At 43.5% G+C, this 288358-nt stretch overlaps 7 protein-coding genes and 2 pseudogenes across 14 annotated transcripts in view; 2 read left to right on the top strand and 7 right to left on the bottom strand.

Moving 5' to 3' along the window:
- The window catches only part of LOC120028686 (E3 ubiquitin-protein ligase CBL-like), a 32628-nt gene extending 10681 nt beyond the window's left edge, over positions 1–21947 (top strand). Inside the window, exons 3-16 of the mRNA XM_038973914.1 lie at positions 7358–7504; positions 8084–8240; positions 11505–11626; positions 13094–13231; positions 14874–14961; positions 15305–15436; positions 15611–15832; positions 16522–16653; positions 16984–17352; positions 17514–17608; positions 17799–17969; positions 18225–18331; positions 18644–18862; positions 19393–21947. Coding sequence (XP_038829842.1) covers positions 7358–7504; positions 8084–8240; positions 11505–11626; positions 13094–13231; positions 14874–14961; positions 15305–15436; positions 15611–15832; positions 16522–16653; positions 16984–17352; positions 17514–17608; positions 17799–17969; positions 18225–18331; positions 18644–18862; positions 19393–19703 — 2410 coding nt within the window. The 3' untranslated portion in view covers positions 19704–21947. The remainder of the gene's footprint in view (positions 1–7357; positions 7505–8083; positions 8241–11504; positions 11627–13093; positions 13232–14873; positions 14962–15304; positions 15437–15610; positions 15833–16521; positions 16654–16983; positions 17353–17513; positions 17609–17798; positions 17970–18224; positions 18332–18643; positions 18863–19392) is intronic.
- A 6578-nt stretch (positions 21948–28525) lies between these two features.
- On the bottom strand, positions 28526–103714 carry LOC120028311 (cell surface glycoprotein MUC18-like). The gene is made up of 16 exons (XM_038973517.1): positions 103606–103714; positions 40633–40760; positions 40039–40270; positions 39853–39923; positions 39526–39613; positions 38812–39000; positions 38328–38455; positions 38017–38152; positions 37558–37673; positions 36314–36455; positions 35997–36127; positions 35436–35577; positions 35070–35105; positions 32678–32804; positions 32104–32209; positions 28526–31863 (listed from the first exon to the last, which is right to left on the bottom strand). The coding sequence occupies exons 1-16, from the start codon at positions 103661–103663 to the stop codon at positions 31834–31836; spliced, it is 1860 nt and encodes a 619-aa protein (XP_038829445.1). The 5' UTR covers positions 103664–103714; the 3' UTR covers positions 28526–31833.
- Positions 103715–117792: 14078 nt separating this feature from the next.
- Positions 117793–121653, top strand: LOC120028883 (E3 ubiquitin-protein ligase RNF26-like). The gene has a single exon (XM_038974135.1). It carries the CDS (start codon positions 118344–118346, stop codon positions 119697–119699), a length of 1356 nt encoding a protein of 451 aa, XP_038830063.1. The 5' UTR covers positions 117793–118343; the 3' UTR covers positions 119700–121653.
- A 12513-nt stretch (positions 121654–134166) lies between these two features.
- On the bottom strand, positions 134167–139582 carry LOC120028742 (complement C1q tumor necrosis factor-related protein 5-like). Of its 2 annotated transcripts, none has more exons than XM_038973972.1 (3): positions 139439–139582; positions 135488–135723; positions 134167–135352 (listed from the first exon to the last, which is right to left on the bottom strand). In XM_038973972.1, the coding sequence occupies exons 2-3, from the start codon at positions 135714–135716 to the stop codon at positions 134817–134819; spliced, it is 765 nt and encodes a 254-aa protein (XP_038829900.1). In that variant the 5' UTR covers positions 135717–135723; positions 139439–139582; the 3' UTR covers positions 134167–134816. The 2 variants fall into 2 exon arrangements, with proteins under 2 accessions (XP_038829900.1, XP_038829899.1); XM_038973971.1 differs by having other exon boundaries at positions 135488–135726.
- A 9894-nt stretch (positions 139583–149476) lies between these two features.
- Positions 149477–196597, bottom strand: LOC120029128 (histone-lysine N-methyltransferase 2A-like). Its single transcript, XM_038974437.1, has 35 exons — positions 196352–196597; positions 180377–180449; positions 176455–179816; positions 175530–175707; positions 175134–175368; positions 174968–175032; positions 174328–174876; positions 174038–174117; positions 173636–173875; positions 172808–172954; positions 172512–172607; positions 172139–172259; positions 171787–171900; positions 171252–171436; positions 170782–170952; positions 170315–170425; positions 169319–169392; positions 166917–167119; positions 166619–166719; positions 166354–166491; positions 164317–164475; positions 163896–164013; positions 163393–163471; positions 163149–163309; positions 162783–162944; positions 159473–162679; positions 158107–159427; positions 157904–157972; positions 157592–157812; positions 157300–157374; positions 156961–157135; positions 155270–155374; positions 154978–155061; positions 154442–154571; positions 149477–154103 (listed from the first exon to the last, which is right to left on the bottom strand). Exons 1-35 carry the CDS (start codon positions 196595–196597, stop codon positions 153828–153830), a joined length of 12831 nt encoding a protein of 4276 aa, XP_038830365.1. The 3' UTR covers positions 149477–153827.
- Positions 196598–203597: 7000 nt separating this feature from the next.
- On the bottom strand, positions 203598–231555 carry LOC120028666 (ubiquitin conjugation factor E4 A-like). The gene is made up of 20 exons (XM_038973876.1): positions 231454–231555; positions 229554–229725; positions 229081–229251; positions 228141–228253; positions 227660–227812; positions 226855–227014; positions 224560–224762; positions 224175–224366; positions 211170–211503; positions 210960–211086; positions 210394–210701; positions 208912–209044; positions 208466–208656; positions 208225–208325; positions 207969–208082; positions 207230–207404; positions 206250–206430; positions 205319–205466; positions 205068–205225; positions 203598–204827 (listed from the first exon to the last, which is right to left on the bottom strand). Exons 2-20 carry the CDS (start codon positions 229681–229683, stop codon positions 204692–204694), a joined length of 3228 nt encoding a protein of 1075 aa, XP_038829804.1. The 5' UTR covers positions 229684–229725; positions 231454–231555; the 3' UTR covers positions 203598–204691.
- Positions 231556–235844: 4289 nt separating this feature from the next.
- LOC120029129 lies at positions 235845–242325 on the bottom strand (annotated as a pseudogene).
- Positions 242326–247535: 5210 nt separating this feature from the next.
- On the bottom strand, positions 247536–260760 carry LOC120028234 (NLR family member X1-like). Of its 7 annotated transcripts, none has more exons than XM_038973395.1 (10): positions 260527–260760; positions 253747–253830; positions 253508–253628; positions 253294–253345; positions 252805–252914; positions 251776–252404; positions 250105–251534; positions 249189–249275; positions 248571–248822; positions 247536–248275 (listed from the first exon to the last, which is right to left on the bottom strand). In XM_038973395.1, exons 3-10 carry the CDS (start codon positions 253605–253607, stop codon positions 247915–247917), a joined length of 3021 nt encoding a protein of 1006 aa, XP_038829323.1. In that variant the 5' UTR covers positions 253608–253628; positions 253747–253830; positions 260527–260760; the 3' UTR covers positions 247536–247914. The 7 variants fall into 7 exon arrangements, with proteins under 7 accessions (XP_038829323.1, XP_038829325.1, XP_038829326.1 ...); XM_038973397.1 differs by lacking the exon at positions 260527–260760 and adding an exon at positions 254177–254596; XM_038973398.1 differs by lacking the exon at positions 260527–260760 and adding an exon at positions 254177–254596 and having other exon boundaries at positions 253747–253854.
- Positions 260761–267226: 6466 nt separating this feature from the next.
- Positions 267227–280893, bottom strand: LOC120029130 (annotated as a pseudogene).
- Positions 280894–288358: the final 7465 nt, after the last annotated feature.

Genomic DNA, 288358 nt, shown 5'->3' on the forward strand with positions numbered 1-288358 from the left:
TTGAAATATCAAAACGAACTCTGAATCAACTATATTCATTTGGGGACAGGTCGAAACACATGACAGTCATGGCCATTTAGCTAGCTAGCTAATTTGTCCTGGGATATAAACATTGGGTTTTTATTTTTTAGCTGAAATGCGTAAGGTCCTCTACTTTGACAATTAATCCACAGATTAAAGGGTAAACTGTTGTTTCTAGTCTTCTCTCTTCCTTAAGGCTTCTTCTTTGGGCTTTTTATGGCAGTTGGCAACCAACTTTGAGGTACATTACCACTACCAACTGGACTGGAGTGTGGACCTCAGTTCGTCTTTCAATCACCCACGTGGGTATATGCTCCTAAAAACCAATGAGGAGATGGGAGAGGCGGGGCTTGCAGGGATGTAGACGGGACACAGAAATGTAGGAGCACAATGAAAAGTGTTTGACGTATTAAAGCTAGTGCTCCTAAATTAACATTCCAGGTCGCACAGCTAAATATTTAGGCGCAGATGCAAGTAAAATGGTCGCACTGTAGAGCCCTACGTACCACTCTCTTTCCCCCTGGATAGGATGGAGATGGTTAGAGCAGTTTGATACAGTGTTAGCTTCAGCCTCGACTTAAATAGTTTCCTGTGTCGACAAAATGTTAGCTATTCCCTTTCCTCTGGTGGTTGATAACGATGGAGCACCGTTTCAGTGGAACATGATGGATGCTAGCTATGAATGATATGACGATTACGCGGTCCTCCCACAGGGTTGTTTGCTCTCAGACCGTTGCAGTACAGAGAGCGATAGTGGGTGGATGTGGTGCCGAGATGCCCTGCAGACTTCTCCACAATATTACCGCCGCGAAATTTGCTCTTCTATTTATGATGATTTTGGCGTCCGGCCCTCCATATTTAGATTTGAGCAGTACAAATATGTTTTGCCCGCCTTGCACGCAGACACACTGACACACAGCCCCCATAGTTCTGAGGCGTGTGATATTTGCATTCAGCGTTCTGACTATTGCTGGTTGATTACCACAACCACGGTAGACTGTGAAAGCCTTTTGCTAATTTGAGTTGTGCTTTTTGTGCGGCGGTGGCCTGCCATGTCTAGCTGCAACGCTGCTGTGTGTGAGGGGGTGAAGGGTTGGCTGCGGCCTGTGAGCTGCTAGAAGGGAACTAATGATTAACAGTGACACTGTCGCGCACTGTGCGCGCCACACAGTTTCTTCCCGGTAGACTGCGCGCTTCCTTTTCCTGTTTCTCACAGGCCACCTAGTGCCATTTCTACCCCGCTCAGAGAGAGGGGGAGGGTGCGCAACGGGGAGAAGGAGCACAGCAAACGCTAGCCTGTTCATAACCGCAAAGTCCAGACTGAGTATGGAGTTGATCAATGTGTGCAGAAATAGGCCCTTCCAACCTCCCCTATATCCGGATATTGTTCAGACCTCCCTGAGCTTCGCCGTTTGATCTGGCTTCCTTGGCTAAGGCCCTGACCAGCGCTCCATCCTGACTGCTGGTAGTTAATATATCCTGGGGGGAGAGGAGGACTGGTTCCCAAATGGAACCCTATTCCCAATATAGTGCACTACTTTTAACCAGGGCCTATGTAGGGAATGGGGTGGCATTTGGGCAACAGGAGAATCGTCCCGGGGCGGAAGGGGTTCTACTCCAAACCCCGTTTTCATATCCACGGGGCAGGACACCAGAACAGGAGTGCGGCTTTCCTTTTCAGCGTGGCTGCTCTCTCCTCCTCCTCTCACTCCACCACATGCCCATGATCCTGGCCTTGTTGGATTGATGTTTTCAGATCAACATTAAAAGGAAGGACTCCCATCTACATTCACGCAGCCCCTTTACAGCCTCCCGCTGCCCGTTGCAGCCTCCGCTGGCTACAGCTGAGGGTTATTGCAGATGGTGGGACCCCAGTGATGTTGGGAGAAGGATCTGCGTGGTTGGCCGTGGGCCTCCTACTTCGTCTTCCTCACTACTGCAGACACTCACTGTCTCTGTGCCCTCCTTTCTCTCCGCAGACAGAGGAAGCCTCCCATATCTTCTTGCACCTGGCAGTCTCAAGCTAGTCTGCACGTCCCTGATAGTGCCTCAGAGTGATAGTGCCTCAAAACCCCCTTTTTGTTGTGTCCATCTCGTCTAATGCCACCTTACATAGAGACATATTCAGTCTCTTCTCTAAATAAGCAGACAAAAACTATTGCAAATGGTTTCATTTGATAGCTTTGCGAATGTTGACAAAGCAGTTGTCGTATGTAGCTGCTATGAAAATGGGCTTCTCTGCCTCCTATCTGTGCTGCCGGAACTCTGTGGTATCACGCCAAGTTCATGTCCCTGGCAGCATTAGTACCATGACATCACTCTATTTGCATAGGGCATGTGCCAGTTGCTAAATTTGTCCCTCAAAGCCCTGACCCAAGATAATGTACGACTTCCCATTTTCTATAGACTTTCCATTTTTCTATACCAGCCTACTGGTAAACCAATAGTTCCTCATTCAGGAGCAGGCTATTGGCTTTGACTATCTCTCCCATCTTATCTGCTGGCAAAGGTCTGTGCCAACGGATCAATTCCAGCAATAGGGAAATGCACTGCCGGATAACAATATAATTCCAAAGGATGTGTACATTTTTAGGGCGCATGCAGAGAATGTGTGAGAGCCTACGTTTTGCATACTGTAGCATCACTCTGAGTCTGCTTATTTGTATTTAACCTTTTAACTAGGCAAGTCAGTTAATAACAAATTCTTATTTACAATGACGGCCTAGGAACAGGGCAGAACGACAGATTTTTACCTTGTAAGCTCAGGGATTTGATCTTGCAACCTTTCGGTTACTAGTCCAACACTCTAACCACTAGGCTACCTGCCGCCCCAGTGTTTTAGGCTGCTGAATTTGACATTCTTTGCCACTTCATGTACCAGCAGTTACTAATATATAACTCCAATACTGTTCTGTCTGAGAATTTTGGGCTATTTCTTGATGAGGTCTGTCAGATCAGACAGACAATTTGTGGTTGGTTGTGATGTGAGAAATGGAAAACATTTTTTAATGTTTAAACAGCATTTAAATCATTATTTATTTTTTAACGTTTGTACGTAAGAACAATAAGAAAAAATCCTAGTATTCCATGTGAATTTACAATCCAGCTGCCAGCAATGGTTTTGGCCTCGGTCCCTTTCAGATGGTTAAGCATTGCACCTGTAGTCTGCTACCCTTACTGTACCTCAATTCCACCCCGCGAAGTTCGCATATCCTTTATATTTAACTTCTCAACGTATTGCCATACAGGTAGGGCTGACCCAATTTAGTCGACTGGTTTATTGTTTGGCCGATAGGCTGACGGTCGGGTGAGTTTTCAATTATTTTTTAAAATCTTTTAGTCGAGCAGTCTAAAATATATTAATGTTGCAATGCGCCCGAAATGGCACTCTATTCCCTATTTAGTGCACTACTTTTGACCAGAGCCCTATTGGCCCTGGTCAAAAGAAGTGCGCTATACAGTGAACAGGGTGCCATTTTGGACACCTTTTTTTTTTTATTGCACATTAGGCCATTAGGGACCATGCCAGTTATCTGCTCTGAGTCTGACTTAATTTGGCTTTGTGAAATGCCCTCGACTGACGGGCCTTTTACCCCATCATGCCACATGCAGGCCAAACTGTTAGCGCTGCTGTGAATGGAAATGCACTTAACGCTTCCTGAGCTCCGGTTCAGCTCGAGTTACACTGGCCTGCACATCACCCCGAGCCCGATCTCACACACACACATGCGCGCACCCACACACGCACGTATGCACACACTGAGGCAACACTGCATCGTTTATTTATGGCATACTGCTGCCAGTTTCAAAATAATATAGACCATATAGTTCTCCTACTGGGTTATGAGGAACATTAGGCTTTAAACAGTTCCTTATTTGACCTGGGGACACAGCAAATAGGCGATGTAAGGCTATTTAGACAGGAAATGGTAAGAATACACATCGGTTGCTTCCTCTAACACTGTTAGCACGTAATAGCACTTTTCGGGTGGAACTTTTTCAGGGGTTAGGCGGCGACTCGTGTCTTTCAGTCTTTATCAGGGTGGATGATATTAGAGGAATTAAACGGTTAATAAAAAAAATAAAAAAAGCGAGCCTCTGTTTTGCGTTGGTGCATCCGGATGTGTCAGTCAAAGTATGTGTCTCTGTGCGTGCATGCACTCAAGCACACTTGTTTGTGTGTGTAAGTCTGCTGTCACTGCTGTTTCCTGACAGAGATCCGGTGAGCAGCCAGTTCCGGAGAGTTAAATGTATAATGTGATGACTGTGATGAAAGGGGAACCCAGTGTGGTTGCAGTGTCTTTTTCTGTAGAAGTGTCTATGACTATTGTGGTGTGATTGTGTTGCTGCTGCACGGTGGGTGCTGAGGATCCAAGTTCACAGACAGACACAGACAGCCCGACTGCTACATTGTATTGCATTGAGAGTAGGCCTACCACCAGGCTTACAACATGTCAATCCCCCTCTCCCCGATGTAGGCCTAATCATGTAGGCCTAATGTGTAGTGCCACCAGTCACTGATTTAGTCCCCCAGACCGTCCGTTCGCCAGTAATTGGCTTCAAGTGGGCCGCCGCTTTAACTTTCTCGCCTTCTATCGTGGAAAACAGGAAATGGGGAGGGAGCAGCCAGCTGCTGGTCAAAGGTCAGGCCCTTATAGGAGGAGGGGGTCACCACGAGCGCCGTATCCAGGGATAGCTTGGCCCATTGCCACGGTAACAGAGGAGATCTATGCTCTGTTGTCGAGGCAGCGGTGGATTGAGGGGGCATATGTATGCGGGTTATGCGGGTTAACTACTGTAGCTCATGCAGAATAAGAAAATGTATCTGTCCCAAATAGCACCCTATTCCCTATATAGTGCATTACTTTTGGCCAGAGCCCCATTGGTGCTGGTCAAAAGTTGTGCACTATATAGGGAATAGGTGCCATTTGGGACGCAGAAAAATAAATGCCACGCCGGGGTTAGCACAACAACCAGCCGCCCACGCACTGAGGTTGCATTTACTCAAACTCTCTCTCTTTCTCTCCTCTCTCTCTCCTCTCCTTTTCTGTCTCTCCTTTTCTTTCTCTCCTCTCCTTTTTCTCTTTCTCTCCTTTTTCTCTCCTCGGGTCCTTGGGTTTTTCAGACAAAGGAATGGCCATAAATAATGAATGGGGTTGTGTGTTTGTTTTGTTTTTTTAGTTGTTGGCGTAGTCTTTTGGACTTTCTAACTAACTTTCCTTCGGCACTATTGTTGTTTCTGTGAACACTGGTTTTGAGTTAAAGCAGATGACGCATACAGAGGAAGAGGAGTAGGGGACTAGTCTATATGCGCTTGTGGGGATCTGAGAGGATACGATAAGCCTAAACAATGTGTTAATAGCGCCACCTTGCCCTCTGATAGGATAGGAATAGGGAAAGCAGTGTGTCGTCTCCACTGTCCACTAGGCTAGTCTCTGTATCAAACAACATACATGAGATGCGTTTTAAAGTTTAGGGCTCCCTGCCTTGTAGCATTGGAGCCATGCCCAGCCGCGCACAGAAATACAGAGCAAGCGTTGTAGCTCCAAGTTCTACCCTAGTCAGAGATATGAGGACACACATACAACAGACCCGCTGGCAGGCGCACTGTAAACTCATAAGCTACAACATCACTCTCGGGATTGGCAGTTTAACTCGTTGTCTTGTAGAATGTGACCCTTAATGGTGACTAGACACATACACACTAGTCTCTCTCACACACAAGGCATACCCTATGCCAGTGACGGAACACAGTTGTGCTTCACCGAGGGCACTTTGCCACCTACAGAGCAATACACTCACACTAGCCTTGTCAAGAACCAGGCTTCCTTAAAACTGGAAGCCAGGGGAAGTTCATGGCAGAAAATTTGTAAAATGAGGTGGACACCCGGTGTAAGTTAGTGACGCAACACATCAAACCAATCAAATGCCTTGCTTGGGCGGAACTCCAATTGTGCAAACTAGCATACGGAGCAACTCCACAAAATGTGTCCTTCCTGGTCTGAAAACGGCGATGAACATAACACGGAGCACCAACAGCATGTGGAGGGAGGGGTCTTGAAATGTAGCAACCAATCGTAATCTTGCTGCTGGGAGCCAGCAGACCATTCAGATCATTTTTGCAAGACCTCTAAGGGAGGCGTGACAGTGGCATGATTTTAGCGGTATGGCATCAAGACTACCCTCACACAAACTGTGTGTGTGTGTGGTGAATCCATACGCTTTCTGTTTGCCATCACTGCCCACTTGGTTAGCTAGGGTCAGTAATGTCCACCTCACCAACAGGACTTCCCCCTTCTCGAAATGTGGGCACTCATAATTGGCATACTTTTCTAGCGGAAAATAAATTGTTGTGATTTAAATTAAGCCTGTTGGTTGAATTTGAAACTTAAACTGGAAAGTGTGAAGGAGGGATTAGAGAATTGAATTGGAAGACGGGCTTAGTTTTGCAAGGGTCGTGTCAAGGTGACGAGGGGAAACGGCGCAGGACTGATTTTCTAGCGGGGCAGATGGGCTTCTACTGCTGCAGAATGCCTCGCCTCACTCAAAGGCTTAGCTGGAAAGCCATTCACAAAAAAAAGAGGCTACATTTTTCTTTTTCTTCTCGTTTTGGCAGTTGAGTGTCAAAAAATACCCCCACAGGCGCGCACACACACACACACACCCACACAATTTGGCAGGGTGTCTGTATCCTCACTCTGTCTTTTTCGAGCTCATCATAAGGCTGTGTCCTCTCCTCTATCCCCTTACACTCACTCCCTTCCCCACCCGTCCTCTGTGCTGGCATTGGAGAGAGGGGGAGACGCTGCCGCCACACTCGCGCTCTCTTGTGCATGTCAATGCTCCCAGCCCCCCCCCCCCCAAGAGCCTCGCACAATCCCTCACTGTGCTATCACGTGCTTTCTTTGCCACTTCGTGCCGCCACTGCGTTCGCCCGCCTGCCTCTCGCCTCGTTGCTCATCTGCCCAGGGGCCTCTGGAATCGGAAAAGTGTGCCAGGCATGTCGTGGCCCCCAACCCCTCCCTTCTACCCGTCAAACCCCAACCTGCACACCCAGGGCCCAGGCTAGCGTGTGTAATGTGATGGAGGTCTAGTCCCTCCTGGCTCTCTCTCTCTCTCAGCTTCCGCCATTGAGCTCAGCCCCTGGCCTTACAAAGCCATGTTAACATGACATATTAGCTATCGGTGGCTAAATTTAGCTGAAATGTGTAGTGGCTGTTTTAAGGAATCACACCATGGATTAGTTTGTCTTGGCCCATAAGACTAGTTTCAGGGTGAGGAACCATCCAACGTCAAGTTGTATAATACTCTCTCTCTCTCTGTTCCTCTTCTGTAGACGGAACCTGACCAAGTTGTCGCTGATCTTCAGTCACATGCTGGCCGAGCTCAAAGCCATCTTCCCCAACGGCCTGTTCCAGGGGGATAACTTCCGAATCACCAAGGCTGACGCCGCCGAGTTCTGGAGAAGATCGTTTGGGGACAAGTGAGTCCACCTCTGCTCTCTGCAAAAAGTTGACATTTACAGCACGTTAGCCAGTCATAGTGAAAGCATTTAACATTTAAGTGGTAAGATTGGATATATTTATGCACCACATGATGGAAACTAGAAGAAAGAAATTGCTTTGATGTTTCAAGCTACGTGAGGTAGCCTAGGTAAACAAGATAGAAAGTAGTTAATTAAGTCTCTTTTGGTTTAGGAGGGGGGGAAAAAATAAACTATTTTTATTGGTCACATTTTTGTCAGTCACCATAAACACCCAGAACCAGGAAAAACAACTGGCCAAATTAAGCCCACAAGATTTCATATGGCCTGACCAAAAATGTCTCCATAGAAATTACAAAATCGTCCCGTGGCTTAATGTCGCAGCTGACCCCTGCTCTAAAACACTATTGTTGCGCTGTGGCGAATAACACGTTTGGAACGTCCATATTCAGGGTAGAATCAGAAGTGGGATCGGACACCGTAATAACAGGGAAAGTTTAACACAATGCATCAACGTTGCTTGTTCAACTCAATGGGTATAGTATAGTAAACCATATTGTCCCGATGATGTGTTTTAAGGACGATAGTGCCTTGGAAGGTGTTCCGGCAGGCCCTGCACGAGTTCCACTCCATCAGCTCGGGCCTGGAAGCCATGGCCCTCAAGTCCACCATCGACCTCGCCTGCAACGACTACATCTCCGTCTTCGAGTTTGACATCTTCACCAGGCTCTTCCAGGTTGGGCCTATACTCACACGCACGTGCAAACACACACGTACATGCGCATGGACACACAAAAACCAGCACAAGTGCATGGATATACACACACACACACACTCGCATGCCTAGATGCGCACACAAACACTCAAATTCAGGGTCGCACACACTCAAACACTCAAACACACACACTCACACACAACCCCCCTTGTACTACATTCCACTGCGCCAATGTACACAATTTCTCTTGAGAGATGAGTTGAGAAACGAGTCAGACAATGTGTTTGTGTTGTGTATATCAAATTGTATTGGTCACATACACACGGTTGGCAGATGTTAATGCGAGTGTAGCGAAATGCTTGTGCTTCTAGTTCCGACAGTGCAGTAATCTTGTTAGCTATTACTGTAGCTCCCATGGAGTAGAGTCCTCCATAGTTCCACCACACACCGTAGCCGCACTTTCTAACTACACATGAGTTTGGCAAAGCAATACTTATTGTGGCCATGTGTGTTTCTCTGCTGTGAGGTATCGGGTGGCAGTTGCCTGCATCCCTGCCTGCTGAGAGACGGGGCCAGTGTTTTGAGTTGAGTGGCTGCGTTGCGTGTCTCCAGGCTGAATAGAGGCCTCTTGCTGGCCCTTGTTGGCATAATGCAGTCCCCAACTCTTAAAGAATCCACGTTACAGCAGTGGATCTCAACTGGTTTTGCTTCAGGACCCAAATTGAACCAGGTTGTCTTAGCCGCGATCCAAAATTCGCATCGCAAATTTTATTTTATTTTAGCCAAAATGCAGTCTGGAAAACTGTTTAATTCTATATTGACAGTAAATTTGCTAATTATATGGCAAGGGAACAACAGTCCCACCTTTTTTATTGTCAATAACCCATATTCTGGTTTGAGACTCCAAAATCAACCAAATCTACAAAATAAATAACTCTATATTGAAAATATTATGATTGAAGAAAAGTAGTTCAGAGGTTAAATTATTTTTTAAAATAGGTTCATTATTTCTACACATTTTATATCTGGTTTTAGTCATTTAAATTCAGACTGCTGTATAGAATTAAAAAGTAAAACCACTCACGACCCATTCAAAACCTTGGACCTACCAGTTGAGAATCGCTGCTTTACAGGGAGTCGGGACTGGATGAAATTGTTAAGTGCCTAGGAGAGGAGTGGCTCTTTTGGGGCTAATTCTATCAAGTTTTTAAGTGGCCACCGTACAGAGAACAGAGAGAGCTTACTGGGCCATTCTTTCACTGCTAGTCAGCTGTGAGGAACAAACTGTACTAAAACGTACCCGTCCTGTCACAAAGGACCTTGGGATCTGACTAGTCCTTAGGAAATATGACTGCGTTATTGAAATTTTTTGCAATTTTGATCCACTAGTGACACATCGCTAATCTAGTTGCATTGTATCAAGTTCTAGTTCCCGGACACAGATTAAGCCTAGTCTTGGACTAATGTACTTTCACTGGAGACTCATCTGTGTCCAGAAACTCCCCTGCTGCTCTTCTTCACACACGTCATGTTTAGTGCTGCTGTGCCTGTGTGCAGTAAAAAGACCAACAACCAATGTCCCCCGTAAGTAATTGTCTCAATTGGACAAGTGCAAGTAGTTGCCCCTTGTTTCAATCCATTTTCTTCCGTTTGGTGCCTAACGAATATGACCCACGCCACTTACATGCCAATTTCAATACCTAAAAGCGAAGGTTAATATAAATGTTCCCCTTTTTTAGTCATCTGTTTCTTTTGTCGTTTCTAAGTGTCGACTAGTATTTGTTCCCTGAGGGGGAAGTGTTCTTCAGTCTTATTTTTTTTAAACATTTTATTTTGTGTTTTCTTTAGGCCCTAGCTAGCTCCCTGGCTTGTGTGACAGTGAGTGGATTGGATACAGTGCAACCTAGGTGGCTGTCTGCGTGTGGTGCTGAACAGCTGAATGGACGTTCTTTCTTTGGGTTTTGGACGCACCCTCGAAATAATAGCAGCGGCGTGTTTGCCGAGAGCGCTCGTGTTCTTTTGAAGCCCCCCTGCACATCAAGGTCATGCTTCTCATCAGCATGTGAATGAACCTGTATGATAGTGGATAAACTGCAGTAGGGCAGAATTGGATGGAAGCATTATTTCCAGTTGGTAACACAAGACGTAGGGTGGTCTGGTTAAAAGTAGTGCACTATATGGAATAGGGTGCCATTTTTGTGACGTATCCATTTGCTCGTTGCTAGCTTCCTTTGCCTGTAGTAGTAAATGTATAATTATGACTGCCGTCTGCCCGGTATGTCTTATCTATGACTATGGTTCCTGTGCTATCTGACGGTTAGGTGTAGTGCGTTAGTAGATTTGCTAGCGGCTCTCATCGATGATGCTGCATGCATGACACTCCGCAGGCAAAGAGAAACGCGTTTTACAATAAGTGGGAGGTAGCTTTCTTTCTGTTCGTATTGTGGCCTGAAGTAAAAGCTGACTGATGTAGCCTAGCCGACTCCAGGACCGCGTCCCAGGGTTGTGTACATTGGGCGTAGGCTAAGAAAAGTGTCTTAATTTAAGTGCTTTCTCGTTTTACAGTTAGAAATTACATCTGAGAATGCGTCTTTTAGAAGAGGAAGTGACAGGATGGCATCTTTGCGGTCTGTTGGGTCACCATACATGCATGGCCCATCGGTTAACTGTATTGTACAAGGCTAGGTCTTTGGTCACTTTCTTTCCACTTCATTTTGCCACTAAAACCATCAGCACGAGTTCACTTCACGCTTTCTTTGACAGTTTTCGACGTGTCAAGAGACCTCACAAACTCACTGGTGTGGATCCCCCTTCGTACCGCTACGTATGCCAGTCTAATTGCTAAGTCAATTTGAAATGAGTTTGTCATAGTGCGTTAGCTTCCATTTGCTAGCAGTAGAACTTGCACGAACACTGGTCTTAACTCTCTTTTCTGTTGTCACCAAGCATCCATTTTTAAGACCAGATGGCTGAAAAATAGTTCCTGATGGTGTGTCAGGGTACTCTGAACACTCTAATTTGAGTCAAAACAGACAGTCGTATTGCAGAGCAGGGTGATTGACTCTTAGTACAGTACCTTTGTAGCTTCTCACTATGGTTACCACATTAGCATTCCCCGGGGGCAGATCTGATATGAAGATAGGGTTGCATCTCTGGAGAAAGTAAAGGGAGCTTTAAGAGTCAGTCATGATTTTGTTGCATTACTCGCCACGGTGTACCGCTGTGTTGTACCACTCTGAGACGACGTGACTCACCCTCTGCTCTGTGCTGCGTGGGCGTATGCAGCCTTGGTCGTCTCTGCTGAGGAACTGGAACAGCCTAGCGGTGACTCACCCGGGCTACATGGCCTTCCTCACCTACGATGAGGTCAAGGCCCGGCTGCAGAAGTTCATCCACAAGCCTGGCAGGTCAGTGAGAGAGTCTACATGCACACACACCTCAGCCAGATACACTTTCTCCTCTATTGTCAAAGCACAAACACAATGAGAGAGGATGATGATGTTTTGTTATAAACTGGGTGGTTCTCAAGCCCTGAATGCAGGTTTCGCTGACATCTGTGGTGTATCAGACTGTATATCATGGGTATGACAAAACCATTTATTTTTTACTTCTCTAATTATGTCGGTGACCAGTTTATAATAGCAGTGGTATATCAGACTGTATACCATGGGTATGACAAAACCATTTATTTTTTACTTCTCTAATTATGTCGGTGACCAGTTTATAATAGCAGTGGTATATCAGACTGTATACCATGGGTATGACAAAACCATTTATTTTTTACTTCTCTAATTATGTTGGTGACCAGTTTATAGTAGCAGTAAAGGCGCCTCGGGGGGGGGGGGGGGGGGGGGGTTGTGCTATATGGCCAATATACCACGGCTTAGGGCTCTGTGTTGCGTCGTGCATAAGAACAGCCCTTAGCTGTGGTATATTGGCCATTTACCACATCCCCTCGTGCCTTATTGCTTAATTATACACTTTCATTCAAGTTACCATCTCATTATAACCATGACTTTACACTTTCACCTTTATTTTTCTCCCTACAACATATGTGACGGTCACTGACTTGAGTCTTGCCCGTGCTGTCACGTACTCTCACACTCCAAAAACAGCTACTTCGACTACTGTTAAAGCGCCCTGCTTTCTTAGTCTGCCTGTCATGAGCTTACACACACACACACACACACACACAGTAACAAACTCGACCTAACACACTCTGGCGAGCACCGCCAGCTTGGCTGTCGAACGCACACTTGCACAATGACACCAGAAGGCGCCAGTCCACCCTCACCCCTAGTCTCACGTGCCCCCCCTGTGGCACATGGAACAGCATGGTACCTAGCATCAATAGGTCTATTGTAGAGACTGGGCGGATGTCAGTACTCGCTCCAACAGAGGGCAAGTGTGTGACACAACGCGGCAAGTATTGAGCCTTCGTTCACCTCTTGTTCCAAGATGACAAAATTGGTGACTCTTTAAAATGATTTGAATGAATAAGCGTTAAGTATTTGTGGATAGTGTATTCATACTAATAACGCTTGAGGATTCTGTGACGTGTAAACGTTTCCAAGCGTTGTGTGCGTGCGTATGCTGTACACGCTTATAAATTCGGTTGCTTATAGCGTGCACACTCACGCTTACACTATAAGCAATACAATTTTGAAGCATGTACAGTATATTGTTTACTAAAGTTTGTAATGCCTGCAATTTCTTTATAAAAGGCTTGTTAATGAAAATGTATCCTTTAGTATTGAACTCAGGACAGAGAAGCTCACCAGGAGTTTGCTTAGGGTGGGGATGAGCTGGGATTGGGCTTTTTGTTTAGGGTGTTTTCCCTATTGTCATTAGTCTTTGGTATGTGTGTTCCACAGCTACATCTTCAGGCTGAGCTGCACGCGGCTGGGCCAGTGGGCCATCGGCTACGTCACTGCAGATGGGAACATCCTGCAGACCATCCCCCACAACAAGCCCCTCTTCCAGGCCCTCATCGACGGCTTCCGGGAAGGATTGTGAGTTCACCAACCTCTCTCTCCCTTTCTCTGTGTGTCTGCCTTTCTCTCTCTGTATCTGTCTCTTGCCTGTCCGTCTCTCTCTCGTCTCTCTCTATTTCTCGCTCTCTCCAGTCTCAACTCAAGAGCTGATCTTTCTATAAACAATGTGGATCATTTTACATCTCAAAGTTCTTGTGCCACTGAACTCAAACCAACATGTCTCATGTTGCATCGGCCACGACTCCATGTCCCCTTCTGTTTTCATAAGCAGCAGGAGAGTTTGATTTGCAATGTGCAGTCAGTGGTTTGGGTGGATAGTGGCTATAATGGCGTCTCCTACAGCAGTGGTTCCACACTCTGGTCCTCGAGTACCCCCAACACCTTTCTGTTGTAGCCCCGGACAAGCACACCTGATTCTACTTGTCCACTAATAATCAACTCCTTGACAAGTTGAATGAGGTGTGTTTGTCAGGGGGTTTAAACAAAAATGTGTACTGTTGGGGGTACTCGAAGACCGGAGTTGGGAACCCCTGTCCTAGAGTATGCCAGTGTTCAAACTTCTGTTTTTTTTATTTTTATAAACGCTGTGGTAAGAATCTTTCAGCCTGTAATCAAATGCTGAATTAGTCTGTGAAAGGTTGTAGGCTACATGCGATTTGCTTTGCGAAGAGCCTCATGCATGTGTTCTATAAAGCCACTATGTAAAGTATCACTTAGGCCTCAAGGTTACGCGAAAGACGTAGTCGAAAACATACAGCTGCGACTCAAATGACACCCTATTCCCCATATGGTGCTGTGTGTTTTTTAAATGTAAGATTAAAAATTATTTTACCCCCGTTTTCTCCCCAATTTCGGGGTATCCAATTGGTAGTAGTTACAGTCTTGTCTCATCGCTGCAACTCCCGTACGGACTCGGGAGAGGCGAAGGTTGAGAGCCATGCGTCCTCCGAAACACAACCCAACCAAGCCGCACTGCTTCTTGACACAATGCACATCCAACCCGGAAGCCAGCCGCACTAATGTGTCGGAGGAAACACCGTACACCTGGCGACCTGGTCAGCGTGCATTGCGCCCGGCCCGCCACAGGAGTCGCTGGCGATGAGATAAGGATTTCCCTGCCGGCCAAACCCTCCCTAACCCGGACGACGCTGGGCCAGTTGTGCGTGGACCTTCCGGTGCGCGGCCGGCTGCGACAGAGCCTGGGCTCGAACCCAGAATCTCTGGTGGCACAGCTAGCACTGCGATGCCACCCGGGAGGCCGGTGCCATGTTTTTAAACCCTTGTGGCGGGCCCTGTGTGGCTTTAGTCAATAGTAGTGTACTTTATATCGGGAATAGGGTGTCATTTGAGACAACCTACAGTACCAGTCAAAAGTTTGGACACACCTCCCTCCGAGAGAACGCCAAGAGGTGTGCAAAACTGTCATCAAGGCAAAGTGTGGCTACTTTGAAGAATCTAAAATATTTAACACTTTTTTTGGTTACTACATTATTCCATGTGTTTTTTCATAGTTTAGTTTTGATGTCATCACTATTATTCTACAATGTAGGAAATTAGTGAAAATAAAGAAAAACCCTTGAATGAGTATGTGTCCAAACTTTTGACTGGTACTTGAATGTGTGTTGGTTTACCCTTGTGAGTGACCATCTCCTCTGCCCAGCTACCTGTTCCCTGACGGGCGCTCCCAGAACCCAGACCTCACAGGACTGTGTGAGCCCTCGCCACAAGACCATATCAAAGTCACACAGGTAGGTCTCGCTCTCTCACTCTCTCACTCATTCATTCATTAATAACCTTACATACTGCACATCCTGAATCTCGGGTCCTGCTCTGTAGAGAAAACGTTTTGAAACTGAGTGAAAAAGGGTACTCTTTAAACTTGTCCAGTAGGAAATTCAATTGTATTTTCTGTTTTTAAATGTTTTTGCTATGGTGAGCCTTACTGAACACGACCCTGGCTCCTTTTTTAGTTGCAATATAAGGGTGCTTTTAATCTGCTCTATTTGTGTTTACTGTACATGCTATCCTACGCTCTGGGAGGTCTGCTGAAATCCCATGGCTGACCATGTATCTCTGTGTGTACGTCCTCAGGAGCAATATGAGCTCTACTGTGAGATGGGCTCCACCTTCCAGCTGTGTAAGATCTGTGCGGAGAACGACAAGGACGTGAAGATCGAGCCCTGCGGTCACCTCATGTGTACCTCCTGTCTCACCGCCTGGCAGGTACTGTACCCCTAGTCTCTTTCACACTGCTGGGTAAGGGGGGGGGTGTTTGGTGGGTGTGTCGGTCAGTGGACGGAAGTGTATATGTGGGTGCATGCATGTGCATTCTCATATAGACATGAATGTTCCTAATCCCTCCTCCCTCTCTCTCTCTCTTCTTTTCTTCTCCTTCAGGAGTCCGAGGGTCAGGGCTGCCCATTCTGCCGCTGTGAGATCAAGGGCACGGAGCCCATCGTGGTTGACCCCTTTGACCCCAAGGACCCCATAGGGGGCTCCTACGGGAGCTGCAGGGGTATTTTCGGGGCGGAGGGTGCCCCGTCGCCCAGCTACGACGATGACGACGACGACCGGCTGGAAGACCCCCACCTCATGATGAGCAAGCTGGCCTGTTCCAAGGTGAGCGTGGTCTAGCTGGGCCCTAAATCTGATTTGGAGCCCTCTTCCTCCTTACTGTAGCTCCTGGGTGAAGTTTCCCCTAGGTACAGGTCTAGGATCAGCTTCCCCTCCCCCAATCTTAACATTTTAGTGGGGAAAATGCGAAAACTGACCCAAGATAAGTGTCTAGGGACAACTTTACATTACTCTTCCTCTCCCTGGGCCACGTTCAGCAAGGCACAACATTGTGGAACGTTCAGATAGAAACGTATTATTTGTGACAGAATTCTTTCTCAAAGTTTACCTACTGAATGTTGGCACATAGCCTACTGTAATCCTTGTGGACTATAAATGTGCACCCCCGCTCTAAACTGAACTCTTCTGAGGAACTCTTCCTCTCTCTTTCCCGCACCTTCTGAGTGTAAGATCACATCGCTTTCATCTTTGACTTCTAAGTATCCGGGTTAGCTTTGCTTCTTCCAGGTATTTGAGGTCTTTATTTTTCTCCTCTTGTGAGACAGCATCTTTCAGCTGTCTCTTTGTAACACGTCAGAACTCAGCCAGTGGAGTAAGCTTGAATAGACGAATACTTTAAGAGTGAGATTACACAGCTTTGATGTGATGGGAATTGTTTCCTTTGGTATTGAAGAGTAAGTGTGCAGTGACAAGTTTCCAGAACTCTCTCCCTGAGCTGTAGTGTGATGTTGCAGGTGGAGCGGCCCCCTTCGCCCATGTCCCTGGCGCCGCAGTCCTCCCTGCCCCCCGTGCCCCCCCGCCTTGACCTCCTGCAGCACCGACCGCCCAACCCCCCAGGAGCATCCAGCCCAGGGACCACGTCCAAGGCAAGCTCTTTGCGCATTCAGTCGAAAAATGGGAATGTCGCAAGTTGAAATGTGTGTGAGAGACGGGCCTATTTAGCCACTGTTGGACCGCAATGGAGGTTGAATAGAAATTAAAATAAGTAGTAATAATTTATGTTTTGTATAGCACAGACCAAAATCCTCAAAAAACTTTGTTAAATATCAAAGTGTTTTTGGCATGACCGCTGTTAATTAATGTGCTTCCGTGATAAGTTGACAAATGCTCCTATGAAGGAGGCTACTACTTCCTATGAAAACAGATGAAATTGATTCAGTCCTCACGGTCTGTAATTGTGCTCTCCTTTCCTGTAGGCGTCCTCCCACCACAAGGACAAGCCTCTCCCCCTGCCCCCAGCCCTGAGGAACCTACCGCCCCCTCCTCCACCAGACAGACCTCTCTCTGACGGGTGGCTCGGCAGACGGCCACTACCCTGCACCCCCCTGGGGGAGCCCAAGCTTCCCCCGGCCCCGCCCAACCGCAACCTGGCCGACTGGAACCCCAGGCCGGTGCCCAAGGCCCCCGGACAGCCACCCGGTGTGGGAGACAGGCGGGGGGTCCGGGAGCTCTCAAACAGACACTCCCTCCCCCTGGCCCTACCGTCAGCCCTAGACGGATGCACCGACGGACAGCGGAACAACAGCTCGCTCAGTTTGGACCATCAGCTGGTGAAGGGAGCCCAGGTATAATACTAGCTTCTGTTAGAGCAGTTGGTTAAATGTGGTTTCACAGACATGGATTTCATCTATACCAAGAGTGTGTACAGTTGCACGTGACTGTTAGGATCACAAGTGAGTATTTACAGAAATAGGACTTTAGCGGTGTCTTCTCTGTTCCTCCCCAGAGTTTTGGAGGCACGGCGTCTGGCAGTCAGGAGTATGACAACCCCAAAGTGAGGCCTTCAGTCTCGGCCAATGCCATCTATGCTCTGGCAACAAGGTACACGCACTCCTCTCCCTGCTGTGTGAATGTGCTATATGATGTATAAGGCCAGGAGTTTTTCCTGGCTGAGTGACTTTACCTGAGTTATAGGTATAGCCTATAGTCAGAACCTAGAGTTTTCCCTGATCAGGTCCCAAAATCCCAATCTGTTTATATTAAGTGTCCCCCTCACTCCCTGTGTTGTCAGACCCCATCCAGATCTGATGCCTGTGGCTGGGGAGGAGATCTACGAGAGTGACGAGGAGTCCGACTACATGATCCCCACCTCTCGGCCTGTCCTGGCCCCCATGGCAGCCCCCCTTGTGGTGACAGAGACCCCAGCTCCCAAATCCCCCCAGCCCAGCTCTCTTAACTCATGGTAAGCACCCTCTGCTATAAGACCCACTCATTGAGAGACGCTTAATTGAAAAGTTTCACTCTAAGTTCGTTGATAACAGTGATGATATTGTAGGTGTACTGTGTACATCTTCAGTAATGTATTTTCTTATTCTGACAATTGATTGCACGTCAATAGCGAAAAACACAAGTAAAAAAATAAAAATATATATATTATAAAGTCTAGCCATATGATGTCATGTCCTCTTAGCTTCCCTCCCCTTCCTGTGTTTGATAGGCCCATGCTGAAGGACCTGGATGAAGGACCTCAAATGTATGAAGCCATGTATAACATCCAGGCCCAGGCCCTCACAGCCTCCCTGCTTCACCTGGCCAGAGACTCGGGTACTGCCCTATCACAAAACTATGGCTGTGTGCCAAATGGCACCCTATTCACTACGTAGTGAATTACTTTTGACTAGTACTTTATGGCCACTCTGTTCTAAACACAATCTGCTTCTGCTTATTATAAACACACATGTAGTATACCCCGTCTTTGCTAGTTCAGCACGCTCTATTCTCATTTTACCCCACCGTTCTAGCCCACTCTATTCTATCCCACTCTATTCTATTAAATTCCATTCTATTTGAGGAGATTAAAATGCCATTGTTTCATTTCACCCTTCTGACCTGACTGTGAATCCCTCTCTTCCCCAGATTGCTCTGAGCTGCCCCCCCTGGCCAGTACCAATGGCCCTATCTGGGAGATCCCCTGCCCGGTCCGGGAGCTTCCCGAGGAGGTAGAGGAGGAGAACGGCTACGACATCCCCAAACCAGCGTTGCCCGTGGCCCGACGCACCCTCTCCGAGCTGGGGGCAGCCACCAGCGCCGCCTTCAGCCGTCTCGTCATGGACAGCGAGCCCGGAGCGTCTGCCTGTAAGGCCCCCACAACTCAGAGCCAGTGATGTAGTTAATTTGTAGGGTCAGGAGTTTCAAAAGGGGGTAGTTCGAGCCGCATGTGGCTTGAGAGCCATGTGTTTCAGACCCTTATAGTTAATTTGTAGGGCGGGGAGTTTTTTCTGACCTCATCTGACCAGGGAACACTGGACCCTAGGTAGTTTATTTGATAAAGACATGTACAACAAACGGTGCACCAGATTTGAGCTAAATAAATAGCCAATTCTCATCTGCAATTGTAAGATATAGGCTGTTACTAGAGCCCAGAGTTTTTCCGTCCCAGTCATGGGTTGAGGAAAAACTCCTGGCCCAGTGCACCTCGAATGGTTGACCACCCCTGGGTATTTAACGAGGCTGTCCCTCGTGTAGTATTCCTATGTCTAAGTCTTCAAGACTTACGATTGCGAATCGAGATTTGGGCAGGAGTACTGAATTGTAATGTGCACGCTGCTTGTTGTTCTGTGGTTTGTGATGCGGATGCTGTTCTATTCTCTTCCCTGTTCTTGTAGCCTTCTCAGAGTCCAGCGACGCCCCAGAGCGGCCGCCCAAGCCCCTCCCCCGACGCTTCAACTCAGAGCGCCGGCGCAGCCCCATACCTCCTGGATTAGGCACTGGAGGAGGCGGAGGAGGGTCGGGAGAAGGAGGTGGAGGAGTAGCCAACCCCCAGATCACCAGCGAGATTGAGCATCTCATGAGCCAAGGCTACACCTACCAGGACATCCAGAAAGCCCTGATGATTGCACAGAACAATATGGAGATGGCCAAGAATATCCTGCGCGAATTTGTCTCCATTCCCTCCACTGCGCACATTCTTACATAGTACCTCTGCTCCAGCCCTGCCCAGCTCAGCCCAAAGCAAAATCGCCTGCAGTACTAGCGCTTCAGTGCTAACTGGAGCCCCTGCAGTCTCCTGTCCGGCGCCCTCTCAAAGCTAGCTCAATGCTAACTGTGTGGGACTCCGAGCCCTGCACTCCACGTGATTTCTCAAGAGTGTCTGGACGCCTTTTGTAATGTGCTGCAGGGCCACTCTCCATATTCCACGTGGTGATGCTGATGGCTCATCGTGCAACCGAAGCTTCGGCGGGTCTTTCTCAGTCGTTTTCGCGTCCTCCCGAGGCCTCTACCGAAATGTAATCGACACCTCGCAAAAAAAACAAAACATGTACGTGTGTCTATATAAGAATTTAATATATAACAAAATATATATTAAATGTGTATAATGTCTACATATATATTTCCAATGAGTTCCGCTTCGAAGGTCTTTTTTTTTTTCATGTCGTTCATGTTAAGGATAGGTTGCAGAGGACAAAGATAGTGGTTCTTTGAAACCGCTCTGAGGGAGAGAGCACCTTTCTATAGTCCCCAGCCCTCACTTTGAGGAGAAAGACAGACTTGGTTTAGCATTTAGAAGCAGGCGTTTCCTAAACATTTGACAACATGTCAAATGTGGCCTTTTAATGATATTGCTTCGGTACTTTCTGGGGAAATTAATGTTTGTGTTGCGCCTCAAAGTAGCATAATGTTAGTGTTAGAGGTCTGGACTGTCATCTCCAGCTAAGGTTGTAGCCCGGTGTGTGTTTGTGTATGCGCTTTCAAGTGATCTACAGCTATGGGAAAGGTTAAACCCACAGGGGATGTGTCTTTGTCTGGGATGTGTCTTTGTCTGGGATGTGTGTACGGTGTGTCTGGCCATTGACTTGGCTAGTAGGGTAGTGACGCGTGATGGCTGACCGAGTTCACGATTGACAATTTTGACTTAACCCCGGTGAAAGGCAAAGCTGTGTTTTGACTGTGTTATTAGCTATATGCATAATTTCCTACTGTGGGTAGCATTATTTCCTACATCGAATCACCTCATCAGTGATTTAGATGACCAAACTGGGACTGGGAAGCCTGTGTTTAGTTTGTTCAGTGAGACGGTTTTTAGAGGCAGTCCTGGCTCTGCTGTTAAGCCACACAAATGTGTGATACCAACTTCGGATGACTTGGATGTCTATGTTAGAGCAGTGGAGGAGGGGGGGGTTCTCTCTCTCACTCCCACTCCCATTCTGTCAGATCTAATCAATCGAAGCCATCTGGGAGGTCCCGATTGGCCCATGTCCCAATCCCTCTTCTATTCCTGTGCAAAATGAATGTGGGTTAATCGTTCTTCCTCAAATGTAGTGCATCTTTCTAAACATACTTCTCTCTACCAATCGTCTGAATGGGAGGGGCAAAGTGTACTGAAATCTAATGGTGGGCAAAAAAGTATTGACGGATTCTATTAAAGGCCCAGTACCGGGCCAAGATTTTATGATGCGTTGAACACAGCTCAGATAATGAGAAGAGCTTCGTCCGAGATGTACACCGAAGCTGTTCAGCGTTGTGAGAGAAAAAAAAATATGTCATCGATTTACTTTAATAATATATTATTATTATGATCATTATTGTTATTATTAATTCAGAAGTGCTTTACTGCTGCTACTATTGTTATTGCTATACTATTAAGCCTTAAATGTACATTTGTGAATATTGTTGTTTAACCTCCTCTTTTTTTAAAGTGACAGTATCTAATTTGTGTTTTTTATTTGGTGATGTAGCATACTTGAAAATGCAAGCAGCTTGGGTTGTGCAATTCAAGCTGAATTCAGTTGTTTTCTTATCTTTAGTGTTGGACTGGATAGCCTTTAGGGGAATTATGATGACATCATAAATCGCACCGTCAGCATATTGACCTAAGTGGTAGCACCGGCAAAACGAACAATGTGATTGGTGAAAAGGAACAGTGCCATAACTCAGTCAGACGTCTGTATTGTAAATGCCTCTACTTTAAAGGGGAGTACATCTAATCTAGATGAAATTGGGTGTTTTGCAAGCTTTGTTATTAAGGATCGTCTTAATTGCACAGCTGCAAAAAGCCCAGTAGCTTAGTGAACAAGGACATGTTGAGACGCACACCCAAAATGTTGACGGGTCGCACCCCCCCCAAAAGGGGAAAGAAAGTTTCACGTTCTATATAACTCTTATTTATTTTTGTAAACCTTTCCGGTTTGATAGGGTTATAAAGAGTTTTATTTTTCCTATAGAGATATTACAACCATTGTTTGGGTCGGGTCAACGCAACAGCAGGGTTTGTGGACCAGTTGGGAATGTGGACATTTTGTTCTCTGTTTTCACGGAGAGGTTTCCCAGGTTTCCTCAAAATCCCGGTTGGAGAATTCCCAAGTTTTAGGATTCCCCTCCCCGTTATTACTTCCTGATTCCAGGAAAACCTGGGAATTGTGGGAACATTTCTGGAATTTTGCAATCTGATCTGTAACTCAGGAATACCATATGTACACTAACCAGACAAGTGACTTTTCACATGGACTGTTCCGACTAGTCTTGACTCAATGAGTTGACAACACATTGTTAAACTAACGAATGCACTCATTGAAGGTGCACCATGTTCCTGTATGACTACATGATAGGTCTTCATTCACTTTGAGTGTTCCGATTCAGTGGTTATAGGGCCTTCAGAGTTTGAACGCAATCCACAAACCTCTATTTTTAGGGAGGCTATACCGATGAATATGCGAATGTCCACACGTATTGAATTGACAAATGTAGTCTATAACTAATTGTCATCATAACTTGCACATCATCTTGTGCTGACTTCTCTTACATTGTTGGTTAATATGTAAAAATTGCACTGGCTCAAATTCCCATATTTTTATCTCCAAGACAGGTACTATTGAGGTACATTGACTTCACCCCTAAAGGTGGAGAGGCTCTGATTCTACAGCCGCAATGGGCTGTAGAATCATCGTATAGGCTAGCTTCTCAACTGTATCTCAGTCTCCAGACTGGAAGAGGTTTGTGGTGTCCTTAGTTTATTTTTCTTCTGTTCCTAGTTGCCTTGAGCGAAACGTTGATGTAACTTTTGAGTGCACCATGTTCAATAGGGATTGTGAGGTTTCGCCTCCCGAGTGACAGCAGTCTAAGGCACTGCGTTGCAGTGTTGCGGCGTCACTACAGCCTGGGGTTTGATCCCAGGCTGTGTCATTACCGAGTCCCATAGGGTGGTGCACAATTGGCCCAGCGCCATCCGGGTTAGGGAAGGGGTTTGGCCGGTGGGGCTTTACTTGGCTCATCGCGCTCTAGTGACTCCTTGTGGTGGGCTGGGCGCCTGCAGGCTGACGACGATCGCCAGTTGAACGGTGTTTCCTCCGACACATTGGTGCAACTGGCTTCTGAGTTAAGCGAGCGGGTGTTAAGAAGCGTGGTTTGGGGCGTCATGTTTCGGATGGCGCATTACTCGACTTTCGCCTCTCCCGAGCTCATTGAGGAGTTGCAGCGATGAGACAAGATCTTAATCACAAAATTGGGGAGAAAAAGAGGGGTAAAATTACAAAAATAAATAAAGGTTTTGTGAGGTTTCAGAAAGCAATCGCTTTTCCTTTAATATTAATTAATGTACTGATTCTTGTCTATGTATAAACATGTACAGTGCATTCGGAAAGTATTCAAACCCCTTTTCTACTTTTTTTTACTGCTTTATTCTAAAATGGTTTAAATAGTTTTTTCCCCTCATCAATCTATACGCAATACCCCATAATGACAAAGTAGAACCTGGTTTTTAGACATTTTTGCAAATGTATAAAAAACATTACATTTACATAAGTATTCAGACCCTTTACTCAATACTTTGTTGAAGCACCTTTGGCAGCGATTACAGCCTCGTGTCTTCTTTGGTATGAAGCTACAAGCTTGGCAAACCTGTATTTGGGGGGTTTCTCATATTTTTCTTTGCAGACCTTCTCAAGCTCTGTCAGGTTGGATGGGGAGCGTCGCTGCACAGCTATTTTCAGGTCTCTCCAGAGATGTTCTTGTCTGGGCTCAGGCTGGGCAAATCAAGGACATTCAGAGACTTGTCCCGAAGCCACTCCTACGTTGTCTTGGCTGTGTACTTAAGGTCATTGTCTGGTTGGAAGATGAACCTTGGCCCCAGTCCGAGGTCCTGAGCGCTCTGGATTAGGTTTTCATCAAGGATCTCTCTGTACTTTCCTCCGTTTATCTTTCCCTCAATCCTGACTAGTCTCCCGGTCCCTTCCGCTGAAAAACATTCCCACAGCATGATGCTGCCACCACCATACTTCACCGTAGGGATGGTGCCATGTTTCTTCCGTACGTGACGCTTGACATTCAGGCCAAAGAGTTCAATCTTGGTTTCATCAGAACAGAGAATCTTATTTCTAATGGTCTGAGAGTCCTTTAGGTGCCTTTTGGCAACTCCATGCTGGCTGTCATGTGCATTTTGACTGAGGAGTGGCTTCCGTCTGGCCACTCTACCATCAATTCCTGCTTGGTGGAGTGCTGCAGAGATGGTTGTCCTTCTGGATGGTTCTCCCATCTCCACAGAGGAACTCTAGAGCTCTGTCAGCGTAACCATCCGATTCTTGGTCACCTCCCTGACCAAGGCCCTTCTCCCCCGGTTGCTCAGTTTGGCTGGGTGGCCAACTCTAGGAAGTCTTGGTGGTTCCAAACTTCTTTCATTTAAGAATGATGGAGGCCACTGTGTTCTTCGGGATCTTCAATGCTGCAGACATTTTTTGGTACCCTTCCCCAGATCTGTGCCTTAACACAATCCTGTCTCGGAACTCTACGGACAATTAATTTGACCTCATGGCTTGGTTTTTGCTCTGACATGCACTGTAAACTGTGGGACCTTAAATATAGACACGTGTGTGTGTGTGTGTGTGTGTGTGTGTGTGTGTGTGTGTGTGTGTGTGTGTGTGTGTGTGTGTGTGTGTGTGTGTGTGTGTGTGTGTGTGTGTGTGTGTGTGTGTGTGTGCCTTTCCAAATCATGTCCAATCAATTGAAATTACCACAGGTAATTTTCAATCAAGTTGTAGAAACATCTCAAGGATGATCAATGGAAACAGGATGCACATGAGCTCAATTTCGAGACTCATAGCAGAGGGTCTGAGTACTTATATAAATAAGGTATTTCTGTTTTTTATTTTTAGTACAATTTATTTTATTCATTTTAAAATAAGGCTGTAATGTAACAAAATGTGGGAAAAGTCAAGGGGTCAGAATACTTTCCGTATGTGCCTTCAGAAAGTATTTACACCCTTAGACTTATTCCACATTTTGTTGTTACAGCCTGAATACAAAATGGATTACAAACATTTCTCACTCATATACACACACTACCACATAATGACAAATTGAAAACATGTTTACAAATTTATTGAAAATGAAATGCAGAAATCTCATTTACATAAGTATTCACACCCCTGAGTCAATATATGTATGAATCACCTTTGGCAGCGATTACAGCTGTGAGTCTTTCTGGGTAAGTCTCTAAGAGCGTTGCACTCCTGGATTGTACAATATTTGCACATTCTTTAAAAAAACTATTCTTCAAGCTCTATCAAATTGGTTGTTGATCATTGCTAGACAACCATTTCCCACTCTTGCCATAGATTTTCAAGCCGATTTAAGTCAAAACTAACTCAGCCACTTGTGAACATTCACTGTCTTCTTGGTAAGCAACTTCAGTGTAGACTTGGCCTTGTCCTGCTGAAAGGTGAATTCATCTCATATTGTCTGGTGGAAAGCAGACGGAACCAGGTTTTCCTGTTTTGCCTGTGGTTAGCTCCATTCCGTTTTTATTTTTTTTATCCTGGAAAGCTCCCCAGTCCTTAACGATTACAAGCATACCCATAACATGATCCAGCCACCACTATGTTGTATTGGTTTGCTCCAAATATAACCCTTTGTATTCAGGATAAAAAGTGAATTTCTTTGCCACATATTTTGGGGTATTACAACAGGATGCATGTTTTGAAATATTTTTTATTCTGCACAGGCGTCCTTTTCATTCTGTCAATTGGGTTAGTATTGTGGAGTAACAACAATGTTGTTGATCTATCCTCAGTTTTCTCCCATCACAGTCATTAAACTCTGTAACTGTTTTAAAGTCACCATTGGTCTCATGTTGAAATCCCTAGGCATTTTCCTTCCTCTCCAGAAACTGAGTTAGGAGGACGCCTGTATCTTTGTAATGACTGGGTGTGTTGATATACCATCCAAAGTGTAATTAATAACTTCGCCAAGCTCAAAGGGATATTCAATGTCTGCTGTTTATACCACTAGGTGCCCTTCTTTGCAAGGCATTGGAAAACTTCCCTGGTCCTTGTGGTTGAATCTGTGTTTGAAATTCACTGCTCAACTGAGGGACAGATAATTGTATGTGTGGGGTACAGGGATGAGGTAGTTATTCAGAAATCATGTTAAACACTGTTATTGCACACAGAATCAGTCCATGCAACTTATGTGACTTGTTAAGCACATTTTTACTTCTTTAGGCTTGCCGTAACAAAGGGGTTGAATACTTATTGACTCAGGACATTTTCAGCTTCTCATTTTTAATGAATTTGTAAACATTTTGAAAAATATTTTCCACTTTGACCTTATGGGCTATTGTGTGTAGGTCCGTGACATAACATCTCAATTGTATCCAGTTTAACTTCAAGCTGTAGCACAACAACAAAATGTGGAAAAAGTCGAGGGGTGTGAATACTTTCTGAAGGCACTGTAAGTGTATACTGACCTTTTTTCTACATACTATACCAATTTGTGCTACGATACTGTCACTTTAAAAATGAAGTGTATAGTTACTGATTTAAAATATGTGAAAATTGCTATGTTTCATTTCGCATTCCTGTACATGTCAGATTTTATATTCACCCCTCCCCCAAAGGTTTTTGTTTACTTTTGTGGATAATTTTGTGCACAGTGCCATATGTTTAGAAGTGTCAGTAATGTTCTCCTGATGACTAGAATAAGGCATTGTCTGACGAGCGAACATGGTTTCAGCCCGTTGGTCTAACAATCTAAGATAGTCCAGTATTGGTTCTTACCTATACGCCTTCTCTGCCTATGGGACGACGTCACCACATTACACATCAAACTCCTCTCCCCAATTGGAATTGTTCCATTTTTTACCAGAAGAGGGAGCTGTCTGTCCTCGATGCCATTTTTCTCTTCAACAGTCGAGGCGTTTCTTGAACTTTTTGATGGTTTTTAACGCTCATCACTTTGGAAGTATGCACAGTGCTATACTGTTTATTAAAAGAGTAGGTAAAGACGTCATGTCTCAGTTTAACGGTACTTATCCATAGCTGAACACAGTCCTTGAGCAATCTCTCTCTACTCTGGTCCACACGTGTCGCAACACCAGTGTTGCGGAGAAATCCATTTTCTTCAGCTATACAGTTTTTAAGCCATGTTTTATACATAACATGTTATTGGCTGCTGATTGTGCCCCAGGCTTGCTGTTGGAGGAAACTTGGCCAGTCCCAAATCAAACCCTAGCCCCCTATGCACCTTAAGGACTAATATGGTAATTGCTCCCTCTTACCTTCTGATAGGAAAAGAGGCATTTTCTGCATATTGTATTTACCGAATTCCCTCAATCCTCCCTAAGTGCATAGGGGCTATGGGTCGGTTTGGGATTGGGCAAGTGTCCGCCTCTCTCTCGCTGCCTTACTGCTTCAGCTTTTCTCACTACCAAGGTCTAAACTGCCATCAGTGCTCTGACGTCCGCTTTGGTTTAAAACATCTGTCTGTCCATGCATGTGGATGGTCCGATAAGGTGGACCTTTCAGAGTCCATTGTTTTTTTGTTATGCGTTTTCCATTTATTAACGTATTTATTAATTTACCGCTGTACTCCTCCCCTAAAACGTCACGAAATCCTGTTTTTCTTTTCTGGAATTTGAAGCATTTTTCTTTTCTTAAAAAAAAAAATTAAATATGCATTGTTACGCTGCACTTATTTAGTCCATAATCATTTATCTTTATCATAATCTATATTTCCACTGTATCCATTATCATAGACATCCCTCAATTTGATGCAATCGTGTCTTGTCACTTGAATCACAAAGAAAGGACAGAGAGAACCTCAGTTGGGCAATGCCCTGATTCTCCACCCTTCTCCCGAGTCCCGAAGCATGCAGTCATGGATTTAACAATATTGGAAACTACCTCAAACGCTTACACTGACTACTTTTAAGTCCACGAATGGGGAGGGTGCACTGTGCAAATGCACACTTTGGGAGAAGGGTGGAAATCGGAACGCAACCTTGGACTTTAGGTTCGACGGTGAACTTGAACATGTTTTAATTGTCAACATTGGTGTGAGCTTTTCCTCCATTTCATCTTCCAGTGATAAGCGGACAATCTGCCAGTCGACCTACAACAGTCATCCCTGCGTGAACACACCTTGGTAAGAATTGTTAGCACCGTTGTAGTGTTCTTAAGAAAGGTCTAAGATCCGTTCTGCATATTGGCCCGGTACACCCAATTCTTGTTGCCCTCATCTTGGTATCGATTAAAAATAGAATAAAACTCCCAAATCCATTACTTATCTGAATATGTTTTAGTACTCTTGGGAAGAAACGTGGGAAACATGGGAGATGACCAGCTACTGTAGTACACCATACATTCCTGTCTTCACAAGCCGAAATTGATCTTCTCGTCTAGCTATGTTTTATATTTGGAGTATATACAGTATTCTTTCTATCAATTTCTTGCTAGTCCTGTTAAAAAAACGGAAAGTTGCAGGTTGTCAAGATGTACAATCTTTTCAGGCTTGAAGAGAGACACGTTTTTCATTGAACATGCATTTTTATTTGGCATTTACTAATAAAAATAAAAAAACGTTTTTACAAACAAAAGGAATCCGTTCACCTGTTCTGAAGTTAATCAGTCTTTGCAAGTCATAGACCATTACAAACCATTTTTTTTAATTATCAAAAAGAACACTGATAGTTCTTGTCAAAAATATCAACCACAAAAAAATTGTGAAAAGGGGAGATATTGAAGGCTGTAATTAGACAGTACAGAACTTACATTTTACTTCATACTATCAAAGATTGATGACTGTCATACTTTTCTCCTCAGATTGTACCGTAACACATTTGATTGGGAGGACCACGAGTAAAACTGGTATCCCTAATGATTTGATGCAGACTTAAGCAAAACCACCTTTTTGACCTGTAGTGTCTTTAGTTATTAATAAGAGTAGCTTCTGGGTTGTGTTTTAACATGGCCATGAGCGAGCTCTTGGAATCTCACCTGTTGTGATTTTAAGAAAGCTCAAACTAAGGAGTTGTGTTGTTATCGAGCCATTCTCTGGTGTAGAAATGTTAGTGGGCTGACCAACTGATAAAACAAATTCTTGCAATTTTGTTTGCAGAATGAAAACTACTAGGTATCATGGCATAGCATTTCAGAGGGGTTCTGTGTAAAACACTATCAGAGTTTCACATTTAGTCCCTGTTCAGATGACTTTCATGTGGTTTATATTGGTGGGGAAAAAATAAGAAACCCACGCACTACTCTTGCTGGTATCACTGCTCTTTACGTATCTGCCTCAAGGCCTTCGTCAGGTTTTTAGCATTTTTAATTTTTTACTCTGACGAAGGCCTCGAGGCCAATATGTAACGCTTGGTAAAGAGCAGTGACGCTAACAAGAGCAGTATGCGGGTTTCTTCTTTTTTCTCATGTTATTCAACTGTTACCATGCACCTGCAACAAAGTTGGCTCAGATGTGCGAGTGCCTGTTTGAATTTTAAATATAGTTTATTTGCCATTGTGGGGTAAGTTGAGCCATTTTAAAAAAATGTTTAGCATCACTCAATCAAGGAAAATATAGTGTTCTTTCTAACAAAGTTATCTACATGTATGTCAGAATGTTGTGTGTCCCTGGAAATAATACTAATGTAAACATTAGTTTTGAGAACAGCTTGTCCAAAGAAAGTGGTCTCTTGGCACAACGTACGTATGGCGTAAGTTAAGCCGACTACACATTTCTGTACTGAATGAAATATTACTGCTACTTCTCTTAAAAACATGTCTGACTTTATTTCCCGAACACAATTCAACACGATCACAATAGTTTTTTTCTTTTAAATAATTTGAAGCATCTTTTAACACCACTTAATTTTTTTAAACACTTAACAGGCCAGGTCCTGTTAACCCATATCCCAGCGATAATGTCTGGCATTACGCCTGGGAAGAAACACACTTACATTTGCTCAACTTGCCATTGGCTCAACTTACCCCAAAGCAAACATTTTGACGATATTAGCCCTCATGCTAGGTTTACGACCTCATATTGAAGCTTATAGAGACCCCAACTGATGTGTGTGTGTGTGTTATATATAACAATCTTAAAATGATCTACTTTGGTTTAGATACAAGCATCATGAACCCGCTAACACAAATGCATTTGACTTGGTGAATATACGTTTTTTTGGACCTAACTTGCTTACCACTTTTTACATGTGGTTTCTTCCTTCACAGACTCCCTGAAATTATGACCTCTTCCCATTTTGGTCAAATTATTAGTTTTATGTATGGTTTCCTGGAAACAAGGGTGGCTAAACTTACACCTTTGGCTCAATTTACCCCACTCTCCCCTAGGTCAAAGAGCCATTTTACCTTTCATCAAAAACTAGCTAACGTTTCACTCGCATTACACACGCAAACACTCCTTCACCCAACTTAAACCAGATATCCACATTCAAAACAAACAAAACATGACAAAAAATTATCTTAACAAACTAAAGAAAATCAGTGCACTGGATATTTTCACAAAGAATGATAAAACAAGTGTGAACGAATGTAAGCTATTCTGCTAGCTGTGACTTGTAGAATGAGGCTGAATGTATAAGGCAGACAGATGTTTACGAACTGCAAACATATCAGCGTGATTCTAACCTCTTATTTACAAACAGTACAAGAACTAGACAGCAGTTTATGGAAGAAAAAGTAACCAATAACACTTTGGCTTCATCGGAGCTCTGCTATTGGCTCGTAGTACAAAAGAACCCAATCCTGGATATTTCACTACATATTCTTTCTTCCATTAATAAATCACTGATTTGACCTGATTTGGATAGGCCTTCACCTATCCAAGTCACGTCAGCTCAGCGATTACTCCAATGAAGGAAAGCAGGAAGGATATATTCAAACAGGGCCCATCTCTCATAAGATAAGAGGAGGATATAAGGCCTTACGTGTTCATTCACAAAGCCAAAAACAAGCGTACGGTTAGTTTCAGGGGTAAGTAAAAAAAAATAATAATAATAATAAAAGACTAAACTCAAACGGAATTTGCTAAATGATATGTGATGTCACGACCAATACTGGAGTCCACTTTAAGAACATAGCTCTAAAGGTTGGATGTTGGTTTACATGGGTAGATGAAGCAGGCTATATACATGTAGACATGGTAGGTAAGCCTGTCATTAGGCACCCATGGCCCCATGGTTTCAGTGTACAGACTTTAGCAAAGTAGGAAGTGAAGGCAGGCAATCACGTGCAGAACAACAGCAGGTGGACCTCTAGAGTAAAGCTAGCTCTGGTCCAGGGCGTTAGTTCACGTTCCTCCACTATGCTGCAGAGGAACGCGCCTTAACGCCCTGGACCAACAAAAAAAGCACCAAAACTAGCCATGTCTTTTTAAAAGGTTTTTCTTTGGTTATTTTAAATAAAGAAATATATACAGGATATAATATATATGTACACTTCATAAAGAGCAGTTCCAGGCTGATCTTCAGTGATTGGTTGCCTGAGTTGGCATTTGGATTAAGGTGTGTATATATATATATATATATAAAACCATCCTTATTTTGTGCTCTAACTGGGTCTTATGGGTGCATAGAAGAAGCCCATTCATAAAAATTGCTAGGCTGATCCTAGATCTGCATGTTCTATGTTATGCAAATGCTAAACATGACTGAACATAATGCTAAAGAACTAAGAATCTGGGAATCAGGTTAGAGAACTGCAGCACATATCAGATGGGTTGTCCAGGGAGTTGTAGGCCAAAAGGCATCAAAGGATCCATCCCACCCTGAGAGAGTGAACTGGACTGGGAGCAGCTGCAGGAGTCGCCCCTTCACACAGCCACACTCACTTCTGCACGTCCATGTACTTATCACCCTTTACTCCAGAGGACGGACACACACAGAACACACACAGAATCGAAACAATGTGTAAATGTGTTAAAGGTTGTATCATAGGACAGCTGGTAAGGAACATTCAACATCTTCAACACAACATTGCATTGTATTAACCACTAAAGTTCAGATACTAAAAGATACAATTTTAACTATCATTTGGATGAGTGGTTGTACAATTTATAAGGAAGGTTAAAAAAAAATAGCCAGTGTCCATAGTTACCTGGTCACTAGGGGGCTTCTTGTCTCCGTTGACACCTAAAAGCACGGCCTCCTCCGTGTTGTCATTATTCATCTCCACCATAGTGCTGTCCTTATTTGGTTTGGTACTAGAGAGAGAGAGCGCAGAGACACCAGCATGACCAATGTAATAAATACCCTTTATACACTACTAAGCCAAGACAACCCGAGCTGGGCTGTTTATGCCTCCAACATAGTTGCGATACTAAAAAGGACAAGAAACTCTGAGCCAGCACAGTACGGTTCGGGTCAGCACAATAGTGTGAAAACGGTATCTGATAGAAATGATAATGACACATCAGGTAAAATCATGAAGAAGGAAAAAAAAATGACAATGCGCTATTTTAGAGGTATCCTCTAAGGCATATCCAACAAATTAAGCTATCTGATAAGGGGTCATGATTCCAAAATATGGTTGCAAAATTACAAAAACCTTCCCTAAAAATGCACAGCTCTTCCAGCAATTCTGGGTGGAGGATTCCTGGAAAACCTGGGAATTTTGAGAATGCTTCTGGAATTTTGCAAACCTAAAATAAAATTGTGGAATACACACTTACAGATCCTGCTTGCCCGAACGCCCACATGGGATCTTGCCCTTCTTGTACAGGAAGTACAGCACACTGCCAAGGATAGCCAGCAGGAGAATACAGATGATGATGACAGCGATGATCACACCGCTGCCCTCTGGTGGGACAAAGAATAAAGTGGCAGAACCACAGGTCATTTCCTGTCCGGTAATTGCTTCGTGATAACATCGTCCTCTTAAGGAGTTTCATATTTTTTTTGTGTGTGTGTATACACACACACGTGCTTGCGTGCGTGTCCATGTCATTCAGGAGTGTCGCTTGTATCATTCAGAGACAACAGCATGCACAGGTGGTGGTAATGATGAACAGGCGTGCAGTCTCTGAATAGGTTGTTCATCATGGAAGAAGTTCTTTACTGAGGACTAAAGATCAGTCAGAACAAACACTTTCCAGAGTTGTGCTGCTTGGTTTCTCTGTCAGAGAATACCAACCAGAACTACAGTAGGAGGCAGCAGGACAAAGGGAGAGAGAAAGAGCGAGGGAAGGTAAAGAGGTGGATGGGTGCACTTGGGGATGGACCTCCCCTGGAGGAAGGATGCAGATTTAGATGGATGGATCCATTTCCATCAAGGTACAGAATGGGTGATACCACTCCCTTCTCACAGGAGGAGTTTGTACTCAAAATGCTCCAGATGCAAATGGAACTTTTCAGCCTGGTTTAACAAAAACATTTTGGAGGTTATGTTTCTGATGATTCATGAAGCATCATTCAGTGAACATATTAAAATGATAACATTGTGACATTGTAACTAACAAAGTATGAATATAAAAATAAAAAATAAACTAATTCCAGATTTCATCTAATTATATTTTTCCACTTGATAATTTATAAGTATCTCTCCACATAGATAAAGTTGTGTAATACTGTACTTTTTCAGACAGTATTACAAAGTCACAAACAGAGAGATCCTATTAAATTATCAATTATTCCATGTCACAAGTGTTGCCTCCTGAGTAGAGAGTACAAAGCCCTCCCCTGCATAGAGAATGAGGGTGCTGTGGAGAGAAAGAGAGAGCGTGGAGGGTGATGGTGGTGGCTGGGGGTTCAGTCTAGGCAGTGTGAGCTGGGTGGAGCGAGGTGTGGGCAGGGCAGCCTTCTAAGCGTGCTAGGTGGGTGGCAGCATCAAGACCCAGGACCAGAAGTCACAAACCTTTCTTGACTCTCTTCGGAGGAGTTACTGGGGTTACTGTCGTTACTGGACAAACCACACGGACACAGTTATCACGATAATACAGCAGCTCTATGGCAACCTAACACTGTTAACAACTGTGAAACAACCGCCTTGTCTACTTAGCATGGCCCTAATCACTTATCGCCTTTGTTACAAACACAGATAGGCAGGAGACAGGAACCAGGAACGGCTTTGCAGTCTGCACCAACCAAAAAATGCCCTAATGATTTCCAGGAGCGGCAGCGCTGGCTATTTAATCATATTTTGTCATCAATAAAACAACAACAAACAGGATTTTCCCTCAGAGGGACGGAGGCAATGATTTCCTGGCGTGACGTGAGCGGTCCAATGAGGTAATGGGAGTCAGAAGACTATGTTGAGTGCACTTTAACCATCAACACACAGCTACAGTTTCAGCCTTGCTCCTGATCTGTGTGCGAACAAGACAGATCTTTATGCAATAGGGCGATATGCAACCATTTAGTGAACATAGTCCGAAATAGGATGACCGTGCAGTAAGAGTTCTATGGCTGGTTTCCTGGATCCAAATTGAGCCTAATCCTGGACTTAAAAGCGTGCTCAATGACAGCCCAGAATCTCCATTGAAATTGCTTTTTAGTCCAGGTCAGGACTAGTCAATCTATCTGTGTCCGGAAAGCCGGCCCATAAAGATTCAATTTAATCTAACATCTAATTATGACAGTTATCAAAGAACACATCAGGATGGGTTCGTATTATATGACTGATCAACACATGGAAAATAAGCAGCTCTCGCCCACCAGTTAGTCAATAAAAGGTTTCTCAACCATGACCGTCCTCATCAGTATAAACCTTAATACACCCACAGAGACCTTTTTGAATTCTGATTCAAAAAGCACCCGTCGCATTTTTTCATTTTCTTTCCTTTTTTCCCCCTGCCTGACTCACACAGAAACAGCTAATCTAGACCATCTAGCTCAACAACAAAATTGTGAGAAAAAAAGGTGACTGATGAATGAAGTTCCTTGTTGCGATAGCACGGTCGTCTTTATTGCAGTCACGCTGCACAGGTGATCAGATCTCCCAACGCTTGCCAAATTCTAAGCGTCCCATTGATATGACATCGCGATCTTCTGGAAGGTGCAGCATGACCGCAATAAAGACGACGCGATGACAGTGAGTGTTATACCCTAAAAGAGTGGTACGCTTACCTGTAGTACTGGGATCTGACGAGGTCGTTTGGACAACTGAAAACAGGCAAAGGGAGAGTGACACTCTCCTGTTAGCACACTGACAGTTAAAGGAAAACGAGGAAAGGGAAAGGGCGATTCCTAGTCGGTTGTACAACTGAATGCATTCAACTGAAATGTGTCTTCCGCATTTAACCCAACCCCTCTAGCAGCTTTACTAAAGATGATTTGAGGCTCAGGTTCAAGTTTTCTGTCCATGTTTCCATGAATTAAATCATTTGGTTGTTCGTATATTCTGCCTGCTCATTTTCTCTTAACAGTCAAACCGGACATGTTGGCATAAAATATACAAGACATGACAAATAAGACAGTGGAGAGACAACTTACTGGCTTTGATGCTGAAGGGGAAGGAGTCTGTGCCATGGACGTTGGAGGCGTTGCAGTTGGCTGTGATGTCAGAGGTCACCTTGACGCTCACCACACTGAGAACCCCGTCCTCTGTCTGTCTGTGGGACACCTCCTTCAGGATCTAGCACACACAGGGAAATAAAGCACAGGTAAGACCAGAAACCAAAACATTGTCTATGTCCCAAATGGCATCCTATTCGGGATAAAGTGCACTACTTTTGCCCAGAGCCCTATGGGTCCGGGTCAAAAGTAGTGCACTACAATGGGAAAAGGTGGCCATTTGGAACAAACAAATGCAGATAAATCGGTTCAGAAAGGAATGTTGAATATGAGTTGCTTTGTCTATTAACGTTGTTACAGGAAATGACCCAGGTAGCCAGGATCGGAACAGATCTGTGTGTAAATAGATCAAAAGGGGGAAAAAACCACACCATTGTCCCTCTTTCCTTCCAAAGCCAGTCTAAACATTGTCTGTATGAGCTGACCCAGAGCCGCCCTCTTTTCCTGCTGGTCTGACTGTCTGTCGGTCTGTCTGCTTACCTGTGATTCGTCAGAGGAGCTCCAGGTGATGACAGGGGTTGGGTATCCTCTAGCGTGGCAGCTCAGGTTGAGGAACTTCTCTGTGACCTCCTCCAGGACTGTGTCTGCTGACTCCATGATCTCTGGGGGTCCTGCATGGAAGAGGGGGATGGAGGGTTAGTTTGTGTGTGTGTGTGTGTGTGTGTGTGTGTGTGTGTGTGTGTGTGTGTGTGTGTGTGTGTGTGTGTGTGTGTGTGTGTGTGTGTGTGTGTGTGTGTGTGTGTGTGTGTGTGTGTGTGTGTGTGTGTGTGTGTGTGTGTGTGTGTGTGTGGGCTCACCCTGTACGTGGACATGTAAAGAGCCTCTGGTCTCCAGTCCTTCCAGTGAAGGGACCTTCACCACACACACATACGTCCCCGCCATGTCAAACACAGCGTCCTTCAGGGTCAGTGTGTGGCCCTCTGCAACTTTTTCTCCTTTCTAAACACACACACACACGTCTATGAGGGAAACAATATAAATCAAGCAGCCACACCTCTTAAAGAACCTTTCTGAGATTCGAAAGACATAGTCGAGACAGATATCAGGGGGCTGTGGGAGCTGTTTTGTTAGAAATGATCGATCATAGTCTGCTGCTGAAAAAAAACACGTGTTATGGATTTACATCCTCTGCCTTATTGTGGATCGAGAGTTACTTATCTCACAGAACACCGCGGGAGTTATTTAATGGAAGCCTCTGTAACGTAAACCAGGTAGAGTTTGGCATATGTCAAGGTAGCTGTCTTGGCCTCTTACCTTTCTTTTTATTTTTACTAATGTCCTACCACTGGTATTGAGTAAAGCTTGTGTGTCTATGTACGCTAATGACTTAACATTATACACGACAGCTACCACAGTAAGTAAAATCACTGCAACACTGAACAAAGAGCTGCAGTCAGATCTAGAACAGGTGGCAAGTAATAAGCTAGTCCTAAATATATCAAAAACTAAAAGAATTGTATTTGGGACCAAACACTAGCTAAACTCTTAACCTAATCTAAATCTTGTAATGAATAATGTGGCAATTGAGCAAATTGAGGAAACTAAACCTGCTTGGTGTAACCCTAGATTGTAAACTGGGAGGTTCAAAACATATTGATGCAACGGCAGCTAGATGGGGAGAGGTCTGTCCGCGATAAAGAGCTGCTCTGCTCTTATATGGTCAAGTGCCTCGAAGAAAAACAGGCAAATTAACCGCATCACTACTTGTCTTTGTGAAAGATGTTGCCATGTTGAAGGCAGCCAATACACAGCTCAGACATCCATACATACCCCACAAGACATGCCACCAGGGGTCTCTTCACAGTCCCCAAGTCCAGAACAGACTCTGAGAAACGCGCACCACTACTGTACATGACCACATGGAACTCTCTTCCACACCAAGTAACTCAAGCGAGCAGGAAAATCAAACTTCAAAAACAGATAAAACAACACCTCATGGCAGAACACGGAAAGTGAAGAGAGACACACGCATACACACACACTCTAAAACACACATTCTACACACACACACACATTGTAATTTTGAGGTACTGTAATTTACCTTGAACCATTCAGTGTGTGTGGGCAGGGAGGACAGGGCATTGCAGGTGGCCATCAGCTCCTCTCCCCGGGCCATGACGTGGGTGTCTTTGGGAATCAATACAGCCGGGTCCAGATCTATAGACACACAACATGCACTGTTAAGAACACTGCTACACTACTCTATATACAGTAGTCCAATGTTAGCAACCGGATCGAAGGGGCAATGGTATACATTGTTCCCATGCAGTTTCACATTCGCGGGACCACCAGTTTGAGAACCACTGCACTACATTACACTACATTTCACTACTACTGCAATAACTAGGCCAGGAGTTTTTCCGGAGCCAGGGAATAACTCTAGGCCCTAGTCATAGACTATAACGAGGGTCCTAAGTCTATCCTGGTCATGTCACAACTTTTGGGGCTACTAATAATGACTAATGTCCCAGAAATTGTACCAGAGGAACGTCTCACTCACAGTCAACGAAGAGCTCTGTGTGCCCTACGGTTTCTTCATATGTGTCCAGGTCCAGTGCTGTACACGTGATGTTGCCGTTGCTTAGACGCATCACGTCTTTCAGGACCAATACGTTCAGCTCAGATTTCAGCTCTTGCTACAGAGAGGGAGTGGCATTTATAACACACATCAACAGTGTTGTGTATGAACACAGACATTCATTCATCACTTACAGTAAACGCATGAATAAATGTGTATAGTTCTGTTTATGGTTGGAGACACAGAATTGTTTTATTTTTACATGGGACTAGGAGTAAGCATGGGTTTCTTACCATATTGTGCATGAATGTAAAGTGTGGCTGAGGATTCCCGTTGGCACGGCAATGAACCTCAACTGTGTCCCCTTCTTTGACACGCCCCTTTGGTGACTCCACCCACACATCAAGAGAAGTGGTTGGATCTGAAGAGATTTTTCTTTTATTTAACCTTTATTTATCCAGGCAAGTCAGCAAGATGTAAGACCTAGTTCTTGTTAACAAAGATGACCTGGAAAGCGGCAAGTGTGGCCATATCAAGTTTGGCACAAAACAAGAGAGACTTCACAACTGGACAGAAACACGTGGCGACAGCACAAACAGTCAGAAAGTAAAAACGTTACCCTGTAGCATAGTTGCTTGCATTTATGATTCATACTTCTTGTTGAGACTGAACACGATTTGAGATGGCAATGTACTTGTGTAAGTCTGTGACTGTGTATAGTTTCCTACTGTCTCCATATGTGGGGGGACACATTAAGAGGGTGCAGAGTAGACTCACAGTGGACAGTGATGTTGATCTTGTTGGTCTCCGTCATCTTGGTTCCACCAGGGACGAGGTAGCTGACTTCGCAGTAGAAGAACGAATCCTTGTCTTCCTTGACCACATTCAGGTAAAGTTCACTCTGGACAGTGTACAGACCACTGGACTCCTTAGTGACCAGGGTCATCACACTGACCTCTGTGAGACCTGCAGCACATATGGAAAACAGAGATACTTGAGTTGCTGTAGAAGTGTAGATGTTGATGTGTGCCCAATGGCCAGGTTGAATACATGGGGTGGTTTACTATCGCTTCCTTTTACTTTCTATTTTTAAATGCAGTTTTTCTAAATGAATATTTTCAGCTCAAATCCACAGCCGCATCTCATGTTCAGGCACATGAAACAGACATCTGTTTTTCCAACAGGCATGATCTGTGTCATAGTAATCGCGGATCTTTGTTCTTTAAGTTCACTGTCAAATTCTTGACTGAAGTCAATCTGATTTTCATATTTGACAACAGAAAAAATATGTTTGTTCCTTGTGAGATCCGAGGCATGTTTACTACATTCTAAATGTGTTTATTATTGTCACGTTGCCCACACAAAAAGCAGGAAGTGCGTGAAGAAGATGTGGAATAGCTAGCTGTTTTATCAACTCTGTTTCACCTAGCGTAGACACTAATGTCAGAGGGTGTCTATGGACACTGTGGTCAAAGCCTCTGTCGCACTCACCGCCTGGTGTGTTCTGCAGTGGGCTCTGGTCACGGTACCAAGTGATGTTAGGCCTGGGGTAGCCATTCTTAGCCTCACAGCTCCCTATCTATGGTGAAAGATGACATGACACGGTCAGTGTGTAAACCCTTTTCTCCTCGATTTTGGGGATAAAAAGCTTAATTTGAAATATTTTATACAATAAAACCATCCTAATTTTAATTTCTCTAAATGGTTAGTGCTACAAGTCCTCAAAGTTACAAGCCCTTACCTTATCCACATGCTATACCCTGAAGTCCTCACTGACCATAGCTATCGCTAACAATGTGTTTGTTTGTTTGTTTTTACCTTAGATGGGTTCGTATTGCTGACAGAGATCCCAGAGTGCACCCCCTCAATGTTTGGACGATCAGGTGACGCTAGAGAGGAACAATGGATGACATCACATAGGGAGCGATAGCTAGGATAGTCCAGGACTAGGCTAAACCTGGGTCCAGGAAACTGGTCATAGCAATAGGTGCATTACACTCTTACCGAACACCTTGAGCATGGTGCGTCCCTCCATGTTACCCGCTGCCATTCCGTTGACTTGGCAGATGAACTCTAGCTCATCCTCCAGCGCCACGTCCCTGATGGTCAGCGCCACCTCGCTGCTCTTCCCCATCCCGTTCAGACTGATCTTGTCTGTGAACTGCCCGTCAAGGTCGACTACCTGTATGTTCTTGTCTCCGTAGTAGATCCTCGAGCGGATGTTTGTCTTCGTGATCTACGATCGAAGGTTGAATTTAATTGTCAATTGGAAAACAGGGCAGAGACAGAGGGGCGTATGCTTGAGATCCATGGGCATAAAGTAAATCTTTGTGCCCGTGTAAAATCTCCCATTTACATCAATGTTAGCTGTCGCATAAATGTACAGATGGATCTCAAGTTAGGACTCAGCCCAGAGAGCTAAGAGAGCATGTGTTCATTTGTGAAACGGGGATCTGAGATGGAAGGAATGTGTTAGCCTGGTTGTCAGATCTGTTGGTCCTTTAGCCAACTGCTAACACAGTTAGATTTGGCAACCAGGCTAACGTGTGTGTGTGCGCGTCTGTCCATGTGTATGCATTTGTGTGTGGGACTACTCACCATGTACCACTGGATAATGACATCATCGTGGTTGTCTGAGACCGTGAACATGCAGGTGATCTGGGCCGTGTCCCCAAGGAACACCTCCACTCTGTCCTCCATGTTCACCTCCACCTTGGCCCAGGCTGCTGTAGAGACAGAGTTTGAGATCAATTACATTGCTGGCAGACTGCAGAATCAGTCACGTTTAAAGCCACTTTGCACAATGACGTGAAAGTTTGTAGCTTTGATCATACTTTAGTAATCATTTCTGTGCCAACATTAACGATGGAAACCGTAGTAGGGGGAAACTGCGCCGATGGCCACCCCACCACTGTCTTCTAGCACATGTGCAATGATGTCAGACGGGAAAAAACAGTGTTAGTTGTTTGCAGTAACTTCTTTGTTTTTGTAATATCACAACTTTAAAGAATGTATGCGCACACACACACACGCACACACACACACACACACACACACACACACACACACACACACACACACACACACACACACACATCTGCCTGGCCTGACGTGGTGGGAGCTGAAAAGAAGCAATGAAAAGCTCATAATGGTCAAAGAATAAATAGTCTATGACAGGAATTCTGGAAGCCCACCCATGGTCATATTAATGTGCTGCATTCCAGTGTGTCACTGTTCAGGAGGGAAGAAAGACTCAATTTACAGACAGCATAGTGAGCCAGTGTTCGGCTCTCTCACAGAGGAATGAGCGGTTTTCCCCTCCAAGCGTCTCACAGCGTGAGGCATCGTATGAGGACACACAGGCCAGAAGGGCCATTATGCGCTTTACACCCATTATGCACTTTACACACATTATGAACTTTACACACAATATGAAAGCAGACTCCTTCCTATAGCGTAATCTAGTACACTTCACTTCCGGTTGAACACGAAATGAGGGAGAGCTCTGTTTTGTTGTTTTGGAAAGTTTTGAAAGTGTATTGAAAAGTTTCTTAGTAAGAAAGGAAATGCCAACAACGGACAGTGAGCCATCGTGCTCATGCATAAAAATAACTAGTAATGAAAGAAAAGCATTGCCAGTTTGAATTTAGAATTTTTCTTCTTTGTTTTATAAGAAACATTCATGTTGAAGATTCCAAATTGTTTGCATAGTTAACTCACACACAGACAGCTCTGACACACACACTTACCCCACCAGACATGCCATCAGGGGTCTTCAAAAAAGTGTACAGTATTATATAGAGCCATTATTGCATGGAACTCCCATCTCATACTGCTCAAATGAACAGCAAACCTGGTTTTAAAAAACAGATAAAGCAACACCTCACGGCACAACGCCTCTCCCCTATTTGACCTAGATAGTTTGTGTGTATGTATTGATATGTAGGCTGCATGTGCCTTTTTTAAATTGATGTAGTTCTGTCCTTGAGCTATTATTGTCTATTAATGTTCTGTATTACGTCAAGTTTCATATTTTGTGTGGACCCCAGGAAGAGTACCTGTTGCTTTCACAACAGCTAATGGGGATCCTAATAAAATAACACAGAATACAAAAAAAATCGAGATTGGTAATGACCCCTTGCTGTGCGTTTAGACTTTTCCGCCAAGATGCAGCGTTAATTAGTCACTTTCAGTAGCATGCTGTGAGTTAAGAGAAAGAAATGTGGCAAGTCAATCTTGTGTTTTTTTTTATGTGGACAGAGTGTGTGGGTGTGTGTTTGTGGGGGGGGGGGGACTTATTGGATGCATGGTCTACGTACATGCACTGTGTGTATGTGTGCGTATCTTCATTTTCACTTTAATAGGTGAGAGTTCACATTGAGGGCACATTAACACTCACTGAGCACTTTTGATCTCAACACCGTCCTGTCCTACGAACATACACACACACACACGCTTCTCTGGACCCACCAGAGGCTAATGGAGGAAGAAGGATGTAGTCTTAGTACAGTGATCCAATTAGGTATCCCCACAAAAATATTTCCTGTGCATTAGCAACGGAACAACAGGCCAATGCTGACTCACTCTGAAGGGGTCATGTTTACAGTCATCATGCTCCAATTCTAAAGCTATCCTCTCTATATACAATACCAGTCAAAAGTTTGGACACTTATACTCATTCCAGGGTTTTTCTTTATTTTTAGAATTTTCAACATTGTAGAATAATAGTGAAGACATCAAAACTATGAAATAACACATTTGAAATCATGTATTAACTAAAAAAGTGTTAAACAAATCAAAATATATTTGAGATTCTTCAAAGTAGCCACTTTTTACATAAAAAAAAATGAAATATGAACATTTTATTTCAATTTTTCTAGATGTAACGTTAGCTAGCTAGCACAGAAAACAATTGCTGAGGACATCGTCAAAAAATCCATCCTACTATTGACATTTTTCAGTTTTCCTTTTTTCTAGATTTTTTAAAAATTGAATATCCGAAACATACAATATACTTGCAGTGAAGCCGCTCAACAACTACATCATACCAGTCATCCAACAGACTCCTATTCAGAGCGACACACAGAAGCATCCAGGCTCAATGCAATGCTCAAGGGCACGTTGACAGATCTACCACCAGGCCAAAAAACGTGACAGTACTATTTCTAAGGTCAATTTTAGATCAATGCTATGCATTTTCACCCATTCCTGAACCTAAAACCAGAAACAGGCTACCTGAGGGCAATACCAAAATAAATGGTCTATTGATTCTGTATCCTCACAACAAAATCTGCAGAGCTTCGATGATTTTATGCCCCAAATATTCAACATTTTGTTGGTGGCAAGAATTCTATATAATAATTTTAGCTGAAATGCACGAAGTCTTGAATCTTGCGTTATTTTATATATCAACTCATACAGATCTACTCATACAGATGGAATCGGTACATCAAAAATCTCTTCCCAACTATTTTGCAATCTGTATGGCACAGTTGTCAACATCCTGGTCCTCAAAATAAACTGGTATACGTTCCTATTTACAGTGGGGCAAAAAAGTATTTAGTCAGCCACCAATTGTGCAAGTTCTCCCACTTAAAAAGATGAGAGAGGCCTGTAATTTTCATCATAGGTACACTTCAACTATGACAGACAAAAGGAAGAAAAAAAAAATCCAGAAAATCACATTGTAGGATTTTTAATGAATTTATTTGCAAATTATGGTGGAAAATAAGTATTTGGTCACCTACTAACAATCAAGATTTCTGGCTCTCACAGACCTGTAACTTCTTCTTTAAGAGGCTCCTCTGTCCTCCACTCGTTACCTGTATTAATGGCACCTGTTTGAACTTTATTATCAGTATAATTGGTGGCTGACTAAATACTTTTTTGCCCCACTGTATGCTATTTTTATTCCTCTGCCAGTTTTGATCCTTTATATTGGGCAGACTGACCAGTTCCCTACCTCCTCCCGCTGCCACCTGCCTCCTCCATTTTTGGGGTAATGCTGTAATCAATTGGTTGTACTCTTGGATTGAGCAGATCTTCCCGTACAATTCTGATAACTCCATGAAGAACATAATTCTACCGTTCCAATTTACAATATCATTTAAGAACAAAATACCCTTTTCAAACATCTTTCCCACAAATACAGGTATTTTATCAACCAGCACATTTGAGTTCAGCCATAATATTTGTTGTAATATTTGTTCTATCTTTTCAGGGGGATGAAATTGAAATTGTAGCCAGCTCTGCAATGCTTGTTTGAAAAAGAGAGATACTTTTTTAAAAAGTATCATTTTCAATTAATCGAAAATGAGACATTGCAATCTGCACAAAGGCAAAAATGATTTTTAAACAATGGATGAGCTTTTCTTAGTAATCTACTTGAGAACCATTTAGGGTTCAAGTAAAACTTTTGAATAAGTGAAGATTTTAGAGAGAGGTTTAGTGCTTTTATATTTAATAATCTCAACCCACCCAATTCAAATGCATTATATAGATAGGCACGTTTTATTTTGTCTGGTTTAGCGTCCCAGATAAAGCTGAATATTTTTTGCTCATATGATTTGAAAAACAAATCATCAGGAGTAGTCAGTGCCATAAGTAAGTGAGTAAACTGAGATATGTTATGACAAAGGAGTTAATCAGGGCAATTTTTCCACAAATAGACAGGTATTTACCTCTCCATGGTTGCAGGATCTTGTCTATTTTTACAAGTTTTCGATTGAAATTCATTGTGGAGAGCATATTTATATCTTTTGTGATATGAATACCAAGTATGTCTACTTCACTATCTGCCCATTTTATAGGTAAACTGCAGGGTAATAAAAGTTATATAAAAAATAAAAGTCCAATACGTAATATTGTACACTAGGTTTTACATTATTGATTAAGTTTCTTCCATGTAAGAGAGAAAGAGACAAGAAAGTAGTCAAGACGACCAGCTTGATTAAGTCTCCTCCATGTAAAGAGACAAGAAAGTAGTCAAGACGACTAGCTTGATTAAGTCTCCTCCAAGTAAAGAGACAAGAAAATAGTCAAGACGACTAGCTTGATTAAGTCTCCTCCATGTAAAGAGACAAGAAAGTAGTCAAGACTTTCTAGGTCAGGGTTTTTTCGTCTCCAAATATCCACTATTTCTAATGTGTCCATGATATTTGTGATTTCCTTAAGGGCACGGTGATGATAGTTTGTAGAGTGATTACCTTTACGGTCCATTGAGGTACTTAACACTGTGTTATAGTCTCCTACCATAATGATTTGATCATTTTGTTGCCTGTAAGTTCAATAAATTGCTATAAATGTTTTCGAAGAAGTATGGATCATCCTGATTTGGACCATATTGATTAATGAGCCAAATCTCTTTTTCGTCCACTTTCATATTCAAAGGGATCCACCTTCCTTGCGAATCATTCCTGACTATTTGCACACTCAGATCGAAATGTATGTTAAGTAATATCATCATACCTTTTGAGTTCCTTTGTCCATGACAGAAAATTATTTCACCACCCCATTCCTATTTCCACGCAACTTCATCTAAGGATGTAGAGTGAGTTTCCTGTAAACAATATATGTTATATTCCTTTTCTTTTAGCCATGTAAAGACTTTTTTATAATCTGCTAAAACGTTACAATTATAACTGGCTATAAATATTTATCCCCTTACCATAACTAGATACTATTCTCAGTCTAAATTGACCATAATTAGTGCTTGTAAAGTTACTACCATCAGGGGTACTATGACGGTCAAAATAGAGCTTTCAAATTACTGATATTTAGAATTCAAGAAATAGGTTCTAGCAATATTTGTTTCATTCCCTTGCCTGTTTGCCTGTTTGATGTTAGAACATTGAGACAAGATATTATGTGTGTAGTAAATCTGAGTAGGTTGATGTGTATGATATTGACTCCTTCCTCACCCTGTTTTCCCTGAGTAGACAATCCATGTTGGAATCGTGGATTTTTACCTTGGCTGTGAGTGCCTTGTTTTCTCCTTGGAGCGTGAGAATTTCACTCTGGCTAAACTCCAAACTCCCCCTCAGGCCTGCTACCTCCTCACACAACTTTTCCAGTGATACATGGATTCCAGCCACAGCACTAGCCTCTACTTCAACGGTAAGTAAATCGTCCATGTCTGTAGATGAATCGGTTTTTCCTTTTTTTGTTGGGTTAAAGTTATTTTGTGAGGTAGTTGGATCTTTCCATGATGTAGTATGTTGTTCCTCCATAGCGTAAAGCTGTTGGTACTCGTCGATTTCCCTCAGGATCTCCTTAGTATCCAGGTTGGCTCTTTACTGCAACCAGTTGTTTTACGAACAGATAACAATGAGTCTTCCCCACGACGATGACAGGTGTCTGTAGTACAGCCAGCTAGCACTCACGGAATCCACACGAAACATTTTTACACAAACTTGCAGTCCTAGCCGTAAAGGCTAACCGCGTCGTAGAATCCTTAACTACAAAACTTTAGTTCTGATTAAAATCGCTTTTAATGAACTTTTTTTAATATAAACAACAAACCGAGTGTAGACAGTACCATGTTCTGTTGCGCACTGATGACTTATCCACCCTTTGCCTTGATGACAGCTTTGCACACTTGGCATTCTCTCAGCCACCTTCATGAGGTAGTCACCTGGAATGCATTTCAATTAACAGGTGTGCCTTGTTAAAAGTTAATTTGTGGAATTTCTTTCCTTCTTAATGCGTTTGAGCCAATCAGTTGTGTTGTGACATGCTAGGGGTGGTATACAGAAGATATCACTATTTGGTGAAAGACCAAGTCCATATTATGGCAAGAACAGCTCAAATAAGCAAAGAGAAACGACAGTCCATCATTACTTTAACACATGAAGGTCAGTCATATCCGGAAAATGTCAAGAACTTTGAAAGTTTCTTCAAGTGCAGTCGCAAAAACCATCAAGCGCTATGATGAAACTGGGTCTCGTGAGGACCGCCACAGGGACCGCCACAGGAATGGAAGACACAGAGTTACCTCTGCTGCAGAGGATAAGTTCATTAGAGTTAACTGCACCTCAGATTCAAATAATGGACACATCTCAACATCAACTTTTCAGAGGAGACTGCGTGAATCATGATAAATATATTTTGATTTGTTTAACACTTTGTGTGTATGTGTGTGTGTGTGTGTGTGCGTGCATGTGTGTGTCCAGTGCTTGACTTGGACTGAAATAGGTGCTGGTACTCAGTGTGGCTGCCGGTACTGTTTATATTAAGGTGCAGGAGCTAATATTCTATAAGAGGAACAGGAACTCAAGCAGTAGAACATTTTAAGTGCCGGTACTCAGCTCCGGTAAGCTCCTGCCCAAGACAAGCACTGTGTGGGGGGATTGACATTGGTCTCTGTACTGAGATTTATAACAAGTTACTGATGTTCGGGAGGCCAGAATGTGAGCGGAGCCGTTCCCCTTGTCCCCACATTGTGCACATGTGAGGTGAGTACCTTCACGTGCAGAAGAGATACTTTAAAACCTCATGTTGCCCTTATAAAGGCTTTGTGAATGCAGGCATTATCTTACCTAACATGGTAGATAATAATCACATGGTATAGCATTATCTCGCAAATAAACAAAATGCTTGATATCAGGTGTTGAAAACATACTTTCATCATTGTGACATAACGCTTTGAAGGTTTTTAGAATGTGATTACCTAGTAGATTAGACTGGACACATGAAGAATGTCTTTTTAAAAATGTTTCATGAATGTTTTTGAAGAAAAAAACGTGGTTTCAAACACAGCATTGTTGGCCACAGTCAGACTTTGGCTGGAGACAGTTGCCAGCATACCTAAGAATCAACCACCTTGAACATCATAATTGAGTCTAATTAGCACAAACGAGTCTGAGACACACGTCTGGCAACAACTCTGATTATGTCTAGGTGTTGACATGCTCTCTGACAGAAGACAAGAGATTTTAAAGGAGTTTCCTTACAGTTCACTAACAAGGAAGTCACTGTTGTTAGTTCAAGTGAGGACCGAAGGTGTCCCCACCTTGCATGGAAGTGTTCCAGCTGTCCATGCTCAATCATGTGAGATCCGTGGGCTTGCCAACAAAGCATGGCGTAATTACACCAGACAACACAGACAAGCATTTTCAGGTTAATTCTTCATTATTGTTTCTCCTTTCAAAGACATGTAAAGGGAGAGCTCTCTTTTTCAGGACATATTATATCAAACATTTTGTATACCTGCACACCAGACTTTGATGTCTTTGTAGACATAACTCCTGCCTGCAAACACCTAGTGCTGAGCAATTAACCAGAAATATAGGTTATTTTTCGGTTTTGAACTTCTTACGGCTGAGATCCCGTTAACGGGATCGACTTGACAACAGCCAGTGAAAGTGCAGGGCGCCAAATTCAAACAACAGAAATCTCATAATTGAAATTCCTCAAACATACAAGTATTTGACACCATTTTAAAGATAAACTTGTTGTTAATCCCACCACAGTGTCCGATTTCAAAAAGGCTTTACGGCGAAAGCACACCATCTGATTATGTTAGGTCAGTACCTAGTCACAGAAAAACACAGCCATTTTTCCAGCCAAAGAGAGGAGTCACAAAAAGCAGAAATAGAGATAAAATTAATCACTAACCTTTGTTCTTCATCAGATGACACTCATAGGACTTCATGTTACACAATACATGTATGTTTTGTTCGATAAAGTTCATATTTATATCCAAAAATCTTAGTTTACATTGGCGCGTTATGTTCAGTAATGTTTTGCCTCCAAAACATCCGGTGATTTTGCAGAGAGCCACATCAATTTACAGAAATACTCATAATAAACATTGATAAAAGATACAAGTGTTTTACATGGAACTTTAGATAAACTTCTCCTTAATGCAACCGCTGTGTCAGATTTCAAAAAAACTTTACGGAAAAAGCACACCATGCAATAATCTGAGTATGGCGCTTAGACACAAAAACAAGCCATACAGGTACCCGCCATGTTGTGGAGTCAACAGAAGTCAGAAATAGCATTATAAACTTTGATGATCTTCATCAGAATGCACTCCCAGGAATCCCAGTTCCACAATAAATGTTTGTTTTGTTCGATAAAGTCCATAATTTATGTCCAAATATCTCGCGTTTAGTTCAAAAATCCAAATTCATGACGCGCAGGCCAGACGAAAAGTAAAAAAATTCCATTACAGTTCGTAGAAACATGTCAAACGATGTATAGAATCAATCTTTAGGATGTTTTTAACATAAATCTTCAATAATGTTTCAACCGGAGAATTCCTTTGTCTTTAGAAATGAAAAGGAACGCAGCTACCTCTCACGGGGGCGTGCCTGAGTGAGCTCGTGGCACTCTGCCAGACCCATGACTCAATCAGCTCTCATTCCCTCATCCTTCACAGTAGAAGCATCAAACAAGGTTCTAAAGACTGTTGGCATCTAGTGGAAGCCTTAGGAAGTGCAATATGACCCCATAGACACTGTATATTGGATAGACAAACCTACAAACCTCAGATTTCCCACTTCCTGGTTGGATTTTGTCTCAGGTTTTTGCCTGCCATATGAGTTCTGTTATACTCACAGACATCATTCAAACAGTTTTAGAAACTTCAGAGTGTTTTCTAATGTGCATATCTTAGCTTCTGGGCCTGAGTAGCAGGCAGTTTACTCTGGGCACCTTATTCATCCAAGCTACTCAATACTGCCCCCAGCCATAAGAAGTTTTAAACAACTAATTGAGGACATACTTTCAATTATTTAAATTCCATTTGGTTCGTTTTTTTTCTGTGAGCTCAATGTGCACATCGCACAGTTCTCTAGAGATAAGTCAGATCCAACCTGAACTGTGCGATATAGTAGGGAGTTGTAGTTTCCAACAGGCCAATATTCAACATAGTGTAGCGCATAAAACGTGGTAATTAACTACAATGACCATAATCCATTGCGCATCACTTGTCCGGTCTGTGTTTATTTTACACCTGCTACGGAAGAGAGAAGAGTGTGCAATCGTGAGGTGATATAGAGAGCAGCTGTTGCTTCATGAGGTACAGTAACTCTACCTGAAAATACATGATCACGGTCAGGGTTTCCCAAACTCAGTCCTGGGGCCCCCTCTGGGTGCATGTTTTGGTTTTTACCCCAGCACTACACAGCTGATTCAAATAATCATAGCTTGATGATGAGTTGGTTATTTGAATCAGCTGTGTAGTGCTAGGGCAAAAAACTAATCGTGCCCAGGACCAAGTTTGGGAAACTAAGTGATCCAAGTTATTTATAGCTGGTATTCAGTAGTCATAAAAGTATACCTTATTTACTTTGAAGAACTACAAAATAGTGATTTTGTCAGACAGCATAGGCAGCAGCTCTATAGAGATGAGATGATGACTTTGAAGACAAATAAAACAAATATATACAACAACATATTTTATTCAAGTAAAGTAATGTGAATAAATGAGGGTTAATAAGTGATAAGCAGTAATGGGCAGTCACTACCATCATGGGACTTTGATTAATTGTTTTATTCTGTGTTGTTACAGCATTCAACCGACATAATGCATGGTGCATTTAATGTGAAAACCAACCTCAAAAATCTCTCTCTCTCTCTGTCTCTCTCTGTCTCTCGCCCATCTGAACCCAATCAGCCCACCAGCTGCTACGCAAACACGCGCACAAACAACCACACAAACAACACACACGCTGGTGCACACTCACTGACCATGTCCGAATACATACTTAAACTGCATACTCATTTCGCCATTTGATCTAGTAATCAGATTAATTGCACAATCACGCATCAGATGATGCATTCTGAGTAATATTTTAGAAATTTCGCATACTATAAAGCTTTCCTTTTTTCCCCCCTAACCTGCAGCCCAGAAAAACAGAAGTCTCCAGACAGGTAGATGAGATACGGCACTGGCTTTTCAAAGACTGGAATGTGTTTTGACTCAAAGCGATGGATGGAGGGACACTTGGCACACTGTGCCCTACCTGCCTCCCTCCCTCTGTCTGTCGGTCTAGCTAGCCTGGCTTTAGGCCAAGCCAGCAGCTGCTGGAGAGATGGGAAGCAGGTGTGGGGCACTCACACACACACACCACTTCTTATCTTTTCATATACTTTATCTCCCCACCTCATCCGCTTCAACCACTGGACCTCGACAGGATATCTGGGTTTCAACCACACTAGCTGACGACCTTCATTGTTAATTACATACATTCAGAGTCTCAGCAGTCATCTTTGGGATTCAATTAATGTTGCTACTGATGATTTTAACGAAATCATTATGGAGGCTGTCCATGTGCTTTCCGAACTGAGAGACCTGAGATCAAAGCACCGTCTGGTTCTTTGACATCTCCACCCCTCTGGGTGACGGTGAAGGGAGCGCTCCGGACAAGACTGCTCATCCCTGTCGTCTGGCTTGGGGGGCTATGGAGGGGCACAAATCCCTGTGAGGGGAGGGTGGGTCAGTGGATTTACATCTGTGCTCAGACCCCCAACCAACAACCACCCTCCACCCCTAAATGAAGCATGTCCTCACCAATCAACCCGGAAACAAAGTTTGTTTACATAACGTACATAAATAATGCCTACAATGTATTTAATCTACTCTTGATCTCACAGTCAGGCGAGTGTGTCTCTGAATAGTTTGTAGCTATAAAGTCTGACTCGCTAGATTAATCTGTTCTAAACAAGATTAGGGCCAAATCTAAATCTTCTTTATAATTTTTCGATATCAGCTGTGGATTCTTCCCACTAAAAATAAATCATTTTTTTATTTATTTATAGTGGGCTCTAACATGGTTTTCTGTAAATTGACTTTTCACAAAGCTAAAATGATTAGCTCGGATGAACAGTACAGTTTACAATCCAGGAGGGTAGAAAGCAGCTATTCAATGCATACTTATAATTTTCCCCATGCATGTTTGTTATAGAATCTGCTCACTGCACGATATATGTTTCCATACATACTTATAAACACCACTCATTGTTCATAATGACATCTCTGTCACCTCTAAGAATAACAACGCCATATAAACCCTCCTCACAGCTGCCCATGTCCCTTAATGTTGATGATGTGGTTGTTACTGACAAGAAGCACATGGCTGAGCTCTTTAATCACCACTTCATTAAGTCAGGATTCCTATTTGACTCAGCCATGCATTCTTGGCCTTCCAACATCTCCTACCCCTTCTAATGCAACTAGCCCCGATGATCCTCCCTCTTTTTTCCCCTGCCCCGCTACAAAGTTTCTCACTGCAGGCGGTCAATGAGTCCGAGGTGCTAAAGGAGCTCCTTTAACTTGACACCAAAACAACATCTGGGTCAGATGGTTTAGACCCTTTCTTCTTTAAGGTTGCAGCCCCTATCATCGCCAAGCCTATCTCTGACCTTTTTAACCTGTCTCTCCTCTCTGGGGGAGGTTCCAATTGCTTGGAAGGCAGCCACGGTGCGTCCTTTATTTATAGGGGGAGATCAAGCTGACCCTAACTGTTATTAGGCCTATTTCTACTTTTCCCTGTTTATCAAAAGTGTTGGAAAAACGTGTCAATAATCAACTGACTGGCTTTCTTGATGTCTATAGTATTCTCTCTGGTATGCAATCTGGTTCCCACTCAGGTTATGGATGTGTCACTGCAACCTTAAAGGTCCTCAATGATGTCACCATTGCCCTTGACTCTAAGCAATGTTGTGCTCTTTTTTTATTGACTTTGCCATAGCTTTTGATACGATAGACCATTCCATTCTCGTGGGCCGGCTAAGGAGTATTGGTGTCTCTGAGGGGTCTTTGACCTGGTTTTCTAACTACCTCTCTCAAAGAGTGCAGGGTATAAAGTCAGAAAATCTGCTGTCTCAGCCATTGCCTGTCACCAAGGGAGTACCCCAAGGCTCGATCCCAGGCCCCACGCTCTTCTCAATTTACATCAACAACATAGCTCAGGTAGTAGGAAGCACTCTCATCCATTTACATGCAGATGATACAGTCTTATACTCAGCTGGCCTCTCCCCAGATTTTGTGTTAAACGCTCTACAACAAAGCTTTCTTAGTGTCCAACATGCTTTCTCTGCCCTTAACCTTGTTTTGAACACTTCCAAAACAAAGGTCATGTGGTTTGGTAAGAAGAATGCCCATCTCCCCACAGGTGTGATTACTACCTCTGAGGATTTACAGCTTGAGGTAGTCACCTCATACAAGTACTTGGGAGTATGGCTAGACGGTACACTGTCCCTCTCTCAGCACATATCAAAGCTGCAGGCTAAAGTTAAATCTAGACTTCGTTTCCTCTATCGTAATCGCTCCTTTCATCCCAGCTGCCAAACTAACAGGTAAAGGTAAGGGTGCTCTCGAGCGGCTAGATGTTCTTTACCATTCGGCCATCCGATTTGCCACCAATGCTCCTTATAGGACACATCACTGCACTATATACTCCTCTGTAAACTGGTCATCTCGGTATACCTGTCGCAAGACCCACTGGTTGATGCTTATTTATAAAACCCTCTTAGGCCTCACTCCCCCATATCTGAGATATCTACTGCAGCCCTCATCCTCCACATACAACACCCGTTCTGCCAGTCACATTCTGTTCAAGGTCCCCAAAACACACACATCCCTGAGTTGTTCGTCTTTTCAGTTCTCTGCAGCTAGCGACTGGAACGAGCTGCGACCAACACTCAAACTGGACAGTTTTATCTCAATCTCTTTTTTCAAAGACTCAATCATGGACACTCTTACTGACAGATGTGGCTGCTTTGCGTGATGTATTGTTGTCTCTACCTTCTTGCCCTTTGTGCTGTTGTCTGTGCCCAATAATGTTTTGTGCTGCGGCCATGTTGTGTTGCTACCATGTTGTGTTGTCATGTGTTGCCGCCTTGCTATGTTGTGTACCACTAGTTCCCCCTGTTGCCTTACTAGAGGTCTTAAAATCCTTAAGAGAGGAATCTCTCTCTGAGGCGTTCCCAAAGACGTAAATATGAGAGCCTTGTCAAGAGCTCATCAATCAAATGAGTTCTGCTGCTTTACCCTCTGTCTGTTCTAACAGGCACCAAAGAAAGAGTTCCCCTTATATCATCAGATCCATCAAATGCCCTGTTATCCGTCAAAAACACTGATCCTCAGAAGTTACGCTACACAGGCAATACAATTTGCAGTCAAGCACGTCTGCACACACAGAACATGTTAAAAGTCTTATCATCAAATATGCTTTGTGACTAGACCGTGCGTGCTTCAGAGCGAATGAGAAGAAGCCCACTATGAAGCATCAGACACTAGGACACCAGGACTTGGCCGTCCCCTAATTATTGCCCGGCTCATTAACTTTCAATATCCTCTTTTGGGAGTCTGTTTTTATTAAGAGCAGAGTGTAGTTACCCCCTAGACACTGCTGTTAAATAAATGTAGGATTTTTCCCACCAATGGTTAAATGTAGGATTGGGGAGGGGAAGTTGATCCTTGATCTGTACCTAGTGGAAACTTCACCCCAGAGCATTTTATTTACAACTTCCTGCTAGGTTTTGAATAGCAACAGCAGGGTGACAGCACTTCTTATCAGAAGAGCAATTGAAAAACATGTCTCACTACTAGCTACAGACTAGGGTTTCCCAAACTCGGTCCTATGCCCCCCCTGGGTGCACGTTTTGGTTTTTGCCCTAGCCCTACACAGCTGATTCGAATAACCAACTCATCATCAAGCTTGGATTATTTGAATCAGCTGTGTAGTGCTAGGGCCCCAGGACTGAGTTTGAGAAACCCTGCTATACACAACCGAGAACTAAAAAACACATACATACTGTATATCATTAGCACTGATGTGAAGAATAACGACCCACATTTCACCAGTGGGACGACTGGGTTCCCTTTGATACATATGCAGTACCGTATAACATGCTACTTTTAATGTCCAAAACTGAAATACCATGTTGAACAATTATTGCAATGGCGGTAGTTCTGTAAATGTCTGTACTTTGCATTAAATTCCAACAAGTTGGAACAAATGTGTTAAATGATGTGTTCAACAATAATGTGGACCCTGCCTGAATAAGGCATGGCTAACAGGCAAATCCCTTGGCCTTGGACCATGAGTAAACCAATACACAGTGGCTACAGAATAAATTCCAACAAGAAACCCTAAAAAATACAAACAAAACAGGGAGACACAAAGGGTCAAAGACATCAGAGCAATTTTTATATGTCAATGCTAGCGTTATGGCTGAGCTCCAACTCATCAGACCTGCCATGGCTCCTGCTGAGTTAGCTGTTAGCCAGCTAGCATTAGAAAGGCTAACTCCAACTTCACTGTGCTTAGTTAGCTACAGTAGCTAGCTAGTCCCGGAAGAGGCTGTGATTCAGGTGAAACTTTACATGCTGAGAGATAGTACTGACATGGGCAGCTGCAATAGGCACATTCCCATGCCAAAAGCAAACGGCGGCTGCCTGGTCACCATGAACCAAATCCTTTCCCCTGGGCCGTCGTCTAATGCCTACTCTGGGGGCCAGTCAACATACCGTTACAGTCCAATGATTTATAAGTTAGCAAATCCCATGACATGCCTTCTGAAGTATGAAATGTATGCTGGAACTCTCTCTCTCTCTCTCTCAGTGGCAGATCTAAAGATAGCCACCTCTGGAAGCAATATGCCCATGCAGGCCGAGCCAACATGATGAAGTATTCAAGAGCGGCTCTCTCCTTTTTTGGTGTACCTTGAAAGTGGCGTGAATCAATGCCAGGTAGTACACAGTACTATACAAGGGGTTGAGTGTGCCAGAGAAGATACCGTTCACCCTGTGGGACACAGAAGGCCCCCATGAGTAATATTTTAAAGCAGGGTTCCCCAGCAGGTGATCCGATCTTTTTTTTTTTTTTTTTTTACTTAAAAAAAACAAAACAATTGTTGGACATAAAAGATTGTAAAAACACCAGGAAATCAGCTCCAAGTGATTTTAATTTTGGAAAACTATTCCCAAGTATTCCCACACGTAATACATTGTATACAAATGTAAGCAAGGTTTGAAATGATTATGTTTTAGCAAAATATAATATCTGTTTGGACTTCTTGCTATCAATTTGCAGTTGACTAATGATTTGTAATTATGTTCCGGCCCCCTGACCATCCGCTCAAGAAAAAATCCTCCCGTGAATCTAGTTAATGATCCCTGTTTTAAAGGCATTCGATATCCACGCAGTGAAAAAAAGCCTTGATGTGGAGATAAAACAAAATCACCTTTGTTTTGGAGCTAATTTTACCTCGAGCTGTTCCCTGCTAAAAAGTATGTGTCGAATCAGAGCAATGAATTGGTACATCATGGTGACGTTAAAACTAGTGTTTATTTCATCTCAGTGTGCTAGTCCTGCAAGTCGTCGGCAATGTAAGGGTTGTTCTAAAGAATTCACTTCAGTAATAACATTAGTTGGACTGAAAGTGGGTCTCTTTGGCAGAATAACACTATTAGGTAAAGGACTGAATGAAACAAGGAGGAACTTTACTGTACTCACAATAATCACAGAACCATCTCAACACCATCTCTGAGCAACGCGAAACAAATACTGGATACATTGTTTAGGAAAATGTGTCCCGCAAATACTAGACGGTCGTGATTCAATGCAGTCCTAAAAAATGTACAATAAAATACATGTTAACAGTGACACACCTCTAGAAACCAGGCCTGAGGGGAAAACTGGATGAGCCCCAGCCAAGTACTTCTCAATAAGCCTGTCTGTGTAATGTCTGCCAGTCGGTGCCCTTGGCTGGTCTGGGCAGAGGCTCAATGGAGCTCTGGAACACCCTGGCTGCGTCCCAAGGCACCCTACGGGCCCCTGTCAAATGTAGTGCACTATATAGGGAAAAGGGTTGCCATTTGGGACACAGCCCATAACAATGGAAGAAGAGAAGAAACTTCAAATGATTTACATGCAGGCAGGCTGACAAGAGAATGCAGGAGCTTTTTCCCAATGTGCTTCAGGTTATCTGTAGCAATTCTGAACTAACAAGACTATTTCTTGTCATCATCAATTTCACAGTTTGAAGGTACTCTTAATCTAAAAGTCTAAGGGGGGGACTAAGTTAACATATATCATTATTTTAAGATAGTCATACCATGGATCATTTGGCTATTTAACTGTGAATTCTAGGACTCCTTTGGGTATCAAACTATTTTTTTATCTAAAAAAATATATATATATAGAATATTGAGCCTTACTACTATAGCCCTTAGAAACGCATTGAATATCACGTTCATAAATGGCCCAAAAAATACATGAATAAGACTTTGAAGTGCCTGTCCTATATCTAAGAGATATAAGAAATCTCAGGAAATATTGTCGTTTTTTTACACATATTTAACCCCTTATTTTTGTTGCCACAAACCTACCTCCACACTTCCATTCGTTTTTGTATGGGTTACATTTAGACGAGTCCCTTGACACTTGTGGGGGTCGTAGAGCAAAACGGAGAACACCATTGTGTTAGGACCCTACAGACGTTTTCGTAAGAAGACCGGTTTTCGGCATGTCTCATGGACTGACAAACACGCCTGTAGCTTGGCCACCTTCCACCGCAGATGCGGAAGCCATAGGCGGAGGCGGTGGATTGAGATGCAGCCTGATATCTCTAGCTTAAACTGACAGATTTTGATGGGGATTTTTTTATTATGATACTTAGAGTGACGCATGGGTTTGTTAATAGACTTATAAGGGTTGAACATTTTATGCTTTAGAGCATCTTAGATTAGCTAAATGGTGTCCCATCCTTCAAATTGTTATTTTCTTTTTTTATTTAACCTTTGTTTAACTAGGCAAGAACAAATTCTTATTTACAATGACGGCCTACCCCGGGCCAAACCCGGACGATGCTGGGCCAATTGTGCGCCGCCCTATGGGGCTCCCAATCACAGCCGGATGTGATGCAGCCTGAATCTCCAAAGCATACAGTAGCTATAATAAAGAGCTACTGCAAAGATAGATTAAAATAATGTACTGTCCACTGTGTATTTATTTAATGTGCTTCTTTATGAAAGATGCTAAGATTTAAATGACCTCACCCAATAATCCAGCTCTATAAGGAGGCGCCATACAACACATAATCGTGATATGATCTTGTACATTTGCACACTGTCCGAACAGAGTTACAGTCGGCTAATGGCAACTGCACAGTACGGCCAGAGAGAAGAACACTGTCTGGAATGTAAACAGACGCTGACACGGCCAGAGTGCTCTAATGTATGTTCCATGAAACAGCAAAAACACACACACACGCGTACATGCACTTGCACGCGCGCACACAAACACTCAGGTGGATGCATCCAGGGAGTCAGTAATGCGGTCTGCACTAAAAGGCTCCTAATGTGCCTCAGATCAGCAGAGAGACGTTTGGTGTTTCAGAAAACAACATCCATTATTAAGCAGCGGTGTGTACTGATGGCATTGGACGACACACGGCTTCTGTCAGGGGCTGAGCGATCTCCCCTGCTCCCCCATTTCAACCAATCAAATGAGCTCCCGAGGGTCACTCCAGTACTCTCCAAATACCTATTCAGGCCTTCAGCTAAAAGCAGGGCTCTTTGAGGCTCTGCAAGAGGGACTCCGGTGTTCCCTCACTTTTGATCCGAGATCCGAAATGCAAATGGACGTGGCTGAGGCCAAAGACAATAGTCAATGTGTGTCATGTTCACCAGCAACTACAGAAATGGAACTTCTCTTCTTCTCTGGCTAGTCTGGCTCATCTATAATGGCATTCAATCACATCTGCTGTATCAAATATACCGAACAAAAATATAAACGCAACAGTTAAGTGTTGGTCCCATGTTTCATGGACTGAAATAAAAGATCCCCGAAATGTTCCATATGCACAAAAAGCTTTTTCTCTCAAACGTTGTGTAGACATGTGTTTACATCCCTATTAATGAGCATTTCCCCATATCAAGCAGCTGATTAAACAGCATGATAATTACACAGGTGCACCTTGTGCTGGGGACAATAAAAGGCCGCTCTAAAATATGCAGTTTTGTCAGTGAGTGAGCGCGCAATTGGCCTGCTGACTGAAGGAACGGCCACCAGTGCTGTTGCCAGAGAATTTAATGTTCCTTTCTCTACCATAAGCCGCCTCCAACGTTGTTTTAGATCATTTGGCAGTACGTCCAATACCAGGAAGGCCCTCTTCTTCCTTATCCTCCTCCTCCTCTACTGCTCGATGGTGACTGGCTGGTGTTGAGTGTTTTCTCTCAGGTCATTAAACCTCCCCATAGGAACAGAGTGCAGTGTGTGTTTGACCCCAGAGCAAAAGTCAAGGGGTTGAGAACCACAATCACATAGGTTTAGCTTGAGCGTGAGAGATAGCTTTAGAAATGACCAATGCACCCTGCAGTCATGACATGAAATACTACAGTTAAGTAAGAGTCATGTAAGCTTTCTGTAGTTCACAGTAAGTTCATGAAATACTTTGTATTGCGGATCTACAATATTTTCCACACAGAATATTTAACAGTTTCTCCACACAATGATGAAAATCCACACAAATAGTATATATTAGCTTCTTCCTGGAAAATAATTTTTTTGCTGGAATATTCTAAACTCACATGATCTAAAATAACTTTCTGCCTTCACATTGAGATGCTGTAGTTTGTTTCCTTTTTTTCTGCTTCAATACATCATCTGTGCTCATGTCCACATAACTGCTGAGGTGTGCTGTGCTGTACTGTGTGAGTGAGTGATTGGCCTGTGTGTCAGACAAGGAGAGCTTCAGAAGCTACTTTTTTGATGAATTCCACCATCTGAGAATCTGGCCGTCACAAGAGTCTCCCACAAGCCTCTCCAGCTGATAGATTTGGAATTTGGAAGACATTTAACATATGCTGCTATTCAAGTAATTCAATTAGCATATGTTTTTGTGCAGCATAAAGTACATTTAGTGAATCAAGGGAATCTCTATCCCTGGTTTCACCTTGCATTAGCATGGTGTTTTCGTGTTCCAAGATCTAATCAAATCAACAACAAAAAAATGGTCACATACACATGGTTAGCAGATGTTAATGCGAGTGTAGCGAAACGCTTGTGCTTCTAGTTCCGACCGTGCAGTAACATCTAACAAGTAATCTAACAATTTCACAACAACTACCTTGTACACACAAGTGTAAAGGAATAAATAAGAATATGTACATATAAATATATGGATGAGCGATGGCCGTGCGGCATAGGTAAGATGCAGTAGATGGTATAGAGTACAGTATATACATATGAGATGAGTAATGTAGGGTATGTAAACATATATAAAGTGGCATTGTTTAAAGTGACTAGTGATACATTTATTACATCCAATATTTAATTATTAAAGTGGCTAGAGATTTGAGTCAGTATGTTGGCAGCAGCCACTCAATGTTAGTGATGGCTGTTTAACAGCCTGATGGCCTTGAGATAGAAGCTGTATTTCAGTCTCTCGGTCCCAGATTTGATGCACCTGTACTGGCCTTCTGGAAGATAGCGTGGTGAACAGGCAGTGGCTCGGGTGGTTGAAGTCCTTGATGATATTTTTGTCCTTCCTGTGACATCGGGTGGTGTAGGTGTCCTGGAGGGCAGGTAGTTTGCCCCCGGTGATGCGTTGTGCAGACCTCACTACCCTCTGGAGAGCCTTACGGTTGTGGGCGGAGCAGTTGCAGTACCAGGCGTGAGCCATGAAACAGAGAATGTTACAATCTCTGATGTCTCTCTGGAAGGCAACCCTTGCTCGAATTTTGTCTACCTTGTTGTCAAGAGACTAGACATTGGCGAGTAGTATACTTGGGAGCGGTGAGCGATGTGCCCGTCTACGGAGCCTGACCAGAAGACCGCTCCGTCTGCCCCTTCTGCGGCGCCGTTGTTTTGGGTCGCCTACTGGGATCCGATCCATTGTCCTGGGTGGTGGTCCAAACAGAGGATCCGCTTCAGGAAAGTCATATTCCTGGTTGTAATGTTGGTAAGATGACGTTGCTCTTATATCCAATAGTTCTTCCCGGCTGTATGTAATAAGACTTAAGATTTCCTGGGGTAACAATGTAAGAAATAATACATAAAAAAACAAAATACTGCATAGTTTCCTAAGAATGCGAAGCAAGGCGACCATCTCTGTCGGCGCCATGTTGTACAAACCTGTACAATTGTTCTATCTGATCAAGGTTTGTCATGTTTACACATGGTCATCAGAATGTGTGCACAGACCAGGACACAGGACGCATGTAAGCGCCAGGTAGAAACGGGCCTTTGACGTTGTGAAGGTGTTTCATAATAATCCTAGGCTCCCAGCTTCAGCACAGACTGAGAATCAGTCATATCCCAGCCAACAATTCTAGGGAGAGAGAATGTTTTTATAATGTTACCCGTAATGTTCCCCTCATGTTTGTGTCCAGTTTTTCTGAGGGTTTGGAGAATATTCCGTCAACGTCCCACCAAACATAAACAGAACATGGTTACCATGTTCTCAAAATGTGAGATATTAAAGTTTAATGGGAACGTGGCAGTAACATTTTTGTGTATCGCTTGTCAGGACGTCACCCCCCCAAAAATTGTTCCATTACACATTTTTACTGTTGCCAAGCCCATCAAGGCATTGATTGGTGAACCACTGATCAATTCACAGCTACTTTTGTCTGTTGGCAAGGTTAGAAATACTCACACACACCGATTTTTAACATACAGTGTTTTCAACTTAAATATTTGACACACTTTGACTACATGGTGCATGTTCATTTATACAGTAATTATTATTCAGTATGTCCTCACCTGGGATTTTAACTCACAGCCTCTTGGTTCACAGCATTCAGATCTTACAGGTAGGCCACTATGTCTGTGTCAGGTATCAGTTCATTTGACTATCATTGATTTAATTGACTTATTTACTTTCTGTATAGTTGTCTAATGTTGGTGGGGCATATTAACCTGTTTTCACGATACTCCTGAGTCACTATGATCATTAAGCGTTTTTCGTGAGTGTAGAGAGCTCAGTTTCACTTTGAAGTGATTTTTAAATCTCACCCTGTTGCTTACTCCTAAGTTGTTTCATATCTACACATGTGTGTAGGGAGGAGGGGTTAGGGTTTCTTCTAGACAGGACCGAACGATACTGGCACATAACCTAAAGATATCCGTTATTGGGACAGTAGTTAGGGTTTTCGTCATTGGTGCTAGTTTGAGACCCACTTGGGGAGTCACCCTACTCTCACATTCTTAGCAATATACAGTACCAGTCAAAAGTTTGGACAAACCTACTCATTCAAGGGTTTTGCTTTATTTTTTACTATTTCTACATTGTAGAAGACATCAAGACCACGAGGTTGGTTGAGAGAATGCAAAGAGTGTGTAAAGCTGTCATCAAGGCAAAGGGTGGCTACTTTGAAGAATCTAAAATTGTCAATATATTTTGATTTGTTTAACACTTTTTTGGTTACTACATGATTCCATATTTGTTATTTCATAGTTTTGATGTCTTCACTATTATTTCACAGTGTAGAACATTTTAAAATAAAGAAAAACCCTTGAATGAGTAGGTGTGTCCAAACTTTTGACTGGTGCTGTATGTTAATGTCATTATTTGGAAAAGTTACAACACACCTATCTGATCTAATTTAAATGTGTTTCTCATTGAAAGATCGGTAGGAATCAGTAGAATTCTAAATAGCAGAGCATCTCAAAGAGAACTATCGTCTTTTTAAAATCTACACCACATATAACATAGAACAAACATAAGGAATAAGAAATCACATCAGCTCTCGTCATTGCATTTCTATCTGTACGATTTCAAATTTGTTGGCAAAACATGGCCCAGATAGTAGTGTTGCTTCTGATAGAAACATACCCAGAACATTGTTGCCATATTCTCAGAATATCAGAAATGTGCATATTTACAGTAGCATGTCTGTTCTTTCTCACATTTGACATTTAAGCAATGATGATGCCAGTTATACCAAAACAATATACAGCACAGAGTTCCATCTCCAAGTTTTAAAGAGATACTTCGGGATTTTGGCAATGAAGCCCTTTATCTACTTCCACAGATACATTGTTATGCCACTGCGTGCAGTTTGAAGGATGTTGCTAACTAGCGTTAGCACAATTGCTAACTAGCGTTAGCACAATTGCTAACTAGCGTTAATGCAATGACAGGAAGTCTATGATGACTGCTAGCATGATAGTAGATACCAAAGACTTCTAGTAATTGTACAAATGCGAGTTAGTCATTGGCTGGCAAAACTACCTTCAAACTGAATGCAAAGACATAAAAATGCTATCCTTGAGTTCAGTAGATAAAGGGCTTCACTGGCAAAAACCCATAGTATCCCTTTAATGTGGTAAAATAGACACATTTCTAAATAATCACTTGGGACCAGTGTTGGGGGTAAAAATGACTTACAGTAATACATTACTTGCATGAGTGACAGAGTAGTATAATGAGTTATTTTCTTCAAATTTTTTAATATCATTACAATTACTTTTTCAAGTAACACGTATATTACTTTCAGAAGCATATCTTTACTGGCATGTTGTATATATGTTTTAGAACCTACAGCATGAATTCATGCTAACGGAATTCATGCTGTAGGCTAATCCGTTTCCAATAGGCTATCATAAAGCTGAAAATCAAAGAAAGATGGCAGCTGTGTTGTTACCCCTCTTAACCTTTTCCTTGTGTAAATGCTCCCAATATTTTTGAATTAATGGCACCGAGGAGAAAGAGAACAACATTTTAGTCAAACGCAAACTCTGCAAAGGCAGCACTGATCTCTTCGTCCAGAAACACCACATCAAACCTGAAAAAGCATCTGGAGGTCATACCCAAGGGCACAAAGTTCCAGAAATGCATGAAAGAGGGGAAATCTATACACATTATGATAATAGACAAACATGCATAAATAATATTTCCAAGTGTTCTGATGAATTTTCCATATAAACAATTGAAATGTCTGATAAATGCAATTGAAAACGGCAATAATGAAATGAATGTGAGAGTAGGGTGGCTCCATTAGTGGGTCTCAAACCCCGGGCATGCCATGCAATCTCCACAGACAAACCTTGGCATTAGAATTACCTTACTGAAGAGCTCAGTGACTATATTCTAGGTCTGGTGCTTATGGGACAGTATAGTCAGGCCCTGTCCAGAAGAAACCATAAATCCTCCTCCCTAGGCACGTGTAGATCTGAAACAACTTGATAGGTGAATGCACTTTGAACTAAATCTCAGCTCTGTTAAAAAAATATATATTTTCAGGATTATCATTAAAAACAGGTTAATATGCCCCCCAAACATTAGGCAACTATACAGAAAGCCATTCAATTGCTGAAAAAAAGTCAATAAAATCAATGATGAGAATAGTCAGATGAACTAATACCTGACACGGACAATGGTGGCGTAGCAGAAAGATCAGAATACAGTGAACCAACAGGTTGTGAGTTCAAATCCCAGGTGAGGACATGTTGAATAATAATTACTGTATAAATGAACATGCCCAATGTAGTCATGTTGTTGAATATGTATGTTGGAAACACAATGTTAAAAGCACTGTGTGTGTGAGTATCCCTTGCCAACCTCCAAACAGCTATAAATGGAACGGTGGTTCAAGACGTGACGTGTGTAATATGTTTTTCTTTGGACACAAATGTTCCTGCAACATTCCAATGAAAAGTGTCAAGAACATTATATCTTGTGTCCTGAGAACATGGCAACCATGTTCAATGCATGTTTGGTGGGACGTCGATGGAATATTCTCCTAACCCACAGAAAACGGAACACATGAATGTTCTTGCAACGTTCCCATGAAACGTGTCTAGAACATTAATATCTTATATTCTGAGAACATGGCAACCATGTTCTGGGTATGTTCTATTTGACATGAACAGATTGGTTTCTTGGAAACATTCCTTGCACATCACAGGAACATTTCTTTGAAAACGTTAGTTAATGACCGAAAGAGAACCAAGCTCCCGCGCTCAGGTCTGTTCAACGCTGGTCCGACCAATCTGATTCCACTCTTCAAGACTGCTTCGATCACGTGGATTGGGATATGTTCCGCATTGCGTCCAACAACAACATTGACGAATACGCTGATTCGGTGAGCGAGTTCATTAGAAAGTGCATTGACGATGTCGTACCCACAGTAACGATTAAAACATTCCCAAACCAGAAACCGTGGATTGATGGCAGCATTCGCGTGAAACTGAAAGTGCGAACCACTGCTTTTAACCAGGGCAAGGTGACCGGAAACATGAACGAACACAAACAGTGTAGCTATTCCCTCCGCAAGGCAATCAAACAAGCTAAGTGCCAGTATAGAGACAAAGTAGAGTCGCAATTCAACAGCTCAGACACAAGAGGTATGTGGCAGGGTCTACAGTCAATCATGGATTACAAAAAGAAAACCAGCCCCGTCGCGGACCAGGATGTCTTGCTCCCAGACAGACAAAATAACTTTTTTGCTCGCTTTGAGGACAATACAGTGCCACTGACACGGCCCGCTACCAAAACCTGCGGGCTCTCCTTCACTGCAGCTGAGGTGAGTAAAACATTTAAACGTGTTAACCCTCGCAAGGCCCAGACGGCATTCCCAGCTGCGTCCTCAGAGCATGCGCAGACCAGCTGGCTGGTGTATTTAAGGACATATTCAATCAATCCTTATCCCAGTCTGCTGTTCCCACATGCTTCAAGAGGGCCACCATTGTTCCTGTTCCCAAGAAAGCTAAGGTAACTGAGCTAAACAACTACCGCCCCGTAGCACTCACTTCCGTCATCATGAAGTGCTTTGAGAGACTAGATAAGGACCATATCACCTCCACCCTACCTGACACCCTAGACCCACTCCAATTTGCTTACCGACCCAATAGGTCCACAGACGACGCAATCGCAACCACACTGCACACTGCCCTAACCCATCTGGACAAGAGGAATACCTATGTGAGAATGCTGTTCATCGACTACAGCTCAGCATTTAACACCATAGTACCCTCCAAACTCGTCATCAAGCTCGAGACCCTGGGTCTCGACCCCTCCCTGTGCAACTGGGTCCTGGACTTCCTGACGGGCCGCCCCCAGGTGGTGAGGGTAGGAAACAACATCTCCACCCCGCTGATCCTCAACACTGGGGCCCCACAAGGGTGCGTTCTGAGCCCTCTCCTGTACTCCCTGTTCACCCACGACTGCGTGGCCATGCACGCCTCCAACTCAATCATCAAGTTTGCGGACGACACTACAGTGGTAGGCTTGATTACCAACAACGACGAGACGGCCTACAGGGAGGAGGTGAGGGCCCTCGGAGTGTGGTGTCAGGAAAATAACCTCACACTCAACGTCAACAAAACAAAGGAGATGATTGTGGACTTCAGGAAACAGCAGAGGGAGCACCCCCCTATCCACATCGACGGGACAGTAGTGGAGAAGGTGGAAAGTTTTAAGTTCCTCTGTGTACACATCACGGACAAACTGAATTGGTCCACCCACACAGACAGCGTTGTGAAGAAGGCGCAGCAGCGCCTCTTCAACCTCAGGAGGCTGAAGAAATTCGGCTTGTCACCAAAAGCACTCACAAACTTCTACAGATGCACAATCGAGAGCATCCTGTCGGGCTGTATCACCGCCTGGTACGGCAACTGCTCCGCCCACAACCGTAAGGCTCTCCAGAGGGTAGTGAGGTCTGCACAACGCATCACCGGGGGCAAACTACCTGCCCTCCAGGACACCTACACCACCCGATGTCACAGGAAGGCCATAAAGATCATCAAGGACAACAACCACCCGAGCCACTGCCTGTTCACCCCGCTATCATCCAGAAGGCGAGGTCAGTACAGGTGCATTAAAGCAGGGACCGAGAGACTGAAAAACAGCTTCTATCTCAAGGCCATCAGACTGTTAAACAGCCACCACTAACATTTAGTGGCCGCTGCCAACATACTGACTCAACTCCAGCCACTTTAATAATGGGAATTGATGGAAATTATGTAAAAATGTATCACTAGCCACTTTAAACAATGCCACTTAATATAATGTTTACATACCCTACATTACTCATCTCATGTGTATATGTATATACTGTACTCTATATCATCTACTGCATCTTGACATCTTTATGTAATACATGTATCACTAGCCACTTTAAACTATGCCACTTTATGTTTATATACCCTACATTACTCATCTCATATGTATATACTGTACTCTATACCATCTACTGCATCTTGCCTATGCCGTTCTGTACCATCACTCATTCATATATCTTTATGTACATATTCTTTATCCCTTTACACTTGTGTGTATAAGGTAATAGTTGTGGAATTGTTAGGTTAGATTACTTGTTGGTTATTACTGCATTGTCGGAACTAGAAGCACAAGCATTTCGCTACACTCGCATTAACATCTGCTAACCATGTGTATGTGACAAATAAAATTTGATTTGATTTGAAAGAGAACGTTTGTTGTTAGCTGGGATGATCCCTCTGTGTTTGTGTTTGCAATGCCCTCAGTTGATACTTAGCAATGTGACTTATCCTATCAGTGGGCAGACTACATTTTCTACACCACTTTGTATGGTGATTCCTGAAGTCTCAGACTCAAACAAACACATATTTAGAGTATAAAAGGACAATTATGGTCAAAAAATAAACGCAATCTCACTCATTTAGCCCATTGTCTACTCTATGTAAGAGCATTATTCAATTTGATCTTGCATTAGGCGCTAAATGACTAGGCAAAGACAGTGTAGAAGGACCATTTTACCAAACACAAAGTCTTTAAGTGCTCAGATTCCTGAAAATCGAGTAAACAGCTCTGGGCTTTAGATGTGGCTTCCACACAACACAATTCATGTGACAGTGGACACTGGACAGTGAAGCACACAGAACAGAACAGGCCTCTTTCATTCATGGCACAAGCAGGCTGTTAGTCCTACCTTAGGTATGTTAGCACTTGATATAAAGGGTGATCGAAACGATATGTACTGTATCTCTATCCATGGTCAAAAAAGTGAACAAACTAGTTCATAAGTTTGGACGGTTGCATGGAATGTTTACACATTTTATTTAGCAGTCAATAAGATCAAAGTGTGTGTGCATGCGTGCCTTTCTCCCTGCCTGTGTGTGTGTGTGTTGTCAGCTGAGGGGGTGAAAAGTTGAAACCAATGTCACCCCATTGGTTCACACAGACTCACACAGCACAGCTGTCATCCCTGACTCTCTCCAATCCTTTATCGTGACACTACCGTAATGAGTGGAGCTATATTATCTAATAACCTAATACAGTGAGAGGTGCATAGCCACAAAAATATGCCAATTGCTGAAACACATGACCGCAACTGTTCCAGAGGGGCAATGAGGAAAATAAAGCTAGCAGGAGTTCATTTCGCTCTCAGCGTTTGTCTCCCCACATTTTCTTCCTAAAACAGGCAGAGACGGCAAGAATTGGCACGTATAACATCTTAATAAATGAGAAATCTGGAGAAAACCACAATACTCTTTCACGACCAGATGATGAGTCAAATATTAAAGCAACTGTTTACATGCCAACTGGCCTTTGTCCTGACAAATTTGTTTGCTTATTGTATCCAAAAGCATACAAACATGAAATAATGTCCTTCTATGGTATCATGCCTTGTCCTCTGAGAAAACGCCAGACAGCAAAACAAACTGAGAGTCATTACTAATTGTGTAGGTGTGAAATAGAATCAAAGACTGATACAGATAGACAGTATGATGAAGGTGCAGTCATAATATACTAGTATGTAATATTTTTTTATTATACGCTGGGTGGTTTGAGCCCTGAATGCTGATTGGCTGACAGTCGTGGTATATCACACCGTATACCACAGGTATGACAATACATTTATTTGTACTGCTCTAATTATGTTGGTAACCAGTTTATAATAGCAATAAGGCACCTCTGGGGTTTGTGGTATATTGCCAATATACCACGGCTAAGGGCTGTATCCAGGTGTTGCGTTGTACGTAAGAACAGCCCTCAGCCGCCGTATATTGGCCATATACCACACCCCCTCGGGCCTTATTGATTATTTTATGAACCGGGTAGTCCTGGATGCCCAAGGGGGTGTGGAATATAGCCAATGACACAACCCGGATCGCCTGCATACAGCCCTTAGCCGTGGTACACAACATAACCAAAAGTATGTGAACACCTGCTCATTGAACATCTCATTCCAAAATGATGGGCATTAATAAGGAGTTGGTCCCGCCTTTGCTGCTATAACAGCCTCCACTCTTCTGGGAAGGCTTTCCACTAAATGTTGGAACATTGCTGCGGGGACTAGCTTTTATTCAGCCACAAGAGCATTAGTGGCGTCAGGCACTGATGTTGGGCGATTAGACCTGGCTCGCAGTCGGCGTTCCAATTCATACCAAAGGTTTTCCATGGGTTTGAGGTCAGTGCTCTATGCAAGCCAGTCAAGTTCTTCCACACCGATCTCGACAAACCATTTCTGTATGGACCTTGCTTTGTGCACAGTGGCATTGTCATGCTGACAAAGGAAAGGGCCTTCCCCAAACTGTTGCCACAAAGTTGGAAGCACATAATCGTATGGAATGTCATTGTATGCTGTAGCATTAAGATTTCCCTTCACTGGACCTAAGGGGCCTAGCCCGAACCATGAAAAACAGTCCCAGACCATTATTCCTTCTCCACCAAACTTTACATTTGACACTATGCATTCAAGCAGGTAGCGTTCTCCTGGCATTCGCTAAACCCAGATTTGTCCGTCGGACTGCCAGATGCGTGATTCATCACTCCAGAGAACGCGGCGAGCTTTACACCACTCCAGTCGACGCTTGGCATTGCACATGGTGATTGCACATTGCACATGAGGCTTGTGTGCGGCTGCTTGGCCATGGAAACCCATTTCATGAAGCGCCTAACGAAAAGTTATTGTGCTGACGTTGCTTCCAGAAGCAGTTTGGAACTCTGTAGTGAGTGTTGCAACCGAGGGCAGACGATTTGTACACGCTACGCGTTTCAGCACTCGCAGGTCCCGTTCTGTGAGCTTGTGTGGTCTAACACTTTCGGGCTGAGCCGTTGTTGCTCCTAGACTTTTCCACTTCACAGCACTTACAGTTGACCTGCGCAGCTATAGCAGGGCAGAAATTTGACTAACTGACTTGTTGGAAAGGTGGCATCATATGACGGTGCCACGTTGAAAGTCACTGAGCTCTTCAGTAAGGTAATTCTAATGCCAATGTTTGTCTGTAGAGATTGCATGGCTGTATGCTCAATTTTATATACCTGTCAGCAACAGTGTCCACATACTTTTGTATATATAGTGTATACTATAAACTGGTTACCAACATAATTAGAGCAGCATTCTGAATGCTGATTGGCTGAAAGCCATGGTATATCAGACCATATACCACGGTTTGACTTAATGGCGCCGGGGGCAGGGGGTGGGGGGGATGGGGGGTGTGGCTGCCGTTTTACGGGCTCCGAACCAACTGTGCTATTTTTTTAGTTTTTTCCGCATTGTTTGTAACTTTTTTTTAAACTTATTTTGTACATAATGTGGCTGCTGCCGTCTCTTATGACCGAAAATAACTTCTGGACATCAGAACAGCGATTACTCACCTCGAACTGGACAAAGATTCTTTCTTTAACAAGTCCGACGTAAAGGATTATACAGCTTTGTCGGGAATGGGCCCAAATCCCCATAATTTGCGTGAAGAAAAGACATAGAATTAGGGGGTGGAGGTCGGGCTAAGAATTCGTAGGTGAGTGAGTAAACCTCCACTACCATCTGTTCTATTGGCCAACGAGCAATCATTGGAAAACAAAATGGATGCTATACGAGAAAGACTATCCTACCAACTGTCACGTTCCTGACCTGTTTTCCCTTGTTTTTGTATTTATTTAGTATGGTCAGGGCGTGAGTTGGGTGGGTTGTCGATGTATGTGTTGTTTTCTATGTTGGGGTTTTGTGCGTTCGGCCTGGTATGATTCTCAATCAGAGGCAGCTGTCAATCGTTGTCCCTGATTGAGAATCATACTTAGGCAGCCGGGGTTCACGTGTGTGTTTGTGGGTGTTTGTATTTCGTGTCAGTGTTCGTGCCACACGGGACTGTTTTCGGTTGGATTTCTATTTGTTATTTTGTTTCGTGTAGTGTTCAGTTTATTTTTTCGTAATAAATCATGGACACTTTCCACTCTGCGTCTTGGTCCGATCCTTGAGGAGGAAAACAGCCGTTACACCAACGGGACATTAAAAACTGTAATATCTTATGTTTCACTGAGTCGTGACTGAACGGCGACAGATAATATAGCTGGCAGGGATTTTCCATGCATCGGCAGGACAGAGAAGCTACGTCTGGTAAGATGAGGGGTGGGGGTGTGTGTCTATTTGCCAATAACAGCTGGTGCGCGATGTCTAACATTAAAGAAGTCTCGAGGTATTGCTCGCCTGAAGTAGAGTACCTTATGATAAGGTGTAGTGTCACGCCCTGATCTGTTTAACCTGTCCTTGATTGTCTCCACCCTCTCCAGGTGTTGCTTATTTTCCCCAGTGTATTTATCCCTGTGTTTTCTGTCTCTCTGTGCCAGTTCGTCTTGTATGTTCCAAAGTCAACGAGCGTTTTTTCCCGTTCTCCTGCTTTTTGCATTCTCCTTTTTCTAGTCCTCCCAGTTTTGACCCTTGCCTGTTTCTGGACTTTGTACCCGCTTACCTGACCATTCTGCCTGCCTTGAGCATGAGCCTGTCTGCCACTCTGTACTTCCTGGACTCTGATCTGGTTTTGACCTTTTTGTCTGTCCACGACCATTCTCTTGCCTATCCCTTTGGATGAATAAACATTATAAGACTCCAACCATCTGCCTCCTGTGTCTGCATTTGGGTCTCGCCTTGTGCCTTGATATGTAGACCACACTATCTACCAAGAGAGTTCCCATCTATATTATTCATAGCCGTGTATTTACTACCACAAACCGATGCTGGCACAAACACCACACTCAACCAGCTGTATAAGGCCATAAGCAAACAAGAAAATGCTCATTCAGAAGTGGCGCTCATAGTGGCCGGGGACTTTAATGCAGGCAAACTTAAATCAATTTTTACCTAATTTCTACCAGCATATCACATGTGCAAACAGAGGGGTGAAAACTAGAGACCACCTTTACTCCACACACAGAGACGCATACAAAGCTCTCCCTCCCCCTCCATTTGGCAAATCTGACCATAATTCTATCCTCCTGATTCCTGCTTACAAGCAAAAACTAAAGCAGGAAGTGCCAGTGACTCACTCAATACGGAAGTGGTCAGATGATGCGGATGCTACGCTACAGAACTGTTTTGCTAGCACAGACTGGAATATGTTGCGGGATTCATCCAATGCCATTGAGGAGTACACCACCTAAGTGCATCGACGACGTCATCCCCACTGTGACCGTAAGTACATATCCCAACCAGAAGCCATGGATTACAGGCAACATCCGCATCGAGCTAAAGGCTAGAGCTGCCGCTTTCAAGGAGCAGGACACTAATCCAGACGCTTATATGAAATCCCGCTACGCCCTCAGACGAACCAACAAACAAGCAAAGCGTCAATACAGGAATAATATTGAATCCTACATCCGTCGGATGTGGCAAGGCTTGAAAACTATTACGGACTACAAAGGGAAACCCAGCTGCGAGCTGCCCAGTGACATGAGCCTACCAGATGAGCTAAATGTATTTTATGCTCGCTTCGAGCCAAGCAACAGCATGTATGAGAGCACCAGCTGTTCCGGACGACTGTGTGTGCAAGACCTTTAAACAGGTCAACATTCACAAAGCCGCGGGGCCAGATGGATTACCAGGACGTGCACTCAATGCATGCGCGGACCAACTGGCAAGTGTCTTCACTGACATTTTCAACCTCTCCCTGACTGAGTCTGTAATACCTACATGTTCCAAGCAGACCACCATAGTCCCTGTGCCGAAGGAAGTGAAGGTAACCTGCCTAAATGATTACCGCCCCTTAGGACTCATGTCGGTAGCCATGAAGTGCTTTGAAAGAATGGTCATGGCTCACATCAACAGCATCCCGGATACCCTAGACCCACTTCAATTTGCATACCGCCCCATACATCCACAGATGACGCAATCTCAAGTTCCTTGGTTTCCACATCACCAACTAACTATTATGGTCCAAACACACCAAGACAGTCGTGAAGAGGGCACAACAACACCCTTTCCCCCTCTGGAGACTGAAAAGATTTGGCATGTGTCACCAGATACTCAAAAAGTTCTACAGCTGCACCATCGAGATTATCCTGACCGGTTGCATCACTGCCAGGTATGGCAACTGCTCGGAATCTGACCGTAAGGCACTACAGAGGGTAGTGCGTACGGCCCAGTACATCACTGGGGCCAAGCTTCCTGCCATCCAGGACCTATGTATTAGGCATTCAGAGGAAAGCCCAAAAAATTGTCAAAGACTCCAGTCACCCAAGTCATAGACTGTTCTCTCTGCTACCGCAAGGCAAGAGGTACCGGAGCGCTAAGTTTGGACCAAAAGGCTCCTTAACAGCTTCTACCCCCAAGCCATAAGACTTTGTCGTGTCTGTGACTATCATTGAATGTGAAGACTTATTTTAACAAATCAATTCTCTATGTGTAATTTAATTACACGATTAAACTAATCATGTAACTTTAATTAACTAGGAAGTCGGGGCACCACGGGTAAATGTTTATAGAGTGTCAATTTCCCAAATATAACTCTTCAGAAATTTCATATCTTATCGATTAGTCATTCTCAATAATGTATTATTATTACCTCATCAGTTCTCAATGCTGAATGTCGCAGATATCTGCACGAACCCTAGACTAAATCATGAATCAGCGATATACAAATTGGCTTAATTATTTATTTACTAACCAACTAAATAATCACAGAGAATTACATAACAAACAAACAGTAGATATTTGGGTTACTACATGATACAAAGAAAAAGTCCCTTGTGGACGAAGCCGATATGACGGCTTGGTAGACAAAGGAAAGGGGTGGGGACTGAGAAAGAGCGTGAAAGACTAAATGGATTCACTACACACAGTTGATAATTATATTCATTGAAATGCTAATCGTTTGCACATGAACGGCCGCTCATTCGAGAATAATTGCAATGCATATATTTACGCCCGTATGTCATTGTTGTCTTCTCTGTTGGAATCGCCTGTCCATCTGCTGGAGAGTCAGTTCATCAGAGTCTCTGGTTAACTTCCCCAGATGTCACAATGTCCTTCGTGGTTGTAGCTTTCTCTGCAGCTCTGTTCATCCCAGGCCTGCATCTACACGCTGTATAGTCTAATGGTCTATAGAATTGTAGCCATTCCAACGCGAGGACTCCGTCCCGGCATTCTCTGACTTAATGTAAATTTTGTAGGAAGTGGGTTTTATACTCTGTGGAAGAAGGGGCGGTTCCATGATGCCTAATGTGATGTCTGGGCTCACAGAGATGTGGCTACTGACTAGTTAAACTTTACATGAAAATCTATACTCTCATTTAGAAGGTTAACATCACATTACATCTTTTCACAAATAGTTTAATGTTTAATCATGTTTCACAATATTTAGATGTAAACCTGACAGCTGGGAAATGTACACTTTAAGAGATACAGTTATGTGTGTTTCCTGTCCTTCATGAGATCACCAAATGAAACACACGGACCACTCCCACATTCTCAACAATAGAAATATTGTTTAATTATTCAAACTTTTGATGTCCAAGGGTCTCCCTGTGTTCCACAGTTTACATTCCAATCTCGAACACTACAGAGCATAGGGGCAGCGTATTTTATGACCGACCATAAAACAGCCGACTTCCCGCTCTCCCCCTCTATGAGAGAGAGCACGCTGTAGAGCGGACCCACTGTAACCTGATCCTTCTGATCATCACAGGAGAGTCATGCCATTCCCCCTCTACGAGAGAGAGAGCACGCTGTAGAGCGGACCCACTGTAACCTGATCCTTCAGATCGTCACAGGAGAGTTATGCCATTCCCCCTCTACGAGAGAGAGAGCACGCTGTAGAGCGGACCCACTGTAACCTGATCCTTCAGATCGTCACAGGAGAGTTATGACAACTTCTACCCCCCCTCCCCCCCCCATTTGTTTTTACACTGTTGCTAATTGCTGTTTTATCTATGCACAGTCACTTTACCCCTACCTACATGTACAAATTACCTTGACTAACCTGTACCCCTGCACATTGAATCGGTATCGGTACCCACTGTATAAAGCCCCGTTATTATTATTTTATTGTATTACTAAATATAATGTTTTACTGTAGTTTATTTGGTACATATTTTCTTAATTCTTTCTTGAACTGCATTGCTGGTTAAGGGCTTTTAAGTATGCATTTCACGGTAAGGCTATTGTTTTTGGCGCATGTGACAAATTTAATTTGATGACAAGACATTTATTTTTAATGCTCTAATTACATTGGTAACCAGTTTATAATAGCAATAAGGCACCTCAGAGGTTTGTGGTATAGCGCATTCTGAAAATAATCAGACTCCTTTAACTTTTCCACATTTTGTTACGTTACAGCCTTATTCTAAAATTGATTAAATTGTTATCTTTCCTCATCAATCTACACACAATACTCCATAATGACAAAACAAATGTTTGCAAATGTATATAAAAAAAAAATGAAATCACATATACAGAAGTACCCTTTACTCAGTACTTTGTTGAAGCACCTTTGGCAGCGATTACAGCCTCAAGTCTTCTTGGGTATGACGCTGCAAGCTTGGCACACTTGTATTTGGGGAGTTTTTCCCATTCTTCTCTGCAGATCCTCTCAAGCTGTCAGGTTAGATGTGGAGCGTCGCTGGCCAGCTATTTTTGGATCTCTCCAGAGACGTTCGATCAGGTTCAAGTCCGGGCTCTGGCTAGGTCACTTAAGGACATTCAGAGACTTATCCCGAAGTGACTCCTGCATTGTCTTGGCTGTGTGCTTAGGGTCATTGTTCTGTTGGAAGGTGAACTTACGCCCCTGTTGGAGGTCCTGAGCGCTCTGGGACAGCTTTTCATCAAGGATCTCTCTGTACTTTGCTCCGTTCACGTTCCCTGAATCCTGACTAGTCTCCCAATCCCTGCCTCTGAAAAACATCCCCACAGGATGATGCTGCCGCCACCATGCTTCACAGTAGGGATGGTATTGGCCAGGTGATGAGCGGCGCCTTGTTTTCTCCAGACATGATGCTTGGCATTCAGGCCAAAGACTTCAATCTTGGTTTCCTCAGACCAGAGAATCTTGTTTCTCATGGCCTGAGAGTCCTTTAGGTGCCTTTTGGAAAACTCCAAGGGGGCTGTTCCGTCTGGCCACTGTGATAGAAAAATTACATATTTACCTGGTTTATTTGATATTAATGGTTAATATTTAACTAATAGTAAAAAAATCTCAGAACTGAATAACAGGAGGAACCTAAACACAATTTCAAGTCTCATAGCAAAGGATATGAATACCTATGTAAATAAGGTATTTTCTCATTTTTTTAAATTATACATTTGCAAAAAAAAATAAAAATCTGTTTTCACTTCGTCATTATGGGGTATTGTGTGTTGATTGATGAGGATAACATTTATTTAATACATTTTAGAATAAGGCTGTAACGTAACGGAAAAGGGGAAGGGGTGTCACGTTCGTCGCAAGGATCGGACCAAGGTGCAGCGTGGTATGCGTACATTCTTATTTATTTAACAAATGAACACTGAACAAACTAACAAAATAACAAAACGAACCGTGAAGCTATATGGATAGTGCAGACAGGCAACTAAACATAGAATAAGAACCCACAAACACCAAAGGGGAAATGGCTACCTAAATATGATCCCCAATCAGAGACAACGATAAACAGCTTCCTCTGATTGGGAACCCTATCAGGCCACCATAAACATACAAAACCCTAGACATACAAAAACCCTAGACAATACAAAACCCCTAGACAATACAAAACCCCTAGACAATACAAAAACTAGCGTAATCCACCCTAGTCACACCGTGACCTAACCAAAATATAAAGAAAACAGAGATATCTCAGGTCAGGGCGTGACAAGGGGTCTGAATCCAGGCACTTCACGTTGCTTCGTGGATAAGAACAGCTCTTAGTCTTGGTATATTATACCCCCCCATTAAAAATGAAGACATCTTCACTTTCATTCATTTTGAGGAGTGCCTTGGATTTTTGGAAATCATGAATGACTGATATAGACACTGTAAACTGTGCACAACTAGTGTTATAAGGGCCACGCATCGGGGTTCAGTTATAATGTGTTATAAGAAGTGGGTTCAGTTATAATGTGCTGGAATTGAGCGCATTCCTCCATAGCTGACCCAGATCATAATTTGAGACAGTTCGCTACAGCAGAAAAATAATCCTGCAGCAAGAGGAATTGTGAATTATTATGTGGATTATAATTAATGTACATTTTTTGTAAGGATTGATACATTTTTTGTTTGGGCAAATCACGTCTGCCATTTTAAATGGAAATTACAAACTGTAAAAGTCATTTTAAACATTGAATATACTACAAGTTTGCATTTCCTGATGTGCAGGAAAATTCTCAGCAACAAAAGAGTGAACAAATTAAAATCCTACATCTGTACCACACATACTGTAAATCCCACTAGTTAGTGTGTGAATGGTGTCAGTTTCACCCTATTATTGCCAAAATTCCAGTCTACAAACATTAAAATATTCACTATGCCCTACCATATGTAAACCATATCATGGTATTTATCTGAGGGAAAGTGACAGAAACAGGCAACTGGTTGGCCTTACACTTACTCAAATAAATAACATATAGATTACAAGAAGAGGTTAAACTCAGGATACAATATCTGAGAGAAAGGAAGTTTTTGTCTGGGATTGAAATTATGTATTTTCATACTCTGTGAGTAACCTCTCTGTCCTATATAATTGTGAGAATTTACTGTGTCCCATGAGTCCGATGTATCATTTGCATTAGTAAACATGTGGCAAGGTAAACGGTAGGGGGTTGATGACAGTCAGTAGCAGCAGGAGTCTGGGACGGAGCCAGAGAGCCAGGGTGCACTTCCTCTGGGAGCGCTATGTTCAGTAGGTGTAAGGAGAGACGCTGGGAGACGAGAAGCAAGTACAGGGAGTGAACATTTAATAAACAACGGACATGAAACAGAACATGGACATCGTCTGGACAGGGGAAACAAAACAACTCTATGCTGACAAGGGGATCAAACTGAGGAACAGACAGATATAGGAGGGGCAATCAACAAAGTAATGGAGTCCAGGTGAGTCCAAAGACGTGCTTGTGCGCGTAACGTTGGTGACAGGTGTGCGTAATGATGGACAGCCTGGCGCCCTCGAGCGCCAAGGAGGGGGAGCGAGAGCAGGTGTGACAGTAGGCACTAATCAGAAGAAAACACTCAAAACTATATGAAAGAAACAGTTGTTTTTGTCTTCTGCTGAAAAGTGTTTTGCTACGGTGTGCACACAGGAACACGACCCTATGAACAGGAGGCATATTCACATCAGACTTTATTTAGATTCCAAACATCTCAATATATTTAAGGTGGAGACAATGAAAACCTTCAACCTAAAAGAGTAATGAAATTGAGACCTACTGTTATTGCAGTGCTTCCGTTTTGTGAAGTTTAGTGTGTGTAAATCCTTTGACAGCCAGTAAAAGAAGGCACCAGTCTAGAAGTCGTTTCTGGTAGAGCTCTCTTCCAACTCCAGGGTGGAAATCAGGCCTTAGCCCTATAAACTGTTATTACCTCCTGATGTTTGTCGGATAGCCTAGCTGGCAGCTTCCTCGTGTGGGGTAGGTGATTACCACTGCTGGCTGGTCGCACTGGGTTGTTGAATACTGATTACCTTTGAGTTTCAACTCAAAGCTCTGTCTTTCCCTCGTCACTCTGACTGAAAAAAACAGATATGGGCACTAGGTTTTCACAAGGCCCATAAAAGTGAAAAAAATGTGGGCGTAGTCGAAGAATCAAGGTTTACTAGAGGACAACACCAACAATCCAAAACCAACTTTGTGAGCATAACCAATGTAAGATACTGCCACAACTGTAGAGCTAAGTTTAACTGAAATGAAAGAAATTGAACAGAAATTCAGTTCTCAGATTTGTATTCCAGACCTTGATCAAACTCGTGTTTATGAATGACCAACTTCAGTTCACTAATTACGTTTTGTGCAAGAGCAGAGCAGCAATTTAAGTGACCGCAGATGTTCTTGGCCAGGAATAGAGCTCTCTATTTGTCAAAGACGAACCCAAATTACTTTTCCTCAGTGGACAAAGCATCAGTTTATGGCTGACCAGCAATGGCCTACAGAGTTTGACTTGGTTTGGTTTGTTGCTTTAACCCAGACCCAAGACTGGCTTAGCAAGCACGCAAGCTATTCAAGCGAGTAAAATGACTCAACTGCAATAAAGAAAAAATGTCTGCTCTCAAAACAGAAACACCTAGATACTTCAGACACCAAAAGGAACAATATTTCCTATGAGCTTGGTTTCTGCTCATGAGCTCAGGGTAAGAGAGAGAGAGTAGGAAGCCTCATATTAAAGTGATGATGACACAGCAGTAAGTCACTGAGTGTCTTTTTTTGTGTATTCTGTGTGAAAAGCTACTAATAACCAATCAAAGGATGTGTAACCTAATAGATGTCCCCTCTCTTACAAAGCAGGCTAGCTATTGGTTATTCCTGCAGTTAAAATGTCCAAGGCGACACAACGTACAGTGATCGAAACAATGAATCAAATGTCTCTGTAATCTCTTGTTCTGGGAGTTTGATGACGGGGGCTTTACATGACTGTGGTTGTGATGGCGAGATCATGTAACGTGTGTGGGCAGTGCAGCAATTCTCGCAGTAATATATTTCGCATTTTCCGCTAAATTATTAGGCTAGATCAGAGGAGGCTGTTGGGAGGAGCTATAGGAGGATGGGCTCATTGTAATGGCTGGAATGGAACGGTATTAAACATACCAAACATATGGAAACGACATGTTTGACTCCGTTCCATTCATTCCATTCCAGCCATAACAATGAGCGCGTCCTCATATAGGTACTCCCACTAGTCTCCTCCAGGCTAGATAAATGACAGGTAGTTCAAGGCATGTAGTTACAGCAGTCAAGCATTATGTCAATGACACCAGTCTGACACTTATTCAGCTCCAATGACAGAACCCTTCGTCTGTATCGAAGCAAATGGCAAGAGATCATGAGCTAGAAGGAGGAGTGAGAGTGGGTGGCCAATACAGGGGGATTCCAGAGGCTGGAGGACTTTAGAGGAATCAGGTAGCAGCAGTACTTGAGAAGTGACCCCAGGGGGATGTGGAGAGACAGGCTACTGGATTATAAAGACCTCAGTAACCTGAACCTCAGTCTGGGTTCTCTCAGACAGTTTAAGTGCCAGGTGTATGCAGCCAGTGGTGTAAAGTACTTAAGTAAAAATACTTTAAAGTACTACTTAAGTAGTTTTTTGGGGGTATCTGTACTTTACTATTTATATTTTTGACAACTTCTACTTTTACTTTACTACATTCCTGAAGAAAATTATGTACTTTTTACTCCATAAATTTTCCCTGACATCCAAAAGTATTCGTTACATTTTGAATGCTTAGCAGGACAGAAAATGGTCCAATTCACGCACTTATCAAGAGATCATCTGGCACGACTTCCGCCGAAGTCGGTCCCTCTCCTTGTTCGGGCGGCGCTCGGCGGTCGATGTCACCGGCCTTCTAGCCATCGCCGATCCTTTGTTTTACACACTTGGTTTCAATTCCCCAATTACATGTTCATTATTTAACCCTCTGTTTTCCCCATGGTTTTTGTGCGTGATTGTTTTATGTATGTTCGGTCTGTTATTGTGGGCTCGGTATTACGACATGTTATTGGATTATTTGAGTACTTGTGTTACTCATCTCTGCTGTTCTGCGCCTGACTCCTCTGCACCAGCTACACCCAGACCACTACAGAATCACGCATTATCCTTGGTCATCCCTACTGCTTCTGATCTGGCGGACTTTGTTTTTAAATTATGTCTGAGTGTTGGAAAGAAAATTGTACCGCCTGGTTTGCTTAACATTAGGATTTTTTTTATTATTCGTACTTTTTACTTTTACTTTTGATACTTAACTATATTTTAGCAACTACGTTGACTTTTGATACTAAATTATATTTAAAACCAAATACTTTTAGACTTTTACTCAAGTAGTATTTTAACGGGTGACTTTTGCTTGAGGCAATTTCTATGAAGTTATCTTTACTTTTACTCAAGTATGAAAATCAAGTACTTTTTACACCACTGTTTGCAGTTGTGTGTGCATCTGTCTACGGAGATCAGATCAAAGGGAATCTAAGGTATAGGAGCTAAGGTATAGGGTACTGATGGCAAGATAGTGGTGGCATCTGAAGCGATTTCAAACACACTAAGCATTAACGGATCAATGGACTGTTCGACAGTCCCAGTGAAAAACAGTTGTTAATGCAACATGTGGCAGGTTTCTTACATACGGGCTGCCTCATTGCACATCTGCAGACATTGAAAGACTGTAATAACAATATCACATCAAGCCAATCAGTAAATGCATAATTGAATGCAGCGTTGAACCAATCAAAATCAAAATCAAATCTGAACCTGGAAAAAATACAAAAAAAGACTAAAGAATTGTCTTTCTTTATCATAAAAAAACATTTGTATGGCTGTTTAAAACAGTTGATGACAGAGATTTAATTCAACGAGGCGGATTGCTTAATTGATCGAGCAGTGGTTGTGTACAACCAATTAGCTTAAGCAAGATAGCCAGTGGTAACAACGTGTCAACAATTCCCTGATGTCAACAGTGGAGGGGCCTGGGAGGGAGCCTCCACACAAACAAACAACTCAATGGACTGCTCCTTTAATTCCCCCATTCTGATCCAGCATACAGTGTATTGATTGTGGTAATGCCTGTCTGTGGGGACGATTCATACTCTCTGATCTGTACTTCACAGAGGACATTTCCCTTCCTGGCTTCTGTCCATTGTTGTCTCTACTCGTGCCATCTCTAGTATTGAAAGTCGTTCGCAACAGCCTTAAACCATTAGGCCTTTTCATCCTGATAACACAGCAAACATAATGCCCTGGTAGCCACTGCTATACTCTCTAACTTGTTTCACAATTCAGATGGTGTGCGCCGCAAATTCAAATCAAATTTAATTTGTCATATACACATGGTTAGCGGATGTTATTGTGAGTGTAGCGAAGCGCTTGTGCTTCTAGTTCCGGCAGTGCAGTAATATCTAACAAGTAATCTAACAATTCCACAACAACTACCTAATACACACAAATCTAAGTAAAGGGATGGAATAAGAATATGTACATATAAATATATGGATGAGCGATGACCGAGCGGCATAGGCATGATGCAATAGATGGTATGAAATATGTATATACATATGAGATGATTAATGCAAGATATGTAAACATTATTAAAGTGGCATTATTAAAGTGACTAGTAATCCATTTATTAAAGTGACCAATGATTTAAAGTCTGTATGTAGGCATGTATGTGTTAGTGATGGCTGTTTAACAGTCTGATGGCCTTGAGATAGAAGCTGTTTTTCAGTCTCTCGGTCCCAGATTTGATGCACCTGTACTGACCTCGCCTTCTGGATGGTAGCGGGGTGAACAGGCAGTGGCTCGGGTGGTTGTTGTCCTTGATGATCTTTTTGGCCTTCCTGTGACATTGGGGGCTGTAGGTGTCCTGGACGGCAGGTAGTTTGCCCCCGGTGATGCGTTGTGCAGACCGCACCACCCTCTGGAGAGCCTTGCAGTTGTGGGCGGTGCATTACTCATCTCATATGTATGTATATTTCATACCATCTATTGCATCTTGCCTATGCCGCTCGGTCATCGCTCATCCATATATTTATATGTACATATTCTTATTCCATCAGGCGGTGATACGGCCCGACAGGATGGTCTCAATTGTGCATCTGTGTAAGGACCGACGCCGGAGAAGAGAAGCAGGTACGGGGAGTTTACATTTAATTAGGAACAGACAAAGAGCAATACAGAAACAGCGTCAACACAATGACAAACGACAATCAATGCAGCAACAGAGATGGGGAACTGAAAAATATAGGGGAGGTAATAAACAGCTGATTGAGTCCAGGTGAGTCCAATAATACGCTGATGCGCGTGACGGGGGGAAGGAGGGTGTACGTAATGATGGTGGCAGGAGTCGGCAATGCTGGGGAGCCTGGTGCCCTCGAGCGCCAGGGGGGAAGAGCGGGAGCAGGCGTGACAATCTTTCAAAATGTGTGAGGGTTTTAGGTGGCAAGCCAAATTTCTTCAGCCTCCTGAGGTTGAAGAGGCGCTGTTGTGCCTTCTTCACCACACTGTCTGTGTGGGTGGACCATTTCAGTTTGTCCGTGATCTGTACGCCGAGGAACTTAAAACTTTCCACCGTCTCCACTGCTGTCCCGTTGATGTGGATAGGGGGGTGCTCCCTTTGCAGTTTCCTGAAGTCCACAATCATCTGCTTTGTTTTGTTGGCATTGAGTGAGAGGTTGTTTTCCTGACACCACACTCCGAGTGCCCTCACCTCCTCCCTGTAGGCTGTCTCGTCGTTGTTGGTAATCAAGCCCACTACTGTTGTGTTGTCTGCAAACTTGATGATTGAGTTGGAGGCGTGCATGGCCACACAGTGATGGGTGAACAGGGAGTACAGGAGGAGGCTGAGCACGCACCCTTGTGGGGCCCCAGTGTTGAGGATCAGCGAAGTGGAGATGTTGTTTCCTACCTTCACCACCTGGGGGCGGCCCATCAGGAAGTCCAGGACCCAATTGCACAGGGCGGGGTTGAGACCTAAGGCCTCAAGCTTAATGATGAGCTTGGAGGGTACTATGGTGTTGAATGCTGAGCTGTCGTCAATGAACAGCATTCTTACATAGGTATTCCTCTTGTCCAGATGGGAAAGGGCAGTGTGCAGTGTGATAGCGATTGCATCGTCTGTGGACCTATTGGGGCGGTATGCAAATTGAAGTGGGTCTAGGGTGGCAGGTAAGGTGGTGATATGATCCTTGACTAGTCTCTCAAAGCTCTTCATGATGACAGAAGTGAGTTCTACGGGGCGATAGTCATTTAGTTCAGTTTCCTTTGCCTTCTTGGGTACAGGAACAATGGTGGCCATCTTGAAGAATGTGGGGACAGCAGACTGGGATAGGGAGAGATTGAATATGTCCGTAAACACACGAGCTAGCTGGTCTAAGCATGCTCTGAGGACGTGACTGGGGATGCCGTCTGGGCCGGCAGCCTTCCCTAGGGTTAACACGTTTAAATGTCTTATTCACGTTGGCCACGGAGAAGGAGAGGGAGGGGCCGCAGTCCTTGGGCTGCAGTCCTCGCTTGTTTGATTGCCTTGCGGAGGGAATAACTACACTGTTTGTATTCGGCCATATTCCCAGTCATCTTGCCATGGATAAATGCGGTGGTTCACGCTTTCAGTTTTGCGCGAATGCTGCCATCTATACACGGTTTCTGGTTAGGGTAGGTTTTAATAGTCACAGTGGAGACAACATCTCCAATGCACTTCCTTTTAAACTCACTCACCTAAACAGCGTATAAATCAATATTATTATTCCCAGTCCGATTGATCAAAACAATCTTGAAGCGTGGATTCCGATTGGTCAGACCAGCGTTGAATAGTTCTCGTCATGGGTACATCCTGTTTGAGTTTCTGCCTATAGGACAGGAGGAACAAAATGGAGACATGGTCAGCTTTGCCGAAGGGAGTGCGGGGGAGGGCCTTGTATGCATCGCGGAAGTTAGAGTAGCTGTGATCCAGTGTATTACCTGCACGAGTGCTCCAATAAATATGCTGATAGAATTTAGGTAGCCTTGTTCTCAAATTTGTTAAAATTCCCAGCTACAATAAATGAGGCCTCAGAATATATGGTTTCCAGTTTGCATAGAGTCCAGTGAAGCTCCTTGAGGGCCGTCATGGTATCGGCATGAGGAGGAATATACACGGCTGTGACAATAACCGACAGGAATTCTCGTGGGAGATAATATGGTTGGCAATTGATTGTGAGGAATTCTAGGTCAGGTGAACAAAATGACTTGAGTTCCTGTATGTTGTTACGATTACACCATGAGTCGTTAATCATGAAGCATGCACCCCCGCCCTTCTTCTTCCCAGAGAGATGTTTATTTCTGTCAGCGCGACGCATAAGGAATGCCAGTGGCTGTGCCGACTCCGACAACATATTCCGAGAGAGCCATGTTTCCGTGAAACAGATTATGTTACAAACCCTGATGTCTCTCTGGAAAGCAACCCTTGCCCTAATTTCGTCTACCTTGTTATCTAGAGACTGGACATTGGCAAGTAATATACTCGGAAACGGTGGTTGTTGTGCACGCCTCCGAAGTCTGACCAGGAGGTCGCTCCGTCTACCTCTTCTGCGGCGAAGTTGTTTTGGGTCGGACTCTGGGATCAGATCAAATGCCCTGGGTGGTGGTGTGAACAAAGGATCCGCTTTGGGAAAGTCGTATTCCTGGTCGTAATGTTGGTAAGTTGACGTCTCTCTGATATCCAATAGTTCTTCCCGGCTGTATGTAATAAAAATTAAGATTTTCTGGGCTAACAATGTAAGAAATAATACATAAAAAACAAAATACTGCATAGTTTCCTAAGGACTAGAAGTGAGGGAACCCTCTCTGTCGGTGCCATCTTGCCATCTCGCCATCTTGTACCCACAAGTTAATGGAAGATTGATTCGATTTAAAATTCTATTTATAATCACTAAGCTTGGCTTGTGGAACTTTCCTGAATCCGTACACCAGTATGGCTGCAGACTGCTGAGAGAGGGTACATCAGGAAGCCTGGCTTTGTTCAATAGCTTTGACAGGCTGCTCAACGTAAAGAAAATGTGCTCCTTTCTAGCTAGCCAGATATAGCAGAAATACGGTTGCAGGACAGATCCTTTGGGGTACAATTAAACTAACATTACGCTAGCAGATCCTTAACTGCCTCTGGTTGTTGTTTTAACCTAATCCAATCATAGGGGCAATTGGAAAAGCCCCCAAGTTTCCTTAACGACCCATAACTTCCCTAAAAAACATACCCTGACAACTTCCTCTAGCCGTTTAGAGGTGAGGACAACATGTTTTTATAACATCGTGACTATCGATCAATCAGGTACTTTCCCAGTTAGCATTGATGTGTCTTCAGACTTCAGAGCACCATACCAGTAACCAAGCAACATCATCACAACTCAGCCTCATTGTCCTCTTTTTGAGTCAGATTACAAGTAGGATGCAAGACAGTGCAAGATGCTAAATGCTGAAAAAGAAATCACATGAAGTGTCCTACGTTCATGTTTCTGTTCCTGTCCCTTCTTGCTAATTCTTTGAAATGATAAAATTTTAGTAAGTCTGCTGATGTAGGTTACAAGTTTATGCTTTGCAAGATGTATACAGTTTATGAGGAATGTGTGTTTATTTTAGATATTGCTTTAAAAACAATTTCACAGTACATTATGTTTGCCAATATGATTTAAATGTTTATCATTGCTTGGGGTCTGATATTAACTCTCTCTTTAGGCATACATCGGAAGGGCTCATCCTTTGAATTTTTAGCTTTTCCTGTTGATTTCGCACAGAGATCTGGACATTGTCACACAGGTCTAAAACCGATGAATGGCCACTGTGTGAAGAATGACCATTGTGTGAATTTACATTGCCCAAAAGCGTTTCTGATGGATGTTGCACAGTAACAACGAACAATATCAAGAAGCGCAGGTGGCCCGTTTCTTGACTTTGTCACAAGGACTTTGTGTTGGTTGGTTATGGCCTGCTTTCAAATGTAAAAGTATAAAGCATTTGTATAGGGTTAGACCTACATAACATAAACATGATATGACACATTTCTAAGGTGTTGCACATTATGTAATATGATCTGTTACATTTGTTATGTCACACATTTGATGGATGATGTATATGTTGTCATTACACACAAAAGTTAACGATAAATGTGTGGAATATTGAGATTTAAAAAAAAATGTATGATGAGCCCACTGATCTATGACTAAATGTTAATTATTGCCCCTAGGTACATACCGTACACGCTCCCCAACCACCATATCTGATAGGTCATTATAGACATCAGGCATGAGTCTGTGGTGAGGCTTCACTCACAATGATTCCAAGCAGAGTGTGAAAAAATATATGAATTATGCAGGATCACGTCCCAGGTTACTACTTTGAATTCCTGAATACAACTGACTGTAGGGGGGGTTCTACCTAAACAATTAATTGTTACATAAACAGGATGGGGATGGAGAATGCATGCCACTGGCTGTAACTGGTTTCTCTTATCAGAAGGTTAAGGTGAACAAGGCTTTCTAATGTAAGAACTCTGTCACAGTGAAAATTAAAATGGGGCTTGGAAGTGAAACAGTGGCATTCCACGCTCTATCGCCTCTGCCAGAGGCCTGAATTTAGGGACTTCCGTTTCAAGCACAGCTCTCCGCTGATTCGCTGCTCAGATCTGCACTTCATTATGTAAAAGTTGTGAGGTTGGGCACAAGGACTTTTATTGTGTACATTGACAGGCGGCCCCTCGCAACAGCAGTTGTCTGGAATGGGGCACCCAGGCCCTCACCAGCTTCTCTCAGCCATGGTGAAAAAGATGGCCATTTAATGGGAGATGTCTTTGTGATGAGCATGCCCTTTGACCCTGTAATTGTCTGGTGTTACAGGAAGTACATTCTATTATTATCAAAGGGTCGTTATAGGAATCCCTGACGCTACCATCCCTCCTTTGATGCCTCAGAAATAGAATGTTTTTACTATCGTGAAAAGCTTATTTGAGACAGAAAAGAGCCCTCAATACATTTCCCAGAATACAGAAGGTTTATTTAGGTATAAGCAGCTTCATTTATGTATTTAGATAAATTATTAAAGTAATGTTGCTACTTTGAGGGTAAATATCAAACTATTTGCTGGGGCCTTGTGGCCAATAACAAGCTGGCATTCTGTGTCCAATATGACGCTTGGCCTGGATAACAAGGAGATAAGGGCGATAACTTTTGATCACTCTGGCATAGTAATCAATTGAGGCTGATATGAATTCCAACACAGCAAGACCAGACTAGACACGTTCTTTTCAGACTGAACGCATCTGACGTTTCATGCAGCTGTCAGATGTAAATGATGCCCATCGAAGAATAGACCAGACAGGATATGAACATTTGAAATCATGTGTGTTTAACCTTTTACTGCAGGGTCACAGAGTTTTGTTATATTTCAGTCTTCTGTGATATGTATAAAGTGTTATATTGGGATGCAAACTCAAAATTGAATACATTTCAACTCTATATCTGACATGGTACAGGTGTCTTCTTTTTTTGTAAGCGTGTTTGAGGTAGTTGCTAGTCTAAAAAAAATAAACTTTGAAACAAAAATACATCGCAGAAGACTGAAATATAACAAAACTGTTTGACATAGAAACACCAGATTTTCTGCAGGTTTTTAAAAATAATGTTTATTAATTATGAAATTACAAAAAATATTAATAACATTCCACCCATAAGCCCATTAGGTCATTTGACTGCAGGAAAAGGTAACTTGTTTGAAATTAAACTTGACAACATGAATTGAATGCTGTTAATCCAAATCCATAGTAAGAAATCAAGAACATGACCAACAGTAAAGACTGAGAACGTAGCCTATAAATTCATATGACGTAACCTGCTTTCGACCCCTGCTATCTGTATTTTTAACATGATAGCTATGGCACTCCGACAGTAGTCCAAAACTACCATCACCTTCCTGAGAGACAAGGGGTGTGGGATAAAAGGGGAGGTGGGAAGAGGATGGAAAGGGGTAAGAGGGAAGGGAAGTCAGACATGCAAAGGAAGGGTTATAGGGGAAAGAGGGAAGCCATGACCGTCTGTCTAAACAAACAAAAAACAGACAAACGGTATGAAAAAAATGCTTTGAAATGACCGATCTATAAATAAGGGTATTATATGCACCAACAGGCCACCGCGCCCTTCCACTGATCGTGTTGTTGACAAACGTGTTTTACTAGCCTGAGTTATAATACTCTACACCACCATTCATTTTTCACATTGTGAATTTTAAAAAATGGACATTAATTGTGTGTTTGGTGTAAGCTTAGCTTGGCCTGACATTTTTGATCACCGTGTGGTTCTCTCTCAGACAAGTTGGGAGTTCCCTGCCAAAGAGGGGTGACATGGAGTCCCGGCTGGCTTAGCTAGCATGGAGCCTCAAGTGGAGGACGCTAACAAAAGTTTTCAATGCTGCAGGAGCTGTGTTTAATTTCCTTTATCCGGGGACAATGTGGACCAACAAGACTTCCAATGTAGCAGCTGTTTGCTTGCAGAGGACTACAGGGGCAAAGTGCCTACTCTTAGCAAACAGGTAGCGAACCTAAGCAAGCTACTGGGGAATCCACGCCCGTCTGATTTTTCTTTCTCCTCCACCCTAGTAGCCGGACGCCACTCTGGCCTGATGGAAGTGTCGGCTCTCCACAGCCAACTGGCCGGTACTCTGCAGGGATCCCTCCCAGAAGGGGTCTCCCCCTTCCTTGGAGAATGGAGTTGGTGGGATGATCCTGGTGGATGTTCCTGTTCTCAATCCTACCAAGCAGACATGGAGATATGTCACTCGCAGTGTAAACTGAAAACATTGTCCTCTTGCAACGGGGATCTCCTTGGAGATGTTGTGCCCGAACCGGACACAGACCAGAAACAGCTTCGCTGCCCTGGATCCAGAGGCTCCGGCACCTTCTTCCATGGCGGCTTCTGATTCGAGATCGGATCCGGAGGAACCTGCGCCTTCGTCCTCTGTTCTGTCTCCCTCTCTGGTACCTCGGGTTCAGATCCTCAGAGCTCCCACCCTCATCAGACCGTGAGGCTGTCTGAGACTCCGGCACATTCATTGTCCACAATGGATACTACAGCTGGCTCGGGTCCATCGGGCCCCACTGCCCTTTGGTCCTCGAGGGTTTTGCAAAACCACATGAGGAAAAAAAGAAAGGCCGGACCTCCTCAACCATTGCACCAGCCGTCGTCATCGGCAGTTCTATGGTAGGAAACATCATGATTCCCGGGGGAAAAACTCTGTGCTATCCTGGAGTACTGGACATTACAAGGCTGCTTCTGCTTCAAACTACATTAGGGGGGCTAGCTCAGAACTTCTGAAAATAGATTGTAAAGACCTGGTTCTAGCACTGAAAGATTCCAAAAAACAACCAATTATTTCAGGTCCGGTACCATCTTTGGGCCGAGGGTGTTGAAGAATTCAGCAGGCTACTGTTGAAATCACTTTTGCAGATAACTTTGACACCTTCTGGAAACAGAAGATGATCTAAAGGAATGATGGATTCCATCCAAATTATCTTGGCTCCTGGACTCAGTCCACGCATTTCAAGGCTGCATTGAGACAATGACTTATCAATGACCCAAGCCCAGCTCAGATAATCCCTACCATTCTGTAGCTGAGTTGTCATAATGCTGCAGCAAATGTACATTATCCCAGGGGCATTGGCAGACATAATGTAAGTAACCTAATTTATGTCCCTCTAACTGCCCTGAATGCCTCTGTTGATCCTACAGCTATTGTATTCAGTAATCATGTGCCAATGACCAGGGTTCATGTGCCCTAGTAGGAAGTCCACTGTGTGCAGCTCACCCTACACTATTAACTAAAACATAAATAACATGAGCATGTCTACTTCTGCTAAGCTTCCAATTAAAGCAATAAAAAAAATCAAGCATCCCAGAAAAGTGCTAAAAAAAAGAAACAAGGTTCATGAAATCAATAACTTGCTAATAACAGATGGAATTCATATTCTGAAACCCACTTAGATAATACATTTGATGATACAGTGGTAGCAATACATGGTTATAACATTTACAGAAAATACAGAAATGCCAATGGTGGGGGTGTTGCTGTTTATATTCAGAACCACATTCCTGTAAAGCTTAGAGAGGATCTCATGTTAAATACTGTTGGAGTAATATGGCTACAGGTTCATCTGCTTCACTTAAAGCCCATTCTTGTGGGAAGCTACAGTTGAAGACGAAAGTTTACATACACTTAGGTTGGAGTAATCAGATTCTTTCACTTATAATTCACTGTATCACAATTCCAGTGAGTCAGAAGTTTACATAAACTAAGTTGACTGTGCCCTTAAACAGCTTGGAAAATATCAGAAAATTATGTCATGGCTTTAGAAGCTTCTGATAGGCTAATTTACATAATTTGAGTCAATTGGAGGTGTACCTGTGGATGTATTTCAAGGCCTACCTTCAAACTCAGTGCCTCTTGGGAGAATTTTTAAAGACTTTAAAAACCTTAAATAAAATTTTGGGCAAAAAGGCAAACTCGGCTCCATCATTCATTGAATCAGATGGCTCATTCATTACAAAACCCACTGATATTGGCAATTACTTGAATGATTTTTTTACTGGCAAGATTAGCTAACTTAGGCATGACATGCCAGCAACAAATGCTGACACTACACATCCAAGTATAACTGATCAAATTATGAAAGACAAGAATCGTAATTTTGAATTCCGTTAAGTCAGTGTGGAAGAGGTGAAGACAATATTGTTGTCTATCAACAATGACAAGCCACCGGGGTCTGACAACTTGGATGGAAAATTACTGAAGATAATAGTGAACGATATAGCCACTCCTATTTGCAATATTATCTTTAATCTATGCCTACTAGAAAGTGTGTGGAGGGAAGCAAACGTCTTCCCTGGAGGGAAGCAAAGTCATTCCGCTACCCAAGAATAGTAAAGCCCCGTTCACTGGCTCAAATAGCCGACCAATCAGCCTGTAACCAACCCTTAGTAAACTTTTGGAAAAAATTGTGTTTGAGCAGACACAATGCTATTTTACTGTAAACAAATTGACAACAGACTTTAGCACACATATAGAGAAGGACATTCAACAAACACGGCACTTACACAAATGACTGATTATTGGCTGAGAGAAATTGATGATAAAAAGACTGTGGGAGCTGTTTTGTTAGACTTCAGTGCGCCTTTTGACATTATTGATCATATTCTGCCGCTGAAAAAACATGTGTGTTATGGCTTTACACCCCCTGCTATATTGTGGATAAAGAGTTAACTGTCTAACAAAACACAGAGGGTGTTCTTTAATGGAATCCTCTCCAACATAATCCAGGTAGAATCAGGAATTCCCCAGGGCAGTTGTCTTGGCCCCTTACTTTTTCAATCTTTATTAATAACTTGCCACTGTCTTTGAGTAAAGCCAGTATGTCTATGTACGCAGACGACTCATCACTATACACGTCAACTACTACAGCGAGTGAAATCACTGCAACCCTTAACAAAGAGCTGCAGTTAGTTTCAGAATGGGTGGTAAGGAATAAGTTAGTCCTAAATCTTAAAACTAAAAGCATTGTATTTGGGACAAATCATTCACTAAACCCTAAACTTAGATAAATCTCATTCATAAATCTTGTTATGAATAATGTGGAAATTGAGCAAGTTGAATTGACTGTCTGCATTGTGTCCTGCCACCCGCCAACCCCTCTTTACGCTACTGCTACTCTCTGTTCATCATATATGCGTAGTCACTTTAACCATATCTACATGTACATACTACTTCAACCGGTGTCTGTATATAGCCTCGCTACTTTTATAGACTTGCTACTGTATATAGCCTCGCTACTGTTTTTCACTGTTGTTTTTATTTCTTTACTTACCTATTGTTCACCTAATACCTTTTTTGCACTATTGGTTACTATTGGTAAGTAAGCATTTCACTGGAAGGTCTACACCTGTTGTATTTGGCGTACGTGACAAATAAACTTTGATTTGATTTGACTAAACTGCTTGAAGTAACCCTGGATTGTAATAAACTGTCATGGTCAAAACATGTTGATACAACAGTAGCTAGGATGGGGAGTAGTCTGTCCATAATAAAGCGCTGCTCTGCCTTCTTAACAACACTATCAACAAGGCAGGTCCAACAGGCCATAGTTTTGTCGCACCTGGACTACTGTTCAGTCGTATGGTTACGTGCCACAAAGAGGGACCTCGTAAAATTACAATTGGCTCAGAACAGGGCAGCACGGCTGGGCCTTAAATGTACACAGAGAGCTAACATTAATAATATGCATGTAAATCTCTCATGGCTTAAAGAGGAGGAGAGATTGACTTCATCACTACTTGTTTTTGTAAGAAGTGTTGACATGCTGAATGCACCGAAATGTCTGTTCAAACTACTAGCACACAGCTTGGACACCCATGCATACATACCTCACAAGACATGCTACCAGAGGTCACTTCACAATCCCCAAGTCAAGAACAGACTACGGGAGGCGCATAGTACTACATATTCCACATCAAGTAACTGATGCAAGCAGTAGAATCCGATTTTTAAAAAACAGATCACAATACACCTTATGGAACAGAGGAGACTGTGAAGAGGAAGACACACAGGAACAGACACCTGCATTCGCACACAGATGCTAGCACGCGCACTCTACACACACGTACATTGTGTAATATTGTTGTCAGGTGGTATTATACATTTTGTATTGTAGATATGTTGTGGTGTAATAATGTTATATGATGTACTGTTTTATTTGTGATGTAAGTGCCTTAATGTGTTTGGACCCCTGGAAGACTAGCTAATGGGGATCCCTAATAAATACAAATACAATGTGTCTTGTTTCCATCCATAAGCAAACATTTTCCCTTCATTTCCCCTCACCTTTTTCACCTAGGAATCGTTCTGGTTTGATTTATGTGTAGATTTGGTAAGTGCAGGCATACTGCACCCATCACACAGTGATGATATTTGACTCACGTCTCGTGGTCTGGTGATAACACAGATATGCTATTCACTACTGTAACATGACTGACAAAGATTAACCCTGGTAGGAAGACATGACCTGACAGTAAGCAGCTAGGCAGCTGATTTTCCATATTCCACCAAATGACCCCAAAAACATTTGTAACAACCAGTATATCTGCGAAGCATCTAACAAAAACATAGCTAGACCTTAGAGTAGGCTACCTAAAATTATAAATAATTTAAATCTTTCATTATGGTCAATTATAAACTGGGTGGTTCAAGCCCTGAACGCAGATTGGCTGACAACCATGGTATATCACCATATCATACCACGGATATGAGTTATTTTTTTATTTTTACTGCTCTAATTACATTGGCAAACAGTTCATAATAGCAATAAGGCACCTCAGGGGTTTGTGGTATATGGCCAATATACCACGGCCAAGGGCTGTATCCAGGCACTCCGCGTTGCATCTTGCCTAAGAACCACCCTTAGCCATGGTATATTGGCCATATACCACACCCCCCGGTGCCTTACTGCCTAAATATATAATCGCATCAGTGCAATGCTTTTCACAATTGCAGTTATCTGAATAAATAGTCTAGTATAGTTTTGATCTAAAAGAAGTTAGCTATAGAACAGACTAGAAAACTGGTCTCTTTGAGACCATTTTCATATTTTCATAGCCAGTGTAAGAATTCCTCCATGCTACAGTTTATTAATTTGTAGGAATTCCTAGCTTAAACATGCGCCTGGCAATGTAATAACCATATTACTATGATGAAGCTGTTATAACACATGGGACTTCCCTATTTTCACAAGAGGCTAATTACACACACTTGCAGAAGAGCAGATAGCTGACACAACACAACTTACAGAAACTGACCCAATGTTTCCACTCACTGAGAATATCAGGAAGTGCCCCTGCTGACCACTGACAACATACCTTGTGACAACATGAGCCACACTGACACACCAGACTTTGGAAACAGGAACACACAAACGCACACACCAAATCTCCTGTTTAGCTGAACATTTGGTAACAAAGAACTTCTGCTACAAGACTCAGAAGGATGACGCCCAGCTCATCAGGACCAATCTGAGAAGACAACAACCTGTCCAGAACCAACCAGAGGACCAGAACTTCCAGACTCAACCTACTTTCTGTGCTGTATAAAATGTCTATGCAAACTGTTTTAGGGGCTCTGCTCTGCTAGTTCTCTCTGAGCTAAAGGAACGAGACCGTGCACGCTGTACCAAATATCTTTACTCATAATTAAACTGTCGCTTGTCATACAATTTATCACCTTGTCTGAATCGATCCTTGACCGGCTCGCCCTTCTCCATATCCCATTATCAACAGAAACTTGGTAAGCAGAGGATGGTTGTCTAGACCCGGTCCAGAGTGGTTGATTTGGGTGGGAGAGGGCGAGTTGGTGAAAGGACGGTTCACGGAGGACAGGTGAAATCTTTTGGGGGGGAGGACGACAGTTCTGCTCAACTCGGGAAACTGATCTTCTGGTCGACCATAAACAAGGTAAGCAAGACCTGTTAAATCAAACTTTGCATATTGTCGTATAGTTCTTCCAAATTTCGATCAGTGGTACCGAGTCTGGGTAAGAATTCTTGTTTAAATTTATGTGTATAGATGACATGTGAAGGACAGTGAAGTAAACATATGTGGCCATAATTTTGTTCCGATAGTCCGGCGGCGACCGGTCCGGCTGAGTCCGGTAAGGGATAAAATTGTGTTAGGGTTCCGATAGTCCGGCGGCGACCGGTCCGGCTGAGTCCGGTAAGGAACGATATTCCGATAGTCCGGCGGCGACCGGTCCGGCAGAGTCCGGTAAGGAATAGTTAAAGTTAAAAGAAATAGACTTATCCGATAGTCCGGCGGCGACCGGTCCGGCAGAGACCGGTAAGGAAGTCTTAGTCCTAAGTCCGGCGGCGACCGGTCCGATTAGATTCGGTAGGGAAATCTATTCCGATAGTCCGGCGGCGACCGGTCCGGCAGAGTCCGGTAAGGAATAGAATACCGTGTATTGTTTAATGACAAACGCTCCATGTACCAATAGGGTCGGATGTGTAAATGTCAACTGATTAATGTGTATTGTTTAATGACAAACGCTCCATGTACCAATAGGGTCGGATATGTAAATGTCAACTGATTAATGTGTATTGTTTAATGACAAACGCTCCATGTACCAATAGGGTCGGATGTGTAAATGTCAACTGTTTAATGGATGTTGTTTAATGATGAACATTGCTAGTTAAAAATAGGATTCCGATAGTCTTAAAGTGTATAAGCCTCATCCAAAAGCCCGAATATTCGTTCGGGGTGAAGGATGTAGTTAAAGTGAACAGTGGTAAATGATAAAGTGGTAACTATTCTAAGTCCGGCTGAGACCGGTCCGACTGAGGTCGGTAAGGAATAAACTTAATTTGTGTTGTGATAAGACCTACTCAATAGTCCAGGCGGAGACCGGTAAGGAGTAGGTTTGAATTGTGTAGTGATAAGTGATAGCTATTCAATAAGTCCGGCTGAGACCGGTCCGACTGAGATCGGTAAGGAATAGGTTCAGAGTGTTTGAGAGATCTCTAATGTAATGTGTAAGTGTTGAAAGTATACTGATTAATGTGAAGTATTTTAAGTGATAAATATTGACTATATTGAATGAATGTCTAAATGATGTGTTTTAATGTGCTGATATAATCTGTTGGTTGCGCATTCCACAACGCCGTATAAATCAAATAATATATGTATAAAAATTCTGAATATACGAGGGAGGATCTCTGAGATAAGACAGAGTACGTGTCTCCAAGAATTCATCACGGGTATTTACCAGTGACGGGCTAAGTATATTCAGATAGTCTAAATATAGTGATGAAATTTAATCAGATGTTTTAAAATATAGAGATAAAAGTTAAAATATAAAATACATGACAATATGACGACCCCAAATACTCCAAAGCTAAAATTCAATGATTTTCTAGATCAGAAAATACAGGACAGGTAAGGGGGAAAGGAACAGTGGAAGACTATAAAGAAGGTTTGGGAGGGATTGAAGTTGAGATAGACACAGGCAGGTTATCTAGGAGGGGGGCCGCCAAGCAGGGTCCAACTGAGTACGATGGAAGGCGGACTGAGAGAGGCAGTGCAGGAAGCTAGAGACAGGGAGGTAGAAAAGAATAAAAGTCATTTGTTTAAGAAGGAAAGGACCACCAAGAGAGGGAGGTCATATGCCCGCTCTTGATGTACACCAGATAGGTATGACTGATTATGTGAAAAAACTGACGGAACTTTCTGCAGCTCTCTCCAAACAGATTCACAAGGTCCGAGAGGGGGAGCTGCCAGGAGGCACGCCACCACGGAATGTAAAATGGTGACTGGGTGGGGTAAGAGTCCACAAGAGAAAGTGGCTGGAACCCAGGTGGACTGAACTGTACGAAGTGAAGGAGGTTACTTCATACTCAGTTCAGGTCAAAGGTAAATCAGGCGCACCTTGGCACCACCTCACACATTGCACTCTAGCTCCAATTCCTTACAGAAGTCAGAGCCGATTTGAGCGGCCTAAATTCGATTCCAAATTAAGACACTCCTGACTCAGGTGATGCGGCATCAAACTTCGCCTCCCCTGAAAAAGGAACCTCTCCCAGTTAGAGGGATATCTCCCTCCCTGGGCGAGATTAGGGATATCTGGCCCCTTATTTGTGATATTCCTCCACACACTCATAACTCTTAGAATAGTTGGGGGTGGAGAGCTGTACAGAGAATGGACAGAAGATGGCAGTATTGCAGCACTCAACGGTCTCCCAGCAAACGGGAGCCTGTTTGAATGCTGGTGACAGAAAAAACTTAGAACCAATTCGGAGTAGAGAGAATACATTTAATAACTTATTTAGGTTAAATTTACAGACTAATGATATTATTGTTATGGATTGGCTGACATGCGATATAAATTTAGCGAAGTATATGGTAAGTTTACACTTTGGAATGGAGAAAGTTGAGAAGTTGATTTTACTTATACGATAGTTTTGCTGCTAAACTTAGTTGGAGTAACTAGATGTTTTGCCTAGAGGCATGAATAAGACAGTCATTTTTGGTATCACCAGAGAATTCGAACAATAAGTAAACGTATTCTAAACGTGATCTGTTTTCATTATGGGGAACAAAGAACGACTCGCAACCTGGTATGGCTGGCATGAGAGTTTTTAAAGGGACAGTGTACGTTTATCACAGTTGTATGGTTAGTACATGAAACATCGGGGAAATTTAAAACGAATGATTTAAGGGTATTATCATAATTATTAGGTTTTGTTTTTGTGGTAAACGTTTTGGGTTAAGGGGTTTTCCGTGTTCCGAGAGACAAGATAATATTAGGTGTTTTACTTTCTGAGTTTTATTTAGACAAGGGACTTTGTTAAGATAAAGGGTTATTTTGGTATGTCTAGATATGGTATGGAACACGAATGTAGGTGTAACCTTTTTGACCTCTTTTCGTTGCATTTTCCTGTGACTTGATCAATCACGGGGGGATGTAGTGAGAATAATGAAATTGTGGTCATTTGGGAATACTAGTTTTGAGGTAAATTGATATAATAGAGTTTATAACTCTTGACCATAATTGTAGTTTTAACCACAGAGGAGTCAGGATTCTGTTCCCGCACTGCTGAGACCTTGAAGGTTTGAGAGCAGAGAAGGGAGTTTTGGAAGGGGGCGCCAGGACAGAGATAACAGAATGGGTAGATAACAGTTACTGAATGGAGACAAAAGGGAGAATTGGACATGTGGAAAATGAAAGGGGCGCTCCTACATAATAATGTAGAACATAAGAATATTTTACTAAGTCATTATTTAGAATAGGTAAGGTTGATACCTGGGCAGAGCCAGGTATCAAACGGGGGAGGGGTACATTGTGGTCTAGGATAGGATGGGGCCTATTGGATAATAAACTAATTTAAAATTAAAAATTCTAGCTAAAAAATAGGCATAGAAGTTAAATATATAATCAGATAGAACAAATGACAAACTGTTTATTAACCAAACCTGTATGTCCAAGATTTTATGCATTACAGGTGAATTAAAGGAGAAGGTGATTCACCCGACCTGGGGGCATATCGCACTTGGAGGGTGAGACACACTGACACTGCCGAATGATCACAGAGTTAAGGAGAAGAACCGTTACTAATAGAGTTCGGGGATCAACTCCTTAATGAAGAATTCCCTGCCCCCGACCTTTCCTCACTGTGTTTGTTCATAGAAGTGAAAGTGTTGCTTGATCTCTGGCTGATGATGTGTTCTCTGGGAGAGGAGGGGGCTTTACAGGATTGCTTGTAGTCCTGAGTTGTCTGTTTAGGATACGATGGGGATGTTACCATCACAGTACTGCCAGAACCACCACCAGTTCCAACAGACCAGGTTCAGCCGGCCTCCTCCACCACTTCAAGACCAAGTCCCACGCCATCACCTGAACTCTACAATCTGGTATAGAAGTCCGTCCCCAGAAGACACCATGGGGGTTAAGGCATATGGGGGATATTACAGCTGTAACACTGGTACAGGTAGAGGTATAGACTATGGGAGGTTCCCTACTGCTGCCTGCATCACTAATGTCACTATTAACTAGAGGTGTTGCTGATGTATGGTGGATGTGTGGACCTGCCAGGCGGTTGACCCCATTTTGAAAGGAGATTATCAGGGAACATGTGTTTTGGCCAGTCTGATAAACACCATTGCCTGTTATTGAGGTTACAGCTAACCAACTTTTGGGAGCTGCACATGACAGAGGCTTGGGACCAATTCAGGAGACGGCAGAATCGTGACGCTCCTTGGTCCGAGGGTACAGATAACATTCACACCAACCTGTTGGGGGTCCCAATAGGGGTCCCCCACGAATTCCAGACATTAAACAGGAAAGATGGCCTGTGGCATCTGATGCCCATCATTGGCCCAGCTATTGTTGATGCTAAACAAAATGCCTGGGTCAATTATATCTACTATAATTAATAATGATTTGTTAAATACACCCACACAGCACTTACAGGGATGGCTGAACAATTGGATGCTACCTCTCAAACCAGTAGACAAAATAGACTAGCACTGGACATGATTCTGGCCGACCAGGGAGGTGTATGTAAAATGTTTGGAGAACAGTGTTAGACGTTTGTCCCTAACAATACTAGTCCGGATGGGAGCATTTCAAAAGCTCTGAGTGGGTTGGCAAGGTTATCGGTGGAGGTGAGGGGTCTTGCAGGTGTGGAGGAGAGTGGACTGGTCCCTTGGCTGGGTGGTTGGTTTGGTAAGTGCACTGCAGTGATGATTACTGGATTTCTGACACTAGTTGTTGTTTTTCATTTCTGTGCTGCCTGTATCATACCTTGTTTGAAGAAGTCTGTTACAGATGTGGCAAGGGCCTCTGGTATGATGCCGCTGCTTGATGCTCCAGTAGGAGAGGCTGATACGGAATCAAGCTTTCGCAGGAGAGTGGGCCTGACAGAGGAAGACCCTTGGTTCGCTGTAGTTGATGTTGTCGAATGAATAAAAAAGTGATGTTTGTCCTCCCTGTTGTGAAGGTTTGAAGTTCCCGGGTGGCGACGAGCCCACCTGGTACAGGTTGTATAGAGGGATGGACCTGAGGGTTTAACATATTCTCGTTTTTTGGTTACTAATGTGTGATTGGCCACTCCAGGTGTAGTTATTGGAGTGGTCTCCTTTTGGTCCTTGCTCATCCTTATTGGTGACTGAGGAGGCTGGAAAGGCCACCCACCAGAGCTGTGTGGTATGTATGGGGGCCCGTCCACTCCTTCGCATTGTACCGGCTACCCTACCTGACGTATGTCTTCTTCCTGTTATGAAACATGACAACCCAACTGCCAACTGCTCCGTAGGGGACAAGTTTTACCCTATTGTTAAAAGTACTAGAAAGGGCCCGATGTTTTCTTCTCGGGTTGCCAGGGCTAATTTTACTTCTATAAATATGTCCCTTGGCCCTCCAATTATGGGAGCACTACCTTATGCATGGTGCAAGAGCACCCATAATCCTAATGCCCCTTTTACCCCTGTGTCTAGAGCTGATGTATGGTGGTGGTGTGGAGGAAATCATCTATATGACCGCCTGCCAGGGAATGCCACTGGTCTCTGTGCTCTTGTCTCTCTGCTTCTTCCTGTTTCAGTGTATCCTATGGAAGTGAGGGACCTGATGGCCCGAGTAGAGAGGGACGGGGATTTATCCCGGTCCAAAAGATCAACAGGAGTGGATCCTGGAGACCCCACCTATCTGGATGCTATAGGGATCCCTAGGGGGGTGCCAGATAAGTATAAACTCATAGACCAGGTTGCAGCCGGTTTTGAATCATCCATATGCTGGTGGTGCACCATTAATAAAAATGTTGATAGAATCAACTACATTCATTTTAATGTCCAAAAACTAGGCAATTGGACCCAGCAAGGCTTTGAGGCGGTGCATGGCCAATTGGCAGCTACCAGTCTGATGGCCTTCCAAAACCGCATTGCAGTAGACATGCTTCTCTCTGAGAAGGGCGGTGTCTGTTCCATGTTTGGAGAACAGTGTTGCACCTTTATACCAAACAACACCGCCACGGATGGTAGCCTGACTATTGCCTTAGAAGGCCTAAGGACACTTAATGGTAAAATGAAGTCTCACTCTGGTGTAGACACCTCTATGTGGGACTCTTGGATGGACGCCTTTGGAAAGTATAAAACTCTGGTATCCTCCATTTTGGTTTCCATATCCATATGTGTAGCCATTTTGGTTTTATGTGGCTGTTGTTGCATTCCCTGCATACGCTCACTGACCACTAGGGTCATTTCTAAGGCCATAGACCCATCTGCGCCTTCCCAAATGTTTCCCTTATTAGCCGAAGGGGAGGACTATGATGATCCTCTTGATCTGGGAAGTGGGGACGAATCTGTGTACCATGATGTGGGGGACTCAGACGTCTAACTTTATGTCACGTCTCGGTTGAGACGTGAAGAGAGGGAATCTAAAACTTTTTCCCTAAGAAAAAGTTCCCTTATACTGGGCATTAAGTGAATGTTGGCTCTCCCCAATGTGAAGGTTTTAAGTTCCCGGGTGGCAACGAGCCCACCTGGTACAATGGTTTAGTGGGAAGAGCCTGAGGGTTTTTGCTTATAGCTGCTTATGTCACGTCTCTTATGAGACGTGAAGAGAGGGATTTGTAAGAATTCCTCCATGCTACAGTTTATTAATTTGTAGGAATTCCTAGCTTAAACATGCGCCTGGCAATGTAATAACCATATTACTATGATGAAGCTGTTATAACACATGGGACTTCCCTATTTTCACAAGAGGCTAATTACACACACTTGCAGAAGAGCAGATAGCTGACACAACACAACTTACAGAAACTGACCCAATGTTTCCACTCACTGAGAATATCAGGAAGTGCCCCTGCTGACCACTGACAACATACCTTGTGACAACATGAGCCACACTGACACACCAGACTTTGGAAACAGGAACACACAAACGCACACACCAAATCTCCTGTTTAGCTGAACATTTGGTAACAAAGAACTTCTGCTACAAGACTCAGAAGGATGACGCCCAGCTCATCAGGACCAATCTGAGAAGACAACAACCTGTCCAGAACCAACCAGAGGACCAGAACTTCCAGACTCAACCTACTTTCTGTGCTGTATAAAATGTCTATGCAAACTGTTTTAGGGGCTCTGCTCTGCTAGTTCTCTCTGAGCTAAAGGAACGAGACCGTGCACGCTGTACCAAATATCTTTACTCATAATTAAACTGTCGCTTGTCATACAATTTATCACCTTGTCTGAATCGATCCTTGACCGGCTCGCCCTTCTCCATATCCCATTATCAACACCAGTTACAGATTGCATTCCACAAGAGTCACACATTCTTAACATTACAGTCTCTGGGTATTCAGTCAAAACAAAATGATTAATCATATACAGTAATAGTGAGGGCATGCATAACAGCATGAAAAAAGAGCTTACCTTTTTGATAATGTGCGTAGGCTAAATGACACAATCTACTAACCATCTTTCAAGACAGAAATTGCTGTATAGGGGTGACTAATTCAATCCACTTATTCTGTTCACTTACTACTATTATTTATATGATGACAAATAAATAACTATTTTAAACGCATTAGACATGCACGCGTGTTCTGATGTAATGCGCAAAGACTTCCAATTACTTGAATTAATCCGTTATTGTAACTAGTCCACATACATTGGGGCGGTAGGTAGCCTAGTGGTTGGAGCATTGGGCCAGTAACTGAGAAGTTGCTGGATCGAATCCCTGAGCTGACAAGATACAAATCTGTTCCCTGATAGGCCGTCATTGTAAATAAGAATTTGTTTTTAAATGACTTGCCTAGTTAAATAAAGGTTAAATAAAACGTTTTAATTCCATACAGTATAATTTAACTATAACTGACAGTAGAAAACAGATATGCTTTTTACATCCCATGCAGCTATATTCATAATTTGTGATAATAAGATATAATTTGCTTTTCAACTTACATAAACGATTGACCAGAAAAATACCAGAACAAGTTAGCAACATCACATGTTTGAAGTTTGCTGGGTCTACGCAGCCTTATTCAGAGCGGGGCAGAGTAGCGCTCCATCAAGTAGCCAGCCTTCAGTAGCCAAGCAACCCCGCAAAGTTTCCAATGTACAGTACAGTCACAAAACGATACACCGCTGAAAACCGCATCCTTTGCAGAGTTTTCAAGAAGTTAGATCTGCATTAGGTCACATACCTTTCCAGGTCAGAGAAAGCAGGAAAAGTCCCACGAACGCGTTCATTCGTAAAGCCATGTTGTTTCTTCTGCCCAGTGTCGTCCTGAGAGTGAGTGTGAAGACTGGTCGATCCTGGCAAACTGCAAGACAGACGCAGGGTGCTAGAGAGGCAAGAGATGTAGGGCAGATAGGGTTGACAGCGACTGTGCTGTTGGTAGGAGGAACTTATAGGGGAGGGAGCTCAATACAGTAAGTAGCCTAATCGTTATGAACAGATAGCCTAAATGATAACATGGTTTGGTACAAGGTTTCCTCAATTGTCTAGAATGGAATAGGATATAATAGAAAATATAGCAGCGAGAAGCAATAAACGGGGTTCAGAGGATGACAGAAAGGACACAAGATCTGTTGGACAACAAAGCAAGCACTCATCATGTAGGAACTATCTTATTTTATGTGCAACCAGTGAAAACATGACCATTTGTATCCACAAGGATGATCCAAGAGAAGTTTAGTCTATTGCTGTAGGTTGGTTATCTTTGAATGCAGGTAATCATTCTTAAAGTCCTTACTTAATGTATTGAGTTTCAGTGATGGGGAAGCTACTCTGAAAATCTAGTTTACCAAGGTACCAATTCCTTCACACTGGAATAAGTTAAGCTACACTAAAGCTACCCTTAAGAAAACTATAGTTGACTTAACTAAAGTTAGTTTGAAAAAGTACTTACACTACATCCAAACTACTTCATAAATTATCATATCTAAATCTGAAATGTCATAGACTACAAATTGCAACACCAGATCAAGAGTCTGGTGGTGCAAGCCATGTAAGGTTGCAGTGACTTCCTATTCACATAGCTTCTAAGAACATATACACACAGAAAAAAAGGGTAGTAGGGGAACCCTTTTTGGTTCCAGGTAGAACCCTTCTAGGTTCTAGATAGCACTTTTTTTAAAGAGTGTATATATGGTTTACATACGGTTAACATTCACAAAATGTCATGGACCCATGTCCATCTGTTCAATTCTTGAAGCCCTAGTGTGATATAGTGCCATCTAGTGGTGTAGCATGACTGCATTTGAATGCCGCAACTAATCATTCTCAAATTCATCAGAGGCTAATTTATTGAGTCTGTATACCAAATCTGGAGTCAATCTGACTTATGGTTCATGAGAAGAAGATTTTCTAATGTATTTTTAGCATATGTGCTAAAGTGGACCTATAGGTACAGTGCAACCATATTGAATGCAACAACAATGTTTTCTCAAAACCATGAAAGACTGATGTAATGAGTCTAAATACAGCATCTGGAGTGAATCTGATCTATGGTTCATGAGGAGAAGATGATTGCAGATGATTCTGAGCATTAGCGTTACATATGCAAAGAATGAGTTGTTAATAGTTTCCTTGTTTTCTGAGATATCGATACCTAATTCAATGTGGTTCATTTTAGGGACATCTATGCTAGCGATGACAAGTTTCGTGTTGATAGGCTGTTGTGGACTGGATTTACAGTGGTTTTAAAGGACACGTACAAGCAGATTTCTTTTCTTTGTCAATAACTCAGCCATCTTTTGGTCAGTTAAGACATGCGCCATGGGCCTACATTCCAAAGGTGGTGTCATTTGGTCCTATGGTTCAAGATAAGAAGATTCTTAAAGTATTTGAGCATATTTTAGCGTATTAGCGTATGCGCTAATGTGCATCTACTGGTGGACATCTTTGAATGCATCAACGTTATTTTCTCAAACTCTTTATAGACTATTGTGATTATTCCAAAAACCAAATTTGGAGTGAATCTGACTTTTAGAATTATTTTAATCATTAGCTCTCTCATAGTCAAAAAAAAGGTCATTGTTAATAGTTTCCTTATTTTTTAAAGATATTATTGGCAAATGTAATATGGTTCATAATGTCTTTGATGACCCTAAAAAGTTTCAGGTTGATAGGCCATTGTGGAGTGTATTTACAAAAAATTTAAATGGACACGTAAAATATGATTTCCTTAATTATCAATAACTCAGCCATCTCTTAACCGATCCATTAGCTTTTTTCAAACTAAGTTAATCTAAGTTAAACTAAGTTAATAAGACGTCTGGGGAAGGTGGGGGGTGCTAAGTTGACAAATTAAATTGTTTTAAGATGGTCATACTATGGATCATTTAGCTATTTGATTTAGAATTTTAGTACCCCTTTAAGTATCAAAACAATTATTTGATCAATATTGATTTTGGCCTTTACTACTAAAGCCCATAGAAATGTATTGAATAACACATTCATAAATGGCAAAAAGGACAGTAAAAATATAAATCATAAGAAACAAAGTTTTGAAATGTCTGTCCTAAATCTAGGAGATATAAATATAACTCTGAACATATTTAGGTTTTTCTTTACACATATTTAACCCCATTTTTGGGTTAGGCACAGAATTACTTTCATACTTCCATTCGTTTTTTAAACCGATACCGGTTACCTTCAGATGAATCCTGTGACACTTGTGGGGGTCATAGAGAGAACGGAGAACACCATCGTGTTCGGGAGAATCTCCCCTTTCAACAGTGGGGTCCCATTAGTTTTTACCCCAAACGGTTCGGAAGCTACCAAATAGAAGTTGGCACACCATCGTGTTTGTGAGTCTCCCCTTTCCATAGAGTGGTCATAATAGTTTTTATAGGTCAAACCGTTCCGACGCTACAGACGGTTACCTGAGAAGACTGATTTTCGGGATGTCTCATGGTCTGACAAACATCGCTCTAGCTCTGCGACTTTTCACTGCAGATGCGGAAGTGCGACACTGGTGGATGCCAAATATCTCTAGCTTAAACCTACAGATTTTGATTAGGGTTTTATGTAACATGACTCTAGGGGGTTAAGAGATGTAATGTTGTGTTATTTGGACTTATGGTTCATGAGAAATATGTTTTTCAAAGGTTTAACCAACATTTCCAAGATGGAGGAAAATCTATCCTGATGGACCTTTGTTCAGCATGGGGAAAGACACCTACATATAAAGTTTCAAGTCTCTAGGTCAAACGGGGCAACGGATATAAGGATTTCAGTGACTGCTTATAACAGTGCCCGCTATTGGCCAATTGTTACCATTCTTTTTTAACAAGTTACTCATGGCCTCAATTTCTGTACGCCAAATTAGAAAGTTATCAATCTATGTAGTTGTACATTGAATAGTATCCATTGTAGGGTAAGCATAGCCACATGGACATGGTATGTGCTTTATGAAAAGCATTACATAAATCTTAGAAAGCTCAGAGAAGACAATCACCAATGGAGTTATTTATTTAATCTGCATATTTCAGCTTGGCCAGCAGCTGTTGGGTCGTGGGGCCCTAAGGGCCTACAGGGGCCCCTGCAGTCATGGCTGTCCTATCAGATCTCAGGTCCGTGATGAATACTTCCTTGGTGACCACAGTACTGACCAGTGAGCACAGACTTATATATCAGATAAATGGTGGGAAAAAGCATTGTGAAAGATATGATCGGACTGGGGGTCCCTTAAAATGTAATTATGCTGAAATTATGCATCAGCCTGTTCTCTTGCCGGATTCGTAACGCAGACATGGCATGGAATTACATTTCAGTTAGTTCCAGAGCATTCCCGAGCATTCCATTGCTTGACTAAGAGCTGTTCCAATTGATAAATCAAGGCCTATTAGAAAACTTAGATTGCTCTACTGATTCCTCTGCCCCTAAACGATTTAAGTCCAAACTGTAACTAGGCCACTCAAGAACATTCAATGTTGTCTTGGTAAGCAAACTCCAGCGTATATTTGGCCTTTTGTTTTAGGTTATTGTCCTGCTGAGGTGAATTTGAATTTGTCTCCCAGTGTCTGTTGGAATGCAGACTGAACCAGAGTACTCTCACACCCGCCTTCCTGCCCATATCTGAATCTCCCTTCCCTCCCGGCTGTATCTGTTCTCTTTTCATGTCTCAACCCTCTATGTATTTATTATTTATCAATAAGTTTGCAATAAGGCAAAAAAAGAAAAACTGTAATAAAAAAATCCTGAATAGAAAAGTGTTATGCTTGGGACAAATCCAATACAAAATACACAAACATGGTGGTGTCTGCATCATGTTATGGGTATGCTTTTCATCGGCAAGGACTAGGGAGTTTTTTTAGGATAAAAGGAAACGGAATAGAGCTAAGCACAGGCAAAATACTTATCACAGCCATTAAACTCTGTAACTTTTTAAAGTCACCATTGGCCTCATGGTGAAATCCCTGAATGGTTTCCTTTCTCTCCGGCAACTGAGTTAGGAAGGACGCCTGTTTCTTTGTAGTGACTGGGTGTATTGATACACCATCCAAAGTGTAATTAATAACTTCACCGTGCTCAAAGGGATATTCAATGTCTCCTTTTTTATTTGTACCCATCTACCAATAGGTGCCATTTTTTGTGAGGCATTGGAAAACCTCCCTGGTCTTTGTGGTTGAATCTGTGTTTGAAAATCACTGCTTGACTGAGGGACCTTACAGATAATTGTATGTGTGGGGGTACAGAGATGAGGTAGTCATTCGTGTTAAACACTATAATTGCACACGGAGTGAGTCCATGCAAGTTACTATGTGACTTGTTAAGCACATTTTTACTCCTGAACTTATTTAGGCTTGCCATAACAAAGGGGTTGAATACTTATTGACTCAAGACATTTCAGCTTTTAATTTTTGATTAATTGACTTTAAAATTAATTTGTTCATTTGACTTTAAAATATATATATATATTTAACCTTTATTTAGCTATGCAAGTCAGTTAAGAACAAATTATTATCTACATTATGGGGTATTGTGTATAGGCCAGTGACACAAAATCTAAATTTAATCCAATTTAAATTCAGGCTGTAACAAAACAAAATGTGGAAAAAGTCAAGGGGTGTGAATATTTTCTGAAGGTACTCTATGTGTGGTCAAGAAAAAATATTAGTGGGCAAGACAAAATATTTAAGCGCTTTAAACAGGGTATGGTGGTAGGTGCCAGGCGCAAAGGTTTGAGTGTGTCAAGAACTGCAACGCTGCTGGGGTTTTCGCGCTCAACAGTTTCCGGTGTGTATCAAGAATGGTCCACCAGCCAAAGTACATCCAGCCAACTTAACACAACTGTGGGAAGCATTGGAGTCAACATGGGCCAGCATCCCTATGGAACGCTTTTGACACCTTGTAGAGTCTATTTTTCCCTCTGAGGGCAAAAGGGGGTGCAACTATTAGGAATGTCTTCCTAATGTTTGTATACTCAGTGTAAAGGAATTATATATTATAATGAGTTATATAATGAGTACATTATAGAATTAAATTGGGATATGATATACAGTATTATGATGAACTATTACAATTAAAATATTTCATCATTAGTTTGGATACGTTTATTGCTTTATTTCTAGCCTGTGTTTGTTAAGATGTGTATTTAATTTATTTATGTTGTGGTGACCTAATGGAGGCCGTGGGAGGGGCCTCTGTGGAGTTATCTGCACTTTGCCAATCCCACCCCTGATCAGACTACTGTGAACTTAAAAGCCTTTGTGGTGAGGTACATGCAAGGGGCATCAATAATGATACCATGATTAAAGATGGAAGAGATGTTTGTGCTTCCTTCGAGACAAAAGCTTTTAGGCTTTCATCGTTGCTTCCCGTTACAGTGCATTCGGAAAGTATTCCGTTTTTTTTTTTTTTTTTTACTTTTTCTACATTTTGTTTTACTTTACAGCCTTATTCTACAATTTATTAAAGACATTTTTTCCCTCATCAATCTACACACAATACCCCACAATGACAAAGCAAAAACAGTTTTTTAGAATTTTTAGCAAATTTATTACAAATAAAAAACTGAAATATCACATTTACATAACTATTCAGACCCTTTACTTAGTACATTGTTGAAGCACCTTTGGCAGCGATTACAGCCTCGAGTCTTCTTGGGTATGACGCTACAAGCTTGGCACACCTGTATTTGGCGAGTTTCTCTCATTCTTCTCTGCATATCCTCTCAAAGCTCTGTCAGGTTGGATGGGGAGCGTCGATGCACAGCTATTTTCAGGTCTCTCCAGAGATGTTCGATCGGGTTCAAGTCAGGGCTCTGGCTGGGACACTCAAGGACATTCAGAGATTTGTCCCGAAGCTACTCCTGCGTTGTCTTGGCTGTGTGCTTAGGGTCATTGTCCTGTTGGAAGGTGAAGCTTCGCCTCAGTCTGAGGTCCTGAGCACTCTGGAGCAGGTTTTTATCAAGGATCTCTCTGTACTTTGCTCTGTTCATCTTTCCCTCGATTGTGACTAGTCTCCCAGTGTCTGCTGCTGAAAAACATCCCCACAGCATAATGTTGCCACCACCATGCTTAGGCCTGATTGCTGGAGTGATGCAGAAATGGTTGTCCTTCTGGAAGGTTCTCCCATCTCCACAGAGGAACCCTGGAGCTCTGTCAGAGTGGCCATCAGGTTGTTGGTCACAACCCTGACCAAGGCCCTTGTCCCCCGATTGCTCAGTTTGGCCAGGCGGCCAGCTCTAGGAAAAGTCTTGGTGGTTCCAAACTTCTTCCATTTAAGAATGATGGAGGCCACTGTGTTCTTGGGGACCTTCAATGCTGCAGAAATATTTTGGTACCCTTCCCCAGATCTGTGCCTCGACACAATCCTGTCTCGGCACTCTACGGACAATTCCTTCGACCTCATGGCTTGGTTTTTGCTCTGACATGCACTGTCACCTGGGGGACCTTATATAGACAGGTGTGTGCCTTTCCAAATAATGTCCAATCAATTGAATTTACCCTAGATGGACTACAATCAAGTTGTTGAAACATCTCAAGGATGATCAATCGAAACAGGATGCACATGAGCTCAATTTTGAGTCTCATAGCAAAGGGTCTGAATACTTACGTAAATAAGGTATTTCTGTAATAAATTTGCTAAAATAAAAAAAAACAGTTTTGGTTTATCATTGTGGCATATTGTGTATAGATTGACGAGGAATTGTTTTTATCTAATCAATTTTAGACATAAAACGTAACAAAATGTGTAAAGAGCCAAGGGGTCTGAATACTTTCCGAATGCGCTATTTCTGCTGTGTAGTGCTGTGTAGTCCTGTGCAGGTCTGGTGTGTTGCCATCTGGGGGCTAAAACTTTTTAAACCCGTAACGAACGTCATTCAACAAAACGGACATCTCCTTTTATGCTCAGTAGACTTCATTGCGCTCTGTTTTTCTTTTCCCCCCGATTTCAGAAAAGAATAAGATCAACGCAGATAAAGGACCACAACTGCCTCCTTCTTCTCTTCTTCCTCCTCCTCCACCCTCAATCTACAGCTAATCCATTTTGTCTGGTTCAGTAAAAGCTCCGATCCACAACACACTCCCAGAGTACTCCTAGGGAGGGATACAGGTCTGTCTATGAGCAATGCTAATCACACACAATACATAAATATGTTTGACATTATTTGAAAAGGCTTTCAAGGCAACATATTTCTTCATGTTGCAGGTGAAACTTTGATTTAGATTCTCTAGATTATTTTGGTTCAGTTTTTGTGTGTGAAAATGTATGATTTACTATAGGACTACTAGTGCTGTAACCTTTGGTAAGACCATGTGGTGGCTGGTGTGGATAAACTTTAGAAGTCAAACAGGGAAATTATGACACCTCTGGATGAAAGGCGGACGTAAACAAAGAGGTTGTTGATGCTTCCACTTCCTGTATGGCCTAGCAGGGGCCCCTGTTTCCAAAACAATCTCATTGTTCAACCTAACCATTCAAGGCCAGTGAAATATAACACAGATTAATTCACTCAGTTTAGGCAAATTAACAATTGTAATGTCAACAGAATGTATCATATTCAATTTTTCTGTTATGAAGATAATGACCAAGGTGAAGGAAATACTTTTTGTATCCACAATGTAATGTATTGCAACAACAGCCATGAATACAGGAAATGGGGAGATGTGAAAATGTTTTTTTATATTTTGTAAAACCCAGCTTGTATATTGTTAAACTGATTCCAAGGATTTTACATTGGTGTATCCCCAGAGGGTCACTTATTATGAATGGGGTCACTTATTCTGCTCCTACCGAGTGAAGCAGCAGTGGACCATATGCCTTGCCTCTTTGGCATTCACATGATAAAATACAATGTGCAGTATTCTTGTGAGACAAATGTATTGATCTAAATACAGTATGGTCAATGGACATTCTGGCAGTACTGAGGTGAGAGGACAACATAAGACACAGCTGTCAGTAATTGGATTAGCTTGGGAATTCATTCCTACAATTCAGCCCAGCACAGACTACTCTAGCAGTGGTATGTAGGCTATAGCAGGTTAGGTTTCCCAATCAGCGGGTGGATGGACAATTCTCATCATATCATTGTGTCACATGAGAAAGGGTGGAGTTTATAGCTGACGTGTAGAGGAGGGGAAATTGAAATACAATCCAGTCGTTTCCGCCAATCACTCATGTTTTACTACTAGGTCATGTAACATATGTTTACTGTATATTAGACCGTTCCTGAAATACCTGGAAGACAAGAAGCTTATATTGAAACAATATGTCATAGTATAGTCATTTATTAATTCGGGGTGGCAGGTAGCCTAGTGGTTCGAGCATCGGGCCAGTAACCGAAAGGTTGCTAGATCAAATCCCTGAGCTGACAAGGTAATAATCTGCTGTTCTGCCCTTGAACAAGGCAGTTAACCCACTGCCCCTAGGCTGTCATTGTAAATAGAATTCTAGTTCTTAACTGACTTGCCTAGTTAAATAAAGGTTAAATAAAAATGAAATGCCAGTCATTTACTATATCACAGCAACTATGGTCTTAACAGCATTCGTCATGACTTCGATGTTTTGGAACGGTAGAAGTCTTACTGCCGCTTTGCTATGATAGGTTGTGTCAGCTCTATTCTTCCGAGGTTATTGATAGTAAGTGGGTTTATACTTCAATTGTAGCTGTCATCAGCTCTGCCCTTGACCATGAATGATGTCAATGTGCAAATTATACAAGTCAAATATTTAGTAGATGTGCTTTGTATTTGTGATGTACATTATAAACAGAGAAGCTGCCGATGTGAACTTTTTTTTTTACAAAGTCATATCAGGATTCATCTTAAGAATGTGCGCTCTTTACCTGTAATTATATACAATCCTAGGCAGAGGGTTTGGGAAGATTGGGAGCATTTAGTTTGGGAAATAAAATAGACTGGGACTGAGTAAGGAAAAGACAACACAAATAAAGTGCCTGGATGTCTCTCCTCCGTTGCAGTTCCCAGGGACTGCAAGACCCTAGAAGACCCAAGAGAGTAAGCTTTTAATTTGGCTGACATATAGGGACAGAAAGTCAGGACATTCTGGAATTTTGTGAGGGGACACAGAAAAACATGTAGGGTGTTCCAAACAAACGTCCTGCTTTTATTCAAAACTGACATCTCTGCTTGTGAAATCAGGATCTTCACAACTTCAGATCTGCATATCTTATTTATTTGAGCATTTTAGGGGATGTTTTGGAAGTCTTTTATTGATGGTTCTCTTTGTGTCCCTTTACATTGAACTTTATACCCATGAGAATCTTAATCTACGTCCGTTGGGAATAAACACACTTACATTTTGTCCATGAATCCGGTTGCCCTGGCATTTCCCCTTTGACGTATTCTCTAGGCTAGCACCCTTAGCACATACCCCTAGTGTACCCTGGTCCCTGCACGAGTGTAATTGATGATTGGACACTGTTCCTGTTTGTTATGGCGCTCGCTCTCTGTGGTGGAAAGAGATATCTTAAGTTCTAAGGAGAGCCTAGAGGAAGGAAAGAGGAAAATAAGTCATTCTTTCCAGGCCAGACCCAAGAGCAAGTTGTTTTGGGGTTGTCTGTTCGAATGAGAGAGGGCCATTGTCCAATGTGCACAAGGGTGGGAGCACGGAGTGTGCGCAGGGGGCAAGGGGGCTTGGGGGAAGAGTGGGAGAGATATTTGGAGTCCTGTTTCTACTAAACTCCATCACAATAACATGAACTGTGACAAAGGGACACTTTGATAAGAGACGCAAGCTTTTGCAAATCCCTGTCTCCATGGTGATGACTGGTAATTAGAGGCTATTAATCATTACACGTCCCACATAGACAGTGTTTCAGGGCATGTCCAATCCTACCCCACGCCATGAAGAGTGAGAGCGTGATTTAGGCTGCTCTTTATCCAAAGTCCATCCAGTTCTGCGTTCTAGCTCAGTTGATCACATCTGTGATGTCTATTTTTGGAATGTCAAAGGGGTATTTACAAGACAATGTGCACATCTCTGACCTCATTCCTAAAACGTTTTTTAAATGAATCATAACATTGAGCATGGCTTTCTAACATTAGAAATGAAATTGAGCTAACAAGTGACGACCATGTCGATCACGTAAAGCCATCCCCATGGTCCTGGGAAGGGAAACTTTCACAGTCCAAGAATGTACTCCTTGGGAATTTCCACATTCAACAGCAGTTTTATTTTTTCTGATATTTCTCAGTGCCTCACTTCCTGTGTTAAAAGGATGACCCTCTTTTTTTTCAGCCCACACCGCAATCAGGCCTGCCGATCATGTAGAAGGATGTAAGGGAGGGTCAGCCAGTCACATTCTCTATACAGCATGGAAATAACGTGGTGGGCGGGAAAATCAATTGAGTCCTTAGCGGGTCCCCTCTCCTTGTAGGAAGTGCGTCAAGGTGTTTTCTTATTTTACCATGGGACCCATCCTGGTGGCTTCTGTTGTTCTCCAGTCTAGGATCCATTTCAATATTGTTTGTTTATTTTACCCAGGGCCTCTAACGAGACCGTTTCCATTTTGGCTCTAGAGCATGAGGTTGTAAATTGTGGGACTGTCATCACTGACAAATGTGAGGGAAAAATGCTCCTGTCGGTCATCGGCTCCTTGTCTTTGTATGGTGAATATTTATTTTATTTTTTATTTTTTTCACATTTGTTTAACGAGGTAGGCAAGTTGAGAACAAGTTCTCATTTACAATTGCGACCTGGCCAAGATAAAGCAAAGCAGTTCGACACATACAACAACACAGAGTTACACATGGAGTAAACAAACATACAGTCAATAATACAGTGGAAAAATAAGTCTATATACAATGTGAGCAAATGAGGTGAGATAAGGGAGGTAAAGGCAAAAAAGGCCATGGTGGCGAAGTAAATACAATATAGCAAGTAAAACACTGGAATGGTAGATTTGCAGTGGAAGAATGTGCAAAGTAGAAATAGAAATAATGGGGTGCAAAGGAGCAAAATAAATAAATAAATACAGGAGGGGAAGAGGTAGTTGTTTGGGCTAATAGGACACACAGCTCCATACTACTGATAAACGTCTGACTGGGTTTTGTAAGAGTATGGAAAATAAACATATTTGTCTTGGTCAAGATGAAAATCTAGATCCTCCTTAGAACGAATGCCCCTTTGGAGTTGAAGTAAGTAGCCCTGTGCCTTCCATAGTGGAATAAATCCCCAGATGTGAGCTTGCTGGAGGGGTATACCTACTGTGTAAAGTCTAAGCAATAATTTAAGAGATAAGGTAAGTATACTGAGGCCTTCAAAAAACGTCAGACTCCCAAGGCCCAATTGAGATTTTTTTGTTCACCTCATTGATGGGAAATGTATTGCTTAGTTGTTTGTGGATCAAAGGCATGCAAAATTTCATGACATTTAGGCCTAATCGTCATCTGAGATAATTTGGTGTTCGCCTTGCAATCTCGGCAACCCAGAACAAATCTAGCCACGTACCCTATAGGCAGGGGCGTAACTTTCATGGGGGACGGGGGGGACATGTCCCCCCCATTATGAATTTGCATTTTGTCCCCCACTGTTTTATCATTGAAATGTGATACAACACTGGGGCAACAGTGTGCTTTAGGACCATGCGGACGCCTCCGAGTGGTCGGGTAGGCTGTTTGGAGTGAATACTTTTTTTAAACAAAAAATACTAATACTTCTAAAACCAAAGTTGCGCCCCTGCCTATAGGTGAACGTGCACACCCGTGAAATTATGATTAGTCCCAAAAAATCAATCACGCAAAAACCAGCGCATCGGTCGAATTGTTGAATGTAGTTTCATCAAAGATCTTTTCCAACTACATTGACTTCAATTCAGGGAATGAATTTTGATTTTATCCCGAGGGGTTCGTACTCATTGTACGGAGATTGTGACAGCCGGTCAAATGGCGTTCCTTGAGAAAGCAAGAACAAGATGTATGTCAGGAGAAGTGCAGTATTATCATAAGGAGATGTATACTTGGAATATGGAGGAGGAATGGAGTGAAAAAGAGAGGCAGAGGCAGAGGAGGTCTAAGAGAGAGAGGGAGGAAATGGCTGAAAAAAGGGAGATCGTTTGTTAAAGAAGAATGGTAGAAAGTGTAAGCAAAGTGAGATGAAGACAGGAGGAGAAATGGAAGTGAATGATGTTGAAGTGATGATGTCGAGGCTTGCACCGAGGGTCAGGATAAAGCTGAGTATGTGACAGTAGGAGTGAAGTTTATGGAAAAAGTGGACCCTTGCCTTTTGGCTGATCCATTCGTGGTTTCGGGGTGGGTGAAAACAGAATTGGGTCATGTGGAATTAGTGAGAGTAACCAGAAGGGGTCTTGCAATAATTGTTTGTGTTTCTGCTGGTCAGAGGAAGAAGGCGCTCAGCGTTAAATGAATGGGTGCAAGAAATGTGAATTGTTTCACTCTCCAGAAAAGGGCGCCATTGAAAGGAGTGGTTACTGGGATAGCAGTAAATGTAAAACTTGACCAACTGAAGGGGAAGATTCCCGTGTGAGTGACGCTTGTCGTTTGGTGCGACACAGACAGGGTGGTGAGAGTGGTGAAACAGAAGAGTCAGTGTCTGTTCTTTTGAGTTCTGATGTTGAGTCTTTGCCCGACAAAGTGATGTTAGGATATATAAGTTACCCTGTACAAGCTTTTGTGCCGAATACATTATGTTGTTACAGGTGTCAAGCTTTTGGGCATGTGGCAGCAGTGTGTAGGAGGGAGGTTCCTAGGTGTGAGAAGTGTGCAGAAGGGCATGAGACAAAGGAATGTGTAGTATTGGGGAAAGTAGTGGTATGTGTTAATTGTAGTGGTGCCCAGGGGACTGGGGATCAGACATGTGTCGTGCGAGAGAGGGAGGTTGAGGTTTCCAGGGTTAGAGTAGTACAGAAGTTGTCATATGCTGAGGCAGTGGAGAAAGTAGAGGAAGATGGGTCAAGGGATCTTGAGAGGAGTGGTGTGAGCAGTAGATCTGTACCAGTACAGAGGGATAGGCCAACAAGTGATATATGTTTCAGTAAGAATGGATTTTTAGCATTTATAGCAATGGTGTGCGAGACTTGACATCAGAAGAGTTACAGGGTGTGTTAAGTGGTGATGTCCCATCCTTTCAGGCTGTTGGCATGAGGTAGGAGTAAATATTATTTTTTTTTGCTGTTTGTTTTTTCAATATTTTACCCCTTTTTTCTCCCCAATTTCATCGTATCCAATTGGTAGTAGTTACAGTCTTGTCTCATCGCTGCAACACCCGTACAGACTCGGGAGAGGCGAAGGTCGAGAGCCATGCATCCTCCGAAACACAACCCAACCTAGCCTCACTGCTTCTTGACACAATGCACATCCAACCCGGAAGCCAGCCGCACCAATGTGTCGGAGGAAACACTGTACACCTGGCGACCTGGTCAGCGTGCACTGCGCCCGGCCCGCCACAGGAGTCACTAGTGCGCGATGAGACAAGGATAGCCCTGCCGGCCAAACCCTCCCTAACCCGGACGACACAGGGCCAATTGTGCGTCGCCCCATGGACCTCCCGGTCACGGCCGGCTGCGACAGAGCCTGGGCTCGAACCCAGAATCTCTGGTGGCACAGCCTTAGACCACTGCGCCACCCGGGATGCCCTAAATATATTTAAATAGTGGAGTAGGGTGGTGTTATTTTTTGGTGAGTGTAGTGTTAGATGGTAAGGTATTTTTTTAAATATATATTCTTTTCAAGGAAAGTATAAGGGAGTTGTACTCCAATCTAGTAAGTGGCGGTAATGCAACATATATTGGATGCCAACTGCCGTTAAACTTCCTAGAAGAAGAAGAAGAAGAAGAAGAAGAAGAAGAAGAAGAAGAAGAAGAAGAAGAAGAAGAAGTTTAGAGTAACACACGTACGTTCATGGACGTGATTCGTTGGAGAAGATCATGTGACCAAACCGAAACCATTATGGCGGCCACCGTACAGGTGTCTGTTTTGTGTCTGACAGTGTCTGTTTTGTGACTTTTCGTCTTCAACTTCCTTTATCTTGCATTGGATTATGGTGGATTTCGCTTAAGGACATACGTTATTGAAGACGGGGCATGAGGAGCTGGAACATTTTGTGATCGCAAGACGGGAATTTATTTAGGAAGAACAGTTTGTTAGCTATTCAGCTAACCGAAGAGCTAGCTAGTTACTATAGCCAGCTCAAGTTTGAAAGTAAACATCCGCTGATTACAGTGTGTGCATATGTTCGCCCTTTAGCCAAAACAAACGCGGTTGCACAGCTGGTTATTTCAAATTGCAACTGGAATGTGCCCGACCAACGTGTTTGGCAGGTAGTTATGTTAGCCCGTAGAGCTAGCTTTGTTATGCTAGCTAACTAAACTGGCTAATTGAACCGAAGGAGAAGTGAACGCATCCGAGGACGAGGTAGCGAACCTTATCTAGCTAGCTATGTAACCTTTGCTGGCCAGACAAAGTTCATTGATCAAGACAGTGAACCAACGCGAGTAAGAAGTGTATCATGGGTCTGGTGAACCTTGTCTTTTGCACTATTGGGAAATGTTTCGATTTCATATTCTTCCTCCTGGACCTAAATTTCTTAATAGTCCATTCAGTGATACGGCTCCTGGCGGAATGTATCAACTTTGTGAATAAGCTACCCATGCTACTGACCAACTCAATGGTGAAGTGCTGGAACTTCACTGTGTTCTGCATGGTTGCCATGATGGACAGCGTATCACTTCTGGCCCAGGGCACAGTTAACATGTTAGGGCGCTGGCTGCAACTCTCGGGAGGTATTTTGGAGAGTTTCAAAATGGTGGGCTACTTGTCCTCACATGTTCTCTTGCATGTCTGGGATCTGTTCCACCGTGGGCTGCTGTGTGGCCACAGCTTGCTGCAGCAGGTGTGGGAGGGCTGTGGCATTGCAGTCAGCCTGGTGTTCTACCTGGTCAACACGGTGGTCAACCTGCTGCTCATCGGGACACAGAACGTCTACTCTGTTGTAGTCAGCATGTGGGAGGCGGTCTCCTACCCACTGCAGAAGGCTGTGGAGCTCACCCTCACACTCTTCACCTTCCTCTACAGCAGCCTGGTTGGCACCTCAGTCGTACTCTGCACTCCCGTCAGGCTAGCCCTGGAGTTCCTAGGCTTGCTCGGACACATTTTCGTCAGCGTTTTCCTCCTGAACATTTATGGCCTCATTCTCACGGCTGCCATTGTTGTCACCGCCACAATCTACATGAACCCTGAGCTGACCCGTCTTGGAGCCCGCCACGCCGTTGGTTACTTCAACTCTTTCCCCACCCTGCAGGTCCTACAGAGGGCGCTCCATCGCCTCTACATGCTGGGGAGGGGCGTGTGGCAGAGGCTTCAGCGGCAGGCCAGCCTCCTATACCAAACGATAACACCAGTCGACAGGAACATCAGAGTAAGGGGTGAGGGCCACACCAGGCAACCTGAACCCAGTGACAGAGAGCAGAGGGCTCTTCCGGACGGCAGGGCAGGAGACACTGCACCACGCGCTGAACGTGCTGCTCGGCCTCGCCAGCTAATGGATGACCTGTGGGACCTAGCGTTCCCCAGCTCTAGCAGCACACACAGGCCTTTACAGAAACATAAACTCTCCTCAGAGGAGGGGGGCACCAGCTCCAAGGGTCCCCCAAATGACAGCCTACTGACTCTGCTCCAGGAGCAGGAAGAGAGGAAGAAGTGCATAATCTGCCAGGACAGTACTAAGACAGTGGTGCTGCTGCCTTGCCGCCACCTGTGTTTGTGTCGGGGCTGTACCAACATATTGCTGCGCCAGCCCATCTACCAGCAGAACTGTCCTCTCTGCCGCCATATGATCCTTAATACCATGGATGTGTATCTGTGAGGGACCTAACGAGGGAGGGGCGTGTGGCTCAGAACGCCTTGTTAACATGTAGAATCTCAGGTTTAGAATGTGCAAAGACTTTAGGCTACGTCTACACCAGCAGTACATTGCAGCTCAGGCACACTGCTATCCAAGTCCAGTCCACTGTGCTTAAATTGCTTGTCGCCCATGGCTGATGTCTTAAATGATGCCTGTGTTTTGTTCAGACAACCATGGCAGTGCTTGCCCACATTTTTTTTTTATACTTGCTTGTTCATATTACTGAACACTTCATGGTCATTCCAAACTGTATGTGGTGTGTGAACTTAAAGGAATGTTTGCTGTGTAGCAGTTCACTTTATTCAGCACAGGTTCAGTTTGAAACACAGGAGTCAATACAGTACGAAATGTTATCGTAAAAACACATTTTGTAGCCTATGCTTAGATTTAAACGGTGACAACCACTCAAATGCAATTTGTCAATAGCCAATATTGTTCCAAGCAGTTCATATTCAGAGACCCGTGAAATTGTGGGATAGGGGGTTAATTTCATAAGCTATGGTTGTCTAAAAATATCAGTGTCAGAGAAATGATTTACCAGATCTATTTGTCTTGTCATATTATAAATGTTTGTTTTGTTCTAATGATTATTCCATCATTTGGATCACTAGGTTAGCCAGTTCTTTCCACTATGCTGATATATGAACACTACCTAATTTATGCTCCACACAAGGTATATTCCTCCTTTATAGTTATTGCAATGTTTTTATCTTGTGATCAAACATTGCCATGCTGTTCAAAATGACCACCATTAGTCAGTAATGGCTTCATAATTCCTTGTTTCTATTTTGTCTCTTTGCTCAAAATAAGTATTGATCCAAAGCTCTGAAATGCCATGTTACACAAACTGCAATGGTTATTGAATTAGTTTGCAAGTGTTGGAGAAAGGCCCGTTAAGTGACAATAAAAGGCATATTTGATATGCCTTTTTTTTTGGACCAAGGTTTCATAAATACATCTTGGAAAGGCTCTGCCCGTAGGATATTTTTGGGTCAAACACGATGGAGTGACTTCAATATTGTGACAGACGAACTAGAACGTGAACCACAGTGTCACTGATGTCCTTCTGTGATTGTTTTTAGTCTCATTGACATTGTGTAGCCTACAATCATTTCCTAATGTCTTTGTTCCAATCAGAATTCTTCATATTTTTGTTATTTCAACAGGTTCTGTAATCACTCATTCAATAATTTTGCCCTTTATCCCTTTTATCTAGTACCAAACCAACAGTTTTCAAGCGGCCTACCATTTTCTTAACACCCCCATTTATATTTCTATAGTAATTATGAAACCAACAATTGTCTATGATGTGACATATTGATAAAAATCTGGAGAGAAAAAAGTTGGGCCCGTGAATTGTCTATGCCGTGACATTGTATTGATACAAATCTATGAAAAAAGATGGGCATATATTTTAGTCCAGAGTAAATCCTAGGTTATATTCTGAGTTGACCTCTTTTCCTGTCAGGTTTCCCCAGAGGCCTTTATTCATTGCGTGACATTCCTGTCTCCAGATACAGTGGACTCTTATCACAGACCACACATGTTGCCATTCACAACGGCTTATTTGATCTAGGAAGACTGACCTGTGTATCCGGGGGACATGGCACAAGTGATGGACATTGCAATAAGCCATGAATGGGGTAGCAGGGTAGCCTAGCCGTTAAGAGTGTTGGGGCAGTAACTGAAAGGTCGCTGGTTCGAATCCCGAACTGACTAGGTGAAAATTCTGTCTGTGCCTTTGAGCAAGGCACTTAACCTTTATTGTTCCTGTAAGTCTCTGAATAAGAGTCTGCTAAATGACTTAATTGTAAACATGTATTTTGTTTTGTAAAGGTTTATGAATGTGGCCAGACTCACTAATGAGAATGACAAATGTCTGAGACAATAAACAAACACATATTTTGGTACTGTTTTTCTGTCTTTTTCTGTTGTGGAAAAACATTTATTTGCTGTATTTTCACTATTTACTTCGCATTCCAGTTCAGAACAGTCAATAGACTGTGTTTTTGTTACAGACTGGGTTTACCAGCTTGTGTGAGCAAACCTAGGCCCTGATACAATCCACCAGAAAGAGAACAGCACCACAGCCAGTTCTGTTTCACAGGATGTTTTGCTCATCATACTAGATCATACCAGCACTAGATGCTTCAGCATCTATGAGATAATCAAGGCTATTATTTCCTTGTTAATTAACCAATTTTGAATGTATAATTGATTTCAGGTCCTCTTGACCAATGAATCCCCAAATAAGTGTTTCGCATTACACGCACTAGACATTGGTAATGTGTTGTGTCAAATTCCGTGATGATCGGACAGTGTTTCCAACATACATTTTGAGTTAAAACCCATATTTCCTACCATTGCTATGCCACCATTGCCAAGATTTCTATATTGATCCACCACTCTGAAGTTCACTAAACTGCTAGATTTTCGTGAAAACCAAGTAGGATGGAGATGTTGAAGATTCCATATACAGTGCATTCGGAAACTATTCAGACTCCTGGACTTCTTTCACATTTTGTTACGTTACAGCCTTATTCTAAAATTGATTAAATAAAACATTTTCCTCATCAATCTACACACAATACCTCATAATGACAAAGTAGAATAGGTTTTTAGACAGTTTTGCAAATGTATATATGAATAAATGTAATACCTTATTTACATAAGTATTCAGTCTCTTTACTATTTGGTATTTTATTAGGATCGGCATGAGCTGTTGCAAAAGCAGCAGCTACTCTTCCTGGGTTCCAGAAATGAGACTTGAAATTGAGCTCAGGTGCATCCTGTTTCCATTGATCATCCTTGAGATGTTTCTACAACTTGATTGGAGTCCACCTGTGGTAAATTCAATTGGACATGATTTGGAAAGGCACACACCTGCCTATATAATGTCCCACAGTTGACAGTACATGTCAGAGCAAAAACAAAGTCATGAGGTCGAAGGAATTTTCCATAGAGCTCAGAGACAGAATTGTGTTAAGGCACAAATTGGGGGAAGGGTACCAAAAAATTTCTGCAGCATTGAAGGTCCCGAAGAACACAGTGGCCTCCATCATTCTTAAATTAAAGAAGTTTATTACCCCCAAGACTCTTCCTAGAGCTCGCCGCCCGGAAAAACTGAGCAATCGAGGGAGAAGGGCTTTGGTCAGGGAGGTGACCAAGAACCAGATGGTCACTCTGACAGAGCTCCAGAGTTTCTCTGTGGAAATGGTTGTCCTTCTGGAAGGTTTTCCCATCTCTGCAGCACTTCATCAATCAGGGCTTTATGGTAGTGGGCAGACGGAAGCCACTCCTAATTTAACGGCACATGACAGCTCGCTTGGAGTTTGCCAAAAGGCACCTAAAGACTCTCGGACCATGAGAAACAAGATTGTCTGGTCTGATGAAACCAAGATTGAAATCTTTGAATTGAATGCCAAGTGTCACGTCTGGAGGAAACCTGGCACCATCCCTACGGTGAAGCATGGTGGTGGCAACATTATGCTGTGGGGATATTTTTCAGCGGCAGGGACTGGGAGACTAGTCAGGATTGAGGGAAAGATAAACAGAGCAAAGTACAGAGAGATCCTTGATGAAACCTGCTCCAGAGTGCTCAGGACCTCAGACTGGGGCGAAGGTTCACCTTCCAACAGGACAATGACCCTAAGCACACAACCAAGACAACGCAGGAGTGGCTTTGGGACAAGTCTCTGAATATCCTTGAGTGGCCCAGCCAGAGCACAGACTTGAACCCAATCAAACATCTCTGGAGAGACTTGAAAATAGCTGTGCAGCGACGCTCCCCATCCAACCTGACAGAGCTTGAGAGGATCTGTAGAGAAGAATGGGAGAAACTCCCCAAATACAGGTGTGCCATGCTTGTTGCGTCATACCCCAAAAGACTTGAGGCTGTAATTGCTGCCAAAGATGCTTCAACAAAGTACTGAGTAAAGGGTCTGAACACTTATGTAAATGTAATATTTACTTATTTTTTATATATATACATTTGCAAAAAGAAACCTGTTTTGCATTGTTGTTATGGGGTATTGTTTGTAGGTTGAAAATTATTTAATCCATTTTAGAATAAGGCTGTAACGTAACAAAATGTGGAAAAAGTGAAGGGGTCTGAATACTTTCTGAATGCAGTATAAATGTAGCCATTATGCCCTGGTGATAGTATCTCTGAATGTGAGAAAGTAACCTTCCCCTTCCCTAGACTTCCCCATCTGTGAGGAGAGGGAAACTGAAGAACAGCAGCTGGGGGTGATAGGTGTAGGAGGGGGTCAGGAAAGGGGGCTCTGCTGGACATTGTGAACCACTTCCTCCAGGCCTCCCTTCACTAGAGTTTTGTGGTTTATGACATCACGGAATTAATTCCCGAAGTCCCTTCTAAATAGGGACTCCACACTATATATACAAAAGCATTTAAACAATGTAAAATGTGCAGTTTTGTCACACAACACAATGCCACAGATGTTTCAAGTTTTGAGGGAGTGTGCAATTGGCATGCTGACTGCAGGAATGTCCGCCAGAGCTGTTGCCAGAGAATTGAATGTTCGTTTCTCTACCATAAGCCGCCTCCAACATTATTTTAGAGAATTTGGCAGTACTTCCAACCGGCCTCACAGCCGCAGCCCATGTCCTCCACATCCAACGTCTTTCCCTGAGGGATCGTCTGAGACCAGCCAATCCCGACAGCTGATGAAACTGTGGGTTTGCACAATGGAATCATTTCTGCACAAGCTTTCAGAAACCGTCTCAGGGAAGCTCATCTGCATGCTCGTCATCCTCACCAGAGTCTTGACCTGATTGCAGTTCGACGTCGTAAACGACTTCAGTTGGCAAAAGCTCACCTTCGATGGCCACTGGTACGCTGAACAAGTGTGCTCTTCATGGATGAATTCCGGTTTTAACTGCACCGGGCAGATGGCAGACAGCATGTGGGGCGTTGTGTGGGCGAGGGGTTTGCTGAACGTTGTGAACAGAGTGCCCCATGGTGGCGTTGGGGTTATGGTATGGGCAGGCATAAGCTACGGACAATGAATACAACTGCATTTTATTGATGGCAATTTGAATGCACAGAGATACCGTGACGAGATCCTGAGGCCCATTGTCGTGCCATTCATCCTCCACCATCACCTCATGTTTCAGCATGGTAATGCACGGCCCCATGTCGCAAGGATCTGTACACAATTCCTGGAAGCTGAAATTGTCCCAGTTCTTCCATGGCCTGCGTACTCACCAGATGTGTCACCTATTGAGCCTGTTTTGGATGATCTGGATCAATGTGTACGATATCGTGTTCCAGTTCCCACCAAAATCCAGCAACTTCGTAACAGCCATTGAAGAGGAGTGGGACAACATTCCACAGGCCATAATTAACAGCCTGACCAACTCTATTCGAAGGAGATGTGTCGCGCTGCATGAGGCAAATGGTGGTCACACCAGATACTGACTGGTTTTCTGATCCACGCCCCTACCTATTTGCATTACATGTTTCATTTTCACAGAGCACAATGTTGTAAGGGCTCCTATGTAGAATCAAATCAAACATTATTTGTCACATGTGCCGAATACAACACCTTACCGTGAAATACTTACTTACAAACTCTTAACCAACAATGCAGTTCAAGAAAGAGTTTAAAAAATAAACTAAAGTTAAAAAAAATAAAAAAAAGAATAAAATAATACCGAGTCAATGTGTGGGGGTACAGGTTAGTTGAGGTAATTTGTACATGTAGGTAGAGGTAAGGTGACTATGCATAGATAATAAACAGCAAGTTAGAAACAGTGTAAAAACAAATGGGCGGGGGGGGGGGGGTAAATAGTCAATGTTGTAAATAGTCCGGGTGGCCATTTGATTAATTTTTCCACAGTCATATGGCTTGGGGGTAAAAGCTGTTAAGGAGCCTTTTGGTCCTAGACTTGGTGCTCCGGTACCGCTTGCCGTGCAGTAGCAGAGAGAACAGTCTATAACTTGGGTGACTGGCGTCTTTGACAATCTTTTGGGCTTTTCTCTGACACACCTGGTAATAATGCCTGATTTAGGGGCTAGCTTGCATGTGGGGGAAACAACTAGGTAATTAAGGGACAACAATGCCACAGAGCGCAAGTTGTCTCACAATGGTTCAAGTAGGATGACACTTAACTAGCATTGGCTTGACATGTGGAGTGGCCTTTGTTGTGTCAACGGTATTCGAACGTGTGATCCAACTCTACTCCTGACAATTCTATTGCAGCTGACCAAACAATGCATAGGATACTGGTGTAATTCAACATTTCACCATTAAACACTATGGGAAACGTTTGAGGGACCTTGATCATTTCAATAGGATCCAAAAGCTTTGGTCAATCTGACCAGCCCCACTGGGGAAAACTGGTTGAATCAATGTTATTTCCACGTCATTTCAACCAAAAACTCTATGCGAAGACATTGAATCAACACGGAAAACAGTTATTTTTTTTCATGTTAGTTGACAACTCAACCAAATGTTAATCACAACTAGACGTTAAACTGATGTCTGTGCGTGAGCATGATCTACTTGAGACAATAAAAAACGGAAAACAGTGCTATCCCAGTATAGTTTGATGACTGTTTCCATTGCATTATCCACTATAGCGTACAGTTTGATGACATTATCCGCATTATGACATCTTGACCTATATAAACTGCAGTCAACACAAATGGCCGCTGTGTAGAGACACTGGAGATACCGTTGGATCCATTTCTTTACGATCACGAGTGACACCATCTTGGATAAGTGTTTTGATTATGGAACCAGCAAGTTACTTTGAAGTGTAATGTGTTGTATTGAGCATTGGCAGCCACAGGCAAGAGGGTTACCATGACTTTTTCCACTGCCCCGAGGTTCGTCTTGGGGTTGTTCCCGTTCCTTATACCCCTGACGATGGGTGAAGTGAACACCCCTAGGAATCCCATCCAATACCACATTAAGCATTATCTCCCATCAGTCTCCATTCAATGTTTATATCGTTGTATGTAGAGGAGAGCATATTTTCTCTCAGCTAGATTAGGCCTACATGGCAGTTTAGTGCCTTTGCATGATATACAGTATACGCCTTCTCAAATACGATACAAAGCTATTTTCTGTAATATTATTTTTCTGTTTAGATGCTAAGAATTTCAGAGTTGGGTATTTCTTAATACTATACCATGACTTTGAGAGAGGATCTGGGTCTCCTGTTCCTTGGGGCTTGAGAGGCCGAGGTAAGAAACTTAGTCTAATCAAGCTCTTGTATGTCAGCAAACACATGTTCCTGGCATGGATTAGGTCCACTCAACCAGAGGGCAAGGGAAACACCAATAAATACACAGCCATTCTGAGTGATCACCTTCAACCTACACTGTATTGTGAATAATTTATATCCTGATGAGAGTGGTCTCATCAATGCCCCCATTCACAGGGCACGAGTGGTCACTGAACGGTTTGACGAGCATGAAAAGGATGGTAAACCATATGCCAGGGTCGTCAGACCCCAACCCAATTGAACACTTAGTAGGAGATTCTGGAGCGGTGCCTGACACAGGGTTTTCCACCACCATCAACGAAACACCAAATTATGGAATTTCTTGTGGAAGAATGGTGTCGCATCCCTCCAATAGAGTTCCAGACACGTGTAGAATCTATGCTAAGGCGCATTGAAGCTGTTCTGGCGGCTCGTGGAGGCCCAACGCCCTATTAAGACACTGTGTTGGTGTTTCCTTTATTTTGGCAGTTACCTGTACATACAGTATTGTCTGCTCTCCAGAGCACTCTTACTGTGTTGGTGTTTCCTTTATTTTGGCAGTTACCTGTACATACAGTATTGTCTGCTCTCCAGAGCACTCTTACTGTGTTGGTGTTTCCTTTATTTTGGCAGTTACCTGTACATACAGTATTGTCTGCTCTCCAGAGCACTCTTACTGTGTTGGTGTTTCCTTTATTTTGGCAGTTACCTGTACATACAGTATTGTCTGCTCTCCAGAGCACTCTTACTGTGTTGGTGTTTCCTTTATTTTGGCAGTTACCTGTACATACAGTATTGTCTGCTCTCCAGAGCACTCTTACTGTGTTGGTGTTTCCTTTATTTTGGCAGTTACCTGTACATACAGTATTGTCTGCTCTCCAGAGCACTCTTACTGTGTTGGTGTTTCCTTTATTTTGGCAGTTACCTGTACATACAGTATTGTCTGCTCTCCAGAGCACTCTTACTGTGTTGGTGTTTCCTTTATTTTGGCAGTTACCTGTACATACAGTATTGTCTGCTCTCCAGAGCACTCTTACTGTGTTGATGTGAAGCTCTGTTGCTGCAGGTCTATTGGCAGGTCTCTGAGCAGCAGAAAAAGGCATGCAAGTAGATTCTATGATGGAACATCATTCCTCACAGACAACTCTGAAGCAATATACTGATGTTTTAGAAGCAAGCCGCATAATAATACAAACCTTATCCTGTTCTAGTTGGAATTCCGAAACTACACTGAACAAAAATATAAACGCAACATGCAACAATTTCAAAGATTTTACTAAGTTACAGTTCATACAAGGAAATCACTCAATTGAAATACATTCATTAAGCCCTAATCTATGGATTTCACTTGACTGGGAATATAGATACTGTATGCATCTGTTGGGCAAAGATAGCTTTTTTTTAAAGTTAGGCGCGTGGATCAGAAAGCCAGTCAGTGTCTACTGTGACCACCATTTGCCTCATGCAGCGCGACACATCGCCTTCGCATAGAGTTGATCAGACTGTTAATTGTGGCCTGTGGAATGTTGTCCCACTCCTCTTCAATGGCTGTGCAAAGTTGCTGGATATTGGCGGGAACTGGAACGAGCAGTCGTACACGTCGATCCAGAGCACCCCGAACATGTTCAATGGGTGACATGTCTGGTGAGTATGCAGGCCATGAAATAACTGGGACATATAAACTCAGCAAAAAAAGAAATGTCCTCTCACTGTCAACTGCGTTTATTTTCAGCAAACTTAACATGTGTAAATATTTGTATGAACATAACAAGAATCTACAACTGAGACAAAAAGTTCCACAGACATGTGACTAACATAAATGGAATAATGTGTTCCTGAACAAAGGGGGGGTCAAAATCAAAAGTAACAGTCAGTATCTGGTGTGGCCACCAGCTGCATTAAGTACTGCAGTGCATTTCCTCCTCATGGACTTAACCAGATTTGCCAGTTCTTGCTATGAGATGTTACCCCACTCTTCCACCAAGGCACCTGCAAGTTCCCGGACATTTCTGGGGGGAATGGCCCGAGCCCTCCGATCCAACAGGTCCCAGACGTGCTCAATAGGATTGAGATCCGGGCTCTTCGCTGGCCATGGCAGAACACTGACATTCCTGTCTTGCAGGAAATCACGCACAGAACGAGCAGTATGGCTGGTGGCATTGTCATGCTGGAGGGTCATGTCAGGATGAGCCTGCAGGAAGGGTACCACATGAGGGAGGAGGATGTCTTCCCTGTAACGCACAGCATTTCGATTGCCTGCAATGACAACAAGCTCAGTCCGATGATGCTGTGACACACCGCCCCAGACCATGACAGACCCTCCACCTCCAAATTGATCCCACTCCAGGCCTCGGTGTAACGCTCATTCCTTCGACGTTAAACGGAAATCCAACCATCACCCCTGGTGAGACAAAACCGCGACTCTTCATTGAAGAGCACTTTTTGCCAGTCCTGTCTGGTCCAGCGATGGTGGGTTGGTGCCCATAGGCAACGTTGTTGCCGGCGATGTCTGGTGAGGAGGACCTGCCTTACAACAGGCCTACAAGCCCTCAGTCCAGCCTCTCTCAGCGGACAGTCTGAGCAGTGATGGAGGGATTGTGCGTTCCTGGTGTAACTCGGGCAGTTGTTGCCATCCTGTACCTGTCCCGCAGGTGTGTTGTTCGGATGTACCGATCCTGTGCAGGTGTTGTTACACGTGGTCTGCCATTGCGAGGATGATCAGCTGTCCATCCTGTCTCCCTGAAGCACTGTCTTAGGCGTCTCACAGTACCGACATTGCAATTTATTGCCCTGGCCACATCTGCAGTCCTCATGCCTCCTGGCAGCATGCCTGTGGCACGTTCACGCAGATGAGCCCTGGGCATCTTTCCTTTGGTGTTTTTCAGTCAGTAGAAAGGCCTCTTCAGTGTCCTAAGTTTTCATAACTGTGACCTTAATTGCCTACCGTCTGTACTCTGTTAGTGTCTTAACGACCGTTCCACAGGTGCATGTTCATTAATTGTTTATGGTTCATTCAACAAGCATGGGAAACAGTGTTTAAACCCTTTACAATGAAGATCTGTGTTATTTGGAGTTTAACGAATTATCTTTGAAAGACATGGTCCTGAAAAAGGGATGTTTCTTTTTTGCTGCGTTTACGAGTCAGCAACAACAACTAATGAAGTCAATGAAACCCTTAACAAAGAGTTGGTACAGTTGAAACTGGGATTCATCCGTGAAGAGCACACTTCTCCAGAGTGGCTATCGAAGGTGAGCATTTGCCCAATAAATTTGGTTACAAAGCCGAACTGCAGTTAAGTCAAGACCCTGGTGAGGATGATGAGCACGCAGATGAGCATCTGACAGTTTTTGCAGAAATTCTTTGGTTGTAGAAACCCACAGTTTCATCAGCTGGCGTGGTTACATGTGGTCTGTTCAATTCATTAAATTCTCTGGCAACAGCTCTGGTGGACATTCCTGCAGTCAGCATGCAAATTGCAGGCTCCCTCAACTTGAGACATCTGTGGCATTGTGTTGTGTGACAAAACTGCACATTTTAGAGTGGCCTTTTATTGTCCTCAGCACAAGGTGCACCTGTGTAATGATCATGCTGTTTAATTAGCTTGTTGATATGTCACACGTGACATTATCTTGGAAAATGAGAAATGCGCACTAACAAGGATGTAAACAAATTTGTGTAAAATAAATATATACATTTGTGTGTATGGAAAATTTCTGGGATCTTTTATTTCAGCTTATGAAAAATACATGTTACATTTCTATTTTTGTTCACTATACTATATTTTTGTTCACTATACTGTATATCAAGACCCTTAAGGCTCTGGACAATTTGGATGTTTGTTTGTGGGACCCACACCTACAATCTCACATGACTATATGGTACATGTAACCTGGTCAAGATGGAAATCTCTCTTCTCGTTTGACACTATCGTATGACTGCGAGCAGTTGTCATACTCTGGATATTAACACTGAACTAACTGTACACACACACATCACACACCTTCCCTCTGTCTTTCTGTGAGGGGCTCCACTACCGTTCAACGTTTTTAAAGATAACAGCAATAATGAACACCTCCACATCGCAACCAAACATGCAATGTGTTCTCCAACATGAAGACTCAAATGGAAAGTTGACCTTAGAAGGGAAGAAGGAAGAGGGATGAGGGGAAGTTACCTCGGTTACCTCGGTCATGGTTGGTGAGTGCTGACGGCTGCTTTCAAATATCTACAGTAGCTGCATACAAGGACGGATTGTTAGACTAGTGCAACCACACGGAAAGTTGTGTTTGTGATCTAAAATACATTACTGATAAACTACTTAACATTCTTTAGAGATTCATTATTTCCAGTTCTGGGGATTGTTCCTCATCTATCAGGGATGGACCTTTATTCAGCCACAGCAGTCAACTTCCTGGGCACTGAGCAGGTGTTCCAACTTCACTCTTCCCCGGCTATCAGGACTGAATACAGACAGTCCTGGCTTAAGAGTAAGCTCTACCACCTCAGTGAACTCAGTATCAACGACAAAATACTATGACAATGTGTCCAAACGTGAGAAACAAAAAGAGAGACACACAATCTAAGAGCTCAGATGCAAAAATGTAATAACGTTTTGATAGCCGAGCTGTCTTCATGTGTGTCGAAACATGTCTTAGGCCGGGATTCAATCCAATCATGTGTTCTTGATATATATATATATATATATAGAGATGATTGTCTATTTAGCCGACATATGCAGTATTTACCGTGAATGGGATCTTCACGAGCACGGGAACATTACCTATAAAAGGCACATTGTCGAAAATACCCGATCGGATTGAATCCTGCCCTTATTGTTTAGCTAAACAAACACCTGAAGATGGACATTCAACAGAGAGATATTGCAGTTTTGAATTGCCCTGGTTTCCTTATTCATATGCCTTAAATAATGAACCTTGTTTCTGTGTTTTTCAATCTCATTGAGGAAACAGGACTGTGTCTTATTTCAGAACCCTCCTTCGTACACTTGGACGTTGTCCCCGAGAGCATTAACAACCTTAATGGGAGGGACAATGAAGTCTACGTTCTTTAGTGACGAGGCCATGTAGTTTGACCTGCCAAACCAGTTCTACTACTCCTTTAACAGTACATACCGGTAGAAGCGCTATACTGTCAATTCTGTAAAAATAATTATCAAAGACGAACACATTACGAGAGATACTGTGGAGTAATCAAATATGTTTTGATGATTGTAAGACCACATTGGACCAGTGTTCAGTGTCGCTGACGTTGGCCAAGTCTTTGAGGTTAGGTATTTGACTCCAGTGACAATCCCCATCACGTCACCAAAGGAAACATACACATTCTACTGTTCCTTGACAGAGGGATTTGCGTAGATGTCAGCAAAGGCATATCTGAGAACAGGATTTGTCAGTCAGAATGGCAAACAAATCGTAGTTGGCATCAATGGGATGGTGCTATTTGGCGATGACGTACAATGTCCAGCGTTCAATGACAGACTAAGTGGTAGAGAACATAAAGGGGTGTGCACACACTTTGATGGTCTAAACATATCAGAGAGAAAGTAGAAATAGTTCCCTACTCATTCCCGTTTCGGAGTGCAGCACCAATGGACATGACCTGTCCTAAGAGGTCCTTTTATTCACACTGGAGACACAGGGCCTAGTTCTAAAAGGAAGTGTGAGTGTAGGCCTCTCAGTTTAGCTTACCGTTATGCAGTACACACATTCCATAGTTCCTGAGCCATTTGGAACGATTTGAAAAAGCTCTCTCAATGTCCACGCCCACACAGTAGGCCCATGGACTGCTCCAAACTCCAGTAGCAACCTTCACTTTGTGATGGATTAAAAGTACAACCAGAATCAAGGAGAGGACACATTGGATAAACATTTAATGAGAGGAGAGTTTATGGGCTGGAAATGGGCCGGATGAGGGAAATGGAAGTGGACCATAAGTTGATATCTGTTTTATTAATTTAAACGTTTAGCTACTGTTGTTATAACCAGCAGGGCACTTTAACCCCTAAAGACTGTTCATACAGCTGTTATCTGTTATTATATTCTACTAAGATAAATTGGCTCACAGATTACATGTGAATTCTTATATTTGAGGCACTTGGTAACAGATGTTCCCTCCAGCGACCAAGGAATGGGCAAAAATCGGTTTGAATGAGGCACTGGTGTGTTGTGGTGATACAACTGCCATCTTGTGGACAAAGTGGCTCTCCTTCTCAAAGTCTGTTCCTTTGCTCATCTTGTTCTCTGACTTCCCTCCTCTAGACACTCACCCATGCTTGCTATGTCAATGAATGACATCACTGTCTCCTTCATCACTGTTTGGCAGTCTTTCCATCAGGGAGAGAGGGGGAGAGATTTACAGGGCCTGAACTAATAGAAAAGAGGGATGTGAATAGTGAGGGGAAGATTGATTAACTCTCCATCCCCTCATCTCTTCAGGGCAAAAACCATTAAAGTGTATTTTTGGAACATCATTTTGTCCAAGAGTTTGAGGTGAAGGGGAAAATGTGAGTTCCTTGTCTCAGAGTGAGAATATTTAACAGTCAGAGAAGCATTCCACTGGTTTTGGCAGTGCAAGGTAAACTGTCTGTCTGTAGCTAAGAGTCTGTCAATGTACTTTGAAGTTTGGATCCCCAATTGTGAAAGCCTCCTCCATTTCCAATATAACAACATAGAAGTTACTTAAATCAAAGCACACAGTTTTTCCCCCTCGGACATCATTGCACAAACGATAGAAGATCACAATTTGTTTTTCAGCATTCCACGCTCATCTCCTCACCTTGAAAACAATGCTGGTGGGGCGCCTGTGGCACTAGTTCCGCCTACTGTGAGTTCTGCTTTAAGAGAGGAGCCCGTGTTTGGTGATGTCATTAGACTGAAGTTAAAATGGGCCCCAGTGGAAAATAATCCACGCTGATACTCTTTTCACTTTTGTGGTCTTCTTGGATAGTAAAAAAATAAATCTTAGAAAGAGAAAAGAATACAGCGCCATTACACTGGCAGGCAAGCTGTCAGCTTGTCATTAAATAATTAATCTAGCTATATCTAACGTGGAACCAGGCATATTGTCATTGTTGAGCACATAGTAACTGATGTCATCTCAGTTGTTGGTCCTTGTTTTGTTGTGTTGTCATAAATGTACTTACCTGGTCAGAGTATTAGGTATTAAAGCCAGTCATGAAAGTTAACATTTTTATTGGTGACATAAGTGAAGGTTGCACAGACATAAGTAAAAAGATTGTGAAAAGTATTTTAGGGCTTCAGTTTGAATTCTTTAACAATTCATTTTTTTTGCACAAAGTACTGGCTAAGTTTCATGACATCAGTCAGTGATGTCACAGTTGGAAGCCCTAAATAGCTCACACACATGTTGAATCCTCTTTACACCTCCACCACAACAGGACATATAACCTTCTTATGTTCACATTTCCTGCCAATTGCAGGAGCCAACATGTCTCATTTAAACCCCATATGCCATCCTTGTTTGTAAAGGCAAAAAAACAATGATACGTGTAGGGCCATCGTCAGAAAGTCTTAAAGTGATTCACCATTGCACAGCAGCAGTCAAATGGCTAACCTGAAGCACAGCTGAAAGCACTACAGTTCACCTGATTCCTCATCATAACTCATCAGTATGGTATGTGCCATAGCCTACTGCTATTTCTGTAACCTTGCTTAATGTGTTTATGCAATGACCAGAGTTTTCTAAAAACCTTCTAGAGAGGCTATGAATCATGTAGAATGGCAGTAAATTAGTTTGACGTTTTCAAATATTTTCTGGGGGAGGACCCCCCCTAGCCACAACACCAGACTTGGTCCCCGCAATGTCTATACCACTTCGCCCTTGGCGAAGACAGCAGAGTTTTTCCAGTCCGAGTACACCAGGAAGCCAGTGAACGTGCTGTCAGTCTTAGAGCTGGAGTAGAAACCACTGTACTCGCCCAACGCCATCTGCACCCACACCTGGTCGCCCGGGATGAGGTGCAGCAGCGAGCCTCCGGACAAAGATGCTGGCTTGGGCCAGTTCCCATAGAACTGGAAGTAGGACGCCATCGTGTGACCGTTCTTCATCAGGTCAAACTGCAGGCTGGCCCGGTAGACGGTGGCGTGGACCGCAAAGTAGTAGACGCCGGGCACTTTGCAGGTGAAGCGTCCTGTTTCCGTGTTGAAGTCACCCTGCTCGTTTAGCGTTACCTTGTCAAAGCGCACAGCATCTTCCGCCGCCACGGGCATGGTGCGGCCCTCGGACAACTTGGCGCTGAAGGCTGATTTGGGAGCGATGGCGCACTCCCCCGACTGCCCCCTGTCTCCTTTATCTCCAGAGTTCCCCTGATCTCCAGTGAGGCCTCTAAGGCCTGACTCGCCTTTAGGGAGAATAGGGTAAAAACACAATACTGTTACTACTGTTTATTCAATAACACTTGAACCAATTGAACCAGGGGAAGACTCATGGATCTATATAGTCCAAAGTATGTTGTAGAAAGTATGGTGCACTGTACCCGTCTCTCCTCTGTCTCCCTTCTCTCCCTTCTCCCCAGGAACAGAATCACGCCCGTCCCTCCCATCTCTTCCTGGTTGGCCAAGACTGCCGTGCACCCCAGGAGTACCTGGGATACCTGGGTGTCCCGTACACAGACTGGGCGGGATCTTGTTGTCGTCTAATTGGCTGGAGAAGTTGACCAGTAGAAAAGGGAGGAGGAGGAGGGGCCACAGCTGGAGTGATGTCATTTCAATGCTACTATGTAGAGGAGGGAAACATTCTCTGTCAACGTGAAGGAATGAAAAAAATATTTTCTGCTTGATATTCTATTCTCTAGAACTGACTTCTCCCGGGGATCCTCAGTGTTTCATCTGTGAGTTTATAAATAGCTATGGTGTTCCTTGATTTATTCTGCAGATGTTATGAGATGCACAACAGTGCAAGGGTTATATAATCACAAGGAAACCTAATTACACAAGCTCTTGAACCCATAAATGCTATGGAAATATCCTTCAAAGAATTATGACATGAAATGATAGCAGGAAAATAACCTGTAATGTAGTGTAACGGCTGTCATATATTAGAGACTGAATCAGCTTTTCTTATTGACATACATTATTGACTACACTGACTTGTGTAGTGTGAATACAGACGTTCAACTCCTTTCCCATTGGTCACATGTGTAGACAAAGGTCTTGGACTCTCACTCAACTGGACACAGCTGAGAGGAGGGGTCAGATGACCAGGGGAAAACATGCAACTGGAGGAGAGGGAGTGACGGAACTGGAATAACCATCTAAAAATAACATAAGACGCCTCATACCACGGACACAAACCTTTGAGAGTATAGGCCCCCGGTACAGTTAATGAGAGCATACACAGTACCTAGAGTGCCTTCGGAAAGTATTCAGACCCCTTGACTTTCCACATTTTGTTACATTCCATCCTTATTTTAAGATTGATTAAATAATTTTTTTGTATCAGTCTACACACAATACCCCATAATGACAAAGCAAAAACAGGTTTTTAGAAATCTGGGCAACATTATTAAAAATAAACTTAAATATCACATTAGCATTAGTATTCAGACCCTTTACTCAGTACTTTGTTGAAGCACCTTTGGCAGCGATTACAGCCTCGAGTCTTCATGACGCTACAAGCTTGGCACATCTGTATTTGGGGAGTTTCTCCCATTCTTCTCTGCAGATCCTCTCAAGCTCTGTCAGGTTGGATGGGGAGTGTCGCTGCACAGCTATTCTCAGGTCTCTCCAGAGATCAGGTTCAAGTCAGGGCTCTCTGGCTGGGCCACTCAAGGACTTTCAGAGACTTGTCCCGAAACCACTCTTGCGTTGTTTTGGCTGTGTGCTTAGAGTGAACCTTCACCCCAGTCTGAGCTCATGAGCGCTCTGGAGCATGTTTTCATCAAGGATCTCTCTGTACTTTCCTCTATTCACCTTTTCCTCGATCCTGACAAGTCTCCCAGTCCCTGCCACTGAAAAACATCCCCACAGCATGATGCTTCCACCATGCTTCACCGTAGGGATGGTGCCAGGTGTCCTCCAGATGTGACGCTTGGCACTCAGGCCAAAGAGTTCAATCTTGGTTTCATCAGACCAGACAATCTTGTTTCTCATGGTCTGAGAGTCTTTAGATGCCTTTTGGCACACTCCAAGCGGGCTGTCGTGCAGTTTAATGAGCAGCTTCCGTCTGGCCACACTACCATAAAGGCCTGATTGGTGGAGTGCTGCAGAGATGGTTGTCCTTCTGGCAGGTTCTCCCATCTCCACAGAGGAACTCTGGAGCTCTGTCAGAGTGACCATCAGGTTCTTGGTCACCTCCCTGACCAAGGCCTTTTTCCCTTGATTGCTCATCGATTGCTCTTGATTGCCCGGGCGGCTAGCTCTAGGAAGTCTTGGTGGTTCCAAACTTCTTCCATTTAAGAATGATGGAGGCCACTGTGCTCTTGGGGACCTTCAATGAAGCAGACAATTTTTGGGTACCTTCCCCAGATCTGTCCCTCGACACAATGCTGTCTCGGAGCTCTACGGACAATTCCTTCGACTTCATGGCTTGGTTTTTGCTCTGACTTGTACTGTCAACTGTGGGACCTTATATAGACCGGTGTGTGCCTTTCCAAATCATGTCCAATCGATTGAACTTACCACAATTGCTCAATTTCAAGTCTCATTGCAAAGGGTCTAAATACTTATGTAAATAAGGTATTTTGGTTTTTATTATTTTCATTATTAGCAAATAATTCAAACATTTGTTTCGCTTTGTCATTATGGGGTATTGTGTGTAGATTGAGGATTTATTTTTATTTAATTCATTTTAGAAAAAGGCTGTAACGGAACAAAATGTTGAAAAAAGGGAAGGGGTCTGAATTTTTTCCGAATGCACTGTATGGCCGACAGGCATTACACTTTTAAAAGGCTATAAGGGCAATCAGATTATGACCATACCCTATATAGGTCCAGTGTGGCTCAGTTGGTAGTTGGTAGAGCATGGTGCTTGCAGCGCCAGGGTTGTGAGTTCGATTCTCACGGGGGACCAGTATGGAAAAACAATATGAAAATGTATGCACGCACTACTGGTCTGGATGAGAGCGTCTGCTAAATAACTGAAATGTGATAATGTTCAACATCTGTTGGCGTCAGCAGACTTCTTTTTAAAACAGCGTTTCACATTAAATGTTAACGAGAGCAGCAGTGCCAGAATGGAAGCAATCATTATTTACACTGTTCAAAACAAAAGCTCAGTGTTGATCCTGCTTTGTCCTGCTTTCCTTTGGTGTGAGTTCGGGATCGTGTCTGTGTCGTCTGTGTGTGTGTAAGCCTGAGGGTTTTGAAGTGAGGGACAGAGTGTCTCCGCCCCCTCCTTTAGCAGTCCTGGGAACGAGAGGTGCCAGATGTGAGCAACTGACAACTGACAACAAACAGTCTGTCTACAGACTGACACTGTTGGCTACCATGGGACTGGATCACATGACGGGTCTCACAAAGCCTGAAAAAACAGACACTGGGAACGGCAGGGCATGTCTCCAGAGCACTTCACAATCAATTTTCTGATAGCAAGAGTGAACCACGTGGCAGAGAACTGTGCAACTTGATCACACAAAAGAATGCTCACGTTGAAAATGTAAAATTACTACCACAGAATATGCCCATACTCAAATGTCCGTTTTAGACATCTAATAAAACTATCTTAGAGTAAGGACTTCCAGCCTGTAGTGTGCTCACTACAAGCAAGTATTACTTTAAGGCCAGAAAATGTGAAATCCTGTCTTCCAGGTTATTTTCAGTTCAGCGCAGCCATTGTGAGTCAGTGGTATATTTCAGCCACAGCTGCTGTATTCTTTATGACAGCATTTAAAGACCTGTTCCGAGCAGAGAGGTCTGGCCTGTGGAGAAACTAGCCGAAAGATGTGTCAGCATTCTGAGGAAGAACAGAGACAGGATAAACACTGGAATCTGAGAAGCTGCAGACCACTGTATCCCTATATTGACCACAAACTCACTTTTTTTGTGGGAATACAATATGCAAAATACAGTAATACCTCAGTATGTATTGTTGAAACTTTCTGAGCAACTAATCATCCAATAACAGAGGGGATGTTGGCAGTATCACAAAGAATCACAGTATAGCATGTTTCTGATGAGGATAGCAGCAGTTTTATGACTGGTTAGAAAAATGTATACTATTTGAACAGGATACTATTTGTTACTTCAATAAAACATGTATATTCCAATTACACAGGAATTCATCAATGCATTTGCAAAACAAAATTAGTTGCCTGTGAAACATACATTCCTCCATTCCTTTACTGACTGTTTACGTAGCAGCAAAAGATTGTCAATGGAAAATAGATCCTTTTCCTTATTGTAGATAATGTTGAACCACACCTACTCACAGCAGACAGTGAATATATAAAACTGTTTTCAATCAGGAATTATGTGAAAATAAAGTTTACCAGTTAACGTGCAAAAGTCCTCAGGAGCTGCAGTCTTTGCCTTGTGCTGAAGTGAAAACAGTCATAAGTTATATTTTCTGCTTTAGCCAAAGAGGCTGGGAAAAGAAGGAGAACTCTGTCTTGAAAGGAAACGGTAATAAAAGCAAATTAGAAAGGGAGGGTGGGTGGGAGAGAGAGAGAGAGGGAGGGAGATGGAGAGGAAAAGACAGTTCGAGTAGGAGGGAAATATTTGAAGTCTCGCCAGCGCAAATAATAAAGGGGAAAATAAATCTTCAATAAAAAGCTCAGGATCAAACAAGAGTGAGGGAGAGGTTGAGAAATCAGGAAAGTGAGTGAGGGGGAAAAAGTAGGTGCAGTGAGAATAACAAAGGTTGGCAGATTACATCAGATTTTAAGATTCGACACTGGAGGAATTTCTTTCCCCAACATAAACAGTGGGAGAGATCAGACTGTTGTGGTCGCTGGTCGGGGATATGTAACCACGACACACTGAGGCAAAGTCCTGGAAAACTCGAGCAATACTGTTAAATGCTGTTACAGCCTACCCTTCATATTGTGAACTCCTCAAAAAGCAGTAAGGCCTTGGAATCGGAGGATTCTTCATTATTAGCCTTGACGCGGAGATATTTGATCGGTTTCATGAGAGTAAAGATACAGGGAGATACTTGAAATTATGTTATCTTAGAGCGAAGCAATGTTGTTCTTTCCTTCGATTTTCTTCAGAAATTGAAACAAAAGAGACTTTGGCTGGAATCGTCTCCTCGTGTCAGTTATGAGCTGATTGAGGAATGTGAAATAGTCAGAAAACATCCCACATCTCACTTAACCATTTGCAGCCACTCTTAAAGAGGATGTGACTTATTTTACTGAACTATCACTCACTTTGATCTCTGTCTCTCCATGCAAAACATGGATGTGTCCCTAAAGTCTGCTACAGCATTTACAAAGCAAACACCTTGAGTTAGTAGTACGTCACTGATGACACCCCTACAGGTACAGACTACGTTGATGGGACTGCTGAGGCTTGGTCACATTTAGGGTGGAACCTCCATGTTTCTACAAATGGGTTTGGTTTGGTCTTTACACCACTTCACTGTTTTATGGGACAAAAGAGGTTGGCAATTGCTCTTTAAAATCCCAGACCTAGACTTTTCTTTTTCACTCGAGGCAATTGAACTGTTTCACAGAGGACTACACAAGCCTTGCGTTGAGGCCTGTAGCCATAACTGCACTGAGGTGGTGCAGATTTATATATGGTTTCAATTACCATTAGACAATCAGTCAATTCTTTCCCCTGCTCGTTTGGACACAAAAGACTGTAAAAACATTAGAAACGTGATTTGTATTTTGGGAATCTGTTCCAAAGTATTCTCAAGCATAATAGAAAGATGTACAGAATGTGATCGTGTACAAATGTAAGCAAGGTTTGAAATGATTATGTTTTTGACAAATATTATATATGTTTGGGCTTCTTACGGTCAATTTTCAGTCTACAAATTATTTGTAATTCTCTTCAGGCCCCCTGACCATTTGCTGATCCCTGCCTTAGATTATCCTTTCATTTCTACAGCAAAAGTCATTATTAAAATAACCATGACAGACTGAACCAGTGTCCCCAGCCTTTTGGAGGCCCTAAGCGAGTGGCATGAATGACTCACAAATGTTATGGAACTACAACATTTCAAATTCCGAACTGAATATATTGTGCAGTTTGTCAATAGTGTACCTTATGCTGTCATTATTTCACAAGACCACCGGGGTAGAATACATGTCAAATGAAGGTATACAATGTGTTGATGTACCATTTAATTAGACTTTATTTGGATCTCTTTTAGTCCCCATTTGGACTAATCTTCCAAGAGTCCTTAAACATTCAAATACAATTAATAATACAAACACATTTTCACATATAACACACTATTACAAACATACATAATATACTAACATAATGACCCAATAAATACTCAATCTAAAAAAATATTGATTCTTCATCTACTATAGTCCCACAACATTTCTATGTATTATATTTAAATCGTTTTAAAATAATGTTTAAATTTATATATTGAAAGGTTTCTAGTTTGCTCAGTTAATTTATTCCATTTCTTTATTGCTCTAAATCGAAATGTTCTTTTGCCTATTTCTCTTTTCTGTCTGGACAACGCATAGATGGTGGACAATCTATTCCTAGTATTTACGGAATGTCTGTCTCTTACCAACTGAATACCGTTGTGAATAGAACTTGGCCGTTTTAAATGATGTATATTATGAAATAAAATAAGCATGTTTTTTTCAATTATCTTGTCAATTGATGACCAACCAAGAACACTGCGCATGACTGCAACAGAAGAACCATATCTCCACCTTAAAACAATCCTTGCTGCTATATTCTGTGCATTCTGCAGCCTCCTAACTTCACTTGATGATGCATTTCCCCAGACCACAGAACAGTAGTTCACCTGACTCTCAATTAATGCTTGTGTTATTTGCTGAAGAATTGTTCCTGGTAAGTATTTAGCTATCCTTCTGATTATGCATGCTGTTTTAATATTATTTATTTTTTTACATAGATTAGTTATTTGAGACGACCATGATAAGCAGTTGTCTAGCTGCATTCCCAATAGTTTGGTTTCTGCCACTTGTTCAATTTGTACTCCTCCCATACTTAATTGTATCCCATGCTGTTTTGGCCTTTTCCTAGTTGAACAGACCAACATAACTTTGGTTTTCTTGGTGTTTAAAACACGTTTGTTTTGGCAAACCCACTCCCTGATATTCTCCAAATCTCCTTGTAAAGCCTGCTGTACCTGTTGAACCGATTGTCTTGCTGCATAAATTGTAGTATCATCTGCAAATATAGTAGCTTGAGTTTCAACTAAGGCATAGGGAAGGTTGTTGGTATATATTAAATAAAGAAGTGGCCCAAGGCAGCTGCCCTGCGGTATTCCACAGTTTAACACATGAGGGGAAGAAAATGAACCATTGATATAGGTGGACTGTTTCCTGTCAGTTAGGTATGACTGTACCCAATTCAATGCTACCTCCTTAAAACCATAATGCATTCATTTTGTTAAAATTATTTCATGATCCACTAAATCAAATGCTGCACTGAAATCTAAAAATAGTACACCCACAAACTTTCCATTATCCATAGCATTAAGCCACTGGTCAGTCATGTCAACCAATGCAGTGGTAGTGGAATGGTTTTTGCGATAAGCATGCTGATTGGCTGTAATCAAATCATTCTTTTCCATGTAGTCCCACATTTGTCTACTCACAATACCCTCCAATATCTTACTGAGTGTAGGGAGTAGACTAATTGGTCAACTATTGGCAGGGGTAATGGGTTCTTTGCAGTCTTTCGGAATAGGACACAGTTTCGCATGCTTCCATACATTTGCAAACATCCCCTTTTCCAGTGACCAATTAAATATGTAGCCCAGTGCAACTGCAATCTGGGGAGCAGCACAGCGAAGCAAAAAATTGTCCATAAGACCATAACCTGTAGATTTACCATCAGGTAATGGTAAATGGTAACTCCTCCTCCACTGACACCATTTGCAGACTAAAAGAGCAGATCTTGTTGCTCATAATATGATCATCAATCCATTGGACAATAGCTTGTTTGGAAGAATGTATGTTTACGTTGTTGCTCAGTAATTTAATTTTCTTTGTAAAAAAATCTGCAAAATGATTGGCAATATCAACTGGTTTTGTTATTATTCTCCCGTCAACCTCCACACTAGATGGGCATGATGAGATAGATGTACCAAGTAAGCCCTTAACTGTATTCCATACCTTTTTAGAATCATTTTTAGAATCAATAAAAGCATTGTTGTGAAATAACTTTTTTTTCTTTCGATTCAATTTAACTGCATAATTACGTAATGTTCTATAATTCTGTTCATCAATTTCTAATTTTGACTTGGCTGTGAAGACTTTTGCCATATTTCTTTGAGAAAAAGCCTCACCCAGTTCATCATCAATCCATGGAGATGGACGGGCACCAACTGTACTCTTTCTTATAGGGGCATGATGGTCCATTACCTCAGTGAGCAAATCAATAAAACATTCTGTAGCGTGATTTAAATCATCCTCTACATAAATCAGCTCCCAGGGTACAGCAGCCAAATCATTTAGAAACAGCTCATGATTAAATGTTTAAAAAAAAATGCTGACCACAATCCTAGGGGGTTTCTTTGGAACCTTGGTGTTCATGGTTATGGTCACAATATTATGGTCTGTCCAGCCCACTGGCATTGATCTGGCTTTTAAGCATTGCAATGGTATATTACAGAAAATCAGATCAATGCATGTGTCTGAACGATGACCCAACTTAAATTGAAGATCTAGTAGTATCATTAACCATTTGTTTCAAACCACAGTTCTTGGCATATCTCATCAATTTTGTTCTATTCGAATTATTGTGATCCTTCAAATTTATATTAAAATCACCCAAGATAAATACATCTCTGTTGCTATCTGTGGCTTGGTCAAACCCAGTACATAAGTCATCCAGATAGGACACCTCAGAGCTAGGAGGTCTATACACACATCCTACCAATATGGGTGCCTGGTGAGGCAGATGTTCTTGAGCCCATAGTGCCTCTATTTGACATACATTAAGGTCATCCCTCCTCTTAAAAGGTATACGATTCTGAATATACAGTGCTACACCCCCACCATTGCTATTCCTGTCCCTTCTCAGTAGACGATATCCTTGAATGTTAATGTGCCCATCATTTACAGATGCATCTAAATGCATTTCGGTCAAAGCCAAAATATGAATATTATTTATGTTGACCAAGTTAAAAACCTCATGTATTTTGTTAGGAAGGCTACATACATTAACCTGAGCCATATGCAGCCCTTTCCTTATCAAGTGGAGATCAATAGAGCATGTATTCGTTATAGTTGAAGTTGTCATGATACACTACAACACACAAACTCAGATTTGAACATTAAATTAAAATACCCAGGGAGTTACTCTAGAGTCCTGATACTATCAGGATTGTGGTCAAAAGACATTTAAAAACATTTAGGGCAATAGCCCTTATGCACATTCCATGTTCGAACGTTCTAAACACACTTCCTATCGGTTTGACAATTTCCGGTCAGTCTAGTTATTATCGACGATATAACGTTACTACCACTATGTCACAGTATATTAATGATGTACATCGAATTGTTACATCAGCCTCCGAGACTCCAGCGAGCAAGAATGAAAAGGGGTTCAAGATGTATATAGGAAGCTACATAGACCACTATGAAGGTGAGTACTGTTAGGATTTATGTTTATGCACTATAGGCTGTTAGCATATTGGTTGAAGGTGAATGTTGTTTTGTTGCACACACACAATGCAGAGGGGGTGTGTAAGGACTGACCACCACAGGCCATAAAAGCTGTGGACAGTCTGGAGAGGAGAGGGGTGCATCTCTCTAGACCAATCAGGAGTTTAGAATACTGGACAATACCATATTAGGAACTGTTTCAGTGTAGAATCGACAGACACAAGACGGATCTAATCTACCCAGCAACCAGATGTGGACAAAGGAACGCGCCAAGGGGCTTGGACAAAGGGCCAGCAAAGGGGGGCAAAGTCTAAACCAAGCCCAGCCTCTACTGTGATAGGCTAACAGACGCGTTGAAACTACGTCATCACGGTATAAGAACAGCTGTTTACGTACTTCCTGCCAGTTCTCTGATCTACCCTGCGCGGAGATCCAGTGAACCCGTATATACGAAAATTGCATTTACCATTTATCGTTTGAGTTTAATTAAAATACTTAAAATATATTCGGTGACTATGAATCACATTTTGTCCTGATGCCAGATTTGAACTGACGCAAATCTCTTTCAGTACCAAGTCAGTGACAGATATAACGTTAGCTAGCTACAATCATTAGTTAGCTAATTTTACTATTAACTGTAGCTAGCTAGTTACTTTGTAAAATGCCGTAACTTTGACAGAATTTACCTGAGAATGTGTGTATTTTCGTTAGCTTGGTTAAGTTATGCTTGCTAGCTATATTTGCTAGCCTATTAGGCTCTATGCATTATACCGCCTCCAACTGAGGAGTAGCTTCCATCTGGCTACTACCATAAAGGTCTGATTGGTGGAGTGCTGCAGAGATTGTTGTCCTTCTGGAAGGTTCTTGCATCTCAAAAGAGTAACTCCGGAGCTCTGTCAGAGTGACCATCGGGTTCTTAGTCATCTCCCTGACCAAGGCCCTTCTCCCCGATTGCTCAGTTTTGCTGGGCAACCAGCTCTAGGAAGAGTCTTGGTGGTTCTAAACTTCTTCCATTTAAGAATGATGAGGCCACTTTTCTAGGGGACCTTCAACACTGCAGACATTTTTTTGTACCCTTCACCAGATCTGTGCCTTGACACAATCCTGGCATATCAAGAAGCTGATTAAACAGCATGATCATTACACAGGTGCACCTTCTGCTGGGGACAATAAAAGGCCACTAAAATGTGCAGTTTTGTCACAACACAATGCCACAGATGTTTCAAGTTGAGGGAGTGTGCAGTTGGCATGCTGACTGCAGGAATGTCCACCAGAGCGGTTGCCACAGAATTGTTCATTTCTTGACCATAAGCTGCCTTCCAATGTTGCTTTAGAGAATTTGGCAGTACGTCCAACCAGCCACAGAACCGCTGACCACGTGTAAAGACGCCAGCCCAGGACCTCCACATCTAGCTTCTTCACCTTCCCCAGATGTCTGAGACCAGCCACCCGGACGGACAGCTGATGAAACTGTGGGTTTGCACAATCGAAGAATTTCTGCACTAACTGTCAGAAACCATTTCAGGGAAGCTCATATGCATGCTCGTCATCCTCACCAGGATCTTGACCTGACTATAGTTTGGCTTCGTAACTGACTTCAGTGGGCAAATGCTCACCTTCAATGGTCACTTGCACACTGGAGAAGTGTGCTCTTCACGGATGAATCCCTGTTTCAACTCTACTCTGCAGATGGCAGACAGCATGTGGGGCGAGCAGTTTGCGAATGTCAACGTTGTGAACAAGAGTGCCCCGTGGTGGCGGTGGGGTTGTGGTATCAGCAGGCATAAGCTACAGATAACAAACACAATTACTTTTTATCAATGGCATTTTAATGCACAGAGATACTATGACGAGATCCTGAAGCCCATTGTTGTGCCATTCATCTTCTGCCATCACATTTCAGCATGATAATGCATGGCTCCATGTCCCAAGGATCTGTACACAATTCCTGGAAGCAGAAAATGTCCCAGTTCTTCCATGGCCTGTGTACTCACCAGACAGTTCCCGCCAATTTCCAGCAACTTCGCACAGGTATTGAAGAGGAGTGGGACAACATTACACAATCAACAGCCTGATCAACTGATAAGGGAATTTATATGCTTAAAGGTAATGACTAAACAATTCCACCCTGAAACGTAATTATGACATTATGTAACATATATAATGAATAATTAGGCAAACGTAACTATTAGTAATCTTTCGATTCTTTAACATGTATAATGAATTAGAATTATAAACTTCAGTCTAATAAGGTTTGGTAGAGACAAGGAGAAATGTGTGTGTGTGACTAAGAAGATAGAGAACAATTAAACTGTATGACCTGACCTGGCTAGAACTCTGAGAAACTTACGGCAGGACAGGGAGTCCTGTCAAGGTTCCTCTAATCTCGGGGGAATGGAACTGCCAGTTTAGTAGTGATAAACAGTGGTGAGAACCACGGGGAAGGATACATTCCACCTACTGTTCGTGTGTATGTATGCGCGTAGGCTATCTACTGTGTGTGGAGGTATGTGCGTAAGTAGGGAGTGAGTTATAAAATGGCATGTCTTTGTATTAGAACGTTCTCGTGAATAAACGGTACGAAACCTTTTGCATAAGCTGAGTCTTTGCCTAATTATTATTAAACCCAGGGTCTTACAAACCTCAGGGATTGTTAGTTATCATTGGGATTGAAAATTCTCTTGACATCAACTCTATGCAAAAGAAAATGTGTCAAGCTGCATGAGGCAAATGCTGGTCACACCACCTACTGACTGGTTTTCTGAACCACACCACCTACCATAAGGGATCTGTGACCAACAAAAGCATATGTTTTCCCAGTCATGTGAAATCCATAGATTTGGGCGTAATGAATTCATTTCAATTGACTGATTTCCTTATATGAACTGTAACATCTTTTAAATTCTTGCATGTTACGTTTTTATTTTTGTTCAGTGTATAAAATAACTGTTTGTCTTGAATTGGTGTCTACACTGCCTGAACCAGATTAGGCTATTACACAAGCTGTTTTCTCAATTTACCAAATATGGTTATCTGCTAGTACACATTTGTTCAGTATCGTTATAAACCAATCTAATATATAAAAAAAAAAAAGAGAGGGTAGAGTTATGTTCAGATCTCTGTTACTCTGCAACAGTAATGTTTTTGGACCGCTAGATCTATGTTCAAAGCATTCCAGAACAGGTTCCCGGAGCGGGTGTCATTGTTACCACAACATTGAACATGTTCAGTATGCTTGTTTTATCAATACTATGACCACACTGATTGATACCTTACACAAATGTTAGCGGTTTCAACTTTAAAAAGATGAGCTACCCAGCTGCCAGAAAAATTGTGAGTTGAAGGAACTTGCATTACAATGTAAGTATTTGACCTAGATTTTTTTTATTCGGAGTTGACAACTTAATCTTGGCTTTGTTATACTTTGGCGTTACCCTGCTGCTTTAAAAACAAGTTGTCAATTGAGGAAATTAAGTTGTCTAAAAACTAGATAAAAAGTGCAAAGTTAAGTTTACATCAGTGGGATACACTTATGGGGTTCATAAACATAGAAATGGAGAATTGAATAAGGAGAGTGACAGATCTGGGCCCGGTTTCCCAAAAGCATCGTAAGACTAAAGTTCATCATTAGAACCTTCCTAAGAGCATCGTTAAATCTCTGAGCTGTTTCCCAAAACGATCATTACTAAAGTTGTACTTGAAAACGCTCGTTATTTAACAGCTGCCTCAGACAGCTAAGTGCGTCATTAGATGTTTTTTCCCCCCCTATCGTGTCACTTTATACACAGATATCCACTACCCAGAATCAAGCTGTTTATCTGCCTCTGTGACCACCAATAACTTCGGAACGAAGTCACCAGTCTGCAAATTATCAAGCGACAGTTGAAAAGATGCTTCAAATGAAAACCGAGATGACTGCATTAAAAAAGTATACAAAACATTTTGAACAGCTGCTCTTTCCTTGACAGACTGACCAGGTGAAAGCTGTGACCCCTTATTGAGGTCACTCGTAAAATCCACTTCAGTGTAGATGAAGGGGAGGAGACAGCTTAAAAGAAGGTTTTAAACTTGAGACATGGGCAAGACAAAATATTTAAGCCTTTGAACAGGGTATGGTAGGTGCCAGACGCACCGGTTTGTGTCAAGAACTGCAACGCTGCTGGGTTTTTCCACACTCAAGTTTCCCATGTATCATTAACGGTCTATCACCCAAAGGCCACCCAGCCAACATGACAACTGTGGGAACCATTGGAGGCTTTTCTGAGGGCAAAAGGGGGTGGTGAAATATTAGGAAGATATTGAAATCAAATTTCATGTTCAGTCAATTGTTTTATTTTATAGGCTACGCTGTCTAAATATTTTCATATTGTGTAACGGGCACAATAAGGTGCCAAATCAATTAAATTTAGTGCATCATTATAGAGCAAGTATTAGAATAAGCCGCCTCAATACTTGCAGTCATAAGGTGATCTCTCTAGAAGCTGATCCGCCAGTGTTGTAGAATAATTACAATGTTAAAGGTTAAGATTTGAATGGAGAAATCTGATCAGAGAGCAGCTCCATCTTTCTTTCGCACCCTGAGTATCGACACATGCGCCAACCAACGCACTTACGGAACACTCTTCCTGCGTGCTGTTTTGGGAAACGCACGTTACATCTTCGGCGGTTGTAGGAACAATGCATCTTTAAAATATATATACAGTATATATCTAGGTTGACAGAACAAGTAAAAGAAAAGGAGCGCCTGAAGAAAGAGTAAACGAGACATGTTTATTATTTAAACTATCACTTAAATAAAAAAAGTGCATAGAAAATAAACATGATTAGAAACTTTTCTTTTTACAGTTATGTACAATTTTGTTTCCTAATTATACATTCAACCTTAAGTAGTTCACTCATGTGGTTCAACTTTCCTTCATTTCTGTGACACATGAGAGAACACTGATGTACAACTAACAGGGAAAAATATCATTATTTCTCATGGAGTTCAGGAGGAAGTGTTAATAAGACAAAGGTATATTCAAGGCATAGGAAGAGTGCCGTTTAACCATTTCCAAGTCCTACCGCCAACTCCTTGATTCCACGTCTCATCTCAGGCTGATAAGTTCTATACACAAGGAACAATTATAAAATTACAAATAAAGTTGAGTATTTTTACCCACCCCCAACATCTTTCAAGCAGGTTCCAGCAACTACCTTGACCTGTAAATAAATTCATGGACGTTCCAATACACAAAATAAATAAAACTTATTTTCATCATCACTTTCTATAAAATAGTACATGATAAGTACAACCAAAGCTTCCCGAAGAGGGGTGGTGAGGGAGACATGGAAGAGGGTAAAATAACATTGGTGGGATTTGTTTTTTCCTGGTCTCCACAAACTCAATCATACCACAATCAAGTAGGTAGTCTAAAATCCCTGTTAAAAATGTACAAAGAATAAAAAAAACATTCACTACAACAATCAAAACACAAAATAAAATGGCTGACCTCAAGAAGTTCGGAACCACTTTATACATCATGACATAAATACTGTTTATTTTCGAGAAAAAAAAAGAAAAACTGCAAAGCTCCCGCCAAAAGGAACATACACAGGAAACCTGTTACTGGATATCAATATACAAAAATGTACGTTAGTTATTCTAAACTGATACTGTAACACAAAACCATTAGAGTACATTGAACACTGCTATGAACCATTATAAACCTGCTGTTTGCTACTGTAACTAAGTTTGTCTGTCCATTCTGTATATTGTATAGATGCTGAAGTACATGTTACTATTTCGATATAGATATCATAATTACAAGTGAAGGACAAGGGCCACTGGTGTGGCATGGTATTATGAAGTCCAAGAAACAGAGTCTGCCATTTAAAACACTTGACTAATGGGCTGTTCTAAAAACATCTGACACTTCACTGCTTTGGATCTATAGAGGAATCGGAGCCTTTGGAATTTGTAAAAGGATTACCAAAGCCATCTTTGAAGTCTGTTAGTTTATTCAGTGTGACCTTTCAATGTTAATTTAGAATGCTGTCCCTCAATCATTTTCCCTCTGAAATGAAACAAACTGTCCTGTGAGGTCATCTTTCAGTCCGGTCTTTGTGGGGTTTTTTAAACAAAAAAAACAAGTAGTTGATATCAGAAATCACCACAATTCAGTTTTTGTATATACATTCATTAAAGACACAGCAGCAGAATTCAGCATGACCCTGTGCCTCACCCTAAGGCTAGCCAGGATAGGAGGACAGCGAGAGCTGAACCAAAACTGTATCCCTGAATTAGCTGGCAAAACCCAGGCTGCAAGGTGGAGGAGTGTTCACTGTTGGCCTCCAGAGTGGTCCCTGCACTCTGAACGTCCCTAACACACTTTGGGGGGAAGGTCGAGCAGAAGTGCACTTTGCTGGGGGGCCACAATTCCTAAGGGAGCTTAAACAGTATCTGTGCTTGTGGTTTTTAAACATAGGAACCCATTGGGTTTACACGTGTAGAAAGTTGTTTCCCCATGTTAAGTCAGTGCCTCTGTCACAGTTGAAGTACAATGTGTTGGCAAAGTTATTGTTTCACTTCACAGCCTGGGCAGGGTAAGGGTTGGAGAGATTCTGCGACGGCCTTACAAGATAAAGTCAACAGAGTACGAGGAAAAATGGATTACAAACCAAAAACATAAATAAAGTCACTGGCCTGAAGTGGCTCACTATAGGACAACTGGAGCCAGAGTTGCAAAGCAGCAATTTGGTGAGCTTTGTTCGAGGTATGCAAGGAAATACATGCCTGTCATCAACCTAGTCACTTTTTGTTCACCGATGTCCCACCAAAACTGGGACTACAACTGTCAATTTACGAGCGAGAGTTCTCTAAACGAAGCATGCTCAGTTACAGCAAAGGCAAAGCGAGAGATCAAGCGAGCGGACAAACTCCTACATAGGTTGCATTGTGGTCAATGGTAACGCTTAGCCTCTTCTAACTTAAATCAGCTTCTACCGAGCTTCTAAAAAAAGCTTTCCATGTGTAGCCGGTCTCATGTAAAAGCCATGAAACAAATGCTGTACTTTGAGGGAGTCGAGTAGAAACATGAAACGTTGACAGTATTAATATGAAAGCAACACTGACAGAAGGAAACCATGGAGGTACAATCCATGGGGAACCTTGGTGCACTGATGTGGCGTTAACTGTGTTTTATGTCCTTACAGTTAGCAGATTTTGGAGTGTGTTTGATCCCGAAAGGGAGACGTTGAAATTTGTAGAGAAATATATATATTTTTTTAAAGCTGAAAGTGAACGAATTACGCACAGTGAGCAGCCCCAAGTCTGAATGGACTGGCTGGAGCGCGTAGTGTGGAATTAAGGCTGGAAAAAGGAGTTCAGACAGCTACTCTAATAGACCAGCACTCAAATGGAATCCCTCAAGTGCATATAACAATGTCATGCTACTAACAGGCAGTCCTTAAAAATGTCCTTGATTGACAGATTGGCAAATAGAGCTACTGGTGGACTGGGCTCAGCAGGGAGCGACAGCTTCAGTCTTTGGAATCCAAAAAGAAACATTTAGGCTAAAAAAATAATTAAAACACCAACAGAAAAAAAAAACAGCTTGGAAAAAGGCAGCTCAATAAAAATATCGAGCACAAGCGTTAGTGTTTGTAAACCTCTATTTCCTACAAAAATGGCAATAAAATAAATACGATTTCTTAAAAATATAAATACAATTTTATAACATTAAGTGCTATTCACTAGCGAGTGCTTTTTAGTCGTTTGTATAGAAAAATATACATATTATTTACATTCTCAAAGCAAGTGTGATATTTTTCTGCCCATAAAAAAAAAAGGGACAGAGGAGACAAGACTTCAAACGACTCGGTTCGACACAAATAAAAAGACAATTCCTTTGCAACAGTAATTTGTGAAATCGGCCATAATAAGAATAACTTTGATCTTAAAATGGGATTAAAGGGAAATCAGATTCGGAGGGGTGGGGGTGACATTTGGTTCTCATTGCTGTAATTCCGGACTCTGTTCTAACCTAATTTCAAAAGACAATGTGTGCATACCTGCGATACAAATCGATGGCTCTGCCTTTATCATTTTCCTATACAAAAACAACAATAACATTTACTAAGGCAAAAAAACAAAAATAAAAGTTCACCCCTCAGCTGTCAGTCCACCAGAATCTCAGCGTAGCTTGCTAGTCACGACTTTATCCAATGACCACCGACCGACTTCGACAACGTCTCTACAAGTACACACGCGGTTATCATTAATTATCAATAACAACATAACACTTGAAAAGAAATAATCTACCGGCCTCTTTCTTTCTATCGCTTTGACTAAAGCTCCCTCTAGTGTTTCTCTTCCGAACACATCTTGCGACTTGTTGCTCTGGACAGGCATAGGAACTATTTACAGTGGCTGAACACACAGCATAGCAGCCCCAAGCAATTCTTTATGATATCGCGAGATACTCCGAAGTCTGCACAGGATGCACATTCCGACAGGCAGATGTGTATAAACAGATGAGGCCAAGAGAAAAGCGTCGTCTGATCAGTTCTAATACATCCTCGTTCTTTTTCTAAAATGCAGAGAAAATTCCCTTCCACAAATTGCACTTTGGTGTTTAAAATGGAACTTACAAGGTGGAAATTATTATTGTGTTTAACATAATCAATGGATTCTATGCTCACACAGAATTGAGATATAATCTAGAAAAATAAAATGTGAGGTGATGTTAAAATTCAGAATGAAAAGGGCAATTTGTGTATCATTCAGAGACAGAAAACATTAAAACATTGCTAATCTTACACAGTTACCATTTCCTTTGACTTCCCAGAGTCTGAAACCATCCGATCCAAAAGTAAAACAACCAAAGAGGCACAACAATAAGTTGTTCTCTTTCAAAAATGTCCCTCCCCAAAACAGAGACCTGCTCGTATCAAACTTAACCCAGTCCGTAGCTCACCTTTCTTCCCAAGCCTTACAGCAACAAGGGAGCGCAGTACTGGAAGCATCATTCTGCACTCTAAGACCTGCCAGTGCATGGATGGCTTCGTGCTAGTCGAGGGGACCGCTAACACCACTCCCATCACACATCAGAGTGGGGGGCTAGTTGAGGAACTTCCGGCACCTCTTGGTTCCGCAGTTGCATGGAAGCTTATTGCCCGGCTCCTCGATGGGAAACTTGTAGTCGTAGGTGAGCTCCTCACCGCGGTAGATTTTGCGTGTTGCGAAGATGACGATGTGCTTCTGCCCGTCCACGTTGATGACACGTGAGTAACAATTGGGCTCGCACGAGTGGTTGATGAAGCGGGCGGCGTTGCCGTGCACGGTGGCATCCACCACTTCATAGTCGTCGATGCGGAACATGTAACAGCCAACACCCTGTAGAGGAAGGGACAGGAAGAGAAGAGGGTGACCAGCTATTGGCTGAGGATTGCAGTCAACAAAACCCATTATCAAATGACTGAAGATCCTGACTGGTTAATAGGGTGGTGTTGACACATAAAAACCACGTTCAGCAGGCCCAACATTCAGATACAAATACCCTACGTAGAACAAACATGACTCTGACAAGTGGAATAAGAACTCACGCAAGATCTATTCATGACATTTCTATCTGCAACATTCCACAACATTTGCCTATTGAACATGGCCCTGTACAGACTCAAAACAAATGAGCAGAGGACTGTGTTCCATTGAGGCCAGGCCTCTCTTCTCACCTTGCCGTCGTAGTACTTCTCCCGTTTGTCAGTGAGGACAGAGCGGATGACGTTGCCCGAGTACTCGATCACCATCTCCCCCGCGTCGATGCTCCGCTTGCAGAACAGCCCTCGGCCGTGTATGGCTGACCTGTGAGGGGAGGACACACAGGGGCTCAGTGACCACTGGTTCACCAAAGGGTTTCATCTTTTAACCCCACTCTCTGGAACAAGCTTTAGCAAAGCTACAGTAGTAGTTCATTTTCTTGTTAATACCATTCCACTGAATTTGGGATTCGTGCTCCCGAGTGGCGCAGCGGTCTATGGCACTGCATCTCAATGCAAGAGGCGTCACTACAGTCCCTGGTTCGATTCCAGGCTGCAGCACATTCGGCCGTGATTGGGAGTACCATAGAACGGCGCATAATTGACCCAGCGTCATCCGGGTTTTGCCGTCATTGTAAATAAGAATTTGTTCTTAATAACAGACTTGCTTAGTTAAAAAAGGGTAACTTCCCCCCCCCTCTTATATGTTACGTAGACAGCGTTTTCCTAACCTGTAAACCCCCACCGCCTCCTTGGACGTTCTCTTCAGGTGTCGGAACCTCATGGGCATGGGGAGGTCCATGCTGGTGGCCCGGCTGAAAAACAACAGTAGCACAGTGTGTTAAAGTTCCAATGAAGGAAGGATGGTCTACTACCACCAAGAAGCTCCGACAGGTGGATACGGGGATGTTGATCAGAAAACCAAGAAGAGTCCACTGTAATGAGATGGAGGATAGAGATAGTCCTCCTGATTTTCAGAAGTAAAAATAAACAGGAATTGTGTAACAGGGCGGAGTGACTCACCGAGCAGACTTGAGCTGCACCTCCTCATCCTCCTCGTTGGGGTTGTACTCGGGGGGCTGGCGATGCTTGGAGGCCAGGAAGTTGAACATGTCAAACACAGACCTCCTGTGGCGAGGCAAACAGATGGAGCAGACACACAGGTCAGATGACGCAGGCAAATAACTCAATGATGCAGACGCTCTAAACCCTAGGAAGGACCTCTCCCAAATAGTGACTTGAGATTTGGTAACGGGTACACACAGTTACCAGCTCCAAAACATCAGTTAAGAGAGCCCGTGTACAAACAGCTCACAACATTGTCATTGCTGAAGTAGAATGCATAGATCACGTATAGATGTGGATTTCTTCAACAATCAAAGGAAAGCTAAGAGGCAGGGTCCCAGTTCAAAAACTGTAGAAATGCATCCTTCCTGAAGTAATCACTAATTAGATTCATCAGGTGAACACAAGGTCTCCACCACATGGTCTTCACCTGTCCAGTCATGACTCAGTGATTACTTTAACTTCTTTAGGGTAGGGGGCAGCATTCTGAATTTTGGATGAAAAGCATGCCCAAATTAAACTGCCTGCTTCTCGGGCCCAGAAGATATGATATGCATATAACTGGTAGAATTGGATAGAAAACACTCTAAAGTTTCCAAAACTGTTAAAATAGTGTCTGTGAGTATAACAGAACTGATTTGGCAGGCGAAAACCTGAGAAAAATCCATTCAGGAAGTAGGATTTTTGGGGGTTTTGTAGTTTTCTATTCAATGCCATTACAGTATCCATTGACTTAGGACTCAAATTGCAGTTCCTATGCCTACCACTAGATGTCAGTCTTTAGAAATTGTTTCAGGCTTGTATTCTGAAAAATGAGGGAGTAAGAGCAGTCTGAATGAGTGGACCCTGCCGTGTCACAGAGCTTTTTCATGCGCACGACCGAGAGAGTGCCTTTCATGTTTACCTTTTATATTGACGACGTTATTGTCCGCTTGAAATATTATCGATTATTTAGGCTAAAAACAACCCGAGGATTGAATATAAACATCGTTTGACATGTGGATTTGGATTTTTTGTCTGCCTGTTGTGACTGCGTTTGAGCCTGTGGATTACTGAAGAAAACGCGCAAACAAAACGGAGGTTTTTGGATATAAAGAGACTTTATCGAACAAAAGGAACATTTATTGAGTAAATTAATGTCTTCTGAGTGCAACCATATGAAGATCATCAAAGGTAAGGGATTAATTTTCTCTATTTCTGACTTGTGTAACTCTTCTACTTGGCTGGTTACTGTTTGTAATGATTTGTCTGCTGGGCTATGTTCTCAAATAATCGCAAGGTATGCTTTCGCCGTAAAGCATTTTTTTAAATCTGACACCGTGGTTGGATTCACAAGAAGTTCATCTTTAAACCTATGTAAAATATGTTTTGTTTTCTGAATTTGTATAATGAGTATTTCTGTATTTGAATTTGGCACCCTGCAGTTTCACTGGCTGTTGAAGAGGTGGGACGCTACCATCTCACGTACCCTAGAGAGGTTTTAAGGAAGGGATGAAGGAAGGATGCGCATGGAGGCTGGTCCAGGGACCTCTTGTTATAATAAAGAATAACTGTACATTTGTCTGGATACCAATCCAACCTTACACTTTTTAAGTATCGGAAGAGGGCTGTGTGTGACTTTGCTATCCATCTTTTGGGAGTGTCTGTACCTGTGGTTAAGCTCGGCGCGGGCCGAGCCATGAGGGTTGATCGGGGGCTCGTCGGCCTCCTCGGGCTTGTGGAAGCGAAAGCGGTAGTTGCGACAGTGCCTGGAACCATACAGCTGCTCCAGCAGGAACACCACAGCATCGTGGAGGACCCCCAGCATCCGCAGGCCGTTCACTCCTGAGAGAAGAAAACAAAAAAATAAGATTGAGAGAAAGATAGAACACAAAAGGAAGGAGTGGAGGATTAAAGAAAGAAAAAAATTAGTGATGAGTCACCATTTCATTCCTCAAAAGTTGTTGAACCTGCATAAACAAAATAAAATCTGATAAAAGGCACTTTACCTTCAAAGGAGAGCTCTTTGAGTCTGGCATTGGAGCGGGCCTCCTGGACTTTATCTGTCAGGGACTTCCAGGCCTCTGTGGGACGGAGGGAGAAGACAATACATGTCAGCTTAGTGTCTCATCTCTGTGTTAGTATTAAAGTACACAGTTTACTTCATTTGTATGAGGATTTTGAAATAAGAGATCTTTACTGTTACACATTCACTTCAATAAATTTAGCGCCACTTTCTGCCATCGAGTGTCATAACCACGCTACACGGAAACAGAACAAGAAGAGCAGGACTGCGTATACCTTCGATACTCTCGCAGCGGATCTGGAAGCCGTCGTCGCTGCAGATCTCAAAGATGAGTCCCTTCTTGGGCTTGCTGTCTATAGAAGAGTCCCTGCAGCTACCCTCCTGGTCAGGGGTGGCCCCCAGTAGAGAACCAGCGGTGGTCTTGCTTTTCTCCTCAGGGAACTCACTGGTTTTACTGGTTAGTGCAGGAGGTTCAGCAGACTTGGCAGAATAAACACTGCAAATAAAATACATTTTGAAATGAATCTCATTATCCATTGCATATTAATAGTATTGAATGGAAGGGGTGACAATCTTGCGTTACTCACTTTTTGCTGGTGTCCCTCTCTCTGGGCTTGCCTGTGTCCATGGGCTCGGGAGAGACTGGCTCTCTAGACCTGCAGTGGTAGAGGGAATTCAAATATGGATAAGCAGCAGCTGGCAACTGGTATGATAACTTTGTGAAAAACTTAGTGAAAAGTATAGTCCTAGTTAATTATTTAATGAGTTATCGGTTATGTGAGAATCTTACCCAGGAGCGGAGGTGGGCCGGTCTCCCTGCATCTCCCGAGGAGGCTCTGCCAGCCAACCCTTGTGTTTTTTCCCGCTGGCCTTGTCTGGACTGTGCCTTGTCCGCTTGGCTTTCTGCTTGCCTTTCCCCGAGCACGTGGATGCCGTTACTGCAGCGCTACACTTCAGCTCTTGTTTCTGCTCTGAGGACCTGGATTTAGGCATGGTGTGTGAGCTTTGAGAGCTGGAACTCTGGGAGAGCACTCCGACCATGTGTCCCTTGTTGGAATCCTGTTGGACCGGGCTGGGGGCCGAAGCCACAGGTTGTCCACTGGCATTTGGTGGGTGCTGCTGCCGCTGGAAGGCGCCGCTCTCCGGGTCCACCTGCTGGCTGACAGACATGCTGATGGTCTGATGAGAGGGAAGCACGCAGATGCTGCTGGCAATGGAGGGCTGGACGGGGCTGCACAGCTGGGACATGAGAGGAGCTCCAGACTGGAGCAGCATCTGCTGCTCCGGAAGGCCCAGGTTGTGTGGGCTGGCTTTGAAGAGGAGGCTGTTGATGGGTCCTGTGATTTCGGTGGAGCTGAGCACCGGGGTGCTGAGAGAGACAGAGCCTGGCGTGATGAGGCCTCCGGGCCCGCTGGGCTGAGCCATGGACACCATGTTCAGCACTGCTGACTGGTTGGGGTTGAGCCCTGAGACTGTGCAGGGCAGCAGGTGGGTGGAAGAGGCGTGGCCCAGGATGCCAGGCTGCCCACTGGGAAGAGGCATCCTCTGCTGGATGGGCTCAAAGTACATGACTCCCGATTTGGGTCTCTTGATAATGTTGGGGACTTTGCTGTGAGAAGTGGTGGCGGCCGTGGTCAGGGTGCACAGCTCGGACTGGGCCATATGTGGCGAGGACAGGTTGATCAGAGTCATGTTGGGTCTCACCTCAGACGGGCCCAGGGTGGGCTGGCTCCTGGAGCGGGCCAGTTTTTTGGTCTTCCGCGGCTGGAGACGGGAGATGGGTCGCTTCTTGCCGTGTCCAGATGCGAGCACAGCCGAGGACGTGGAGATGGAGGCACTGGACACGATGGTCACGTTGGGGGCCAGGTCATGCCTCCGTCCGGCCTCAGTCACCAGAATCTGGGGCTCGTGGGAGGGCACACCGATCAGGAGACCGGAGGTGGTGCTGGGAATGCCAGGCTGGAAGCCCGTCTGGGTGGTGCCGGTGAAAGTATGGATCTGAGGGTGATGGGGCATGGTGCCCAACACTTTACCCCCAGCAGGAAATATGGGCTGGGAGGTGGTTATCCCAGTGGTGAGCCCTGTGGTTAGAGTCATGGTATCCATCACTCCTGTTGCGCTGACCGATGGCCTGATCTGGATCTTCTGAGTGACACCATTGGGGAGAGTCTGTAGGACGTAGAGTGGCTGCAGATGCTGGTTGACCACTATGAGTTTTTCTGGTCCTGGTTTTAAATGAGAGGTGGTCAGGACAGTCGTGCTGGCCACATGGGAAGGTCCGGGACTGACTGAAGATGGAGCAGGGATGTACTTCTGTCCCTGGAGAGGCAAGGTGGGCGAGCTGGGTAGGACTGGGGTCCCAGAACTCCTGGTCAGATCCTGGTTACCTGCTTCTACAACTTCGCCCAGGGAGGGACTGGTGATGTGCTCAAACTGCTCCGGGGTCATGTGACCTTCTCTTACCTGAGATTCTCGGCTACCTCCACTTCCTTCCTGCTGGCTCTCAGGGGACACCCCGGCCCCTCCTCTCTGCTGCTTGTCCATGCCTCCTTTCTCAGCGATTGTCTCGTCCGAGGCTGCCAGGGACAGCATGGTGCACTCTGAGCCCTCTGAGATGAGGCCACCATGGTTCTGGTTGTTGACCGTGGGGCTGCGAGTGGTCAGGACAGAGAGGTCAGAGGGCAGCTCCAGAGGTAGACCGTACGGCTCTTCCACCGAGATGGATGTGCTCACCCCACTCTCCACGGGGTCAGTGCTGGCCAGCGGCTGGGTGAAGTCCTCAAAGAGGATGTCTTTGCGGCGGTTGACGCCCACCCCGTAGCCCTCGTCCAGGGAGAGGAGCTCGGAGGAGGCGGCCTCAGGCTGCTGCCCCAGGGCCTGCATGGAGGGCGTGTTGAGGACAAACTCCATGATGTCCGAGGGCAGGATGTTGCCGCAGTCGTCGCTGTTGTTGTTGTCTGAGTCCGACTTAAGGTCAGTGTTAAGTGAGAGCTGCGCCTCCAGGGGGTCCTGTCCCTGGGACGACTTCACCCCGCCCAGAGGGAGGGAGTTGTCCTTCTGGCTCTTCCTCCCTTCTCGGATGTTGTTGCTGCTGCTACCGCTGCTCCCACCCCCTCCACTGCTGTTGTCTGCCTCCTTCCTGGAGTCATGCTCCAGCTTCTCCGCGTGCCTCTCTCTGCCCTTCTTCTTACCCGTGCTCTTGTGGGAAGAAGTCACCGCGGTGACCGTGGTGGTGGTGTTGGTGCTTGCGCTGGCGTCGCTCTCTGAGCTGTCGTCAACGCCGTCCAGCTGGCCGATCTGCTGGTGGCCCAGGAGGCTCCGGGTGGGAACACCCTCATCCACAGCGGCAACGACCCTCTCCTCCTCCTCTGCCTCATCCTTCAGGAAGCGCTGCAGCTGAGAGCCCCTCCCCAGGCACTGGCCCATCCCCTCGATTGAGGGCATCACTGGGCCGGGGTTGATGATGGTGCGGGTGAAGTTGTAATAGTACGGATCCTTGTTGGAACACTGGTTGAATCCCCCTTCCTCTTCTTCTCCGCTGTCCCCCGAGGAGGTGGTACTCCTATCGTCCGCACCGTCCACCTGGCCTTCGGCCGAGCGCCTGCTGCCTCCGGCCTTCCTCTTCCCGGGCCCGTCCCCGCTGCTGCTGTAGAAGGGGATATCCTGCTCTCCATAGGAGCGCACTCCGTAGAAAGGCGTCAGGCCGAAGAACATGTTGGAGCGGGCTCTGGCGCTGCGCCTTGGGTAACGCCGCTTGGTCGAACCCGAGCAGTCGCTGTCATCTTCGTGATGTTTATCCCTGTCGCCGCCTTCCTCCTCCAGCAGGGCATGGTCATCCCTGTCGCTGGTCCCCTCGTCCTCGGTGCAGTGAGCCAGGAGGCGCTTCTCCTCGCAGTCCTCAGGGTGCAGTGCCGGGCTGTTTGACTCGGAGCTCTCTGAGCGTGCTGACGGTGAGAAGAGCGTGGAGCAGGAAGACTTACGTTGGGGGGGTCCCTCCTGGCCTGCAGGACAGATGGAAGCGGTGATGCAGGAGTCAGAGGAAGAACTCACGGTGTTGGTCCCGTTAGGGTCGGTCTTTAGCGGCGTCAGGGACGCCTTGACTATAGCCCGCTTCTTGTCTCTAGCAGCGGCGATGTCGTTGGCTGTTAGTCTTGCTTGAACCTGCGAAGCCCTCATGCTTCTCTCTGAGGCTAACCTGGGCTGCTTTATGGTCTCTAGGCTGGAGCTGTTCTTCTCAGGTCTCGAAAATCTCTCCCTGCTCTTTGCAGATCGCCCTCTTCCTTGATTCTCCAGCTTTTCCACCTCCTGCTTGCCAATGGCTTTGGTGTTGTTGCCGAGGGTTGCAGCCTTGCTGTTGCTGTTCTGAGAAGTTGGGGTTGGAGCGTTAGTGGTTCCACCAGTCTCTTTAGCACTGTTGGGGTTCTTGTTGCTGTTCTGAGGAGTCTTCTCCCACTCTTTAGATGCCTCTCTGCTGTCAATGTTTTGGACTTTGGAGTGCTTGTCTTTGGTGGTGGAGGCCGCGTGGCAGGAGGGGACAGCCGGGGTGGCTTGGGAGCCCCGTTTGACGGCGTCCTCCTCGGCCATGGCCTCTGAAGACCACAGGGGCTTCATGGCGGCGGCAGGGGCTTTTTCCGACAGATAATCCTGGGACTTCTTCCCACTGCTTTTGTGGAACGGAGGCTGGGGAGACCCCAATTTTCCAGCATCTTTAGAAGCTGGCACCAAGGTAACACCTCCCTCTTTGGCCAGGTTACTACTTCCACCACCTTTGTCCTTGGACAGGGTCGTGGTGACGCGGTGGCGGGAGAGGAGCGTGACGCCAGCCGACAGGTCTGGGTCCTTCCCGTCCTGCTTCCCCTTCTCTGCTTGGGAGTTGCTGCTGCTCGCCCTTTGGTGCCCTGTCAGGACACTTGTACCTGGTGGTGGGGAGGCCTGGCTCGCTCCTGCCATCTCTGGGTCCTTTGGGGAAAGTTTGGGGTTCTCACCCACAGCCTGCTTGCCAGGCACACTTTCTTTCCCACTGTCTGTCTTCATCTCAGAGATGCTGTGGTGGTGTCTGCTGTGTTGACCTCCAGGGCTGAGTGAACTAGTGTCGCGGCCCTGCGTTCGGACGCCAGTGGCAGGTGGCTTCCCCTTCTCCCTCAGACCCAGGTCTCTGGAGGAGGAGAGGGGAAGGGGTGGGGCGGAAGAGAAGAGCCGGGCCAATTGGTTCATAGCGGCCTGTGAAGAGGAGACTACCTTCTGTCTGGGCTGGGGGGAGAGGGAGGAGGTGCTGTGGCGACGGGAGCCAATGCTCCTCAGGCCGGAACTCAGAAGTGGGTCCCCCACCGTCACAATCTCATGGGCAGACTGGGAGGTACCGTCTGCAAAACATGGACACAAACATTTTACCATACTGTCTCCACGTGTGAATGGTAGTTTACAATGACAGTTTGAGGCAAATGGGGGTAAAGAGTTTGAAGATACCTGGGGATGGAAGTGGTCTGGAGCCAGGGGAGCGCTGGCACGGGGGGTAGCTGGGGTGCCTGTTCCGTTTGTAAACTTTAGGAGGATTGGGGCTGGAGGGCAGCAGGGACAGGCGGTCGGAGGGCTTCAGGGAGTCAAACGGCTCGGGCACTGGAGACAGGACTTTCTCTGTCAATGAAAAGTTGAAAGCAACCAATTCTTCAGAATACTGCATTGTTGAGGAAGAGCTTACTATTTATACCTGCTGTACCCGTGACAAATAAACGTAATCAATGCGTTTACATACCGGCTACATACTAGACCAAATGCAGTGCAGGGTAAATTTGAATAATTAATAATGCAGTGATTCTGCATTCTGGCTCACACCTGAGATGGGAGTTAAAGGGCTGTGGGAGATGGTGCGGTTCTCCTCTGGAAGAGCACTCTTTAGGTCCGGCTCCACCACGGTGGGTCGACACACCAGGATCCTGCAAGTGTAGACACAGCGCTTCCGGGCATCTAGAGTGCTCCAGTACACCCTGGAACACCTGTGGTGACAGAAACAAACGAATGAATTCAGTCATGTTGCATCGACTCCTTCACATAAGACGTGCGCACTGTGTGTACTTACTGGTAGCCGACGGGGAAGAGTTTGCGCTTGCAATCCGAGAGCTCAGTCAGTATTCCAAGGCAATCGATTGTCATGGAGCCTGCGATGGAAGAAAGGAAGAGTTAAAACCCTTAATCCAAGGAGGCTATTCAGAAACATGTTTGTTGGGCCAGCTAGTGTCTCAAAACTCCACGGGGACCCCTGGTCGTTTCACTAGTAGCACAGCTGATTCACCTAATTCAAGGGCTTGATGATCAGTTGCCCATTTGAATCCGGTGGGCTGCCTAGCTCTGGAATAGATCAAATATGATCAGATAACGGTTGGGGGGGTGGTCGCCGACACAGAGAATAAGCAGAGCCATATATAGTGCGCATCCCTAAATGGCACCCTATTCCCTATATAGTACACTACTTTTGAGGGCCCTGGTCAAAAGTAATGCCCTAAATAGGAAATAGGGTGCGTTTGGGACTCGACCATAGAGATCTCTATACATGGCTGTGAGGGGTAATATGAACATACACACCTATCATCATGTGGATGTTCTCCGGCTGAAGGCCGGTGAGGAACTTCCGCCGCAAGCTGATCCCCTCCAGGTCTACCAGGATCCTCCGTGTGACCTCGAAGCCAGACTCAGACACCACCTGGGAAAGGAAGTCATGCATTTCAAACAAAGTACCTACAAGTGCACCCTTCTCCTCATTTTGACCCAAGCAGGAATTTGGTTTCTATAGATAATGGCTGGGCTGAATGCATGCATGTTGTTTGACCTTTTACCAGTAAACCAGAGTGTAAAAAAACACATTGACATAATAAAAATGAATGGGGAGTTTATCTGTAAGGTTTTCGTATCTTATGTTCTAGATGTTTGTTTGTGTGTGATGCTGCAGGTGGGTAAGGGAAGTGGGCAGGAGAAGATAAGGAAGGAGTTCTGCTTTGCATCTCACCTCTCCTTTGATGAGGTCCCGGTGGCGCTGGCAGTAGACCTTCTTGTCCTCCAGGAAGACACAGTGGCGCTGCCGGGCACACATGAAGTGGTAGTTTCTGGTGCAGGAGGTCAGGCAGCAGCCCACTGTGGCGCCGGGACGCTGGCAGTTCTCGCAGCGCTGCCGAGAGGAAAACAAACGTCACAGGACACTACCATTAGACAGATAAACAACAGCGACAAGGTCATTTTAGTAACAATAAATATACTATCACTGTCTATTTTTAGCAAGAGAGTATGCATAATAGAATGTGATGCATTAGGATCCCCATTAGCGACAGCTAGTCTTACTGGGGTCCGACATAACAAAGACAAAATACTTTACAATTTACATCCATTTAAAATCATTAACATGTAGTGTGTGTGCGCACATCTATCAGTTCCACATAGAAGTCAGTACATACAGACAACAAGTAGGTCACATGGGGGAGAGGCGTTGTGCCGTGAAACCAGGTTTGCTGTTCACATGCACTATATAAGATGGTACGTTTCCTTGAATTTGTTCTGGACCTGGGGACTGTGAAAAGACCCCTGGTGGCATGTCTAGTGGGGTAAGTGTGTGTGTCAGTGCAATGAGTAAGTTGACTATGCAATTTCAAACAATGTTTCTTCTAAAAAAAAGAAAAAGAAAAAAAAAGTAAAGCAGTCAGTCTTTCCTCAACTCTTAGCCAAGAAACTGGCATGCATAGAAGACACATCATGATTAAGTGCAAATTTACAAGTACAATACCAACATATTTTCAAGGGAAACATACACTACATGACCAAAAGTATGTAGATACCTGTTCGAACATCTCATTCCAAAATCATGGGCATTAATATAGAGTTGGTCCCCTCTTTGCGGCTTTAACAGCCCCCACACTTCTGAGAAGGCTTTCCAATAGATGTTGGAACGCTGCTGAGGGCACTTGCTTCCATTCAGCCACAAGAGCATTAGTGACGTCGGGCGATTAGACCTGGCTCGCAGTCTGCATTCCAATTCATCCCAAAGGTGTTTGATGGAGTTCAGGTCAGGGCTTTGTGCAGGCCAGTCAAGTTCGTCCACAACACTCTCGACAAACCATATCTGTATAGACCTTGTTTTGTGCACAAGGGCATTGTCATGCTTTAACAGTAAAGGGCTTTCCCCAAACTGTTGCCACAAAGTTGGAAGCACAGAATCTTCTACAGTGTCATTGTATGCTGTAGCGTTAAGATGTCCCTTCACTGAAACTAAAGGGCATAGCCCAAACCATGAAAAACAGGCCCAAGCCCTTATTCCTCCTCCAAACTTTACAGTTGGCACTATACATTCGGGCAGGTAGTGTTCTCCTGACATCTGTCAAACCCAGATTTGTCCGTCGGACTGCCAGATAGTGAAGCGTGGTTCATTACTCAAGAGAACGCGTTTCCACTGCTCCAGAGTCCAATGGCGGCAAGCTTCACACCACTCCAGCTGACTCTTGGCATTGCGCATGGTGATCTTAGGCTTGTGTGAGGCTGCTCTGCCATGGAAACCCCTTCATGACGCTCCCAACAAACAGTTATTGTGCTGACGTTGCTTCCAGAGGCAGTTTGGAACTCAGTAGTGAGTGTTGCAACTGACAGGATTTTTACACGCTATGTGCTTCAGCAGTCCCGTTTTGTGAGCTTGTTATGGCCTACCACTTCACGGCTGAGCCGTTGTTGCTCCTAGACATTATCACTTACAGTTGACCGGGGCAGCTCTAGCAGGGCTGAAATTTGACGAATTGACTTGCTGGAAAGGTGGCATCCTATGACGGTGCCACGTTGAAAGTCACTGAGCACTTCAGTAAGGCCATTCTACTGCCAATGTTTGTCTATGAAGATTGCATGGCTGCGTGCTCGATTTTATACACCCGTCAGCAACGGGTGTGGCTGAAATAGCCGAATCCACTCATTTGAATGCGTTTCCACATACTAAATTAATATACACTATATATACAAAAGTAAGAATATACATCTAGTACGAATATGTATTTAGGATCATAAGTCTTACCAACTGTTTCCCTCGGATCACGGCCATGTGGACATTTTTCAGAGAGCCATCGTCATCCTCAAACACCTCGGCTGACCACAGGGCACAGTTCACGTGGGTCCACTCGTTCTGCCCGATGTACAGCAGCCTGCCGCCCTCCTGAAACCAGACACACCGCAGACGCACAAAGAACTTAGAAAACACTAAGATATATTTCAGTAACAGGGAATACGATCAAGAGCTGTACCACAACTAATAGCGACTGTGTAGTACAACTTTGACTTACGTTGATGTTATCATCTCCGTACTTGAGACACAGCACACACTGGCGGTTGTCGCTGACGCCAGGGGGTGGGAGCAGCTCAGGACTGTCTTCACGGCTCAGGTCTGAGAGAGAGATACAAGAATGTCACGAACACATCAGCGTCATTTCCTGCAACTGAAATGGTATCAGAAAGTATCAATTGTATACTTAGTGTAGGTGTGTATACCAAATAGCACCATATTACCTATATAGTATATAGGGAATGGTGCACTACTATGGTCCCGAGGCGTTGCCCTTGAGTTGTGTTGAGCAGACTCACCGTGGAGCATAGGGAGTGTTGGAGGAAGTAGAGGTCTGGGCGGAGGGGGGGAGTCTGGGTCTAAGTGGGTCTTGGAGCAAGGGGCCGGGATGATCTTCTTCCTGAGGGGCTGCTCGGCACGGGCGATCTCCTCGCGCTCCTGCCACTGGGCATAGTTGTGGTCCAGGGAGGGGGGCAGCACGGCATTGGGGAGGAGGCCACTGCTGCAAGACAAGTATAGACTCAGACCCTGTTTGAATTCATCCTTCCTGCCGTCCACCCTTGAAGTGTTAACATTGGATTGGTGAAAGCAGGTTTCCTACTGCATTGATTTCACCAATTATATCAATTTAGAGCAGGGAACACAGTACTTCACAGTAAGAATATTTGAACAGGGTCTAACACAGATTGATTGCAATAATTGCACAGGTCACACACACAACCCGTTATACCCAAAGTAACTCTACCCCAAAGCAGTGAATTCGGTCAATATTCAAGAGCATAAACGATCCAAAATGTAAACCCATTTCCAAACCGCACCGTTTATCATCTTCTGAACGACTGACTAATTGGGTTAACAACTTTAATTAGGCAAAACACAGAAAAGTCCAGGTAGCAGATAATGGAGCCTATCAGATATTTATGTAGTAGGTTCTGTTTATTAACTAATATAGATGGACTCTAATTGAACAATTATTTGTTAGTTTACAACTGTACAATTTATGCTCCCCACAAACACCACGAGACCGCCAGAAAGGTCTGAACGCAAGATGGTAATTTTGATGACTCACGTGGTGAGCCTACTATAGTCTACTGTACATGGTAAGCTGGTGCACACAAGTTGTACTTCATGTTTTAGTGTGGAAACAGCTGTGAGGATCTTTCTACAATATTCACAACAGACATAATTACAATCAAAGAATAAAATCACATTTTATCAATTACATGTGGGAAAACGTATTTGAGTCAGGCCAGCAGCAAATGAAAACAGAAAGTGAATTTTCACATGGTCAAAGCATTGCATTTCGTTTTAGCCCACCATCCACACACGGACAGTTTCAGGCCCCAGCTACTGGACTCAATACAGAAACAATGACCTCCACTGCGACCAAAACGACTCGTTTCCCATAGGCTTGTACTATCTATATTATGACAGCACCAGCAGTTAGCTACCAACAGCTGGCAGACGTGTTAAATTGGTTACTTTAGTGTTAATCAGTGATATTTAGATGGCAGACATGAGCTAAATGCGGTAGCTTTACAGCTAGCACAGAGGTTGTAAACTAGCTCTTTCACTTACCCGGTGAAACCGTGAACAATGCTTTGTCTCTGCTGGCTGTTTGTAAGACTTTATAAACCACGTTGTTGGTAGCGACAGCATCAACTTTGAAAAGCAATGTTTCGCTGAAGCCCCCCCTTCCATTGTTGAAAGCCATGGGAGGTTCTCAATGATGAAATGTGCCCCGCAGATTGACGAGTAGATGCCCAATTAGCCCTTTCACAATTAGCCCGCCTCATTCTTACAAATGTATCCCACTTTTTAAGAAGTGTTTCGTTTGCGTGGCCATACTCACATTTGCATAGAAAGTGTTGCTACACAAAGCTTGGCCATCTTGAATACAAATGCAATTGCTAGCTAACCCCATACTACTAGGCAACAACTATTTTTTAACCCACGAGTATATTAAGGGTAAGCATGGATTTTTATTTCCTCACTGTGTAACGCTGACCGCAGTACGTTGTGCGAATATTTCTGAAGTTGAAGCTGATTTGGGAAAAAAAACTCAAACCCAACTTTTATAGAACAATATTACAGTATTATATAAAATAAAATAAACGTATTTAAGAGTTTTCCATTTGGGAATGTTTTCTTGGGATGTTCCAAGTTACTAGATGCGTTTCTGGCATTGAGAAATAGCCGCTACATGCGCTTTAAATATTTTAATTAACAAATGGCGGTTGAACAGAGGGACTAAAATGGCGCGGCAAAAACCGTTGGGTGACCGCAGAGGAGTGTTCAAAGCTCATATATCAAAAAGGGACACGGGGTGGCCCCTTTCTCACAATGGAAGTGGGAGCATGCACAATGCATGAGCTATGGAAAGATGATATCCAGGCACTGGGAAGCAAGAGGAGAGCAGAACATACAGATGGACTGGGCTCCTCAGGTCAGTCAGTGTCATTTGTTTGCACAGATGCTCCCGAGCCTTGTAGGCCCCTATGTATCAGAGAGTACGTTGAAAAGGTAAGTTCACTTAAGTGAGATTAAAACCTTATGGTATGGGCAAATAAAGAAGCCATCAACTCTACTGTTAACCATTAATTGAGTTAGTCGTTTCGATATGAATCAATGCGACAGGCAACATGTGTACCGATCTATTGGTCTTGTGTAGTCTCAGTGATATGTTGCTGTTCACACTCACTTGGTGGAGAATTTGTGCGTTTCCCAGAATCGGGACTCCTTGACTTTGAACCAAGGGAACACGCGCTCCATTTGCTGCAACAGAGACAGGGGGAAAATAGATGTTAAAGGCCCAGTGCAGACAAAAACCAGATTCTCCTGTGTTTTATATACATTTCCACACTATGACGTTGGAATAATACTGTGAAAGTTTAGCTAATGTCCTTTTAGTTAAGAGCTATTTGAAAAGACCACCTTAAATGTAAGCCTGTTTTGGTGGGATGGAGTTTCGGCCTTCCATGGTGACATCACCATGCAGTAAATTAGTTAATAGACCAATAAGAAAGAGTTCCAAACCTCTCTGCAAATAACTCATTTTCAGTTTCCCCTTCCCCACTCACAGTCATAGCAAAATGTATGCTTGAGAAATTGCTCTTGCTAATAACCTATTGTTGACCATTTTAAATTGAAAACATAGTATGGTACTTTATTGTTACACAGAAATGATTTGATATTGAGATAAACAGCTGCATTGGTCCTTTAAAAGGTTCAGCCTGGGACCTGGGCATTTGTTCAATAGTTGAAGAATGAATAGAACTTATAAAATGTGTCAAGAGCTTAGCACCACTGTCTTACCATACGACAAAATCACTCAAATGGCAACAAAAGAAAACGTATAGCTTCAAAATATGTTTATAACCAACATGTAAATATTGTGTATTGTCAGTGCATCCATAGCCGTGTCTATTAACTGGAGAATGGTTACATCTCACCTGCCGTTGGGCTGAAACTGACTGAGGACTCTGACTTTAACAGCTATAGCTGCATCCCAAATTGCACCTTGCTCCCTACATCGTGCCCAACTTTTGACGAGCCCTATGGCTCCTGGTCAAAAGTATTACCCTACCGTTTGGGAAGCAGCCTGTGTCTACCAGCCGAGTCAATCAGGGTGAACACTACTACTACTACTGAAGCTGAGCAAGTTCTCCGTAGGCTAATTCCTGTAGGCTCTCCTCACCCGGATAAAGAAGGACTTGACCATGCTATTGGCTTTCCTGTTCTCCGGCTGCCCGCCGTCTGAGTTGATGGCCGTCTGGATGACCTTCACTATGTCGTCACTGAACTCAAGCTGAAACAAAGGAGAACACACCACACTGAGTGACACACTGCCTTCTATCTCATACCTTACCCCCTCCCTCCCTCTCTGAGTGAACTGCGTTTGAACTCTGAGCGAAGAGAGTTCCCCAGGGCTGAGCATTCATGCCCCTACTCGGGTGTCTGTGGAGGATGTGGCTGTGTATTCATACACACATAGCTAGTGTTGTCACGCAATGCTGGGCGGATGCTGACTGGATGAATTAATTGAAATGGACTGAACTACACAGTTTGAAAAAATGAAAGCTTTCGCAGCGGGAAGTTGATTGAATGTGTTTCGAAGGTGCGAGGTTGTGAGATTACACGAGTGGGACGTGATTTTAGACTCACCACAGACTTGTAGCGCCCCGCGTCCAACTTCTTCTCCACCGACTCCAGGTCGAGGGGCGAGTCATTGGGGGGCGCGACCTCGGTCAGGACCGGGGGGTCTGGCCCCTCGGGGGAGCGTCGGGTGGGTAAACTCTCCGTCTCAGGGTTCAACTCAGGCGGCTTCATCACAGCCTGACGAGAAATGGAGATAGAGCCCCGGGGGGGGGGTTACATCTGTTCATTTGCTCTCCTTACACTTCACAGACATACAAACAAAACAGGTATAATCTGTAGGACCAGGTGTTTTTCATGTGACCAAAACAGCACAAATTCTTGGCCCAAGTTATAGCTGACATTCCAGGGCCAAGAGTTTTTCCTGACCCTGTCACATGAGCAGGTTCTACCCAACAGCCAGAGCTTTAAGTCTTTCTCAAATTGGTCAGGAAAAACCCCTGGCCCTAAACATGCAACACAATATCCCCTCTCCTCACCTGTCTGTAGCGGAGCAGGTGTGTGGAGGTGCGGGAGTTGAGCAGCGCGGTGAGGACCTGGCGCACCAAGCCCTGTAGCTCCTTCTCCAAGGCCGTCCTCCACTCGGCCGGCTGACGCTTCGTACAGTTGGTGCAGGTGTAGGCCACGCTCTCTGGCAGCTTGGACAGCAACTCGTACATCTCGTCTAGTAGTGGGAGACAAGGGAGTAGAGAGGGAGGTTGACTTTACACTAATTTATCGGTTGGTTATCGGTCGATTCGCCGTATCAAAAAGTGTTAACAGGTCCATGCGAAGTAAATGACTATGGAAAGGCATTTTACAAGTGTTTTTGGGTATATCAAAAGAAGTTGAAAATTGATAAACACATTTAAATATATTACCCCTAAGTAGTGAACATACAGCAGCCAAAAGAAAGAACGGTGCCGAGTTCAAATCTCTACCGCTTCATAACAGGAGAGGTGTTGCGAAACAGACAGACTGAAAGATGCCATTGTTTCCAGTGAGTCGAGTTGTGAAACAAGAGCGCCCGCTAACCTGTGAGGTTCTCACACTTGGAGTGGACCCAGTGGTCGCACCTCCCACACTGCATCATCTTGCTGTCGTAGTCGTCTTCGTCATAGCACTTATCGCAAAGGGGGCAGAAGTTACCTGGAAAACACAAGTCATTGTGTCATAGAAAGCTTCTACACACACACACACTCTCCCCCCAAATCCTAATTATTTTCATAGTACTGAGGAGACCTATGCCAGGGTCGTGTTCATTAGGGACCAAACAAAACTGACTGAAACCAGAAGGGGCTACCTGGACTTTGCCAACAAGAAACGTGTGTGTGCTCTTAACTTAAAAATAAATAAATGTTAATTTATAGTCCTGCTTGTGACTTACCTTTAGCAAAGAGTTTGGCACAGTCATGACATAGGGAGAAGTCATGTGACCACTGGGCGTCCCAGGCCTTCCCAGGTTTTGTGGCCCCACAACTCTTACAGCGCACACACTTGGTGCAGATCTGGACACAACAAGGGCACAGAGGAGCGACAATTCATGACAAATGAATTAATGGTTAAACAGAAAGGCAGTCGATATACAATAAACGTTACGTCTCCAGGGGGCAGTTACACCGTCTAAACCTCACCCTAAACTTAACCAATTTTGATCCCTACGCCTAGCCTTAACCTTTGGGTCTACTGGCCCAAATATACACTAACAACAAAAAAAAACATTTTACTGCTTGGATGAGGAAGGATGGCGTGATGCATACCCAGACCCGTTTCTTCTTGGTGGGCCTGGTGGGATGGTTGGGTTCCAGGCACTCGGGGTGATAGCTGTTTCGGCACTTCTCACACTCCAGAAGTTGCTGCTTGGGGGGGGAAGAGATGGAGAGAAGTTAGCAACCTAATTACCCTGGCCTAAAACGTAAATCTTTCTCTACCTCTTGGTGGAAGACATTGAATAGAGCCAGACATAACAGGGATAGTGATAAACCAAATAAGTATTCTCAAACCCCTAATAGCCTTTGTTACTCAGACTCAAATCGTTCGAAAGGGAGAGCCTTACTTTAGTCTTCTGGTGCTGGAGGCCACAGGTGTGGCAGAAGCGACAGCTGCGGCAACACCAGTTCTCCCACTGCTCCTCCAGAGGGCGCTCAGTCTCCCCCAAGCAGAAGAGATGGAAGGGCTCGCAGCACACCTGGCAGAATACAAACTGGAGGAGGAGACGAGGGAGGAGAGTCAGTGCAGCACAGTCAGTATGGTTGAAATTAATAAAATGGGTACAAAAGTGGGATATGTGGTTATAAAAAGGTATTAGACATACCGACAGTATAATTTCAAATGCCCTCACGGGGGCTGCATGCTACACCACTGGTTATAACTATAAATTAACTATCTAAGATGTGCCAAATAAATTATATCCAGCTCAGGGCTCTAGCTATGCATTTAGTTTGCTAACTTGCTAGTTAAGTGGCTAGATCAAGCTTCTTGGTTACAGCGGAGACAATCAATCCCCTCCTGGATTAAGATCCATGTTGCCTAAATTGCTTTGGTAATATCGTATACCCCAGTATGGTACAGAAACGGTATGAAAATCAGTATACCGTCCAACCCTAGTCGTAGCCTTTGATATGTCATATGTTGAATGCTTGAAGTGGGCCCGCTGGTGCTGTCCGGTACAACCCTATGATAGACTAGCGGCATGTCCAGGGGGTTGTTCCACCATGTTTTTAGACGAGTAGCTCACTTTATTAAATTCTTATTTTGAAATACAAAAAGAAGTGCTCCTTTTCCCTCTTTTTGAGAGCAAGGCCAGCCTGTTCTCACCTCTGTTGTTGTGTGTGAGTGAGAGGGTGCGCACAGGAGTAGAGAGAAAGAGGCTCTCGTGACTCACCTCGACATTGCCACTGCTGGCACAGAGGAAGCAGACGACCCGTGGAGTGATTGGCACGGAGGTGAGGAGGCTGAGGCCGCCCGTGGCCCACACGTTCTCCACATCATGGTCCTTCTTAAAATCTACTCTGATTCTGTGCACTCCGTCGCTGGGCACTTTCTGCTTGGCGGTGACCCCAGTCGAGGGAGTGCTCAGCAAGTTTAAAGTACTGGTCTCAAGTTTGGTGGCCAACGGCTTCTGCTGCTAGGGAGAGGGAGGTGGATGAGAGAGGGGTCAGGGATGAAGGCCAAGGGAGTATGCATGGGACTTATGGAATATAAATTGTATATAATTTTATTGTCCATCCAAAGATAGACATTTGCCTTTGGCATCGCCTTACAAAAAGGGAACTGCAGAACATACCTTATCTTTTGGTTTGGTGGGTTTAGGTTGTGGCGGGACAGAGCGAGGAGTCTGTTTCTTCATTTGCTTCCCTTCGGGTACTGAGGGGACACAGGTTATAAGAGTACCAACAATAGCTACTATGCCATTTAGAGCAAATCAGTGTTTTTCAACAGAAATGTCATTATATTATTTCATAGTGTTTACAGCAGGATATACTAGTGTGCAAGGGAAAATACAATGGAAAACAGCTATTTTCTAGCTATTTCACAAAGGGGTAATCCTAACCTTTACAACATGGCTCCTCCTACCTGTGTCTGTGATGGGTGTGGCCAAGCACTGCTGCTGGGGCTTCCTCTTGGCTTCTGTGGGTGGAGACTTGGGAGCCCCTCCTCCCTCCTTTCTTGCAGGCCCCTGGGTGGGCTGGGGCCTCTGCTGCGGGGGCTGGGGTGTTGGTGGGGAGGGGGAGCTCTGGAGCGAGGAGGACGACGAGGAAGAGAAAGGGGAGGAGGGAGGGGTGGGCTGCTGCGGCTTGCGTTCCTTCCTACTAGCAGCACCCATGGGTGCCGTTGCAGGATGTTTCTGGTCTTGCCCATGGGCGGTGGCGCAGCTTGGGGTCTGGGGGGGCTGGTCGTTTGGGGGGGTAGGATTCTCGGCTGGGGGGGACTGCAACTGTGGCAGCGGCTGTTTTTGCTTCTCCTCACCTGGCTTCGGGGGAGGGGTTTCACTCTTTTTGTGAGGGGGCTCCTCCTTCAAAGGTGGCAGGGACGGTTTGAGACTAGGCTCAGTGCTTGTTGGGTCCTTGACTGGGTGTAGCGCCTCCTTTTTTTCTGACAGTTTGTTCTTCTTGTCTTTTTTGCCTAAAAATACAAATGATGCAATCCCGTCAATTACACTGAGAACTGAAGACATTGTGGTTTTATGGGAAAAGGCTTTATTAAAGACACAGACCTTTTCCTTGCTTCTGGAGAAAAATCTTGGAAGGCATCCACTGCAAGTTCTGACACTTTCGGACCCTGTGACGTACACGCATACAGTCAGTCACATATTCAATCATTGTGGGGTTAAATGAGTGCGACTGTGAAATCGCCCAACATAACGGGATGCTCATACTTACTTGCAACACTGCTTCTTGATATTGCGGCCCCCGAACTTGGGCTTGTCCAGGCAGTTGGTGCAGACTCCGCAGTCCTCAGGGACCTGGCAGCCAGGACACTGCCCGCAGCGCCGCGACCGCCGCCCCTTCCTGGGCACCGCCCCTCCCTCCTGGATAGTCTTGGTGTGCCTCATCACAGGCTTGATGGGAGGGGACTGGGGCTCCGCTTCTTCCGAGCCCGCCACTGAAGATTTGTCTACGGGGGGGGGGGGGGGGTTAAACAGAATAAGGTATGGCCCTTACCCTCAAACGCCATGACTTCGTTGATGTGTCCGGGGAGCATTTGAGTATGCGAGTGGGTCATACTTCATTACAAATATTCAAAAAGGGGACGTGCCCGTTTAACGCGGATCTTACCATCATTCCCCATGGAAGACAGGATCTTTTCTCTCTCCTCCCACGGCAAGGCACTGAGGGTGGGCATGTCGTCGGGGAACACGGCCCGGTTGCGGCCCAGGGCCACAGCGGCGCGCCGACACACGTGCTTGATGCGCGGCCCTCGCACCGACGTCTCCGAAGAGTCGCTCTCTTGGCTCTGGCAGAGCAAAGCCAACGATATCAATAAAGTATAACTTGACTTGATGAAGTGCCCAAATTCTGGGACTGTATTTCAAGTACATTTTTATTTTATTATTATTTTATTTTTTTAAGACATCTATATTAACTCTTATAAATCAGTCTCTGAAGGGGCAACTCTAATAGGGTCGTAATCGTGGGAAAGGAAACAAAATATGAAGCAGACTTAGTTGATGCAGAACATACAGCCTTCTGTTATCACCCAGTGACATTTGTTAATTTCCTAAGCTATAGCCTATCATACAATATTTTACATACAGCAGGTTATTAAAGGACTGTAGAGTTCAGTCTGCTTAAATGTGATTTTTGTGTGGTGGAAAAATCCGGCATCACCATACTGGTATCGTGACAGCTCTAATCTGTAAACCGTCTTTCTCTAGGCCCTCTTCCCTCGACAGATACACATCTTTGTTTTCTGAAGGAGAGTACTTCAACAGAATTTGTGCACGGCTGTCTGCATAATGTACAAAGTGGCTTGGCAGAATTCCCCTTGTATAACCCCCTTTCAGGGAGATTCCAGCTATCAAGTTTCAGTCTTTGTTCAAAAAACACTCGCAATGCTATTTATAGCAGCAAAGATTCTCAGAATCATGTCAAAATGATTTTATCGTGGTTATGTTGAGACAGCGATGAGACAAAATAAACCAACAGAAATAGCTTAGTCAGTGAAGGGGAGAGGAGCAGGGGGAGAAAGAGGGGAACTAACCTGAACTTTAGGATGGTCTGGAGACTTCAGCGACTTGCTCTTCTCGATCTTGAACAACTGCGCTTTGGCCTTCTTCAGCAGGCCTGCCACCCGCTTGTCGGCCACAGGCAGCTTCTCGGCGTGCGCCAGCATGGAACCCAGTGACGGGGCAGCCAGGGGCTTCTTGCTGCCGATCTGCCCCAGGGGGAGGCCTGTCAGCTGGGCAGGGGCACTTGTTTTCTCCTTCTCCCCAGGCTCAGCCTCTGGCCCCCTCTCCAAGGGCCGGGTCTTTTTGGAGGCGCGGCCCTTGGTCAAGATAAGGGGAATAGAGGAGTGGACTGCAGCCCTGTCTACAGGTGCCGTCTCTGTACCCGAGTCTACGGACACAGACTTCTTCCTCCCAGGTGTCTTTTTAGGAGCGATGGAGGTCAGAGACTCCTCCCCGTCCCTCCCCTCCACGGCAAACAGGCAGGGGGTCGTATTAGGAGAGGCGTCTGGAGTGGACGCCTTCCCTCTCCTCTCCCAATCTTTTCTACCTTCCCTTTTGTTCTCTTTCTCACGCTCTCTGCTTTTCTCAGTCTCCCTTTCCATCTCCTTGACAGGAGCCGATTCCCGGGAAGCCGAGGTGCTCCTCTCTCTCCCCCCTTTCCCGGCACCGCGGCCCGTCTCCTGGGGGCTGGAAGTGAAGAGGGGGAAGAGTTGGGAAGAGGAGGAAGAGGCAGAGTTGCCGCCCGTACCGCCACCAAGGCTCCCGGCTGCTCTGTGTCCATCGGAGGAGGAAGGCCCATGTGAGGAGAGGCCCAGGGGGCCCGGTGAGAAGGTACTGAAAGGGGCAGGTGTTAAGGCACTAGTGGGCAGAGAGCTGGAGGAGCTACAGGTGCTGCTGGCACCAGTGGAGACAGAGCCTGTCAGCAGACACAGTTCAGAGGGGGCCTTTCCTGGCGGGGCCCCTGGCTGGTTGCTCCGTGTGGTCATGGAGTGTGAGGGAGACCGGGGCTGCCCACGCAGGGGTCCCAGGGTCTTCCTCCTCCTGCGTCTCACCGACCGGCCCGACTTGGGGGAGGACTGGAGGGGGGACAGCGATCCCGGGCTGCTCCCCGATGACGACTGCAAGGTGACCGACTCAAAGATGCGCGAGTGCGCCTCGCTGGGAGTAAAGCGTGGGGCGCGCAGCAATGGGCTGCGCTTTTGGAGCGGTGACTCGAAGCAGGACGAGGGGTGCTGCTGGTGGTGGTGGTGGTGCAGTGGGGAGTACAGGCGGGTGCCTGCCCCGGACCCACCGCCACTGCCTGGCGCGGGGTAACCCGCTGGAGCAACCCCCCCGGCACCATGGGGCATTAGACCTACGTCTTGGGCCGTGAGAGGGGGAGGGCGGAAATTGTCGAAGATGGGCTTGCGGATAAGACCCTCCTTGGCATACTTAGCGGAGGAGAAGTACTGCTGCTCGGTCCGAGACCGTGATGTCCAGCGGAAGGTGGGCTCTCTCAAGATGGACCTTCGCTTGTCCTGCAGGCTGGAGAGCACCAATGACGGGCCTTGGAGAAACGGGTGGGGCAGGATCCAAGGGGAGTGGGGGTGATGTTCCGCCGTAATGGAGCCTGACTGGGCCTGCTGTGGGGGGCTAAGGAGAGGGGGAGGTGGGGGGGACGAGGAGGCAGCCTGTTGAGAATTGGACATCAACACTCCTGTGGCTGGACTGATGATGGCCTTCTTCCCTCCGGTGGCCAGGCTGCCTCTTCCCCTTGCCCCAAGGCTGCCCCTGCCCACACCCTGGCCTCTGCGGCCCCTCTCAATCAGCACCCGCTGCTCCGGCTCGGGCTCCGACAGCGGCCTGGAGGTGTGCAGCAAGTCCCCCTCCCTCTCTCCCTGGGAGGACGGGGAGTGGTCTCGCTCGGACAGGGCCTGAGTGCCCTCCGAAGCCTGGGAGTCGCACGACGAGTCGTCCAGGCTGGGGCTGCTGGAGCGGGACGACTCTCCCGACGATAGCTGGGAGGAGTGCTGGGACACGGCGCTGGAGCCACACGAGGCGGCGCTGCTGCTGAAGCGCCCGTTGCTGGTGCTGTTGTTGCAGCGGTTGTTGAGCAGACTGGCCGCCACGGCCGTAGCACTGCTGGCTGCGATGGCGGCGGGGGGAGGGATGGTGTCGACCGGAGCTGCGGTCACGGCTGTAGCAGCGGCGGTAGTAACTGCAGCTGTAGACGCCCGCATGGGGGAGGAGGCCGAGGCGGGCTGGGGGGCAGCGACAGGGGGCGGGACAGCATCAAACCGTGCCATCTTCATGTGGGGGTGAGGGGCCCCGAAGCTGCCCTCGTCCTCGATGAAGCGCTTTGGGGTTTTGATGATGCGCAGTGAGACGGTGCTCACCACGGGCATGATGAACTGCCTGATGTTCTTCAGCTGCGTTCTCCTCCTCTTCCGGATGCCTGCCTCCATGCCTGCCCCCCCCTGGCTTCCTATGGCCACCGCCTCCTTCTCTAACAGTTTCTTTTTCTGCGCACCTTTCTTGGCACGCTGCAGCAGCTGCTTGGCGATTGCGGCGTCAGTGCGTTTGGAGGGGGGAACGATCCGCACGGGCTTGACGTGGCGAGGGCTGGTTCTCAGGTTCAGCGGCCTGCCCAGCTTGGAAGGAGAGGATTCGGCGAGCGGGCTGGAGGGCGGGGAGGAGCTGTGGACGTCGGGGCTGTCGTCCTCCTCAGCAACGTGGGACGCCCTGAGCTTAGACTGCTGTTGAGGAGTGTGGGGGTCCCTATATCTGTCCCGGCGGACCCTGAAGGCCTTTTGTTTGGTTTCATCTGAACCAGAGGCCTGGGCAGCAGCGGAGGCAGCCTCGGCTTTGAGGCGCTCGGCAGAGGGAGGCCGTCCTCGTCTGCGCCGAGGCACGCCGGGCACCGGGACACATTTCCTGGCGATGGCCTTGAGCCGCGACTTGAGCGGGCTCAGTTTGACCTCGCGCAGCCGCTTCAGTTTGGTCACCTTGGACACGCGGCTCGCTTTGGGAGGCTTGGCCTCTGTGTCGTGCTGCTGCTGCACGGAGCCCAGGGGCGTTCTCTTGGTGGCCTTCTTCTCCTTCCCGTCCTCGGCCCTGTCCTTGCGGTGTGCAGCTGTGGAGGCGTGCTCCTGCCCCACCTGCCTGCTGTCATTGTTGTTGGCTGCATGGCTGCGGGCCTCCCAACTCCTCTGTGTGACAGAGGCTGGAGGACGGCCTCTCCTCTTCTCTACGGAGCCAGGCGGCCTCCCGGGCAGCCGCTTGGCCTTCTCCGCAAGCCGTTCCTGGCCCTCAGGTTTCCCCAAGGCAGGCGAAGGGCCAGCGCCTGCGGCCCCTTTCTGTGCAGTCAGGGCCCGTGGGGGTCGGCCTCTGGGCTTCTTCTCCTGCGTGGGAGTAACTGGTATAAAACAGAAACAGAATGGGTTTCAAATAAGTGGGGCTGAACTACAAAACACTACTTCTAATATTTTTGAGAGAGAACAAGATATTGATTGTGAGTGTACACACACAAAACTATGTGAACATCTTCCACTAGATGTTGGAACATTGCTGCAGGGACTTGCTTCCATTCAGCCACAAGAGCATTACTGAGGTGGGGCACGGATGTTGGGCGATTAGGCCTGGCTCGCATTCGGCGTTCCAATTAATCCCTAAGACGTTCGATGGGGTTGAGGTCATGGCTCTTTGCAGGCCAGTCAAGTTCTTCCACACCGATCTCGACAAACCAGGCCTAATCACCCAACAGTGCCCTTCACTAATGCTCGTGGCTGAATGAAAGCAAGTCCCTGCAGCAATGTTCCAACATCTAGTGGAAAGCCTTCCCAAAAGAGTGGAGGCTGTTATAGCAGCAAATGGGAAACCAACTCCATATTAATGCCCATTGTTTTGGAATGAGATGGACGAGCAGGTGTCCCCATACTTTTGGTCATGTAGTGTACATAAATAAAATAATCTCACCTGCCAACGTCCTTGACGGACTCTGTTTTCGTCGGTGTTCACTGACTGTACTAAACCCTCCAAATGCTCCTTCCTATGGAGGGAAAATACAAGAAACACATGAAATGGCCAAAATGTTTTCTGAAATACTTCAACCGAATAAGAGAATGAATGTATTATTTTTTTACAGGTCAAAGTGATGAGTGAATAACAGATTCCTAATTCAAAGGCTCCATCCAAACCACAATGTTCAGTCCTAGCTCTACACTTCAGTCATCCCATACTGAAACTACTCAAAACAAGGACAGAGTTTAGTCCCCTTGACAATAACGGTAGTCCAATCTCACTTTCGCCTGGCTGCTGACTCATTCCAGTTGGGCTCCAGTCATTTCGTTTCCCTATGCTTTACAGATTTGGTGCCTAAAGCGGCTGGAGAAGGCTCAGTCAGAACGTTAGACGTTCTCAATTTGAAACTGTCCAACTCAGAGCTGAGTAACAGACGGTGCCGCCAAAACCACAAGTCAGTCAAGCCTTTTCCTGTTTTAGGTGAATGCTAAGCTGATTAGTCACACCTCGGGGGGGAGCGCAGGGTCGGAAACTTTCCGGTAAATTTCTGGATTTTTTCCATGTGAAGTGAAGCCCAGGAATTTGGGGAATGTTGCTTAAATTCATCAAGAGAGTTAAGCTAACAGTGAACCTTTTTTGTGAGATACACAAGGCAATTATTGTCTTGTGACATATTTTGGTTAAACTATCCCCAATTCAATGGAATTGCAACCCTCTACATGCACAGTGCATTCTTCCATCACATGTACAGCTGATTCTCAAGATCTTGCACACTAATGAGATGCTATTGAGCCCACACTACTATACTGTCTGAGCCAAGGACTACATTCTTTATGGTAATTTTTGAATACAATACTGGGTGGGGTGAATATATTTTATAGAACATACATGATTTTCTGTTAACTAGTAAATGGTAGCCTACAGCAAAGTGTGTTTAAATCATTTCTAACTTGTTAACAATTTCTGCTAGTTAGTTTTTGCTACCATGTGGGTTTTAGCTTGCTTGAGCCTGCTAACTGAGGTGTGTTAATTTACCTGTTTCCATACATGTTTCATTTTGAAACATTTCTCTTAAAAAGGAGTTGTTTAATCTAACTGCTTAACGATTTATATGTGCATGGAATTGTATTTTTATTTTAAAAAATTACATCAAAAATCTAATCTTTACAGGAAAATGCCACGGGCACTGTCGGGTGTGTGGAGACATTTCACTGCAGTTAATGTAGAAGGAAAAGCTGTGCACATTTGCAAATACTGTGACAAATCACGTGTGAAGAATGCAAAGATGCATAATCTGGCCAAGTGCATAAAGTTCCCTTAGCACTCACAAACTCTGACAAAAGTCCCTCTACTTCTATTCGAGGTGAAAATGATGAATCAGACACCTTATAGATAGCAACAGCTCATGGTCCTCCTGGAATCCAAAGTTTTTTTGACTCAATGGAGGAACGCAGTCAGAGAAATGCTGATGAATGTCTTGCTCGAACTGTGTATGCAACTGGTTCACCTCTGATGCTCACAGGCAATGTGTATTGGAAACATTTCTGAATGTTCTTTGCCCAGCATACACCCCTCCAACCAGACATGCTTTATCTACTCATTTGCTGGATGCAGAGTTCAAGTGAAGGTCAAGCAAATCATAGAGAAAGTAGTCTGTTGAAATCATCTGATGGGTGGTCGAATGTTCGTGAGCAAGGAATAATTAACTACATCATCTTCACCCCTCAACCGTTATTCTACAAGAGCACAGACACAATTGACACACCGGTCTCTACATTGAGGATGAGCAGAAGGCAGTCCATGACCTTGGACCACAGAAGGTATTTGCACTGGTGACAGACAATGCTGCGAACATGAAGGCCTCTTGGTCAAAAGTGGAAGAGTCCTACCCTCACATCACACCCATTGGCTGTGCTGCTCATGCATTGAATCTGCTCCTTAAGGACACCATGGCACTGAAAACTATGGATACACTCTACAAGAGAGCCAAGGAAATGGTTAGGTATGTGAAGGGTCATCAAGTTACAGCAGCAATCTACCTCACCAAGCAAAGTGAGAAGAATAAGAGCACCACATTGAAGTTGCCCAGCAACACCCGTTGGGGTGGTGTTGTCATCATGCTTGACAGTCTCCTGGAGGGGAAGGAGTCACTCCAAGAAATTGCAATATCACAGTCTGCCGATATGGACAGCCCCATCAAGAGGATCCTCCTGGATGATGTATTTTGGAAGAGAGTGGTAAGCAGCCTGAAACCTATAGCAGTAGCCATTGCACGGGTTGAGGGAGACAATGCCATCCTGTCTGATGTTCAGACTCTGCTTGCAGATGTAAGAGAAGAAATCCATACTGCCCTGACCACTTCACTGTTGCTCCAAGCAGACGAAACCGCAGTTCTGAAATACATAAAAAAACATGAAGACTTCTGTCTGAAGCTCATACACGCCGCAGCGTACATGTTGCACCCAAAGTATGCTGGCAAGAGCATTCTGTCTGGTGCAGAGATCAACAAGGCCTATGGTGTCATCACTAGCATGTATCGCCACCTTGGCCTGGATGAGGGCAAGGTTCTTGGCAGTCTGGCGAAGTACACTTCCAAGCAAGGGCTTTGGGATGGAGATGCAATATGGCAGTCGTGCCAACATATCTCATCAGCCACCCGGTGGAAGGGACTTTGTGGAGCTGAGGCTCTATTCCCTGTTGCCTCCATCATCTTCCAAATCCCACCAACATCAGCCACCTCAGAGCTCAACTGGTCCTTGTCTGGGAACACACACACCAAAGCACACAACAGGCTGACCAACACAAGGGTTGAAAAATTGGTGGCCAGCCGGGCAAATATGAGGCTTTTTGAGCCTGACAATGAGCCATCCTCAACAAGGTTGAAAAGTGACAGTGAAGATGAGGCCTCAGTCTGATGTTCAAGAGGTGGACATTGAGGAGGTCCAGGGAGAAGACATGGAAGCCTGAGAGGAAGACAACCAATGCTCTAGTCTCTAGAATATCATTTTACAGACATTTTTGGGAGATGCGATGGATCATTGAATATTCCCTTTCATTTGTTGTTCAGTGAAATCATCCCATGTGAAGAGTCAACTCATTTAAAGTTAAATTTGTAACTAAAATGTTATATTTTTTTTTTATTGGAAGGATTTAATCATTTGCAATTATGTCTACTTATGATAAGGTAAAAGGTTTAGGTTTCTCGTTCATCTTTTATTGAACACACAATAATGGTGTATAGGTATAAAAGACAAGTATGTAATTCTTATCTAAACATAAAAAAGCAGACAGAAACAAGACCCAGAGTTCTAGGTACAAAACAAATAATACAAAACAAGACATACAGAACAAGGATAGGTAGAAAGAAAGAGGGTAGCTGCCCCCCGAAAATTCCTATGCAGTTTAGTTTTGGAATAGTGTAATACCTTGAATTGTATGAGACGATGTCTGGAGTTAATGGAGCAGGTGTGGATATACTCCAAGCCATCTTCCCAGTCTGCCACAGAAATGTCAGTCCCTAGTTCTTGCTCCCATTTTGCCTTAAATGGCATCTGTAAAAGGTATGCTAACAGATTGAAAAGCATCATATAGAAGAGATATAAGTTTGTCTGAGGTGGGGATTATTTTTTATGCATCCGTCAAACATGGAAGGTTTAGCATTCCCAAATGTCTGGAGGTGTTTTCTAACAGTCTCTAATTTGTAGGTATCTGAAAAAGTTACTTCTGGGAAGATAAGTTTCCCTCAGCAACTCACAGGAGGCAAAGGTCCCTTCTATATATAGATCCCCTATGGTATTTATCCCCAACTCTGACCATTGCTCAAAGGTGTTATCAAGGTTAGAGGGGGCAAAGGAGGGATTCCTCGCAACTGGGAGCATGAATGATATTGGTCTAAGATCAAAGTGGACTTTAATTCGCTTCCAGATTCGGACTGTGCTATGTATAATAGGATTGTTACTATAAAGTGACATCTCCAGATTGACAGGCGACAAATCACACCGCCAATAGAGAAGGGGTGACAATCCTCACGCTCCATACTAAGCCAGCTGGATGACGGAAGTGCGTCATCCAGCAAAAACGTAACAGCACGGAGGTTAGCAGCCCAATAGTAAAATATAAAATTTGGGAGAGACAATCCTCCTTCCATTTTGGATTTGCAGAAGTGTTTTTTACCTATCCTGTGTGTTTTATAATCCCAGATGAAAGGATTGATAATTGAGTCCAGTTGTTTATGAAAGGATTTAGGTATGAATACTGGGATGTTCTGGTATAGGTAGAGCAGTTGTGGGAGGAAGACCATTTTAATGGCAATAATTCTTGCGAGCAGAGAAATTGGGAGAGTTCTCAAAAATGTTGTTTGCCTTGAGTTTTGCATCAGAGGGGAAATTCTCTTTAAATAGTGAGGAGTATTGTTTGGTAACTACAATTCCTAGGTAGGTAAATTTCTGAAGATATCTTCCAGTTAAGTTGTTCTAGCCAAGAGGTGTTTTGCAACCGTATGCGCATTAATTCGCTCTTGATCCAATTTATTCTGTATCCCAAGAAAGGTACCAAACAAATTAATCACATCAAGTGATTAGCTGGGATACTAGCTTGGGGTTCTGTTACAGAGGACAATGTCATCTGAGTATATGGAAATCTTATTTAGAGTATCTTTAGTATTATAGCCGCGTATTGCTGCATGAGATCTGATCGCCAGAGCGAGAGGTTCAATAATTAGAGCAAAGAGCATAGGCGACAGCGCACAACCCTGCCTTGTCCCTCTAGAAAGGTTAAATCGGGGCGACTGATTGGTTAGTGAGTATTCTCGCACAGGGGTTCCTATATAAAAGCTGGATCCAATTTATGAACCCATCACCAATATTACATTTCTGTAGGACCTTGAATAGATAGGACCACTCAACTTGGTCAAAGGCCTTTTCGGCATCAAGAGATATAACGGCAAGGTCCACATTAGGTAACCTCTGAGAATACATCATGTTGAAGAGGCGCCTGAGATTGCAGAATAAGTTTCTGTTAGGGATAAAGCCAGTCTAGTCCGAATGGACCAATTTGCCCATTAAAGTGCTAAGCCTGTTAGCCAGAGTTTTTGCTAAAATCTTTTGGTCTGTATTAAGGAGAGATATTGGTCTATATGACCCTACCTCTTCCAGATCTTTACCCTTCTTATGTATAACTGTAATGAACGCCTCATCCAAAGAAGGTGGGAGAGCTCCGTCCTCATTGGCCTGAAACAACATTTTGTGCAGGTAGGGAGAGAGCATGTTGCTGAATGTTTTATAGAATTCACCAGGGTATCCATCTGGGCCCGGGGTCTTGCCACTCTTTAGAGATTTAATTGTTTCTCGAATTTCTGCACAAGATATTTCCTTATTCAGGAAGTTGGAATCTTCCTGGTTCAGGGCAGGGAGATTACAGTCCTCCAAAAAGTTTTGCATAATTAAGGGGTTAGGATCCGCTTTAGATGTGTATATAGAGTCTCGTAAAACTGACGTAATCTGTCATTGATGTCTTTGGGGGAAGAGAGTAATTCCCCAGATGCAGATTTAACTTTGTGAATCATTCGGTCACTCACATTTTTTCTAAGTTGTCTGGCGAGTAATTTGTGTGGTTTGTCACCAAACTCAAAATATTTTTGCTTGGCATAGAGAAAAGATTTAGCGATTTTAGCTGAGAGAATCTGATAATATTAAAATTTTAAAGAGGTAATTTATGTTTCTCCATAGATGGATGGCTAGCATTTTCACTATCCAGTAAGTGAATTTGTTCTTCCAATTATTTTCTGTTTTGCCTACTCCTGGCAGCCTGAAAGGAGATACAGCCTCACAAATTAGCCTTCAGTGTTTCCCACAATAATGCTGGGGAAGTCTCTGTTGTCGTTGGTATCAAGGAAAAATGTAATTTGGTCTTTAAGATGTTCACAGAATGTTGGTTCTGTGAGGAGCTGAGGATTCAACCTCCAGACCCTCTCGTTTGGTACGATGTCACCCAATCTCAGGGAGAAGGTGAGTGGACTGTGGTGAGATTATAATATCATGATACCTCACATTACAGGTATAGGGGTGTAATTTCGCATCAACCAAAAAAGTAGTCAATTCGAGTATAAACATTGTGAACATGAGTAAAAGGAGTATTCCCAACCCGTAGGGTTAGAGATCCTCCATATATCAAATAAGTTAGAACTTTTTATGTAGTTATTCAAGAATTCGCTTGAATAGAAGGTAGGGGTACCCCGGGTAGAGGATCTATCCAAATATTGGTCTAGCACACAGTTAAGGTCCCCTCCAATGACCAAATTAGTATGGGAGATATCTGGAATCAGGGCAAGGACTCTTTTGAAAAAAAGAGAGGTTATCAATGTTGGGTTTATTATTTAGTAGATTTGCAGAAGTAGAGTGGATCTCTGCTATTACGATCACATAAAACCACTATTGCGGATAAAGAGGGTTATGTAGAAAGGGAATTCGTTTCCGTACCAGAATCGCTGTGCCTCTTGTTTTGGCAGAGAAGTTAGTGATACACTTGCCCCACCCACCTACATTTAAGTCTGCTATGAGAATTGTTTTTCAGATGGGTTTCTTGCAAAAATATCAGACGAGAGTGCTTTCAAGTGAGCTAGGACCTTGCCTCGCTTAACTTCTTATGGCAGGGACAGTAGCTTGGAAGAAAAGGTGCCCAGAGTAAACTGCCTGCTCCTCAGTCCCAGTTGCTAATATATGCATATTATTAGTATATTTGGATAGAAACTTCAGAGTGTTTTCTAAAACTGTTTGAATGATGTCTGTGAGTATAACAGAACTCATATGGCAGGCAAAAATCTGAGAAAATTCAACCAGGAAGTGGGAAATCTTAGGTTTGTAGGTTTTCAACTCATCGCCTATCGAATACACAGTGGGATATGGGTCATTTTGCACTTCCTAAGGCTTCCACTAGATGTCAACAGTCTTTAGAACCTTGTATGATACTTCTACTGTGAAGGGGGGCCGAATGAGAGGGGATTGAGTAAGGTCTACCATGACCTGAACATGCGCTGACCATGCGAGCTCTGTTCCATCGCACCTCTGAAGACAAGGGAATTCTCCGGTTGGAACATTATTGAAGATTTGTGTTAAAAAGATCCTAAAGATTGATTCAATACATCTTTTGACATGTTTCTACTGACTGTTAGGGAACTTTTTGACATTGTCTGCTTTTAGTGAACGCGCTTCGTGACTTTGGATTTGTTTACCAAACGCGCTAACAAAAGTAGCTATTTGGACATAAATGATGGACATTACCAAACAAATCAAACATTTATTGTGGAACTGGGATTCCTGGGAGTGCATTCTGATGAAGATCAAAGGTAAGTGAATATTTATATTGTTATTTCTGACTTCTGTTGACTGCACAATATGGCGGATATATTTGTGTCTTGATTGGGCTCTGAGTGCCGACCTCAGATTATTGCATGGTTAGCTTTTTCCGTAAAGCTTTTTTGAAATCTGACACAGCGGTTACATTAAGGAGAAGTGGATCTAAAATTCCATGTATAACACTTGATCTTTGATCGACGTTTATGATGAGTATTTCTGTAAATTGATGTGGCTCTCTGCAAAATCACCGGATGTTTTTGAACTACTGAACATAACGCGCCAATGTATACTGAGATTTTTTGATATAAATATGAACTTTACCAAACAAAACATACATGTATTGTGTAACATGAAGTCCTATGAGTGTCATCTGATGAAGATCAAAGGCTAGTGATTAATTTTCTCTCTATTTCTGCTTTTTGTGACTCCTGTCTTTGGCTGGAAAAATTGCTGTGTTTTTCTGTGACTTGGTGGTGACCTAACATAATCGTTTGTGGTGCTTTCGCTGTAAAGCCTTTTTGAAATCGGACACTGTGGTGGGATTAACAACAAGATTACCTTTAAAATTGTATAAGACAGTTGTATGTTTGAGGAATTTTAATTCTGAGATATCTGTTGTTTGAATTTGGCGCCCTGCACTTTCACTGGCTGTTGTCATAACGATCCCGTTAACGGGATTGCAGTCCTAAAAAGTTAATTGGTTCGTTTAAACCCTTGATATTCCAGGAAGTAAATGTAAGCCCCGCCCTACTGTGGTTTGTAGTTCCTATGGTGGCCTGCATAACATGTAACTCAATAAAAATGTAAAAAAGTGCACCAAACCATCACGATCAGCATATGTAGCACTGACCCCCCCCCTCCCCAACAGGCATACACATATAGAAGAAAAAATAAATGAAACACATCGTCTGGCCGATGCCAAAAATGCACGGTGCGACCTCGAACAGTTAAAACAAAAATAAAATCCCAACTATACGTTCCCCTCTCACTATCCTAGAACTTCTAACATATGAACTGGGGAGGCATCTACATTTAAATGGCATTAATATTAATTTACATACATTTCCATTGATTCCCATATACTATCGTTAGTGATTAAGGACGTGCAACTATACTTTTCCCTTCACAGAAAATACATTAGTGGAAAACAATCGGCAGAAAATAGCTTCATTTTCATCAGAGGTGGCAGGTAGCCTAGTGGTTAGAGCGTTGGGCCAGTAACCGTTAAGGTTGCAAGATCGAATCCCTGAGCTGACAAGGTAAAAATCTGTCTTTCTGCCCCTGAACAAGGCAGTTAACCCAACTCTAGGCCATCATTGTAAATAACAATTTGTTCTTAACTGACTTGCCTAGTTAAATAAAAAGGTAAAAATAAATACATTTTTTTAAAAAGCAGAACAGAAGTGCAATGCTATTTGGCTTTCAGCCACATAAGTAAATGAGCTTACAATGAAAAAGCAAGGATTTTTTTTGTTGCAAAAACAATGAATGGCCAGGATATTTCTAATGTTATCAAATTTTATTTGTCACATGCACCGAATAGACCTTACAGTCAAACGCTTACTTAAAAGCCCTTTAAACCAACAACACAGTTAAGGAAAAATAAGAGTTGAGAAAATGTTTCCGGTGACGAGCAGAAGTTACAATAAGAAGCATTTAAGATCTGTGTTTACAAAACGCAGCAAGATATTTCTCATCCATTCTCCTCTTTTTTTTCCTGAGTGAAAAACTCATAATTCTGCATTAACAGGACCCAGGTCAATTAAGGGCTTTTTAGTAGCCTATATCTCAAAAGGAAAATTGCCTATAAGCCTAACTAGATAAATGTTTCATGTAGCATATGATGGTCACAGACAGTCATAAGGCTACACCGATGTATTTAATGATGTCTATGGCACCGTTGAGCATGATATTGGTTTTTCTTCACTTCCAGGAAGTCCTATCAGGGCACACAGGTATCCTTAGCAGTAGCTGTTGCTAGGCTGCCTGACATCAGCTGTGATGTCACCCACTCAGTCATGTAATCTTTGAGAGGGCCCGATGGGACTCATCTCCTGACATAACACACAAACCCACTTAGTAGGGTACTTATTTTACTTTCCTCTAAAATGTTTCAATCTCTCCTAATGTTGAGGTAAGGCACAGTGAACGAGGACATCTCTAGCTATAGGAGTTACCTGAAGCTACCCAGACAGCATGCTAAACATGACTCATAGTGAGGTCAACAACATCCAATGGAGCTCTCAGTTGACTAGGCCTAGGCACCTCAAATGGAACCATATTGCCTGTTTATTACACTACTTTTGACCAGGGCCCATAGGGCACTAGATAAGGAATAGTGCGCCATATGGTTCCCTCGTCTACAAGTGTACATGATGACGGCGGACCTAATCAGTGCAGTCTCTACAGCGGGCTGGGGGATGTTTTATATCAGAATATAAAACGAGTCACTCACAGCACCAGGAAGTGTGTCCTTGGATTGATTCAATTCAAGATCTGCGCAACTGGAATTGGACAGAAATTGAATATTATTCTGTCTCCAGGACCCTCCATTTGTAATTACATCTGGGCCACAGGATGAGTGTGTAACAGTAATTATAGATAAAGCAGATCAAACAGGAGGCAGACAGACTCAATGTCCTCCAACACCAAGGTGGGACTCCGCTCATCAACCGCAAAATGCCTTTAAGTTTAACAGCAAACTTATATTTATATAGCACAAGTATTGTTGTTTATGACTGTCAGTACTACTGACCATTAGACCTGGGCAACTGGGCAAGTTGAGAGGCCAAAGACATCTCATACATGCATGTCAGAAAACACATAGGCCTTAGATGCCCACCTTAGCATGCCACCGTAGCGAGGCCTTAACCCAACTAGCCACAGTCCATAAAGCATCCCCAGCCAACCAACCCCGCAGGGCTGGTGAGATGATTAATATCTCAGAGTTCCTCTGGAAGTCTTTAGTGTCACTTCTCGTGCCGGAGGGGTGGGGGTGTGTCATTTCATAATCTTTATTTATAGCAGAATATGGGGCTGCAGTTTAAGTCCCTTCGGCCCCGTTTGTAGAGCAGCTGCTGTCTAGGAGTCCACACTACAGTCTTAACTCCAACCTGTATAGCACAGCCAACTTGTTGACGTCCCATATACTATTAATATTGTGATCAGATTCAGTTAGCGGCAATTTCATTTGGCATATAGCCTAGATTTTTGGTGATGACGACAAGTGTCGATAATTTGCAATATAGCAGCAGCCTCTAGTTTTGTTAATCATGTTGCCCTCTGATACCTGAATCTTTCAATCTAGCCATCTCTTACTTCAACGCTGACACTGATAGACTATGTGCTACAGTTCATTCAGGCAGCATTTCTCAGCATGTTCTCAGGCAAGTTGCTATAGGTGTTGGTTGGTTGGAGAGTGCTAAGGGGGCGGAACATGACAAACGCGAGTAGCTCGATGACGTCACACACACACTCTTCCCTCCGCGTGAACCACACCGCAAGATGTAAACAGAGCCAAAACAGGAGAGGGAATGAGGATGGGCAGAAAAGCAGGGTGTGTGTAGGGGGAGCAGCATCTTGACCACCTGGTACAGCAACTGAGCCTGTGGATGTTCCAGGGGAACTGCGAGCATGAAAAGGGGATGAACACGCTCGCACAGAAGCAATCAAAATCCCAATCTAAACAAGCCTCCCGCACACACACACAAGCCTCTCACTCCCCCATGCAGCCAGCCATGCGCTAGAGACGCACAAACTCGCTCCATGCCCAAAGGCAGGCCGGGGAGAGCAGTGTGCTGCAAAACCAAAAGGACCTATGGGCTCGCTTGCAGGAAAGGGAGCCACCTGCTTCGACTAGGACAGGGGTGGCAGGTAGCCTAGCGGTTAAGAACATTGGGCCAGTAACCAAAAGGTAGCTGGTTCGACTCTCCAAGCCGACTAGGTGAATCTGTCTGTGTGCTCTTGAGCAAGGCCCTAGTTGCTCCTGTAAGTCGCTCTGGATAAGAGCAGCTACTAAATTAATAAAATGTAAAGTGTAGTAAACAAAGAAGCAAGCCAGGGAGAGAAAGGGGATGAAAGGTAGCATGCATAACCTAGTCGGAAGGCTCTTGTTGGAAGAGGGCGACAAGTAAAGCTTGTGTACTCACTCTCCATATTTTCTTACCCCCTGCTTCTGTTTGTTTTACAGCCACAACATGCAAATTTTAACCTACACTTCCACGTCATGCATTGCCAAGTTCTTCCTCATTAGTTTAGTTAAGACAGAGCAACAGGTCCGATTCAAAGCGGAGATGTTCATGTTTCGGTCTGCTAGTTGGGCCTGTCCCCTGCAAGCACAGAACCATCAGACCGGATGTAAAAGTGGTTTGAGGTATTCTGTTATGCATCACTAGTACGTGGGTGTATATTGGCGAGGTGAGAAGCCCAATATGACTGTTCTATAAAATCGGATGATAACCTGAAAAAAAATAAAACACCAGTTAGTGATGTTCAGCTAAATTTTTATTAAAATGTATTTGTCTACTTTCAACAATTTACTTTCAAATATAATTTTAAAGACCAGGTATAGAAAAGAAGTCCCTGTAGTAGCTCCCTTTAAAAAGCAAGGTAAATAAGAGTCACAGACAGCTGCTCATCTCTTCAGGGATGCTGATGATCAACAGTCCCTGTAACCTCCACATCAAGTAGAACAACCGATCATTAACTCTCAGCCCTGGGATATTTAAAAGCGGTAGAATTCAGCTCCAAACTTCCTGGGAATCTAAATGTCTAGAGAACCTCAAGTCCCCCTTTAAATACAAGCATTGTTAACTTACTTTTAACTTTGATGCTTTCCTCATACTTCTAAACAATTCCATGCGATATAATCTTGTGAGACATCTGCCTTTTGCCTCAGACTGTCCTTGTACATCACTGCACTAACCTGGGACTGTGATGTTTAAACCCAAGTCAGTGGCGAGAGAAGTCAGAAAAAAAAATGTATGCAGATAAAATGTGCAAAGAAAATCTCGAAATGGTGAATGTGGTCAGGGAATAAGATTACGATCACAGGGAGAACTCAATCTGTTTATTTAACAATTGAGATTAATGCAATGAATGTCGGGCAGGATAAAAATGGCATGATATTTTGTACTTCGCAACTGTATTATTTAATGTGGGCTATAAGACTAAATCCAACCAAAAACCAATAAATAAAAAAAATGGTCTGGAGCTGGGTATGGACAAATTGGCCTACTGAGCATATTCTCATGATAGTAATTTGGAGCAGCCAAATTAAGGGCTAGAGGCTTCACTCCGATTTACTATGGATACTCCACCCCTCCTTTGAATTTCAATTGGGGAGGAGATCATACTGTATATGCCCTTCCGGTGACACATTCCTACTAAAAGGCCACTGGGGAATTCCTCTCAGGTAGCTCTGGCCAATGACTGCAATGGTGGGTCTCGGAAGAATTCGAAAAACTCAAGGAAGAATTCTGATTGTCCCACAAAAAGCTTGATATTAGTCCCTCTCAGGTGCCAAAACACTAGGTTAAAAAAAACAACATTGGTTCACATTTGCCCACACACACCAAACACCTACAAGGAGATGGATCGATGGCTCATGTTCCCAACACCTCACTCCCAACCGGGCAGGGAGAGGCAGCTCCAACCGGCACCCTAATAAAAACAAAGCTGAGGACACGCCTCCTGCGAGGTGCAATAAGGGACACAAAGTCTGGGGGACCAGCCCCAAACAGACACACAATTGACGGCTTTCTCACAGCTCTGAAAGCAGAGGCAAAAACCCTTTGGTCGCCTGATAGAGCAGAATAAAGCCGTGGATGGGAGGGCCTGTGACTAATTCTCCTCCCAGCATAGACCCTGGGGGAGGAAGCTTCGCTCTTCCCCTTTGATATCCGTGCCTGTGCTCTTTCAGCCGTCTGCACTTCATGAAAGCTGGAATAAAGCAGACAAAGCTCTGCCATATAAATAGGGCAAACACCTGCTGGACCCCTTCCGCCAAACACAAAATTTAGCAAAAACCAGTGGGGCAAAGCGTTCCGTTTGATAACATCTATTCAGCTGCACTTGTGTGAGGGATTGACATCGGTCTTAATCTGAGCCAAGAGAAAGACGGGTTCAATTCTAAGACACAACGAAAGTGAGTCAGATTTTTTTTGGGGGGGGGGGGGGGGGGGGACGACAAACAAAGAGCCCCAAAAAGACAACTATGACAGATGGGCGCTTTAATAAACAACCATCATTTGGCTGGATCAATAAAATAAATTTATTTTTTAACAATAAATTCAATAGCCTACAAATGCTGCCATTTGAACAACAATGGTCTACAAGCCCTCTTTTGAGGGATCCCAAAAGGCTTGGCTAATATATTCCAAAGTGGCAGCTGTCAGAAGAAAAGTTGAGCTCAGACAGCCCCTGTGTGGCTGAAGTGGATACGGGTCTGCCTGGAAGGAGGGCCTCAGTGTCCGGCTGCTCTGTGAGCTCAGCAGGCTGCGATGAGCCAGAACAATCCTGCCCAGGCGCAACATCCACTCTGAATGAAATCACAACACTGTGTCTACAACTTCCATGAGCGGCAAGTTCCACTGGGATTTTGGCCCTGTCCCACCGCATCCCAGATAGTGTGTTTTCCCCCTCTTTGTGTGTTTTGGGATAGAGGGAGGGGGACATGTTGATCCCCCTTCCTAAAAAGTGTTAACCCAGGCAGGGGGACTCATTTCCATAGCACTGGCCAACATCAAAGTAGATTCTATTAACCTTTCGGGTAATCTACTAGTGATGGTACGAGGTGTATACACACACACACAGGACAGAATCGGTGTTTCCAGTTTCACAATAGGTCCCATGATAAATGGCTCATTGAAATCACACACATGAGTATGGACTGGAGAACACTCAGAATATGATCTAAACATCAAACCTGAATAACACCAATAAATACTCTAATATAACAGTACATCTTACAACGTTGATAAAGTGTTGAGTTAACCTCCATGTCCGATCTACAACACTAGGGTCTACTTCCACTGCACTGAAAGCGTGCTCGTCATGAAAAAAGAAAGATGGTAGTTCGCTAAACCGAACACACCCCCACATCACAAGGTCCGTCAAAAGGCTCCTTATTGTAGCTTGCGAGCTCACAGTCAGTACTAGAACGATGAAATTTGGAGTAACACGCATCAAACATACATGATACTGGCGAATCCTTCTCAGGCCACCAAAAATTGTAGTTCGCTAGCACGTCATCATATGTCCAAAATTCCGACATTATTTTGGTACTACGCACTGTGTGTAGAGGGGGAAAAAACATGTCCACCTCCCATTTTCCTATGTATCAGCGATAGCTAGTTACGCGTAGTAAGTGCGTAGCATGGTAGAGGTTCATGAGCTAAACACTTAGCCAAATGAGCGAGTTCTACTACAAGCTAAATCCATCACCTAGCAAGCTACACAGACCATTAGTCAAACCCAAATCGCGAATAACGTCGTTTCCAACTAGCAACTTTAGATGCGTGGATCAAGGCAGAAAGATGAATAAATGCTAGCTAGCTGATAATTTAGTCAAGGTAAATAGCCTCGTTCTAAGGTTAGCCAACATTAGCATTATGCACTGACACCTCGCAGCAAGCTAGTGACAACGGTAGCTTCTTGAACTCTTCAATATCGGCGTCTAATGCTAAGCTAACTAATGCTTGTAACGTTACTACACTAGGGCAATTCAAACGAGGTGAGTATAAATAACGTTAGCTAGCTAGATGCCTTAGCAAGTATCAAAAACATGAAGTTCAGGTTCCTTGTCCTCCCCAAGTTGACATGTTTTGTTTTCAAACAGGAGCCTCGCTCGCTAACCGGGAGGTCCCATGCTACTGTAAATCAATGTAACACTAACATCACAGACAGTTAAAAAACGGAGATAACGTTAGCTAAATAACGTTGAAGTTAGAAAGCTGTTAAGCTAGTTATACTGTAGCAAACTGGCTCGTAAGATCTAATTCTGAAATCTGAAGAGTTGATTGTGATATATGATGCTCTATCCCTACAAGTCACCACCCCACAAATAAGCCAACGAACGATGGTTTAGCTTTATATCCCATCCTTCCTTTTTCGCCTCTGTGGCAATATTGGACAACCAGAGAGTCAATTTATTCACTTTGGCCAAATTGTGGCTAGAAAGTGAGCAGGCTACTTTTAACTCTTTGCAACATCAGCACCGTTGGTGCTACTCGGCTAACTAACGTTACCAATCCTACACGGGCATCCTTGTTGTGACTTCTGTGTTCATCACTGTAAAATGGTAGCAACAGCAGCACATGGATTGAAGCATGTTGATGGGCTTGATACCCAGTGAGGGGATGAAGGCCAAACAAAAAAAGTTAGCTTATTGGCGTTGACAAGTTAGGTCACACTCCTAACACCGAATACAGAGGCAGCATCATCCAACTCCTTGGTACTAACGTTACTGTTTAACATTGCTAGCGAGTGTGGGCACTTAATGTTACCTTCCTCCTTGAAGCTATTTAACGTTAACAAGTTAGCTAATAACCAACCACAATCAAGTTGGTGTTTTGCTTACCTCTCCGCTGCTTGAACCACTCGACTCCCCCAAAACATCCCGAAATGTCTGCAGGTTGCAACCGATAGCAGATGAGACCTGTAACGCTGCATCAAAGCCGGGCCCGAGCCCAGCCGTGTTCGGGTTGGTCCCAGTGCCACTTCGGAGGGAGGCCGTGACCCGGATTCGGCCCGCTCTCCTCCCGGTGCCTAAGTTGCTGCTCCCTCCGGGCCGAGCGGGGAACCGCCACCGACAGCTGTGCGCCATTTTACACTATGCCTGTCTGCCCTAAGATCAGAGAACTCAGTGGGCGTGGCCCTGAACCAGCATTTCGCATAACCCCCAGCCACTCACTAACGTGAAAAACATCCGTAGTCATGTTGCGGGGTGGGCATAAAGTGGCCCCGAATACGCATTTCTTCAATGTTCCTAGTCAATCACTTTATAGCCAAAGCTTAACTAAACAGGTTCCAGGGCCGTGTCGGAAAAACACACAGTTCTAAACGACTGACGCTTGATCCATCTCAAAATTCGGATTAAATTATTGAATAGTTATTGACTCAAGACATTTCGGCTCATTAATTTGTAAAAAAAAAAAAAATGCCACTGACATTATGGGGTATTGTGTGTAGGACCAGTGCCACAATTTTTTTTTCTTCAATTTATTTTAAATTCAGGCTGTAACACAAAATATGGAAAAATTCAAGGAGTGTGAATACTTTCTGAAGACACTGTACCGCAGCAAAGAGAACAGTCGATGTCAGATATTCAGGAGGGATTTCATCATAACCAATACAATGAATAATAAATCCAGTCAATGTATTTGTTCATTATAGAAAAGTCCACAATATTTTCGAAAGAGGTGCCATACCTACCATACCTGGCAAATAACTAGAAACAAAGGGGCAATTGCAACGAACAACAAATTATGTGGTTTAAGTTTAAGATCATATCCAACAAATCAACGAGGGTTCAATTAATCTCGCCCGAGCTCCCGTGTAGGCTGTTCTGACTGGCTAAAAGTTTATTGCGTTCGATTTGAAACCGGCCTGCCTCCCGGGCGTGAGCCAGGTGCCCCTGGCAGACTTATACCTTAAACATGGTTGCTCTTGAGCAATAAACATTCACGTGGGCATGGTCTGGGCATACAGTGGCAAGAAAAAATATGTGAACCCTTTGGAAATACATGGATTTCTGCACAAGTTGGTCATACATTTTGAACTGATCTTCATCTAGGTCACAACAATAGATAAACAGTCTGCTTAAACTAATAACACTCAAACAATTATAAATGTATGTCTTTATTGAACACACAGTGTAAACATTCACAGTTTAGGGTGGAAAACGTGTGAACCCTTGGATTTAATAACTGGTTGACCCTCCTTTGGCAGCAAATCAAATCAAATGTTATTTGTCACATACACATGGTTAGCAGATGTTAATGCGAGTGTAGCAAAATAGTTCCGACAATGCAGTAATAATCAACGAGTAATCTAACCTAACAATTCCACAACTACTACCTTATACACACAAGTGTAAAGGGATAAAGAATATGTACATAAAAATATATGAATGAGTGATGGTACAGAACGGCATAGGCAAGATGCAGTAGATGGTATAGAGTACAGTATATACATACAGTGGGGCAAAAAAGTATTTAGTCAGACACCAATTGTGCAAGTTCTCCCACTTAAAAAGATGAGAGAGGCCTGTAATTTTCATCATAGGTACACTTCAACTATGACAGACAAAATGAGAATTTTTTTTCTCCAGAAAATCACATTGTAGGATTTTTTATGAATTTATTTGCAAATTATGGTGGAAAATAAGTATTTGGTCACCTACTAACAAGCAAGATTTATGGCTCTCACAGACCTGTAACTTCTTCTTTAAGAGGCTCCTCTGTCCTCCACTCGTTACCTGTATTAATGGCACCTGTTTGAACTTGTTATCAGTATAAAAGACACCTGTCCACAACCTCAAACAGTCACACTCCAAACTCCACTATGGCCAAGACCAAAGAGCTGTCAAAGGACACCAGAAACAAAATTGTAGACCTGCACCAGGCTGGGAAGACTGAATCTGCAATAGGTAAGCAGCTTGGTTTGAAGAAATCAACTGTGGGAGCAATTATTAGGAAATGGAAGACATACAAGACCACTGATAATCTCCCTCGATCTGGGGCTCCACGCAAGATCTCACCCCGTGGGTTTAAAATGATCACAAGAACGGTGAGCAAAAATCCCTGAACCACACAGGGGGACCTAGTGAATGACCTGCAGAGAGCTGGGACCAAAGTAACAAAGCCTACCATCAGCAAGGGCATTGAAGATGAAACGTGGCTGGGTCTTTCAGCATGACAATGATCCCAAACACACCGCCCGGGCAACGAAGGAGTGGCTTCGTAAGAAGCATTTCAAGGTCCTGGAGTGGCCTAGCCAGTCTCCAGATCTCAACCCCATAGAAAGTCTTTGGAGGGAGTTGAAAGTCCGTGTTGCCCAGCAACAGCACCAAAAACATCACTGCTCTATAGGAGATCTGCATGGAGGAATGGGCCAAAATACCAGCAACAGTGTGTGAAAACCTTGTGAAGACTTACAGAAAACGTTTGACCTCCGTCATTGCCAACAAAGGGTATATAACAAAGTATTGAGATAAACTTTTGTTATTGACCAAATACTTATTTTCCACCATAATTTGCAAATAAATTCATTAAAAATCCTACAATGTGATTTTCTGGAGAAAAAAAATTCTAATTTTGTCTGTCATAGTTGAAGTATACCTATGATGAAAATTACAGGCCTCTCTCATCTTTTTAAGTGGGAGAACTTGCACAATTGGTGGCTGACTAAATACTTTTTTGCCCCACTGTATGAGATGAGTAATGTAGGGTATATAAACATAAAGTGGCATAGTTTAAAGTGGCTAGTGATACATGTATTACATAAAGATGGCAAAATGCAGTAGATGATATAGAGTACAGTATATACATATGAGATGAGTAATGTAGGGTATGTAAACATTATATTAAGGGGCATTGTTTAAAGTGGCTAGTGATACATTTTTACATACATTTCCATCAATTCCCATTATTAAAGTGGCTGGAGTTGAGTCAGTATGTTGGCAGCGGCCACTAAATGTTAGTGGTGGCTGTTTAACAGTCTGATGGCCTTGAGAAGCTGTTTTTCAGTCTCTCGGTCCCTGCTTTGATGCACCTGTACTGACCTCGCCTTCTGGATGATAGCGGGGTGAACAGGCAGTGGCTCAGGTGGTTGTTGTCCTTGATGATCTTTATGGCCTTCCTGTGACATCGGGTGGTGTAGGTTTCCTGGAGGGCAGGTAGTTTGCCCCCGGTGATGCGTTGTGCAGACCTCACTACCCTCTGGAGAGCCTTACAGTTGTGGGCGGACCAGTTGCCGTACCAGGCGGTGTTACAGCCCGACAGGATGCTCTCGATTGTGCATCTGTAGAAGTTTGTGAGTGCTTATGGTGACAAGCCAAATTTCTTCAGCCTCCTGAGGTTGAAGAGGCGCTGCTGCGCCTTCTTCACAACGCTGTCTGTGTGGGTGGATCAATTCAGTTTGTCCGTGATGTGTACACCGAGGAACTTAAAACTTACTACCCTCTCCACTACTGTCCCGTCGATGTGGATAGGGGGGGTGCTCCCTCTGCTGTTTCCTGAAGTCCACAATCATCTCCTTTGTTTTGTTGACGTTGAGTGTGAGGTTATTTTCCTGACACCACACTCCGAGGACCCTCACCTCCTCCCTGTAGGCCGTCTCGTCGTTGTTGGTAATCAAGCCTACCATTGTAGTGTCGTCCGCAAACTTGATGATTGAGTTGGAGGCGTGCATGGCCACGCAGTCGTGGGTGAACAGGGAGTACAGGAGAGGGCTCAGAACGCACCCTTGTGGGGTCCCAGTGTTGAGGATCAGCGGGGTGGAGATGTTACCTACCCTCACCACCTGGGGGCGGCCCGTCAGGAAGTCCAGTACCCAGTTGCACAGGGCGGGGTCGAGACCCAGGGTCTCGAGCTTGATGACGAGTTTGGAGGGTACTATGGTGTTAAATGCTGAGCTGTAGTCGATGAACAGCATTCTCACAGGTATTCCTCTTGTCCAGATGGGTTAGGGCAGTGTGCAGTGTGGTTGCGATTGCGTCGTCTGTGGACCTATTGGGTCGGTAAGCAAATTGGAGTGGGTCTAGGGTGTCAGGTAGGGTGGAGGTGGTATGGTCCTCAACCAAATGTTTTCTGTAGTTGCAGATCAGATCTGCACAATGGTCAGGAGGAAATTTGGGTCATTTCTATTTACAAAACTGTTTCAGTTCAGCAATATTCTTGGGATGTCTGGTGTGAAATGTTCACAGCATCTCAATCAGGTTGAGGTCAGGACTCTGATTGGGCAACTCCAGAAGGCTTATTTTCTTCTGTTGAAGACATTCTGTTGTTGATATACTTCTGTGTTTTGGGTCGTTGTCCTGTTGCATCACCCAACTTCTGTTGCGCTTCAATTGGCAGACAGATAGCCTTACATTCTCCTGCAAAATGTCTTGATAAACTTGGGAATGCTGTGCTCTTGCAGTCATCTTTGCAGGACAGCCACTCCTAGGGAGAGTAGCAACAGTGCTGAACTTTCTCCATTTATAGACTATTTGTCTTACCGTGGACTGATGAACATCAATGCTTTTAGAGATACTTTTGTAACCCTTTCCAGCTTTCTGCTAGTCAACAATTCTAAATCTTAGGTCTTCTGCGAGCTCTTTTGTTTGAGGCATGGTTCACAATGCTTCTTGTGACTAGCAAGCTCATATTTTGTGAGTGTTTTTTATAAGGCAAGGCAATTCTAACCAACCTCCTGAATCTTGTCTCATTGATTGGACTCCAGATTAGCTTACTCCTGACTCCAATTAGCTTTTAGAGAAGTCATTAGCCTAGGGGTTCACATACTTTTTCCAACCGACACTATGAATGTTTAAATTATGTATTCAATATCGACAAGAAAAATACAAAAATGTGTGTGTTATTAGTTTAAGCACACTATGTTTGTCTTTTGTTGTGATTTAGATGATCAGATTAAATTTGATGACCAATTTTATGCAGAAATCCAGGTAATTCCAAAGGGTTCACATACTTTTTTTTGCCACTGTAAATGCATATAAATCAGTGAAGGATATTCGTATTGTAACACAATTTGGTACACATGATGCTAACACTGTCAAGACTCAACATTCATATGGACCTCACGGTGGCGATATAATGGGCACATGTTTATATCTCTTGATTTGTTTGATTCAGAGAGCTGATATTTGGCACACATGCTCAGGGATATGTCTAGCTAACCCATACGATATCTCAGACACCACTGGCCCCATTTTGACGAAACTTGGGTAAATGAAGGGTTTTGGTATAGAGATCCGTCATCTACAAAATTACACTGATTGGCCCAATGGGTGCACTGCATCATTCGTGGGGGATGACACGTTAACTGTTGCCTTGTATAGTTCGAAATGATCTTACACCACTTAAAATTGAAATCACCCCGATACTGTTTGCTAAAACCTGAAAGTGACCCACACTGTTCAGTGTTGATTTCCCATAGGGCCTCAGAAAATGGTTAAAACCAAGGTAATAGGGATCTTTGTAAAATTACACCAGACTCATGATAAACTGAGTAATTTGGTTGGTCAAGCACACGCTTCAACACACACTTTTTTTATTGGTCGACATTTGTTTTCTATTCCAATTTTTGTACAGATACTGTCGAACAATAAAAAAGTGTGTGTAGAAGCGCGTACTAGAACAACCAAATCACTAAATGGCTGTCCTTCGCTACTCTGAACAAAAATATAAACGCAACAATTTCAAAGATTTTACTACGTTACAGTTCATATAAGAAAATCACTCAATTGAATCAAATTCATTAGGCCCTAATCTATGGATTTCACATGACTAGGAATACAGATATGCATCTGTTGGTCACAGATACCTTACAAAAAAGGTATGGGCGTGGATCAGAAAACCAGTCAGTATCTAGTGTGACCACCATTTGCTTCATGCAGCGTGACATATCTCATTTGCATAAGAGTTGATCAGGCTGTCGATTGTGGCCTGTGGAATGTTGTCCCACTCCTCTTCAATGGCTGTGCTATGTTGCTGTATGATGTTGCTGTATATTGTCAGGAACTGGAACACTCTGTCGTACACATCAATCCAGAGCATTCCAAACATGCTCAATGGGTGACATTTCTGGTGAGTATGCAGGTCAGGGAAGAACTGGGACATTTTCAGCTTCCAGGAACTGTGTACAAATCCTTGCGACATGGGGCTGTGCATTATCATGCTAAAACATGTTGATAATGGCGGATGAATGGCACAGCAATGTGCCTTCAAATTGCCATTGATAAAATGCAATTGTGTTTATTGTCCTTAGCTTATGCCTACCCATACCATAACCCCACTGCCACCATCAAGCACTCTGTTCACAACATTGACATGAGCAAACCGCTCGCCTACACACTGCCATACAAGCTGTCTGCCATCTGCCCAGTAGAGTTGAAACCGGGATTTATCTCTGAAGAGCACACTTCTCCAGCTTGCCAGTGGCCATCGAAGTTGGTTACGACGCCGAACTGCAGTCAGGTCAAGACCCTGGTGAGGAAGACGCAGATGAGCACGCAGATGAGTTTCCCTGAGATGGTTTCTGACAGTTTGTGCAGAAATTCTTCAGTTGTGCAAACCCACAGTTTCATCAGCTGTCCGGGTGGCTGGTCTCAGATGACTCCCTAGGTGAAGAACCCGGATGTGGAGGTCCTGGGCTGGCGTAGTAACACATGGTCTGCGGTTGTGAGACCGGTTGGACGTACTTCCAAATCTTCTAAAACGACGTTGGAGGCGGCTTATAGTAAAGAAATGAACATTCAAAGGAGAAATGCTCACTAACAAGGATGTTAACAAATTTGTGCACAACAATTGAGAGAAATACGCTTTTTGTGCATATGGACAATTTCTGGCATCTTCAATTTTAGCTCATGAAACATGGGACCAACACTTTACATGTTGCATTTCTATATTTGTTAAGTGTAATTGGATAGTGTTAATTAGGAGGTACTTTCTTGTTCAGTGCCTAATACCATTCAATTATCATTATGTTCACTTTAGTATGTGAGTATTAGGAATAAATGAGTGACTGCGTACAAACATCTACCAATTAATAACCATACTTGGTTATTGCCAGTTATTATGGTACTGGAAAAAGTAATGCAAACATTTGTTGAAAGCTTGATACTGTAACACATCAAAGCTTTTTATTTATTAGTCATACTGTACATTCCAAATACATTTTGACATTTAAAATATTGCATTATAATTTCACCCTGGTAATCATCAAGTTGTTAGATATGCCATATACAAATGCATGCTATCAAATAGGTATTCTTTCCCAAGTTCTACTCATTTCTTTAGCAAATCACAATTTACTTGAATTAAGTCTCAAATTCCAAACAAGAGCAACTCACACAAGTTTGTAAATAACCAAAGCAAGTGACACCCTGACTCCTCCACGGTCTATACCATCTCTTGTTTAGGATATAAGACATATCCATTGACGGCGCATTTAATATCATAAATGGAACAAAGACAAAATAATAACTTGAAAAATGTCTGGTCTCATTTGATGAAATTAAAGCAAGGCTGGTGGTTTTAGGCACCGATTCTTTCAATGAAGATTGGTTGAACCACATTTTATTATATGGGTATTATATGCTTGCATAACACATATTATTTCAATGGTAAATGCTAAATAACATCAGATAATCTTGTTTAGGTTCATAGATGGATGGTGCATATAGACTATGGTTACTATAGAGACAAGGGGGAATTAATAAGACATTATCTTGTTCTGAACTACAAGTTTTCAGTATACTTTGCCTACTTTTAAAATATAAAACATTTGGCAGAGCTGATGATCATTTAGGAATTGCTAAACGACTATTTTCCAGTTAGACCAATGGTTCTGACCAGGCTGCAACCACTGATAGTAAACAGTATATTCTCTGAAGCAGGGGGCAGAATTCCAAATCCCCATAGGGCATATCAACGTAGCAGTGCAACTCAGTTTTCAATTGTACCACTACCTGCTCTCCTGACAGTTTGAGAGACCTGGGATCTTCCATTGACTGGTGAGGGTTTTTAAGTGACATGTGCGCCGCATGAGAGGGAGATAACAGTCTCTCACGTGGTTTGAAGTCCGAAGCTTGAAGGCAAGCACACATGGAGATGAGTCAAAGTGGAGCATACTACTGTCGGTAAGGAGGTGAGGGAAGGTATGGTACAGTCATAGTTTGTTTGAGAAGATCCCAGGGCTAGCCACTAGGGCCCATCTGCAGCCGCTCCTGCTTATGCTGGGCCAGCCACTGTAAGATCTGTTGCTTCAGCTCCTCGTTGGGCCGGATCTGGTCCATGGTGAGTGGGCTGCGGTTGAACGGGTCTGTCTGATCGCTGTAGGGAAATGAAAATTGATACTCGATATCGTACAAAAAAACTTGATCTCGGGCCATATGTTTCAAGCATCTCAGAGTAAGACTGCTGATTTGCATTTTAGATCACAATGAATAAGACTACATGGACAAAGGGAGACCTGATCCTAGATCAGCACTCCTACTCTGAGATGCTTGATGCATACTGCCCCTGGAATAAACCAGCAGCACGTAGACATACTACTCCTAAGGGATCACTCACCTGAGTAAGTGCCGTGCTATGGTCGAGCGATCGACCGTGACATTGGAAGAGGGGAGCAGCACAGGGTCGAGCATCAGCGTGGACATAATGGGGTCCAGGAAGTCGTCCGGGGCGTCTGCGTATGTTTCCTCATCCTGCAGCTGTCGGTCTGCATGAGACTAAGACAGGAAGTAGTTATTCGTTTAGGGTTATGCTATGGAGAGGGCATAGTGGTACAGTATAATATGATTTTATACGACTACAGATCTAACCTTTATTTTGTCAGCAAGGAGACCGAAACCCACAATAACTTCTCCGGGCTTGTTGATCTTCTTCAGGACTCGGACAGTCTGAGAGAAGAGCGTGGGAGAGTAGGAGCGCCCGTCTTTTGGGACAGTGGCACAGAAATTCTCTTCATCACTGCCGAAGAGAAAACAGACATTGTTAGAATCACTAAAAACCAAATAGCAGGGGCCTCCCGGGTGGCGCAGTGGTCTAGGGCACTGCATCGCAGTGCTAGCTGCGCCACCAGAGTCTCGGGGTTCGCGCCCAGGCTCTGTCGCAGCCGGCCGCGACCGGGAGGTCCGTGGGGCGACGCACAATTGGCATAGCGTCGTCCGGGTTAGGGAGGGTTTGGCCGGTAGGGATATCCTTGTCTCATCGCGCTCCAGCGACTCCTGTGGCGGGCCGGGCGCAGTGCGCGCTAACCAAGGGGGCCAGGTACACGGTGTTTCCTCCGACACATTGGTGCGGCTGGCTTCCGGGTTGGAGGCGCGCTGTGTTAAGAAGCAGTGCGGCTTGGTTGGGTGGTGCTTCGGAGGACGCATGGCTTTCGACCTTCGTCTCTCCCGAGCCCGTACGGGAGTTGTAGCGATTGGATACCACGAAAATTGGGGATAAAAAAATAAAATAAAAATAGCCACCTTATATGCCACACATGGATTCAAATGGTACTTAACAAAGTGTACAAACTAATTTGGCTTTGCCTGACTGTGCTTGCCTGGCACAATAGAACCAATGGAACCATGCAAAACATGCAAACCCCACCCACCTGGCACTCCAGGCAGACGCTCAAAGTATTTGAAGGATTTTAAATACTATCAGAATACAGGTCTGAAGTACAGATTGAAAAAACAAGCGAATTTCAACCCAAATTACTTGAGCCTTGTCTCAGCCTTGAAATATTGCAGTTTTGAAACGTACCCCAGGTTAAGGTAGATGTTGCAGATATCGGAGACCAGTTGTTGGGGCTTGAAGTCAAACTCGCTGAAGTCTTTCACCTTCAGGGCGCCCATCTTGGGTCCGACCAGGTGCTGCAGGAAGTGGTTGAGCATGGAGATGATCCTCTCGGCCATGAAAGGGTGAACAAAAATACCCTTGATCTCTGGGATATCATGGAGAGGGAGAAGCGAGTATGAGTTTCAATATATTCATATACACTGAGTGTACAAAACATTAGGAACATCTGCTCTTTCCATGACAGACTAACCAGGTGAATCCAGGTGGAAGCTATAATCCCACTTGTTAAATCCACTTCGATCAGTGTAGATGAAGGGAAGGAGACAGGTTAAAGAAAGATCTTTAAACCTTGAGACAATTGAGACATGGATTGTGTGTGTGCCATTCAAAGGGTGAATGGGCAAGACAAAATATTTAAGTGCCTTTGAACGGGGTATTGTAGAAGGTGCCAGGCGCACCAGTTCGAGTGTGTTAAGAACTGCAACGCAGCTGGGTTTTTCATGCTCAACAGTTTCCCATGTGTATCAAGAATGGTCCACCACCCAAAGGACATCCAGCCAACTTGACAACTGCGGGAAGCATTGGAGTCAACATGGGCCAGCATCCCTGTGGAATGCTTTCGACACCTTGTAGAGTCCATGCCCGTTGAATTGAAGCTGTTCTGAGGACAAAAGGGGATGCAACTCAATATGAGAAAGGTGTTCCTAATGTCTGTATCGTCAGTTGTACAACACAATGCCATCAAATATAAATGATTGCCATTCACCTTTAACAGGGCAATCTGTTAATTCTGCTTATGGTTTCACTAACAATGAATTGGACAACGATATCAACAACAACAAAAAATACACAAAAACCCATAGTGTGTGTAGCTCTAGGTAGAGACGTATGTCCAAGACGTTATCCAATCATTGCTATCCATTCATCCTCCTTCTCCAACTAACCTGATGTGAGGAAAGCCAGTGTGCCGATGGTCTCGTTGGACATGATATTATGGAAGCGTGCCAGCTGTCCCAACATCTGCAGACTGGACTCCTTCTCTCTGAGGGCATCAGGAGCCAGGCCCTCCCACTCGCCATGGTCCTTCTCCAGCTGTAGTAGCTTGATCTTGCTCAGGTACTACCACCGACAAGGACCAGGCCAGAGAGAAGTAGTGACAAAATCTGACACAGTTGAAATTTAGGATCTTCTTGTAAACTAGAGGACATCAACTAGATTCAATCGCGGGCCAATTTCTTCTTGAGCGGATGGCAAATTGTAGATGGCAAATTGACCGCAAGAAGCCCAAACATATCTAATATTTGACTAAAACGTAAGCATTTCAAAACTTTGCTTACAAGTATCTCTATTATGCATGGGAATACTTTGGAACAGATTTCCAAAATGAAAACCAATTGGAGCTGATTTGCTGGTGTTTTTACAGTCTTTTATTTGCCTCCGCCCCCCACAAAAAAAGATGGATCAGTAGAGGCTGGTGAGGTGAGGACGACTTATAGTAATGGTCGGAATGGAATGAAATGAATGGTATCAAACGCATAGAAATGTGTTTAATACCGTTTGTTGACTCCATTCCAGCCATTAAAATAAAACCGTCCTCCAATTTAAAGTGGCACCAGCCACCACTGAGATGGATATAAGTCAATACCAGGAATGTCCTTTTCATAAGCGCTGACAGTTTCTCACCTGTATAGCTTCGTCGAGTAGGAAGGTGGCGTCGTTCATCAGGAGATTCAGATACCGCAGGAAGAGTGGAGGATTCATGGCCTCGAGGTTCTCGGATGCATAAACAGCAAGACTCTGAAGTAAACAACATTCCACATAAGCATTTTGGTACATAATGGTGCAGAACTGAAGAGCAATACCGTGTGTCTTCAATAAGGACGACTCCACATGTGGTACCATCTAAGTAACTAAGGAAAAAAAAGGGAAATGAGCTTGCCTTAATGCTCTCTCTGTAGCTCTCCTTCCCCCACATGTACTTGAGGATGGGATACATAGGTCTCCTGTAGTTGAACTTCTGTTCAAACTGGTGAGGATCACCTGAGGAGAAAAGTCAATAACATAAAAGTCACAACATGCAGGCACTTGAGCTTCATCACAAAGGTTTAGATTCTAGCACACACAAACGCATGTGTGCAAGACACAAACATATGCCGCACACACACACACACTAAACCCACCAGTGAACTCAATGTCCACAAACACAGCGATGAGCGCCTCGGCCAGGTGAGGGGCGTGGCGGTAGGAGCAGAAGACCCTTTGGCGCTGGAACATGACTGGCTGGGCCGAGCCGGCCGACGCCGGCTCCATGTGGGGCATCACCGCCTCCAGCACCTCTGCCAGCTTTGCCCGCAAATGAGGGTTCTTCATCCTGGGTACATGGGTAAAGAGTAACACAATAGGAGCATAGATAAGTCCAAATGGTAGACACATAAACCCCTTAGGAATATCACATCCAATAGAGTGACTATTGTAACAGCCGATGGGGATCCACAATTGAGATAAACAGACCTCAAGGCATTGTGTGTACCAGGACACATGGATATTATGCACAGGTGTAAACATGTCACCTGATACTGTGTATGTGTGCGTGGATGAACTCAAGGCATCTCCCTCTCTTCCCTACCTCTCCACGTTTCCCATGAACACAGTGATGAAGTTGAGGACCTGCTCCAAGCTCTCGGCAGAAGACTCCAGAACCTCGTCAGCGAAGCGGCGGAGGAAGACAAAGAAATCTCCCAAGTTCTCTGCAAAGAACTCTGCAGAAGTACAAGAATCCTTGTGATAACCAACCCCTCCTACTAGTCCTCCTATTAATACACTCTCTACCAGAGGAGGCTGGTGGGAGGGGCTATAGGAGGACGGGCTCGTTTTAAAATGGCTGGAATGGAATCAATGGAATGGAGTCAAACATGTTGTTTCCATGTAATTGATGTGTTAGGTGTTTCCATTCATTCCATTCCAGCAATTACAATGAGTCCAACCTCCTATAGCTACTACCACCAGCCTCCTCTGCTCTCGACATATGTGTTATTCTCTCACAACTCTTTTATAGCACTGTCATTGGGACTTGTGCAAATTATTATCATTTTTGCTGTTATTTGGCACAGTGCTTCCCAACCTTTTATGAACCGTGGCACACCTTGATGGAATAAAGAAATTCTGCGGCACACCTAAAATATCCCTATTAATTAATTTAGTGGTAATTTCCTCCATCTTATCGGATCCTTACTGCAAATCATTGATATTCTGTGACAAAAGTTTTTTAAAATAGATTAAATAGGGTTTACTTAAACTATTTTCACAGTTTGCATAGTTCCTTACTCATGATGACTCATTTGTGTGTATCCCTTTAAGAGCGTCTCGAAATACATATAAAAAAATAGCTCCGTTAAAATAGGTCTTTAGTTTCGAACGGTTTGAGCTAGAGACGAGCGGTTTTCTGCATTGTACTTGTGCAACCACCGCCACAAAGCCATGCTCCGTTTGTTTCTATGGCAGCGGCTGTTGTACAGCTAAGCCTAATCAGACTTGTCTGTGCTAATGGTTCTCACAGGTAAAGTAAAAATGATACAAATGACTTTGCTTGTGATGCGTGTACCCTTCAAATGGTACAAATGTAACAGCAGCCTGAGCGAACTGGACTTGAAACAACGATACAGAGAAAACCATGTGCCATTCAATGTATTATCTGAGCGGCACTGGTGCTCCCACTCCACAGGTTTATAAGTGAGTGTTCAAAACAATTATCAAGATTAGGAAAACATTTGCGGCACACCTGAGAGTCCCCGCAGTGGCACACTGGTTGAAAACCACTGATTTAGCACCTCTATTGTATTCACTGACTGCAAGCCAGCATAAGAGCATCTGTCAAATGACTGAAAATATGATGTCAACATTGAAAAGACTGCCAAAAGTTGAGTTCTTGATGGCCTTTTTCTCCTCATGGTGCGATTGGTCTAAGTAAGTAAGGTTGACGGAAAGTTTTACCTGCAATGACTGTGATACTTGGTTGTCTTTCCTACCTTAGTTAAATGCCTTGACTGTAAGTCGCTCAGCTAAATAAAATCAAAAAAGTAACATGACAGAGGGAGGGAGGGGTAGCTACCTGGCATGTGACAGAGCGGGCTGTTGTGTAGCGGCGGCAGGGGGAAGGAGAGCTGGGCGTGCTCGGGCCCCTGGTTGCTGAGGCCCAGTTGAACCAGGAGTGTGGCGCTGGACGCCTGCAGGTTGAGGCAGCACTGCAGCATGCCCGGCTGGGTGGCTGCTGCCTTGGTCGACAGGTAGACCGTCATGAGGCGCTCAAACTGCTCGCGGAGCTGTTCGGCCGCCGGGCCGCCCGTGAGCTGGGCCTCCCGCCACGTACCCTGCAGCCGGTGGAGCGACTGGTTCATCTTCACCATCTGCTCGTGGAGTCTAGGGAGAGGCAAGGAGAAGACACAATACAACTTTAATAACCATATGTTAGAGCGAACAAAGGAAATTTGTCAAGGTCCAGTTCACAACATTAGATACAGTACACATGGCTCAGCTGTTATGAAGGATTACACTATGAGAATGGACCTGACATAATTCCCTATTCTACTTGAAGGACAATCATATCTATCCTATAATTTGCATTATATCTGAATGTTCTGTAACGTTGCACCCTTCTGAACAGGGCCAGTTAGTTACCTGTGGAAGCCTAGATGCAGGGTCATCTGGGTGAGGATGAGGTTCTCAGTGAGGAGGCTGTATGACTGGGCGTACTCCACCGACTGTTGGGGGGGAAGGGGGACGAGACACGTCTCTTTGTCCAGACCTAATAAAATAGAGAATTTATTATGTAAAAAGGATATCCAATGACCCAGACACACATGCACGTATATACACGTGCACACACACCTCTGGCATGCACGTTGCGGTTGCGCCGCTCCTCCTCGCTTAGCTCCTTGAGGGCGCAGTAGGTGGGGTTGAAGGTGAGCAGCTTGGGCGAACGCGGCCGGCAGAAGGGCTGGCACAGCTTGAGCAGCGCGGCGCCCAGGTTGAGGAAGAAGGCATCTGAGGCGTACATCTGGAAGAAGATCTCGGGCATCTGGTTGGCCCAGATCTTGGCGCGCCCGGCATTGGCCTGCAGGCAGCCGCCCAGCCAGGAGAGCAGCAGGTGGCGCGTCTCACCTGACTGCTGCAGCAGGTTCTTCAGGAGCTGGTGCAGCTTGTCATGGAACTGGTCCATGAACTGGGAGGAAAGGAGAGCAGGATAGGATATGTCAACTAGATGGGAGCAGAGTATGTGAGTGGTCGGAAATCCCGCTCATTACTCATGGAGCGGTGTGCAAACTCCGGCACTCCATGTCATTTTCAACCACTTCGCTAAAAACCGCTCCGCGCTCGCTCCAAATTCGCTCCATTCATTAAAATCACAATTTAACCAACACCCATCTAATTTCGTGACTATCTGGATCTACCATTTGGTTTTGAAGTATTGAAACCAAACCAAATGATTTGAATGACAAGTATTTTAGAAGCGCTAACCATTTCAAATAGGCTACCTGTCATTTTTTTTTTCTTTCTTTTTTTTTTTTTTTTTCTTGGGGTGGATCAGCTTAATATTGCGGAAAGAATGTTGCTTCCAATGTAATTGTCTGCATCATTTCCAATCCCCCATATTTTTTTGGGTAAATATATATATCCATACACGCATGCATACATATATACATATATACATACACATACCTATATAGACATACATACTTTTTTAAAGAATATACCTTTATTATTATTCCCCGCAACCCTACCACCGCTCCCCCAATTGGAGTAAACTAATAAACACTTCTGCTTTTACCTTCAATTTATACATCTTATACCTATTTTACAGACACAGACTACTTTATAATAGTTCTCTCTTGTTTGTTCTTAGTCCTTCCTCTATTTCTGTTGTCCATCCAATTTTATTTCCACTTGTAACTGTGCTATTTCACAAAAGCTCCGCACCTATACACATTTCACAGATCCCGTATGCCCTACATTGTTTATCTTGTTATTAGTCCCACCCTTCAGTTCCACTCAACCCTTCCCATCTATCTTCCAACATCATCCATTTCGGATTTTTATTTGCCATATATTTTTCAACTGTGCTGTGATGCTTCACAAAAGATTTGAACCTTCCTATTCTCATAGCTTCTACAGATTGTAAATTAAAAATAAACATTTTTGCTAAAATAATTATTATATTATTGATTGATTGACTATGGCTTTTCAAATCCCCCAGTATTGCTATCTGTAGCGTTAGTTCTAGGCAAATGTTGCAATTCTTCAGCCATTCCTGGACCTGTGACCAAAAACGAGCTACATATGGACAATACCAAAATAAATGATCTAATGACTCTGCCTCCTCACAACAGAATCTGCAGAGCTGGGAAGATTGTATACCCCATATATATAACATTCTATTAGTTGCAAGAATTTTGTACAGTAATTTAAATTGAAAAATTCGAAGTTTTGAATCCGGCGTTGTTTTGCGTATCAATTCATAAACCATGTGCCATGGAATGGGTACATCGAAAATCTCTTCCCAACTATTTTGCAATTTATATGGCACAGCTGTCAGTTTTTTGGTCCTTAAATGAAATTGGTATATGTTTTTATTTATCACACTTTTCTTTAACCATTTATGTTCTTTAATACAGGGCCGACATACAAGTTCCTTACTTTTTTCCCCTTCTACTTGCCTCTTCCATTTTTGTGGTAATGCTGCAATTAATTGGTTGTAATTTTGGGTAGAGCAGACATTTCCATATGTCTGTGTTAGCTGCATGTGTGACATAACTCCACCAGTCCTATTTATGATATCATTCACAAAAATTATACCTTTTTTAAACATTTCTTCGATAAATACAGTTTTTTTTATCAATTACTATATTTGAATTTAACCACAATATTTGTTGTACTATTTGTTCCGTCCTTTCAGGTGGATTAAACTGAAATTGCAACCAACTTTCTAAGGCTTGTTTAAAAAATAAGGATATTTTGGAGATTATTTCCTTTTCAAACAACCGAAAGTGAGCAGGTGTAATCTGAATAAAGGGAAAAAGGCCCTTCTTGAACATAGGATGAGACATTCGTACCAATTTACTAGAGAACCAGTTTGGATTTAAGTATAACTTTTGTATGACTGATGCCTTTAGTGAGAGGTCTAATGCTTTAATATTTAATAATTTCTGCCCTCCGAATTCATATTCGTTATATAAATAGGCCCTTTTAATTTTATCTGGCTTGCCGTTCCAAATAAAATGGAATATTTTTTGTTCATATAATTTAAAAAGCAGGTCACTAGGTGTAGGCAAAACCATAAGCAAATAGGTAAACTGTGATATGACTAAAGAGTTAATCAGGGTGATTTTTCCACAAATAGACAAGTATTTTCCTTTCCATGGTAGCAAGATCTTATCTATTTTTGCTAACTTTCTATAAAAATTTATTGGAGTGAGATCATTTCTTTCTTTTGGGATTTTTATACCGAGTATGTCCACATCTCCGTCAGACCATTTAATTGGTAAACTACATGGCAATATAAAATGTGTATTTTTTAGTGATCCAATACGTAATATGGTACATTTATCATAATTTGGTTTTAATCCAGAGAGGATAGCAAAGGTATCTAGATCCTCTATGAGGCCGTGGAGAGACTCTAGTTGTGGTTTTAAAAGAAAACATGAATCATCAGCGTACAATGACACCTTAGTTTTTAAGCCACGGATTTCTAATCCATTAATATTAATGTTTGATCTAATTTTAACAGCTAACATTTCGATGGCAATAATAAATAGATATGCCGATAGTGGACAACCTTGTTTTACTCCTCTAGATAGTTTAAAACTTTCTGAGATGTAGCCATTATTTACTATTTTACACCTAGGGTTACTATACATAATTTTAACCCATTTTATAAGAGATTCCCCAAAATTGAAATATTCTAGGCATTTATATATAAACTCCAGTCGTACTTTATCAAAAGCCTTTTCAAAATCAGCTATGAAAACCAGACCTGGTGTCCCCGATATTTCATAGTGTTCTATTGTTTCCAGTACTTGCCTTATATTATCTCCAATGTATCGTCCATGTAAAAAACCTGTCTGATTAGGATGAATAATATCTGACAAAACTTTTTTTATTCTATGCGCCAAGCATTTTGCTAGGATTTTTGCATCACAACACTGAAGTGTAAGAGGTCTCCAATTTTTTAATTGGACTGGATCTTTATATATACCACTTGGGTCCTGTTTCAGTAATAACGATATCAGACCTTCTTGTTGCGTGTCTGATAATCTACCATTTATATAGGAGTGGTTAAAACAAGCTAATAATGGTCCTTTGAGTATATCAAAAAAAGTTTTGTATACTTCCACTGGTATGCCATCCAGCCCTGGAGTTTTCCCATCCTTAAAGGCCCCAATTGCATCAAGCAGTTCCTCCTCTGTAATTTGGCCTTCACATGAGTCTTTCTGTACAGATGTTAATTTTACATTATTAATAGGAAAAAAATCCATACAATTAGTTTCAGTTAGTGGAGATGGAGGAGCCTGAAACGAAAACATATTCTTAAAGTACTTTACTTCCTCTTTCAAAATATCATTTGGTGAATCATGCGTGACTCCATCATTTGTAACAAGTTTTAATACATTTTTTTTGGTAGCATTTCTATATTGAAGATTGAAAAAGAATTTGGTGCATTTTTCCCCATATTCCATCCAGTTCGCTTTATTTTTATAATATATTACACTGGATCTTTCTTGAATAAGTTCCTCCATTTCTTTTTGTTTTTCCTCTAACTTATTCTGTGCCTCTATGGTACCGTTTTTATTGCTATCTAACTGTACTGTTAGTCCTTCAATTTCCTTTGTTAATATGGACTCTTTTGATCTAAATTCCCTTTGTTTTATAGATGAGTACTGAATTGCATGGCCTCTAAAGGCACACTTAAAAGTGTCCCATACAATAAGGGGATCTGCTGTACCTATGTTATGTCTGAAAAAGTCAGTTATAAAATCTTCTGTCCTAGTTCTAAACAATTTATCATCTAGTAGACTTTGATTAAATTTCCAATATCCTCGCCCACGTGGAAATTCTGTAAGAGAAATATATATGCCAATTATGTGATGATCCGACCGCATTCTGTCCCCTATCAACACTTTTTTAACTTTTGGTGCCAGAGAGAATGGTATAAGAAAGTAGTCAAGACGACTAGCTTGATTCAGCCTCCGCCATGTATATCTCACTAAATCAGGGTATTTAAGTCTCCATATATCCACTAATTCCAATATATCCATGACATTCATGATTTCCTTAAGTGCCTGAGGGTGATAGTTTGTAGTGTGATTTCCTTTCCGGTCTATAGAGGTATTTAAGACCGTATTAAAATCTCCCACTATAATAATAGAGTCTAGTGTTGCTTGTAGAGTTGATAAATTCTTATATATATTTTCAAAGAAGCTTGGATCATCATTATTCGGACCGTATAGGTTAACAAGCCATATTTGTTTATTGTCCAATAACATATTTAAAATAATCCATCTACCTTGAGGATCTGTTTGGACAATTTGCACATTTGGATCAAAATTATTGTTAATTAAAACCATCACCCCTTTTGAATTTCTTTGCCCATGGGAGAAATATATTTTGCCCCCCCAGTTCTTTTTCCACAAAACTTCATCTAAAACTGTTGAATGGGTTTCCTGTAAACAATAGATATTATAATCCTTCTCTTTTAGCCAGGTAAATACTGATCGTCTTTTCTTATTATCTGCTAAGCCATTACAATTGTAACTGGCTATACTTATTTCACCACTTACCATAATGAGACACACCTTTCATTCTTTTAATCAGAATATATTTTTGTAAACGTACTATTAAAAAGTAACATAATGATTGAGTGTCTATATAGTTGTACCATGATATTTGCATTTCTACTAAGTAAACCTCCAATTGGTCCCTACTATTCCACCCGCTAAAAGGCCTCATCTCGAGATGGCTTGTCATCCCAATGCCCGGCAGACCACCCTCGACCCCCTGTATCCCATAGCCCTGAACCGACTGGGATCCATTCTTTGAAAAGAGCATACAGTGCCATTTACCGAATTGAAGAAGATCAATTGCCATATGCATTTCCATTGCCCTCACCTCGATTTGTATTATATATATCTGTGGATCATCCTCTATTGTCCCTAACATCTTTTACTTCTTCCTTCGCAACAGTTGTGGGATACACACATACACCCACACACACTCAGCCCTTACCCCCACACAACCATAAGCTCACTTTCTCAACAATTGCACCATCCCAGAGCCCAACTCAAGATGGGTCATGATTTACAAATGCACTTGCAGTTGCAGCTGCATGAGAAGGCCTGCAAGACCGCACAAAAAATTAGCAAAAATTGAGAGATTTATTTACCATTGTCATATCCTAGATAATGGAGGTCAAATGTACACCTTATTCCTGAAACACCCACAATACGGCCACCCGTCATGACCATGTCCCCACGCATCTCCATGCAGTCCGACTTTGATTTTGTGCCGCCAGGGCCACAATAATATACCCCCTCTCTGAATGTCCGAGTGTGACCCCCTCCCCATGGGTTACTGCAGCTAGTGTTGCCAGCACTGCCACTGCCTGGGTGGGGGCACCCCACCGGAATCCCCACCGGCTAGGTACAAGGTCGTCAAGGTTCTCATTAGCAGCTTTGAGAATTTCCTTGTATATTATGCTCTCCCTTTATGGGGCTTTGGCTTTGCAGGACCAACCCTGCCAAGCAGGCTCAGAATCTTGAGGGGGCAGTGCTGCTCTTGGTCTCTGACCTCATTTTAGCTGCATACAGACCACTTACAGCGGGCACATAAAACAGTTAGGGACTTCTCCTTAGTATCTGGGTCATTCAGGTGGGTGTCTAGGGTATAGTGCCATGGACCGTACCATTAAAATAGGATAATAAATAATTAGATATAATTTATAAAAAAATAAATAAAAAATGTAGTTCTCCATGATATGACAATAAATAAATAAGACGTATAATTCATTATAAAAGTATATCCATCATCTGAACAACATTGAAAGCCCTCTCATACCCGGCTCACAGCAATACATTGGCTCTGGGATATGCAACCATTTCATTACTCACTCACTCAACTTTCCAAACATAACAAATAAAATAAACACACACCACACCATCCACACATACTGTGCCTTCTGTTTACTTAGTTTTTATCTTCACTATGTTGAATTAGTGCTTGTGTGTTCAATTAGTTATATGTGAAGATTTATAGAAAAGCTATATTTTTTATTGTATTGTTACAATCAGTAACCGGGCTTGAATTGTGTTTATTTCCCTCGTCTATGAGAACTTTGTAATTTTTAAAATAACCATGGAGTAGTCTTTGTGTCTCTGAACAACTGGTTATCAATATATAGTTTATCAACGACGAGAGCTACTCGTTTCGCTTTTAATCTATTTTCTTTGAAAATTGGATACAGAACTTTGCGCCGTTCTGCAATTTCCTTCGGAAACTGATCATTCATGCCAATTTTGGTCCCAGCAAGTCTTTTACCCAGGCTTTTAACCATTATTTTATCTTTAAATGAAGCAAATTTGGCAACGATTGGGCGTTCGTACCTCTGCCCTCTCTGTCCGAAGCGGTGAACGCGTTCAAGTTGGATTTTGTCGATAACTTCGCGTGGAATCTGAAGCGCTGTAAGGAGGAACTCTCTAACTATAGATTCAGGAACTTCTCCTTCTTTTTCTTGGATACCTGTAAGTACCAAATTCTCTCTCATGGATCTAGTTTGTATGTCCAGTAAGGTTTCCTTCAGAACGGTGTTCTCCTTTTTAATTCCATTCATTTCGGTTTCAATCTTATTGACTGTCCCTTTTAGCGCGTGTGTTTGCTTCTCCAATGTCGCAGCTTTTTCATCACTCATCTCTAGGCTTGCCTTCAACTCTTTTATATCCTTACTAACTAATTCAAGTATACCCAGTTTGTCATTTATTGATTTTAACAGATCGGTTTCGACCTTTACCATTCCCGGTGGTGAGAATATTAAATCATCAGTGTCTGTAGAAGAGTCACGTTTTCGTTTTGTAATCGGTTCCCCTGTCTTACTCTCCGTCATGTTTGGTTGTTGCCTGTTTTCGTAATATTTGTCGATAAATGTCTCTAGTTTTAGGATTTGTTTTGTGTTATTGTCCAGATTGAAGGTTATCACTCACCAGATTAAGTAGTGCTAATATTTTAGTCTAATTTAGCAGATATTTCGAATATTATGTTTTATCTTGAGGTGCTCTACATAAATCCCTTCAGTCCGCCATTACCCTTACGTTACCTTTACGTCATACGTCAGCAACGGCACCTGTCATATTAAACAGCATATAAAACTCTAAATAGATCAGGATCCAGACAGGGAGCTTAAGAAGGAACGGAAAATAATTATTTAGGCTATATTATTTCTAGGCTATAGCCTACAAAGAAATAAATTGTGAAGCATTTGCGAGTACGACACCATAGGCTGGTAGGGACATGAAGCTCTCAACATTTAAACATTTGTTGTATTAAATCATTATAGTCTATAAATTGTGCATATCAGCTCTGACTTACTTCGAATTAAATACAAATTAGATGAAAAATGCTTTATTAGGCTCAGTGTAATTAATTAACAAACATGAGATTGGCCAGTCCGTGGCTTCAGGCTCATGCGATGGTGCCTGGAGAGCAGACCAGCAGCAGAGAATATCCTCTCCACACCTGCAGAGCCACCCTTTTGGCCACTCTTGCCAGGCTGGACAGAGATGCATTTGTTTTTTTCCCCTTCTATTAGGTAGGCCTAAAGGTTTTTAGGCAAAATAACCCAATCAAAATGGAAAGCTCCTTGAAAGTGGGAATATGCCAGGCCTATTGAGCCAAAATAAATTATGGATATAGATAGATAATAGAACAAAAATTAACTAAACTTTTAAGAGATCGAATTGGCGTCACGAACTGTATGATTGATTCTGCCTGCGGAGCTTTCCAGTGGGGGTCTACGAGGAAAACCGGTGGAGCATGGGTTACTGGGTTACTAGAGATAAAGTAACATAATATTGAGTATAATGGGTTACTAGAGATCTGATGAACAGGAAAAAATAATAATAATATACAACTTGCACACCCACACGTAGATGTACGTAAGTGGTGTAAAAAGTATTCTGACAAATGTTCAGAGTGGTCTTTTTATGAATGATTAGATAAAGATAAGGTTAAGGCATTGTATGACTATCTAACGGATCTGGGAAATAGAGTCTCAAACAAAGATTGGCGTTTATCCACTTTTGGTAAAGGTACGGGTCTTGACTTACCCCTAACCATTACAACTATAAATAGAACCAATGAATGTTGAACATGGTTGAACAACTAAACTTAAGGCTACAATTCACTCCCGATGGAGTTTAAGTTGATATCCCAAATGATGATGTTCTAAACCAATTTGTTAGTAGGCAACATGGAAACTGCATCTGCTTCCCTGTCTATGCTGTCCAAGGTGCCAGACTTATTATGGACTGGGCATGCCATCTACAAGGGACTGATAGACAGTGGCAGAGATACAGATCTGTAATTAACATGCCACTCGCAATAAAAGCTCCAGCTGAAATGTCATGGCCAGAATCATTAAATTAAAATGTGTAATGAAGCATTTGTGTAACTGAATGAAGCGAAGGTCTAAAGTTAAAACATTCTACAGCAATGGTTTTACAAGTATAACCCAGAATGACTGTATAACCCAGGATGAAGGGTTGGAAATGATGAAGTGTCTGGTTTTATGTGTCGATTTCCCTTACTTTAATAGAAATATGATATAGAAGCTAAAATCTAATGCTTACCTTAAAATGGAATGACTTATCACACAAGTGATAAGAGGATGGAATGTGATGGACATGTTTATGTTTGTGCTTTTCTAATAACCAATTTCTGTGTTCATGCAAGTGACTGATTGAACAAATGTTCACTATCAGTATCTGCAATTTGGCAGTACGCCCAGAGCCTTGTTTTGAGAAAGGTATATCTCAGTTTCAAGGTCTCAGCTTAGAGAGAAGAAGCCTTGTGAGGTATTGGTCGGTCACATGAACGACGCAAACGTCAATGATGAATAAGCTAAATCATGAAAATAGAACTATAAGAGAACTAAATGGGACTTCCCCGTGTAGAGCTCCTGATCCGACATGTGTAATTGGTGCATTGAGTTGGTTGGAACCTCTCCACTCACATACTCTGGACGGGAGGTGATCACTTAACAACGCTGTAACCTACACTTGTTGTTCTACTGGTTCATAAGATCTCGTGGTGAACTCTCCGGACAAAGCACCATGTTATGTTGTCAGTGGATCATTTCAGCATGCCATTTCTTGTTCAATTCAGATTTTTTTTTTAATATATTTTTTAAAAATAAATAACCCTGAATACTATGATACCCTGTTTTTGTCTGAAATGTATCAAAATGGTGTTTAAAACAGGGGTGCTCAAACTTTTGGGCTTGGTGGGCCAAAATATAATCTGAGTAGTGGGCCGCGGGCCGAACAAATAGACATTATTTAGAAATATAAAAAAGGTAAACAATAGTTTTTTGGGGGGTCTTTAAACAACATCTTCGTAGTAAGCAATCATAAAATCACACTTAAAAATTACTGTGAGGGGAAAATGATGTATTCACCTTATTTGTTGGCTATGTAACAATTATTTACTTAACGAACAGTAAGATATTTCTGTCCTGCAAATGCTGTGTTTTATGGTCTCCACTCTAGCACCCTGCAGCTAGTCTGCGTGTTGACATGGGTTCTACTAGAGATAGCTTGAAGCTGACAATTGACTTGTGTTGTAGTAAGCAATCATAAAAGGACAATACACAGTGCCACTGACACGGCCCGCTACCAAAACCTGCGGGCTCTCCTTCACTGCAGCCGAGGTGAGTAAAACATTTAAACGTGTTAACCCTCGCAAGGCTGCAGGCCCAGACGGCATTCCCAGCCGCGTCCTCAGAGCATGCGCAGACCAGCTGGCTGGTGTGTTTAAGGACATATTCAATCAATCCTTATCCCAGTCTGCTGTTCCCACATGCTTCAAGAGGGCCACCATTGTTCCTGTTCCCAAGAAAGCTAAGGTAACTGAGCTAAACGACTACCGCCCCGTAGCACTCACTTCCGTCATCATGAAGTTCTTTGAGAGACTAGTCAAGGACCATATCACCTCCACCCTACCTGACACCCTAGACCCACTCCAATTTGCTTACCGACCCAATAGGTCCACAGACGACGCAATCGCAACCACACTGCCCTAACCCATCTGGACAAGAGGAATACCTATGTGAGAATGCTGTTCATCGACTACAGCTCAGCATTTAACATCATAGTACCCTCCAAACTCGTCATCAAGCTCGAGACCCTGGGTCTCGACCCCGCCCTGTGCAACTGGGTCCTGGACTTCCTGACGGACCGCCCCCAGGTGGTGAGGGTAGGTAACAACATCTCCACCCCGCTGATCCTCAACACCGGGGCCCCACAAGGGTGCGTTCTGAGCCCTCTCCTGTACTCCCTGTTCACCCACGACTGCGTGGCCATGCACGCGTCAATCATCAAGTTTGCGGACGACACTACAGTGGTAGGCTTGATTACCAACAACGACGAGACGGCCTACAGGGAGGAGGTGAGGGCCCTCGGAGTGTGGTGTCAGGAAAATAACCTCACACTCAACGTCAACAAAACAAAGGAGATGATTGTGGACTTCAGGAAACAGCAGAGGGAGCACCCCCCCTATCCACATCGGGACAGTAGTGGAGAGGGTAGTAAGTTTTAAGTTCCTCGGTGTACACATCACGGACAAACTGAATTGGTCCACCCACACAGACAGCGTTGTGAAGAAGGCGCAGCAGCGCCTCTTCAACCTCAGGAGGCTGAAGAAATTCGGCTTGTCACCAAAAGCACTCACAAACTTCTACAGATGCACAATCGAGAGCATCCTGTCGGGCTGTATCACCGCCTGGTAAGGCAACTGCTCCGCCCACAACCGTAAGGCTCTCCAGAGGGTAGTGAGGTCTGCACAACGCATCACCGGGGGCAAACTACCTGCCCTCCAGGACACCTACACCACCCGATGTCACAGGAAGGCCATAAAGATCATCAAGGACAACAACCACCCAAGCCACTGCCTGTTCACCCCGCTATCATCTAGAAGGCGAGGTCAGTACAGGTGCATCAAAGCAGGGACCGAGAGACTGAAAAACAGCTTCTATCTCAAGGCCATCAGACTGTTAAACAGCCACCACTAACATTTAGTGGCCGCTGCCAACATACTGACTCAACTCCAGCCACTTTAATAATGGGAATTGATGGAAATTATGTAAAAATGTACCACTAGCCACTTTAAACAATGCCACTTAATATAATGTTTACATACCCTACATTACTCATCTCATATGTATATGTATATACTGTACTCTATATCATCTACTGCATCTTGCCATCTTTATGTAATACATGTATCACTAGCCACTTTAAACTATGCCACTTTATGTTTACATACTCTACATTACTCATCTCATATGTATATACTGTACTCTATACCATCTACTGCATCTTGCCTATGCCGTTCTGTACCATCACTCATTCATATATCTTTATGTACATATTCTTTATCCCTTTACACTTGTGTGTATAAGGTAGTAGTTGTGGAATTGTTAGGTTAGATTACTTGTTGGTTATTACTGCATTGTCGGAACTAGAAGCACAAGCATTTCGCTACACTCGCATTAACATCTGCAAACCATGTGTATGTGACAAATAAAATTTGATTTGATTTGATTTAAAATCACACTTAAAAAATTACTCAAATTGTAGCCATATAACTTGACACCTAACAACACATTCTAATTACCAGTATTAAGGATGCATAAACAAATATTGAAGCGTGGTGGCACAGAAACTGCAACCAAGTTTATATGTTCATAAGGCTAATGACTTGAATATGTTTGAAATGACTTAAAGATGCACTACGCAGAAATCGCTCCGCCATCTACTGGTTGCTAAAATTGAGCTAATAGTTAGCTTAAGTTCAGTTTATGTGACAAAACAAGCAAGTATAGCGTAGCGAATCCACCATCTAAACCGCTATGAAATACATTTTGCATAATCCAAAATATTGTATTTTCAGCTGGTGCACAAAACCGAAATTAAAAGACGCAAAAATGAAATTTAAGACCGGGAAGCATAGAACACATAGAACAGATATACCGCTTCTTAGACTTGCTTTCAATGAGAATGACAGATCTATAACTTACATTTCTATGTTAATTTGGTTGGGTAGCCAAAAAAGTTACATATTGTAGATTTAAATATGGGAAAGGTGTTGGAAAGTTCCGGTAAACTTCAGGGAAGCTCATCAGGCAGAAGCGCCTCTAGCCTTTCGGGGCGAAACAAAACATTTTAGTGCCCGCCCACTTGGCAGTGGATAATTGTTTATGCATTGTTAAAGTAAAACTTTCAGCAATTCTCCACATTTTGGCATGGGGTGTAGAGAACATTTTGCAGTCTTAAAAAGTAATTTCATGCAATTCTACTCATTTTGCCATGAGGTGATTTTGTATTTATTTTTTCAGTTTAAAGCTAATTTCCTGCAATTCTACACATTTTGCCAGGACTTATGTCATGTTCACATGATATCTGAGTGAGAGTGACCTTTAGAATCTGTCTGACTCTTGGCAGTAAGCTGGATGTAGGCCTAAGTGGGGTTTTGGAGACATAGAAGATGATAAGGTTAGGGGTCCATCCCAAATAGTACCCTATTCTCTATATAGGGCAATACTTCTGACCAAACCTCTATTTCTAGAGCCCTTACCTGGTGTATGTTGGATTCCTGGACGTTCATTTCCTGTGGACTGGAGCGTGATGGGTTGAGGAAGAAGCCGTGACCCTCCACCACCCCTGGGGTCTTAAGCAGGCAAGAGATACTCAACACAGTGCCAAGGAGGGTCTTCTGATACTGAAGCCCATTGTTGGGATCTTTGGGTTGGATGTGCTCCACCAATACCTGGAGTAAGGCAATTTGAAGTATATTATATTAGCAAAGAGTAAACTACTTTTGAGATCAAGGTTGTCCATCGTAGACATATGAATGCAGTTGTTAAAATAATAATACACTTCTTATTATTAGAACAGCATAGAATATAATCAGGGTTGTAGAAAACAGTCCAGAGTGATGACAATGCATTACGGCCCCTGACCATAGCGATATCTTTTTGGCAGCTGAAGTAGAGGAGCAGGTCCAGGTAGGAGAAGAGCAGCAGCTGGCAGAGATCCAAGTCTTTCACACGGCCTTGGAAGATATCGAGCACGGGCTCGATCACCTCGCTGAATGTGCGCACCTCCTGGTCAGCCAACAGGCCAGCTATCACCTCCTCCACGAACTCCACCACCTCCTCCAGCTCTGCAACGCACAACAGAAACCACACTTAATGTCAGGGTTTTTCTTGGCTCAAAAAGGGGCTTAGGTATAGATAAGTAAAAACCCTATATAATAGGCCTGTATAATGCAGAGAATATACTGTACTTTACAGAACCATACACGTACAGGGTTTTTCCTGGCTCAAAAAAGGGCTTAGGTATACAGTACCAGTCAAATGTTTGGACACACCTACTCATTCTAGGGTTTTTCTTTATTTTTACTATTTTCTACATTGTAGAATAATAGTGAAGACATCAAAACTATGAAATAACACATATGAAATCATGTAGTAACCTAATCTTTTTTTAAACAAATCAAAATCTATTTTAAATTTGAGATTCTTCAAAGTAGCCACCCTTTGCCTTGATGACAGCTTTGCACACTCTTGGCATTCTTTCAACCAGCTTCACCTGGAATGCTTTTCGAACAGTCTTGAAGGAGTTCCCACATATGCTGAGCACTCATTGGCTGCTTTTCCTTCACTCTGCGGTCCAACTCATCCCAAACCATAACAATTGGGTTGAGGTCGGTTGATTGTGGAGGCCAGGTCCTCTGACGCAGCACTCCATCACTCTCCATCTTGGTCAAATAGCCCTTACAAAGCCTGGAGGTGTGTTGGGCCATGGTCCTGTTGAAAAACAAATTATATTCCCACTAAGCGCAAACCAGACGGGACGGCTTATCGCTGCAGAATGCTATGGTAGCCATGCTAGTTAAGTGTGCCTTGAAAAAAAACAAAAAACAGACAGTGTCACCAGCAAAGCACCCCCACACCTCCTCATCCATGCTTCACGGTGGGAATCACATGCGGAGATCATCCGCTCACTTACTCTGCGTCTCACAAAGACAAGGCGGTTGGAACCAAAAATCTCTAATTTGGACTCATCAGACCAAAGGACAGATTTCCACCGGTCTAATGTCCATTGCTCGTGTTTCTTGGCCCAAGCAAGTCTCTTATTATTATTAGTGTCCTTTAGTAGTGGTTTTGTTGCAGCAATTCGACCATGGCCTGATTCACACAGTCTCCTCAACAGTTGATGTTGAGATGTGTCTGTTACTTGAACTCTGTTAAGCATTTATTTGGGCTGCAATTTCTAAGGCTGGTAACTAATGAACTTATCCTCTACAACAGAGGTAACTCTGGGTCTTCCATTCCTGTGGCGGTCCACATGAAAGCCAGTTTCATCATGGCGCTTGAGGGTATTTGCAACTGCACTTGAAGAAACTTTCAAAGTTCTTGAAATGTTCCGTATTGACTGACCTTCATGTCTTAAAGTAATGATGCACTGTCGTTTGTTTTTGCTTGTTTGAGCTGTTCTTGCCATAATATGGACTTGGTCTTTTACCAAATAGGGCTATCTTCTGTATACCACCCCTACCTTGTCACAACACAACAGATTGGCTCGAATGCATTAAGAAGGAAAGAAATCCCACAAATAAACTTTTAACAAGGAACACCTGTTAATTGAAATGCATTCCAGGTGACTACCTCATGAAGCTGGTTGAGAGAATGCCAAGAGTGTGCAAAGCTGTCATCAAGGCAAAGGGTGGCTAGTTTGAAGAATCTCAAATATAAAATATATTTTGACGTGTTTAATACTTTTTTGGTTTCTACATGATTCCATGTGTTATTTCATAGTTTTGATGTCTTCACTACTATTCTACAATGTAGAAAATAGTAAAAAATAAAGAAAAACCCTAGAATGAGTAGGTGTCCAAACTTTTGACTGGTACTGTATATTAGAAAAAATTACTTAACAGTTCAGTAAAGTATATTCTCTGAATTGTACAGGCCTCTTTCCCACCATTTTCTGGACACAAACCACACACAACAACACATAGCAAAGTGAGGGTATTGTACTCTCATAAATGCAGATCGACAAGTTCAAAGCAGTAAAAAACAGTTATTTCATCAGCGGGGGCAAACTAGCCTAAGTTACAGCACATCCTGTCTTGGGAGGCCTCAACAGTCGATACCTGAGCAGCAGACAACACCACTTTCTTTGGCTACTGAGATAGAACAGAAGAGGGATCCTCAGACAGTCGGGATGCTTTAATAATTGAATGGACTCACGGGCTCCGCCGACTCCCTCCAGCAGCAAATCCAGTAGCTGCTCATACACGTTCTGGCTGATGTAGATCTCGGGGGTGAGCAGGACTGTGCGCGTGTTGGACACCGTCAGGTTCTTACAGCGCACCGCATACGACAGCAGCTTCTCCGGTACTTTGGTGACCTGGGGGTGTGTAATGTCAGGAGGAGGCAGGGAGGTTAGGAATTTATCACATCATTGTCAGCGATGGAGCACAAACTAAACATGCTTTATTTTGCCTATATGCAGACTGAAATTATCTAGAAATAAACAGCAGATTTATCCTTAGACAGGTCATTCATTATGTTCAGTCAGACGATTAACCTTTTCACACTATTGTGGCGACCCAAACCGAACTGTGCTCTGATATTTTTATTTTATATTGTCCTATACACCATGGTTTAGACACTGAGTGTAGAAAACATTAAGGGCACTTACCCATATCCCGTTCAAAGGCACTTAAATCTTTTGTCTTGCCCATTCACCCTCTGAATGCCACGCATACACAATCCATGTCTCAATTAAATCAAGGCTTAAAAATCATTCTTTAACCTGTCTTCCCCGCTTCATCTACACTGATTGAAGTGGATTTAACAAGTGACATCAATAAGGGATCATACCTTTCACCTGGATTCCCCTGGCAAGTCTGTCATGGAAAGAGCAGGTGTTCCTAATGTTTTGCACACTGTGTATGCCTGTTACAGCGCACTTTTCCTGACTGAATTCTGGCTGGCAATTCGTGGTGGAAGAAATTAGGAATGAGAGTGAGTGCTGTGTATGTGACCCCACCTCTTCCTTGGCTCTCTGGTAGCATGCGTAGAGGAACGGTATGGCGCACTTGTCCCCAGCGTCTCGGTCAGCAGAGAGATTCACAGCATTACACGAGGTCATGTAGATGAGGTGGTTCCCTGGCTCCAGCATCAGTAATCTGTTGAAGAGTGCCTAATGTGGGATAAAAAAAATGTCAAACTAAGCCAACATTCTGTGCTATGAACATTATGTACTTACTGATCTCTGCTCCCTGTGGATCATAACGTTGCTATGAACATTGTACGCTATGTATTTTTCACTATACCATCTTCTTAGAGTAAACGATGCACTGTATATATAATAGGCATAGTCCCCTGAAAATACAAGCCAGCGAGGAAATCGTCATGAGAAGAGGACACATTACTGTATATCGTATGCGAATCTCATGGCATAGAGGTCAACTGAGCTTGACCAGCGAACAGTTCGCTACCACCATTCCCAATGTCCAATCCTATTGTACCTGCTCGATGTTGTCCATGTCCAGCCAGTCTTGCCCGTCCATCTCTGCGGCCATTTCCTCCAGGAACACACAGCGTGGAGGAATCCCATTGCCTCCTCTCAGACTGGGGTCACCTGAGGTCAAACAACAGTCATGTTGAACAGCAGACTCCAAACACTTTACTTTTCACTTACAGCAGAAACAGTCATTCATGACTCATTCCAGTATCCAGTTTATGAGTATTGAGTTGGGGTGAGTCATTTATTGTTTACTTGACGGCCCTGAAATGGAATACTAAGAGACCAGCGGTCCAGCAGCACCGGAGAGCACGAGCCGATTAGATTTAAACTAGAAATTGACAGTAAGGGGCTCCATCATCGGGGCACTTTCATGCCAGTCAGTGAGGGATGATGAGCAGAGGAGGTGGACAGTAATCTGGGACCTGTAGACTCCCTTGATGACACAGCCTCTGAGTCAGTCAGTTGGCTGATGCTCTCCATCTAATCTAGTACAGCCACAGAGTGATGTCATGAAGAAAAGACTGCCAGGAAGGATGGTTGTACTGAATTCCCTTACAAAGGAGTTTAAGAAAGCTGTAATCACACATTAAACATGTTTCAAATCAAGCACCTCAGATCAATCAACAGAAAACACAGGGGAGTAAAAGAGACAGTCAGAATTGGGATGTTGATGGGTGATGAATCGAGCCGTTAATTGTGTATGGGCACATAAATGGTTGCCTGGGAAACAGACTGATTTGCTTTACTTCATATCCCTACGCTACATCAGATAAACCCTGCCAGGAAACAGTAAGGGTTGTTTACATGACAACAAGATTCAGTAAACTAGAAGGGACAAGTGGCATCACGCTGCTACTCCAATGGGGGGAAAAAAGTGCCCTAAACAAATTAGAAATAGTGTAAAAACCCTAATACGCTCCACTCTAACTTCCCACACTTACTGTTGTCCAAAGTGATGAGGAAGATCCTCTGGATCATGTGGTTGATGTTGAGCTGTTCGCACAGTTCCTGCCGCGACAGGAAGGAGCGGCTGATTTCGGCCACCGAGTCGTCATTGTCCTCGATGCTGTCCGAGTTCTCCGACTCTGACTGACTCCCCTCAGAGTCCTCTGCTGCAACACATGACATAAGGCAGCAGATATATGAAACCGTATGAGGTCATTGTCGAGCGTCAAGCCAGTGGGCGAGCCGCATCATATCGGTAATGTTGAAGTTAGACACAGACCAAAATGAGTAACACAGTGGAACTATTAGAGCTGGAGTGGCCAACCTTGGGGTTGGTTTGCAGGCCTTTATTCCAGCCCAGCACTAAAACGCCACCGATTGAGCTAATCAAGGTCAGGTCATGTGTGTTAGAGTTGCTGGAGCAAAAGGCTGCACGCTTTGTAACTCCTCCTTAGGAGGGTTAACTCACAGGGTGGTTCGCCATGGTGCGAAGATGGTTTCTGGCCCGATGCAAACTGCTTGGCGTCGGCGAGGGAGCTGAAAAGGGCAGCGAAGGGGTTGCGGGAAATGTTTTGGTTGTTGTTGCCCTGGTCAGTCATCTCACTGGAGCATAGACTCCATCAACAGGTGCTGGCACCAGCCTGGACAGAAAGTTACACTGTGGTAGCGCACTGGACTAGGTGAGTTCAAACAAATATACAGAAGTTGTTTCAAGTGTTAAATGTGCATCTGTCTGTGAGGGCAATCAAGGGATGCAGGGGAACCCAGATTGTAAAATCCAGAACCTATTTTTCTAACTATCCACTCCTTATATGCTACTCTGTTGCAAGGAGTGGAACGATAACTCAAACAGAGCGGTACCCCTAGGCTAAACCCGTTAAGTATGAATTTTCATTCAGACCTGAGGAATAACAAGAACCCAATGTTTTAATTGATTTCATAACACTTTCTATTGAAAACTGTAAACCACAAACTGACTGATTAGCTTATTGATAGGGCTCTACAGTGCTACCATTTTGGAGGCATATGATCTTAAATATTTTGCTGTGCTACCTGGAATTTTAATTAGGTAGAAACAATAGAAAAAGAAAAACTTGAAAAAAAATTAATCACCCAGATAATAATTGTTGTAATGATTTCTTCTCTGTCACGCTGCCCGCAGCCTTAGTAGTATGCAAACATGTGGGTGCACAGAAAGAAAGGAAAAGCTACAGATGAGCTTCAAGTGTAGCTAGGAATCACACAGGCCCAATGTAGGCTATATCCCAACCTTAAAAAAAAAAAAATCTGGTTCTCCTAAACCCTGTATTTTGTATTTAGTGGCAATTGGTACAATTAAAGGTGCAATTTGCATATACTACATAAATTTTGTTTTACTTATAAATGTATTATATAAACCCATTAATTCTTGACAAGTATAACAAATTACCCATGAGCCCCATTAGAAGCCAAAATATAAGCTTGTTTTTCCATTGTTTGTAAACAAGGTACATGTAAACACCTTAACTTCAAAACATAGTTAAAACAATAATTTGTATATCATGGGTGGTAAGTCATTGCATCCATAGTTCTGTCTATAAATTTGAGTATGGTTACATTTCTCCAGCAGCATCTCTCAAACTTTGACAGAAACAGTGGCGGGGAATCTTCATTGTTTCTACTACGAATTGCCCCTTTAATACCTCAAATGTTTCTTTGTGCTCCTATATTTTTCGAATTAGGCTCACGTGTGCACCTTGTAAAACATTTCACAGTAGAGTCCTGAATGAATGAGGATGTTTACGGTTTGACTGAAATAAGGCAGCATAGACAGAATGTCAACAGATTCGCATAATGTAACATTATTATTATCATCTTGCGAAGGAAAGGTTCTGTCAACTTCAAGTGGCGGTAAACTAACATTACCACCTGTCAAATGTGCTAGTTAGTAACATAGCTAGTTAGATTGCTAACTAGTTAGCTATAGCCTGGTTAGCTAATTACTGAGTTGTCAAGTGATGGTGACTTGATGAAGCTTTATCACAAATAAAGGTGTTCCGTGATGTGTTATTTGAAGGAAGGGCACATAACGTTAGCTAGCTACTGTTACGTATCTTTCAATACCTAGAATCATTTACAGAAACGATTCAATAAGCAAGCTGATGATGTAGCTAGTTGTCAGTGAATCACCGGTTCCGCTCAAGTAGCTAGCTAGCAGTCGCTTGCGTCGTATTTAGCTGGCTATCTTGCTAGCTAACGTTAGGCTAGCAGCTGGACTGCATTACATTAGCCAGGTAAATTGTTAAGACCGCTGTACTTTTTCAGTTAAGGGGCAAAACCATACTCTTTTGACAAATGTCAAACAAAAAAATATCGGAGTATTGTCATACCTGAAACAACAGCAGATACGTGTATTTCAATTAGCTAGAAATGCTTTATTTCCTCTACTGTGATTCTGGCACCGCTCTGAAGCAGGCAGGATAATTAAGTACTTCCGGGTCACGTATTTTTTTAATCTTTCAGAATGAAAGTCCCACCCTGTATACTTTGTAAATAAATAATTAGTGCTAAAATTATGGATCATTTGAACAAGTATCGATATATTTTATACTCGTATCATACAAATAATAATTAAAAAGTTTTATATAAGATATTATGTAATTTATTTGTAAAAAAATGTCAAGCTTAAATGTTCAACAATGTTTTTTGTGTGTGCAGGGCAGGCGTTATGGAATTAGAGGGCCTGGCCCGCCCTAGCGTACCTCCTTGTCGGTCCAAATCAAATATTGAAATATTTATCATTTATTTGACCAAGACGAGCGCCGACAGAAAGAAGAATCAAATCATATTATTTATTGGACGCATACACATATTTTATTGGTCGCGAAACGGCGCCCCTTTGTACCAGTATGTGTAGACCATGTATCTTATTCTGTCTGGACCAAAAGAGTATGACATGTCATACTATTTCTGGCCAAAACAGCGTCAGATACATGGACTACGTATAGTAAGATTTGAGAGGGGCGCTGTTTTGGACAGAAGGAGAAATGGAAGTGGATGAGGGTGAAGTATCGGAGGTGGTAGGTGCGGTGAAATTATCAGAGACCGAGGTATGCACCAAGGATCAGAAAAAAGAAGAGTCTGTGACAGTAGGAGTGAAGTTTATGGAAAAAGTGTACTCTTGCCTTTTGGCTGATCCATTTGTGGTTTCACGGTGGGTGAAAAAATAGTTGGGTCGTGTGGAATCGGTGAGGGTAACCAGAAGTGGTCTAGTAATAATTGTTTGGGTTTCTGTTGGGCAGAGGGAGAAGGCGCTCGGCGTTAAACGAATGGGGGAAAGAAAAGTGAATTGTTTCGCGCTCAAGAAAAGCGCACCAATGAAAGGAGTGATAACTGGGGTAGCAGTGAATATAAAAGTTGACCAGTTGAGGGGAAAGGTTCCCGGTGTTTGTGATGCTCGTCGTTTGATGCGACGCAGACAGGGTGGCGAGAGTGGGGAAACAGAAGTGTCATTGTCTGTTCTTTTGAGTTTTGAAGTTGAGTCTTTGCCCGACAAAGTGAAGTTAGGATATATAAGTTATCATGTATGAGCCGAATACATTACGATGTTACATATGTCAAGCTTATGGTCATGTGGCAGCAGTGTGTAGGAGGGAGGGTACAATGTGAGAAATGTGCAGAAGGGCACGAGACAAAGGAATGTGTAGTATTGGGGAAAATAGTGGAATGTGTTAATTGTAAGGGTGCCCATGGAGCTGGGGATCAGACATGTCCCGTGTGAGAGAGGCAAGTTGAGGTTTCCAGGGTTAGAGTAGTACAGAAGTTATCATATGCTGAGGCAGTGGAGAAAGTAGAGGACGATGGGTGAAGGGGGAGGAGTGGTGAGAGTAGTAGAGATATACCAGTACAGAGGGATAGGCCAAAAAATGATATGTTTCAGTAAGATTGGATTTTTAGCATTTATAGCAATGGTTATCAACTGTACTGCAGGGATGGATCAGGATTCTCAGAAAATTGAGGTTGTGGTGGCAGAGGTATTTGGGTGTGTGAGACTTGACATCAGAAGAGTTACAGGGTGTGTTTAAAAAAATAAAATAAGTGGTTATGTCCCATCCTTTCAGGATGATGGCATGAGGTAGGAATAAATACATTTAAATCGTGGAGTTAGGTGGTGTTAATTTTATTGTATATCATTTTGAAATTAGTGAGTGTAGTGTTAGATGGTATGGTATTTTATTTAGTACGTTTTTATTTTTCAAGCAAAGAATAAAGGAGTTGTACTCCAGTCTAGAGGGTGGCGGTAATGCAACAAATTGGATGCCAACCACCGTTAAACCTCATAAGAAGAAGAAGGGCGCCGTTTCGCTCATCGGATGCTTTCTACCGTAAGAGAGTTTTAGCAACGAGGAAGAGGCGAAGCGAGAGAGCTCAGTCTCGCCAAAATCTGTCCAGAATACGCCCAATGCGTTTGTATGGGCATAATATACAGACCTAAACTTGTCGCCTGCCTTCCCACATTTGGGACAGCTATTGTTAGGATGGAGATATAAGCATCTTGTCATTACAGATCTCTCGTTTCAGCCTCTTGCGAATTGGAAAGGAAAGTTAGCGGGTGCACAGTGCACTGATAAGGATGCGGTCTTCCCCTAAAGTAAATTGATGTTTTGCCAAAATTATATAATTACTCCTGTCTAAATAAAACATTCAAAGTACTTCACCAGAAAGCATGACTTAGTCACAGAGGATCAGTAGCTTTTTTTTTATTTTTTTGAATGGCGTAGGCCTATTTGGGCAGCGTGCGTTAGTGAAAAGCGTCTAAAATGTGTGGGAAGGTAATGTGTCTTGAGTATAATTTGAAATGTTGCAACAAGAAGACGGGGAGGGGTGTGTGGCGAAGATATGGAATGGCTTGGACGATTTGATACAATGTTTCATTATAGCAATAGCTCAAGTCAAGATAGATAGAAAGGGAGGCAGACAGGCAGAGTAGAGAGATGAATGGGATCGAAAGAACCTGAATTTGCATCAGGATATTTGACTGTTTATTTGTCAGCTTTAGCCCTATGCATTTTACTTAGTTGACATGGTGCATTGGCCTATAGGCAGGATCTCTGGGAGTTCTATGCACTCACTCCTTTAGCTCCACTAGGCCACAGTGTATACATTTTTATTTAACTAGTCAGTTAAGAACAAATTCCTTATTTACAATGACGGCCTTCCAAAAGGCCTCCTGCGGGGACAGGGATTAAAAATAAAAGGACAAGAGATAACACAACATAAAAAGAGACCTAAGACAACATAGCATGGCAATGTGTTCATATGGCAGAGGCTGGTGCTCTAGCCTTGGTTGAATTTTAACTTTGTATTATTTTCAATTTTTTTAATGATTAAACACATGACAATGATTGAGAAATCAAACGGACGGCGGAGATGGAAACCCGGATGATGTTGGGATGAGGGGATCAGGAACCACCGGCCTGAGGGAAACATGAAAGGAGGGTGAAATCCGGTAGTTGGTGGGGAGTTCTAAACGATAGGTTACTTCATTGACCCTCATGGGTCCCACAAACCGGGGGTTCAGCTTCTGGCAGGGCAGGAAGAGCGGGAGGTTCCTGGTGGAGAGCCAGACGTGATCACCAGAATGGAACACGGGAGCCTCACTGCGGTGGCGGTCCGCTGATCCTTCAGAGGGCGGACTCCTTAGGAACCTCCCCAGCTCCTGGTTGGTCCTCTCCACCTGCCTGTTAGACTAAGGCCGGTACCCAGATGTGAGGCTGCCCGTGGCCCCCCAGCTTCTCCATAAAGGCTTTCCAGACCCGCGACGTGAATTGGGTACCACGGTCAGAAACAATGTCCTCCGGAAGGCCATAGGGACGGAAGACCTGCTGGAATAGTGCCTCAATGACCTGGAGAGCGGTAGGTAGACCAGAGAGAGGGATAAAACAGCAGGCTTTAGAGAGTCGGTCAACAACCAGAATAGTGGTAAATGAACAGATGTGACCAAGGCTGCTGAGGCACAGGAAGTAGTTTCCCTGCTGGGGCGTGCCGGGGAGATTTGGATTGAGTACATACCAAACATGAGTTGACATAATGGGCGACGTCCTGCGCCAAGGTGGGCCACCAGTATTTAGCAGAGAGGGATTGGACGGTGCGGGTGATACCTGGATGTCCAGCGGCGAGGGATGTGTGTGCCCAGGTCAACAGCCGATCTCTCACCCCCGTAAGGACATAGATGTGCTCTGGAGGGCAGGTGCGGGTTCCCTCAAGAGCCTGGCAGATGTCCACATCTTCGTCCCAAAACATGGGACCAACGATAAGGGAGGACACTCACATGACCCTCTACCGACATGGAACCACAGGGTCTGGAAAGGCAGGTTCTCCTGCATCCTGGTCACCAGGCGGTGATTCTCATCTTTGACCAGGAGATGGTGGGGTTATGAAGTTGGAGGCACGAGTCCAAGGAGGACTGTGTACGGGTGTGGTGATAACGAAGGGAAGGCTGGTGCTTGGGTCCCACAGTGAGGGTAAGTGGTGCTGTGATGTGCGTAATTGTGCCGGATCCCAATGGTCGCATATCCAGGGCTTGGACAGGAAAAGGAGAGGAGAGCGGGTATGCAGTTAAGTTCAGGGAGGAGGCGAGGGCCTGGTCGAAAAAGTTCCCTGCGGCACCGGAGTCCACTAGAACTGTAGAGAAAACACTTGAGGGAGAGCCAGCGAAATGGGAACCAAAAAGAGTTTGGCGGAAAACGATGATAATGGAATACTTACGCGGAGCGCCAGCTCATTCCATCCACTGGAGGAGGAAGCCACGGCATTCCGATGGAGTGCCATCATACTTCTCCAGAAGGGACAGTCGTGCATCGCTGACCTGGGCGGATGGCTGGGGGACTGGCTCACTGTGACGACCCGTGGTAGGAGACCCTCCGTCAGAGGTATGGACAACCTCGCTGGTGGTGTGAAGAACGTTATATGACCTCCTTCATGGTCGTACCCAGTAGAGCCAGCTGGTCGTGGTGTTGGTGGAGTAGATGACCCTGTTCCTCGACCGTCTGGAAGATGTTGTAATCGTCTGCTGCTTCCATATTTTCTGAAGCAATATTCGGTAATGTATACACAGATTCAGGAAGCAGTTGCAGAAGGTTTAATAATAATAAAGACGAAAATACAAAACAGGAGACGCTTACTGAATGTAATCGAAACCAATACTGCCTGATGACTGAGGCTACAGAGGGCTATATGAAGGGAGAGTAATCAGTGTGGTGATGAAGTCCAGGTGTGCTTAACGATGAGGGGTGGGTGTGCGCAATGATGGTTGCGAGGTGCGCGCAATGTGGTTTGCCAGGACCGCTAGTTAGTAGACCGCCAACGTCGAGAGCCGGAGGGAGCAGGAGTGACAATAACATACATTTTAGAACTTGAACGCGCATGCGTGGGCACACATAGGAGGTCCCGTGAAAAACCAGCCTGCCTATGGTGGAAATCAAAGGCCCGTCAACTGATTCGTTCTAGCACGATACAAAATTACCTGCACGTTGTGTCACAGTAAAAGAGTGGCACATTCTACTCAGGAGCACTTCTAGTTTCCAAATCCACAGAATTTACACTCAGAGGAGCGTTGCTGCTCATTTGGCGGCCCTTATAGAGTGGACCATCAGCATAAATCCAATAATTGTTTTGTACTTAAAGACTCATCTTCTTATGGGTGTTTCCCAGCAGTTTGGGATTTGTTAGTATTTTGTATCAGGGGTGAGTTCTTGTCACATCCCGAGTGGCGCAGTGGTCTAAGGCAGTGCTAGCTGTGCAACTAGAGATTCTGGGTTAGAGTCCAGGCCCTGTCGCAGCCAGCCGCGACCGGGAGACCCATGGGGCGGCACACAATTGGCCCAGCGTCGTCCGGGTAAAGGGAGGGTGTCACACCCTGGCCTTAGTTATCTTTGTTTTCATTATTATTTTAGTTAGGTCAGGGTGTGACATGGGGAAGTTTGTGTGTTTTTTGTGGGTGTTGTATGGTTTAGGGGGTTTAGTAGAGGAGATGGTTTAGTGTTCAGTGTAGGTGTCTAGGAAAGTCTATGGTTGCCTGAATTGGGTCTCAATTAGAGACAGCTGGTTATTGTTGTCTCTGATTGGGAGCCATATTTAAGGCAACCATAGGCTTTAGCTTTTTTGTGGGTAATTGTCTATGTTATACGTTTGTAGCCTGTGTGTGCACTACGTTCATAGCTTCACGGTCGTTTGTTTGTTTTGTTAGTTTTTTTTGTAAGAGTGTTTTTTTTCGTGTTACGTCTTCGTCATCAATATTAAAAGGAAGATGTATTTCTCACACGCTGCGCCTTGGTCCAATCTCTCTTATCAAGACGATCGTGACAGAGGGTTTGGCCGGCAGGGATGTCCTTGTCCCATCGCGCACTAGCGACTCCTGTGGCGGGCCGGGCGCAGTGCACGCTGACACGGTTGCCAGGTGTACGGCGTTTCCTCCGACACATTGGTGCGGCTGGCTGGCTTCCGGGTTAAGTGGGCATTGTGTCAAGAAGCAGTGCTGCTTCGTTGGGTTGTGTTTCGGAGGACCACGGCTCTTGACCTTCGCCTCTCCCGAGTCCGTACGGGAGTTGCAGCGATGAGACGATACTGTAACTACCAATTGGAGAGAAAAAAAGGGGTAAAAAATACACAAAAAAAAAAGTGTGAGTTCTTGTTCAAGCTGCATTCTACCACACCTGATTCTACTAATTATCTTATTAGTAGAAACGTGCATGCTAGACTGGGCTCGAACAAAGACCAGCCCTGATTTAATAAGTACTAGTTCATAAGTCTGATTATTGTAGGTTTGGCTTTAAATCGTTTTTTTAAATACATTTCAGTGTAACTAGTTGAGTTATTGTTAATGATATATGTATTTCCAGGAGCTTGCCCGATTGTTTCTAAACACGATCAGGGAAGTTCCTTTTTCAGTTTCTCCAACATTGGCTTAAATTAGTTTCTGTGTTTTTTTTTTTTCTTCTTCTTCCCTCTGGAAAATAGGTATTTCAAAGTAGCGTCAAATAAAAACTATCATTGACATTATTTCTGTTTCCATGTGTCATTACTTTGTCTTTACTACATTACAACTTACCTTCATTTATGTTCATCAGCAACTCACTGAAGGAGCATGGCCAGCTCTATGCATTGAATAGCAGTTTTATGCAACTTTTCCACAGACTAAGGGCCACTATAATAGCAGAAGTTGTATACAGTGCAATATGTACAGTATGTTCAATGTAACACTGAACATCCACCCATTTCCATTATTCAGGATTTTAAACGGTCACTAGATGGTGTAGTTGTTCAAAGTGAAATGTTTTCATGAATATGTTTCTCTTAATCGTGTTATTTTTCTTATATACGCAACATGACCAAAAGTATATGGACACCTGCTCGTCAAACATCTCATTCCAAAATCATGGGCATTAATATGGAGTTGGTCCCCCCTTTGCTGCTATAAAAGCCTCCACTCTTCTGGGAAGGCTTTTCACTAGATGTAACATTGCTGGGCAGAAATGTTACGAACTGACTTCTTGGAAAGGTGGCATCCTATGACAGTGCCACATTGAAAGTCACTGAACTCTTCAGTATGGGCCATTCTACATCCAATGTTTGTCTATGGAGATTGCATGGCGGTGTGCTCGATTGTGTACACCTGTCAGCACCGGATGTGGCTGAAATAGCCAAATCCACTCATTTGAAGTGGTGTCCACATACTTTTGGTCATGTAGTGTACTGTACATTGAGCTAGTTTTATGCAATTGTATGGCTGTATGTCAAGTACTTAATGATAGATCTTTAAACTTTGTACACCTCCTTGAATCATCACATACAATAATGATCATAGATTCTCAACTGAGCCCCACTATTGTTTTTCCCATCTTATTTTCACCTTAGAATAAACCTAAACTTCATTATCCCTTTCTCACACAAGTGATATCAATCATTTAAACGGTGTGCAATCTACTCTGCAAATCCCATTTCGCAAGAAGCAGGTCCTTAGCATAGCTCTATCGGTAATAGTCCTCGAAAATAAGACGTGGGAGATGTGTAGAGAAGGGATTAAATCCTCAGACTCACCATGGCTATGCCCCAAATGGCACCCTTTTCCCTACGTAGTGCAATACTTTTGACCAGAGCCCTATGGGTCTGGTCAAAATATAGACATCTAGTTCAGCCCTTCTCTTTCAGGTTGCATTCAGAAGTAGAGGGAACAGCTTCATTTATTTCATCATGTGTTGTTTTGCAGTGTTATCATTGGCACATGAATGAATGATTGCAGCTATGTTGTTGTTGATCAAATCAAATGTATTTATAAAGCCCTTCTTACATCAGCTGATATCTCAAAGTTCTGTACAGAAACCCAGCCTAAAACCCCAAACAGCAAGCAATGCAGGTGTAGAAGCACAGTTGATGCTGTGCTAGTGCCAGGTCCTCCTCTGTTAGGTGAGATGTTGTCTTCATAATGACTTTGGTCACTTCTCAGCATTCCATCTCAAGAAAGCATCATTTGTTTTCTCTAAAACCTGCAACGCATTCGATTATTAAGTATTATTGATCTGTAGTTTCTGTATTAATATTTGTATCTGTCTTCGTGTGTCTATGTGCATGAGTACATGTGAGTGTTCCTCACCTGAGTTCTGCGGAGTATGACCCCAGGAGTGATTGGAAGCCCACTCTGAGTCTCTCATACTCTGACCTCTCCACAACCAGTCATTTCAAAGACGTCGCGCTCTTCTTTATCAGCGTCACAACGTCCTCAAGGTACTCATTCTCCACATTCTGGCCATTCACCTCCACAACTACATCCCCTTCCCTCAGTCCAGCCCTACGTCCTAAGCCCTTTACCACCACCTGCAGGACAAAAGAGAACTGCAGTCATAACCGTGCCACTCATTTCTCATAGAAAACATCTTAACACCTGCCCTCGGTCATTATAACGATGCTTGTGGGAAACACAGCAGATCAATATCGGGAACTTTTGATTGATGAAAGCTGTTACTCATTACTACAACTTTGATTGGGAATTTTTCAAATTGCCTGTTTATGTCAGGAAACATAATGATAGAGATTACAACAAATAAATGAGAGAGAGAGAGATAGATGACCAGGGTGTTATGTTGTTGATGTTCGAAGGAATACCTGCCCTATGAAAGTTCCTGGCTCATGTTGAACACAACCCAGATTAAACCCAAAGCCTGATTCTTCTCTCGAGGACACAGAGTCTTGGACAGGGAAGTGAGCCATGCTCGTTTTTACTCAGCCCATCCTGAATCTCAGTGCAAGGGGACAGTGTCTTCCTCGTCCCCTCTCCTTTTGGCAGACTGTCCTCATGGAATAGCAGGGGAGATAGACCCAACTGCGGTAGGAAACAGAATAGACTGTGTTTTTGACCGGGAAGGTATTTTTAGTTGACACAATTCCTAAACAATCAATATTCTAACACCAGAACTCGCTTAACTCCTATTCTCCAGACTGCACATGGCCTCCGTCCGCTTACACACCTGCGTGTAGAAGTCTCTTCCGTGTATGGTGGTGAGGCTAACCCGCTTGCCACTCTTCCTCACTTTCCTGACAATATTATCATGCTCCATAGACTCTGAAGGCTGCCCATTGACTGCCAGCAGCAAGTCTCCATCCTGCATACCAGCCTTTTCTGCTGGACTCCCCACATCCACCTCACGGAGTAGGTGAGCTGGAATCGACAGCAACAAATGTAGATCAGCCAGCAGATATAATGCTTATTATTTGTTATAAGCATGTATGAGTCGTTCTAATGTCCTATTACAAGGTTTGTAGCGTGTAGAGTATGTCTGTCTATTCAGCACATTTTCCACGGACTTAAAAGGGCTGTTATTTAGTCAGGATCATTCAGATATGACAATAAGAAATTATACGGTGGTCATAGTAGGTGCTTGTAACATGGTCATGCATGCAACAAATGGAAGTTTCAAAAAAAAAATATATATATATATGATCACCTGATGTGTGCATCATTCTCACCATTACGACCCCCTGATGACCACCTCTCTTGTCGTAATAGGAAGCCGTATCCATCTGTGTGTGGCAGATTGTGAGAGCCAGCCATGATAGGCAAGATGGGCAGTTTTCGCCGGATGTAGCTCGCTTCACTTTCTCTGTTGATGACTAGGACGGTCACATAGATGCTACATTTCTTCGCCTGAGCAGTACAAATAGCTAAACGTGAGGGAGAAGTGAGGAACATGCTTGCTCGTGCACACACACAGACATACTACGACGCATACAGAGACACACACATCTGCCAAGAGCAGTTCTGAGAAGGAGGGCCTGTATGCTTACCATTTTACTGATAGCTGAATGGGTGAGCGTTGATACCATGGCACCGTTGATCTACACCCGTCTATCTCCACTACGCACCCCTACCCTCTGCAGGGCCCTCACTTACTGTGCTCAACATATATCGACCCTTCTGACCTGGAGAGATACAAACAGACACAATCAAACACCTTCACTGAGATCCTCTCGTCGGTAATCAAATCAAATGTTATTTGTCACATGCGCCGAATACAAAAGGTGTAGACTTTACCGTGAAATGCTTACTTATGAGCTCTTTCTCAACAAAGCAGAGTTAAAAAGCAGCTCCTCTCCATACGCAGATGGAAGCCAAAACTCTGGGCCTCCTTGCACTTTATCTGGCACAGGTGGGGTACCGGACTCGGGTCTGGCAAGACAAAACACTGCCATTGACATAGGATGGGCATTGTGCGTGGACACCTAAAGAAGTCAGGCTTATCTTGATTATATGATTGATGAAGTAATGTTAATCAGACCATCTTCCATGCATTGGAAAATGATGGATCATTTTGGATCTGTTCGTTCTCAAACCTTACCAGGGTCCTCCAAGATGACTAAAGCTGGATTGTCGATCCCCTCTTTCGGATTGAAGGTGAATCTTCGAGTGAGGAAAATTAAAAAGTCAAAGTTGAAACATGAAGTGGCATTAAGGATGCCCAAAATGTGTAATAATGACAAATTCGCTAATGTCCCATTTTGTATAATGCACGTTGTCTCTAGTCCAATTTGTAGCCATCAAAACAAAAAAACTATGATCACTCCTCTTACCGTGGAAATTCCATTGCATCCTCAAGACCTAGAATGACAGAAAAAAGATAGTGCCAAAAATCACTCAAGTTTATTTTCTCTGCAGTAATGATTCCAGGAATTACCTGTATGTCCTTAATCCAAACATCCAGGTTACTCATCTTCAACTGAGATGCAGTGCCTTCAGAAAGTACTCACACCCCTTGACTTTTTCCACATTTTGTTGTGTTACAGCCTAAATTTAAAATGGATTAAATAAATAAAAAATGTCACTGGCCTACTTACATTACCCCATACAGTTGTGGCCAAAAGTTTTGAGAATGACAAAAATATTAATTTTCACAAAGTCTGCTGCCTCAGTTTGTATGATGGCAATTTGCATATACTCCAGAATGTTATGAAGAGTGATCAGATGAATTGCAATTAATTGCAAAGTCCCTCTTTGCCATGCAAATGAACTGAATCCCCCAAAAAGATTTCCACTGCATTTCAGCCCTGCCACAAAAGAACCAGCTGACATCATGTCAGTGATTCCCTCAACACAGGTGTGAGTGTTGACGACGACAAGGCTGGAGATCACTCTGTCATGCTGATTGAGTTCGAATAACAGACTGGAAGCTTCAAAAGGAGGGTGGTGCTTGGAATCATTGTTCTTCCTCTGTCAGTCATGGTTACCTGCAAGGAAACAAGTGCCGTCATCATTGCTTTGCACAAAAAGGGCTTCACAGGCAAGGATATTGCTGCCAGTAAGATTGCACCTAAATCAAGCATTTATCGGATCATCAAGAACTTCAAGGACAGCAGTTCAATTGTTGTGAAGAAGGCTACAGGGCGCCCAAGAAAGTCCAGCAAGCGCCAGGACCATCTACTAAAGTTGATTCAGCTGTGGGATCGGGGCACCACCAGTACAGAGCTTGCTCAGGAATGGCAGCAGGCAGGTGTGAGTGCATCTGCACACACAGTGAGGCGAAGACTTTTGGAGGATGGCCTGGTGTCAAGAAGGTCAGCAAAGAAGCCACTTCTCTCCAGGAAAAACATCAGGGACAGACTGATATTCTGCAAAAGGTACAGGGATTGGACTGCTGAGGACTGGGGTAGAGTCATTTTCTCTGATGAATCCCCTTTCCAATTGTTTGGGGCATCTGGAAAAAAGTTTGTCCGGAGAAGACAAAGTGAGCGCTACCATCAGTCCTGTGTCATGCCAACAGTAAAGCATCCTGAGACCATTCATGTGTGGGGTTGCTTCTCAGCCAAGGGAGTGGGCTCTCTCACAATTTTGCCTAAGAACACAGCCATGAATAAAGAATGGTACCAACACATCCTCCGAGAGCAACTTCTCCCAACCATCCAGGAACAGTTTGGTGATGAACAATGCCTTTTCCAGCATGATGGAGCACCTTGCCATAAGGCAAAAGTGATAACTAAGTGGCTCGGGGAACAAAACATCGATATTTTGGGTCCATGGCCAGGAAACTCCCCAGACCTTAATCCCATTGAGAACTTGTGGTCAATCCTCAAGAGGCGGGTGGACAAACAAAACCCCACAAATTCTGACAAACTCCAAGCATTGATTATGCAAGAATGGGCTACCATCAGTCAGGATGTGGCCCAGAAGTTAATTGACAGCATGCCAGGGCGGATTGCAGAGGTCTTGAAAAAGAAGGGTCAACACTGCAAATATTGACTCTTTGCATCAACTTCATGTAATTGTCAATAAAAGCATTTGACACTTATGAAATGCTTGTAATTATACTTCAGCATTCCATAGTAACATCTGACAAAAATATCTAAAGACACTGAAGCAGCAAACGTTGTGGAAACTAATATTTGTGTCATTCTCAAAACTTTTGGCCACGACTAATGTCAAAGTGGAATAACTTTTTTTGGACATTTTTACAAATTAACAAAAGGTGAAAAGCTGAAATGTCTTAAGTCAATAAGTATTCACCCCTTTGATATGGCAAACCTAAATAGGTTTAGGAGTGAATAGTTGCTTAACAAGTCAAATAATATGTTGCATGCAATAATAGTGTTTAACATGATTTTTGAATGACTACCTCATCTCTGTACCCCACACATACGATTATTTGTAAGGTCAGAAAGTTTCACATTTTTGCAATGTTACGTAGATGGAAAAAAGCTATCCTTGAAATAGTCTTGATATGTTCGTCAAAAGAGAGATCAGGGTACAGAGTAATGCCGAGGTCCTTCAGTTTTATTTGTTATGACTGTACAACCATCAAGCAAAATCCTAGAGGAAAACCTGGTTAAGTCAGCTTTCCACCAGACACTGGGAGTTGTATTCACCTTTCAGCAGGACAATAACCTAAAACTGTTAGTGGAATTAAATTATTCCTCTAATGTACTCATTAATTAAATTCAATCTGTCTATTTATAAGAATTTGTAAGATACTTATTAACATAAAATAGACAGGATACAGTCTTATTAAAATTAGATAATAGAATTTATTCTCGGAGCACGCACATGACACACAATATAATCTATCCTCCTGAAGGCTCACTATAATTTATTACCACTTTAGCAGACAACTCAAGATAATGGAAGACCTAAAAAGTTACCCACAGCCTTATCTAAACACCTCAGGGCTAAGTTGGGTCAGTTCAACCATAGTTTAACGACCCTTTCTGCTTATTTTATAACCCACAACACAAATCTCTTTTCACCAGGCGTGCAGAGTTCAATTAGTTATAGTTTTATCTAAAGCTAGAAATTGTTTTAATTATTTATTAACAAAATTCCTAACAAAAACACAAGGCTACAAAATCTACACTGAAATTGCTTACCAAGAAGACGGTGAATGTTTTGAGTGGCCGAGTTACAGTTTTGACTTAAATCTACTTGAAAATCTATGGCAAGACCTGAAAATGGTTGTCTAGCAATGATCAACAACCAATTTGACAGAGCTTGAAGAATTTTGAAAATAATCATGTGCAAATGTTGCACAATCCAGGTGTGGAAAGCTCTTCTAGACTTACCTAGAAAGACTCACAGATGTAATCACTCCAAAGGGGTTTTTACAAAGTATTGACTTAGGGGTGTAAATTAGATATTTCTCTATTTTATTTTCAAAAATTGTGAAAATAATTTAAAAAACATGTTTTAACTCTGTCATTATGAGGTATTGTGTGTAGATGGGTGCGAAAAAAAATATATTTAATCTATTATGAATTCAGGCTGTAACACAACAAAATATGGAAAAAGTCATAGGGTTTGAATACTTTCTGAAGGCACTGTATGTTCCCACGGCCCTGTCCGGATGCATGAGCATCACTGGGCAGTCACAGGGGATCATTAGCTCAAAGATTTCATGTGAGGGACCCGTGTCCCAATATAGCATTTGATAGGCACAGTCAAGTCCATTCATTACTTATTACTGTAATGTCATTTGAAGATTTGGCTCCATCTTTCATCATGAATATCCTAACCTGGCTTAGTGACTATTATTAGAAGGAGGAGGATACTCACACACACACGCCACAGCATGTCAGCCCTTATACAAGCATTTCTCACTTGTATGCATCATTCATCCCTTCCCTTCCTGCTCGACTGTTGCACACACCATACACACACACACACACACTGACAACACATACCTACATTCAATCTCTTGGCAAGGAGAGGTCTGTGCAGTCTGCCAGGTTGTTAGTGGTGATATCTGCAGTGTCATGTTCCCAGCTATCTGCTGACTGTCATTGTTCTAGCTGTGGAGGGACCGGACAGCTTTTATCACAGGGCGTTTTACTAAAGGAATGCTGCCTTTTTTCATTCTCTATTTTCGGTAGACCTAGCAAGGACTGCCCATGTTGTATGTTGACTATCAACATGTTTATTTTGGATATAGCAGTCAATGTAGGCTAGCATATTCATGTATGCTGATGGGGTTAGCGGTTCAGAATTCATTATTCATCCAAAAAAACGCTCAAATGTATAATCCAGTCATTTTCATTTTAAAATCAAACTTGTTACTTCGTAAAAGGTAGAGACATTCATTTCCAGCACTGTCACATAACACAGAAGGCTACATTTTAATCACTAATAATTAAACACACTTTAGAACACACTCACACTGACTCAAAGAGAGAATGCATGTCAGAATATACCTATAATCTATATATACCTATATTGTAACGTAAAATGCTATTTGAATATATAAATCTCTTATGCACTCATTCGATTTCTGAAGCAAGACCAGCCTAGAAGCACGTCTGTGTCTTAACAATGGAGACTGGTCTTGAGAAAAGGCTTTGGGCCAAAACGTATATACATTATATTCTCTTGTCCGTGTTGTGACTAGACGTAGAAAAACAGACTTTTACCTGTGGTGTACCTCATGGCTTCTGTCTGTCCTTGTGCCTGGACGTTCTCCTGGCTGCCTGAGGTTGTGTGGAGGTGCACGGGACACAGCACATTGGGACGTTAAGATTCCTCTGTTTTGTCAGCATTCGAGATGGTAACTCCTTCTTCCTCCACCATAACACTAGGTCTCCTAGGGTTAATGTTTAGCTAACCTGTGACCAGACCTGGTAACCCATCAGAGCACTAAACACTCCCCAGGTTTCTTAGATGTGTTGTTATACAATGGTTTACGAGCTTGAACAACTCTTGAGTTGATACCAACAAGTTGAATGTATTGACTATACTGTCGATGTAAGGCCATTGGGGTCATGAGTACTACACTGCAGGTGAAATAATGGTTGATTATGGGCACAATGAGACTAAAACAGCAATGAGCCTATCTGGAAATACTATGAGGATCTAGGTTAGGGGTATGATTTAAATGTGTTGGTGTGGGGACCTCGAGTACATCATTGTCCATTCTAAACCTGATGTAATGAATTTCAAAATGGACTTACCGTAATGATATTGATTTGGTCTTTTTAATTTAAATTAATTGAATCAAAGCACACATACAACAGATTCACATTGCTCCTCTATCCTGTGCTAGAGCAAAACAGTCTAAAAGTCTATCATTTCCAATACAAGCACTGAATAACCTATTCAATTCTATCACACAAAATAGTATCCAGTACAAATGAATGAAGGACAACCTTCAAGTACATCAATAGGTAAGTGAGTAAGCAAATTGAGTAAGCAAATTGTTTGATGCAGCACAGCACACAGCCTGCTATTAAAAAAATCTAAATGTTTTTAAGTCCCATGAGGACATTGAAGCCATTGCTTTGAGCATTTCATCTAGTAAATGTAATAGAAAAGTGTTGCAACCAATGGCTTTCGACAGTACATGCAACACTAGATGTATTTTCAAGTATCAATCCATGTTGACTTTATCAACTGATTGTTCCTATTAAAAACAGAAAAACACTTAATAATAAACACAAACGGAACGCATTTCCTTTTAAACCTACCTGAATATATTTATTCAACACGAACAGACGTCCCCAAGCAAAAAATAGGGAGAAAATACAAGATACTACACATTTTGCACACAGGTACATAAGGAGGCCCAAAACAAATATGGCTATGTGCATAATTCTGCATAACTGATTATGCAACACATTCCTACGTAGTCTTGAAAAGGACACTTTCAGTTTCATACAATTTCATATTTTATTCAATTCATTTTTGCATAGATTTGGCTGTCCCACTTCTCACTTGCTACATTTCTTCAAGGCGATGGATACGTGGGTTTATGCTCTGGTTGAAAGACTGGAAGACTGGAACATCATGGCTCATGATAAAAATAAAAAACGCAGACATTGCTTGAACATTACTTGGTACTCCCACCGGTCCTCGTCGGGATGTCCTTCTGAATCATCTGCAGCGTCTGCCTGACGCCCTTCTCCACCCTGCGGAAGTGCATCTTTTTCCAGAAGCTTGGTGCCTGCTTCCTACCCCACTCCAGGTCTCGGAGGAAGATCTGCAGCTGTTCCCTGACGCGTTCGCGCTCCCAGGACGAGGCGTTCTTACTGATGACGCTCAGAATGGGGTGCCAGTCCTCCGAGATGTTCGAGCCCTCGGTGACCGAGGCCAGCACCTTCACGCGCCGCCCCGTGCCGCCCTGCTCCGGCGGGACTCCTCGTACGTACAAGGACTGCTTCCCCACATTGCTGAGAGGATTCAGGTACAAGCTGTCGAACACAATGGAATAGATGTATACACATAACCTACATATAGACACATTCAAACGCCACTTCATACAAAGACGATGCATAATAAGTGCATGATGAAAAGAAAATAAACTAAATAAAAGTATCATAGAAACCATAGTGGTCGAGTCATGCAAGTTCATTTTTTGTGTGTATATAGGAGTCTGCAACTGTTGGCCCACGAGCTAAATCTGGCCCCCACAGAACAATTTATTGCCCCGCCTAACCCCATATACTGTAATTCCAGGACATGTGGGTACGGTGCTGCTTAGCTTACTGCACAGTGTGGATGCTGGGGTGCTCTCTGCAGGCGTCCACCAGGGTCAGAGCAGCGTTGTCCCCGATGTTGTTGTAGGCCACGTTGAGCTCCTGCAGGCCCGTGTGATGGTTGAGCCTCTCGGCCAGCTCGCAGGCCCCCTTGTCGCCCATGCCCGTGTGCATCAGGGACAGCTGTCTGAGAGACTGGTTCCCTAGCAGGGCGTCCAGCAGACAGCGAGCCCCGGACTCTGACAGCGGATTATCACACAGGCTACAGAGGGACAGTCACAGGGCACTGTATCAGCATTCAGACTGGACAAGTGAAGGCTGGTTGAAGCAGCATGTCTGTTAGTTCGACATTAGACCAACCCTCATTTGGACAATGTGGGAGTTTTACATACAGTACATCTCTTATTTGAAGTGTAAAGTGAGCAAATTCTCAAATGAGAGAAATTGTCCCTTTCTGACCAAAGCAAATAAATATGGCAATATTTACTGATAAAGTATTAGTTATCATACTTAAGGTAAGTGGTACATTCCATTGATGAGTTAATTTTTTATTATTACCAATACCTACCTTTTTGAGCCATAGAAAAGGCAATAAGGCCATAAGCTTGGTAAAGAGTCAGCGTCTTACTGTAGAGATCTAATAGTACTGTTGGGTTCAAGTAGTAGATCTCTCAGGAGAATGCAGGACTCAGGACCCAGGCTATTAAACTGGAGACTGAAGACAACGGAGAAAAAAAGCATACACAGCTATCACAAACACACGCCCACACACATGCGTTAGCCTGCAATCCACGAACCTCAGGTACTGTCAATAGAACAACTATTAAATACAAAGATTGAACACAGATTACACTCCTTTTAAACTTGTGAACTCCAGATTAAAAAGACATTGAACACAACAACTCCATGTTGCAATTCTTAATGAAGTAACACCATGCTTTTTTTTTTTTTACAACCACAACCAAAAAGCAGGCCAGACTGAATAACCTGATAACACTAAAATAGATAAAGGATATATTATGGGTAATAAAGTCTCCCTTTACTACCAATGCTCCTTCCTTTAATAGCATGAAAATACCCTGTTCTCAATGCCCACAGGGAGTACACTTTTTATGCAGCAAGTCAAACATATTTAGGCTATAATACCATGAATGAACCCATGAATGTTACTTGAAGGATCAAGTTAGGGACCTGATATGTCACTTGGCAATTAATGATTTTAAGGCCTCCCTCGCAAACATTAACTAGCAATAAAAGGCTAATATTTGGAGTGTTAAGGCTTTGGTTCCACTTAGATTTACCACCTGTATTCTGAAAATGATAACATAATTCAATGAGGTGAACCGAGGGTATATGTAACGTAGTAGGTAAAAATACACTAGTAATATGACCTTTTTACTGTGGTAAGTAGTGACTGTTACCATGGACAGATACAAGAGGTCAATCTTGTGAGTTGGTGAGAACTTTGTAAAAAAAATAATAAATAGATCCTAACAAAAAAAAGTTTACTTGACTAAAGGCCCACAAATCAAACCTTCTCTCACTTGAGGTTGTGCGTGTGGCGGAAGGCGGGCCACAGCATGGTCAGCAGGTCGTTGGTCAGGTGACAGGAAGAAAGGTCCAGCTCCTCCAGGTGGTACCTCGTGGGTGCGCAGGCCAGCACAGAGCTCAGAATAAAGCATTTGAGGGGCGTCATGCGCACGGTGGACAGCTTGATGCTGCGGATGGAGAGCAGGACCTCTGCCGTGAGCCGGGGATTCTGGAACTCGTAGAGGAGCACCAGCAGGTCCATGAGCTCCTCAGGGGGCTGCCACTTCACGATCTCCGCCGCCAAGTGCCTCTTGAGGGTCCGTGTGATCTGAGCCACCGTGGTGCTCTTGATGCTGCAGCCCAGCTGCTCCAGCAGAACCCGGTTCTCGTAGTGAAGCAGGCCGCCCATGAAGATAGGGTAGAGCTCGAAGGCCCGGCTGTCCAGGCGCTCCTGGGGCTGGGGGCCGTGAACTCCCAGCAGGCTCTGCTCCACTTGGTCCAGCACGTCCTCGTTGAAGCTGTCCTCGCTGCGGAACATCTCTGCCGCCATGGTGCGGGCGATGCGGCCCTTGCTGCGGCTGCTGATCTTTTCAAACAGGCTGGGAAAGAGCTTGAGCAGGTTGAAAACAGCAAAGACCCTGAGGGGGATGAACTTGGAGATGATGCTGATGAGGGTGTTGACATCTTCGCCCACTTGGCCGATGACCACAGTCACCTCTTTGCTTAGTTTCTCCAGAGCCGTCTTGTTCTCGCCGAGGACGACGTACAGGGCAGCCAGGTACTCTTGCATGGCGGGAATGGCAAACACGTAGCGCTTCTCCTTTTCATCAAGCTCTGACCCTTTGGTCTCGACGCAGGGCACCAGGAAGAAGTCGAGGACGTCAGTGCGGAACACGGCCAGCTGACGCAGTTCCTCATCTGTTTTGGTCTTACCCCCCACAAACTGTTCCAGTTCCTCCTCGGAGAAGGAAGTGCGCTTTTTGGAGACGCCGTCAAAGGCCAGTTTGCCCACAGTGCGGACTACATAGAGCATCAATGAGTTCTGGTCATCTGGAGAAGATACAGCCCCACCCATGTCCAGCACCTCCCCTCCAAAGTTGAGTCTCAGAAAGCTGGTATAGATACCAGTTAGCGTACGTATGGGTGCCTGTGCGTCGGTGAAATGTAAAAAGTGGAGGATGGCACAAGTCAGCCAGCAATAGGAAGGTAAAAAGCAGGCGGCCGCCAACTGGCTCTCCCTCTGTAGGTTGAGGTAAAGCAGCTCGATGAGGGAGTGGGCCTCCTGGTTTCTCGGCTTCTCTCCAATCTGTTGCAGCAGTCGGCTTGTGAAATATGCTCGCTGGCGATCTGGGTCATTAAAGCCATATATCTGTGCATAGCGTTTCACATACTTTGTAGGGATGTGGTCAAGGGCAGACAACCTGGTGGTGACCAAAATACTGGCCTAAAAAAAATTGAGTTAAATGATCAATACATGTACATTACTAAAAATGTTTCATCACAACTTACTGGGGTTGGAAATAGACATACTGAACCTGATTGAAGTTGATAACCTTGAATGGTAACATACTGTATTTTTCTGTTTGATTTTATGGCAGCATCTGCATTGCTCAAACAGCACTTTCCTTAGCACACAGCACATTTTACTGTATGTAACTGACTAAATGTAGGTTGTGGGCCCTTACCTCAGGCAGCAGGTACTTCCTGAGCAGGTTCACCACCACTGCCCCGGATGGGAGGGCCTCGTTGGGGTCGCTGCACAGCTCTGTGGCACTAATGCGGAAGTCCAGTTTCATCTTCTCCATGCCGTTAAACAGAAACAGCACATCCTTGGCCTGGTCGCTCTCTCCACTCAGCATGGGGATCTTTTTCAGGTGCAGGTATTTCCTGCTGACTAGGTCTCTCAAAGATGTGGACTTGGATAACTGGGAGAGGTCCTCGCAGGAGAAGGGCACCAGTAGTTTGAACTGGGTCAAAGTGAGCCCGGCACACCAGTCTAGAACCAGCTTCCGCACCACTGTGCTCTTCCCTGTCCCGACCGCCCCGTACAGCAGCACGTTAAGGCCCCGCTCCCTGCCTCCTTGCTGAGTGGGCTCAAAGAGCTGCTCCACGGTGACCGAGTCGCTCTGGGGGGCCTGGGATGGCTTGAGGAGGGGGGTGATTAAGGGCCCTTTCCTCTCTTCTGGCTTCCTCTCCAGGATGAGTGGCTCCACGTGCATGGTCTCGGGGGTGAAGTAGCCCCCGAATTGCTTCTCTTCCTGAGGTAGGTGGCTGAACCATAAGGTCAACTTCTTCTTGTGGATCTCAATGGGATCTGTGAAGGAAAGGACCAGTATTTAAACACAGCAATGAACGAACACATTCTCTTGAATTATCAAGACCACCAAGATTACTGAAATACCTATGCCAAAACCTCTCGTTAAAGGATTAGTATGGCCACACATTACCTACAGTAGGATTAACTATCTTCTTATAATCTATGTAACCACCCTATAACAGACCAGTAAGTACAGAACAGTAAGGAACATGCAGTTATGGAACACTTACCACTTTGCTCTTACTTGTTTTTGCTTTTTAATACTTGTCAGTTTATTGCATACTTATTTTCCTTATAGTTCCTAATACATAGCGGGGACCTACACGACAGATGGTGTGAATTACGAGGACCAGACTTCAACCTTAAGTGATGGGACATATGTACAAACTCGGTTTACCTGTTTGATTATGGACTAGACTGGAGCAAAAAAAACTTGAATGAAATCCACTGGCTGAATAGGAGGAGGATTTCAACCTCCTCCATAGTCCTCCTGGAAGCCTCAGCTGTCTGTGGGGGTGGACACAGAGAGGCTCACTCAACAACACTGACTATTTCTCTACTTACGTGTCACAACAGGTAGCAAGTCTCCAGGACACACACACACACACAATACTGATCGAGCACTAAGACTAGCACTTTAAGGTTTCCTGGACACAGATTAAGCCTAGTCCTGGACTAAAAAGCAAGCTCAATGGAGAATTGCCATTAAAAAATGCTTTTTAGTCCAGTATTAGGCTTCATCTGTATCCAGGAAACTGCCCCTATGTGTTGTCTATCTACACTGTATGTAGGGGTGGAACTGTAAAATGTCAATGTCCGGGTAATGAGTAGTTGGTTTGGTGTTTCTGTCAAATGTGCACGTCTGTAGAAGAGAATGTTGACTCACCTGTGACATGAGCTCATCTTCCTATAAGTGAGGACTCTGCTGAGATTCACATCTGAAGACAAACACAGTCACTACGCCATATAATTCTCAGTGGTTATAAGGAATACATAATACATACAGTATGCTGTAAATATTCCCTCCCTCACTCAATTTATTACAATTGTTATACAGACATAACAATACTGTTATGCTACACAGACACCGTTTTTCTCACCTCTTTGTGAAATAGAGATGTTAGATTTGGGAAGTACATCATTGAGAGTGCCTCGCCATCTCCTCCTGAGGACCCCTGAGCCGATCCAACACTGCCACATCCTCCTAGTAGGCTTTCAACACTGTCAAAGGAAAGCAAATCAGTCAATGAGCCAATAACTGTCTCCAATTTCATTGATTCATTTGGTTACAAGGAAACAACGTCATTTATTCAGAAGAAAACTTGAATGCATGACTCACCTGTTCCAACTAGTTTACATCTTGAGGAAACGTAAACAGTCTCTGTTTCCCGTGGGTCTTGGTTTACCGTAGTTTAACGTGAACCTTCAACGCAACATGACACTCAACCTAGTGCAGTATATCATATCAATGACCTCCAAAAAGCACAACGTCACCTACTAAGTCAATGACACAGTAAGTGTTTTTGACATTGTCAACACTCTCTTGGTTACATCGAAGCTAAGTAAGTGTTAGTTCCCACTGGGCACAGACGTCAATTCAACGTCTATTCCATGTTGGTTCAACGGAATTTAATCGAAATTATGTGGAAACACTGTTGATTCAACCAATGTGTGCCCAGTAGGTTATCACTCGGGTATTAGCATATTCACACAAATATAATTTCACTAAAAAGCATTCATACACACATGTAGGAAAGGAAACACTATACCCATCCAACCCTATGAAAAGTTTGTCCCAGTCCCAATGTGTTTCCTCTGTGTTCTCTCAGGATCAGACATGTAGCTAATAGGCTAGACTGTGCTGCTCCACTTTCCAGCTGCTTGCTCTTGACTGGCCAGACAAGCTGAGTCATGACAGCAATAAGAGATATGCACTCCTAGAGGCAATGTGAGAGAGGCCCGGAACAGTCTTCTCCCAAACCACCACACCATTCCCCGTGTCCAATCCCTACTCAGCACAGCTAATTTACACTGTGTAAGGCCCTCCCCTTTTTCATTTATCCACCTATCCCTCTCCCACTCTCTTTTGTCCTCCCTCAATGCATGGAATCTCAGCCACTCTCCGTAGGAAGGTCAACAATTTTGGAACATATGGGCAGTCTATCAGAGGAGGCTTGTGGGAGGAGCTATAGGAGGACGGCTCATTGTAATGTCTGGAATGGAATTAATGGAACGGAATCAAACAAATGGAAACCACATGTTTGACTCGGTTCCATTTATTCATTTCCAGCCATTACAATGAGCCCGTCTTCTTATAGCTCCTACCACCAGCCTCTTCTGCAGTCTGAGTCTATTAATGCACTGGTGTGCCCCATAAGACGTTTACATTATCTGTGTTAAAGGACAAGGTCACAGGGTTGTCATTTCAGCTAAAGCTAGGGTATGGAAAAGTGTCACGGCAAACAGCAGTAACCTAGCCAAAGCCATCTACTACAGCCATCGTTTACCTCTGCAATGTGCAGTGTCGTGTATTCATGGATGCCAAGGGAAGCCAGGCTCCCCCAAAACATTTTACTAAGAACAAACTTTTAAAAAGACTAAATAATGTATCTTTTGTCTCTCCTCAATGTGTTTCATAAATGTCGTTCAATTAGCAGGAGTCTGAATGTATCTCACCGGAGAAAGCATCCGAGCGAACGAAACAACGCCCCTCTATCTCAGTATGTGTAGCCCCTCTACCTGATGCTTTCTGGTCATAAACAGTATGACATTGTTCCTGCCCGTAGCATTAAATGCAACGGAAGCCAGCGAGCATTTGGCCTCCCTTGATAAAAAAATATATTAAATAATAGCCAATCAGTGTTGAGCTAAACTAAGTGACCTCAGCTGTGAATGGTCCTGGTGCACCAAAAAAAGAAAAAAGTGTCAAGGGGAGCCAGTTTGGATTTGGCTTCACACCAATCACATCAGAAGCCAAACGTCATTGCATCTCGTTGTGTTGTTGCGATCCGGTGGGTGGCTAGCTAAAATTGGCCCATTCCTAAATTAGCCATGGATGGAGAAGGGGATTTGGACTTGTGGTTTTACTTAATTCTCCACACTGGCTAATGATTATAATGGCGATTGTGATCCAACCACAAATGTATACATTGTGCCCCTGGCCTGCGATGATGGAAGTTCAACATGTAGCTAAATGTAGTAGGCCTGGCACATTGTTGCCCATGAAAGGAAGTTAGGCTAGCAAGCAAGCATTTTAGCCTGGTAGCCTAGAACAAAAACCAAAAGCATGTACTGTATGACAGAGTCATAGACCATTTAGGCAACATGAAAGAGGAGGATGGCATTGCTGACTTATCTCAACAAGTAGGGTGAATCAAGTTTTTTCTACTTGCAAACACACACACACACACACACACACACACAGAAATCAGTACCATGGACAGCCACATCATATTTAGTTTACGTTGATTGGACTAAATAGTTTTTGATATCTTTTAGTTGTCACTGTATTAATCGAATCACCTATGCTTAGTCTATGTTAAAGTTGAAATGGTGCTGGATTAATGGAGGCCTGGTTTCTTTGCGAAAACTCTCCATGCTTCAAAATCAGTAGTTGTTTAGTAGTCTGAAAATAACGGGGAAATGTACTTGCTTGACTATGCTGTAGGGCATGTAACTGTTTGTTACATGCAATATGTTTTGTGGACTTAACCAGACAGATGTTTCTCTCCGGTTTTTGCGATGAAACAAAGATATGGTTGAATTTATTCTGCCACTGTGTCTTCTTATTGTCTCCGCCTTAGGCCTGTATGAACTAACAATTTATAGAGCAAACAACGCAATTATCACAACACATAGGTTGCAATAATTATGGCTTTTTCCCCCCCTGGCTTGCCTACTTTTGGTCCTGGCACCTGCGCTCTAGCCAACAGCTCGCAGATACAGCACGGGTAGGCTGTGCAGGTATAGTCTGAGATTATTATGATAAGGGCAAGAATATTTGCATTTGTCAAACGGATGTCAAGCATCGATAATCATGTCACCAGAATAAGACCCTCGATATTTATTGCAAAGGAGTATCAAGATCACAGTGGACTTCCACCACCCCTGTGATGTTCATTAGGGATGCACGATATATCGGTAGCTAAAAATGCCAACATCGGCCTGACGTCTAGTTTAACGCCGATGTGCAAAACCAATGTCAAAGCTGACGTGCATACCTATTTAACGTAAGTAGATGATGTAATGATGCCACCAAAAATACAGCGCTACACAGAACAAAAGCAGAAAGATACTAAGCGCACACTTCCAACAACTAAACAAGTTCAAGTCGAGCAGTCATTTGAAAGAATAGGAAAATCTCAGCGAGATAGTGGGGCAAAAAAGTATTTAGTCAGCCACCAATTGTGCAAGTTCTCCCACTTAAAAAGATGAGAGAGGCCTGTAATTGTCATCATAGACAAAATGAGAAAAGAAAATCACATTGTAGGATTTTTAATGAATTTATTTGCAAATTATGGTGGAAAATAAGTATTTGTTCACCTACAAACAAGCAAGATTTCTGGCTTTCACAGACCTGTAACTTCTTCTTTAAGAGGCTCCTCTGTCCTCCACTCGTTACCTCTATTAATGGCACCTGTTTGAACTTGTTATCAGTATAAAAGACACCTGTCCACAACCTCAAACAGTCACACTCCAAACTCCACTATGGCCAAGACCAAAGAGCTGTCAAAGGACACCAGAAACAAAATTGTAGACCTGCACCAGGCTGGTAAGACTGAATCTGCAATAGGTAAGCAGCTTGGTTTGAAGAAGTCAACTGTGGGAGCAATTATTAGGAAATGGAAGACATACAAGACCACTGATAATCTCCCTCGATCTGGGGCTCCACGCAAGATCTCACCCCGTGGGGTCAAAATGATCACAAGAACGGTGAGCAAAAATCCCAGAACCACACGGGGGGACCTAGTGAATGACCTGCAGAGAGCTGGGACCAAAGTAACAAAGCCTACCATCAGTAACACACTACGCCGCCAGGGACTCAAATCCTGCAGTGCCAGACGTGTCCCCCTGCTTAAGCCAGTACATGTCCAGGCCCGTCTGAAGTTTGCTAGAGAGCATTTGGATGATCCAGAAGAAGATTAGGAGAATGTCATATGGTCAGATGAAACCAAAATATAACTTTTTGGTAAAAACTCAACTCGTCGTGTTTGGAGGACAAAGAATGCTGAGTTGCATCCAAAGAACACCATACCTACTGTGAAGCATGGGGGTGGAAACATCATGCTTTGGGGCTGTTTTTCTGCAAAGGGACCAGGACGACTGATCCGTGTAAAGGAAAGAATGAATGGGGCCATGTATCGTGAGATTTTGAGTGAAAACCTCCTTCCATCAACAAGGGCATTGAAGATGAAACGTGGCTGGGTCTTTCAGCATGACAATGATCCCAAACACACCGCCTGGGCAACGAAGGAGTGGCTTCGTAAGAAAAACATTTCCACCTCGATGCTAGGTACAAGGACTGCTACTTCGATGCAGACAAGAAACAGGGTTTACGTGAAATGTTACATACACAGCTGGACAAGATGGAAAAGGACACAGTGACAGTGCGCACCGAGGAAGAGAGGCCATGGACAGACAGAGCTGAAACTTCGCGGCTTGACATGTATGATGAAATCCAGGTTGAGAATGAAACGACTGAACAAATGAACAACGAAGCAGCACAGCAAGTAAGTGAAAGAAATAGGTTTTTATTATGTTTTCTGGTAATGGGGACATACGTAAATGCAAACAAAATAACTTTTGGTGTGGTGTGTGTGTGTGTAACCTTTATTTAACTAGGCAAGTCAGTTAAGAACAAATGTTTATTTACAATGACGGCCTACCCCGGCCAAACCCGGACAACGCTGGGTAATTGTGCGCCGCCCTATGAGACTCCCAATCACAGCCGGATGTGATACAGCCTGGATTCAAACCAGGGACTGTAGTGAAGCCTCTGAACTGAGATTCAGTGACTTAGACCGCTGCGTCCATGTGTGTGTGTTAACTATTGAACTGTACTAGAATGCTTAAAAGGACGCAAAAATGGTAAATATCGGTATTGTTTTTTTGGCAAGGAAAATATTGAATATCGGTATCTGCCAAAAATGTCATATCAGTGCATCCCTAATGTTCATAAGTTATTTCATCTGTAGCCTAGTAAACTGCATGGTTTTCAGTCATAGTGGGAGGAGGACCACACACCATATCAACACGTTACTCCAAGTGAACTTTGATATGATGGTTATTATATCAATATTTGCACATAAAGGCGTTTCCACTGGCATTTCTCGCATAATTAATTTTACAGACACAAAATGATCCTAACAAGCAGAACAAGAACAAATTCTGTTGTATCGAAACTAACTGTTTCCATCACAGCTGCCATACATTTCTTTAATGCTGTATTACTTTACTCGCATAAAAACTGTGGATGGAAACGTGGTTACTGTTTATTCTTATTGTCTCGCATTTAGGCTTATGTATCACGGTGGCAAGGCATATGAACTAACAGGTTATAGTGGAAACAACGCAATTATCACAACACATCGGTTGTAATATGGATTCTTTTTATGGCTTGGCTTCTCCAGTGATTTTACCCACACACCACTGACAATGTGTTGAGAAAAAAATCCCGCTGTTGATTGGAGCTGCATGGATGCGCTCTACATAAAGCCAGCCAACCATACAAACCTTCCCTCCCTCTCCCAGACGTCCGCATGGTCCTAAAGCCAGTTACCAATATCATTAACTGTATTTGCCTTTTAATCGGGATTGGAATGGTGTGGCCATACACAATTGACGCCCCTGGGAAGGACCAGGAGGAATAAAGCAGAGAAAAAATAAATATAGGTTTGCAATGCATAAACCAAATGCCCCTTTTGCTGTAGGCGGGTACAGTATTTGGTAGCTCTTAAACTCAAGGCAGCATTCTGCCTTCTCCTTACAGTTTTCAGCAGTTAGCTTCGCCCACGACTGGCTCATGTGAACTACAATTTCGACGCTGCGTTTGAACGTTTAAAAACGTAAATAATCATTGCTTGCAATACCACTTTCGACACATAATGGCCTGTATCTTTCATCAGCGAGAAAGAATCCTTCAAATAAAAAAGATAAACTGCTACAGTTCGTGTTGCACAGATCCATACATGGGTGCCTCCATCCAACTACACTTCTGCACATTTTTTAGTTATGTTTGATTCTCCGAACACCGGGATATCCTGCAATATTTGGATTTTTATACTTTTTATTCATGGAAATTCACTACTGAGCTGTATTCTAGCTCAGGTGGTCGCCTCCATCTTCAATCTATTTTCTGTAAACAAGCGCTGTAACATGTAATGGAACTGTGAGTCATGAACAAGGGCATAGTATTTTTTTGGGACACACTCCTTATTTGATTGGCATAGTTCAATGCCCCCTTGCATAGTCATTCAAATGTAAACTGGGTGATTCCTCATTTCTTTACAGGAAATATTCGTAGTATCAAGGCATCTGGATATAAACAGAGGGATACTCAGCTTGTCATGAGAGACACTCCAATGAGAGACACTAAGTACAGTAGATAGAACTGCTTCAACGAGCAAAAACGTTAGCCTATATTCTGAATCGTAGGCTATTCCCCAGTTACGCAACAAAACTGTGCCATGCGCACTCCAGCAATTCTGATTTGATACATTGTAGCAATGTGGGCAAGCGAAACAGGCTACATTGTTGCTCAATGAAAGATATGTGCAATGGCGAAATACACATATTCCGTGGCATAAAAAGAGCTCAGTCGACTGGTGACAGTGACAGACAGCCCCAAAAATAAAAAATTATTTAAAAAAAAAAGACAGTGACAGACAGCCCTGACGACGGTGTCCTTGGAGAGAAAATGTTCCTAGTTAACGTACATGCGTACAAAATAAGTCGCGAAATGAAGCGTAGTCATAGCCAAGTTTGAGGCATAGAACGTTGCTTTTCTAAAAACTGAAACGGTTACCAAAACCTTCTTGACTGAGTCGACGACGTTTAATAGTTTATCATTTTAGCCATTAGATAGCCTAACGTATTCAGAGTTGCTAATGCTATCGCTTACCTCTCTTTTCAGAAGAAGTCAGTCATCATAACATACCCGAGATATTTTGTTGACTCGGTCTAGCATCCGGAATGATTTGCCCGTTCTAAAATGCTCGTGCAGAAGAAGAAAATATGACCGCAATAATTTTCATGTGGCGCAAAGTAGGCTAGACCACTTCCTCAGCTGAGCTGACTGTGTACAAATGGTGCTGTCAGTATGTAGCGGCCTGATGCCCATTACCCTTGTGCAAGAAAGCATGGTGAAGCCTACTTTGGCTGGCTGGCAGCTCTTTAACCCGAGGATATAGTCAAGACAGGGGTACTGCATCTGGGGTGAAAAATGCATTCTACTATAAATCTCGTTTTAACTTTATAATTTAACATAATACATGTTTCATCTTTCTTATTAAAACTGTGAGTCTTGTAAACGAGTTAATGCCAACAAATCCAATAGGCCTACATGCAGTGGCGATTTTACGATGTAAATCTTGGTGGGGCAAACAAACAAAATGTTTTTTAGATGCATGCCAGCAAAGCCACTACGCAACACAACACTAAACAATACATTAATTCCACTATGACGGTGACAAACGGTACCCACAAACTGTTAGGGCCTACATAAAGCCCAATACCGTACCACTGCTGCACCTGGCTATCAGCAGAGCCTTGCCTGGCAGTGAAAGAGGTAATTCAGTCTCATATCTCTGCCTTTGAAAAAAGCATAGCTGATATGGCTGACTTGCTTAAACAAATGTGGTTTCTACTGACAATTGAGATGTACACACTATGGCATAAGGGGACGACAAGCGGATTCGAGGCAATCCGTAATTTTGATTAAGACAGTAATGAGCAAGCTAGGACAGACGCAGCCAATATACAGTTGGAGTCGGAAGTTTACATACACCTTAGCCAAATACATTTCAACTCAGTTTTTCACAATTCCTGACATTTAATCCTAGTAAAGATTCCCTGTTTTAGGTCAGTTAGGATCACCACTTTATTTTAAGAATGTGAAATGTCAGAATAATAGTAGAGATAATGATTTATTTCAGCTTTATTTCTTTCATCACATTCCCAGTGGGTCAGAAGTTTACATACTCAATTAGTATTTAGTAGCATTGCCTTTTAAATTATTTAACTTGGGTCAAACGTTTCGGGTAGCCTTCCACAAGCTTCCCACAATAAGTTGGGTGAATTTTGGCCCATTCCTCCTGACAGAGCTGGTGTAATGGAGTCAGGTTTGTAGGCCTCCTTGCTCGCACATGCTTTTTCAGTTCTGCCCATGTAACAGTATAACCTTAAACCGTCCCCTCGCCCCGACACGGGCGCGAACCAGGGACCCTCTGCACACATCAACAACTGACACCCACGAAGCATCGTTACCCATCGCTCCACAAAGGCCACGGCCCTTGCAGAGCAAGGGGAAACCCTACTTAAGTCTCAGAGCAAGCGACGTAACTGATTGAAATGCTAGTAGCGCGTACCCGCTAACTAGCTAGCCATTTCACATCCGTTACACTCACCCCCCTTTCAACCTCCTCCTTTTCCGCAGCAACCAGTGATCCGGGTCACGGCACCAATGTAACAGTATAACTTTAAACCGTCCCCTCGCCCCGACACGGGCGCGAACCAGGGACCCTCTGCACACATCAACAACTGACACCCACGAAGCATTGTTACCCATCGCTCCACAAAGGCCACGGCCCTTGCAGAGCAAGGGGAAACCCTACTTAAGTCTCAGAGCAAGCGACGTAACTGATTGAAATGCTAGTAGCGCGTACCCGCTAACTAGCTAGCCATTTCACATCCGTTACACCCACAAATTTTCTATAGGATTGAGGTCAGGGCTTTGTGATGGCCACTCCAATACCTTGACTTTGTTGTCCTTAAGCCATTTTGCCACAACTTTGGAAGTATGCTTGGGGTCATTGTCCATTTGGAAGACCCATTTGCGACCAAGCTTTAACTTTCTTACTGATGTCTTGAGATGTTGCTTCAATATATTCACATAATTTTACCTCCTCATGATGCCATCTATTTTGTGAAGTGCACCAGTCCCTCCTGCAGCAAAGCACCCCCACAACATGATGCCGCCACCCCCGTGCTTCACAGTTGGGATGGTGTTCTGCTTGCAAGCCTCCCCCTTTTTCCTCCAAACATAACGATGGTCATTATGGCCAAACAGTTCTATTTTTGTTTCATCAGACCAGAAAACATTTCTCCAAAAAGTACAATCTTTGTCCCCATTTGCAGTTGCAAACCGTAGTCTGGCTTTTTTTATGGCGGTTTTGGAGCAGTGGCTTCTTCCTTGCTGAGCGGCCTTTCAGGTTATGTTGATTTAGGACTCGCTTTACTGTGGATATAGATACTTTTGTACCCGTTTCCTCCAGCATCTTCACAAGGTACTTTGCTGTTGTTCTGGGATTGAGTTGCACTTTTCGCACCAAAGTACGTTCATCTCTAGGAGACAGAACGCGTCTCCTTCCTGAGCGGTATGATGGCTGCGTGGTCCCATGGTGTTTATACTTGCGTACTATTGTTTGTACAGATGAATGTGATACCTTCAGGCGTTTGGAAATTGCTTCCAAGGATGAACCAGACTTGTGGAGGTCTCCAATTTTTTTTCTGGGGTCTTGGCTGATTTCTTTTGATTTTCCCATGATGTCAAGCAGAGGCACTGAGTTTGAAGGTTGGCCTTGAAATACATCCACAGGTATGTGTTTCAACCTGTCCCCAAATTAATATAGTTGGTGTGCGGTGGGGATAGAAAAATCAACATGCATGGAGACAGTTTGGTCTTCATGGGGCCATCCAGGATGGCACATCAATGCGAGCTGTGGCAAGAAGGTTTGCTGTGTCTGTCAGCGTAGTGTCCAGAGCATGGAGGCGCTACCAGGAGACAGGCCAGTACATCAGGAGACGTGGAGGAGGCCGTAGGAGGGCAACAACCCAGCAGCAGGACCGCTACCTCCGCCTTTGTGCAAGGAGGAGCAGGAGGAGCACTGCCAATTCCCTGCAAAATGACCTCCAGCAGGCCACAAATGTGCATGTGTCTGCTCAAACAGAAACAGACTCCATGAGGGTGGTATGAGGGCCCGACGTCCACAGGTGGGGGTTGTGCTTACAGCCCAACACCGTGCTGGACGTTTGGCATTTGCCAGAGAACACCAAGATTGGCAAATTTGCCACTGGCGCCCTGGCTTTCACAGATGAAAGCAGGTTCACACTGAGCACATGTGACAGACGTGACAGAGTCTGGAGACGCCGTGGAGAACGTTCTGCTGCCTGCAACATCCTCCAGCATGACCGGTTTGGCTGTGGGTCAGTCATGGTGTGGGGTGGCATTTCTTTGGGGGGCCGCACAGCCCTCCATGTGCTCGCCAGAGGTAGCCTGACTGCCATTAGGTACCGAGATGAGATCCTCAGACCCCTTGTGAGACCATATGCTGGTGCGGTTGGCCCTGGGTTCCTCCTAATGCAAGACAATGCTAGACCTCATGTGGCTGGAGTGTGTCAGCAGTTCCTGCAAGAGGAAGGCATTGATGCTATGGACTGGCCCGCCTGTTCCCCAGACCTGAATCCAATTGAGCACATCTGGGACATCATGTCTCGCTCCATCCACCAACGCCACGTTGCACCACAGACTGTCCAGGAGTTGGCGGATGCTTTAGTCCAGGTCTGGGAGGAGATCCCTCAGGAGACCATCCGCCACCTCATCAGGAGCATGCCCAGGCGTTGTAGGGAGGTCATACAGGCACGTGGAGGCCACACACACTACTGAGCCTCATTTTGACTTGTTTTAAGGACATTGCATCAAAGTTGGATCAGCCTGTAGTGTGGTTTTCCACTTTAATTTTGAGTGTGACTCCAAATCCAGACCTCCATGGGTTGATAAATTTGATTTCCATTGATAATTTTTGTGTGATTTTGTTGTCAGCACATTCAACTATGTAAAGAAAAAAGTATTTAATAAGAATATTTCATTCATTCAGATCTAGGATGTGTTATTTTAGTGTTCCCTTTATTTTTTTGAGCAGTGTGTATATATATATATATATATATATATATATATATATATATATATATATATATATATGCTTCCACAAGTCCTGCGACCTCTTAAAATCCTCCCACGACCCCCCCCCAGTTGAGAATCACTGTTCTAAACCCCTTAGTCCTGTCGATGTAGATGCACAGAGTGCATACTGGGCTCAACATATGCAACCGTTGATGTTCCAGAAAAAAAGGTGGGGGATAAAAAGCTACCAGCTCAAGGGGAAGACGCATCAAAGATGGGTTAATAATCTTAGGGATAAAGGTGGAGTTAGGCCACAATGATACACTATCGTCACTGGGTGCAAATTGTGCACATGACATGTGCACCGAGTGTGCATGAATGTCACTTATACGCTTGGCAGAGGCCAGTGCTAATAATACCTCTGTCTTAAATGAAAGCATCTTCAGATCCACCTGATCCAGGGGCTCAAAAGGCTGTTGGCATAGAGCATCCAAAACAACTGTCCCCTGACAAGTCCCCTGACGCAAACAATGTGCACCATTCATAAAACAAGCAACAAGGGGTTGTTCCGCCACTTTCGTGCTCCCAAAACCCACATGACAAGCCAAAATTGCTACCAGATATACCTTAATAGTAGAAAAAGCCTTTCCTTTGTCTAATAATTGCTGTAGAAACGACAGGATTACCGGGCCAGAGCACTGGAATGGCACCGTCTGTTATTTAGTGCACCATTCCTCAAACGTGCCATTTACAATCATAAAGGGATCTGGTGGATGAGGCTCTAGCACTGAATAGTCTAAATACCATTTTGGGGAAACCCGGCAGTGTTCAAATTGAACCGTTCACGGGACAGGCCCAGAGTGCCTGGAAAATCTCTCTGCGCGCCTGGCACTGTAGGTCCCGATGCAGAGGGAGGGGCCACGGTTGACCACACAGTTGCGTGATCTCCGCTAGCCAGTGTTTCTCTGGACAATGTGGTGCTATTAAAATGAGAGAGAGACCCTTCTTCCGTACCCTGGCTAGGGTGGGGGAAATCAGGGCCAGTGGGGGGAATGCATACAGGAGGACGTGTAGCTACTCCCATTGGTACATCCCGATCCCTCAGGGAAAATAACTGTTGACACTTTATTCTCCATTGATGCATAAAGATCCACTGCTGGAATGCCGAAGTGCATCCAAACCTGACTGGCTACCTCTGGGTGGAGCTTCCACTCCCCATATAGGGGGTTCCCCATGGAGAGTAAATCTGCCCTCAGATTCAGTACATGAGTAGCTCTCAGTGACTGGAGATGCACACTGCTCCACATAATCAGTGTGTGTAAGTGAGAGGATCGCAGTCCCCCTTGTCTGTTTATGTAAGCCACGGCGGTCATATTGTCTGTTCTGACCAGAACATGACGACCCTCCAGAAATTGTAGAAACGACTTTAATGCGAGGGACACCGCAAGAAGTTCCAGGCAGTTTGTGAGTAAAGTGGAGGTGGGGTTCCCACACCCCATTGATCGTTATGCCCTCGAGGTTCGCACCCCAACCCGAGAGAGATGCGTCCGTCATGACTACTTCTCTGCATAAAACAGTGCCCATCTGTGACAGAAACATTGGTTGTCTCCAGGAGTGCAGTGCTACCGTGCGATCTATGGAGACCTGTACGCGGTGATGTTTGTGACGTAATGGGCTTTGACCTAGAGAAGAGACCCATATTTAAGCGTCCTAATGGGATGACCACTAAAGCCGATGCCATCAAACCTAGCAGCCTCAGGCATGTTTTGAAAGAGACCAGGTTCCCTCTGCGAAACAGTGCGAGACAATTCTGGAATGTTCTTATACATTCCACTCAAAGGCAAGCTTTGAATGATACCGAATCTAGGGTTAAACCTAGGACCGAGATTGTCTGTGTGGGAATCAGAACGCTCTTTAATGTGTTTATTCTGAAACCTAGAAATGTCAGGTGTTCCAAGAGCAGCTGACTGTGTTCTAAGACATCTTGTCTCGATTGAGCACACAGCAGCCAGTCGTCTATGTATGTCATCAGCTGAATGCCCCTCTCTCCGAGTGGGGCAATGGCTGCCTCAGTACACTTCGTAAAAACCCAAGGTGATAGTGAGAGGCTGAAAGGGGGGGACCATAAATCCGTAGATTACGCCTAGAAAAGCGAATCTGAGACATTTCCCGTGGGGAGGGTATATGAAATGTGAAAGTAAGCATCCTTCAGGTCGACGGATAGAACCAATCTCCTGGGCGCACAGAACATAGCAGAGCAGTGTGTGTCAACATTCTGAATGTGTACTTTTTCTATCGTGCCCTGTACCCAGTTTGACACTGCGCATGCCCGCCAGTTCTCTCTCCGCTTTGAGAGCGGGCTGACGGGAATTCCCCCCACAGATGATGCAGCAGCACCCTCTGTTGGGGGGAGGGTGGACGACAGTCCATGACGCACTGCGTATGCTCGGTTGGCCTGCACCAGGAGAGCGCTTATATGGCCTACCACCACAGAAGGAGCGTCTGGGGATCTTAGAGGTTGAGGGGGGTTGACCTGCTGCAACCTGCGCAAAGGTGCGGCAAGGCACTGGGCTGTGTCTTCTTGGGCAGACAGAAGTGGCACCAAAAAGGTCTTTAGGGTCTACTGGAGCATCCAGGATCTTCAGCTTCTCACTATCAGACACCGTGGATAGATTGAGCCATCGCGCCCTCTCCTGGGATATCATGAGCGCCATCGCTCTTCCTGATGCCTGGACGGCGGCTTTAAGCCTCTCTCCTGTAGCTCAGCTTGGTATGCCGAGAGCATGAAGGCGGTGCTGAGAGCCCTCACCGCTGTGGCGACCGACCTGTAGACCTTCTCTGTCGCGGAGGACTGGAAGCGCACGTACTTGGTTGGTAAGGTGGGTCCAGTCGAGGTCATGGAGGACTTCTGGCTGGGGTGTAGATGGGAAGCCACCAATGGTTCGATAGGGGGGCATGTGGGCAATCCCTTCCATGTCAACGCAGTCAAACACCGACCCACCTTGGACAGTGTTTTTGGAGGAGAAAGGTGTACTCCAGGTACGGGTAACCTCCTCCAGGCATTCTGGGAGACTGTTAGTAATTGCCTGGCTGTCCGTTTGGCTTTGGGTAGCCTTTTACCCTCATAGCGGGACGTGGTGGTCTCTGCTACTGCATTGGGCCAGGGAATCACCAGTTTATTTTCAGCTCATTTGCACATGCCCTGCAGGTCCACACCGAGAGCTGGTGGGGGTGCTTCCACTATCAGGCCTGGCATTCATCTCAGTCAGATGATTCTGAAAGGCGGCTGTTGGAAAACTCTATGGAGTCATTGTCGTCTCCAATCAGGAAGCCCAGCAGGGAGGTTGTGAGGTCGTTGTGGGGCAATGGCATCGCTGTGGTCGCCCCAGTTAGTGCTAGCCGTCACTCCAGGATTCCCTGTGGGGATATCCATGGCCTCTGATGAGTAATCGGGGATGCCAGCCCCCATGTTAGAGTCCTGTTGACTCAGGCTAGCTTGTCGTGTGAGACTGTGACGGAAGCTCTTTACAGTGAAAAGGGCACAGTGTGGACAGGTGCCTGGGGAAGCTGACTCTTCCTGGGCATGTTGCAGCCCAAGGCATGCCGATCACACCGAGTGGGTGTTTTTGGCCGATATCTTGTTTCCACAGGAGCATATTTGTGCCGAGCTTCTCCTCGTTTGGGATGGGAGATGCTTTTGTCACCATAGCTAGGATGATATGTTTTTAGCTGTCAGAAAATAACTAGCTTGGGAGTCTAGTCAGATAACCCACTAATTGCTAGTTATCTCCGACGGTGGCACTCGGTGTGATGGCCGGATAACGTTTCCAAAAATACAGATTAGAAAAGATAGCTTATGTAGCTAGTAAAAACCTTTCCTTTCGAAGTAAAAACCACAAAAGCTAGCTAGTGTGGTGGCTAACTTGCTAACGACTAGTTTAGATACAGCCAACTTGGTCGTGAACGAGTTAGCCGTGTTACAGCTGTATCCGTACACGATTTTGTGTGACTCAAAATGGGTTGAAATTTTACCAAGATACAGCAAAAAAATAGGACCATTTGCATTTCAGGTACTATAACATCCCATGTTTATCTTCCAGGACACATTAGCGAGCAACAGCAAGCTCGATACTGTTGAAGTCGGAAGTTTACATACACCTTAGCCAAATACATTTCAACTCAGTTTTTCACAGTTCCTGACATTTAATCCTAGTAAAAATTCCCTGTCTTAGGTCAGTTAGGATCACCACCTTATTTTAAGAATTTGAAATGTCAGAATAATAGTAGAGAGAATGATTTATTTCAGCTTTTATTTATTTCACATTCCCAGTGGGTCAGAAGTTTACATACACTCAATTAGTATTTGGTAGCAGTGCCTTTAAATTGTTTAACTTGGTTCAAACGTTTTGGGTAGCCTTCCAAAAGCTTCCCACAATAAGTTGGGTGAATTGTGGCCCATTCCTCCTGACAGAGCTGGTGTAACTGAGTCAGGTTTGTAGGCCTCCTTGCTCGCACACACTTTTTCAGTTCTGCCCACAAGTTTTCTATAGGATTGAGGTCATGGCTTTGTGATGGCCACTCCAATACCTTGACTTTGTTGTCCTTAAGCCATTTTGCCACAACTTTGGAAGTGTGCTTGGGGTCATTGTCCATTTGGAAGACCAATTTGCGACCAAGCTTTAACATCCTGACTGATGTCTTGAGATGTTGCTTCAATATATCCATATAATTTTACCTCCTCATGATGCCATCTATTTTGTGAAGTGCACCAGTTCCTCCTGCAGCAAAGCACCCAGACAACATGATGCTGCCACCCCTGTGCTTCACGGTTGGGATGGTGTTCTTCGGATTGCAAGCCTCCCCCTTTTTCCTCCAAACATAACGATGGTCATTATGGCCAAGCAGTTCTATTTTTTTTTCATCATACCAGAGGACATTTCTCCAAAAAGTACAATCTTTGTCCCCATTTGCAGTTGCAAACCGTAGTCTGGCTTTTTTTATGGCGGTTTTGGAGCAGTGGCTTCTTCCTTGCTGAGCGGCCTTTCAGGTTATGTTGATTTAGGACTCGCTTTACTGTGGATATAGATACTTTTGTACCCGTTTCCTCCAGCATCTTCACAAGGTACTTTGCTGTTGTTCTGGGATTGAGTTGCACTTTTCTCACCAAAGTATGTTCATCTCTAGGAGACAGAACGCGTCTCCTTCCTGAGCAGTATGATGGCTGCGTGGTCCCATGGTGTTTATACTTGCGTACTATTGTTTGTACAGATGAATGTGATACCTTCAGGCGTTTGGAAATTGCTTCCAAGGATGAACCAGACTTGTGGAGGTCTCCAATTTTTTTCTGGGGTCTTGGCTGATTTCTTTTGATTTTCCCATGATGTCAAGCAGAGGCACTGAGTTTGAAGGTTGGCCTTGAAATACATCCACAGGTATGTGTTTCAACCTGTCCCCAAATTAATATAGTTGGTGTGCGGTGGGGATAGAAAAATCAACATGCATGGAGCCAGTTTGGTCATCATGGGGCAGAGAGGACGAGGTGGCACGAGAGGGATAACTGTCCCTATAATCTGTCTTCTCCAGCATGTGGTGGGTTTTTTTGGCTCACGAAGCGAGGAGTTTTTGTATGGAGGTTAATGAGAGAGTGCCCAATTTGGTTAACAAAAAATGTAATGGCTTGTTTTCTACATGTGGCTTATTTTATCAAATATAGTTGTGTAATTTTTAGGTTGTTAGGAGTGTACTGATATAAGTAGGACACGTGACATTCCGGCAACTTTGACAAAAAATCTTTAACTTTAAATCGGACTTGTGCCTGGTCGTCACTAATTACCAAAGCCACAAAGTCATAATTCCCGCCTTTTTCTAAAATGTATCTTCTTAAAATGTGATTTTTAAACCTAACCTTAACCACACCGCTAACCTTATGCCTAACCCTAAGTTAAGATCAAAAAGTAACATTTTAGTTTTCATGAATTTGTATATAGCCAATTTTGGCTGTGGTGGAAACCGTTGTGCCTGTTGTTCACACGCGAATCTGCCCTCTCATTGGCTAGAATGGTCCCACCTGATCTTGCATCCTCCCGACTGCCTTCTAAACATTTCTTTTCAGTAGCTATATTTCCATTTACTTGTCCATTGATTTTTTTTTGATGTTGTTATTGTCGACATTTAGAAATGTTGCATAGAAAATAGATGCAAAATTACCTAATAGGGTGCGTTTCCATTTAACTATCGTGTGTTGATTAAGAACAGCTGGGTGTAATGACGTCATACAATATTTTTTTCTAAGACGGATGGGACTCGCCACCCTATGGGAACCCCGATCACAGCTGGTTGTGATACAGCCCGGGATTGAAACCAGGGTCTGTAGTGAGATGCAGTGCCTTTGACCGCTGCTCCACTCGGGAGCCCACATATAGATTAATTCCTTTTTTTTTTTTTTTTTTTTAAATAAATTTTATCCCATTTTCTCCCCAATTTTCGTGGTATCCAATCGCTAGTAATTACTATCTTGTCTCATCGCTACAACTCCCGTACGGGCTCGGGAGAGACGAAGGTTGAAAGCCATGCGTCCTCCGAAGCACAACCCAACCAAGCCGCACTGCTTCTTAACACAGCGCGCCTCCAACCCAGAAGCCAGCCGCACCAATGTGTCGGAGGAAACACCGTGTACCTGGCCCCCTTGGTTAGCGCGCACTGCGCCCGGCCCGCCACAGGAGTCGCTGGAGCGCGATGAGACAAGGATATCCCTACCGGCCAAACCCTCCCTAACCCGGACGACGCTATGCCAATTGTGCATCGCCCCACGGACCTCCCGGTCGCGGCCGGCTGCGACAGAGCCTGGGCGCGAACCCAGAGACTCTGGTGGCGCAGTTAGCACTGCGATGCAGTGCCCTAGACCACTGCGCCACCCGGGAGGCCCTCATTAATTCCTTTTTTTATGTAGCATTTTTGTTTTTTTGTTTTTTACTCTGCTTTGTTGGGAATGGGCTCATGAGTAAGCATTTCACTGTAAAGTCTACTCCTGTTGTATTCGGCACATGTGACCAATAAACTTTAATTTGATTTGACAGCGATGTAAGCCCTCTGTTTCATGTCTCAGCCCTCGAAAGCCAGCATGGGATAGAATACAATAATTGACTAATATTTGCCATATTCTAATAATTCTCATGTGCTAACATATAGCCACGGTCTGTGCCAACACTTGCATTCCTGTAGATCTGAAATAATTGGATGGTGAAACAAGCCATATTGCCAATCCTCTTTGCAGATAGCGATGTGGATGAATTGGTCCAACATAATAATAATAATTTATAAAATTTCTTAAAAGTGCTTCAAAGGCAAAAAACAAACCAGCAATACACCATCATGAATAGCCTAACTATAGTTATGTGTAGTATGGAGTATCTACAAATGGCATCCTTTTTAATAAAAAGTGAAACAAATACAACCGCTGACTGTTTACTCATTGCTAATATAACGTATGAGGCATAAAAAGACGCCTGAGCGGCGTCCCCACATCCGTTTTTCAGGGGAAACGGAAGTAAGGTTGAAAAGCGTCAACATCTGCTTGCTTCCATCCCCTCAGAGTGCCTCAGTGCTGTTGCTCTAAGATCGCGAATGCTCATGTGCCAATTGCATCTCAACAAGTAAACCGTCAGTGGTTGTACTGTATTTTGACTAACGTTTTTATTAAAAAGCATGGATTTTAGCAAACAAAGAAAGACATTCAACAACAGAAAACAAACATCGGTACACGGTGAGGGTTTAAGAATTTTCACTTTTGAAGTATCGACTGCTAGCAACTCGAAAGATTCAGAACTTCATTTCGTGGAGTTGAGATCTTGGCTATACAGTACATACCCCATGACCCGTGACAAACAAATTGCAACACAATCCTCATAAGTTAGTAAAGTCTGAAGTCTTTATTGACAGACCAGCCAATTGAGATGCTGTACAGTGGAGTTGAGAGAAATGATCAAGTTTGTCATATAGCATATGGATGACTTTTCTGCAATGAAGGTGTATATATAACAGGCATTATATTATTAAAGGTTCAATGCAGCTGTTTTTTTAAATCTCAATTTCAAATCATTTCTGGGTAACAATTAAGTACCTTTTTACTGTGACTGTTTTAAATTTAAAATGGTCAAAAATAAACAAAAATAGCTTCTTAGCAAAGGGCAATTTCTCAAGCAAGAATTTTGCTAGGATTGTCTGGGAGTGATCTGATTCGGGAGAGAAACTGAAAACTAGCTGTTATTGGTAGAGAGGTTTGGAACTCTCTTTCTTATTGGTCCATTAACTAATTACATCACCAGGCAGGCCAAAACTCCATCCAGCCAAAACAGGCAGATATTTCTCTTACACTAAAAGGGCAGTGTCAATTTCACAGTATTATTCCAACTTCAGTGTGGAATTATATATAAAATACAGAAAATAATGGTTTTGACTGCACTGGGCCTTTAAAGTCATCCAAGGTTAGGTGGCAGTAAAGTTTTGTTGCATTGCTGGTTATACTAGAAATGTATACATTTCTGTGGCAGTGGAGACATGTTTGAGGATAATATTACCTCTAATCTATTGCCCAAACTAAGCTCAACAATGTTGCATACATACATACATACATACATACAGTACATCATGTAGGACGTAAAGAGTTAAGAATTATATATATTAAAAAAAATCTAAATCTTGACAGGCTTTAAAAATTGATTACAGGAACCAAAAATATATAATTAGGGGAATCATCCATTTTAAAGAAAGGTACATTTTTCAGATGGTATAAAACAAGTTAATAGCCTAATAATCTACAGATTAGTTTTTTATACATTTTAAACATGTAAAACAAGTAATATTTATTTTCTATTTCTCAAAACTGTAACGAAATCATAGATGAGTGAAAGATAGTAGGAAGAAAAGTGAATAGTTCAGTTTAGGCAATTGAATCAACACATGATTACAATACTCATTAATCCTGTCTTTAAAACCAGACACACTCCAGTGCAACAGTAGAATGTCCTCTGGCTATGCCAAGGCTAAACGACATGTAAACATTCTCTGTTTTTGGTTCTTCTTGCAGGTCAGTCCTTTGAACTGTCTGTGTGCCATCATCAGTCCCACCCTGCTGTACATACAAATGAAGTCCATGTAGAGTTTGGCGTCCTCCACATCCAACAGTTGGACCTCCTCAGGCTTCTGGAACTTCTACCGAGAGACCGGTAGAGGGGCTAATGGTCTGTACACATTGCAAGCGACAAGTCATTTGATCGGTGCTCATGGACAAAAAGTAGATCAGGCTGTTCATGCAAGCAGATGGAAAAATAAGTTACTACGTTGTTTAGGTTGTGCTCGGGTAGGAAAAAATAAATAAAATCCCTCTTGCTGTATGTACTGACTAGGAGAAGCATGTGCCATTTCAAAGTGGTAAGAAATGATCTAGATGGTGAAACATTATCAATAGTTAGTCCCAGCAGGTACCTGGAGGTTGGTGGATGCAGCACCAACCAGGAGCCCTAGTGACTGGGCTAGCAGGGCCGTGCAGATGGACAGGGCCAGAAAGAGCAGGAGGCCTCCGGATGCTGATCTGTCATCCAGTACACTATACTGCAGTACATGACGGGGCAGAGGACCAGGGGAGAGGGGGTTGTACTGTACATAAACACTGGGTGGCACTGCTTTATCTGTTTGTATTATGCTGTTGGGTTCTCTGAGACACACACACACACTTTCTCACTTGCACACACATAGACAACCACACACGCAAACAAACACACATTTTGCTGTGTGCCTGCTTTGTTTGGATGACCAACTCAACTGGAATGGAATGTCAGCCATAGTCTTAGCCAGATAGTAAGCCTTCAGGCTGTACCAGTAGTTTAGATGTTCCCTCAGAAAAACTGACATCTCCAGAGGAACTGCAGGTCAGACATTAAGAAACGGCAAACAATAATTAAACAGTCTGCCTTCATGGATCCTAGGGGATCCCTGGGAAACAATAACGTTTGTTGCTGAATGGACTATCCAATCCAGGTTTTATGACACCTCATGCCGATTGTAAATCTTAAACGCTAACATCCAAAAAGTGAATATTGGAAAAATATTTCTAAGATAGGAATGTTAGGAATGGTCAGTGGGGATCTAAAGAATAATCATGTCATATTGTTTTTCATTTTGTGATGTCATTAAAAACTATAACAAAAATAATGTAACTTGAAGAGCTTTCACACTGTATGTCAGGTTTACATCCTTTATGTAGTGTAGGAAATATAAAGAACAATGAAACTATTTTTTTAAGATAGGAACATTAATTTCGTTTTCTAACGAGATCATAGTTTTCATGTCCTTTGCACATTGACTAAGCCTCGCCACAAATGAGGTCAGAAGAGTGTGTCAGTGTGATGGAACTGCCCTTTTCAACCAGAGTACTTAAAAGGACTCGCTAAGAATGACCAGCAGACGTGAGCTAAACGTTACAAATGGTTGAAACTCCCATACCAGAAAGTGTGCAGCTGTGGCTACACGTTGAAATGGTTGGAAACTCTGAAACTCAACACGAGGTGAAGAAAATAAACTCACTAGACCAGGACATTTGACAATCTGCAGCTGTGATAGTCAAAGTTCTAGATCCCTTTACACTATCTACCCAGGGAAGAAAATAGGCGAGAAGCCCACCTCAGACAATCACTGGTACAGCTTACGTCAGATATCGAGAAACGCGAATCTAAACGACATCCTACTACGCTCATCACCATTGGATACCAGACAACTAAGAAGAAGGATAACCAGAGCCTTACACCCATCGGGCCATTCCCCATAGAAGGGTTGATTGGTTTCAACAGAGAGATGACGAGCAAAGACATCTACACGTAAATACATTGCATTTCTTACCAAAACGGGCACCGGCTCATGTGTAAGGAATATGGTTACTGTGAGCGTAGTTTCGAAATGTACGTTAAATGTCCCTTTTTCCCCATCTCTCTATTCCCCCCACTTCTCCATCTCTGTGTAATACGCTGTCATATCTTGTCAGTCCACTAGGGACTTGTGTATTCTGTGTTATCATTTAGTTAGTTAGTGAATAAATAATTAGATACATTTGTGTAGAACTGAATAATCCAAAAAGGTTGGGGTTCTTGCGGATTCAAGAATTCGGCGACGTTCAGAATGAGACTGATATGAGGTAATGATTAATAAATGACTGTATATCTTATATCATGTTGAGTTTAATTCGGGAGATGGAAACTCGTTAAACAACTTCTTCTGTGGTGCCCCAAATTCCTAATGAGTTAATTATTACACGATTCATTTAATTGAGTAACAAATAAACACGGTTGATTCGATAAATAAGTCATGACATTAATCAAAGTCACGACAGCCTAACATGGCTGATTAATTCATGCACAATTCTGTCACATCACATGTGAGCACGGTGGGCATCAGAGCTCCGAACATGAGGAAGAGCATGGAGAAGAAGAGGAAGCCGGTGTTGTTGAAGAACATGCTGGAGTCGTTGCCGATGTTCAAGTAGAGCAAGCCGATCAGTACTCCTATAGAGATGTGTGACATCAGCCTTAGGTGTGTCAACACCTGAAACCGAAACGCTCACAATGACTCACAGCATGCAAGCCCTCCTTTCTTATACAACTGGCCCAAAATGTTGTTTACAGGCATGCTATTGCAACCATTTAGCACCCAGCTACCTGAGGAATGCCCTTGTAATTCTACTCACATACCTGGTCTTGGCATATTGTTATCAACGTTCTATTGAATAGAATGCAAAACTGTGTCAAAGTGCTTGTGGCAAATGAATGGCTCCCAATGGCTCCTGAGTCCTGTGATAAGAGACAGAGATGAGCATGTCAAGACAAAACACAGTGTCACTGTCTAAAGTGTGCGTGAGTGTGTTTGTGCGCGTGTGTGTGTGTGTCGGTAAATGGGGCTTATTGTTTGGTGATCCTTAACATTAGTACTCACCTTAGGGTAGTTTGTTGGAAGAACAGCAGATGTGTCTTTTTTGTCACTTGAGTTCTTTTTCTATGGCTCACATTCCACCCGGGACCGCCTCAAACAGAACAGGATTCCAGTCTGCATACTCCCCCCGATGCCACTTTGATGACTGGGACAGAGAAAATCCTGTTAACACTTTCTATGAATAGCCTCTTACTAAAACACATTATGCATAGCTAATGAGGCAATAGAACTGCATTTCTAAGGCATTATGAAGAGGGTATTACCAAAACATGGCAGAAGTCTGCAATGTGGGGCAAAAGACGAACAAAGATATTTAGCTGATATTGAGTATGTGTGCTCTGTTCTGAGGTCCCATTGAACTCACTGAAATCTGCCGGGTTGTGGTAGGTGGGGCATGGGAGCCCTAGGTTCTTCAGATAGGGGATGAGGTATGGGACGGTGCCTGACTCAGGATGTACCGCTGTGGAAAGACAAGACAACACATCAGGTGGAGAGAAAGACACAGCAGGTCAGTGGGTGGGGACCTGTGTTTTTCCTGATCACCTGACCCTACCAGAAAAAACTCTGGGCTTTTATAGAATATAACTAGGGGCCTGGAATTTTTCTGGTCTGGTTCCGTGGTTAGGAAAAACTCCTCGCCACACTCAGGGGACAACTGCTACATCTCTGTATTGTCTCTGTGTTAGTGTGTTGTCTAATCATTTGATAGATTGAAGTGGCCGGTTTGTTCCTTATCAAACATCTCAAAGAACTTGGCGCTGGGCTGGTGGATGGTGCAGATGATGGTGTGTCCCCCTAGGGCTAGAGACTTCATGAGGGAAACCACTTAGTAACAGGAGGCACTGTCCAGACCACTGGAAACAAAAGCCATAGAGTGGGAGAGAGTCAGGAAGTAGGACCAGTAGGATACTGGTAGTTGAGAAACAACCTCTATTTCAAATGAATGTGGAATGTACCGTGTAACACTACGGGTTATATATGTCCAATTTACCCCAGCCCCAAAAATCAGGCTACTGATGCCTAAAATAATTCAATTTAATTCAATTCCATACAACTTTATTAATCCCTGAGGGGCAGGTAGAAAGGGGGGGTTTAATCCATGGTAGAGGTCATGTTACGTCATCAGCAGGACCAGGAGTTTTCCCTCCAGGCCCTGTTATCTAAAATGGACTGAAATCTGAAAGCCCTTTAGGACCTAGATCAAGTAATACTGTCACGCTACACCACAAACAAGAATGTACTGTACAAGGGCTTATCTTGTACCATAGTTGATGGATCAGGTGGACAGGTTGTCATGGTGAGCCTCTTACCTGGTTGGCTCATCAAATAACATGACTGGGGGGGTTGTTGACTAGCTCAAGGGCGATTGCCAGCCGTTTACACTGCCTCCCAGATAGGGAGCTGGTGCGGGTGTGAGCACACTCCTGGAGCCCTAGAGCAGTCAGGATCTCATTCACCCACACAAGCACGCACACACATACAGGCACCCACACACAAATAACATTTTCTACCATTAGTAGGCAAACACAAATCTCAGTCATATGTATAATTTCACACATCTGCAAGATGTCTTACTCACCAGGTTTTTTTTTCAATTCCATATTTTCACTGAGCTAAAAGCTGAAAAATCAAATCCATAGAATACAGTAATTTAGCTACGTTTTACTCAGGAAAATGTACGATATCCACTGAAAATGTACGATTTCTACTATTCACCGTGCTGTACATCCAGTGGAAGGCAGCAGACACCACTTTCTTCTTTACTGCATAATAACAAACCATAAAAACAACCTATTCTCCCAATAAGAACATGTGTCTGGGTAATGTTCATTAGGCACCAAACGGATGGAAACGGACTGAAACAGGGAGGGACTACCTAGATTTGTCCATTAATTTCAAAAAAATTCAGTTGCAAAACATTTTTAAATGTTTTCCATTGTGTGCCCTAATGAACACGACCCTGTTCTCTCACCATCATTGCCTCCCGGACAGTGAGGTGCGGCAGCAGCATGTCATCCTGCATGATATAACAGGACATCTGACGAAATGTGCGGAGATCTCTGGGTTTTCCATTCACCAGGATCTTCCCTTTCATGCCTGTTTCCCTAAGGAGGACACACAGGAGTGGAGAATGGATCAATACGAACATTAATTTGACGACTCCTGGTGCCGTGACATGATGATTGATAATAAACACATGGGTTCATTCCATCAAACCCACATTATTGAACTTTTATTTCCACTGTGGCTCTTTCCCCATGGTCAAACACATCACATTGTTGTTTAGAAGATCCCAAAATGGTTTTAGGTACTGTGAAAACCTACTACTAGGTAGAAGTTTGTAAACAAAGACAATGGGTTAACGTTCCAATCACAGTGGAATGAAGCAGAGCAGGTGTACTTTTTGGGAAATGGATGTCAGACAAGAAGTGATCGTTGAAAGTGGGGATGAAAACTTGAATAAGCAAAAAGGATTGCTTGCAGGTAGTGTAAACTATGCAAAAGCAGTGCAGAGCTGTTGCTGAGCGTTAACGTTTCCTGCTCATATGCACATGTAGGACCCCCAGAGACCATGATTCAATCCCTGCCTCAACCCTTTACCCTGTTACACCTATCTCCCTCTCCCTTTCTGATATATCTGAAAAAAACATTAAAATATATGTACGGTTGAGTGGTGTTCCAGTCTCCTTTAAAACAAAAAACTATGCAAAAGAATGATAGCAGCCCTATCACATGTAGCCAGGCAGGACGTTCATCAGAGTGGACTTGCCGGCCCCTGAGGGCCCCATGATTCCAATCAGCTCTCGGCTGCAAAACCTCCCCGACAGGCACTTCAGTAAGGCTTTAAAACCTGGAAAAAGACCAGACACTTAGAGAAGCCCTCTGAAAGATCAGTGAGATTGTATTGTGTAAGGAATAGGTCCATCAATGTCCCAAATGGTATAAATGAATTCACTGACAAGTCGATTCATTTCAGTAATAGGTCAAGTATATTTAAATACAGACTGGTCTAAATATAAGAGCAGAGTCAAAACGTTTTCTATTGATTATCCTGAAAAAAGACTGATGGAGGAAGGATAAATGCTGAGACGAAAGCTCTCTAGATCTTTGAGGCGCCGAACAACTGATTTGTAGTCAGCACTGTATCAAGTCTATCAACTGCTCGATGGCCCCATACACACTCCGGTTGTACAACTGATGTACAACCGATTTGACACAATGGTTGTGATACAGCTGATATTTTTGTGATACAACGGAAACTTTGTCTGCACAAAATTGTTAAGACAACTATTAAGTGGTGTCTCTACACTGGTGTAATTATTTTTGTGCAGAAAACTCTCCGTTGTATCACAAGCGTTGTACCAAATGTGTTGTACATCAGTTGTACAACTTAAGTATGGACAGGGCCCATGTGTGGAATTTAATTATACTGTGGCCATGATGATTTGAAATCATGTTGATTTCAAATCATGTCTAATGGGATAGAAGGTGGAAGTTCTTCGTTAGAGTCAATCACACGTCATTTGTCTGCCAACCCTAACCAAAGTTGACTTATTCTTCAAAAATTGCAGTCTAAACATACGTTGGTTGGCATAGGAAAAACAGCTCTGCCTGATGGTGCAAGATGTATAACCACGTTAAAATGTTCAGTGTGAATAAGGTCCATTCAAATTCACAAAGCATGTCCATAAAGATTCATTGCTATATAGCCTAGACGGCAACATTATCTTACTCCTCGAATAGAAATGCTCCTCGATCACCACGCTACCATCAGAGGTTCACTCATTGATGCAGCCGGGACATTAGCTGTTGAGAATGACCTTTAACCTTTAGTGACCTCTAAAGACATACAGTACACACCTCCTCATGTGTTCAGATTTTCAAATCCGGGCGAAGGAGCACCACCTGGTCTATGGGTTCAGCTGAAAGCCCTACGGTACCAGGGGCTCAGTTACAGAGCAGCAGTGCTGACATAGGCAAACCCTGAGTGATCTTTCCAAGAGCTCAGCCAAAATGTCCAAGGACTCGGAGTAGCAACCACCAATCACGGGGCAACGTTTCCTTTTTGTTTTGGTCACGGCAAGCGACTACAGTCCACGTCATCATCACCGTCAGTGTCACATAGTTTTCTAAGCCAGGAAAGACTCCGGTCGGGAATATTTATTTCCTGTCCAACCAGCCCTACGAGTGACCTCATCAGATGAATACTCCTTGCAGTTGCCGTAAGGTGTTCTCAAGGTGTTCGTATAGTGTCCGTAAAGACGTCCTTCTATTCTCAGTGTTAAGAGAAACTCCCTCCGCATGCCTTAATAGATTTGAAGTGGGGGGAGTATTTCAAAAGTGGCATTTCCTGTTACCAAGTTTCACCGTGTTCCTGATCTCTGTGATCATGTGCCAGCTGGCACACTTCTGTGTCACGATGAATGAAACACGTACACGTGCATGCACACATACACACACACACACACACACACACACAGCCATGTTTACGTTACTTGTCAAGACTTTTTGGTGAGTAAAAATGTATTCCCATTCAAAATCCTATTTTCCTAAAAACCTAAACCTAACCTTAACTCCTAACCCTATTAAACCTAAAATAACATTTTGACTTTTCAGAAATGTTCTTGTTTCCTATCGTGTCAGGATATTCTGGTCCTGACTGACAAGATAGGACAACAAGTACGCATGCACGCACGCACGCACGCACGCACGCACGCACGCACGCACGCACGCACACACACATACACACACACACAGAGAGGCTGTAGGTGTTTATATCTTAGTATTTGCTGGAGAGCAGTGTAAAGGAAACTGGAATACAGTAAGATATTGTTACCTGCCAAAATACAATGTTGCTATTATGCAGGAAAACGGGTACTTTTCCTCTCTCAGTTAGCTCCCCATGGCTTAAGACCTCTTTAAACTCCATCCCAGGAAGCACACTTCTACTCACAATCTCTCCTCATTATCTCCTCACACAGCACAGCAGCTCAGTGTCACTTTCTGACCTTAGTTCCTTTGTTTTGTCTTTTGTTTTAGTATGGTCAGGGTGTGAGTTGGGTGGGTTGTCTATGTTAGTTATTCTATGATTTTCTATTTCTGTGTTTGGCCTGATATGGTTCTCAATCAGAGGCAGCTGTCAATCGTTGTCCCTGATTGGGAACCATATTTAGGTAGCCTGTTTTCTGTTGGGTTTTGTGGGTGGTTATTTTCAGTCTTTGTGTGGCTGCACCAGACAGTACTGTTTTCGGTTGTTTCTTTGTTATTTTGTTATTCAGTGTTCTGTTTTGATGATTATTAAACATCATGAACACTTACCACACTGCACCTTGGTCCTCACCTTCTTCCACCGACGACAGCCGCTACACTCAGCTGTCTATTTTAAGGAACACCTATGAGGCAGGATTTCAGCTGGGCGATGTATGCTATTTATTCACGTTTCTTTGTTTAGAAAAGGTCTTATCAGCAGCCAGCTGAACCACATCACTCAATGGTTCATTGAGAGTGCAGTGGATGGATGAATGGTGTGCATGCGTGCGTGTGTGTCTGTGTACCTGTGAACCAGACTGAGATACACAGTATGTGCTCCGTGGCTGTAATTGAATTTGAATCTGCCACTTATTCTCCAGTGCTCTCTCCAAAGTCTGATTCAGGCTGTACTGCAATGCTAAATAAGGCAGTGACATCATTTCAAGCAACCTTCAATGCTGCTGACATTCCATGATGAGATATCAGAGAGCTTGTGTAGGATGAGAGAACCAGCCTATATGACAGACTGGTCAACACTGCATGGATCTAGGCAGTGATGCTACTGGACCGGGGGTAAGATGATAAACACTGACAATGGAAAGTGTTTTATTCAAGGTGCCCAGTTAGTAAGGGGAGGATTTTTTTGTCAAAGATCAGGGGTTTGCCAGCTCTGAGCTACAGGTCTGCCCTTAATTATTGTGTAACTAGGGTAAGGTCATATGGTTAGGAAAAACTCCTGGGCCTAGTTATGACTGGGTGATGATGGTAAATCCATGGGTTTCATGACAGATTACTAGTATGTCTATGTGCCAGCTGGCATACTTCTGTGTCAGTGATGATGGAGCACCTTGCCATAAGGCAAATGTGATAACTAAGTGGCTCGGGGAACAAAACATCGATATTTTGGGTCCATGGCCAGGAAACTCCCTAGACCTTAATCCCATTGAGAACTTGTGGTCAATCCTCAAGAGGCGGGTGGACAAACAAAACCCCACAAATTCTGACAAACTCCAAGCATTGATTATGCAAGAATGGGCTGCCATCAGTCAGGATGTAGCCCAGAAGTTAATTGACAGCATGCCAGGGCGGATTGCAGAGGTCTTGAAAAAGAAGGGTCAACACTGCAAATATTGACTCTTTGCATCAACTTCATGTAATTGTCAATAAAAGCCTTTGACACTTATGAAATGCTTGTAATTATACTTCAGCATTCCATAGTAACATCTGACAAAAATGTCTAAAGACACTGAAGCAGCAAACGTTGTGGAAATTAATATTTGTGTCATTCTCAAAACTTTTGGCCAAGACTGTACATACCCCATGACCCGTGACAAACAAATTGCAACACAATCCTCATAAGTTAGTAAAGTCTGAAGTCTTTATTGAAATACCAGTCAATTGAGATGCTGTACAGTGGAGTTGAGAGAAATGATCAAGTTTGTCATATAGCATATGGATGACTTTTCTGCAATGAAGGTGTATATATATAACAGGCATTATATTATTAAAGGTTCAATGCAGCTGTTTTTTCAAATCTCAATATCAAATCATTTCTGGGTAACAATTAAGTACCTTTTTACTGTGACTGTTTTACATTTAAACTAATAGGACACAGGTGTAAGAAAAAACCAGACAGATACAAACGAAAATGAAAAATGGATCGGTGGCAGCTAGTAGGCCGGCGACGACGACCGCCGAGTACCGCCCGAACAGGGAGAGGAGCCACCTTCGGTGGAAGTCGTGACAATATCAGTTTAAATTAGCTTATCTTTATCGAAAAGTTAAGAACAGTTGTAAAGCTGTGAGGGGACACGCACACACAAAATGTTTTGGTTGTATTGTTTTTTATTCTTGTTTTGTTAAATTTGTTTGACTGTTCTTGTCTATCAGTGTATCAGTGTTTCGTTACTTGTCATGTTTTTTTGCGGACCCCAGGAAGAGTATCTGCTGCTTCTGCAAAAGGTAATGGGGATCCAAATAAAGAAATAAAGAAATAAAGCTATGTGTAAATTCAACTCCAAAGTTTTGATAATTTTATCCTATTGTGCAAAGAAATACTTAAAAAAAATGTTTTTACTAGTAACGAACATTATGTGCACTGTCCCTTTAAGACCAGCACCTGTTCCATTGATGCTGATGCTGCAGTCTAGGTTACTTTGGGTGAGGCTTGAGGTTACTAGAGTTCAGATGACTTCTCAAGTGTATACACCAACACACTATCTAACATTAAAGTATTATCCGATCTACTATATGTGTATGCATAATGTACTGTAGGTTCATAAGGAGATAAGATACACTACATGATAAAAAAGTATGTGGACACCTGCTTGTCGAACATCTCATTCCAAAATCATGGGCATTAATATGGAGTTGGTCCCCACTTTGCTGCTATAACAGCCTCCACTCTTCTGGGAAGGCTTTCCACTAGATGATGGAACATAGTTGCGGAGACTTGCTTCTATTCAGCCACAAGAGCATTAGTGAGGTCGGGCACTGATTGTCGATTAGGCCCGGCTCGCAGTCAGCATTACAATTCATCCTAAAGGTGTTCGATGATGTTGAAGTCAGGGCTCTGTGCAGGCCAGTCAAGTTCTTCCACATCGATCTCGACAAAACATTTCTGTATGGACCTCGCTTTGTGCACTTGGGCATTGTCATGCTGAAACAGGAAAGGGCCTTCCCCAAACTGTTGCCACAAAGTTGGGAGCTCAGAATCATCTAGAATGTCATTGTATGCTGTAGCATTAAGATTTCCCTTCACTGGAACTAAGTAGCCTAGTAACCATGAAAAACAGCCCCATCCTCCACCAAACTTTACAGTTGCCATTATGCATTGGGGTAGGTAGCGTTCTCCTGGCATCCGCCAAACCCAAATTCGTCCATTGGACTGCCAGATGGTGAAACGAGATTCATCAGTCCAGAGAACACGTTTCCACTGCTCCAGAGTCCAATGGCAGCGAGCTTTCCACCACTCCAGCCGACGCTTGGCATTGTGCATGGTGATCTTAGGCTTGTGTGCGGCTGCTCGGCCATGGAAACCCATTTCATGAAGCTCCCGACGAACAGTTCTTGTGCTGACGTTGCTTCCAGAGGCAGTTTGGAACTCGGTATTGAGTGTTGCAAACGAGGACAGATGATTGTTACGTGCTTCAGGCTGAGCCGTTGTTGTTCCTAGACATTTCCGCTTCACAATAACAGTACTTACAGTTGACCGAGGCAGCTCTAGCAGGGCATAAATTTCATGAACTTGGAAAGGTGGCATCCTATGACAGTGCCAGGTTTATAGTCTCTGAGCTCTCCAGTAAGGCCATTCTACTGCTAATGCTTGTCTATGGAGATTACATGGCTGTGTGCTTGATTTTATACACCTGTCAGCAACGGGTGTGGCTGAAATAGCCGAATCCACTCATTTGAAGGGGTGTCCACATACTTTTGTAAATACAGTTGAAGTCGGAAGTTTACAAACACTTAGGTTGGAGTCATTAAAAGTTGTTTTTCAACCACTCCACACATTTCTTGTTAACAAACTATAGTTTTGGCAAGTCGGTTAGGACATATACTTTGTGCATGACACAAGTCATTTTCCCAACAATTGTTTACAGACAGATTATTTCATTTATAATTCACTGTATCACAATTTCAGTGGGGCAGAAGTTTACATACACTAAGTTGACTGTGCCTTTAAACAGCTTGGAAAATTCCAGAAAATGATGTCATGGATTTAGAAGCCACTGCTCCAAAACCGCCATAAGAAAGCCAGACCGGTTTGCAACTGCACATGGGGACAAAGATCGTACTTTTTGGAGAAATGTCCTCTGGTCTGATGAAACAAAAATAGAACTGTTTGGCCATAATGACCATCATTATGTTTGGAGGAAAAAGGGGGCCGCTTGCAAGCCGAAGAACACCATCCCGACCGTGAAGCACGGGGGGTGGCAGCATCATGTTGTGGGGGTGCTTTGCTGCAGGAGGGACTGGTGCACTTCACAAAATAGATGGCATCATGAGGGAGGAAAATTATGTGGATATATTGAAGCAACATCTCAAGACATCAGTCAGGAAGTTAAAGCTTGGTCGCAAATGGGTCTTCCAAATGGACAATGACCCCAAGCATACTTACAAAGTTGTGGTGAAATGGCTTAAGGACAACTAAGTCAAGGTATTGGAGTGGCCATCACAAAGCCCTGATGTCAATCGCATAGACAATCTGTGGGCAGAACTGAAAAAGTGTGTGCGAGCAAGGAGGCCTACAAACCTGACTCAGTTACACCAGCTTTGTCAGGAGGAATGGGCCAAAATTCACCACACTTATTGTGGGAAGGTTGTGGAAGGCTACCCGAAACGTTTGACCCAAGTTAAACAATTTAAAGGCAATGCTACCAAATACTAATTGAGTGTATGTAAACTTCTGACCCACTGGGAATGTGATGAAAGAAATTAAAGCTGGAAGAAATAATTCTCTCTACTATTATTCTGACATTTCACATTCTTAAAATAAAGTGGTGATCCTAAGTGACCTAAAACAGGGAATTTTTACTTGGATTAAATGTCAGGGATTGTGAAAAACTGAGTTTAAATGTATTTGGCTAAGGTGTTTGTAAACTTCTGACTTCAACTGTATAGTGTATATTGCAAAAAGCTGTTAGGTTGGAAATTATTATTATATTTAACAAATTAACATGCTCAATTTCAGAAGGAAAAAATACATTGAGCTACTTTGAATGATTTGGAAGCATGCCCTTATTTTATATCAAAATTGTTTTGGCCCTCCATTTAAGTTGTTACATACTGGACTGGGGACCCCTGGTGGAGAAGTTCATTTAAAGAGCCCACTCTATAGATTTATTTAGAATAATATTTGGTGTAAGGGCATATTTGAGGACAAAATGGTAGTGTTCATAGGGGATTAGGCACAGGACCAGAACCATTGCATTTGAACTCTGGGGCTATCATTCTGGAGCATAATAATGTCCTAAGTCGTAAGCATCATAATGCCCAACGTTGGGGAGTAGTGAACTACATGTTGGCTGGAGGAGGGAAATGGAAAGGGGGAGATAGAGAGAGTTAAGGAGATTAAGGAGAGAAGCAGGTGAAGCGGGAAAAAGGTGGAGTTGGAAGAGAAGTGGAAGATAGAGATGAAGAGTCAGAGAGTGGATTGAGAGAACGGAGGAGAAGACGACAGAGGGAAAGGAAATCGAGAGAAAAGCGGAAGAGGATATGAAGAGATTGATGGAGGAGTTGGAAGGATTGAAGGAGAAGATGAAGGAGAGTGAGAAAGAGGTAGAGGGGATGAGGAGGAAATGGAAAATAAAGAGAAGGAGAGGGAGAGAGAGAGAGTGAGAGAGATTATGGAAGGAGAGGCGAGACTGAATGAGGAGAAAAAGAAAGACAAGGAACCATACATGGACGCCATGCTGGAGCTGAAAAAAAGAAAAAGAAAGACTGGAGAATGTAAGACAGAACCTGGAGGGGGGGGGGGGGGGGGTTGCGTGATTGTGTGTGAAGAGGGCCTGAGATGTTCAAAGACAGAGCAGAAAGAGAGAGCAGATGAAGATTAGCGATTAGTGAGAAGCGAGTGGCGAGTGGCGGGATGAGAGGAGGGAATTGATCTGCAGACTAATCAAGAAAAATAAACCGACTGGACAGGTACAGACACTCCACATAACAGATAGTTCACTCAAATGACCTATATATGTACTGTGTTTCCTTAACTTAATAGTATTCTATGAGAGACTTAGATCCATATACCCTATACTGCACATAGCCAGAGCCATATGAACAGAATAATAATACTATACAGCAGTGGAGGCTCCTCAGAAGAGGAAGGGGAGGACCATCCTCCTCAGTGAATTCCATAAAAATAAAAATAGTGAAACATTTAAAAAGTTATTATTTTTAGATAAAACTACAATAAATATATTCACATTTCACCAAATAATTAAAACACAATGTTTTGCAATGAAGATCTACAGTAGCCTCAGCAGCACTCTGTAGGGTAGCACCATGGTGTAGCTGGAGGACGGCTAGTTTCCATCCTCTTGGTGCATTGACTTCAATACAAAAGTGAGGAAGCTCGTGGTTGTCACCCCCTTCCATAAACTTACACAGTAGTTACATGAATGACAACTTATGCTGCAAATACTACGTCCAAAATAACACTTTTTTTACTGCAGTAATTTTGCAGTGTAACTGCAGTTACAGTGCAGTATAAATGCCGTTCGCCTGCAGTACACTGCAGTTATTCTGCAATCTCTGCACCCAAAATATCATAGTCAACTGCAGATACTACACTTTTACTGCAGCTTCAAAACTTTTTGTAAGGGCGTGATTGTAGTGGTTTACTAACACGTTCGTTCTAGTAGCTATGTTGACTTGAAGTTAGCTTATATGGTGACAACGATGTAGGCTGTGTGTAACAGTTAGCGGTCATGATATGAAGGTTTGGCTTGGAATGGGTTTTTCGGGCTAGTGCCTTGTTTGGATGGATTAACTACCTTAATTAAAGGTAGTTAATCCAGGTAGGTTAGGTTTGACATTGTTCATATATTTTATTTAATCAACAGGTTCAATTTCCTCATTTAAAATATATTATTTAGCGTATCTCGAT

The sequence above is a fragment of the Salvelinus namaycush genome, chromosome 34, assembly GCF_016432855.1.
Source record: "Salvelinus namaycush isolate Seneca chromosome 34, SaNama_1.0, whole genome shotgun sequence".
In the NCBI taxonomy this organism is placed as follows: Eukaryota; Metazoa; Chordata; class Actinopteri; order Salmoniformes; family Salmonidae; genus Salvelinus; species Salvelinus namaycush.

Coding starts and splice junctions, on each gene's coding strand:
- LOC120029128 (XM_038974437.1), bottom strand. CDS start 196,597: ATGGCGCACAGCTGTCGGTGGCGGTTCCCCGCTCGGCCCGGAGGGAGC. Junction 162,945..163,148: donor CCCTTTAACTCCCATCTCAG/GTGTGAGCCAGA, acceptor TGACAGAGAAAG/TCCTGTCTCCAGTGCCCGAG. Junction 159,428..159,472: donor CCTACAGACTCTCCCCAATG/GTGTCACTCAGA, acceptor TCAGCGCAACAG/GAGTGATGGATACCATGACT.
- LOC120028666 (XM_038973876.1), bottom strand. CDS start 229,683: ATGACTGACCAGGGCAACAACAACCAAAACATTTCCCGCAACCCCTTC. Junction 210,702..210,959: donor CTGCATCTAGGCTTCCACAG/GTAACTAACTGG, acceptor GCCTCTCCCTAG/ACTCCACGAGCAGATGGTGA. Junction 208,083..208,224: donor GCTACAGAGAGAGCATTAAG/GCAAGCTCATTT, acceptor TGTTTACTTCAG/AGTCTTGCTGTTTATGCATC.
- LOC120028883 (XM_038974135.1), top strand. CDS start 118,344: ATGGGTCTGGTGAACCTTGTCTTTTGCACTATTGGGAAATGTTTCGAT.
- LOC120028742 (XM_038973972.1), bottom strand. CDS start 135,716: ATGACATCACTCCAGCTGTGGCCCCTCCTCCTCCTCCCTTTTCTACTG. Junction 135,353..135,487: donor GGGAGACAGAGGAGAGACGG/GTACAGTGCACC, acceptor TTCTCCCTAAAG/GCGAGTCAGGCCTTAGAGGC.
- LOC120028234 (XM_038973400.1), bottom strand. CDS start 253,607: ATGTGGCAGTGTTGGATCGGCTCAGGGGTCCTCAGGAGGAGATGGCGA. Junction 252,915..253,293: donor AAGATGAGCTCATGTCACAG/GTGAGTCAACAT, acceptor CCACCCCCACAG/ACAGCTGAGGCTTCCAGGAG. Junction 251,535..251,775: donor GGAAGTACCTGCTGCCTGAG/GTAAGGGCCCAC, acceptor AATTTTTTTTAG/GCCAGTATTTTGGTCACCAC.
- LOC120028311 (XM_038973517.1), bottom strand. CDS start 103,663: ATGGCTTTACGAATGAACGCGTTCGTGGGACTTTTCCTGCTTTCTCTG. Junction 37,674..38,016: donor CACAGAGCTCTTCGTTGACT/GTGAGTGAGACG, acceptor GTGTGTCTATAG/ATCTGGACCCGGCTGTATTG. Junction 32,210..32,677: donor CGTTCGGGCAAGCAGGATCT/GTAAGTGTGTAT, acceptor CTCTCTCTCTAG/TACCAAACCAAATAAGGACA.